General features: G+C 37.8%; 3 protein-coding genes across 3 annotated transcripts; 2 read left to right on the forward strand and 1 right to left on the reverse strand.

Annotated features, from left to right (window-relative positions):
• The first annotated feature begins 12,837 nt into the window (after positions 1 to 12,837).
• On the forward strand, positions 12,838 to 205,124 carry LOC139716584 (unconventional myosin-X-like). Its single transcript, XM_071628111.1, has 50 exons — positions 12,838 to 12,925; positions 40,538 to 40,667; positions 63,115 to 63,221; positions 106,601 to 107,052; positions 109,782 to 109,969; positions 112,015 to 112,143; positions 113,499 to 113,623; positions 116,247 to 116,260; positions 117,220 to 117,304; positions 122,659 to 122,762; positions 128,693 to 128,822; positions 129,441 to 129,559; positions 130,893 to 131,039; positions 132,591 to 132,758; positions 135,718 to 135,810; positions 137,005 to 137,156; positions 154,923 to 155,025; positions 155,577 to 155,657; positions 161,600 to 161,724; positions 162,786 to 163,022; positions 165,175 to 165,229; positions 166,979 to 167,151; positions 167,814 to 167,874; positions 169,063 to 169,203; positions 169,968 to 170,008; positions 170,534 to 170,684; positions 171,227 to 171,347; positions 171,829 to 171,905; positions 172,295 to 172,353; positions 173,135 to 173,245; positions 174,350 to 174,448; positions 174,729 to 174,878; positions 175,987 to 176,072; positions 176,558 to 176,812; positions 179,576 to 179,782; positions 187,220 to 187,377; positions 187,534 to 187,660; positions 188,565 to 188,668; positions 189,619 to 189,812; positions 191,280 to 191,400; positions 191,884 to 191,970; positions 192,674 to 192,810; positions 193,502 to 193,625; positions 194,252 to 194,364; positions 194,995 to 195,106; positions 195,992 to 196,043; positions 201,588 to 201,670; positions 203,209 to 203,405; positions 204,115 to 204,202; positions 204,914 to 205,124. The coding sequence occupies exons 4-50, from the start codon at positions 106,933 to 106,935 to the stop codon at positions 204,983 to 204,985; spliced, it is 5,676 nt and encodes a 1,891-aa protein (XP_071484212.1). The 5' UTR covers positions 12,838 to 12,925; positions 40,538 to 40,667; positions 63,115 to 63,221; positions 106,601 to 106,932; the 3' UTR covers positions 204,986 to 205,124.
• Positions 205,125 to 212,038: 6,914 nt separating this feature from the next.
• LOC139716592 (uncharacterized) lies at positions 212,039 to 218,038 on the reverse strand. The gene is made up of 7 exons (XM_071628120.1): positions 218,003 to 218,038; positions 216,869 to 217,028; positions 215,716 to 216,581; positions 214,841 to 214,943; positions 213,954 to 214,465; positions 213,263 to 213,466; positions 212,039 to 212,080 (listed from the first exon to the last, which is right to left on the reverse strand). Exons 1-7 carry the CDS (start codon positions 218,036 to 218,038, stop codon positions 212,039 to 212,041), a joined length of 1,923 nt encoding a protein of 640 aa, XP_071484221.1.
• Positions 218,039 to 263,365: 45,327 nt separating this feature from the next.
• On the forward strand, positions 263,366 to 286,841 carry LOC139716593 (beta-1,4-galactosyltransferase 6-like). Its single transcript, XM_071628121.1, has 10 exons — positions 263,366 to 263,507; positions 264,832 to 264,948; positions 267,194 to 267,271; positions 271,212 to 271,250; positions 272,078 to 272,391; positions 275,402 to 275,518; positions 276,465 to 276,655; positions 278,111 to 278,332; positions 279,101 to 279,218; positions 286,824 to 286,841. Exons 1-10 carry the CDS (start codon positions 263,366 to 263,368, stop codon positions 286,839 to 286,841), a joined length of 1,356 nt encoding a protein of 451 aa, XP_071484222.1.
• Positions 286,842 to 288,358: the final 1,517 nt, after the last annotated feature.

Consider the following 288,358-nt stretch of genomic DNA (forward strand, 5'->3'; position numbering starts at 1 on the left):
TTTCGTGAAATGGGACTTGCTTTACTGTCAATTTTGTGACCGTTTGAATTTGCAATCACAAAGTGTACATGTAGTGACAGAATGAGAAATGAAATTATTGCTTTTCAGGGGAACAGTGATTTTCCCACTGTGCATCTTCACCTAGCATTCTGCTAAAATTCTTAGAACACAATCACATTTGCTGGAAAAAGAATACCATGGAGTATGGTTATTGTTACAGAGATTAAACACTGACATTTTGTTGAAGACAAAAAAAATGCAAAAAAAAAAAAGAAAAGCATCCCAGAATTGTTCAAGCCAAACAACTGTTTCTGAGCAATAATCACAAGAAAGTTGTAGCCAAGATTAGAGATGACGATGTGAAATGAGGGCTGCAAACTTTCAAGAAAGACAAGGAAGCAGAGACAATAGAAATGCATGTATACAGAAGAAATCAAAATACATAAGAGGGATCAGGGAGGTTACAGGGAGGGAAATATTGTATAGAATCAGACTGAAGCATGAAGATTTAGCTGGAGGTGTATAATGGAGCTCTTACAAGCTCTTACAGTACATTGAATGATTTCAATGATTGAATGTTCACATGAGTTCAGGTCAGATGTTGAGGCTTTGAAAGCAAGAGAATGCCATTTGCACTTTTACATTTCACAGAATGCAATGTGTGGTTACAGTCAGTGCATGCAATATATGTGATAACACATAACATCGCTAATCACAGATGGGTGTACGTGGACGTAAAACAAAAGTTCATACAAATTCAAGCTAATCAGACAAACATAAATTGCCATTTTAAGTATAAAAATGTGCATGCACACCAAGAGTTCATTCAATATTTCCACACATAGAGGCGGGTCTGCAGGAATTCGGAAGACACGGACGGCTTTATTCACAATATAAAAATCAACACAAACACTTGCAACTCTTACCAGACTTCACCATAGGATATCAACTTAGGTATTAACTTGCCATTCATGTCCCCTCGGTAGATATACCTTTTTATAAACTCTAATTGGCAGATTATAATTGAAAACACTGGCACTCAATGTTCAAGATGACTTTGACTTTGATATACAACGGTACGTGTGTACAACTATTATGACACACCTATACACATGTACAAAATAAATCAAACACACAGGCAGGGGTTTTATCAAAATCAAATCAAAATATCAGATAGGGATGACATGTTTCCACAAAACAGTCATATTCTGTAGCAATCAAACACATAGCATAAAAACAATATGCAAATCAAGCAAGGGAGTGCTGGATTCCACTACCTATTAAACAATGCTCTCATTGTTCTGTACATGTACATTGTACTGAAGAAATCATATTTTAGGGTCAAAAGCACGACCAGACAATGGTTTGATATTATGAAGATTATACTACTGTACATGGCCCTCATTCCATTGAAAATAACTGGAATTTCAATCAATTTCTTTTTCTTTTTCTTTTTTGTTCAGATCGATGGGAGAGTTCAAGTTCGATGGGAGGATATACTTGTGCGTGATTGGGACTAACACTACTGTTTCAGCAATAGTGCGATGTTTTCAAAATTTGCAACATTCTAATTTATATCCAATTCAAACATTAAAAAAAACGTTCAAGTACCTCTGACCTTATCATGAAAGTCAACTTGATGGAACTACATGTATGTACACTGTACTTCAAAGGTATCATACATAATGCATGGGCTGAAGGCCTTTTTTTTTTCGCTTGTGAGTGTGTGAAATCCAGAAGTGGCACCCCCCCCCCCCCCCCCACTTTTGAAAACTTGGCGGCGGCAGTGTGCAAATTGTACATGCTTCTGGGGTGTGCAACTTTTAATAACAGTTCTAGGTTGTACTTATGAAAAACAGTGAAACCTCATTTCAAAGAGGAGGTCAAATACAGAACAAAACCCTTTCATAATGTTAACAAGGCACTTTGGCAGGTCCCAACTCTTCATCCACCCAGTATTTCTTTGTTCTTCTACCCTGATAAGGTGAGAGCCTGATGTAACATGGCAATTGTCATGGTCTTTATGTACATGTAGGTCCTTGTTGTTCGAGTGAGGTTTAATTTTCCTGCATTAGCAGGCCTCGAATTAACCGACGGCCACCGACGGCCATGGCCGTCGGTGCCCCTCTCGTTGGCCGCAATGCCTTTTGTTTTTTGATCAAAGTTACGGCCAAAAAAAATGTGCCCTTTTTCTTGGGGCTGTGGTGCCCTTTTAGAATGAAAGTTATTATTTATGACGTATGATATGCCCTTTCTCAAAGTCTCTTTAAGAAGCTTGAACAACTTTCCTGATCTCAAATATCATACCTTCAGTTCACTCGCATCCCGATGTATCTGATTCAAACTCAAAGTATCTTTCCGAGATACGAGACGACGTGTACGTAACATGTACGCCCGACCGGCTTTTACCGTCCCGACTGCCTCCGCAGCGCAGCGGCCGCGAGTAAGCAAATAATCAACGTTGGTGAAGGTGATGGGACAAACTATCACTTCCGAGGCGATCTGGATGTAGCTATCTTTCCGAAGCGCAGCTGAGGAAAGATAGCGTACACATTCAGATCGCCGAGGAAGTGATAGTTTGTCTCATTGCCTGAAACTAAAAGTTGATTATTTGCTTTATATTCCACATCTAGGGTCCTAGAAATTCCCATTTTATTCCACATCTGAAACCGTTTTAGCTGTCTCTAGGTATCATTAGGGCTTAGGCTACGTGTGCGCGTAGATGACAAAACAATGAGTTTGCTGCGCGCACCGCGCGGCACCGAAGTGAAAGTGCGTTGCACTGTGTACTATCAAGTGACCTAGGTCACATGATAGTCCACAGTGCAACGCACTTTTATTTCGCGCGTACTCGTCTTGCGTTAGGACTGTGTGGACTGTGTGGAGATCAGCGAAACAAAAGGGACTATCAACATAGAGTGTAACGAACTTTTCTTCTCAGGTGATGTGATGGGCAAAACTACGCTTCATCACATGATCTGCTCTGGACCAATCCTATTGCAACATTCTTAGTATGTGGAATATAATATGTACTAGCTACATGTAGGCAGCGCATATTCAGATAGAGTAGTAAAGAGTGAACTCCAAGTTCACCAAGAAAAAAGAAAAATCCCACGATGCCAAGGTGTGCCAGACTGGGGAATGGGGAGGGGTGGAGAGAGAGAGAGACCAATCAACAGAAGAAACCGCGCGTACTGGCGCATTCTTGGAGGTCATGAACTGTCTGTCACAGACTAATCATAGCAATCTACACGCGCACGCAAATTCCTTTGCCTTGTGGTTTTGCCAGCCAGCTGTCGGAATGTGCTTTGAAGTTTCATGGCAGCCTGGCTGGCCTGAAAGGGTGTCGAGTTTCAATCCATACCTACTGTTGTTTTATTCCTGTTTTAAAAAATGTTGTTTCACCTGATAGAAACGCGGAGATCGGGAATGTGTTACAGCTGTAGGGAAGAGGTTTTTGTTGTGTGTTGCACTTTGTGTGTGTGTGTGTGTGTGTGTGTGTGTGTGTGTGTGTTTGTTTGTTTGTTTTTCTCGGTTTGTTTTTCTTCTTTCTTTTTTCATAAACACCAAACATGCCCTTTCCAATGTGGCCTTGGTGCCCCTCTGACTGACTTAAGTGCCCTGGCCTCTTGGAAAAAGTGCCCTTTTCTAAATGGCCTTGCCCCTCCAAAATCCTATTTCGAGGACTGCATTAGATCTTGCAACCAGCAAATTCAGAGACAAAAAGGGCTTACAGTACTACATCGTACTTGGTGCTTAGAATTCTACATTCAAATCAAAGAAATTTCTCCCAATAATCTTGAAAAATATGATGCCATATCATGAAATGTATAATATGACATCATATGAATCTAATCAATGCTAGAATAGGTTAGTCCTCTGGGTTGATAAAAAGAAAAAGAAAAATGTATGATATGGTACATGCACAATTTTAGTTTACCCTCACAAAGGAATTCAAATTTGAAGTGACACAAGAGTGACATGACCACGAATCACACCAAAAAATATTAAAAGCACCTTATACGAATATCCATCTGCCATGATGAGTTGTCTGAATATTGCTCTCCTCAATTTTACAAGCTTGTCCTCCTAGTGTATGCGTTTTCTATCCGACAGCACTTTAAACTGGGGTCTGGGAAGGCGAGATGAGGAAATATGTCTGGCATCAATAACATGCAAATTCAATCCACACTTTTCAAACTACAGTGGGTTGTTTTTTGTTTGTTTTGTTTTTCCCAGTCCATGTGGAAGCATCCATCAACTTCTTCTTCTTCTTCTTTAAGATTCTAATGACATCCTGCCTCCTCTTTGATGCACCTCTAAGAAATCATTTCAAAACACATTGTGGAGTCTCTACCATCAATTAGATGGATTCATAAAATATGGAGTGATGACCGCTTATGCTACAAAGTGTACGTACACACGTGTACAAGTATAACATGTATGTACATGTACCTACTTAATAGCATATGCATCAGTTTACATAAAATGATCAAAGAGTAATAATTCAAATTCACAAAACAATCTAACACAAATTTAGTACAAGGTTGTACGATGTACAATTTTGTACATATTTTGGTGCAACTGTAGCATACATTGTACTTTCAACAGCTACATGTAAACTATAAAATACATACACTTGTACATTTTGTATATTGTGCATCATTTACACTGTATCTTACATAACATATAGTATACCTGTTGAGGATCATCAGCTGATTTTGCAATAGGTACTACAGTATACATTTCTCATACTGGCCACAGACTCCTGCCCGAGTATACTTGGGAGTAGTCTAAATCTTCAGTGGGCTATACCTCTAATTTCATATTTGGTTAAGACTGCTAATTACATACAATGTGAAGGTTGATACGTATGCACAATGGTCATGCATACAAACAGCCCAGCAATGTTCCTTATATCCAACGGTCATATGTTAACATGAAATCCTTCATTAACAAAAAAACACACAAACACCTCGTGTAATCTGATCATCCCTGTTTGCAACCTTTAGGGTGCTTATTTGTGGCAGGGGTCGTTTCATTCATTGATGAAAAGGCCCAATCAGGTGTGAAAGTACCATCACTTCCTTTAACACTTGCGAGTAAACTTCCGCTTTTGTTCTATAGTGGGACTTACAGTACAGCACTTAACGCTGCACTGTATAGCTGTTTCATCAATGAATAAACTACCCCTGCCGCAAATACACTGTAGGCACCCTGTTGCAAACAGGGATAATTACTCTATATTCCCTTCAATTAAATCCTGAACTCCACTTTGTGATTAAATGGCTCAAAGTCAAACAATGGTTTATTCAATCACTGACCAACTAGATGAAAACAGTGAGATGCAGACAGCAAGCTTTCATTGATTCATTTTACACTGAGATATGAATTACCCTATCTTTACTCGTCGCTATAGCCCTGTCGCTACACTACATACAGCAAGTACCGCAAGTCACAACGCCGTGCGAAGCATTGCGTCTGGTCGGGTTAGGTCACAGCACAATCAAAAGCACAAGCAAAGCACAAGCACAATGAATCTTACTCTACAATTTCAAATGCAAAAAAAAAAAAAAAAAAAAAAAAAAATGTTACCACAGGTGGTTAAATTATGCAATTATGAATATAAAGGCAAAGCAAGGCTACTCTAAAATAAATGTAACCGCAACCCATACTGAGTCAGGCTGTTACTACATGTAGTTACAGCGCCCCGCGCCGCTCGCCAGGGTTAAAATAAGTGCAGCTCTGTCATACATTGCCATTGCATTCGTTAGTCTTGTAAAAAAAATTAAAGACAACGTGACCACCAGACTAGAGTTCAGTGACTCACTGACTGCATAACATAAACAGTGACATTCGATACTGTTCAATTAGATTATCGTCTATTGGTATTAGTTTACACAATTAAATTTAGGCCCCTCTGGCTCTGCAGTAATGCACTGTTTATTTTTGTAAATTTACTAGAAACTATTTTACTTTCTACTAGAAGTTTCTAGATCCAGTTGTAAACTAAGACTAGACGGCTGTACGTAGCCTGGTGTTAAAACCCTGCTGAAACAGATAAAATCTCAGTCAAAGATGTTTGCATTTGTCTTTTTTTGTGACTACCGATGATCGATGACCACCACCATCGTCCAAATTAAATGTCTAACAACAATGGAATGTGATATCTGAGAAATATTCTGAGATATCTATATTATAAGGTACATCGTATGCTCGATGCTCTAGCCTCTAGACTAGCCAGCCAGTGCGGTTTCAAGTGACCATCTCATATTTGAGTACGTGGGACCACGGAGAGAAGACGCTCTACAGACTACAGTAGCATTACTGGGTCGCTCTTTTTTTCTTTTTTTTTTATAACACTTTTTAACCTTGTTGGGGTCCTTTGGCCACCTGGAGTCACCCGCAATATTTTGTCGTTTCAAAGAACTTACCATGCTCATCGTAAAATCTTACGGACGGTTTGACTTCGTAGTAATTTCCGTCCTTCCGACCGTGGTTGCCTTGATAGATTCCAGTGATCAGGTGATGTAACGGACCGTTTTACGTCAAAAGCTCGGTTAAAAGAGCTAGAGTTTTAGTACACGTACAAGTACGTAGGTTACAGCTGGAGAGAGAGACGTATCGTACGGGGCCGTGTCGGAGGTGGGTGGGTACGGTACTCATGCGGTCGGTGTCCTGCCGTAGCGTTCCCGTAGGCCGTCGGACCGGTACCGCCCAGTGGTATCGCCGCAACTGGTCGGATGGACCGCCGCGGTACGTTGGGCAACAACCGGGAGCTGCGGTTTCGGTGGTGGTCGGCGAGGCTGAATTGTGAAGTTTTGCGTAGTAATCTACCGCCATCTAGTGACAATATTATTGACACCATTAAAAAATCGTTTGGAAATCTTGTTATCGCACGCGGACATTCCCAAATTATGATAAATCCCATTTTTCTCTCCTTTGGTCTAACCCGCCTAGGGGGTCTATCCTAAAGGTAGGATTCTCTTTGGCAATCATATTCTTTCATTTTTCTCTTTTTCCTCAATAAAGCTACAAATCAAATTTTGGCCAGGAATTTAATCTTGTGATTTCGGTTGCGCTGTTTATTCAAAACTAGAAACATTTCACTTTGGTCGTTTGAGAAATTTTTTTATCAATCTGAAACAATTTTATGGCCTTTTTTATATGATATGATATTGTACATACTCATACACGGATGTTACAGGCATATCTTTACAAGAGTCTTATAGGGCAATCGAGTACCCCCTGGACAATTAATACTGACATACCCTTCCCTGACCTTAAACCCTATATTAATCCGAATCCTGAACCTAATCCTAACCCTAAACTCTAACCCTAAACCTAACCCTATGATTTTTACTCTAACCTTATCACTAACTAGTACTAGTATTTAGCCGGGGGGGGGGGGGGTGTAATTGCTCTGATAAGCTTTATAAAAATGAGGGAGTTCCCCCTTTATATAAGAACTTTGAATTAACGTTGCGGAAGGGTTCCACTTTCATTCTCTCCCTTCCTCAACCCCCCCCCCCCCGCCTCTCTCTCTCTCTCTCTCTCTCTCTCTCTCTCTCTCTCTCTCAGCCTACGTGTATGAGGTACAATTATATTAAATTTGATGTTCAGCATTCCGAAGGTTTGTTAATCCGAAACATAAAAATTGCATATATAGGCAATCATGTAGATGTTCGTAGGATAAAGGCATAATATACCATTAATTTGCAGATGAAACAAAAACCCAGCATTAGTGCTTCAAAATAGTTCTAAAATGTGAATTAGGGATAGAAAGAACCAATGCAAAAATTTGAATCCGTATAATCTATGTTAAGTATTGTTAAATACACAAAATTTGAATAAAAATGTTTTCAGACTAAACCGTCTACAGCTTTGGTTTAATGAGAAAAACATTATTGATGTCTTCTTATATTTTAGGCTTTATTGCGAAAATTATTATGGTAGGATGTTTTGTGATACTACAGACTGTATGCATCAAATGTGATGTCTTGAACATTTTTTAAATCACTGTTTCCAAAGGTAAACAGGACCTTTAATCCGAAATGAAAAACAAAACAAAACAAAACAAAAAGAAACGTTCGTTTATCCGAACATTAAATTTTGTGGCGTTATTGCGAAGATTCATTACGATTAAAGGGTGTGTACAGGTCGTGAGGTGAGGATTTAGCTTTTAACGTCTTGCGAGATATTCAGTAACCACTCTATGAGATGTCAAAGAGCGTGCAATTTTAAGGGGTATCAGATGAAAATCGGGTTTGAAATGGCTAGATATCCAAAAACAAGGTGAAACAAAGAGATCCTAATAAAAGGCGTGGCCTGTCGCCTTGATCATTTTTTTTTTATATTTCAGTCATCTGAAAACCAATTTTCATCAAATAAACATTGAATCCTCCTTAAAATGATATGCTCTTTCATATATGTCATAACGTTTGATATAACCTATACTCATGAAATAAACATACAGTGCATCATAAAAATGACTGTAAGAAGACAAGCGTGCACTAAGTCACATCGGAGGCTGGGTTATAAATTCTAATTCAGAAAAACCAAACAGTTCTATACAAACTTTTCCCTCTTGTCCGTCTCATATTAGATACCCAATTCTTGGAAGCTGCCTGTCTGATTATTATGTTTTAAAAGTCATCTTGTCTGTCGTTATTTCCCATTTAAACACTGTGTAACACGAAGATCTATGTAGGTCATACAATAATTTAATAATAATGAATGAAAAAGTAACACCAGATACACCTTAATCATCACTATACTCATTTGCTTTATTAATAGACTCATAAGAAATGGATTATGAACGCATCAAGAAGCAATAGTTCAGGATATCAAATATTTGCCCTATTTTTATCCATGGAAATTTTTATTTTTTGAAGTACTATAAGTGTAAATCATACGCTATACAATGGTTTGCGCCATTCTAAAAACCAGAAAGTGTTGTCATTCTGAAATGAACAAAACCACTGATTCTTTTTTAATCTGTAAGCTTGTGAGAAGATGAAAGTAAAATAACTATACAAAAATAGTGATAATAATAGCAAAGTGACAATAATTATAATTTCAATAATATTGAAAATGGCAATATAAATGTAAAAATACAACACGTGCCCCAACGGTGCAGCGATAATCATCTACACACATTTACAATAAATGAGGAGACAAAAAGTGTGAATAGGAGAGAGAGAGAATAGTTCAATTCAGTTCAGGTCAGTTTCAATCACCATCATTTTCAGGAGCATACAATAAAAAGACACACAAAGATACATAATTATTATACAAAGTAAACATAAACAAAACAAAAACAAAACTTGATGGTGCATGGGAACCCCCATGAGAAGCGGTGCGTAGATAGGGGCCCCAATAATGCTTACATATACATGTAAAACAAACAAAAAACAAACAAACAAACAAAAGAATCAATCAACATTTCAAGTTTGTCTGTACATATGGTTTGGTGGGAACCCCCCGATTTATATCATATTATATATACCTTGGAAAACAACAACGGAAATCATGCATGGAGAGATGAGAAAAAAAAAGAAGTAAGGTACACATAATAGGAAAGGCGAGAGTTGGACTTAAAGGTATTGTATAGTTTTGGTTGAGACCTAAGTTCAGGTTTCTGACATTTTTTGGTGAGATAATGAGAAACCTCTTATGAAATATGAAAGAGCATGTAATTCCATGAGGAATTCAACTTTTATTTGATGGAAATTGGTTTTGAAATGGCTGAGATATCCAAAACAGAGTGATTCAATAAAGTGTGGGACCCACATTTTATTAAAATCGCTTTGTTTTACTTTGTTTTTGGATGTTTCAGCCATTCCAAACCTGATTTTCATCAAATAAACTTTGAATTCCTCTTAAAATGGTATGCTCTGTACTATTTCATAAGTGTTTTCTTGGTATCTCACAAAAAGTTAAAAGCCCAATTCTCATCTCCACCAATACTGTTATCCCTTTAAGACATAGTGCTCGCAAGCAATGATTTTCATTCATCATGTGAATATAAAGTGATGTGAGTACGATGACAATATGATAGATTTGTCAACTCTCCCTCGGGAGGAGCATGTTAAAATGAAAATCTCTTAAATCGTGATAAAGTAGAACTATGTTTTTTATGTCTTCTGAATAAGAACATGATTCCACGGAAAGCAAAAATTGAGCATATAAAATATAGTTTTATGATAATGCTTTCACGCAGATCTGAAAAGACGCAGCGGAGGAATTATGTCGAAAATAGAAGAGGAAATCCGAAATCTATTCCATGTCAACGATTCCCGGTGCGCTATTTTCCTGTGTAATAGTCCATATAGATTTGCTCTTCTTCATGACTGTGAATTGGAGCTAAACAGTGTTCGAGGATTGAGGAGATCTGCAGAAGTTCTGAATTTACAATTGTTTTATCAAAAAAATAATATTTGAATATACGCTTTATATTGTATATTTATAGGTGCAGAATTACATACATGCCACGATGAAAAGCAACCAACTAACTTTATAAAAATACGAAATCAAATGGGTATAATACGGAATGAGAATTCAACACCGGAACGGTTAGATTACATTTTCTGGAAAGTGTCACATTGCGAGGCATTTGTTTTGTTGTACATGACTTATTATCATTATTTGTCGTTGGAGAGCATCAAAATCAAAGTATGAACGAGAAGAGATAGATGAAGTGGAACGGAAATACAGTGTAGTATGAAATGACTGATGAAGTTGAAAGAATAACAATGAAAAGTAAGACAATCACAGCTGCATAAATTGATAACCCATACACATTTCCAATATTTGACAAAAGCCTGCTTGAAATGGTCTCACAATTTGCGGAGTATTACACTATTGCCACAGCTAAAGACTTACATGTATAGGCCTTAAAGGTACTTAAAGGGGAAAATCCAGTCCAATAATAAGTTAGTCTGATAAAAAAGAGTAAAATCTTACTTGTTCAACGGTAAAGATTTGACTGAAATCGGGTGAAAAATATGGAAGTTATAAAGTTTTGAGGTTTTGCTAATTTCTGCAAAACAGTTCTTGTACAGTGGATATGAATGTGCAAATGAGTGAGCTGACCATGTCATACCCTCACAATTTTCCACTGATCGTGCACACAAAAAAAAAAAAAAAAAAATGACGAGAATTCAATGTTTCTGTCTTTGAAGTCTGGAACATAATGTTATTCCTCATGGTTGAATAACTTCAGAATAGTGATCAGTGCAGGATTTTGAGCCTCGGGCATAATTGCGTTTGAATGAAAAACTGAAAATTTAACAATTTTATGTACAAACTATATGGCAAGTTGTGAGGGGATGACATACTCACTTTGCCATTTGCATATTCGTATTGACTGTTCAAGAATTGTTTCCTCAAAAATTAACAAAACTTCAAAATGTCATAACTTCCTTATTTTTCGCCCGATTTCGATCAAAATTTTACTCTTTTTTATCAGACTAACTTATATTCGGACTGGATTTTTCCTTTAAGCAAAAAAATAAATAAAAAATCATGGGAAGGTAAAAACACTATCAAATGAGTGGAAAACATGTCTGCTATATAGGCTCAAACCAGGGGCTATAATGGCCCTGAGAAGAGTATCATATTACGTTTACGAAATGATCGATTATTTAAGCCAGTCTTAATTATTTTTAAGGATTTTATGAAGATTGGTGAGCCTACACATGTATAGTCTTGTGTGTTCTGTGTGGTGTTAATGCGTGTGTGGATATATATATTTATGTGTGTGTGTGTGTGTGTGTGTGAAATATATACACACACAAAAAGAATCAAATATATCGTACTGTCTGTTTGAAAAATGATTTAGCAGCACAAGAAAGAAGAATACAGCTGCTTTCTTTTTTGTTGGTGGATGTATTAATTTTAATGTTAATATGGATGTCACATTGAATGAAGCTCAAATAAAGAATATTATGAAACAACAAAAAAGTGTGTGTGTGTGTGTGTGTGTGTGTGTGTGATTTGGTTTATAGTTTATGGTCTTCACTTTTTATGAAGTCCACTTATCTCATTATGTTATGTTTGATTGTATTTTGTATGATAGGGGGCCCCGTTCACAAGCATGGCTTTTAAGGAGTCCTAAAAAAACAACAAACATATATGTAACTCGTGATTTTTTTTTGGAACAATGATTTTTGTAATCTCTGATATAATATGTTTGGTTTCTGGTTTTGAATAAATTAAATTGAATTGAATAAACCAATTCAATCATGTACACACAAATTAGTGCGATCCATTGGATTGTCAAAGATCTTTCAAGGTGTCCTCCCCTGCAAACTGACATTTCGTTCAGAAGTTACAACCAGAGTTATGACAACAATGACCGCATATTATACCTGGTACGACTTTTCCGGAACAGCTAGTCCAACTTACTAAATAAAAGTTCAAAATATGTATGATATTGAAATAAACCTACGAGTTCGACTCCTAAAACGTATTTGCGCAGGTGGATGATGCTGCTCTTCGGACAGTTTAGGTTTATGTTTCATGGTTGTATTTAGAATTTGTTTCATGTTTCGCCTTTGTTACACCAGCGCAAAACCAGTGAAAATATGCAACTTCTCACGCACATGTTACTTACTGTACAAAAACATACACGCAATCATTCTTCATGCACAATTCACAAAGTTTTGATGCCACGCCCACACACGACCGCTTGCTTGCACGACGGACGGAGGACTGGGAGTTGCTGTGCATGCGCCTCGACGTGTGGCGTGAAATGCTCCGGATTGTGTATACGAATTTATACACAGAAGGTACTGTAGTCACCGAGAGTGGCGCGTCAGGTGGGTGTGCGTGGAGTTCCGATTGTACAGTCAAGTACACACCCGTGGTACAGGGATCGGATACGGTATTCGCCTCTTCCGTCCTCGTTTCTACTGTGGATTTTGTAAGTTTTGATTATGTTGTCGTTGTTTTAACTTTTTAAAGAAAAATCATGCGAAATTATGTTTAGTTTCATAGACGTATACAAAGTTTACAGTTTGTGTCATTACTCTATGTCTCTATTACTGACAATTGTCGATTGTTCTGCTGCTAAAACCGTGAGCGTGGATCTCTGCAGCGGAACAAGGTAGCGCAAGCCTCAACTCAATTACCGGAAGCGTTGCCCGGTAGGGTGTAGTCGTAGCTCCGTAGTGGGTTGGTGGGGATTCGTGGGACGGACTGTTGAGTGTTTATAGTGAATGCGCTCGATTGTTACAATGTTAGTCATCAACTTGGCATTTTAGTAGCTCTTAAAAAGAATGAGCTTGATTTGTACGTTGTTGTTGAGTGACTGTATTTGTTACTCACTGTAACATAGTGATATAGGGTCTAAACAAATTTTTTTTCAGTAATTGATGCTACTTCAACATCAGACTGAAGTGAATGTCTTTGCAGTAATTTTTTTTTTTTTTAACCTGAAGAGTGCCTATTGGATGTCTTTGATACAACAGTTCAAATGAGAGATATCAAAAGCACTGTACAATGATACAAATTGCAGTTGAACTACATGTATTGTGGAAGTGGACATGTTTATGCAGTAGGCGTACATATACGTGAGTCTAGATATTACAAGACATTTTACAGGGTCATTTATATGAGTATGTGTAGCATCAACAGAGAGAGAGAAAGTGGAATTATTTGTCTCATGTTGACAATTAAGAACTATATTGATCTACCCACAAACTAACCCGACCAGACGACATGCGGACTGCTGGGCGGTGTATAGTTAGCCACAAACCAAATTTGCTAAACTGTAACACCTGAGACAAACATTTCTGATGCGCACTTCTAAGAATAAATGTCATAACATATCACAGGTTTATAGAGAATTTACTTACTGAGTTACAACAGACCTAATTGTCTTTTTTTTTCACTTGATGTAAATTGATATTCTAAATCATATACACAGACAAGGGGTATGATAGTGTATATGGAATAATTTGTTTGAAGAATAATATTTTATGGTAATTTTGGAGGTAAAATGTTGCGGTTGCTTACATTCAAAGCTCTTTGATGACTGTGGCTGGCGTGAATGAATTACTGAAAGTTAACATTATCATTTGGAAGCAGTACCGTAACCTACATTGTATGCTATGTTTCCACATTGGTATGATAGTTCATGTCTTGGTACAGTGTATATTCTTGCATGCAATCATTCACTAGACTGCTTTTATTCCTACTGTATGAAGAATGACCAGGAATATACATGTACAATGTATGTTATATGTACTCATGTACATATTGATGATACCTTCAAGGTCAAACTATACGTGGGCGATATGATCATATGCATGCCCAGATGTGTTTCAGGAGGAAGTTAACTTCCGCGTTCTTCCGTGTGTGTGCTTCTGATTACAGTCAGCTGTTATAGGATTTGACACTACCGAGGTTTGAACAAGACGGATGTTACATCCATTCACATATCTTAGCTATTAGTATGTATTTTTGTCACGTAAATTATGTCAGAGCCCAAGTGAAAACTGTAGTGAGACTGATAGTCTTATTGCAGGTATCATAGGTAGCAACAATAAACTGACATATTATCATATCCCTGCATACCACTACCAGCAGCTTTTGACATTCCTTTTCCCCCTCCTAAGCTTCCCAAGTGAATTGACTGCTTAAAGTTGTAAATGTCACCTTTGGTACTATGGAAGTGAAAAGAAGGAATTGTTGTTGTGTGAAATTATAGTTTTTCATTCAAAATGATATTTATGCTGATCTGATCACCAGGTAAGAAAGAAAATCAAATGTTTAGTCTCCCTTCAATGTACGCCTGATATAATATCAAAAAGATACCATAACTGTTGATTAAAGGACAAGTTCACCTTCATAAACATAAGGATTGAGAAAATGCAACAATATTAGTAGAACACATCAGTGGAAGTTTGAGGAAAATTGGATAATCGATGCAAAAGTTATTAATTTTTTACATTTTTGTGTTGGAACCGCTGGATGAGGAGACTACTACAGCTTGTGAGTCATATGCGTACAACAGTATAAAGAAAATGTAAAAGAAAATTCAACATATTTTCACTTTTTTCGCATAATAAAAGAGCACTTGACTTGCCTCTTTCTAAAGGCAGGGGGAATAATATTACCCATAACATTTGTCGGTAACGAGTCAGGGGAATGTGTACTTTTTTCAAAAGATGGAATTTTGTGAAATTCTCTTTATATTTTCCTTATATTGTTGTACGCATGTGACATCTACATGTAAGTTATTCATACACTGCAGTATTCTTCTCATCCAGCGGGTACTGCACAAAAACTTCAAAAATTCATAACTTTTGAACGGATTGTCTGATTTTCCTCAAACTTTCAATGGTGTGTTCTACCAATATTGCTACATTCTCTCAATCCTTATGTTTATGAAGGTGAACTTGTCCTTTAAGTGTTCAGTTCAATACCATTTTAGTACGGGTAACTATCTGAGTTACAGCACACTCCTTGGGGCTAGTGAAATCAGTTTGTTGTTTTGAAATTTAATTATATTTAATCATAATGCTATGCTAAATTTAATTATTGAAATTGTATTATTTCAGGGTTGAAAATGCTAAATCACAAAGACATAGACTTTAGGGCAAAAATGAATACTTAGTTTGATAACGAGTGGTTTAAATAGCTGTGTTCTGTATTCAATAAGAGTTCACTGTGCATACAAGACTGGTTGGATCCTGTATGCTTGTTTGGAGGGTAATTACTTCAAAGCTGTACTGCTCTTTCATAGTGAATGTAGGAAAGCATTCTTTCACGGTGTTGCTCGTATTGATGGGGGAGGATAATGTGTATTTTGAAATTGAATGCACAACGTGAGAACAAAATTATTTCTTTTAATAGCAATCAGAAAGTTTGTTTCAACCTAGCTTGACAGTGGTCTCGCCAACATCCTGAGAACAAAATATCTTTTTAGCAATCAGAAAGTTTGTTTTAACCTTTCCCTACCTTGCAAACCTCTGATTAATTCCAATTTGGTCAGATGTAGGTTTGAAAGATGGCATTAAGAAAGGGTGCAAAGCAGGTGAGGGATATATGCTAATTTCTTGAGTCAACTGACAGAAACATCCATTTGTATGAAAGTTAGAGTTGGATATCATGAAATTTTCTAGCTGTTCAAGTGCATGGCATTGTAGTCTTTTTCAGATAAAGAGGTTTGATAAGAATATTATTCATGAAACCTTTGATGCAAGACATTTATTTGCTGACAGACTGCAACCCCAAAGGAAAGCAACCTGAGTATAAAATAGCAGCCAACTGTATTACCCATCTTTAACAGCACATGCATTGAGCATTTACTATGGCGGTACATCGTATTACATTGTAAGTGACTGTGCTGAATGAAAGTGTACAGTTCATTTTTTATAATATAATGTTTTCAACCAGATTACTGGGTACTGTTTGAGACTAACAGAACTGCGAGAGATTATTCGTGTGTGTATACATGTGTGTGTGTGTGGGGGGGGGGGGGTAGATGAGTTTTTCAACCAGAGAACCTCTTGTGAATGGGAATTACGTGATGTCAGTGTACTGTTAATCTGTCAGAGAATTGCCAAGGGGAATACAAAAGCGTGAAATAATTGTTTCCACTGCCACGAGAGACAACGTTATTGCATGTACCTATTAAAATCATAATTGTGGAAAGAACAAGAGCAGGAGCACACGTCTGATTGTATGAGAAAAACAGCCAATGACTGGCAGATGGCGCAGAGGTGGATTCACGATTGGACATACCCAGAAGGTGTCAGAAAGACACCTCTAATGATGTACTGTATCTGACCATGACATGCTGGGGGCTACTTACTACTGGTCATTTCTCTGCCTTGCGAATGCTGTCATACTGTGTAGAGCCTACAGATTGTATATTTCTGTGTTTATTTTTATGGTAGAAATGGAGAGCATTGGCTGAAGATCTGATACATGACTGTATTGAAGATCATGCTGTGTTATTATGTAGGCTTAATCAAAAGAAATGTTTAAACTGTACTGATTAAAGTGAGTACACTATCAAATTGATTTAAAAAAAGCTTAAGCACACAAAAGTTTAAAAAGTAGTGTCGTTGTTGTGGCAGTATCAAAGAGCACAACATGCTAAAATGTTTACTGAAATATACACAAGTTTACAATGCTCTTGTCTTCAAAAAGATTTAGAATGGGGAATTTTACAGGTTTCACATTTTTTTCGGTAAATAATTTTAGCATTCAATGTTCATTTTCAGCTGCCATTTTCTTTTTAGTGTGTGGAAACTGCAGCTCATGTTTTGTTTTTGTTTTTTTTACAAATTTGTAAGACTGGAAACATTTATAAACAGTGCCTTTAATGTCACTGTGTCATTTGGAGATATTTTGGCAGTGGCTATCTTAGTAGGGTAAAGGTGACAGAGAGAGAGGGAGAGAGAGAGATGGGGAAGGAAGTTCTTATGTTGACCAGAAATGATGTGAAATAGGATATCTTACTCAACCACCTGATGTGATACATCTATATATACCATACATATATTTGTGTGTGCACCTATTTTTTTTTCCTGTTACCATAGACCTTTAGATAGAGAAAATACAACTGTACATCTGTAGGCTGCATTGTGAAATTTTAACTCGTTGAGGACGGAACGATTTTGCTGTATACAACAGACATTTCCAATAGACACCTGCCCGAGTACACTCGAGACTTGTCTTCAACGGGTTAATAAGGCAAGAAAGAAAATGTTATATAATCAATTTATCAAGCTTATTGACCATTGTAATACTACGCTCTATTCTTCGTTGGTTATTGAAATTTAAAGCACTGGAAGTTTTGCCAGACCATCTTTATACTTTTGCCATTGTTCCATGATGAGGATTCCTTCCAATGCATAAATCAGTACAAATGACAAAACTGCATGTACTGTAATCTAAATTAATAGTGATAAAGATTAGGATATGATTCAAGCTCTTTTCTGTGTCAAGATTGAAATTGAAGACATGGCACACAAGCACACACAAGTTGTATAGACAACTGATGAATGCTATTAAGAAAACTTCTGCCTGAGAAATTTAATTGGAGGGAGCAGGTGGATGAAGTGTAGTTCGTTACTTGGCTGAGGGAAACGTTTATGAATTTTGATACATTTACAGAAACCGTCTATTAGGGGATATGACGGTTGACAGCCACAGCAGTTGCCTCGATATTCTGATTGCATTTCCTTGTGTGTGTGTGTGTGTGTGTGTGTGTGTGTGTGTGTGTGTGTGTGTGTGTTTGCTCGAGCGTAAAGCTCCTTGAGATGTGTAAAGGGGGGGGGGGGCTAAGGTATGAGGGGTCACTAGTAGTTACATGATTCATACTAGCAGACAATGTTAGGCTTCAGATACAGGCAAACCACACACCACACATTTCTCCAAAGTAGTCCATTTCTTTTCTTCTTTTTTTTTTTCCCTGTCAATGCACATTTGAACAAGTTACTGATACTATTACAATACCAATGTGGTCTTGTGAAGTTGACAATGAATCCACAAGTGATCAATCAACCGATGAGATTAAAGTCTTTTTCCTGACAAGCAGATGTTTGTAGGAAATCTTAAGATTGGTAGTATGAATCACTGTTTGCACTTTTATCAAAAGAATAAACACCAAAGCCCCCCCCCCCTACATTGTATTTCTCTAATACATACATGTAGGAGAAATGGATTCCTGTTTCCATGGGTGATTAATATGATGTGAAGGGATAGTCATGGAATTGTTATATAATGTTATGTAATCATATGATGTATGACAACTTTATGCTTGTGGTATTAAAGATAGCACTAAGACTACAGGCCCAAGCTGGTCTGTGATTATCACATATAATATAGGGTAAGAGTATCGTCGTCTTATGAAAGTCTCACAGTGAGTTGATAGTGTCTGTGAGTCTGCATTGATAGCGGAGCAAAAATATCCAGTCAACGTAGTGTGTGCTCCAATTGTTAAGTTCTACCTTTTTTGTCATTTTTAAAGAAATAAAAGGCATTCCGACATGGTGAAGGAAATTATTTTGCTATGTATCGGGTATTGTATTTATAATCAAATGATGCTCAAACACTGGTTTCATACAGCTGATTATACAACCAAAGTCTATGAACAGGAAATTTCCCTTTAGGGGATCTAAATTAGAGGAAATTTCCTCATGCCCTACAAATGTATTTTTCCCAGATTTGCACAATTTCAAGTCTGTTTCTTCTTGAAGTGTATAGTAATTTGTGTCATCAAGTATAGACAGAATTTAATCACCTGTCAATTTCATTTAAAAAGATGTTTGGTGTTCATGGTATATCATCAAAAAGTAGAACTTAAAGGGGACAATTCTGTCCCTGCCACTCCTCACTTCGTATTTATAAGGGTTTGTATGAGAATTGAGATGCATTGTCAAAGAACCTCAAGTTTTCTAGGCATGATGCTGAGCCTGGAGATTCAAAGTGCTGCATTTTGCAGCCAAGTTTTTTCTTTTCCTTTGCCCCTCATGTGTGAAGGGTGGAAAATGAAATTGTTTTCCACATTGCGATGCAAAGATTGATAGCTTTTGTGTGTGTGTGTGAGTGCAGGTATTGGGTCTAGGGCTAGTGAGCATGCTGAAGATTTTACTCTGTCAACACGGGTTGATCATGGCACCTTATCAAATTAGGGGTGATTGGGGAGGATTATGCATTTGCTCTGTGGGATCAGATTCCAGGAAATTCTTTCTGAAACAACCCATGGGGTAAGTGACCCAAAGAATCCACTGATCAAGCAAGTACATCTAACTTCCAAGGATTCTAGGGATTTCCTCAAACAGCAACATATCTTTGATTCTGTCTACTCACGATGAAATCTCTCATAATGAAATATGATTAGTCACAACGAAAGGGAAACATAATTCAACTCTACGGAAAGAGTATAACAGTCATTTAATCAAGGACTCGACGATGCAAGAGTCTTCCTGCAATATCTGTGTGTTGATGTGTGTCTGTGCAGAGTATGAAATTGAATGCGAGTGGTATATGTTCTATCATGATGAATGAGACTTTCAAAAGAGCACACTTTGGTCTTACAAACTCACAACAATGTTGGTCTCTAATGGAAGAAATACAAAACTGGCTTGTGGAAACACAGGTTATCATATAGGCCTAAGTAAAGCTAACATAGCTGTCATCAAATTTGTATTCTGAGGAACATCAGCGTGATTTTCAAGTCCACTTAAAAAATTACCCCAGACTCCTCTATCTAATGACTTCAGCTGTGCAAGATAATATCGGTATTTTACCTGAGCACTACCTGGTAATTCTTTCTCATTATTTGCAATATTTTGACTGAATTGAGTAATCATGCGTGATGTATACCATTGATAACCAGGCTGTCGACAATTTGGATTGCTTCTTCTTTACTTTCGCCCACTATATGGAGACTACATTGTAGCTGTTGCCGCAGTGCACATTCATGCCTGCTAAACATCACAAAAAACAGAGAGAAAAAGAGAAAAATGAACATCTGTGCTCCCTGAATCATTTTGTCTCACATATCTTTTTTGTCATTCAGTCCTAAAAAATGAATTTATATCAAATTGATTTATGAAATGAGTCATATGGTGGTGAAATACTGATGTTCATTCAGGCAGCCTGAGAATTTTCCGCAATATCGATTTGGAGTGCGCTCTTTTCGATCTTGTATCTTTATTACATCACGCTTTTTCCCTGATTCCCCCTCCTCTCTCCACGAATGAGAGATAAAAAACATTGTTGTGGCAAGCCTTTACTTTATCTCTCTTTACTTGCTGATTTTATTATTATTATATATAATAATATTATTATTAGCTTTATTAATCATCATCATCATCATTTGTTATCATTATTGTATCGTTATAAAAATTGTTATATCATCATTATCATATCTAATCATTATGATTGGTACTGTAAAACCAGAAATTTTTGCAAATTTTTCAAGGAGCCATATTTACAAAATTAAAATGCATGTGAAAGATCTTGTCTGCAGTGTATGCATGGAATGCCAGTGGCAGTTTACACAATTTTTTTGCTGCAAAAAAGGCCATCAGCTACACTTGTACAATTCTATAAAAATTTAGCACAGACTGCAATGAATGTCATGTTGTGATAGAGCTGTGATGTGTAGGCCGTATGTTCACAAAACAGGGATTTACAGACATATTTTTTGTTGTTTAATTGTGTGTGTGTGGGGGGGGGGGAGGGGGTTCGGGAGGGGAGGGAAGTGAAGAGGAGGTTTCGATGATTCAAACCATCACAGTTGTGGAAAAGTCCAAAACAATTAAGAATTATGTCTCTCTCAAATTCCTGAAATCCCATCTTGAATTCCTAACAGCCGTGCCAGAGAGCTGGCCGAACGTTCCTCTGCGTATCGCAAGCTTTGATTTATTGCAGGTGCTAAGTGTATAGTACTGTATCAAGCTTCTCCGTGCAGAAGCGTTGTTTATATCCTTCACGAAACAGAATGGACAGGTTTGTTTACAAGTTTATCTACTCAGATGCTACTTCTGTCACAGTAAGGAAAAAAGTGATAACGAACAAGACCGACTGAATTTCAAAGCATCTCAGCTTGAAGTACATCTTCCAGGAGCGTGATTTGTTGTCAGTTGTTATTTCCAGAATTTCAAAATTTAATGCATTAGTTTTAAGTTTGTAATGTCTAGTCTGCTGCACTGTGACTAACACTAGTAACAGGGTGTTCAGATGCATAATATACTAGAACAGTATACACGTAGCTATACCAAAATGGTAAAGCTCTGCAATGAATTTATACGTTTGAATGCTGACTAATGAAACAATGTATAATGAAACGACGGTCAGAGCATCGTTTCGAACTAGAACTCAATAATGACTCAGCATTCCATCATGTCCATGGTGCGTCTGAACGTATGGCGACCATAGAATGGTATAACTGGGTGGGGCTCAATGGGAGCGCGCACGAAAGGTGACCCCATAGCTGTCACTCATGACCATAACAGCATATGCAGTGGGAAACTGCACATCTATGCGACGTTTTCCAGAACGGTCGAGATTAGCATCTGAACGGTCTGTCGGCTATACGATGATTCTTTATACGTCATTTCTTTGTCTGAACAGGGAGTAATCTATATCGAATGAAACCTAATCCCCTTACTTATTGAGTTATGTTCAAGTGTATGTTCAAGTGTTTGATGCAGTCTCACGTAAAAACTCATTTGACAACATGATAAACTCTTTCATTTAAGCGACTCGAAATAATCCCTGGTTCAAGCAGGTTGCCATGGTGAAGTTAGAAAAAAGAAAATGTGTTTTTTTTTCTAGATTGTTTACACTTTTGTTCTCAAGTGTAGTCACTAGATCAAAATAGAAAAACACCAAAGATAACTAATAGAAAATCTTTAGATAGTTCAGGCTTCCTTGGCCCATTGTTCGAGAGGTGCTGCTACCCAGGAAAATCAGATGCCGTTTCCTAACATGTGTTACTACCATCACACTCCTTTTTTCCGCAGTTTTAAAATTTTTAGTTTCAGTTATGAGTCGGTTTCTCTACTATGCATTGTCTGGAAAGTATTATGCGAAATAACATGCTTTTATAGTTGATGAGCCTCAAAGCACCAATAGTGAGGGGTAAAAATAAAGTGCTTCATATTCTTTCTCCAAGCAGTTGATGACTTGAAATGGTAACTCACTCTAGGGCTGGTTGGGCAATTAAAGGACAAGTTCACCTTCATATACCCTGTATGTGTGGATAGAGTGAATGCAGTGAGTGCAGCAGTATTAGTGTAACACATCAGTGAAAGTTTGGGGAAAATCTGACAACCTGTTAAAAAAATTATGCATTTTTGAAGTTTCAGTGCCATTATTGCTGGATGAGAAGACTACTACAGTGTGTGATGCCACATATATAGAAAGAAATATGAAGAGGATTCCACAAAATTTAATTCTTTAAAAAAGTACACAAGGACTTTTTATTGATGTAAAAGGGTAATATTATTCCCCCTGCCTTCTAAAAGAGGCAAGTCAGGTGCTCTTTCACTATCTAAGAAACGTGAAAATATGTTGATTATTCTCTATATTTTCTTAATATCGTTCTACGCATGTGATATCACAAACTGTAGTAGTCTTCTCTTTGAGCTATAGTGGCACTAAAAAATCATAACTTTTGAACAAATTGCCTGATTTTCCCCTTGAAACTTTTACTGATATTGCTGCAGTCACTCAATCCAGCATATAAGTGAGCTTGTCCTTGGAACTATGTCAAACCCTCTCAGCCACTAGCAGTGAAAGACAAGGGAAGCTAAAGATTGCTGTCCTACATTGTTTGCATACTAGAATCCAAGGGGAGTGTATTGCCTTGAAAGGGATTGTATAGTTATTGGATTGGTTGAGGTACGTAAGGATTCAGCTTAAAACTTTTTGCATGAGAAACAACTTCAGGAAATGGTAAAGAGCATACAATTCTAAGGGAAATTCAAACTTTAATTCAGCATTGATGAAAATTGGTTTTGAAGTGGCTGAGAACTCCAAAAAACAAAGTATGTAAAACATAGCGATCCTAATTAAAGGTAGGTCCTGCCTTTTTATTAGGTTTGCCTCATTTTGGATATCTCAGCAATTTCAAAACCAAGTTTCATCAAATAAACTGAATTGTTTTTAGAATTACATGCTTTTTCATATTTCACAATATTCAGATTTCTCATTATCTAAAATACCATCATTAAAAAAAAAAAATGTTGGAAATCCGAAGCCCCATGTCAACTGAAACTGTAGACCTACTATCACTTTAATATGCTTATGGTAAAACTCACACTGGACAGGAAAGGGAATGCACAATAAGTTGCACTTTGCAAACAACGTGTTAATTATAGTTGTCAGTAATTAATGGTTGCTGTCCATTGTTCTATGATATGACACGGCATGACATATAGGCATGAAAGCAAAACAATTACTATAATAGGACATGCTGAGGGACATTATGTAGGTGCCCTATTGTTTTTATGCATGGACAGAGAAACTTGCAGGTATCCTTTTCTCGCAAAGGAATGCTGCAGTGTGATGTCATAGCCTTGGGTGAATAGGTAAGGAGAGCATCTTGGATTAAATTACCTACATTGTGTATTGCTTGGATGTAATTTAAGGCCTGAAACAAGGAGTGATTAATAGTATTTGAAACTGTCAAGGCTGTTAATGACAAGATTCAAACTGCATTGTGTCCATTTTGACCTCAGGTTGATCTTGAAATACAAATTAATGACTATCGAGCATGATGGTAGAGTCCATAGAACAGCATGTGATATCCATATTTTTGTAAAGGCTATCAGAAGTATGTCCTTTTGTGGGCGTTTTATTCCCAAGTTTTCATCAACGTCATTGTTATGTGCATTTTCTCTTACCAAAACATAACAGAGCTTAATAAAGTAAACCTTCTGTTTAAAATAACTTTTGATATAAAGACAGGATAACAAAGCGAACAAGAGAGAGCATGCAATGTGTGAGGTGTCTATTTCTGTGTCTTGGTATGTTTTCTGCTGCACTTCATATGACAATAACAAGATTAGGTTTCCTACCCAGTCTGAAATCATGCATCGCTCAAGTAAATTCACCTACCGTAAAACAAGGAATGTTGGCATGCATTAAGCCGAATTTGTTATAACACATATTTTTCCTCGTGACACCTGCCCAAGTATACTTGGGACTGGTCTTCAGTGGGTTAATTGCACAAAATTAAAATGCATGCAAAGGTTCTTGTGTACACTTTGTATATGAAATGCCAGACATTTTGCAAAAATTTCCTGCCATGAAAAAGGCTGTTGGCTCCAATTCACAAAAATTTCATGCCGCAAAAAAAACATAATGTTTTACATTATTATTAAAATGAGAAAGAGTGTAGTCCAAGATGTGTTGTTGAACCTACATTGTTGGTCTCTTTCAAAAGCCTGTGATTTCCATCATAACTAATGTCTGGAATAGTTGAATTTATATAATAATAGATGTGAGGCAGGAATATCATGAGCACTGAGTGTCACAGTGTTTCAAACACCTCCAAAGGGAAAGTAATGCCCCTGTTTACCATTGTGAGCAGTAATCTAAAAAATGTTTGAATTATTACATTTGATGCATATGTATAGTTCAGTTGTATCAATCACAAAACATCCTACCATATGTCGCAACAAAGCCACAAATATAAGGAGATACAGTGCTGTATCACTAATTTTCTCAATTAGCCATAACTGTAAAGGGTTTATTAAGAGTAACAATTTTAATAAAACTATTGTTTTATTTTGTATACTTCAAAATTTATACGTTGGTTGTTTCTATCCCTAACTCACATTTTAGAACTACAATGTATTTTTGAAGCACTAATGTTTTGTTTGTTTGTTTGTTTGTTTTCATCTGCAAATGATCATTACTAGTGGCTTTAGGCATGGACTGTACCATTCAGGACCTTGTCATGACACATGATTTGAATGATGGAGAGCAACAACAATAACAACAAAAAAACACAGAAAGAAAAATCATATTTTTTGCAGTTTTATAAAGCCTATCTGAGGCTGAAATTTGCTGAAGAGGCGATGTGTTTTCATTTGAGGATATAGCAGAGGAGTGAAGACTAAGGGTAAAGGAGAGTGAGAAATAGAAAGATATTAAAGGGGATATAGAGGAAGAGGAGATAAACCTAGGACAGACAAGAAAACCGAAAGAGAGAGTGGCAATTAGGAGACAATCTATATATAGGCTAATTAGTGTAGGTGGAATTCATACACTACAGTGACCTCTCACCGAGAATAATCGAGACAGATACAGGGGAAAGGTGTGGAGGGTGAATTCGAAATTAACTCGAGTGATGCCACGAAGGATCAGAAGAGCTGTGTTATAACAGCCAGTGAGATACCATTATTAGGAAACACATTGAAACAATTTCACACTTTCTTATTGTGTTTTTTTTTTAAATGTGTCTGATTTGTCCTATTTGTCCAAGAGCCTGAACACACTGTAACATTAATAGAAATGAATTTGAGAAGCATGATTTCAAACATGTTTTGTAAGTTTCTGTAAGTGTGAGATCCCTTGATTTTCTGCTTGAGAAGCAAAAGAAGAAGAAGTAGAAGAAGAAGCAGAAGAAGGAGGAGGAGGAGGAGGAAACAAAAATGAGTAACGAAGATTTTTGGTCTGTCAGTGTTTGATGGTGTTTGTGTCAGCCGTGGCCATCCACATTCCATTAGTGATGACCTGCTGTAAGGTCATTGGCCCATCACTTTCTGAAGGAAGAAGACGGGGATTTTGTTGTCTAGCCCCTGGCAATGTCACCCATCAGAGAGTGGTCTAGCCGAATATTTACTTTACAGAGAATTTTTGAGGTGATAGATGTTTATAAACTCTGAACCTCGTATGGGGGGGTTGAGGCTTTGAAGTTTGCCCAGAGCCTGAAGCCCAGAGCCCTGCTGAGCCTGTTTCTGATAGTATGGTGTTTCTGATGGCCAACTTTATTATTTTGCTCCTATTGTGAATATGCATGAGTGATGACATCATGGGATTGATTGTACACGTACCCCACTTTTTTTCAGCACATTTAGCCTTACAGCCAACCTGACATGCATACTTTAAAGTCATGTTAACACATTCTTTTTGGTCTTATCTGCATTATTTGGGTGCAGATGATGCATTGTAAACCACAAAAACCTGAAAGGTGTAATAGTGTCATGATAGATGAACAGAAAGTCAACATTGAAGCGAACCCCAGAATGGTGTGACATTCCGCCGGAGTTCATCAGCAAGATATGAGTGACCACAGATCAATTGTAATGAGATTATGTATTTATACAAAAGACAGTGATTGTACATTTGTAAGGATGACACAAAGAAAGAGCGAAGAACTGAGCTGAAACTGTAGGCCAACACACTTGTAGTTGTCTCCACTTTTAGGCTGTGATTTCTTTCTTCCAGTCTACATTTGGCTAATCTATTACCGGCTCAAAAGGAGATTAGTAAAATTGTTTTCTTCTTCCACATACCAGTTAAAGATCGCATATAGAGTGCCAAGGTGGAAATATTCTCAATTCAAGACTGATCTTTTATTGAAAGAAATGAACATGTAGGTAGGCAAAGCAGCTCACAGTCTGGGGTTGAGACTATTAGAATGCGTCAGCCTCCATTCAGCTTGAACTACTGTGGTTTTCTTGGATCGCCAAGGTCAGACTATGACCTCATTATAGTGGCATTGATGTGTGAAGTCTGGTAAAAGGGCATCTTGTGTGGCACACAATGCTCCGTAGAATCTTACAACCCCCTCCAGGAACATGATAGTCCTATATTGTGGTTTGTAATGCACAACTGAAAGCTGAATTGATTGAAAATTTAATCCTACTGAGAAAAATGTTTTGATTGAAAACTATTGTACAAAAAGCAATTTTGAGTGTATGTCAAGATTAATAAGTTTTTTTTTTAACTTGGCTTGAAAAAAGAAATAACACACACACACACACACACACACATACACACGTTATGCGCGTCTATGGTGGAAACCGAGGACCTGTTTTACAAGAATTTTACCACATAACCGAGGACCTGTGTGTCAGTAGGACTCTTGTCAACCAAGTACTCATTCGTATATATTACCATCCAACCGAGGACTTATTACAAAAATGCTAATCGAGGACCTACAAACATGTACCCCTGGCCCTACATTCAAAAGCATGCAAAAGCAAACCGTTTGGAATGGTCTGTGTACCGAGGACGTCCTAGGTTCTCTGTGTGTCCTCGGTTTAAATGTAAAGTTTGTATGTGTGTCCTCGTTTTACACCATGGGTAAGTGCATACACACACACACACACACACACACACACACACACACACAAAATACATGTGTAAATGGCTGAATGCATGGAGGTATTATGTTCATCACCATCTTTCATTTGGAATGTTAGTAGTCAAACATGGTGACATACACTGTACTTCCCATGTAAAATGCCTAGATCATATAGAACGATGTTGCATCTTGTGTTTCAAACATTAATTATTGTTATCATTATTTTCTTTACAACAGAGGAAATTGTAAGAAAATGTCTTTTCTCTTTTTTTTTTTTTTTTTTGCCTGAATCTATCCCTACATCGTAGTAGACAAGTAGACCCTGTGATACAGCTGTACAATATTGTATTTGAAATGTCTGCAATGACAGTCTGCATTGCTCCTTTAAGAAATTTGCAATTTGGGGACAAAAATCCCCTTTTTATAGAGAACAAGCATGCATAGAATCCTGTCCCTTCATCAGTTGACCATTGACCGAAATACACCTTGGGGCTACATCACTGGTCAATCCATCAACAGATTTTGAGGAAATCACCGGGGCTCCATTCAGGGGGCGCATCTACCGCTGTGAAGCCACCCCCAACAAGAAGAATATGGCTCCTTCGTGTCGACATCTTTGGTTGTCATTTATTGATACATGATCAAGAAAGAGGTAGTTAGATTCTGATAGCGTTAGGAGCCTAGCAAAAAGAGTCACACTTTTTTATTCTTTTTCCTCAAGACGGATTTCAGATATTTTAGGCAGTGTGTGTCCATTTCAAAATTCTCAGTTACTCTTCCTCAATCTCCATGATATGGAAAGGATTAATAATCCATGGACAGTGGGCAGTGTGTAGGCCTTCCTCAGATATGATATTGGATACACTACTAGTTTTCTTTTTGTCTTCTATTTTCAATTTGAATATGTTGCATTTCGATAAATAAGAGTTTTCTATAGTTTTGAACTTGAATTAAGATATGTACAGTGTATACGTGGTTTGCTACTTTGCGTTAATTAGATCTATGAACCAAGTCTTTTGAATTAAATGGAATAAATCAATAGGTCTTTACCATCATCTGACCAAAGGTCGAATTGCACAGATAATGTATGTACAAAAACAAAATATGGAGAGTTTTTGATGTTTTGGGTAGTTTAAAGGTATGTTGTTCGGAAGGGTGGCTTAGGAGAATCGCTTGTTTGAATGAGTCTTTTTTTATACATCCATTTTTTTTTTTAAGGTTGGTAATTTGCTGTACTTTTGAATGTTATATTGAAAAATTTAATGTAGGTCTCAGTTGCTACCTAGTATTACTTTGTTGTACAGTAATACCAAAGTGAATTGCTGTTTCTGGCATTATTTGAATGGAAGTGAATACATATTACTCTAAACGTCAATATTTTTGCATGATTAATTTTTCATGTTGAGTGGCCTAAAAGCATATTCGCTGGCTCTTGAATTCATGGTGCGCAGTTGTCAACCTATTCAAACTGTGCTGAGAAAACTGTGAAGATATTTTCGCTGGTTTTAGAATTCTTACTAGCCCGAAGTAGTGCGAAATGTGCAACAATGTTCTGCAAAAAATTTTGCGTATCCAGTATTTGGGGGAAAAAAACCCCAAAGAAGATTGTGTTCTATAATGAAAGAACTCTTCGTGAAAAGACTCATGTTATTGTCCACCTCTGGGTTGTGAAGTCAGGAAACAATTATAACAATTTTTTTGCTCTTGATTTTGGGGGCACAGTAGGTGATCTCAAACTGAAATAGGCTCATTGTCACTCAGAATGATGACTCAGAAGGCTACATGCCACTGTGGGGTTATAGTTTGTATCTATGTTAAGTATAAAAAAAAGGGGGAAGGGAATATTTAACTGAAGATGGAATGAGTTTCATTTCAGATTCCACACAAACTTCACTCAGCTTCTTCGATTACAGTTCGATTAAAGGGACGCAGTCCTCACGAAATTAAAAAAAATATGTTGTTGTTGGTACCTCCAATGAACTACTTTCATCAAAAACAAACTTTCAAATCACCAAATAAGCTCGGACATTTCGGTTAAAAAAGTGTGACTCTGCAAATGAGCAAGTCTTGGCGGAGAGTCATATGTCATCGATGCACAACTCTTTCCAGCGGTGTTCTGCTCGTCATCCCTAGTTATTTATAAATACATGTTTACTATTTATTTTTATATTAATTGTATATATAAATAAGCTTGAAATATTTTGTTTGAAATAATAAAACCACATATTGTCACATTTAATGAAAAAATCAGATATGATCATTTTGAACACTTAAATTGGTTTTCTGAGGCACGGCTGTCAACTTGAGAGTAGGGCATCAATGACGTTGCACCTTTTGGCAGGCTCTTACATGATCGCTTGCAGGAATTATTTTTTAAAAATCGCGTACGGAGACAATTTTTGATGTCCACGCGTATAAATTGGTGAAAGGTTATATTTTTTACTCTTCTTAATTATCAGTACAGTGAAAATCTCAGGACTGCTTCCCTTTAATCCACAAGCAAGTGTATTATTAAACAAAAGCACCGCATTAGTACATTTTTGAACAATCATCAATTATTTGATGACCAACTCAAAGATCAAGTGTGTATATCATATTATTGCTTGGAATGTTGTTTGCTGTCAGTTGAGTTGGGAAACTTATTTTTCATATCTGAACAATCTGTAACTCTGAAAATGATTGCACATGTAAAAGCATCTTTGAAGCATGATTGCAAACGAGAAATGTTAGACAGGTGAATTGATCGCGGGTGACACAGCATATGCGCTCACGCTCAGTACAGCAGCTATTAAAAAATCCATTAGTCCTGTGCATGCATGAGGATAGACTGGGTTTTAGAATGAAAGCACTGTCTGTTTATTCTCACAACCTACTGCCATTCCACTCAGTCCTGTTTATTGTGAAAAGGGTGAGAGAGAGAGGTGGTGGTGGGGGGGGGGGTACTTTTGGCTGTTACTAACAGTGGGTATGTATTTTCAGCAGATCTCATAGCCTTCTTGACTAAGGGTGTGTTTATGCTCAATTTGCGAAGGCAGAATCAGCGTTTTGAAACGCTGATTCAAAATGCTGATTCAAAACGCCGTTCATGGGAGCACTGTTTATGCTCACTTTCTTCGAGCCTTGGAAAGAGCGTTTGCGATTGCTTCGCTGACCTCAGCAGAGGCAGGTCAAATTGGGGCGCGCGCTGCGATTGGTGGCCTGGCCTGGGAGAGCAGCTGGGAAAGACATGCGTATACACAGTAGATGGGAAAATTGCACAGACCAGGGTAGCTGGCTGGCCGGGCGCGCGCTTTAGTCACGTGAACCGGAAAGGCGTTTAGATGACGTCACTCTAAACGCATTTAGAAATGCTGTTGCGTTTATGCTTCCCCGTCAAACGTGATTAGTCAGAAACACCGATCGTAAATGCACCTTTTTGTGCGTTTTGAATCAGCGTTTTGAATCGGCGTTTCTATCGAAGTGAGCATGAACGCAACAGCGTTTTGCACTAATCACGTTTCAAAACGCTGATTCTGGCCGGAAAAGGGGAAGCATAAACACGGCCTAAGCCTACGTGGGGAAATGCCTAATGGGAAGGTATATCTGTGTTGCCAAGAGTCTTTTAACGAAGGCTAATGTCCAAGTCACTTCCCAAAACATTCCGGTTACCAGGAAAAGGTGCTTTTTAAGATAGCTATCAGTGCGGAAATTTTGTTTTTCATTATGTTTATACTGACCTTTCAAATAATGAAACAAGAGAACTCATAAAGGAGAGAAGTGAATAAAGAATCAAATAAAGATTTTCATTTTTTTTTTTCATGCCAATGTTGATAGACATTCTGATGTCTTTATAATTGTAAAGGAAACATAAAAGTTTTTGCAATGCATTTTTGTGACTTAGCAACTGCAAGCTGTTGTCTGTTTAACAGTAGTGCTGCAGGATAAATTAATTGAATGGCTTATTAAAGGAAATGTGATGTGAGCTATGTAGACTGACATCGCTGCCAGGCCTTGAGGAAGCATTTAAGTCTATTTTAATCCATAAATGTACCAACAATTGCCCTGCGTAATTATGTCTGAATACAACTGGTGAGCACCCACAACCAACCGCATAATTATGATTAATTATCGTCAGAAAGTGCGAGCTAAAACCTAAAGTGGACTTTGAAATGAAAAGCAGGAGCATAGAATTGAAAGGATCATATAATGTACCACTTTCACATGCTCCATGATTGTACTTTCTCTTTTTCAGATTTTATGCAAATGACATTTCCTTGACCATAATAAGCAGTGATATTAGTCAGCAAAATTTGTGAAAATGAAAACCTTGCACAAAAATTGCCATTATATACTACAGTATAATAGGTGTCATACTGCCCATAGGTCCACAACAGAAACTTCACCTTGAAAGAAATGGTGAAGACAATGCACTCTAAAAATTCCAAACATGATTAGGGGTATGTGGGACTACATTATAGAAGCTGCTTTGCTCATATTTTCTTTTACGGTATTTATACACTGTATAATGTATTCATCATACAGGTTGAAGACTCCTGGAATATTTGGGATACATACTTAAATACGAATAGCTTTTTCAGATGGTGATGGTGATATAAAATCACAGCTTGAAGTAAAAAAATGGAGTGTTTATTCAACTATTAAATGAACACGGAGGATAATTTCCTTCCCCACATCCTGTTTAGGTGAGGAGTGTTAAACAGGATCGCTTCTAAAGCTTGACTTCCTGCTCTAGTGTGGTGAAAACGATAATTATGTGTGTGTTGTCTTGTCTGGGACGAGGGTTGACCCATTCTTTCTGTGGCTTCAATCATGCTTTATAATAGATTATCCTCATCAAGGTATGCAGACATTAATTGTCCCCACATTGTCTACCTAATCATCAGGTGGTTATTGCCTGCATTAAGCATTGCTGATATCCCAAGACAAACAGACTTGCATGTGAAAATGTGTGCGGCTCTCTGAAAGTGAATGCTTTTGTCAGTGGTAGGGCACTTCCTGCATCGTCGATGTTATTATCACATGCTGTATCCTGATAGTGTGATATCTTCACAGTTTGAGAATTAAAAGGGCAATGAAATGTTAAAAGTTTATAACAGTTTTCCTGTGCTGCTTTTTCTGTGACAATTTTCAGTCAAAACAACTTTTAGCAAACTTCTCTGGCTGCCCAAGAGATAATCTGTTAAAGACAACTTTTATCCATCTGTTCATATCTGAACAGCGAGATTACATTTAGTTCTTTGTGCATCATTTGTAGGACACAAAATATTTCTGAGAAGATAAAATCATCTATGGGGTATATATGCATGTATAGAGTGTGCTTTCAAATGCATGCAAGCTGTCGAATGCTCTTCCCCATCTTGTAACCCCTCGGTAAAGTGCTAGTGCCCGAAAGCGAGGGGCCAAGAGGTGAGTTAATACTCAAAGAGAACAACAGCACCATTTCCTAAAGCATCTTGGATCATAGCACAACAACACATGCAAACACACATGCATTTGGATATGCGTGTTTGTGTTAGTGTGTATGTGTGTATGAAATCATCATTTGGACAATGACACATATGGGTTTGTTTGTTCAACATTAATTGATTTTGACATCCGAAGAATGTGTAATGAAAGTGGTGAGTTTGCATGCGTCTTCACTGCTGCAAGACTTGCCTGCGATATCAAACTGTCTTTGAAATCTAAATCAGTACATTTGCATTACAGTTTTCTCACTGGCTCCCAGTAAATTGGCAGAGGGGCGTATAATAGATTATTTCACCTCTTGATTATTCTGCTAGTGTTACAGAATTATTCACAACAACATGGTTCCTGCTTATTAACTAGCTTGTAATCATCTCCCCCCCCCCCCCCCCCGTATACCAGCATCACCAACATCTGCAGCCGCAATAAGTTACCATAATTCACATATATTTGTATGTGCCAGATCCCAGACCCTTTTAATATGAAATATGATGATTATACCTCTCTATGCTCGAGCTTGCACTTAAAGTGTATTTGATCGGATTTGCAATCCTAATATCTGACAACACTTCCGCTGTGGAACTTGTTGAAACACTCTATTCAAGACTAGAGTTATTTGTTTTTCTGCAGCCCGGGTAATTTGATCCTTTAAAGCACTTGAAACTTTCATGTGAAGCGACCTACATTAATCCTGCACTATACCATCGTTGCCTTTCATTAAGAGCCAGAAGATTGGAACTCTTGTAATATTATAGTTGCTGGACATAGGAGCATCTCAGTCCCCACTATATTTAGTGGTGGCATATTCCTGTTTCTGTATTTGCCATAGGAAGCAATGTGATGGTAAGTTGTAGGCTATACACTGTAGAGTAGAGTTACCGTTACAACGTCCGGGTAGTGTCTGGGTAAGTTTGTTTGTTTGTTTGTTTGTTTGTTTTTTAACCCAGCCTATTAAAACGGTCCTCACAAAATGTTGCTTGGACGTTTTCGACGTAACTTTTGTGTGCTTTTTTGCATAAAATTGTAATCTCCTGCTGTTTTTTTTGTATTGTTTTTTCCTTTCTTTTTTTGTTCAAGGCGAGGAATTTTGTTCTCTGGACATTCTTGCAATGTTGCTGTGGTAAGGTCTATTAAAGCAGGCCTTTAGACTCTGTTTTAGCATAATATACTGACTTTCTTTATTTCAATCTGCACTATAATATTGCCTTTGATGGCATGAAGCAAATTAATAATTAACCCGTTGAGGACGGTTTGATTTTGCTACAACACGCATTTTCCATAGACGCTTGCCCAAGTATACTCGGGACTCGTCCTCAATGGGTTAATGTGTATACAGTACAGTGTTACGAAGTGTAAGACTCTTATCATAACTCATTGGAGTTGTGACTGTGTGCATCTCAATCTGCCTATAGTGGTAGCACAGTGCAATCATTGCCTTTCACACTACAAACCAAAGTGATTTCACACGTTGTGTTATGAATGCAAAACTGGAGTTACGTCTATCTGTGCCTCAGTGTACATTATACAATATTTTGTGATAAGTATAGATACTGTAAAACCAGAAATTTTCATGTACATGAAACTTTTACAAATTATGCAAGGAGCCAAGATATTATCAAATAACTAAAATGCATGCAAAAGTTTTTTTGTTTTGTTTTGTTTTTTGTCTTCACAGTGCAATGAATGCCAGTTACCAGCAATTCCTAAAAGTATCATGCCTTGCCAAAAGGCTCCAATTCATACAATTTTCATGCTGTGAATGTTGAACTGGTTTTACTATAAGTGCAGATTGCCTCTGACTGTAGAAAACAAAGTAATGGACTTCTTTTGATTGAAACAGTCTGTTACAAGTAATAGGAATCATAATAACAATGCACATGATAATCGTATTTATGTATTGAGTCCATACAATAATTTACAGGTAAAACAGTCCAATTTTGACCTTTTACTGGAGGAAAAGATGGCAGAAATGTCATGAGTGCAAATGTACAGTTTGTACATACTTTAATTGTACATCTGTGTATCAATCTGCAGAAGCTAAATTTTTAATGTTTGAAATATCAGAAGAGCCTTCCGAGCAAGATTTCCATAGGTCTGCTGTGTAAGATTAGAGTGTATGTATGTTTGTATGCAGTCAAGATAGATTCTTGTGATCCCACACCTGTATGAAACTGTCATTTAATATCCAGTGGAGAATGATGCACATTATTAAGTGATAGTAATCTGTTTTCCAGTGGAATCATGTAACTACTTGTAGTATTGCCACTACTGCCATCTCTCCTCTTACTACACTACTAGTATTACTATACTGCTACTACCACTACTTTTACAACTACTGATGGTACTACTATTTTATTATATTTACTTTTACTCCTCCTCCTCCTCCTACTACTACTACTACTACTACTACTACTACTACTACTACTACTACGACCACCACCACTACTACTACTACTACTACTACTACTACTACTACTACTACTACTACTACATTACTACTACTACTACTACTACTACTACTACTACTACTACTACTACTACTACTATATTACTACTACTACTACTACTACTACTACTACTACTACTACTACCACTACTAGTACTACTACTACTACTACCACTACTGCTACTACATGTACTTTTTCTTGTACTCATTACAATTACCACAATTGATTGAAAGTACAATTTCTATGATCACCGGAGGAATTTTCAGAAAAGGTCTGCAGGAAAATGGCTCAAAATGTGTGATTCTGTGATGCTTTGCTCCCAGAAATCATTTCACAAGAGTCACACAGCTTAAAAGAGGAGTACTATGTGGAAATATTCAACATTCCATGAACGTGAATAAGAGTTTAGCTGCCCTGGGCAAAGAAAAAGAGAAAGAGAGATATAGAGAAATAGGGGGGGGGGGGCGAGAGAGAGACAGGGATGGAGAAATATATAGAGAGAGATAGAGAGAAATATAGGCTGTTTTCACACTTATACCGAGAGTGCATAATTGGAATCGCGATTGTAATGATGCATCAATAGAATCATGATTCAAATTATTCAAATTTTAGCCGTGGGTATGCAAACTGAAATCGCGAAATGTGATTTGAATCGTAATTCCAATCGTGATTCAAATTGTGGCCAGGAGGTGGTTTCCAATCAACAATTTCCAGAATTATGGAGCGAAACAGTCACATGTACGGATTGACCGCCAAATCGATTTTTTTTTTTGGGGGGGGGGGGGCGGAGCTTCTGCTGACCCTTCAATCACTTCCGCAACTCCCCTGCAAAAAACAAAACAAAACGAAACAATACAAAAATGCATTAATCAAATACTGGTGCTGCAGCACAGCGTGTGCTACTATACTAAAGTAAATTGATGGGAACTCGGAAAGAAGCCACACCTCCTCATCCTGGCTCTGAAATTCAAAACCACAGAATCTGCAAAGCATTCCTCGGTCGAGTATATGGATGATAATTCTTATCATAATTGTAATCCAGCATTGCAATTACATTTCTCAACTTATGAAAATGACCATAAAATAGAGAGATAGAAAAAGACAAATATATAGAGAGAAATAGAAAGAGAGACAAATATAAAGAGAGAAATAGAAAGAGAGAGAGATGGAGCGGGGAAGGGAAGGCCCAAAAAGAGATAAATAGGAAGAGAAATAGAGAGAAAAATAAAGAAATAAGAGAGGGAGATGGAGAGGTAGAGAGTTAGAGAGAAAAGGGAGATGAAAGTGAGCATGAATTACTCACATTTCAATGGAATACATGTGTATTGATATGAGAGAGACGTCATAAACCCCCTCTCTCTCATTTCATTTCATTTCCTCTTCCCGTTAACTTCCCTCCTGCCGCCAACCCTCCAGTCTAGCCGGTGGCTTTACCCCCACAACACCATTGAAATGATAATCACAAGCCTGGCCCAAAGTGGCGAAAGGAGCATGACCCTTTGCCAGAAATTATGTGTTTAAAGTGCAATCACTCCATATTTTAGATTGAGTATTGATAAAAAGAGTAACACCAAACAAATCTGACTGTAGTAGACATTTCTTTAAAGTCTTTATTCCAAGCAGCAATAGTAGTGAGGTGATTCAATCATCATCATATCACAAGTCTCAAATTAAAATCTTTCGATTTTTTTTTCGTCACACAAGCCAAAGAAGAGTATTTTATGTCCTTCCTGTCATATTCAATTATTGTAAAGTTTAAATGATTTGTCAGTGATTATCTGGTGTTTTTTTTTTCTTCTGAATAATGTAGGGGTTATGGATGGTGTAGTATTTACAGAATATTTTGTTAATTATAATTTGTATTTTACTGGCCAGTAGAAGAGCTGTGAAGATATGACTAAATTGGAACTGACATCATTGTTTAACAAAAACATGTTTCATTCATGAAACTGTCTTCAGATGAGCATGTGCTCTTCATGAAAACTTTTATACCCTTATGTATACTTGACTATAATACTCATACTTCCTAGAATCCACTTTGACTATAGATGTTGATCTTGACTTTTTCTTCAAATATTTTGCCAAATGACACATGATACCCTGAACGGACTAAAGCTAGTGATAGACATAAAGGAATAATGGGGAGTCTTGACTGAAGCAGAAATTATTTCCTGGAGCTATGTTGTCATGGGGGGTGGGAGGTTATTGATCTTTCTTGGTCTCATTTTCATTTCCATGTGGTATAATATTAGTCTTGAATGATGTTTTCTTATTCAGCTGGTGCTCTGCCTTTCTTGTTACTGGAGGAAAGAGAATGACCAGTGTAGCCTTCCATCCAGCTTTCCCAGTGAATTAAATCCTTTTTCTACACAGGGTTATTTGAATCAACTCCTACAACTGAGAGTTAAAGAAAAGTATGTGTTGTTTTTCAGTTGACCTGTTGTTACTAGATGGGGCTGGTCCATAGACACCTTTATGATTTCCTTGAATGGAAATTTACCTTTATGGTGTATCTGCGCAGTCACTGCTGGATGAGAAGACTACTACAGTGTATGATGTCACATGCGTAGAACGATGATATAAAGAGAATTTCACAAAATTTTATTTTTTGAAAAAAAAAAAATTCTTGACTTGTGACCAATGTATGTTAAGGGTAGCAATTATTCCCCGTGCTTTCTGTAAGTGGTGAGTCAAGTGCTCTTTCATGATGCTAGAAAAGTGCATTTTTGTAGAATTTTCTATATATTTTCTTTGTATTGTTGTCCACACATACGTCATAACCTTTAGTAGTCTCATCCAGCGGTTCCAACACCAAAACCTAAAAATTCATAACTTTTGCATCAATTGTCCGATTTTCCTCAAACTTTCACTGATGTGCTCTGCTAATGGTACTGCTTTAACTCAATCCACATCGCTCTTTGGGTTTAGGTCCCCTTTAATAGTGTTGCATTCACTCAATCCACATGTCTATGAGGTGGATTTGTCCTTTAACAGTGGTGTGCTTGCATTTTGCTCTTCCAAGCACACTGTTAAATCTTGTGCATCATCAGGGATCATTTCCATCACTTCCTTGTGTAAGCACTTCAAACATGCAAGGTGTCACTTTTAATATCTTTTCCTGTTCAGCTGTTGTTTTTACCATGTGATCTTGCGAATCGTATTTCCCTGACAGGAAAAGAACATTCCTTGACGTTGCTTTGCGTCACAAATTTATGGTGTTGTACCCAGAGCTTTCAGAAATCTGTTAAATGTGAGCAATGTATACCAAGATATTCACTTCATTATGAAATGTAATGTCTTGTACAGCAATTAGCAAAAAGGAAGAAAATATTTAATTTCTTTCCAACTCGGAACTGCTTTAAAGATTTGAAATCAAATAGGTTGTCGGATATCCTTCCTTCACCCCAGTTGCTTTATGATTATGGTCCCTCCAGTATAAAGATGCCCAGTAAAGCCTTGTTTGATTGTAGGCCTATCCAATCATAATGCATACGTACTGTTTTGTTTTTATTTGTATGTCATGTTTTTTCTTCGATAGAAATATAAACAAAAGATGCCCAGTAAAATCCATTAAAATGAAATATGAAATGGCACATTAGTGTTAAAATGGATGTTGTATAGTAGGCATACACTTGTACTCTCTGAATTGCTGTTTAATGTACAATTTGTAAATACAGTACATGTAGTATTACGCTTCTTTAGGGGGGCAGGATGGGGTTGGGGGTTCTTTCCAAGAAGAACATAAAGAAAGTATGAGGAGAATTCAACAAAATTTCATTTCTCTTTACATGAAAAGTACACATTCCATTGACTGGTTACTGACATACTCATTATGATGAAGTTATTATTATTCCCCCTGCATTCTGAAAGAGTTATCAAAATCAAGCACTGAATAATTGAAATATGTTCTATTTCTTATATCTGTATTGTTGTCTTTACATGACATCATGAACCATAGTAGTCTTTTCATCCAGCGATGATGGCACAGAATCTTCGAAAATTCAGAATTTTTTAATCAATCGTCCAATTTTGCTTTCACTTTACATGTTGTGCTAATATTTACGCCTTTCACTCTATCCACGCTTATATTTGGGTTTTGGTTTCTTTAACTCACATTTGGGAAACATTTTGAAGCACTGAATCTATAAGGTACATCTTTCCATTTCTTTTTTTTTTACTGTGCAAATGCATGGGAGTGGTCATAGTTAAAGTTTCTGATGGTTTCACAAAATTGTGATATCGCTGGCCGTCACATGCTAGTATGCAAATTGGATGATGTAAGGATGTCATGACCTCACAAGTTTGCCACAACTGACCTATAATCAAATAAGGACTAAATGTCCTTTTCCTCGGGCAGAAAAAACCCCAACAACAATCAGAGAATTTTGTATTCTTCGTTTTGAAGCATTGTTGTGTTGTATGAATAAACAAGCATTCTGTACAGAAACATATCATCTGATTCAGCTCATTTTGTTTTTAAACAGAAAGGTCAACGTGAACATTTCTGGAGTGGAACTTTAACTTTCTCATTTTATAAACTCTCTATGTGCCATGGAGTAAATCCCCTGTGTGCCACATTTCCTGTGTGCCACAAGAAATAAAATGAAACAGTTTCGTATGGTAAATGTTTTTTCTTCGAACCTGAACTTAATCGGAGCTCCCGGATTAAAATTGGTTTCACTGCATGTTGTACTTTTATCGAGTCATTTGACCTGCTCCATTGTACAGGTTGTAAGTGTGTAGTGTTACTGTAAACTGATGTTGGCAAATGAATGACCTACTTAGGTGCTGATTTCATAGGAGACATTTTCATTTCTGTGCATTATCTCTCTCCTAGATGTTGGAGTGACATTGGAATAGCTAAGCAGTGTCTGTATACCGTAATCATTGTGCGGGCAAGCGGATTATTCTAATGTGGGTTGTCAGGAAGTCAAGGTCAGAGGAAACGGAACGCTTGAGCAGCTAAGGTAAGCCTTTGGATACCCGCTGTCTGTATAAAGGTTGAATGCTGTGAATTGCAAAGGAGGCACCAGTCACTTTGTGAGGTTCATTGAGAAGATTTATCTATGCTGGCCTAATTTCAAGGCTTTTGGTTGATTGTTTCCCCTTCTCTGGAGATATATGTTTTGTGTGATTATATTCTGCTCTTTTTAAACCAGTTTATCTGAGTTTGTCACAACTTCATGATGATTTTGCTGATTTGCACTCAAAATGTCTAACCAGCTGGTATTCTCATTTTATATTCTTCAACTTTCCTCTTTGAATTTAATTATTTCAGTAGATTGCATCGTTAGATTGTTAGAATAGATTAAACCCATCTTGCATATTTCTGGGGATAAAATGAAGATAACACTGTTTTTGCTGGGTAAGATTGGATTTTACCTCCCAAATAATCATGCTATATCTGGAAAATTATCATTGTGTGATCAACTTAATTCTTTGTGTGCCATGTTTGCATGCCCGACTCATTTGACCCATTACCAACTTCACTTGTTTATATGCTCACGTGAACAACAAACAGCACACGAACCAATAGATGAATCGCAGTATGCTACAGTATGCAGAAAGCGTTATGCACATTTTATAGCTTTGGTACGAAATTTACCTCACAGCAAAAGTTGCAATGTTGTCTACAACTTTGTTCTTCTGCATTTCTAGCATAAAATTTTCTATAAAAAGTTACATGGTGTAGTAACACGGAATGTTTTTCAACAGCACTCATGCATTGCAGTCTCAAAATAATGTGGCAAACTAGGGGTTTACATTGTGGAACATGCGATGATGTAGCCGAGGAGTAAGACTATTAAAGGGTAAAGAGAGAGTGAGAAATAGAAAGATATTAAAGGTCCGGTTTACCTTTGGGAGCAGTGATTTAAAAAATGTTCAAAATATCACATTTAATGCATATGAGTAGGTCTGTTGTACCACAAAACATCCTACCATATAAAATTTTCACAATAAAGCCTATAATAGAAGGAGGTTATGATAGTATTTGTCTTAATAAATCGTAACTGTAGACAGTTTAGTCTAGAAACATTTTTATCATAACTATTGTTCACATTTTGTATATTTAACATTATCTAACATCGATTTTACTGATTCAAATTTGTACAGTGGTTGTTTCTATCCCTAACTCACATTTTAAAACTATTTTAAAGCACTAATGCTGGGTTTTTGTTTCATCTGCAAATGGCAAATCATGCCTTTAAATTTATGAAAGTTGTGCCAGTGCACTCTCAGCTACCAGTACAAACTGTATATGACCATATTTACAACAAGTGCAATTATTGTATTACAGTACTTTAAAATACTTTAGAATGTTGCATTGTTTGATTTTTTTTTCCTTTGGGTGTAATATGTGAACTATTATAAAATTCATAGTCAGTCTGTCCCACTGGGAAATTTGAAACTTGTTTTGAATGAGCTCTTTATTATCGTGCCAGGTTTTGCTCTGGCATGAAATAGAGTTGATTCTCTATCAAGGGCTTTCAGATGTATACAGATAATGAACTTGTTGCTAAAAGTTGTCTACGTAGTATCATGAATTTACTGCTCATTGCCAATGTTTCACAAGGTACAGTCAGTCCGCAGCGTGAGCGAAAACGCACGTATTTATTCAAGTCGTATGCACGGCTGAGCGGTGCTTGCATACGTAATGTGACCCGCGACAACGGTTTCAGGCAAAAGTCGCAAGAGCAAATTCCCTCCTAGGCGGGTTACAAAGATTTTGACCATTATTTTTGTCGATTTAGGTTTTTTGCAGAAATCGAATCTTTGATATGTTTTCTACATCTACACTAAATTTCAGAGCATAAGACTAAGTTATTCCTATCGAAAATGGAATTTTAAGCACCCTATGTTGGATCGCACTCGTCAGTTTCGAGCTTCTTTCGAACGCCGCGCCAATATCCCCAGCGTTGCTACGGCGCATGGTCTCGCATGCAATTGGCTGGTGCGTCGCATACATTTACATAATTCGGCTTTCGGAGACACATTACCAGTTACAGCGTTTGGGGAATGCTTTGTCCACGTGTGCACGATTACATGCTCCATTGTTCTTTCTATAGTGGTTTATAATACGCTCTGTAGGCGTGCTCTTCGTTTGGCTTTCTATCCAAACTATTCTACCGCAATGTTCGACAACGGAAGTGAAACAAAAATCATGTAGCATGACATAATCGTGTGAAAAGAAAACTAAATATTCTCACATGTGTCTACTTGTACATGTAGTAAAAATTATGACAGCAGACTGACTTAATGGAAGGTAGATGAGAGGAAAGGAGCGGTTACATGTGACCAATTATATTCAAGTACTACACGTCAAGATCGCACCAAACATACGAGTCGTGTTTGTTGCATGTCTTTTATGCATGTCTTGAAAAAACAAAACAAGCAGGAAGCGTGACCCTTGCCAGCACTAGCAATTTTCTCCCTTCACAAGGGTCGCCAATGAAAAAGACAAATCAACCACAATGAAAACGCGATGTGTAAATGTGTGGATTCGCCACCGCTCCTGTTACATGCACACGGTCATGGCATGTGGATGCCATTGCGTAATGCGTACACCATACACAATATGTATGTACACCATACGTGCAATTATCGTGTTCGCCATCTTGAAAGACGTACTGGTAAACAAACCCGAGCGAAATGCATTGTTTTTTGGCTCCATACGCTAAGCTCCGAGGAAGGTGCCCGGGAAATTTGACTCTCTCAGTGAGCCAATCAGAAGGTGATGTGGTTGCTAGAGGTGGAGCTTAACATCGATTGGCACCATCGTACGGATGGGTGATTCTCCCCTCGCATCGCCGCTCGGACATTGTCTTTGAGAAAGAGGTGAATCTTCAAAGCCTGTTTTCTCGCAATTTTGTCAGGCTAACAACTTAAAAAGTGCATTTTATTTCTCGTTCTATGCCCACTTATGGTGCCGAAGAATAGAAGTGTTTTATATCAATGCAAAGCTTAGGAAATGGGCTATGTGATTCAGTGAAAAAATGGATTTTCAAAATTCCCGACTTTTGCCTGAAACCGTTGTCGCCGGTCACTAATGAGCAGATACATGGTCATGAATAAATCCGTGTAGAACGAGTATTTCTCGTCAGTTTTCGACACTTTTAGTATCGACTGAAAGAGAAAACATAAGCAAATATGCTCATGATCAAAATAAACGGAAAAGAAGAATAAAGAATATCAAAATCCCTCTCGAAGTTCGGTATTGTATTCAAAAATATTCCTTCACGTTTGACGCCAAAAAATTAACCTGAAATTTTTCATGCCCCTCTAAAATATGGTGAAGACTATGTCCGCTAAGGTATATAGTATCACAATAAGGGCACGTTTTCCCATCTTCATTTCAATACGGGTCAGGAACTAGCAAAATTCAGAGACATGTCTAGCGTCGAGTTTAAAAAGATTATCCTCGCATTCGCACCGGAATTCCGGGTCTGTGATTGGTCGAAATCTGTCGCAAGACGCGGCGTGTCGCATTGCGTAGTATCCATTGGCTGCTGACTCAATGCTGTGAGTTTTAAATGTTAGGTTCCAGATTGTGATCGAATTTTCACTCTCTGTACAAAACTTGAACTTTACACAGGAACCAATGATGTGTATGTGAGTGTGCACTTACAATGACCCTGAACAATGGACCTGGCTGCCACCTGTCCCGAGCTCTGCTGCAAGGCACATGAATGCTTAATCAATTATTCATGTGGATTGCCCCGAGCACTGCTAGTCTGAATTCTTGACACAGGGTGAAATGCATGCACATGAAAGAAGTAAGCACATGTTTCCATGTGCTTGCACACACCACATTTCAGAATGAACAAAGACTAGCTGCGATAGTGGAATTCCTCATGAAACATTCCAATCCTGGCCATTGTCCACGACCATTGTCTGGGTATCAACAACACATTCCACGCGTGTTCATTCACTACCCCACTTCCAGTAAGAAAACATAATTTGCCTTGTTTTCAACAGGAAAATTCACAACCTTAAAAATGGTGCCCCTCTTCGTTTTTTAATTGATCATACTCGCTCAAGTTTCACGATTGTGAAATCGAAGAAATTTCGGAGATCTATTTTCAATGGCTTACTTCGTTTCATCGGGTGATCGCGTTCGGGTCGGGTGGTCGCGATACACGACCTTTCGTAGATTATATGCCCTAATATACGAAGGGTCGGGTGGAGCATTTGAGAATTAGACCCCTATTATTTACGAAGTATCGGGTACAGCTTACCCGAATCTTCGAGAAAAAGCTAGTGCAAATTTACGAACGATCGCGTGTTTTATCTCCGAATACGCGATTGTATTCCTACGTTTTTACTCTGAAAAAATTATCACGAGCGTTTGTACACAAGGCTAGCAGCACATAATGCTCGCCGTGCATAACTATGGCAAAGCGATACGCTCGCGTGCGATAGAGTGATAATGCAGGTTTCAATGGACGGTCATTCATATTGTACAGTATTATGTGCGGCGAAAGTTTTAATCGTCTCGACTCGTGGATTACAACGATCTGTTCCTTCCTGTTCTATCTGAACGTCTTGACTGTGACAACATCGTTATCGGCATTATCGTGGTTTCTGTCTCCACTCATTTCTTCACTGCTGGTGACAGCCAGCTCATACCACCTCCATGGACTTTATCGGGCTGAATCGTGATATCGGTCCCCTCTAGCACAGGTGCGAGTGTCTACCATGTGCAAAGTCTATGGAGGTTGATAGCAGCCACCGGCTGCACTATGACGAAATACTGTATACATAATATGTACGTGTACAGTTTGTAACTGAATGGCGGTGAATGGAGTGGGGACCTATTTCAGGATAACTTGCGTCCTTTATTGTACAAAACCACATAGTATCATTTATGGAGACATTCTTTCAGATCACTGCGAATGCTTGTGTTGTTTGGCTGAAAAGATTGAATTCTTTTCAGATATGATCAGAATCTACATCATAGTTACCGGTGTCCCGATCGAGCCACAAAAAAAAAAGAAAAAAAAAGTCGGATGTTTGCCTTTTACTTTTGGAAATGGGCAGCGGTAACAATCGGCTCCGTAAGATGCCAAAATAAATATCAGATGCTTGCTTTTATTTTGGAAATGAATAACGGTAATATTCCACTCCGTATGATACTAAAATAAAATTAATGTCGGATGTTTGCTTGTACTTTTAGAAATGAATAACGGTAAGATTCAGCTTCGTAGGGTGCTAAAATTAATGTCAGATATTTGATTTTGCGCTTGAAAATAAATAAGGACAACATTCGGCTCCGGAAGATGCTGAAATGAATGTCGAATATTTGCTTTGACGTTTTATTCGGAATAGCAGTAACATTCTTCTCCATACAATGCTAAAATAAATGTCGGATATTTGCTATTACATTTCGAAATAACAGTAGCATTCAGCGGCGTTTGATGGTAAAATAAAAGTCTGATGTCGAATGTTTACCAATATCTGCAATGCTCCCACTTTATCATTTCAAACGTAAGTTTTGACCACTTAATATAGGCATCAACTTTTATACTAATCTATAAGCCCATTTGCTAAATCTTAGAATTCAGAATAAAGGTAATATGATTGAATTTTTTATTCATTTATTTCAGACATGCCATGGGTACCTGTATCACTTCAGTAATACTTAATATTTCTTTTTGTTTAGTAGGACCGATTTAGTATTTCTTGATTTTTTTTTCGGGCCACCAGATTTTACTTTCGAGCCACAAAAAAATAAAAATTCAGTCGATCGGGCCGCCAAAGATAAAAGTTAGTGTGGAGTCCTGCATATGCTATGGCATATATATTGCATGTTAGTATGAGTTAGTTTCATTCGTATTCTGTGATATATCTGTGGTGTATACCTGTGATGTATTTAATGTTTATTTTGCTGTGATATCCGATGTACAAAGAATTTCCAGAGTGGACAATAATCAGTCAATCAATCAATCAATCAATCAAATTAACAAGAATGGAGTTAGCGCGCGTTTTGCAATAAAACTCTTAATTATCTAACGCTTTAGATTTGCTGTTTTGATCGGAAGTTTAAATATTCATATTCTCCATCCTGTAATGCTATTGTTTTATTTAGCCATAGAATTATGTTTCTGTGGATATTTTATACTCTTTTATTTGTTATTGCCATTTTTGTGCTATTTTGTGACCTGTTTAATGTCTTTTGCTTTGATTTATTCACTGGTTTCGCCGTCCCTGATTCACCCGATACTTCGTCACTTGAATGACACTTTTTTTACGTATAGTCGCGTTAAACGATCAGCCTTATGTCAAGGACTATTCTGTATTAAATTGTGATTATTTTACCCCTCCTTACCCGACCCTTCGTATATTAGGACACCTAATCTACGAAATGTCGGGTAACGCGACCACCCGACGCGAACGCGAACACCCGAAGGAACGAAGTAAGCCATTTTCAATACCAGTCAGGAACTAGCAAAACATCAAACTATGATCTAAAAGCTTCTTGAACATTGGCAAAATAATCGTTTACTTTGATGCTAAAATGGACTACTATATTGACATCAAAAATAGGGAAATTAGGTATCAAATTAATGAGCATAATCAGCTCTATAACTTACCCAACCATCCTGGGTCAAACAATGCACTGTGAAAGCTATGAAAGTTGTTATTGCGACCTCTGCAAAAACTCTCGCAAAGTATCGCGAAATCTCGTCAGTCTCAAGAGCACAAACTGCGTAAACGTGATTCTGAATAAAATTGTCGTTCGTGCCTCAATATCGCACACGCTGCGGACTGACTGGTAGGCCTACAAAGAGTGAGGTAGATTTGATCCCTCTGCCATGTAGTTGTGTTAAGAGCATCATGTTTTATAGAGGCCAGAGAATTTGTTCTGTTGCATGGAAAGTTGGTTGCATCCATTGAATATACATGTACTTATATTCTATGACATAAACTGTGTAATGATCTCCTTGACAATACAAGTACAATGTATATTGTATCTAGGACCCCGTTTACAGTGTGGGGCTGGGCTCGGCCGCGCTCGGCCGAGCCCCGCAATTTTGTCCGTTTATACTGCTGGGCTCGGCCGCGCTTTTGATTCAAACCTTTCAATATTTTGTCGTAGTGGCGCTCTGCTTGTAAACGAACACAATTTGGTATTGTCTGGTTTTCAGACCCTTTGCCAACTGAATTCTGTGGCGACGAAGTCACCGTTCGGGCAAAGGCCTTTGTCGAAAACGGAAAAAATCCTTTGCAAGACAAAACCCCCTTAAACTATACTTGTTTCGACGTTGAGGGGGTTAATATCCTGAATAGCGAAATAGTACAGGCAGAGGGTTTGGAAGCCAGACTAAAATTGGCCGCGCATTTGGCCCAGTTTGCGTTAACACTGAGAAAAGGCCAGGCTCGGCCGCGGCCGACCACTTCCAGATCGTGGCCAAATGCGAGGCCAATTTTGGCCTCGCATTATTGGCCTTTTGCGCGTTTACACTGAAATGAAGGTGGGCTGGGCCGAGCCTCGCACTGTAAACGGGGTCTTGTACCATATTCCCAATCCTACACCTATGATTACTGTAAAAGTGGATATTTTCACATGAGCAATTGTTTTTTTTTTTTTGCACTTTAGCCAGGTATTTTGCATGTTTTAAATTCAGCAGAATCAGAACTTTAATTACTAGAAGTAGAACATATGAAATGCAAAATAATTTGCATACTTTTATTTTCACGCTAGCTTCTGGTTGCGTGGAATGCATGAAAATTTCCATTTTTACAGTAGATGAAAAGAGAATAGACTAGATTGCTTTGATAGAGCAAGAAGTTTTGATCTTGCTGCTTGCATTAATCTGTTTCACAATCCCTACTGTGAACTGCACTTACAAATGTAATTCTATGTTAAGACAGCCTTGTTAAATTCTTTGCAGAGACATCATTGCACAAGAAATCTCTGCAAGAAAATCAAAAACTGGGTGTCTATAAACCACATATATCTACATTGTGAAAGGAAGATAATAGGGATAGTTGTCATAATGATCATAAATAATACATACCATTACTGCTACTTTTAGAAAACTCTATTAAAAAGTAACCAGAGTTTTTCTATAAAGGGTAAAAAGTTTTATAATTGCAACAGGCCCCAAATCACCTAAAGGCATTATGCCCTGTAGGATGTACAAGTATTTGATTTCATTTCCCATGATTGGAATCTGATGTACATTTTTCATGCTCCACACTATACAGATACATACATGTACGTACATTCCACAGCTAGCATTTGCGCTAATGAGCTGAACACGATTTATGATTACGCAAGTCAATCAGTCTAAACGATCGTGTCATCAAGCAATCTTTCACAAGCGTTCATCTGCATTGATTTTGCTCATACATCTACCACTAATTAGTCCTCTTTCATTGCTCCCATAATGATAGGGTGAGAATTAGTGGTATGGCGTACATTGCAGTACAAATTTTACATTGAGCAGACACAGCACATGTAACTGATCGTCAGCTGTTTTAGGACTTAAATATGGAAGTCTTTAAAAGCAAACCTTGTGATTGTTATTTTTGATTTGCTCTGAGGGACTTTGCTTGCCGTGCCTCATTTCCTTCACCTAATCCAAGCCAAAAGCTCGACTACCATGTTTAATAACAATTTAATTTTGGGGCTGCAAATCTGTATGGATAGATCAGTACTTTGGGAGCTGTACTGTATGTCCCCCCAAAAAAATTAGAATGGTACCCTCCACAACGATAACTTTAAAAATAGTGTATCAATCCGAATATAATTTCAGGGTATGAAACTGTAACTCATTTCCCACATCTTACAGAAAACCCCATTCAATTTACTTCAATGGTCAAAGAGAAATTAGGATTTTTGTAGAGCATGTCAGGAATCCTTTCCCTCCAAGTTCTGTCTATTGTGTTTACACATTAATATGCAGTTCCAAGAGCATCCAAGTACCCGTACTAAACTTGGAAGAATCAGACTCATGACATGCTTTACAATAATCCACATTTCTCTATGACCGCTTAACCAAATTGCATGGGTTTTTTTGCAAAATAGAGCTAAGATGTTTTATTTTATAGCAAGACCCTGACGTAGCATTAAGACGGTTTAATCATACTGGGTGTTATCAATGCAAAAATCCAATTGTATTTTTTTTTTTTTGGGGGGGGGGGGGACATACTGTATATACAGCCTACATACTGAGTGACTAGCACCATGTACATGTTGTATCTGCGTGCAATTATGGAGGTACAAGACATTCATATTTTTGTACTTGCCACGGCAGTCATTGTTTCTGTCTCTTTTGTTGTTGTTGAATCATACATCATTGAGGCTAACAGAGATATTTTTGATACCCGTAAGTGCTCACTGTGAAGTGCATCAGAAAGTGATTATTCATTCATTATAAACCCTTAAAGGTTTTAGTTTCAATTAATATGTTTGCACTAATATGATATCATTTCTGTGTGTGATCTTTTGTTGAAATTCAGACCAGACCACCTTATCATTATCAGAGAATGGCGATCAACTATGAATATCGTTTTGGTATCCGCCTTGAAAGTCTACATCGGGGCATATCATTATGTGTCCTTGGTACAGGCTTTGAATGAAAAGGACTAATGATGAACTGATTGAGAGTATATTAGTCTTTGGCACAGACACAGTGGCAATATTTTAATTCCTGTGCTCTAAAAGGTGCCAGAATGACCATGGATGTCTAGTTTGCTTTTTGTTTGTCTGTCTGTACGTATGTATGCTGTAGATCTCATTAACATGATTTTTAAAAAGAGTCCCTCGATTTGCTTCATATTTGGCTCATACAAAGGTGCAGATGTGGTGATTTCCATACCGGAAGTCCTACCATTTGACTGTGAGTATAAGGTCACTGCCCTTTCTTCATCGATAAAATATGTTGAACGTATACTATGTATGATTTTGTCAAGAGATGTAACTTAATCTAAGAATGCCCTTTGGTTTTTGATATTATAAATGATAATAATATTAGAAGTATTATTGTTGGCATTCACACTTATGATTACATATTATGTATGAATCATGTTGTTAACATAAGTGTGGCAAAAGTAAAAACATATTCTTTTTTTAAAATGTACTTTTGAAACTTGTATGTGGTCCAGCTTCAACTTCTATTCTTTTTCTTTTTCTTTTTTCATATTGGATGTTTGCTGAGCACTGTGCCGTCTAGGCACCACAATGCAATTTGACTCGCAGAATGTATTGAAACCAGATATCCAGACGACCATGTGTGTATCAAATTGTATAAATTTACCAAGTAGTACCTTTGTGTGTGTGTGTGTGTGTGTGTGTGTGTGTGTATTTAATGAAAACTTGTTAATGAAATGAAACATAACATATGCTTCTTTTGAATTTGATATTGCATGCCTACTATGTTCAGTTTTTTTTTTCTATATCCTTGCCAGAATGTGATTTTTGGCTTCAAGCAAGGTATTTTGTTGTTTAGTTTGTATATTATTCATTTTGTATGTATGTATGTGTGTGTGTGTGTGTGTGTGTGTGTGTGTGTGCATTGGTGTGATTGTAAGATCCAAGTTGGCAGTGCTACTAAACTTGTGTGTGAACATTCAGCTTGTTTCACTCCTCTACTGTGAAGAAGGAATTTAGCTTTTAAAAAAAGGAGATGCTTTGCTTTTTAAAATTTGGCATGATATGGTAAGCATGAGAAGATCTGCCAGTACTAATGTGTTCATGAATGTTGTAGGAATTAATGCTGTCTGTTGTTAATACTGTTTATGACCAGGATAGCAGTGTTGATACATGAGTATGTGTGTAACTTGAGAGGATGAATGCTTCTTAAATCCTCTTGTGTTTGCCCTATCAAATAGCCATTGTATCGCATGCTAACAGGATACCCGTGATTGTGAATGAGTTAAAGGGATCCATGGTACATACATTGTAGTTTTGGTTGAGATGGGGGATTTAGACTTCAACTTTTTGTGAGATAATTAGAAACCACCTATGAAATGTTTAAGAGCAAACAATTCTAGGAGGAATTCAAAGTAAAACAAAGTGGAAAAAAGTAGTAAAACTAATAAAAGAGGTCCTGATGAAATGGGGGTCCCATCTTTTAGTAGGACCTCTTTGTTTTTGGATATCTCAGCCATTTCAAAACCAATTTTCGTCAAATACTTTGAATGCCTACTAGAACTGTAACATGCTCTTTCGTACTTCATGGAGGTTTCTCTTTATCTCACAAAATAGTTGGAAACCTGAATCCCTATCTCAACAAAACCTACACAGTACCATCCCTTTAAAGGGATAGTACAGTATTGGTGGAGATGAGAATTGGCCTTTTGACTTTTTGTGAGATACCATGAAAACACTTATGACATAGTACAGAGCATACCATTTTAAGAGGAATTCAAATTTTATTTGATGAAAATCACATTTTGAATGACTGAAACATTCAAAAACAAAGTAAAACAAAGCGATCGTAATAAAGTGTGGGTCCCACACTTTATTAGAATCGCTATCTCCGCCATTTCAAAACCAATTTTCATCAAATAAACATTGAATTCCTCATAGAATAACATGCTCTTTCATATTTCAGGAGATATTTCTCATTATTTCACCAAAAAATATTAGAAACCTGTAATCAGGTCTCAACCAAAATTGTAATATCCCTTTAAAAACGAGCTTTGGCTGCGGAATAAGAAAGTCTGGTTGTAAAGACTATTCAAAGGGCAGTCTGTGGCGAAAAGACAGCAAAACTCAATTAAAGATGGTCACCCAAGGAGACTGTTATATTTTATGGGGCTCTTCCTCTAGTGATGTATGTGTTAGGGGACAGTCCAATTAATTATTCATAGCAAGCCAGGCTTTTAAGAAGTCATTTGTGTGTGTCCATCATTTATCTTTTCAGATTTGTCATGTCAAGTAATATTTTTGTTTTAAAAAACAGCAAGAAAAGTATATTAAAGATGTGAGCTTAATTTTGTTTAGAATGAGTAAATCTTTGTATAGTTTTTGCTATAAAGCAAAACAAAAAAATAGATTAACTCATTTATTTTCAGTGATACAGATTTTAAAATATTTGTCTTTTAATTTGTGGAAACTTTTCAGTCAGATGGTAACATTGACAGCCTGTGATGCGTAGATCTCTCCCCCCCCCCCCCCCAGGAATATTGATCTATAGATGCATCATGTATTGATATAATCCACAGTCATTCAAATATCACATCAATGTGTGTTCATATGAAGTACAGTGTATTTTTGTTTTAAAACATTTCATTAATGCGTCAAGTGTGCATTCATTCCTTTTGTAATGTATTTTTCTAGTCTAGTATTTTTCTATTTGACTAGTCTTCAATGGGTTAATGGGTTACGACAGTTGGCATACACAAATTTTTGTAAGTGTCTAGTGATTACCATCAGAGTTAATCTTGTTGGAAGGCAGGATTCTTATTGGACTGTACAGAGCCTCTTCATTTAACTTGTTGAAGACGTGAACGGGTCTGAGTATACTCGGGCAGGTGTCAATGGGAAATGTGTGTTGTAGAAAAATCAGCCTGTCCTCAATGGGTTTATGAACATGCTCAATGGTTTGGAATGAGACATATTTGTCAAATTTAATTCCCTTTAAAGCCGAAAATGGGTCCAGACGTGGTGCATCAGAGGATTACAGGTCATGAGGATATCGTACTGGAGGTATTTAGTGTGAAGATGGACTCAGAGTTTCTCTTCACACATCAACAGGAAATCTCGCATTTCCTCAAGGCAGGGCTAGATTTCATTCCGCGGCTGAATTGGGCGTCTTGCGGAAAGGAAAGGAAACCTGCACAATTTGAAGAATTATATCAGCCCAGACTACTCCTCTGCATGTTTTAGTTAGTCTACAAAGATCCAGGTGCCATTTCATTAAGAAGAACAAAGGAAAAGAAGAAAAAAACAAACAAACAAAAACTCATCCTTTATGAAGGTACCAAGTGAAATTTTGGTTACCTGTAAATAGAGTTGATAAAGCTGTCTATCAAAGCTTTGCAGAATGTCAGTTGATTTGGTTTCTGCTATGAAGCAATGGTATCATTAATCAATAGTACCCCATTAAAGACTTGTAAATAACAAAAAAATTATAAAATGCCAATTGATAACACAAGATACACAAATATGAGTATGTGGGCGTACATATTTTGAGGCAATACTTCATCAGTGATTTTGTTCTTGTACTGGATTGCAAGAAGCTGGGTTTGTGTCCAGTAGATTTTGTGTACATACATGTATTTGGCACCTTGTGTGCATTTTATATATCCCAGTATTCCTTCATGTTAAAACTGCCATTAAAAAGCAAACAAGGGAAGTTGACTCTCTCTGGTTGTGAATGGGGCTGCTGTGAGCTTTCACAAGCTTTACGAGCTACAGGTGTATCAATGTTGAGTGCACTGTGATGATGAACAGTTTGTTTCACCGCCCTGTTTTTATTGAGGCACTCGAGTGTGGTGACATGAAACACCACATTGCACCTGCACGTGAGCTTTTGATTATGACGACTGCCTCGAAAGCTACATTTGTGTACTGTGATGTATACAGAAGACTCATAGATCACTTCAGGAATTTACTTACAATATGAACTTGGCAGCTTTTGACCTCGGGAGTTGTATTTGATTACTGTAGGAGTGGAAATTTTCACGCATTTCGCGCAACCGGAAACCGGGGCAAAAATAAAAGCACACGAACACTTTTGCACTTCATACATGTATGTTCCACTAATAAATGTCCTTGTTCCACAGAATTAAAAACACACAAATCACCTCACCCACCCGAGTGCAAAAAATTACTGGTACTCCCACAAAAATAACCACTTTTAGAGTATGTCCAATCCTAAAAATGGCAAGTTGTTCTCACAGTCAAAGGGATGAATGAATGAATCATATTTGGATACACATACTGTTGTCGAAGGAATTGAGATATCACTTTCATAGAACTGGCATCCTTCTTGAGGAGACATGATCTGGTGGGGGGGGGGGGGGGGGTGGGCGGGGAGAAGGGTGGGAGGGAAGGAGGGGGAGCTGAGCTTGAACTAGTTTCAGAAATAGGCTAATGCCTCCCTCTGGTAATCATGGATGCAGATAATGTGAGTACCAAGTTATAAAAAGACTTCTTTCATTGTACATGACTGTAGATTGGGATAGGATTATCTGCATATTTCATGGACACTTTCCACTACTTGTGTGGATAAGTCTGAAGAGCTGACAAGGCTTCCAACACACATGATTCTGTAACATGTTTCCTCATTGCAGTATAGGCTATATTACATATAACTGTATGTGTGTGTGTGGCTCAGTACTGCCCCACCCAACCAACTACAATATACTTAGTACTCAGAAGTATAACTGCACTCAAATCACATGAGCTACATTTTGTATGTGTGCGCTTGAAGATTATTGCTTTAATAAACATTACATGATCATAGAACTGGCATTTGTATATAAAGTGGTGCTGACTTCCTAAGGTTATACATGAATGAATGTGAGTTTTTTTGTCTTATCTGCGTTAATATTTGGATGCAGATGATTTATTAGCCATGAATACGTGAAAGGGGCCTCAATAACACATATTGTACTTTAATCCGTTGAAGATGAGTCCTGAGTGTACTTGGTCAAGTGTGAATGAGAAATGTGTATTGTAGCAAAATCTCTCCATCCTCAATGGGTTAAGGGCTGATCGGGTAGCATATTATGAAAACATGCAGATGATAGAATTGTAGTCTGGAAAAAGAAAATAATGTCTGCCAGAATGTTTTCAATATTCCGCCCCATGTCTCCACAATTGTTTCATAAGAAATTTGACTCATAATTTTCTTCCTTGCCGTACTCAGTAGTAGTCGTCGCCAACGACAACACAAGAAATTTTGCATAGTAGTAGAAGTGAATGGCCTTTCACATACACTATATTATGTAGGGCTACCACGTCGACGATAATATAGTTCCCTGTGGTGTTCACACACTGACAGTCAGGTGGTAAATACACCCCTTGGCTAAGCTACATTCAGCCCTAGGTGCGTACCCTCTTGATTCGGTGTCAAGGGCATGATTCACACATACACTTGGGGGTGGGGGGGGGGGTGGGGGAGAGGGTGGGGATGGTGGAGAATGATTGTGGATGGGTAATGTGTGGTCCACATTTCTATTTTTCGACGCAGGGAGCATTCTGTTTACATCTTCTAGATTGTTTTCTTTTGTGTGTGTGTGTGTGTGTCTTTATTTTACCAGTTGGTTAGAAGACGATTTTGTTGAAACTTGCCAAAATGGCATATGTGAAGACGAAGTGGAGTAGGATCACTAGTGGATTTTTGTACACGTGAAGCACTTGTGCCCTGAGTGATTGATGATGACACAAATGTTGAACAATCCCATCTTCATCTACTGTGCACACTTATTGTTTTGTGCGTACATGTGATCTTCTCTGATAAGTTGCCTATTTTTATATCTTTATTTTTTTTTATGCTCACTATCAAATTGGTGAAAAATACATTTTGTACAAGTGTAAGTTGCTCAAACGTTTCCATGAATATGGTATGTTTCCAATACTACATTATGTACAAGTGTAGTAATAATGTTACCTTCAATAAGGCATATTTTAAGGTACATGTACGTATGTATGTTAGTTGGTTTGTGAAGTTGCATGATGGGATACCTAAATTAATCACATGTGTACACTTTTATATCATCAACAAGATCATTTGTTCTACTAAAGACGAGACATATTGATACATCATTTACTCGACTGATAGTACTGTGCTAGCCAGATTATCTAATACTATACGATTTTGTAACTGTTGAATATATTGTATGAGGATGATGCAATTTGCTGTTTGCAAATCTCTGCATTAAATGCATAAGTTTAGATACATTTTGTTGAATTACGACTACATTATTTGATATCATTCAGTTACATTAAAAAGGTGCATGTATCACACACCTGATACCTCCTTGATCATATTATCTTATTCAGTCTTGTCCAGTTTCTGTACCTTTAATCTTGAATATGCTGATGAAGAGACACTCTAGGAATTGCCTATTAGAACAATATTCAGCGTGTAGTCTACACTGGGTTGAATTTAGGTCATAATGTAGGTCATGTTCCAAGTGCTGATGATTTCCAATTTATCCTCGTGCATTCTTAACTCAGCAAGATGCTGAATAAGGGAATTACACGTGCCGTCATCCTTTTCCCTTTCTGGGTTCCGATATATATTGACCACCAAACCGACCTAAATGCAACATTCATGCATATTATCAGTCTGCAAACATAGAGGGCGGCTCTCAATGAATCAAACATGATGTCATGTGTGTGCGTAGCCATGGTGTCTCCTCTCAATCGTCATTGCTGGAATTTGAATGATTTGTGCATTACACATCGGCTGACTGTTAGACGCTTGAAAGATATTGAGTTCCCTGCCAGAAGGGCCATAAGGGCAGGTAGAAGAAATATGACATCTAAGACACTTGAAAATGGGGGAATGGTTTGTAGAGTAGGCTTCAGGATGAGTTAACTTTCTCAGAGGGAAATTCCACCATTCCACTTTCCCTAACAGAAGTCATAATCAACTACATTGTAAAAGGGGACCATTGCTTTCATGTTATCTGTATGATTTTAGTGATTTATCAAAAAACAACAGTTTGTAAATGTAATCCATTGTTCAGTTGCATTGATTGTTATCTTTTCATAGATTTAATGTTGTAATTCATCACTTTTCCCGTGAGTTGATTTGTACTGCTGGCTAGGTATAAAGATAAGATTTTCCAGAATGTTTCTTGCATATTTAGCCCAACAGATGTAGTTTTCAAATAAAAGTGAATACTTTTCACAAGGGATTATTGCAGTTCCTTTCACTCGAAAAAGAAATTCTGATAATCTGTTCAAACATAGTATCCACTTGAATTAGTACAAGCTGAATAAATTGCAAATTGAGTGATTTCGGCAAGATAACACAAAAACTAGATTTCTATTTTGAAAACACAGTGAAAGCTGAAAGTGTAGAGGTTCAGGCATGCCCTGATACGAATGAAATTCCTCTGAATTCTGTGAGTGTTCCTTTCCTTTTTGTCAGAAGAGGGCAGAATAATGCTTCAACTGTTTACAGGATATGATGAGAGTAACTCCAACCACTAAAAATCATTATCGATATAATCTCAATGTTGCGTGCTTTTACCTGATATGTGCATTTGTGCTCTTTGTACTTTGCAGCAAGACTATTTTGTCAGGCTTATTCCGTGGTGCAATACAAAACATACTGGTATATATATGAAATAAAGGAACTTGCCTTTACATGATCGGAGGAAATGAAAAAAAAAAGGAAGGTAGCAATGCTCATTGTGGTTTATATACCTAGACCACATTTCCTGAGTAAACTGTTCTGTGTTTGCCAAGTACAAGAAAGGGTTGTCTCCAATCATGAACTCCCAGATTAAACCCTACAGAGACTCTATTGTGTGGGCGCAGAGCAAATTTGACTTGGACTGGAGGAGTGGAAAATTGATGGTCTGAGAGTGCTGTTTCCTTTTAATATTTCTCTCAATGTGCATTTCCAAATGTAGCTGACCTTTAATAGATGTGGTAAATATGACCAAGGTCTACTGAGTACCTTTTTTTTTGTATTAGAAATGATAAATGAAATTAAATGCTGAAATGTAAACATGATATATATCATGTGATGTTCTACGAAACAGTCAAGCTTTTGGGGATTTTTGTGTTTTGTTTTGTTTTAGAATTGGTTAACAATTGGTTGAGGAGGGCCTATCTTGTGATCACATGGATTATGAATACTATGGCAAGCTGATGATAAAGGCTCAAATTAAAACAAAAACACTAGAATTTACCATCACCAGTTTGAATGTTTGGGACTACTTCATTTTTTTTAACAGAGTGCATTATCAGTATAAAGAAATCAGATAATCTTTTATAAACTCTGGCACTGAAACAATGTGAGTGTACACGTTAGGGAGATCTTTGTGTTAAGACAATGTGCCAATTTCCTTCACACTGCTACTTAAACTGTGACTGAAACTGAAACCGACAAAGTGTCAAAAGATGTTAGCTGTCCTTCGGTCATAAAATGGGAGAGTAGAGGGTAGTCTATTAATAAGGGAAGTATACATGTAGGACAGGTCATATGGGTAACATTTTGCATGTATGTGGTACAGAGGATCCTCTTTTAATGTCACGTCAATCTTAAGACACCTGGACCATTTAATGAATACGATGAGAAATTCAAGAAATTGTCTCATTTCTTTCATCCATGTACATCTACTAAAACTTCTGTGTTATTGGTTATTGCACCTGAGTTGCTATGACACAAATTAGTTTAAAGGGATGGTATAGTTTTGGCTGACATGGGGGATTTAGATTTTAACTTTTTGCGAGTTGATTTGAAACCACTGATGAAATATTGAAGAGCATACAATATTCTATACAGAGGAATTCAAAGTCTATTTGATCAAAATTGGTTTTGAAATGGTTAAGATATCTAAAAACAAAGTAAATCAAAATGGTCCTAAATTGTAATAGAATGTCGGTCCCACCATTTGTTAGGACCTCTTTGTTTTTGGATATCTCAGCCATTTCAAAACCAATTTTCGTCATATAAACTTTAAATTCCTCTTAGAATTGTATTCTCTTTTATATTTCATGAGAGGTTTCTAATCAACTCGCAAAAAGTTAAAATCTGAATCCCCCATCTCAACCAAAACTGTAATTTCAATGTATATGAGGTTCTACTGTACATACCCCCTTTTTTTTCTTGACCATTGCCTGGTTGGACATGATGATCTTCAAATTGTTGCAAAATACAGAACACTTGCCCAAACATATTGCCCGAAAAGAAAGTCCAAAAATATGTATAAAGTAGAGAAGCACTCTGAGAGCGCAGACCTCCGCCAATCATGCAGCTCATTTCCACCACTGATCTTGTTCTTCATTAGAGATATCAGTGATTTCCACCTATACGTAGTTATAGCATTGTGTGCTAAAAGTCGCCCGATTTCCCAATATAGAAGCCTTTGTTACGTCATAAACCTTCAGCTGCACGGCACGCCTCGCCCTAGCAGTAAACTAGAGCACGCACTTTAGTGCGCACATGCAAACCTCTATACGCGCAGCCTGAACTCCCAAGTTCATTGACCCTACCTGCCAAAATATCAAAAATCCTTCATAAATTCCCCCAAAATTCTCAGATCACTACCAAAATTTAATCATCTGTTACTTGCATCATTCTAAACCTTTCCTGCAAGTTTCATCCAAATCCGTTCACTACTTTTTGAGTTATTTTGCACACGGACAAACTAACTAACTAACTATCTAACGAACACACAAACCAACGGTAACGAAAACATAACCTCCTCCCTTGGCGGAGGTAAAAAACTGGTGTAGAAAATCACTTGTATGTCAGGGCTTAATAAAATGCAATCATTTGAATATATACAGCATACATTTTTGTTGATTCCCATACACGAACACACTGGAGTAGCAAACTTGGTTCGATCGAGTGTTTGCGTTGCATTGCATTAGTGCTTCTTCATGTAGGTGTTGGAAAGTTTTACATCACTGAAACTTGAAAATTCATAACTTTTGAACGGATTGTCTGATTTTCCACAAACTTTAGTAATGTGTTCTACTGTTATTACTGCATTCACTCAGTCCACACATACATGTACATATTTGGATGGATTTGTCCTCTATACGTGACGACCATTCGAGCTACGGTTAGACAGATTTTCAATTTTGTCACATGTGTTTCCCCCATGAGAGCTTGGCTGTGGGTTTTGTTATTGTTGTTTGTGAGTTGGATGACAACTGACGACAGACCTGCATATCTTAAATACTGACAGATATCCATATTGCAAGCTACTTTGTGACTACCCTTGGATGACTAAGCCAGAGCAAATTCAATTCTTCTGCCCTCAATTTTCGTGAGATGTAAATGTCACATGTTCAAATTGCCTTTACATGATATAATATCTTTTACATGGATGGAGCGATCCCTCATATACAGTGACATTAACGATGCATCGCTCCGATGTATTAACTTGTTACTCTCCTTGTCCAGCGTACGTCAAAGCAGTGACTCAGAGGCCCGTCACAATACGTGGCTAATGACTCCATTGAGGAGGCGAATATGACAAGTTATATCGCAGGATCCGTTCATCCTCCGGCCTATATGAAAGCATGGGATGAGGAATTGCGGTGTTACCAGACCTTCGTTTTAGCGGTTAAAGAGTGTTAGGATCACTTTTCCAAACCTTGGGCAGCAAGCGAGCTCCGGTTTTGTCATGGATTTGGGACGACAAATGGACCCGCGGTCGGGTGGCAAACAAAAGCGAAGATTTGGAAGGAAATTTACGACAGATATTGGTTTTTCGGTGTGGATATACCGCTCCAAATACTTTCCCTATCTATTCTGATGGGATAATGTAATTTCAATTACTCCAGCCTCAAAAGAGGGGCATTATTTTTTTTTTTTTTGGGGGGGGGTTGAAAGATTTTCTGCCTCTGTATTACTTCTATGCATAATGGGAAAGGACAGAGTCATGGAAACTTTCAGAATGACAAAGTATCATTTTTGAATGTGTTTAGAAGCACATTGTATGGCCATCATCAGGTTATTTTTTGAAGGTCCAACTTACAATGTATGGAAACTGGAATCATGTACCAGTAATTTTCCTCATCTGCTTCTGATGACCAACTGTTGGCCAATCATGGCACGTGGAGAAGTTTTCTGATGGAGTTGCGCTTGGTTTTGTTGCATACCCTGTTTGTAATCTAAACTTTTTGACCGAATTGTAGCTTGATCTTTACTCACTTTGACCAATTCAGTGTGTTATCATCAGAATTTATTTCTGATGTGTATGCCGTGGGCGTATACATGTACTATATGTACCCTTGCACGAATGTTAAAGAGTCGTTTGATTGATAGGATATCATGTGTCTGCAAAACATCTGTTGAGTCCGATGCCATTTGCAGTTTCGTATTATAGCAACCAGCAGTACTATTTTCAGTGTCTGATCCTGATCCATAAATTCTATATTATGCATACTTTGCAAAACACATTTCAGAAATATGACTGCAAATGAAAAATGTGAAAAGTTTGAAAGTGGGAATACTGTAAACGTGGAAATTTTCGCGGTACATTAATTTTCGCGGATTTCGCGCTACGCTCGGCTAGCGCGAATTCAAAAACGTGCGAATATATCTTCACAATTTTCTACGCACGTTTTGAACGGGATGAATTGTGTGCGCTTCATCGATGATACTGCTACGTAGTACAATGTACAGGCATGTTTACGCTACTAGTACTGTGCGAAGAGACGATACCCTAGATTGCTGTGTACTGTAGCATGCATGTGTGCACCGCACGCATCGATGCTACAGTCCCCCGTGACTACGGTACTAGAGTCACAGCTGTACTACGTATTTGAGTGCTTGTACTCGCAGTCGAGCCGCTCGCTACGTCGCTTGTCGTACGCTGGCATAGCAGGCTATGTAGCAGAGGCTTTGGATGAAAGCAGTGAATGTGTACTACAGTAAAGTAACCTGCTGCGGAGCGCGAATTTAAGAACCCGCGAATACGTTTTCGAGCCGCTCAGCGCGAAAAATTAAAAAAAAAAAATATTGACGTTTACAGTAGTTTTCACCTCCTGAACATACAAATGGTGGAACTACTGTACTCTGTGGTGAATGTTGAGTGCTGAGAGAGTAAATATTCAATATCTGAATTGGCCTGACTTGTATGTTGCAGAAAGCTCTCTTTTCATGGCCAAATCTGATTGAGAATAGAGGACATACAGGAGAGGTTTTTGTGAAAATATTTTGATGTGAAAGTTTGCAAGGTTTCTTTAAAGTTCATTTCATACATATATTCTCAGATACCAACTAATACATAATTATGTGACTTTTTTTTCTTAAGTCGCAATATTTAGAAATCTACGAATGAGTACAAATGTGTTTAGCAGAACATGATGAATTATGCAATTTGTGAGTGACCCGGCCACTTGATCATTTCTGTTATGGTGTTAAAAATTCCAGACCACTTAAAAGTCAGTCTTAAAAAGAGAGAGAGAGAGTAAATATATACAATTGTACTCTTACCTTTTTACCCCCTCAAATACACCATATCATTTTTATGTGTGTCCATTTGTGTACAGGACAGTTTATTTTTTTGTGATGACTGTCATAATGAATTAGTATGAAGCACCAAAGTGAACACCAATCTCTGAGCCTAAATGATTAATTACGGGAAACAATATCCTGAACATTGATTAAAACGATTTCTGGGAAAGATTATTGATGTCTCACCGGTGACAGTTCTGTACTTGGACGTGAGGATGTGCTATACTTGAGGGTACGGCCACTTTATTGAATCAGTGCTCTGAACAATTTGTTTTGTGTTTTTTCTTTCCTTTCCCAGCACTCTCCCCATATACCCAGAGAGATTTACGAGAGGCGTGTTCGTGTGTACATCTGCGACTCCTAACTTGAGCGACATCATCGCTCCTCAAATTGGCCATTAATCAGGTAAGAGTCGCTGGTTTCGTGTGACTAAGGACCCCCCTGGGAACTGAACTCCCGAACGCTGTCGCTCAGGCGTAGCTTCCCCGATTTAAACTCTCTTTTGGAGTAGAACTCTTTTGGAGTAGAACGATGTGCTCCATTAAAGTTTTTTTTTTTTCCCCCCACTGAAGTTTTGTAAATCAGAGTTGCAAACTATTACTATACGCTGTAACAACATTTAGCCCAGGGAGTGCTTGAGGCAGTATGCAATTTTTGTGTCACGTTTTACTCTGAAGGCCTTAGCTTTTCTGTACCAAATTTGCAAATTCTGCCGACTCTCTGTACATGTTGAAGAGCAGTAGTCACTTCAGACTGTAGTGTTGTGTGACAAGTGCTCAGACATTCATGTTCAGCATCCACCCCTGCTACGGAGCTCCGGCATACAATATAAACCTGGCAGCAACTTTACCTAACTCTGTCATATTGGGATAGAATCACTTGCAATGAATGATATCATTTTTTTTTTTCGAGGTATTGATTGGCGCGATTGACTCGGTGAGTCACCAATGTAACTGGAGGATGAGTATTTCGGTCGGACCTCCCCGCATTCCCATGATACTTTGCGAGATTCTACCATTTCTAGGATTCTCTTTATGAATTGTTTACACGAGACTGCCTATGAGTTAGCTCTCATCCGCGTACTTGACTTCCAGTAAACTTCAGGGAAATGCCATGGTCTCAGCTTCCATGTTGTACCCTGTGGACACGTTCATTCTACGGCATATCTGTAGTGCCTCCCCCCCCCCCCCCCCCACCCCACTTCGCATGCAGTATGTAAACTTGTGTGCCTCGGGACCTATCCAGTGAGGATGGGTATTTGCAATTCAAATTCTGTTAGTTCGTCATGTGTGAACTGGGCACCTGGAGACAAGATTTTTTTTTTGGGGGGGGGGGCAGAAGGGGAGTGTGTCAACGGGGGGTGGGGGCGAGTATGGAGGGAGGGATATCATTATCATGGAAAGTTTAGTTCTGATATTTAAGTTACCATTTACCATTGGGAGCCGTGATTTGAAAAATATTTGAGTTATCACATTTGATTGGTATGTGTAGGTCAGTTGTATCACATACATCCTACCATATCAAAATTTTGCAATAAAGCGTATAGAAGGAGATATCACTATTTTTTCTCAGTAAATCATAACTGTACACACTTTATTCTAGAAAAAGTTTTATTATAATTATTATGTGCATTTCCTATATTTAACAATACTAATATATACACCGTACTGATTAACATATTGGTTGTTTCTATCCCTAACTCACATTTGAGAACTATTTTGAAGCACTAAAGCTTGGTTTTTGTTTCATCTGCAAGTGATAAATAATGCCTTTATATACAGTCTGTATTTCACAACTCCCTCTCTGTACTGGAAGTGAGCAAAGCTGAAATGTACATTGTACCATGTTAAAGGGACTGTACAGGACTGGTTGAGGTGGGGATTCATGTTTTGAACATTTCTATGTGAGATGATGAGAAACCTCTTATGAAATATGAAAAAGCATATAGTTTTAAGAAGGATTCAACATTTATTTGATGAAAATTGGTTTTCAAATGGCTGAGATATCCAAACAAGTGATAATAATAAAAGGCGACATGCCACACCTTTTATTAGGATCTCTTTGTTTCACCTTGTTTTTGGATATCTCAGCCATTTCAAAACCGATTTTCATCAAATAAACTTTTGATACCCCATACAATTGCATGCTCTTTGACATTTCATGAGTGGTTTCTAAATATCTCGCAAAACGTTCAAGGGATAGTACAGTATTGGTGGAGATAAGAATTGGGCTGTGAACTTTTTGCGAGATACCGAGAAAACACTTATGAAATAGTACAGAGCATTCCATTCAAAGAGGAATTCAAAGTTTATTTGATGAAAATTGGGTTTGGGATGACTGAAACATCCAAAAACAAAGTAAAACAAAGCAATCGTAAAAAAAGTGTGGGTCCCACACTTTTTTAGAATCGCTCTATTTTGGATATCTCAGTCATTTCAAAACCGATGTTCATCAAATAAACATTAAATTCCTCATGGATTTACATGCTCTTTCTTATTTCATAAGGTTTCTCATTATCTCACCAAAAAATGTTAGAAATCCGAAATTAGGTCTCAACCAAAACTATACGATCCCTTTAAAATCTAAATCCTCACCTCGACCAGAACTGTACACACCCTTTAAATGATCAAAATTGAAGTCGGTGCGGAACAAGACATACTATTCTATCCTGAGGTCTAATGTGTCTACCTTCATATGACTCATGACACACAAATATACATTATAACGACCATCCAACCTTGGGAATTTTCAAGGTCACACATGGGGGGGGGGGGGAGAGGGGAGGGAGGGGAGGGGAGTCATAGTGAATTTATGTTTCCTGTTAATTTCAGCTATGCAGATTCATCTTCCTTTGTTTGAAAATATCATGCAGCATTGTAAAGAAGAAGCATGTACCCCCTGTTAAAAACAATGTGATGTAAATATGTAACCATCTCTTTCAGGGTCATAAATTTTATTTTTAGGTTTTAAATTTACCCAGAGAGAGAAACAGAGAGCTATACTTTCGAAAACAAAAAATATAATGGAAAGCATGGAAATGAAAAGAATAAAAATCAATCAAGAAATGTATTACCGATCAAGCTGGAATCTGACAAGAAATGGAAACAGTCTAGTTTTATTCTTGGAATGTCACTCAAAGAGTGAAAGGGACTATTTACCATTGGGAGCAGTGATTTGAAAAATGTTTGAGTTATCACATTTGATTAATTCATGTATGTGTAGGTCAGTTGTATCACAAAACACTGTACCATATTGAAAAATTTGCAATAAAGCCTGAAATATAAAGGAGATGTGATGATTTTTCCCAATAAACCACGACTGTAGATGGTTTATTTTGAAACAATTTTATTATAACTATTGTTCACATTTTGTATATTTAACAATACTTTACATTGATTATACCAATTAAAATTTTTGTATTGGTTGTTTCTATCCCTAACTCACATTTTAGAACTATTTTGAAGCACTGAAGCTGGGTTTCTGTTTCATCTGCAAATGTTAAATGATACCTTAAACTTGATGTCTCGTGAGATTGGACATTTGTACCAAATTTATACTGGCATGGGACTATCATAATGTTTTTCTGGGACTAATCATTTACTTTATGGACCGAAAAGACACAAATTTCTTGTATTCTCAAAGTAAGCAGTTTCTCAGTTTATTCATATGCTTGAGAAACATTTACATATTGGATGCAAATCTTGCTTTTGTACTTCTTCCACGACAGAGCAAGTTTGTGCTGTCATGCATGTACCAGAAGAAAAAAATCACATCAGCATTTGCTCTTCATGTAGACAATAGAGGAAATCAATTTTACCAATGTAGTGTACAATACAGTGTAGCTATATGTCACGTAACCAAAACTGAAGCAGCCCACATTGCTTGGACATTGACTGACAAAGAAACAGTCATTCTTTCAGTTTTATTTTTCGATTTTCAATGATCTACTTATTTGACAACTTCTTCCCATGAAAAGGTTTTTGTCTTCCCTCTTTAATAAGCACAAAGTACTTCTAACATGTCTCCTTGCTATGAACGGACTCAGAATACTACTGATAGTAAAGTACATATTGGGGAAATGGGCAACTCTTAATTTTACTGCATATCAAATGTTGGAGTAAGATCAGATTGAAGTGCTTGAACTCCTCAAAGCCGCACAAAATATTTCAAAAATATACAAAAATAAGTCAATCTGAGACACAGACAGTAACTTCAGTCATCTACAGTATATGTGTTGCCAATTTGAGAATAATTCTTGGAATTCAGAGGTGTTTGAATATTCTGTAACTGAAACAAATATGTATGAACAACAAATAGCACAAATGAAAGAATTTTTTTTTTCTTTAACTCTTACTTATGAATCACTGAAAGTGAGTAATGACAAAAACAAACAAACAAACAAACAAACAGAAGATGTGATAAGATAATGCACCAAACCACCAAAATGTGTTCTCTGTTATTAGACTCAATGGGCTAGTACAAATTCTGAAACTTGTATCAATACTCAGGACTTGAACTGAGCAATGAATTCTTCTAAACTCTGAGGGCTCTGGCTGAGAATCAGAACCCTATCCATATTTGCAATGAATCATTTGATAGTGAACAGTAATTGTTGTACATGATATACTGTGTATGGTTTCACTCTCGCATGTTGTAGGGCTTTATAGCTGTGATCAATTGCATGAGATGAACGCATATATATGTAGGCTTTATGTAGAGTTTGTGGGAGAAACAAAAACTGAGATCGTCAGTGCCAGTTCATTGCTTGCAAAGTTTGTAGTACGTGATGAAAGCGTGAATGGGGGGGGGGGGGGGGGGGGGGGTGGAGTATAAAAATTAACAGAAGACTGAGAGCATTTGAAGGAGAGAAAATGGATATTTGAACATGATTCAGGTTGTGTGTATTCATTGTTTTCTACCAAGAAATATTTATTTTTTCTATCAAATTCCCTCCTCTCTCTTTGATTCTTCTGTCTGTCTGTCTGTCTGTCTGTCTGTCTGTCTGTCTGTCTGTCTGTCTGTCTGTCTCCGCTGCTTCTCTGTCAGTCTGTATCTTGTGCGTTCTTCCTAACTCACTCATTTTCTCTCACTTCATTTTACATTGTAACTCTTTATGTGCCACCTTAGCATGCCAGACTCCGTCAATGGCGTAATGCATGTCCACAAATTTTGCTCCAACGCAAAAAACCCGCCCAAACCAATCGAGAAATTGCCAAACGATACACCACAATATAATGAAAGCTTCACTCCTGATTTCATTCCTCACCCAGATAGCTTGCATTGTGTGGTGATTGAATAACAGTTATTCATCGAGGTTTTCAAGAAAATTCTAATTTTCTGTCGCGGTTGTGCACATACAAAGTACAACCTGCAAGAGTCATGCTGAATTCCCAGATCTCGACAATGTTATTGATAGCTAGAGGCCATTAGCACGAAAAATAGTCCTTAATTGCTTTGATATAAGATTACATCACAGCAAAGTGTGGAATTTTCCCTGCAACTTTGTTCCATGCTTGTTGAACATAAAATTACTATGAAAATTTACATTGCTTTAAAAAAAGAAGAGAAAAAGATGTTTTCTAAAAGTGTTCACTGTGTTTGGATACAGTCTCAGAATGATGTGGCACACAGGGGTTTACTCTGTGGCACTCGATAGAGTAAGACGATTTTGGTGGCAAGCTCCCTCCCCCTCTCTCTCTCAACCCATTTGTACCGTATGTCCCCAATAAAATTACAACAGGACTCTCCGCAATGATAACTTCAAAAATAGAGAATCGATCCAAATACAATTTCAGGGTATGAAACTATAACTCATTGCCCACATCTTACAGAAAAACCCATTTGCTTTGCTTCAGTGGTCAAAGAGAAATGAGGATTTTTGTAGAGCATGTCAGGACTCTCTTCTCTCCAAGTTCTGTCCATTGTGTTACACATTAATGTGCAGTTCCAAGAGCATTCATTTCCTAAACTTAGAAGAATCAGGATCATGACATGCTTTACAACAATCCACGTTTCTCTGTGACCGCTTAACCAAATTGTATTGGGTTTTCTGCAAAATAGAGCTGAGATGTTATATCTTAAGACCCTGAAGTAGCATTTGGACAGTTTGATCATATTGGGTGTTATATCAATGCAAAAATCTGATTGTAATTTTTTTTTTGGACACACTGTATATTACCGCTTTGAAGTCTCTGTCTATACGTATGCATCTCCTTCTTTCTTTTCTTCTCATGTGTCTCTGTTTCTCTCATTCACTGTCTGTCACTGTTCCCCCCGTAGTTCTCTGTTAGCGCATCTCGACTAACTCCCATCCTCGAAAGAATTGATTTGATTTATTGTTCAATGGGTGGAATGTGCATTCCTTTTTGCGAAGGGGAAGGAATGAATGGGAATTACACATGTTTCTCTTCTACACTTTCACCGTCCGGACACCGCCTCCGATCCGTTGACGTGGCAAGGCCAACCCAGGCAGGGTATATCTTCTGCGGGGCGACCCGTGAGAGTGATGTGATGTGCACATGCCCGTGAACGAAATGAACTTGTGAAGCGAAAACTGTCGGCAGACAACTCTTGGGGGTGTACTATAATCCAGAATTAGTCTATGGTAAGCCATGGAATGCATTCAGAATTTGAGAATGACAATGAAAAAAAGAAAATGTTATTTTGTTTTAAATGTCACAATTTCATATTGGGCAGTTCATTTTATTATCTTCAGGTTCGGTAATGGGAGAAAATGCTGAAAGCTTAAACTTTGTTGTCTATTTCAACCCCCCCCCCCCCCCCCCCCCATTCACATACACCGACAATTTCCAATATTTCCAATATCACATTGATTTTTTCATATACATGAATGATTACGAAGAATGTAAACGTCTAAAAGTTTAAAGAAAAATAACAAAGTGCATAATCTTTATTAAACTATTTGAACAAAATTATTGTCCTATTGGGAAATGAGGAGATAAGGGCCATGTATTACTATTAATGTGGGGAATTGACGTGGGATGTTACATTGAATAAAGACATGGATCAGCAGAGATGTTGTATGGGCAACTTAAGGTGGGTTGTAGTCAAGAATGAAGGCATCACATTTCTCATCAAGCGACATGTATTAGTCATAAGTGCTTTCATCTCAGGTTTTAGTCATGATAAGTGCTTTCATCTCAGGTTTCCTCCCAGTTTCCATGGTAACAAATGACTACCACAGACCAGGCAGTGACCTGTGGGCAGCTATGCTTGCCACTTGAGGGTCTCTTGATAGTGGGAGTGGTAGGGGATGTGGGGCGTTTCTCGTTGTCGTTCTGTACTGCATCTTGTCCTCAAGTGCATGTACACTGAACACTTGACCTTCCTTATGCTGCTTACCTGCCTTTTCCAGAGGGCAAGAGGCTGGTGACCTAATTTATTCACATTTTAAACAAATATTTACCCACAAAGACCCCAATTTATGAGCTGTTCATTTAACCCGCTGACGATGAGTCCCAAGTATTGTCACTCAGGCAAGTGTTCATGGGAAGTGCGTGCTGTACATAGCAAAATCAAACCATCCTCATGGGATTAATCTGTTTCTGTCCATATCAGGACAATTACCTCCCCCCCCCCCCCCATACCAGTTTAATATAGGGTTAGTATTAAATTGCAGTAATGAATCTATAATTGCACCCTTTGTAATATGGTACATTAGTAAGCTGCACCAAAGACTTCAACAAAATGCTTCATGATTATTAAAATCAATCTCGTATTCATACTTCTTCTTTATATGTTGTAACTTTTATCATCCCTCAAATTTTCCCACTGCTTTGAATACTGAACCATTGAAGATACCATACTGTGTCAAAATTGTCAATGGAGTGAAATTTATAATCTTTCTATATAGGCCTACTAATTATGTAAACCTATATAAAGTGAATATAAACTTAATAAAAAGGAGAGAAAAAGGCAGGGCTTGTTGCAATGACTTTAAAGGGTATGTTTTAAGTGGAAACCTGATATTCTAACGCCCCTGGAATGACGCATAGCTCATGAAAAAACCAAAAACAGTACACCTCCCTCTTGGCGGCTTCGTCACTGCAGTTTAATTGTGGATTTAAGGTGTGCTCATGTTTGTATACATTACGCCACCTGCGGGATAATCAGCGGGCTCAGTCCCGTCTATAGACCAACATTGGTGGGATGTTGGAGAACCATGACATTTGATTTATCATCACCACCTTCGCATTAATCATACACAGAAGAAGCTCATTGTGAAAATCTGTCAAAGGGTTTTTGAAAGAAAAAGATATTATGTTCTTTCTGAGAGCAAAGAATGACAGACTGTGAAATATGGTGTGAAACAGGTAAACCTCGTCCCTGTTTAAAGGTATAGTCTCCCAGAAGCCATTGGCAGAAAGTAATGACGATGATTTTGATGATGGTAATGATGATGATGATGATGATGACAAAGTTTTAACATTTTGATGATGATGATGATGATGATGATGATGATCATGATGATCATCATCATCATCATCATCATCATCGTCATCATCATCAATGCTAATAACCATCTAATAGTGGTGATAACAAGAGTGTTTTTATTTTCAGCATCCACATCCATGACAGTGATGCTGAAACGAATAACAAAATTTAAGAAATAAAGAACAAAGAAAAATAGGTCTGTTTCTCTAAAGGAATACAGCTGCTGCAAGTCAGGGAAGTTTCCTCTTTTGTGTTATAGTGTCATGTACAAATTTTTAAGGGATAGTATATAGTATTGGTTGAGGAGAAGATTCAACTTTTAACTTTTTGCAAGATATTTAGAAACCACTTTATAAAATGTTAAAGAGCATACAATCTCAAGAGGAATTCAAAGTTTACTGGATGAAAATTGGTTTTGAAATGGCCGAGATACCCAAAAACAAAGTGAAACAAAGTGATCCTAATAAAAGGTGCAATGTAGGTCTCATGTTTTATTAGAATTGCTTTGTTTTGGCTATCTCAGCCATTTCAGAACCAATATTCATCAAGTAAACTTTGAATATCTATTAGAATTATATATGCTCTTCCACATTTGATGCAATATTTGGTACCCTGGGGTACCAAATGAAAATTCGCCATTTTGTTGAATTAATTATTTGTTTTTCAGCGCTGTACCGTGGCTTACTAAAAAATGTGTCAAAATATTTTTTAGTATTATTATGCACAAAAATGTTTTCTCATTTGTTATTATGCAACAATTAATGCATGCAACTGATAATTATTTTCTGCTCTGTTATAATCTTAACTGTTTGATATTATTGTACATATTATTGTAGTACTGGCATTCTCTAGTTTACCTCTTCTATTGAGTTTCTTGTGTTTTTTGCGAGATTTGAGTAGGTCCTTGTATCCGCTGCTAGCACGGCCATCACTGCACGCAGACGCCATGACTATGGCCGTTGCGCTGGCGTAATGCTAGCATTTGTGCTTATAATTACGTAGTGCAGTGTACGTGTAATAATCAATTGCAAGAAAAGTTGCCAGTCTACTACCCGTAAATTAATGAATACAAAATGAAATAAGAAAATCATTTAAATGAAATATTTTTAATGATAACATTAGAAATCCACATAAATATTTTATTAATCTAAGAAATAAATTCCAATTATTTAATTTGAAACTTTTTCTTTCGCATTTCATCTCTTATTATCGACCATTCGCGCACGCGTAGAAGATTATAAAGATGGCAGCCCCCATGATCAAATTTTGAAGAAATACAGAATATTTGATTTTCGGGTGAATTTTCTGGGCTTTCGGTGATTTTCTTTTTCTTCTGAAAATAAAAGTTACGGTAGATGATGTTTACAAAACGGTGTGGTGCTAGAAATTACTTCGAAAAACACCTATGGTGCTAGTTCATTGTGACGACTTCGCCGTATCCGAATTCGGAATCGGCATATCTGAATTCGGATGTAAGGCATCATAAATAATGGGCATGAGATGGCGCTATACAACGCAGTACCCCGCGTTACAACGGTACCCCGGTGTACGGCGTGCCGAATCATTTCACAAAAGGTTTTTCATTATCCCCCAAAAATCACCATCAACAATGTTGGAAACCTGAAGCCCCATCTCAACCAAAACTGTATCATCCCTTTAAAGGGACTGTACAGTACTGGTTGAGGTGGGGATTCATGTTTTGAACATTCCTAAGTGAGATAATGAAAAGCCTCTTATGAAATATGAAAGAGCGTGTAATTCTAAGAAGGATTCAAGGTTTATTTGATGAAAATTGGTTTTCAAATGGCTGAGATATCCAAAAAAGTGCTAGTAATAAAAGGCGACATGCCCCAACTTTATTAGTCTCTCTTTGTTTCACCTTGTTTTTGGATATCTCAGCCATTTCAAAACCGATTTACATCGAATAAACTTTTGATTCCACTTAGAACTGCATGCTCTTTGACATCTCATAGAGTGGTTTCTGAATATCTCACAAAACATTAAAAGCTAAATCTTCACCTCGACCAGAACTGTACACACCCTTTAAATTTGACTGTAGTTCAGGTCTTGTTCTCAACTCTGTGAGGTTGATGTGAATGTAGCATGCATGATACGTGTTTGTGTGGGATGTCTGCACACGTGGTGAAAGCATTGTAATGTGTGTTGTTTCTATTCTGGAATCAAGGGCTATACCAGCTGGTGACTGTCCTACATCTGTACCATTAGGGAGCTTTAGATTTTGGTGACGGTGACGTTCAGAGGGAAAAAACATGTTCTGAGCGTGCGCATAGCGCGCGTAAAGTCAATCTATTTTTAGCTTGCGTCGCCTGAGTTGTTTACTACGCGTACTGGGCTATTTTCACGTCCGCACAGTTTGCGACGTAGAGAGCTTCTTCATGCACTGATCATATGGGGGCGCGATTTTATTTCTTATACGTTGCGTCCCAGCATAATCTAAAGCTACTTTTCCACACGACGCAGGGAGAGGAGAACGTCCAGCGCAAGCGTCGGCTCAAACGTCCGCGCGTCAAAATCTAAAGCTCCCTATTCTTCCACTGATACTTGCCATCTAGATGGTCATTTGTTTGGGACACTACTTGTTTGGTGAATCAGTGACTGCAAATCATCTATAACTCATCAAATTTTGTTTTCACCATCTTGAAGCTCTTTTTCACCGCATTCTTGCAAAGTAGAATCCAAATCAGGTGCCAAAATTACAGGTACCTCGAATCAAGCATAGTTGGGGGTATCGTGCTTTCTCATACATGGGCCCAAAACTTTGGAATAGCCTGCCAAAATCTCTTCGACAAGCATCTTCTGTTGATGCTTTTAAAAAGAACCTCAAGACCTACCTATTCAATTTAAATTGACAATTGTTTACCTGTATATATATATAATACATCTATTGCTTGTTTTTCAAATTTATGAAGTTCTTCCGTCGTGATGTTTTCATTGCAACTGATTGACAAATTGCCCTACATCGACGTAAATAAGCACTGAATTGATCAGTGTTTTAGTAGTAGCCATGATAAAAAAAATCATAGGCGTACATACTCGAGCAGGATTCGAACCCACGACCTCCTGATCACCGGACAGGCGTCATCTCCACTAGACCACCGAGCTTTCGCCCGACAGCAAGTGTTGGTTCTAATCCTTATAGCATGCAACGGGTTATTGCTTGTTTGTTTATTGCTCTTATATCTTCTGTGATACTCTGTTGTAACGTATGTATATTATATGTACTCTGTTCTACAGTGCCATGAGTATCTTTTTAGGTAGAATGAGTGCTTTATGAGAGTTCTCTTTATTATGATTATTATAATCTTCTCAACCTTGGCGACAACATGTCAACACGAACATGACGACAGCTCAGGAACTTGTTTTCCTTCACTTCACGACGTCTTTCCTCATCTGTGGCAATAAATGCAAACCCCGAACATGTCAATCAGGAAGATGTTCGCAAGTGAGATCGACGTGTCGGATCTCCGAACCGCATCCCTGCGTCTGTCGGCACCGTGTCAGGTGCTGTGGGGATATATGCATGTATCCATGGGAAGAGGGTGGATACTGCGCCACTGGGATGGGAATGGGTGATAATGTTTACGTTTCAGTGATATCAGGGCAGAATTAACCCTGTGTGTTTTAAAGGGAGTGTGATAGGTAAATGTGAATTCTCTGTACACGCAATACCTGTCTCGATTTATCATCAGGTGACATGAGATAATACAGTATCTTATGTTTCAAAGGTTTGAACTCTCGCAGTGCATTTTGTATCAACACCTTCTGGTTTATTCAAACTCTGTTCTACATTTAGAAGATATTCCTATCATCAGTATCAAATGTTTGATGAAATGGTGCTCTGATGATGGTATAAATGACATATCTACATCTTTTGTGGACTAATAAATGTCAGTTATTTTTCTGTCATTTTGATTATCAACAAAATCTTTATGCACTATGAAGTTACTGCATGCTGCAGAATCAATGTTGAGCTGCATGACTCGACTGGTACATATTCTTTTAAAGCAACAGCAAGTTTATTCCACCAAATTTTTTATATTTTTTCAAAATCAGTTTACATTTTTTTCATTCCAACTCTGTGATTAAAAAGTAGCAGATATTTAATGTTTTTTTTATTTCACAAAATAGTTTGAAAGAAAGAAAAGAACAAGAAGCTTTCCACTTAAAACTATGCTGAAGGACCAAAATGTGTGTCAGTGAGTAAAGTGAAGTAATCTGTTGTTTTTCAATGATTTATTTCAGTTTAATGATAGGTAAGTTGACTCACATTCCCATTTCTGCAAGGCTATTTCAATAATCATGGTTTCTATAGCAACGAGCTGTAAATTGATTACATGTAGCTCTGCTGGGATTGCCACATTTTGACAGTGTGTGAGAAAGAAAGCAGCATACATGTACCATTTCCATCCCATTTTACAGAGATTTATATCTCAACTGTACAATCAATCATTTAGAACATATTTCCATAAATTTTTCATAATTCAATATCACTACTGAAAATGTGGTAGGGTTTTGATATATTGTCTGGGCATTATCTTTCAGTGTCATTGTACTGTGTGTATGTCAAGAATCTGCCAATTCGCACACACTGGAAATTAATGTTTTTTTTTTAATTTTCAAGGCTTTTTGCAATTTGATGCAGAAACCAATAATTCTGGTATGTGGGTACAATGATAGCTAGTTATTGTGATCCAGATCACGATGCAAAAATCAGTCCAACCTGATTTAAAAAAAAAACCAAAACAAAACAAAACAAAGACCTTTGCAATAACTTGCCTTGTGCCGTGTGATCATGTAAGTGGCACACGTGAAAAAAAAATATTTAGTATTTTTTTATCCCCATTGCATGTTGAAACTAATGACACTAGATCTGATCAAAAGGTGCCTGTGGTCATGCTCTGGTCAATAGACATGAACAGATCTGAAAATTTTCTCACAGGAAAAGAAAGTAAATTATTGAAAGTGGTGGAGAATAAAATGGATTTTTCGCATCATGATCCAAAAGAAAAACGGTACAATTAAACTCTTGTGTGTGAAAAGGCCCAGCCAATCTGCATGCAAGTACTGTTATCATCCATTTCCCACATGTGTCCTAGATTTGAGTACACTGAAAATATCTCAGAACCCATTCAGTGTCAGTCATCAAGTGATGCAAGTGTTGTTTTGATGCTGCCTGTTAAAGGGAAGATAAACCCCAAGAGCAATGTGGATTGAGTGAAAGCAGCAACATTAGTAGTACACATCAGTGAAAGTTTGAAGAAAATCGGACAATCGATGCAAAAGTTATGAATTTTTACAGTTTTGATGTTGGAACCGCTGGGTGAGGAGACTACTAGAGGTTATGACGTATGAGTGGACAACAATACCAAGAAAATATAAAGAAAATTCTGCAAAAATCCATTTTTCATGAAAATTACAAATTCCATCAACTTGATATTGACATATGTTAAGGGTAGCAATTATTCCCCCTGCTTTCTGAAAGCGGTTGGTCCATTGCTCTTTCATGATTCTAGAAAAGTGAATTTTTGTTGAATTTCCTTTATATTTTCTTTGTATTGTTGTCCACTCACAGTTTTATACGTCATATCCTCTAGTAGTCTCCTCACCCAGCAGTTCCAACACCAAAACTTTAAAAATTCATAACTTTTGCATCGATTGTCCGATTTTCCTCAAACTTTCACTGATGTGTTCTACTAATGTTGCTGCTTTCACTCAATCCACATTGTTCTTTGGGTTTACCTTCCCTTTACACCTGGAGGTACTTTCATGCATTCCGTGAAAGGGTATCACCAAGAACGGTCCACCGGATGCTCCTGATGTCATTGGCACAGTCCCGTTGATGCTGCCAGTAATGAAGTGCTCCAAAATGTGTGATGAATGAATCATTTCCAAAGTCATTTTAATCACTGCACATGCTGTTGGCTTGGCGAGAGACCATGTTTTCCACGAATACTGGAGGAATTTATCATCACTGTGAAGAAGTTCTTTTGTTTCTTCTTGAGATGGTCGTAAATGAAAAGGGGGAAGGGTTTCAAGGACAGGATATGTGGCTTTCTCTGGAAAATGTGAAGTGACTTGTAAGTGAATTAAACTGCTCGCAGAAGAGATATTTGCGCAGTGTGTGCATGGTTTGAATGACCGATTAAGGTCTTCCTTCCGTAGCATTAACTAATTTCCTTGAGTTCACATTTTTTCTGAGCTGATTCTGTATGTGTTGGACTGTAGTTTTTGTCTGTGGAAAAGCCATCTGCACAGTACCTAAAATTGTAAGTATGCCAGTTGTTTTGAACTTGAGTTTTAACACCCATACCTGAATTCTTTAGGTGGGAGGAATGTGTGAATAATTGAAATTCAATAATTTATCAATAGGCCTTTTTAAGCTTTATAAATGCTATAGTTCATAACACTTTTGTGAGCATGAATATTTCATGTGTAAAATATGGGCAATATTCATTGCTTTGTTTACATGAATGGTATTGGCGCAAGCTGTAAAGTGTGAGTAATATTCCTACCAGCTTTCTCCTCCAAACTCTTGTTTTTTCTCTCTCTCTCCAGTAGTCAGTGAAACTTCATGTGTATCATTACTCATGCCTCCTGAGCACAACAAATTATCAATGAAACCTGGGGAATGATCAGCCAGTTTTTTTTTTTTTTTTTTTTCGCACAGAATGAAATATGGTGTGTTCAAGTGTATATCAAAGAGAGTACATGTATGGTTGATGTAAGCTTAATATGTTCCAATCGAACAGGCTACTTTTTTTTTGTATTGCCAGTAAACCTTACAATCAAATGGTGAGTATTACTGTTAAAAATCCGTCTTTATTGAGCATTTTATATATTTATTTCATCAATCTCCTTCCTGTTTCTTCCAATTGGCATCTATTGCAAAGGATGATTAGTATCGGAATTGAATTTGAAAGTTTTTGCTCCAACTGACTCTATATCTCTCAATGAGAATAATTCAAATGAGACTATGACCCTTATCACTTGAAAAATTTAAATGAAATGTCAGAAATACTTTATATGGGTCAGATTTTGATAGCTATTCATAATTCAGTGTGTTTGATTGTGCAGTGTTAAACATGGAATCAAACTTGACTTCATGTAAACTAGACAAACTTGTCTTGTGATGAATTGTTTGATTTCCCTATAATTCCTTTGTAACAGGGAGGGTGTACCTTTAAAACATAGAAACTCTCCGAAACTATGATTTAACGTTCAATCATGCGATTATCATCCGTCTTGATGGGGAAGGAGGGAGTTGTTAGATGCATGTTCCATCAATTTTGGTTTCCCCATCTCAAAGATTTTTTTTTTGGTTTTTTTGAGTGGACAAGTTTGATCCATTTCACTAGGAGGATGAGGGAGAGGAGGAGAGGGAGGAGGAGGAGGGGGAGGAGGAGGAGGAGGATGTGTGCGCTGCGATGATGATGCTCAGCGATGCGGGGGATGAGTAACAGAGACAAAAGTACACAGAGCTGCCGAGACCACGCAGCGTATGAACTCGAGTGGAAGAGAACGCGAGACATTCAAAGTGCCAGTGGAGCTGTGAGGCAGACTGTGCACTTGGTATTATGGAGAGTTTATACAGGGGAAGGGGAGGGGCATTGCTAGGCATCAGTGATTTTCTGGAGAAAATCTGTCTAATTCGGGGCGTAAATGCTTCAAGATGCGATTTCAAGCTCTGATGTCATACATATTTTAAAATGAATGATTTTCACATCACATGAGAATTAAAGCGCTTGCGTCATCAAGTCTTCCATACTTTTCATAAAGGGGAGAACAATTTTGTAAGTTATACGTATTATCAAGCCAATATTCAGGACAAACCAATCTGTCATTTGTGATATTGCTTTTCTTGATATCTTGAGTGAGAACTGACCCATACTTTCACCTTAAAGGGATGATACAGTATTGGTGGAGATGAGAATTGGGCTTTTTTTTTGTGAGATACCAAGAAAACACTTATGAAATAGTACAGAGCATCCCATTTTAAGAGGAATTCAAAGTTTATTTGATGAAAATCGGGTTTGGAATGACTGAAACATCCAAAAACAAAGTAAAACAAAGCGATCGTAATATAATGTGGGTCCCACACTTAATTAGAATTGCTCTGTTTTGGATATCTCAGCCATTTCAAAACCAATTTTCATCAAATAAACGTTGAATTCCTCATGGCATTACATACTCTTTCATATTTCATAAGAGGTTTCTCATCATCTCACCAAAAAATGTTAGAAACCTGAAATTCGGTCTCAACCAAAACTATACAATCCCTTTATCCTCTTATATCATCTTCTTCTTGCACTGCTCAATTAATTTCCCTGCAGTGTTCACACAACAGACTTCAGTGATTTTTAAAGAATGATACTCTTTCACTTTGGACAAAACATTATGTATAATCATGGCCAATTTGCAAGAGGCAGTGAAAAATCAAAGGAAGAGAAAGGTGAAAGCAGAAATTAACATTTTGGAGCATTTGTTTTCATCATTTCTTACACAGACAATGATGATTGAAACATTGGAAGTACAGTCTGATGTGAATTGAGCAAATTTTGTCTTCCATGTGAATTAGACTCTACGAAATACAGCATTGGGCCTGAAGGGTTGTTGGATTTGTTGCCTTTTTCATGTAGTATGTGGTGAAACATAGTGATAGGAGCAATTCCCCACTGAATGTGTTTGCATCTATAATACTGTAGGTGTGACAACAGAACCTGTCTCCAAACCCTTTTTATCACCAAACATACCCACACACACACACACACACACACACACACACACACACACACACACACACACAGTGTGGGTGGGGCATCTTCCAATGAAAGGTGTGCTCAATCTCGGAGGAGCCTTGGAGGTCACAGCCAGCCCCCCTCTACTCAATAATTAACCCTGGGATGCGTTTTTGGCCTGAGGACCAATGCATCACGGACTGGGAAGAGGACTCCTCTTTGGAGTGAGGCAGGTGGGATGCGTCTTGCAGAGATGTACTCCAGGGCAGGATTTAGAAAGCTGGATCCTTGATAAAATTGAGGAGATAATCAGAGACAAGATGCAACGTGAGAGAAAAAGGAAGTCATGATGATGAGGAGGATGTGAGGTCAATATCAGAGGAACGTCTTGAACAGTTAATTTCATGCTGGAGGTGTTCCTTTTTTTCAATATTTTGAAGGCAGTTTATATAAAGTGGAAAAGCTCCTATGACACCATTGAAAGCAGTATCAATGCACACACATACCCAACGATTTTATGACATCCAAACAGATGCCAAGCATATAAACTTATGGTGCCATTTAACCTGTTGATGACGAATCCCGAGTATACTCGGGCAAGTATTGATGGGAAATGCGTAGTGTGGCAAAATGAGCTCATCCTCAATGGGTTAACAGTGAATTTCATGCCGGAGGTGTTCCTTTTTTTCAATATTTTGAAAGCAGTTTATATAAAGTGGAAGAGCTCTTATGACACCATTGAAAGCAGTATCAATGCACACACATACCCAACGATTTTATGACATCCAAACAGATGCCAAGCATATAAACCTATGGTGCCGTTTAACCCGTTGATGACGAATCCCGAGTATACTCGGGCAAGTATTGATGGGAAATGCATGTTGTAGCAAAATCTGTCCGTCCTCAGTGGATTAATGACTTCATAAATGCCTTCTCTTGTATGAAGATAAATTCTCACAAGGGTTTGAAACTATACATTAAAGATAAGTTGTTTTATTTTTCAACACTCACATGTCTCTAATACTAGAAATGAGTAGATAATGGCTACATTTATCCCAGCATATGACATGTGAAAGTGATGTTCAGTGATTTTCAAATGCTCCATTTATCAGAGAGGAAAGATCATCTTGGGTTTATATAAGGCTTCAGTGTAGTGCATGATAATTGCCCGTGCTTTTGTCATTACTTCAGGGTAGCCTGATACCCGTATATCTGGGTTTAATGTTGACTGGTATGAGATAATTGAGATGATGTTATTGTCTCAAAGATTAACAGTGCCAAATGGAATACAAACCTCCATCTTTAGTTTAAAGGACAAGTTCACCTTCATAGACATGTGGGTTGAGTGAATGCAGCAGTATTAGTAGAACACATCAGTGAGAGTTTGAGCAAAATCGGACAATCCGTTAAAAAGTTATGAATTTTTGAAGTTTCTGCTAAGTCACGGCTGAATGAAAAGACTACTATAGCTTGTGATGTCACGTGAGTACAACAATATATAAAAGAAAGAATAAAGAAAATTCAACATATTTCCACTTTTCTCCTATAACAAAAGAACACTCAACTTCTCTCTTTCAGAAGGCAGGGGGAATAATATTACCCTTAACATACGTCAGTAGCAAGACGAAGAACTGTGCACTTTATTCAAAAAGTACAGTTTTGTGAAATTCTCTTTTTATTTTCCTTATTTAGTTGTACGCATGTGACATCATACACTGTAGTAGTCTTCTCTTCCAGCAGTGACTGCGCAGATACTTAAAATATTTGTAACTTTTGAACGGATTGTCCAATTTTCCTCAAACTTTCACAGATGTGTTCTACTAATATTGCTGCATTCTCTCAATCCTTATGTATATGAAGGTGGACTTGTCCTTTAAGGATCCGTGATTTTGTGTGTGATACCACAGAGTTCCTATGCAACCTGGCAAGCTTTTGCTGCTACATCCTCTTCAGTAAATGAGACAAAATGCAATGGAATTAAATAGGTGCAAATATTTGATTTTGTTATTCAAACATTTTGATATCTGAAATCATGAGATGTTACATAATAAGTTTCAAGGTGCTTGATGAGATTTCATGTGAAGTTCTATTCCTGTGGAAAACATTTCAAGCACATTGACAGCTATGTAGCTCCAAAATAGAGTGCATGTGCTGTCTGATCCTTAAGCCACAGTTTGAAAACTGGTGTTGTAGGATTACAATGATAAAGTCTGGCAAAGGATACTACAGATTAGCACATAACAGGATGCCAATGTGTGGCAGTTATATTCTGCCATGTAATTTCCTAACTTGGCACACCATCACCTTCCCTGTCTGAAGCTGGTAATTGCTTGTAATTGCTTCTGCAATGTGTGAAATTGAAGCTTTTGATGAACCTCCATTTAAGTCTACTTCCATGCTGTGTTCAAGTTAACTTTGATATAGGGAAACAGGGCCCAGGAATCAAGAGGGTACTATCACAGGGACTCACACGTCTTCTCTGCATGGTAGGGAAGGTATAGTTCTGGTTGAGATGGAGATTCTGTTTTAACTTTTTGCGAGATGATTAGAAACCACCTATGAAATATGAAAGAGCATACAATTCAAAGAGGAATTCAAAGTTTATTTGATGAAATTTAGTTTTGGAACAGCTGAGATATCCAAAAACAAAGAGGTCCTAGTAAAAGGTGGGGCCCACTTTTTATCAGGACCATCCACTTTGTTTTACTTTGTTTTTGGATAATATCAGCCATTTCAAAACAAAGCATATAAAAAAACTGAATTCCTCTTAGAATTGTATGCTCTTTCATATTTTACGAAGTGGTTTCTAATTATCTCACAAAAAGTTAAAACCTGAATCACCATCTCAACCAAGCCCGTACCATCCCTTTAACCCATTGAGGACAAGTCCTGAGTATACTCAGACAAGCTTCTATGGGAAATGTGTGTTACAAGTAGCAAAATCAAACCGTCCTCAATGGGATAAGTGATTTATTTTCAAATGCAAATATATTGACATGGACACAGCACATTTGTCACCTGCATCATATCCAAACAAATAACTTTTACATACTAACTACTTACATTTTTATATTAAAGTGAAAACTAAGTTTCGGTAAGTGCTCGAGAACCCGTCTAGCACCATTTCATTTTTGCTTGCAATATATCGAAAGAGTCCACTAAGAAACTTACCTGGCTGACGCGGTTTGCCGGAATGATGAGTTGGTTAGGAGTATTTTGAGAAAAATAATAATAGTAGGAAAACCGACTTTTATTCCAGAAGGCTCCAGACTAACTCGGTCTCGGGAAAAATTCGACCCTACTTCAGACAACTCACACGCAGTAAGTGATCGCCACATTCTACTGGCCACTGCATAATACCAAATGAGGCCTAACTGAATGGACAGGAAAGTGCGTGCTAACGTAATCCTGTACAAAACAAAACAAAAATGACAGCGCGCGGTCCTCAGTTGCTGAGACGCGCGGTCTTTGGAGTTTTTGTTGTTGTTTATCAAGGTTGATAGGCGCACACTAATTTTGCATGCGCGCAAAAGAGGTTTTTGATACGCGCGTTGTAACAACTCGGACCATTACTGCGAGTAGCCAGAACACGAAGCGCTAGTTTATACAGGCCGCTCCCATAGGACAACACTGTACAATCAGAGGGACAACCATTACAACTCACCTCGCCGTCAAAGCGAAGCCGAGTTATCCCCGAGTCCGAGTTTAGCCTGACCCCGTTCGGGTAAGTTCTGAGACTGAACCTTTTTGCTTAATATTTCGCATTTTCGTCGTTACCCTTCGAATATCTTGTAATAACATCGTTATCCTGCACATTTCCTAAGCATCCGTTCACATTTGGGAGCGAAATTTGACAACTTTTGCAGGCGTACCAGAACTTTGTTTGGGCTTTAAGAAGAATGTGCTCAATGTCACTTTGATACACAGGATATCATAATAATTTACCATGCTTTTGTAAATGCATAAGAATTAAGTGTTTTACACTTGCACAACTGCTTTGTTTATGTAAGCCTATGACGATTTGTGTGTACATTCAAACTGAGAAAGGGGATTTATTTTTTAGATATTTCCTGCATCAAATTTCTTAGAAGTGTAGAGGAACTGGCAACCTGATATAAGTGGATAAGTGAGAAGAACTGTAAAATACACCCAAAAAGGTAATTGAAGCAGAGTAATTTGTGTGTGTGTGTGTGTGGGTGAGAGAGAGAGAGAGAGAGAGAGAGAGAGATTGAGGAGTATGAGAAAGCCAATGATGGTGCCGTGACAGATACCACTAAGGAAGACTTTCGACTGGAGCTTTGCCGCCATGGCAACCGATCCTCCTCACCCCAGCTCGTGTCCGCTGTCATGCGATCGAGGCGGATTCCGTTTCAGCCCCGTGCTGCCAGGCGAACGGCTTCAGCCACTGTGACTCAAGGTTGGTGTGCATGTCGCATCTGTCATCGACGTCCCATAATCAAGGCATTTATATTGCCCGTCCCCGATCGCTCCTCTCCCCCCCCCCCCCCTTATTTTTGCCCCCCAATATCCCCTCAGGCTGCTAGCTGATGATTCAAACTCCCAGAGACCTTAATAGGGTTCGTGTGGGATGCGTTGTGTCAAACTGCATTGCATAACTCTGCACATGCCCCACGTTAACGTACAGTAGTGCACTGCGATCGAAGATGCTTGTCTATCACTGACTACTCAAATCCCCCATTGGAGTAGGACTTGTGCGATAAGCCGTTGGACTCAGCTGCTGTTTTTCTTTGGAGTGGATTGCTTGTGCACATCTGAGTTTTATTTTTAAGTTGTACTTTCGTGGATGTATCCATTCTTACGTGAGTATAATCATATTAAATCACAGTTTTGTTTTTAGAAAAAAAAGAGAAAGAAGAAACATGCAGTAGTATAGAGGAGAGTGTCTTTCCACATTTGACAAGTTAATGCCTATGACATCACAATGCACTTTTATTTGGCTGTAAGTTGCCAGTGCACACTACTGAAAATGTTTCTTTGCAGATGAATGTCATGGGTATTATATTTTATGTACAGTGAAGTGCATCACCCTTTCCCCCATCATTCATGTGTTCACGTTTGTAACAGTGGTCACAAAATAGGAGTCCTTTGGATCTCTATTGAGTTGTACTCATTCATGACATTATCAATTTAATTGGAAATATTGTGACATAAGTTGAATTTATAACTAAAATATTGAAGAAAGTTTTGTCATACCTGCTACTGCAGGTTACTTCCAATTACGTGAGTGGATATTGTCAGTATTTCTGTGTGTGTAGTGTCATGCCTCAATGCCCATACAAACAGGACTGAAAGTCAAACTAATCTACATGTGATTAATCCATAACCCCATAGAAGTTGAATGTGCCCTGCATTTGATCAATGGGAATGGCCATACCTGGAAGGCTATGGCTTAATCACTGGATCAAGTCACTCTAAATGGCTCTGACAAACATGATCTATGGGTGCCAATTTGCTGCATCACTGATGTCCACTATGACAGCACAAACCTGTCAGAATTGAGAATTTCCCCCCATATTTGTCACATTTGTGGTAATATTGCTATTATTGGGCAGTAATATTGGCAGACCACAAAACCTAGTTGCCACAATGCATCATCGCAGTGTGTCTGACTAGTTTTTGTCCAGAAATGCATGAAATATTCATGTGTTGCTTCAAATTCTTCTTTGCCAGTAAATCTTCCTCGTGAACCGTGCTTCCACCACAGACCACAGATAAATGTCTTTCACTATCAAATTGTATAAATATTAATCGATGAAACTCCATCAATCAAGAGAGTAACAGCTAGCACATTGCACAAGGCAACCTGAAATCTTATTGTTTGCTGCCCTCTTTAAAATCACACATTTCAAATCTTTCAATGACTGTGTCATGTATTTAATGGGATGAAATTTGCTATTTTGAAAAAAAATCATACACTGTGCATGATATTGGCCAATTTCACAAAGTGCAAACTTTTATTTCCTTTTGTTTACATTCAAATTCTAGTAAAGTCAGTATGTCATTTAACCTCTTGATCTCTTTTGGTTAGACTTAACGTAGAGATTTGCAGTTATTGGACCATGAAGGCGAGTCCCAATTTTGTCATATTCATCCCCATAATGGTGTCAGGTTTGTTGAGCTAAAAGTGGGCCAACAACACAATGTAGAATTATTGTGACAATGAATCTCTAGCTTTAGTTGGCAGTTACTGTAAAACCAGAAATGTTCATGTGCATTTTGATAAAACAAATTTTGCAATCGGAGCCAAAATTAATGGAATTTTAGTGCATGCAAAAGTTCTTGCCTACACTACATGAATATGCATTGAATACCAGTGGGAATTTGCAAAAATTTCATGCTGCAAAAAAAGGCTTTTGGCTCCAATGTGTGAAAATTTCATGCCACAAACATTTCTTGCTTTACACTCTACTAATCTTGGTTTCTTCTATAGGTTCTTTATTCCACATCAGTTTCATGATATTTGATGGTCAGTTATGAGGGATTCTTAAAAAAGCAAACAAACCAAAACACATCTTTATTGTCATGCAAGTCAAGATACATACACTTTATGAGCATGATATTTTGAAACAGAAATTGCAGTTTACACTGTCATTGTGTATTCCTTCAATAAATCTGTCATGTGTGCAGATATTAGTACTTTTGATGAAAGTTATCAATATTCATATTTATCCACAGATGACATTCAATGTATTGTCATGGATATTGATTAATTTTCTGTGGTACGTGAGATTAAGTAATCAAAAAAGTGACAAGAGTAGAGGGTATTGATGCATGTTGTATCAAGGCATGTATTGATAAAGAATTTGTTTCATGGTTAAAGATTTTCAGCTTTTATTAAACATGAATAGCTTGCTTGAATGAGATATGGCGTAGCCCTTTAAACTTGGGAGATGGGGCAGAAAAAATACACGCCGTCAAAAGTCATCTGCTCTGCTCTATTTAGAATTGAGCAGAGATGTGACTAGAATTTCTGAATGAGGAGACATCGTGCTGAATACGTCATCAAGCCTGAGATCTCATATTTCTGCAGTTTTTTGCTGGATCTCTTCATCATGATTTTTCCTTTGTTTGAATATCATGAGGAAGGAGCAAAACATTTCTTTCATTTGAGACCTCCATATATAGTTCATTGATTATTGTTTTGTTTCAGAGGCAGATTATTCAAAAGCCATCTAATTGCACAATTTTTAGCTGATTTTTTTTTCAAATTTGCAACAAATTACAGAAAATTATGTGTCGGCAAATTTTTATATATCTCCATCTGATCTTTTGCAGATTTGATAGATTCTACCGTCTCCATCTTTTTCCAGTATAAGATAGGCAGCATATTCTGGAGCTGCCAATTTAATGATAAGAGGATAACTTCAGCAGCAAATTCCATTGGGACATGAAGGATTAAAGTGACAGAGATGTGACTGGAATTTTTGAATGAGAAAAATTAACTCGCTTTAACTCTGGCAATATCAAAGGCATGCTATGCGGCACATGATGTCAATGGCATTTCAAAATATGTGGGACTATGAGGGTTAGTGAAGCCAGGAATCTCTGTGTGAATGAGGCTGTGTGCATAGATCCTGCAATAGGTGGGTGATGCACTGCTTGGTTTGCTGGTGGAATAAGAAAGAGAGAATGAGGTGGGGGGGGGGGGGGTGGGGAGTAACTGTGGGATTCTATCCACGTCCATCCCGGCCCCCCGGGCTATTAGAAGATGACGTGCTCGGCTGAATTTGCACCGGATGATGATCGGGAGGAGCACTTTGCACAGGGCCCGATTGGATGTTGATGTGTTTGGTCACGCCTCGTGTGGTGGGCATGTGTTCAAGGGGGGGGGGGGGATCCAGAGGAGAGGGTGGGGGTGTGAGTGTTGGGAATCTAACTGAGATAGCAACACACTGTGTAGAGAGCGGAGGACTCCAACTACAGGGGTGTCGTTCAGTCTTCCTACCAAACACACATTCTCACACACACACACACACATATGCACAGACATGTATAATTGACCAAACAAACATTGTTGGACTATCAACCTGAATTCAGAGGGATTTGTTTGGTTGACTCATCTTCATGGACGTGAATTTTGGAAGAATTGTATTCTCTGCTACTTGCAATTGTGGTGTCTTTGCCTTCAGTTTTTCAGGATGGCTATTGTGTGTTTACATCTTTGCCTTTGATATTTACTGAAGGTTTTTACTTGAAAATACAACTGCATTTTCAATGTTGAACTTACATCTCCTAAAAGTTGCATATTACCTTTCACAAGATTTAATCTATAAGACAAATATTACATCTTTGATGGTTGAGATGCAGTGATATATACCGTGTGATAGGATTTAATGTATGTTTTTATTACAGTGCAAGTACCTTTCACTCTAGTGTACGCATTAAATCCTGAGAGTTACAACTTGTACAGCATGTATTCCAATTTAGATTTGCGTTACAAGTGTGCATCAAAGAAATCGTATCTTAAACTTCTCTTGTAGTTTCTACTTCCTTCCACCACTGTACAATATTAATGAAACTGCATTTTATTACAAACAATGCATAAGCAATAATTGTTGGAAAGTACTTTCTAGAGTGATACTACTCTGTATCTCATAAACAATGATATTTAAGATATATATATATATATATATATATATATATATATATATATATATATATATATATATATATATTGAACTCTTGCCAATAGACTCAATCCTCTCATTCAGCAAATAACTCAAGTAAGATTTGAAGCCTGCTGTATGGGTATTAACCCGATGAGGATAAGTCCCGAGTTTACTTGGGCAGGTGTCTATGGGAAATGCATGTTGCAGCAAAATCAGTCCATCCTCAATGGGTTAAGAAGTACACATTGCCTTGGAAGAGAGTATCGTGAACTCATAAAGGTAGTGTTACTAGTAACCCTTTGAGGACGGACTGATTTTGCTACAACACGCATTTCCCTTAGATCCCTGCCCAAGTATGCTCAGGACTTGCTCTTAACGGGTTAAAGGGGCTGTACAGTACTGGTTGAGGTGGGGATTCGTGTTTTTTACATTTCTAAGTGAGATAATGAAAAACCTCTTATGAAATATGAAAGAGCATGTAATTTTAAGAAGGATTCAACATTTATTTGATGAACATTGGTTTTCAAATGGCTGAGATATCCAAAAAAGTAACAATGATAAAAGACTACAGGCCACACCTTTTATTAAGATCTCTTTGCTTCACCTTGTTTTTGGATATCTCATCCATTTCTAAACCGATTTTCATCAAATAAACTTTTGATACCCCTTATAATTGCATGCTCTTTGACATCTCATAGAGTGGTTTCTGAATATCTCGCAAAACGTTAAAAGCTAAATCCTCACCTCGACCAGAACTGTACACACCCTTTAAGCTGCTGAAGACTAGTCACCAGTATGTTCAGGCAGGTGTCTATGGGAAATATGTGTTGGAGTAAAATTGGCTGGGCCTCTATGGGTAACCTTGGTATGGCCTGTCTGTCTAGCACAAATCTGAACAGGTGATCTTGGTGCCAGTCATGAAACATAGTGGTATAACGGTCAAGCCACTGACCAATGGCCCTTGTTGGCGATGCTTGCCACTAGTTTGGACCATTCCATCATCAGCTTACGTCCCTCCCTCTCTCCCTCTCTGTAAAGTGTACGTGCCACACATGAAGGCTGCCAGGTTAGAGAGTTGGATCATTAAAGAGATTGGATAATGATGCCAGGCCTTCTTGCTACCTCCATTAATTTACTCACGGGTCGCCGGGCAGTAGATGGAGGAAACTTGATTTACAGTTTGCAGCGGGCACGTTTTGCCTAGCTGTCACTGTCTCGACCGAGAGTTACATCATATGAAGAATACTGAAGGTGTTCATGTGTTGTCAGTTAGTTATTTAATTGATTAATGTACCACTCCAACATTCTGGTTTAATGTTTGATTGTGCGTATCCATTTGTGTGCGTATGCGTGCCCATGAAATTACCCTGTTGAGGATGGGCTGATTTTACTATAACCAACAAACATTTCCCATAGACACCTGCCCGGGTATACTCGGGACAAGTCTTAAGCGGGTCAAGTGATGAAAATCCTTGGTACCAGCGTATCTGATGATTTATATTAAATGCATCCTAATTCTTCTGACATTGCTTATTTCCAGAGTCAATTATTGATGATATTTGCAGCCTGCATTGATATAAATGTGTGCATCCGATATTGAAATGAATAGTCAACCGGTTAAAGGGTATGTACAGTTCTGGTCGAGGTGAGGATTTAGCTTTTAACATTTTGCGAGATATTCAGAAACCACTATATGAGATGTCAAAGAGCATGCAATTCTAAAAGGTATCAAAAATTTATTTGATGAAAATTGGTTTTGAAATGGCTGAGATATCCAAAAACAAGGTAAAACAAAGAGATCCTAATGAAGTTGTGGCATGTTGCCTTTTATTATAATCACTTTTTTTTGGATATCTCAGCCATTTCAAAGCCAATTTTCATCAAATAAACATTGAATCCTTCTTAAAATTACATGCTCCTTCATATTTCACAAGAGGTTTTTCATTATCTCACTTAGAAATGTTCAAAACATGAATCCCTTACCTCAACCAGTACTGTACAGTCCCTTTAATATGCTTGCACTCATAATGTGTAGTCAACATATTGATATGAAAACTCACTACCCATTAAGCCTCCCAGGGCTGCCACTACAATGTCCTAATTAATGACTCTGTATGTGGACAAGTTGCCACTGGTCAAAGACAGAGGTACTACATGTATGAACGATTAGAATGGAGTCTAGAATTATCAATTGCTATTTGAAAGAGCCATAGAGATAAACAAAAATATTCATTCTTCCCGAAAGATTACATTAGGCAGTGATTTAGAGCATGTCTCAGTTGTTTGTTAGTAATAACCAGTGCTAATGGACAAGATTTTGTTGTTGTTGTTGTTGTTGTTGTTGTTATTATTATTCTTCATGATAAGATTTAACTTCTTTACTTTAACTTTCGTCAAAGCTCATCAGGAGAGTGCACTCTGCAGTGGAGTCAGTTACAGTACAGGAGTACTCTGTACACCATGGCCCGAATTCACGATGGTGGTACAAATGAAACCATGGTTTAAACCATGGACAAAAACCATGGAGCGCCAAGTGTCGCACGGAATATTTCATTACGACATCAGTCATTTCGTCGATGAAATGATTATTTTGCAACGAAATGACAACATTTTGTAACTAAATGAACATTTCGTCCACGGAATGATAATTTCGTTAACGAAACGGTCATTTTATCGACAAAATTACCAATTTCGTAAGGAAATCTTCCGTGCGACTCTTGGCGCTCCATGGTTTTTGTCCATGGTTTTTGTCCATGGTTTAAACCATGGTTTCATTTGTACCACCTTCGTGAATTCGGGCCCATGTGTACAGAGAACCATCGATGCAAGTGCTGACAAGTTAATGTGTCAATCACAGGGAGATGAAACAATGACTGACACATTGTCAAATCATTAGATAGCGGGAATGCTCCATCAAAATATGTTGCCTCTTTCAACCAGTTGAGGATGAGCTTTGATTATTTCCCACTGACACCTGCCTGAGTAGATACTCAGGACTAGCCTTCGATGGGGCAGGATTATTGCTAGGTTTATGTATGTGACTTGAGACCTAATTTTGCTTCGCTGGTCCCAAGTGGAAGATGAGCAACCTGTTGCTGCATCCCATGCTGTTTGTTGCCATGGTGACAACCTCCAGACTGCAGAGCATCAGTGCAGAACATCCATCTTGTGAATGCTGTCTAACCGCTGGCGGCTGTCGATGGCTGATACAGGAATGAATCAGAGCTGTTCAAACAGTCTTGTCTGCATCGTGATAGCCCCAATATGCCATTGTGTACTCTCAAATTTAGTGTGGTACATGTATGTACTTGACCATTTACAGGGAACAAACACCCCCCCCCCCCCCCATTCAAGGTGACTTCCATGTATCAAAGAATAGAGCAAAATGAACAGAATCAGCGAAAGATTCACATGAAACATGCAGTGTAAAAGAGAGATTTAGGAGTGTGATTCTACACTGTAGTATGCACATTTTGTGAAAATTTGTGTAAATTCTGTCACAATCACAGAAACACTTTTATGGGATGAATATTCCTTCCTTCTTTCGTTTTTTTTTTAACACAATACTTGTCTACTCAAAATTGGACACTAACATATAACTTTTACTTATCCTCATAATGTACTCTAACAATGTGCTCAAGACTTTTTTGTGCCAAAGAAGAACCTTTTAAGTAGCATGTTTGTCAAGAGAAAAGAGTGTTTCTTTTTCTTCAATATTTTGGCTAAGTTTGATGTGTAATACGAAGCTTTACGTAATACACTTAAGGTATTGGATATGGGAAGAGTATCCTCTGTCAGATTGGATTATGCTTGAAAGGGTGTTACAGTAGACAGGCCGGGGCTTGTTTAAATCATGATGTGTCATTATGACATCATAAAATAATCTACCAATCATGAGTCACTGCACTGCTGTGAAGTATTCATGTGCAATGCAATTTACATTGTAATCCTCATTTATAACTCATACCATTCCATCACTGTCCATCAAGATCTGGCCCTACACCCAGCAGAGAATTGATTGCGATGTAATGTGAGAATAATCAAGACTGGCATGTAACAAGTACCTTTCATCTTCTCCCTCACAATTTTTCAATATCTCCCTCACGTGAAATTCATACTAAATTTTGTATCTTCAGCCTCATTGAATCACCAGTACAGTGATGTAATTTCTTTTCTTTTTTAAATTTCAGAATGTGCTCATTCATTTTCTTTTTTCATCATTGGTATTTTTTTTTTTCGGGGGGGGGGGGGGGGGGATGCGGAGAGGTGCAAAGTATTACATTCCATTGTATTTTAATATTGCTCCCGCTCATTCCCCCTCAGTCATTCTTTCTTATTTTCAGATCTACATGTATGTGACTGTGCATGTGTGCAGTGCATTTGTGCAGTTACTAAAATACATACAACATTTCTTGCTTAGAGTTTGCTTGGTGTTGTTGGTTTTCTTTTGTCAATTGGTTTTTTTTTCCCCAATTGCTTTTTGTTATTTTTTTTCTCAAATCCCTGAATACTATGGTTCCACTCCAGAATCTTTTTTTTTTTTAATCCCCAGGAAAAGTTGGCATCACTGCCTATACAACTATCTGAAAGCCCAAATGCCACACCTTCAAAATATACAATATAACCCAAAATGTAAGACACAGCAATTAAATTTTATTGCTCATTTCTAAAATGAGGGCTCAGTGGTTTATCTGTAGGTCATGAACGTGCATGTAATCTACCCAAGTGCACTTTTATGTCGTGATTTATATATAGACTTTAGTATGCTTTAATAACTACTCTTTGAGTCTTCCGGTGTATGTGAATAAATAGATCATATATGGGACATATTTTTGAAGTTGAAATTAATGTTTATAGCTAGTGCTAAAATCTGAATAGTTCAGATAATATTTGGAATTCATTTAGATCATGTCCTCTCCATCTCTTTTCTACCCTTGTAATGAATACATTTAATGCGTAATCTGTGATAGAAAAAAACATAAACATGTATCTAGACATTATTTATATATCTTAAGCTGTAAAGATAGAGGGAATGTACGTGGTTATTTTGTTGGTGAGAATAGCATTTGTTTGTTGTAATCACATAATGAATATATCTGTTACTCTACTATATGTTCACTTTCACTATTGAACAACATTTATCTGGACTCATACTATTAGATTGTTCTGCTTTTTTGTCTTTTATATCAACAGTGTATATATACATAGAATGTATAGAGAGAGAGAGAGAGAGAGAAATTCAAAGAGATCAAGAAATTCTCTATGTGTAATATACATGATCGTGTTCATATTGTAAAAATTCTATTATTTTCATAATGGAATATGTTTCTTAAGGCGATGTCTGAAATCATTACGTGCAAGCTGGTTTTAGCCAGGTAAAATTAAACAAAGAAAAGTTTGATAGAAATAGACCGGTAGAGGTTTGTAAATAGACCTAGTATAGCAAAGTTGAGGAATTGAACAGTTTCCCATCTTCACAAAACAGGGATAAATTGTAAGTAGCAACCATCGCATGCAATGAAGATGAAGTGATCATGGTCTTGCAGGTCTCTCATTGATGTACACACAAATCATCACTGCTGTAAAACCAGAAAGTTTTGTATACTTCGAACTTTTGCAATTTTTGCGAAAGTAAAATGCACGCAAAAGTTTTTTGTTGACACAATGCATTGATCAAATGAGTGCCAGTGGCAACTGGTGGAAGTTTCATGCTGCGAGAAAGGCCACTGGCACCAATGTCTTGAATGTTTCTGATTTTACAGTATATCCATTCTTTTTTTTATGGAATTGGAGAAAGAAATGTTTAGCATTCACACCAAATAAACATACATTGTAGGTTCAAAATGCTGAAAAGAAATTTAAAATTTTAATGAAACTTCTTCTGTTCTGTCTGTTTTGTTGTGCTTTATACCAAAGTCAACTCTAGTATGGTGTGGACTATCATTTTAAGGGAGAAGGGACAAGGCACTGTAAGACAAGTGACACATTTGCAAGTCTATGAAAGAAAAGACAATCTGCTTTCCTGAACACTTTCACTAGTTGTTCCACCTCTTCATGTGATACGCCATACGGGCATATGAAATTTCCAATAGATCCACGATGACAGCCCAGAGTTTGTCCAAACATTCCCCACTAGTGCTCTGCCTTTGAAAATGCAACATCTGATCAGGGCAGGAAAGGCCATCCTCAAATTGGCAATGTGCAGGAGGAAAGAAACACGCACATGAAAAACAGAAAAATTAATTGGTTGATCAGATGAGACACATCACATCAATCATTTGGAGGGTCATACCAATCGGATCTAGCTATGATCTGAAGGATCATCCTGAGGGGATCATGCACAGCCATTTTAACTGCGTGAGTAACCAATTCATCATTAAGGGTTGCCTTCCCCCCACTCATCTCTGTACACATACCCTCCCGTAATGGTTTCTCATCGAACTTTGATGGATATGAATTATGGCACATTAAACCCAAGGCAAGTATGTTTATGTTCTTAAGTTAAATCGGAGGGGATTGTCGGCATGGTCCTGTAATGCTCAAATCTTGATTTGAGTCAGAGAGGAGAAAAAAAAAGGGGAGGCAGTTTTCTTTTTCTTTTCAAGGTCATAATAGGTCTTTTGTATCAATACTAATTTATTTTAGAAATGCCTATTACATTATGAAAGCAAAGTTTCTCAGGAGAAAGCAATACTATGTTGAATTATCATATAATGCTCCTCATTTCAAACTAGTGACAGACTAACAGACAGACAGAGACAGACAAACACACACACACTCACACACATACACACATATGACCCTCTGAAAACCTCGGATGAACTTCAAGAGAACTTCTTTTACTGCTAAGCCTGTTTTAATAGTGCAATAGCATGACTGCAATTTTCCTTGCATAATTTTGTACTGGTAGGTAGTGAGATTTTGATTGTGGTGGTACTGAAAACAAATCATTTCAAAGTCTGTTTGCACTTTACCTAGTTCTTACTTTAAGTAGCATATCTAGGAAGACAGATTGCTTTATAAATGATGTACTCTTTCCTCTTCCATGCTCTGTTTTATTCTTCAAACATACATGTATCATTATTTGCATCATTAGGTACTTTATTACATGTTAATCTTCAGTAGATGTGAATATGAGAGGGGCATTTTTCATGAGGCATTTTGCCTGATATCTTTTTTTCTGACAAACCGTTTATGTTATGAGCTAGTGTAATGCTTTCATCTTATTGGCTGAGAGCAAATTTGTCAGAAAAAAAAAATCTGACAAAATGCTTCATGAAATGCCCCTTAGATAATTTCATTGCCCTGTTACATAGCTTATTTGTTTTCCTCGTAGAATGTCATCTATATGTATCTGACGGACTACTGTATAAGCGGATTTTTTTTTCAACAAAAAACTAATGCAAAAATTAAAGGACACTGATTTTTCTTCTTTTGCTTGTTATATGTAAACACTATTTGATGTTTTGATTCCGTGGAATCGAAAATATTTGAGATTCATCTTACACTGTACCTGGCCAAGCAGGAAAAATCACATGAAAATGTCCACTTTTATAGTGTTGTATTTCTTGCATTGTGTGCCCTTTTGACACCTTTTAGCTGACTTTTTTTCTTTTGACTTTACTGGTTTCATTAAAAGTGCTCAGCTTTGTCTTTAATCTGAGCTATCCTTTATCACAGCGGCTGATTTCCTGAATCCATGTTGATATCTGATACATTTTAACCCGTTGAATGGGCCCTTGACGGGGAGGGGAACCCATGAACTTAGATTTGAACCCACCATATTTCCTTTTTTCTGACAGGGAGAGTATGTGATGGGTAGTACGTCGACTTTGTGAAAATGAATATAAAATGTCAGTATTTGTGCTTATGATATATTTGATGTGGAAACATAAAGTTCAACTTGTGTGCACATGAGTGAATGGTAACCTGGGATCATAAAAGCATGGGAGAATGATTACAACCATCTGACCCCATGAACCCTCTCCTCCCCCTATTCCCAAATAAACAGCACGGAGCAAAGTAAAACTAAGAGTAGAAATAAAGTGGGGCTACAATGTAATAATCATTACTGCTATTAAACCAATCCATCTACCAACTAGATTGTTGATTTTATCTGAGATATCATCCTTTTTTATCACTTAGATACTCAACTTACATATAAAATGATTCATTATGATGCTAACTACGTATCACATAGATCAAAAAGGCAGACTTTGCAATGCACGATCGCAAGAAACGCTTTATAGTGCCAGTTGACTGAATTGCAAAATAGAGGCCTCGTTGCGCTTTGGTGACGATTATGGTAAGTCGATGTTGGAGAGTATAATTTATCGTTTTCATTGTACAGTCGGTATTCTTGAGGTGCTCTTCTATCTAAGCTCCCTGAATTCCCCCACGACGAGTAGCTGACTTGCTGTCGTTAGCCTGCTGGAGCTGACCATGAGGGGCCGTCTCCCCACGCTACAGTCACCGTAGCAACACCTACCTCAGAGAGACTGCTCCGATCATCATCATCAGCTCCTTGCAAGAGCTCACCTTGAGAATGCATTAGCTCCAGTCATACGAAAGCATCGTCGACGTCGTCGCTTAGGGAGAAAATAATAAAAAGAAAGCGGGGGAAAAAATTGCGACCAGCCCCCTGTTCGTGAGTCACCACAAGAATTACCCTTCTATTCCCCCATCGCACGCCGAGTTGATCTCTAATGAAGTCGATGTACGACGATGCAGTATACTTGACTGAGTCTAATTGAAACTCCAAATTGCCGAGGGCTTATGGGGCATTGTTATATTTTTTTTCTCCCCCGATTCTACCTCTCTCCCCTTTTATAGACAGCACACGCGTTGTAATCGCTGGCGCTTTGGTTAGTTTAGAGGGGGGAAAGGGCAGTATGGTTACCCTTCTGTCAGCTGTACAAAAGTCATGAATCATTTATTAGGGTAATGAGTCCCCTGGAAGTTGTCATGTGTATGTCTGGAGCTCCTGGGGGCATGAGATCCATGCCAATGTTTAAAGAAAATCCCATTTTCTGTGTAAATAGAGCACTGAATAATGTCCAAAACTACCCCCAAGAACTTTTCTCTCCGGCTCGTATCTCTGTTATGATGCCAACGCGTTTGGAGACAAATTATTTCTACTAAGGCTGCAATTTTGAGTCATTTCATTCCGGGAAGATCAAGGAATAAGTGTATTGTGAATTATATGCATGCTTACGTATTACACATATTGTCCCTCCCAGCGTGATTGTCTCTGGCATTGTTGTCATATTGTGGGTTTGTGTGTGTGTGTGTGTGTTTGTATGTGTTTCTTCATTTTTGTTTTACTTCCAAAGTGCATCAATCCTTTTTATGTGGATTTAGTGGCATTGGGCAGCAAATATATACTGTAAAACATGATATATTCGCGGCATGAATTTTTCGCGAATTGGAGCCGAAGGCCTTTTTTGCAGTATGAAATTTTCGCGAACTGCCACTGGCATTCAACGCATATAGCGTAGACAAGAACTTTTGCGTGCATTTTAATTTCGCAAATCTTGGCGCTCGTGAAATTACAATGCACGCGAACATTCCTCGTTTTACAGTAAGCCTCGTAATGAAATTACCTTTAATATTACTTCTGCTGATATTAATCATAGTAATGACAAAAATGATAACTCTATGATTACGATGATGTAGCAAATTGTCACATTGCCAGGATACCATTTGCTTCTTACATGAACAATGATAAATTGTTTGCTTGTTCTGGGAGATGGTAAAATATAAGATACTGTTTAGTACAAACTACTAGATGATGACTTCTCTGTACTATAAAGTATGGGATAAAGGTCCGAAGTTTGCATTGTATGGCATGCTATTTTGTGGTATACAACCCATTTGAAAGAAGTAATCACTTAAGTATGTTAAGTTTTGTCTGAATAATTTTTATTTGGATGTCTCAACACCCTGCTAGAATTCTAGATGGTTTTATTTTCATGTGCACACATATTATCACATTATATGCAAATACATACCAACATAATGATGATATACTGTATGTACACATATGTAGATATAATATGCAAGTACACGCATAAAACTATCGCACATTCTATCAAGAGATGAAGTATATGTTTATAATACCAACGTACTTGTGCCTCTCAAGGTTAGATAAACACTCAAGTCCATAGATTGAAGGGGTCTGCAAGCAAAAACTACCATCATCAAATGTCCAGTGTTTAAATAATGGAGGGGAAGGAGGGTGAATCTGCAATTCCTTTTTGGTTTTCACTATCTCCATAATCTTAATTACATTTCGTAGCCTTGAATAGAAACACTGAAACCGTGCCGTGGCCGCTTTTATGTAAAACTTGTCTTCCCTGGGATGGGGCATAGAGGGCTGTTGGGGTTTGGTAGGTCTCATATTAATTGTTCTTGTCCACACCACACAACTTCCACACAACTACCATAATAGTAACCACAATATCAGGAGTTTACTACACGTAGTTACTCCACTGCAGCGGAGTTGTGCTGTTACAGCAGTAGAGAACAATTGCATGTGGCTCATTGATTGACCCAACGGAGACTCACCCCCTTTTCAGACGCATGCCATTTTATACCAAAACTCGATAACGAAATGACGTATAAAGAATCATCGTATAGCCGACAGACCGTTCAGACACTAATTTCGACCGTTCTGGGAAACGTCGTATAGATGTGCAGTTTCCCACTGCGCATGCTGTTATAGTTGTGAGTGACAGCTGTGGGGTCACCTTTCGTGCGCGCTCCCATTAAGCCCCGCCCAGTTATACTGTTCTATGGTCGCCATACGTTCAGACGCACACGAAATGCTGATTCGTTATCGAGTTCTAGTTCGAAACGATGCTCTGACCGTTGTTTCGCTATACGTCGTTTCATTATACGTCGTTTCGTTAGTCAGCGTTCAGACGTATAAATTCATCGTAAAGCTATACCGTTTTGGTATAGCTATACCGTTCTAGTATAAATTTTTAGCGTCTGAATGCACTGAGAATTTTTATTGTTAGTCTTCTTTACCTATCTGGTTGCTAAGGAAACAATGAATGCCTTGCAAGCTGGTAACCATGGGACTGACTGCTTTAAGTTCCCTCCAAAGAGTTAGGCAATGATGATAAGGTGACATGCCTATGTAGCACAAAACGGCTGCTGTCAGGGGATTTGAACCACAGACCTTCTGATTGATAGCCTGGGGTCCTATCCACTGAACCACAAGGGCTCCCACATGATATAGCAATGACCTTGCCAGTTCAGCTTTACATTGTACATGTGACAACCGGGAGAATAAATGGAAGTCACATGACTAAGCATGCGAGGTGTACAAATATATATATACCATGGTGAGTGTTCTCATTGTATATTGTCTCATCAAACTTCATGTGACGTTTGAAAAATCAATCTGCCGCTTTTGAAGTTTCTTTTTTTTTTTCACAAAACAGTGATGTTCATTGTTGATGTCACATTATGCAATTTGAAGAAGGTGATAGTGTCATCAACTGACAATACAAGTCTCTCATTGACCCTTACATAAAACATCATTACATTTTCTCTTTTGACATGGCACCTATAGTAAAGAATAAATGATATCCCTCACATTGAATTATTGCAGTTTTGAAAATCATAAGAACAGCATTAGATTTTCTAACTTTCTTATATGGTTGCAATCCGAATTTTGTGTTGTTTAATGACATCATGTGAAAGTTAAAGATTAGTATTCACTGTTTGTTTTTTCAATTTTTTGTTTGATCTTAATGAAACTTTAACTTTTCTATTCATTTGATTTTACTCGAATTCATCACATTTCACCTGAAAAATACGGCAGATTTCCCTTCGAGATGTTGCTTTGATAAAAAGCGACATTAAAACGCAAGCTGCATTGATTTTAATGATCAGTTCAATAAGCACACCAGCCATCAATGAGCACATCGGGGACAGTTTGAGATTACAATCCCAACTGTCTGATCCTCCTGATAAATGAATAACGGGGTAATTATACAATGGACTTGTCTCCTCTCAACGATGTCCGTAAGCAGCAATTAGGTCAAGCACTGTGCAAACATTCAAGTGTCAAGAGCACACAACGTAAAATTCGCATACTGACGGTCTGCCTGCTTGCTAGCAAAAGGCGCTGTTCTATCTTGTTGGACGCTGTGTGTGTACCTAGATCTGCGTGATGTGGATATTGAATGACCTAGAACGCACAAAAGCCACATGTGACAGGTAATTGCATTTATTACTGTTTTCCTGTTTGATAGAGATGTGTTGGTTTTTGTCCATTTTTTCCTGTGGATTTTTTTTTTTTTTTTTCAGATTGGATATTTCTTTGATTTGAATTCAGTGGCATGTGGTATGAATTGCAGATGTTCTGGTACCGGTATCATATTATTTACAGTAATAGTAGTTTCATTCCATTTCTTGATCAGGTTTACTGTGATAAATTGAAACAGTTCAAAGAATCAAAATGGTGGAATTGTCATAAAATCTGGACATGAGCTGAAAAACTCATGAAATATTCAAAATTTACATGTTGCCATGAGGCAGGGATATAAATTGCATTCACAGGAGTAAAATAAATTAGATGATGATTTCACTGTCTTTACTGTCTTCTAAATACTCTCTAGATTTCATTGTATGACATTAATCAATTAAAAAAAAACCCTATCCTTTGTATCAAATTATCACAGTATAACCATGCAACAATAACCTTTGAGGGGAAAGGGCTAAAGCTATTTCATTTATCAGCTAAATCATAAGTTAGACAATTTTTTTTTTCACAAACCAACGGGAGAGTTCTGTGGTGGTGACATCATCAACTCAGCTAATTTGCATATTAGGGTGTGGCTGCAGCCAATATCATTGTCATTGCTTTATGGAAACTTAATGAAACTACCAAATTCAACATATTTCTTTATGTCCTTGTCCAAATCTCATTACACTTTTACTATTCTCTTTGTAATATTTTGCTGTGGACAGAATAGAATTGCACTTCTGTGGTTCCACATAAGTCTTTATAGTGAAAATGTATCCAGTTCTGCAAGCTGATAGGTCATGAATAGAAGAATTTTTTAATTGATTGTCTAAATGTCCTTTTCTAGAATCGAACCCCAGCAAAATTAATGATTCACAGTGGAGGCAAGGTGGATATCAATGATATTTCGCTCGGTATGAAATGCATAATTGAGAAAGAGGACAAGTGCTAAAGAAAATTTCCACACCCTTCCAACCTTAAATATGCAATGATGATGAACAGTACTAATTATCCCTTCTGTGTTTGTAGCCAGAGACTATTGCAATGACAAATCAACCTCCCTAGCTTGCTTGGTAGGTCGTGCTCTTTCTAAGAATTTAATTACAGTTTGCTTTTTATGAAATACGTAGGGCCTATATGAGAAAGACAACAAGGGCTAAAAATATCCATACCCTTTCAATACCAGACACGCTATGATAATGGGCAGTAATTATCATCGGTTCTACGTTTTTAGCCAGAAAATAGTGCGATGATAAATCAGCCTCTATGGATTGATTGTCAGGCAGTGTGCTTTCCAAAAATGTGGTAAAAATATTCCGGTGCTCATTGCTGATCGTTTTTAAACCTCCTGTTTGCCGCAGCTGTAGAAAGTACTCCAAAGGTGCTGGTGGGAAAACAGGAAGTAAAGGAAAAATAGATATGTACAGCGTATGATGGATCACACATGGTCACAGTGATATACAGTTCTTTTACTATCAGACCCTGGTATATTATAGAGAAGAGAAGAGAATGGGAGATTTGTATACATACAGTATGATAGATTTCAGAAAATGAGAGAGGGCAATTTATAATATAGTCTGTACTAGTAGATGAATGCAGATCTGTACCTTTATCTGTTTGTCTGTGGGGGTGTGTGTGTTTGTGTATTATGTATGTGTATGCATCTGAGAAATTAAAGAAGGAGAGAGAGAGAGAGTGTGTGTGTGTTTGTGTGTGTGTATTGAGAGAGAAAGGAAGGAATGAGTACTTGTGTGTGTTTGTGTTTACGAGGGAGAGAGATGGTAGAGAGAAAAAAAAAGGGACTAGAATGTATATTAGTATGTGTGTATTTGTGTGTGTGTGTGTGTTTATGTTTAAGAGGTTGAGAGATGATAGAGAAAATATGGACTAGAATGTATATTAGTATGTTTTGTGTGTGTGTGTGTGTGTGTGTGTGTTTGTTTGTGCATGTTTATGTGTGTGTGTGTGTTTGTGTTAGAGGAAGAGAGATGATGTAGGAAAAATGGTCTAAAATGTATATTAATATGTATTTGTGTGTGTATGTGTGTGTGTGAGTGTGTGTGTGTGTGTGTGTGTGTTGTGTTTTTAGAGAGAGAGAAAAATGAAAGAGAGAAGGGGAGGGAACGAGACTGTGTGTGTATGTGTGTGTGTTGGAGTGAGAAATGAAATAGATCGGGGTGGGGGGGGGGAGAGACAGCGAGAAGAGAGACAGAGTGTGTGTGTGTGTGTGTGTATGTGTGTGTGTGTGTGTGTGTGTGTGTTGACGTGTATGTCAGGCAAGAGCAAGAAAGCTATGAAAGTATAGAGTGATGATCTTTCCATCTGTTTCTGTAATTGCTGCACAGCAAGCAAGGTACTTCATCCCAAGGGAGAAATTATGCCTTGTGAAAAGGTACCGTGACATCTGAATGTGAAGGAGATGGGAATCAAAAGAGACATTCTCTCTGTGCTTAATATTTGGGCATTTAAACTTGACAGTCTGCATACAAACAGTGTGATGAGGTCATGGCGCCAGCTTTACGTGCAGAGCATAGAGGTGTATTAAGTGAAATATGTGATAAGTTTATTATAGAGCGCAACACTTTTTTTTCTGCAAATTTGCCTAGTAATACTGGTAATGCATTTTAGAAGCATGCTGAAGCAATGCAAAACATTATATTATTGAATAAAGTCACTCTGATGTGCGTACTGTGTTTTTGTCTAGACTATTGATCAATTGCCTGTGGCGTGTATTTCTGAACACACAAAAAATACATCACCATACATGTAGTAAAATTAGAATCGTGTGAAAGTTGTTAATTGCAGTTAACGTACTGTGTATGCCATCTCTCCTGACAGTGTTGTTCATTTGCATCACAATTCAAACATAGTATACATCTGTAAAGTGGAATATTACCGCCCACATACAGTCCTATATATCTCAAGATATTATCTCAAGTATAGTAAAGACTCTTTTGAATCACCACATTAACGACAAATTGAATATCCTGACAATGTCAGCAGAAAGCTGCGAAGAAGTATATTGTAGCTACTGTGATATTTTGTGAAATATCATGACACGTTTGTTTCATGAACCATCAAAACGAGTTACCATTTTACAACTTCTTGCGAGTTGTGACTTTCGTAGGACTTTGGTCCTTTAACACTGCCATTAGTCATAAAAGGTGTGTGTTATGAAATGCGAGAACCATCATCATTCATACATGGTGAAGTGTCACTGAATGTAAAACCACCATCATTCATAATCCAGTTCATATGATCGTATGGTTGGTTGAGAGCCAGAATATGCTTACTCCATTGATTTTCACTCCCTTCTTGCACTCAGCTGATGACATTTCAAACTACCATCAGTCACGCAAACTGTGTGTTACTGACTGTAAAACCACAATCATTCTTCACACACAGTGTATTTGTTGAACAATCATTGCCATATGGGTACATCTGTATTATCATTTAGCATTATCATATTATCATTTGATAAGGTACACAAATCATCAATAGGATAAATGAAAAATATTATATCAAATATTCATGATATATGTGATGAGTTTCTACCTCTTCTGCTCTGCCTCTGTGAGCTGTCGAGAGACTAAGAAAGATAAAAGTAAAAAAAAAAAAAAAAAAAACTCTGATTACCAGAGCTTCCATTCTTTTTTCTCACTTTTTTTTTTTGTTGGGGGGGGGGGCATGCATTGAATAAAGTTGTATGCACACAGGCATGTGCATGTGAAAGAATTATAATTTTTACAGCAATTCACTCTAGTTTTGATATTCTTAAGTACTGCAATTAGTGTATTAAAGATATTGAGGGTATTGATAGACTGGAGTTTGAACTATTTTAATGATACTTTATATCTCCTCTTGTGTCATATATGAGAACTGTAGCATAAGGGTGTCTCTTGATGTATTTGTTAAATGGTAGTATTTTCTACTCGATCTACTTGATGGATGGAAAATGAAGTGTCAGTCACATTGATATATCTGCTGCAAGACGAATTTGGGGTGTTTTCATGGAATAAATATCCCCCCCCCCCACACCCTACCCTGACTAAGCCATCCCCATGCATGCAACACCACCAACAACAAAATTAAAATCTCACATCATCATTCATCACTCAGAGTGTTCCCATTGGCAGGTGTTGCATTGGTTTTCGATTAGTGATGAGCTAATCATGTGTCATGTATCGGTCTCGTCCCCTCCGTCAGATGTTGCTGTGATTAAGCAGCGGGAAGTCTGTCCCAAAACCCGGGCGGCACCACGTCTGATTTCGACGGTCCGACGTCTGCTTCTTGATATCTCTATATCCCGCTCTGTTTGCCTCCCATCTTGTTCTTTGGCCGCTTTCGACAAATTTGTTAAGCTCTCGTGTCCAACAACTGATATCAGTTAAACCTGCTTAAATTGTGTCGGGCTGCCTGTAAAGAAGTTTTGTCTTAGCTTTGGGAGTCCAAGGGTTAATGACATTTATCTTTCTTTCTCTCACACTTGCCTTTGTGTCTCCATACTTTGAAACACTGTAATATAGTGTAGAATATCTGTGCTGTACTCAAGTAGTCAGTAGCCTCGTTCGGTCTCTACCTAGTCTGTCGCGGCAAGACTAAGATTCATACACATACGCAATAGTGTAGATGTTGGTGCGATACGTACATACACACAGCAGTACTGTAAAGTCATTCCAAAATTTGTAGAAAGAGTTAAAATTTGTGGTAAATATTCAACTTTTGCCAGACTTTAGAGACTCAGATGCAAGTAGTTTGGGTTGTGAATGTTCAGGGTTAGTTTACGCATGTTTAAAAATCATTGTAGAAGCCAGTTCAAAACAATGCGAGTGTCTTTTCCTCTGCAGCAGCTTCAGATAAAAGAATAGCAAGATATCAAATAGTAAGGATCTACCACATCACCTCTCTTTGAAAATCTGGATGAGAAACTACTCTCCTTTGTACTTGGCTTAAGTGAATTTCTGTAATTTCAAGGGCACAAACTGACTTCACCCCCTCACCATGCAGACACACATTTGTAGCTTTCGGGTGTATTCATTTTAGTTGTTTGTTTCATTGTAAATTAAAGGATCCAGGCCATTTTGTACTTCTCTGACAATGAGTGATCATAGCCCAGGGTAAGAGACTTACGGTTTATGTACATGGTTCGAAAAATAAGATGAGCACATTCATGACGTCAATGTCAATATTATTAAAGAGAGCCTGCAGGGTCAGGTAAGCTCAGAACTTTGCAGCAAGTTTTTACTGATGGCAGTACTCCCTCTGTAGACTCAAACTCTAGTCTGTTTTTTATCATGTTTGCCAATCATCAGTTCAACCAGGGAGGTAGGAACCACCTCCCTGGTTCAACCACCTTCACAGTTAAATGCTGCTCTAGGACAGATTTTGCTGTAAATGCATGTAGGTGCCATGCACTCTCTCTCTCTCTCCAAGCTTGTTAAAGTAGATTTGCAGATTTGAAATTATAAGTCTGTTTGAGGAAAGACTACTTTGGTAACAATAGTGTCGTTCATTATCAAAGAGGTTTTCATTTTGTGTAGATGTCTGCAGATAAGACTACTGTATGTGAGCATTCCTCTGTACTGTTGTTTTAATCCGGAAACAGACACCTGGAATTTTGCACAGGCATGCTGTCAGTGTACACCTTTGCTCATATTCATATCCTTTCCTTTATCTGACCTCCAGGACCGAACATCAACAGCGCGGAAGCGAGGGAAATGCATCTCAGGTTACGACTCCGGTAGCAGGGCAGGAAAGCAACTAGACTAGATCAACGTGATCGGAGCGATATCACCTCCGGGGGGAGACCAACATCAACAAAGATATTCCTACTGTGCCCAACTTTGTTGGACGGGCGGCATCGATCTAAATGCATTAAGCGGCAGAACCAAGTACCTGTCGTACTGACCCCCTTTTGAGAGGATTGGTTGGAACAGGTCTGCTGGGGCAGAGCTGGTGGAGGAGGAGGAGGAGGAGGGCGGAGACAGACGGGGAAGGTGCATCATCAAGCCGTCGCCATGGCAATGACGTTCCTCCAAGATGGAGTTGGCCTGCAGGACATGGCCAAACTCATGGACCTGCACGAGGGCAGTATTCTGGACAACCTCAAGCTACGCTATGAAAACGACAGGATCTATGTAAGTCAGAAACCAGGATAAGCTCCTCTTCTACTGTTCCTCCTGTATTCAATAGCTACTATAGTATGTGCCTGGCAAATTTTAACCTATCAAGTTGTTGGATAAACTGTAATATAGAAACTTTGATTTTGCCCTCAGTTGCTTGACAAAGTTTCCTGAATTTTACTTCATATTTTATTTTGGAGAAAGCAAATATGGAACTGGTTAGATTCATTAAATCTCCTCAAAAAAAAAAAAAAGATTGCCAAGTTCAGACAGAAACATTAAACATAAACTTTTAAGATGTGTTGTCAATTTAAAGATCATGACAAAAAAGATTAGTGTTTGACGTACTTTTGACAGTCCTGAAATCAAACTTAAAACAATGATACATGACCAAATAGGGCTCAAATGGAAGAATTTCTTTCTACCTTGTGCAATGCGAATAGTGAAAAAAATTGTAATAAAAAGATTTGGCTCCAAACCACAAAAATGTAGTTTCTGGGATCTGATGGGTTAAAAACACACTTGTCTAACTCTTCTTTGCAAAGGGATATTAATCCTCTGCGTGACACATTAATTTCCTGTCTGCAGGTGTGTGTGTGAAATTTGTGTACGTTTGACTCATTGGCATAGGAAGGGTTAGAACAAACAAGTGAAACTTCTTAGCTCAAGGCAGCTTGAGTGTTTATGATGTATATTAGAATGCATGTATACATGGTACATTGATAGAATTGATTGACAAAATTTAATGAAAAACATAATGCAGAAGGCTGTAAAAACTTATTTCCTTTTAGTACAATTTCGTTACAAATGTACAAATTGTAAGTGCTACATTTTACCCTGTATATTCTATTTATGCGTAGCTTGATAACTCCATTGTTTTATTGAACAAATCTGTCTTCTATTTTTGGTAGTAAAAATATAGTTCATAAGGATTCTCCTGACTTAAGTAATTGTAGACAGTTGATTGCACAAATATCCATAATTTTTATTTTAATGTTAACCTGCAAAATTGATGTGATATTTGTCAACTGTGCAGTTACACTCTGCTTGATTTCAAGTGGCAGCACTGTTATGGATTTGTTTAACAAAAACACAATGGCATTAGGCTTGTTTGAATATTACATTGTACGTACAGTTGAACCTCTCCTATCTGGACAAGTCGGGACCGGGGCTCATCCGGATAAGGGATTTGGCCGGATACGGGAGACTCAATGCTTTATACATGTACATATATATATATACACAATAATACTAATGTAGCCCATTGTAGTACCACATGTAGTAATGTGTATACTGCAACCTTTTCATTGTTACACTCAGTAACAGACCCCAAATAGAGGTTCGTGTTTGCAAGAATGAAATCATTTTCTTTTATAAATTCTTGGAATGATTTACCTAAATAATTATTAAGAAATGTATCAAGTAGAACTTGAAAATAAACAGTACGAGTCGACGAAACTACGCTTCAAAATTCGATCATCATGTTGGAAGTAAGCGCTCTAAAAGTTCTCCTTGCGACGCAATCACGATCACGGGACACGCAGTCAGTATTCACCTTCGGACAATAGAAGGTAAGCCCTAGCAACCCCCGAAATGCTCATTCAAACACAGCGTCGGCGGTCTCCTCACCGACCAATCAGTGACCAGGATGCCAGGAGAAGCGACTAGGCTGGGTGGGCATAGCACACCCCGCCAGCACGCACCAGTCAACTGGGCAGTGTGCGAGCTTCACGCTTCGGTTAGCGGCAAGCGGCAAACTGACCAATGAGATCACGCTGGTCGTTGTTAGGGGCGGAGCCTTTGTGTGGCGCTCAATCCAAATGTTCGAACCAGTTTCTGCTTCGTTGAAATGCCAAAAAACATGGCCAAGAATAACGCTATTTTTTGGTCTTTCCTTTCTTCAGTTTGCTTCAAAATTTCGACAGATGATAGAAGACATGTCAGACTCTAAGGATATGTCAAATTCAGAAAATCGTAAGTTTTGACCAATTTTGATGCTCTGACTTCAAACTCGATTTTCACAGCTTCGACCGTGCGCGACTTTAGGACCATTTTGTTGTAGCGGGTCACATATGTAATTCATGTGTGTTTGTGTTGGAGTTCTCATTGAGTTGGGAATCCCCCTTTCCTCCCGTAATTATTTTTAAAAAAATCACGGCGAGATTGCGTCCGTATAATAGAGAGATCCGGATAAAGGGAGGCCGGATAAGAGAGGTTCAACTGTACTTGCATTTCTTTGGCAAAGAATAACAATTATTATAATTATCAGTAGTTCATTTCCTTTTCTTTTTTCATGATAAGACATACAGTAGGACCTTGATTATCCAGCCATCGATAATCTGGATACTCTGTTATCTGGACGTTGACTCACTGACATTTCTTTTTATGTTTTCATGCATTTTCCATGCCGATCTCACTCAAAACAAACTCACGTTTAACTATGGTGTCTTCAGCAAGACATGCTTTCAAAGAAGTAGATAATTGTCTGTCTATTCCCTCCTCCCTGTCGAACTTCTCAAAAAGTACTACCTTTGACAGAAGAATTGTGAGTGTTTCAAGTTACTAACAGTCACATATTTTGCAGTGGAGTTTTGATTGTTATCTGTAGAACTTGATGCAAGCTGTGTTTTAAATCATTCAGTTGTCAACTTCAACTCTCTAGACAGTAGGACAGACCAACTGTTTCACGAAAACTGATTTATTGCATACTCTACATATTCAGTCATTTCTTTACATCCGTTCAGACGTTCATCGGCTCGATCCTCTGTGCCGTGAATCCGTACAAGACGATTCCGGGGATGTACGACACGGCACTCATGCAGGCCTACAATAAGAAGCACATCGGCGAGTGCCCACCGCATATCTTTGCCATCGCAAACGACTGCTACTATTCCATGTGGAAGAAGGGGGAAAATCAGTGTGTGCTTATCAGGTAAATCTTGCAGACTATAGGTTCAGGTAATCACTTAAAATAGCTACCATTCATACAGTTTGCTGAAGAAGGAGTATTGTAACTATTAAAACATCTCTTAGTGAGAAACTGCATATACATTACAAGTGAAAAGAAGCTGCTGTGAAAGTAATAATGTCTGAATGATTTGTTCATTTCTTTTTCCTTTGTCTTTTTTTTTTAGAATATTAGTGATTATGTGCACTGGTATGCATTAAAGGAACTCTTTAATGATAGTACAGGTTGCACAGTATTGTACCTGGAGTGGCTTGTATTGTGCGATGCCAATCCAGATTGTAAATGGAATAATACAACTGTACATTGTATGAAGATGTGAGACTTACATGTAGTAATGGGGCTCATAATAACTCCAAGGCTATGAAACTTTCAATAACCAGATCTTGGACTCGTGAAGGATGAGGAAGTCTTATGGTATGAGTGATAATGCAGAGGTAGCCACCAGTATTGTGTGTATAATCACATAGACTGAACACCCTTTGGTGTAACTGATGAAGGCCCTGAAAACCACACTTCTGTGATTTGGTTCTGTATCTTTTTATTGGGATTTTCTTAATATTCACTGTATTTCACAAGGTAAAATAGAAACTAATCGTTCCTTGGAGCCTTATTTTGGCCCTATACCACTGACACCATACACTGTGGTTTATTGTGGTTGCAGAATTATCAAAAAGCTCTAATATTTGTTTAGGGATCATTTTCAAAAACTTACTCTTGTGCTTCTCATGATTCCGCCACTATCATAATTTGATAGCATGCATTCTTGTTTGTTTGTTTTTTTATGCGAACTTTGTAAACCAAGGATGAAAGTAGAAATAAATGAAATAAAATAATTTGCTAATTTTATGCATGACCCTGAAATTGGCAACACATTTGAAAAGATTTTATGCAGATCTAATGAATTCAACCAGTCACATCAAGTCCTTTTCAATATTGGATAATATGCAGTAAAATTCAGAGTTGCCAATTTAACCACAACAAAATTATAATTGCTGCAGCAGAATTGTACCAGGATTTTTAATGGGTTCTCACATGGATCTTATATTTTACAGTAGGCTTGTATTTGACAGATGGCAGTTATCATGGTCCAACATTCTTCCGGGAATATTTCCTTCCTTTGAATGTCGGTCATGGTTGCCTAAATATCCATTTTGTGTAGACATGAAAATGTTGAATAAAGTTGCTTTTTCTGCAGCAGATAGTGTACAAAGAGCATAACCATTTTCACACTGCAGGGTCTAGTGGATAGTCTATCATTGTATTCTTGTACTTGTGTTAATTTTGTCTGGTGATTAGTTTGCACATATAATCCCAAATGGTCCAATAAAGAGAGTTGAATGCATGATAATGAATGTAGTTTTATAACAAAGGGCAAATAAATGATGTGTACATTTACAAATGGTCTTTATACAGCACAGTAGGTCTAAGCTCATTTGAAAAAAAAAAAAAAAATATATATATATATATATCTGTGGGACAAAATGATGAAAAAGTGAACTAGAAATATGAAGAGATCAGGGGCCCGTTTCATAAAACTTGTTATCAGTGACAACTGCATACATTTCTATGACAAATTTTCTCTCAGCCAATCAGATGCAAGGATTTCAGTAGCTTGTCAGATCTATGACAACTTGTCACTGATGACAAGTTTTATGAAACGGGCCCCTGGAGTATTCTTTCAGTGTTGCTAATGTTTTCACAGAAGTACCTGTAGTATGCTAAAGAGTGATACCGTATAAGCTGTTATTTTCGTGAGGGTTTAATTTTCGCAAATTTCGCGAAACACAGTTGGATCACCAATTTAACAACACGTGAAAGTGTCTTCAATATGCACTAGGGTATTAGTGCATTTACGTTAGCATTGGCGTCAGTTCGCGAAAACTACATCTCGCAAAAATGTCTGTTACCTCCTCGCTCGCGAAAATATCTGTGCACGAAAATAACAGCGTATACAGTATTTGAATAACATTGTCTGAATGCTGGCTTCCCATCTTGTACATTAATATCAGTGGAGAGAGTGGAGCAGGCAAGACAGAGAGTACTAAGTTCATCCTGAACTACCTGTCTGAAATGAGTCAGGTGGCCACAGTTGCCAGGGAGCAAGAGGTCAGAGTTGAAGATGCCATTTTGCAGAGCAGGTCAGTATATTAGAATAAGTACTGGTGTAATACCCATTTATTTCAACAACAGAACTGATGATTATGTATTGTTGATTATACGTTTGCTGTTTTTCTTATTTGCTGTTTTTCTTGTAATTGTAAAGCACTTTGAAACATATTTGTCGTAAGCACTGTAAAAATTGTTCATATTTTTATTAATATTAGTGATCAGCCTATTCAGGGTCATACACAGACTTTTTATTTCCCTTGGGTACAAACTGCAGTCTGTATGCAGTAAATGCATGAAGTGTGCTTTCAATAAATACATTGTAGCTATGTTGAAGAGGCACTTTGACACTTTAACCATTGAAATCTTTTGTTTTTCCCAGAGAGTTCCTCATTTTTTTTTCATGGTTGACAACACTGTTTGCAATGTGAACTTAAAGGGACTGTACAGTACTGGTTGAGATGGGGATTCATGTTTTGAGCATTCTTAAGTGAGATAGTGAGAAACCTCTTATGGAATATGAAAGAGCATGAAATTTTAAGAAGGATTCAACGTTTATTTGATGAAAATTGGTTTTCAAATGGCTGAGATATAAAGGAAAAAGTGATAATAATAAAAGAGTACAGGCCACAACTTTATTAGGATCTCTTTGTTTCACCTTGTTTTGGGATATCTCAGCCATTTCAAAACCGATTTTCATCAAATAAACTTTTGATACCCCTTAGAATTGCAAGCTCTTTGACAATTTATAGTGTGGTTTCTGAATATCTCTCAAAATGTTTAAAGCTAAATCCTCACCTCGACCAGAGCTGTACACACCCTTTAAACAATTAATCTGAAGCCATGGATGGTTCAGTTACGTTGTTATTGCTGTATTCTTTAGCTCAGAAAACGAGATAGATTCTCAGAAGATGAGAGCAATGAGGCTAACGATTCTCTTTAATGGTATTTTAAAAAAGAAAAGGAAATTAGCAGTATGCTCATTACTTTCAGCTATTAAGCACTCGGCTTGAGTTACCTCTTGAGTCTTTGTATCAAGTTTCATTTCACAGGAAATCACATTGAATTGTGTTTGAAATCAAATACTGTCACTCAGAAATTCTTACACTGCCATGTGTCCTTGTAGCTGGCCAGAAGATCTATACCACACAAGAAGTGCATTGTAAGATATGCACAGCAGAAGGGTATATTACATTCAGTGTTGTCTGTGTGTGTACCTAGGGTTGAACATATGTATATCGTTAGATTGGCATTTTTCCATGCTAACTTTTTCCTGCAATTTTCTTCTTACTTCCAGCAGTTTATTTACTGTTTGTTTATTTTTAAAAAAATAATAAAAGGGATAAACCAATCAGTATCTCATGTTATCACTGTTTGAACACTTTAGCCCCATCATGGAGGCGTTTGGCAATGCCAAGACGGTGTACAACAACAACTCCAGTCGATTCGGCAAGTTCATCCAGCTCCAGTTCACTCAGAGTGGTGGCATCTGTGGAGGAAAGATTCGAGACTGTATCCTTGACAACCGCATCATGTTGTAAATGGATGCCAGATTTCACAAATGGCAGATATCACCAAACAATAGAACAATGATACTTGATCATAGTGATGTACACTCAACTTACAATAGATATGTGTGTTTGATGTAGAGTGCTAAGAACTGAGACCAATGATTTACGACATGTACAGATGTGTCAGGAAAGCTGTGAGTATTGAAACTGTGTGTCCATTGTGTGCAGGAGACACAAACGCTGGAGTGGTCATGTATTGAAAAATGGCTACCACTGACAATTCACATTTAAAGTATGCTTTGACTAACCCATATAACATAACATAACATAACATAACATAACATAACATACAACATAACATAACATAACATAACATAACATAACATAACATAACATAACATAACATAACATAACATAACATAACATAACATAACATAACATAACATAACATAACATCAACATAACATAACAAATGGTGGCTGTCACTATTGCCAATTTGCAGAATGTTCAAAGAGATGGTATAGTTCTTGTTGGGATGGGGATTCAGGTTTTAACTTTTTTATGACAATTGAAAACTGCTTATATGTACATTATATATAAAGCCAATGCTTCTAAGAGAACTTAAAGTTTATTTGATGAAAATCTGTCTTGAAATGGCTGAGATATAAAAAAAAAGAAATAAAGTGGTCTTAATAAATGGTGGGACCCACTTTTTTGTTTTATGACCACTTTGTTTTTGTTTGTTTTGGGGATATCTCGGCCATTTCAAAACCGATATTCATCAAATAAACTTTTTATCTCACTAAAGGTAATCCCCATCTCAACCAGAACTACAATGTATACCATCCCTTTAACCTCAGAGTCTTAAATGCTATTTCAGTGAGGATATGAGTCCTGCAATATCATTCAAACTCTTCATTGGGGAACCTCTCTATTTCTCGCCTCCACCATTCAATAGGTAGTGTATGTTTAATGTACCTGCCTGGAAACTGCATGTTATACATGTAAAATCTTTACAGCTGTATGTTATGCATTAGACTTGCATCTTGTGTGTACAAGCATACACAATGTGCTACTTTTCATTATGATTTCTTTTTTTGTTGGTTTGAAATATATAATGCAGCTAAAATTATGATTATGAAAGGATATCGCACACATACATATACACAACCAAACTATCATTCATAGTTGAACATTAACTGTCTTTGTTTTATAAAGAGCTAGATTAAACTGTATGTTTGATGAATACAACAATTGATTCTGAATCCTATTAAAGATTGATGTTTTGCTCATGATGCATATAGGTAAAAGCAACTTCAAAATTGTATACTGGTACAATGTATCTTTACTCTGGATCCATCTTTAGGAAGACATTGTGTAGAGAAGCAATGTCAGCAGTAAAGCATGCGATTGAACGGAACAGATACTATAAATTGTACATTAGTTGAAAACGTTAAGGAGAGACAAATTGTTTTTTAAAGGTCGTGTGTCTCCTTAATCAAGTAATTGTGAACATATAATGTCTCCCTAAAGCTGTATCCATAGTTTATTTATATACTTATGCAGTGGACATATATATAATTTTTGAGGCATTTTTCTAGTTTCAATGGGGCAGACTGTAGGGTGTGAAAGTACTCTGTAAACGGAAGTAATCATTCCCCGCATACACATTCAATACACAGACACATACACATAACTATGCATAGAGTGGAGTGTGCCTGCTGGTCAGGTAAGGTCCAGCCTCACACCCAGTCTCTCATTAATTATTTCAAGGACTCTCCTGTTAATTTACATGACGTTGTATTGGAAGCTAGATGGAGGTAGATAGAGAAAGTTGATTGCATTTAGTTTAAAAGAAGACTATTATGAGTGATTGACTAGATCTTTCTGTGAGCATGTGTATGGTGCAGTCGAGTATCCATTTGGTATCTTGTTGATAAAGACAATTTGAAGAAACCCTTCATCTTCTTTGCACAGAATTTGGCTGACAAAGCGGTCTCACAGAATCATCGTAGAAATAAACCATAACTCCTTTAGAAATTACATTGTACATGTATGTCACTTAAAGCAGGTAATATTTGCACTGAACATGATACCAAAGTTGATATCAAATTGATGCGGGATGGAAAATCCCCTCCCCGAAGCTTCCTCTTAATTTATGCATGCTGTAGCAATTTGTATTGAAGTAATATTATGAGGTGTTGTGACTGCTTAATTCTCTACCTTCATAAAAGTTGAGTTCATTCTATCAATGGAATGCAACTTGAGTTCCCCAGACAAAAGTCACGTATAATACCAACTCTTATTAAATTCACAGTACAAATCTCTTTATAGATTGTATGCATCATTGTGCATTCTCTGGATTCTGTGTATTTGAAGTAGAAAATGGGAGAGAGAGAGATAGAAAGATAAATATGTAGAGAGAAAGAGAAATATAGAAGGGGGGGGGGGGTGATTCACAAACTCTATCCATCATATCATACGTCAGTGCTTGTGGTTTTATGCTGTAATGATATATACAGTAATGGATCCCAGTGAAGATACAACACCTGTTCTATCAATTCAGTGTGCACTCATTTGTTTGTTTTGGTACCTTAACTTCCTGCTAATTCTCAATAATTCAGACCTGCTTGAAAAGGTGAGTAATCTTCAAAAACATTTTTTTTCCCAATAAAGAGAAACAACTGCATGTATGATAAACTACTGATGAATTCCTTCAACAACAAAAAAAAAAAAAAAATCTGTTGACCTGTTAGCTTCCGTAGATACAATTGTATAACATGAAATTCAATTTTTAGTTTTTCTCTAGTCAGCATTGAGATACATCAACAGATTCAGCAGCATATTGATCAAGGCAATGTTTTGAATTTAACTTTAATGTTTAGAAGTCTAATGTCAAAATGAAGACCATCTTTCAAGAAAAAAAAAATCAGATTTTCTATGTAGGCAGACTGTCTCTATACACAGGCTGCCTTAATACAGGCTGCTGGTGTGTGTACATAATAATATGCTACATCACATGTGAATGTAGTTATACAAAGTACTGGTATTTGAGAACTGATATTAGATTATTTATTAACAGCATCCAATTCAAGGTGAAGTGTTTTAGTGGTGGTTGCATTGCGCATCTAAAGACTGAATATCTCATGAATGCGGACGTCAGTGAACTACACCAATGCTTTACACCTTCTCATATGTACTCAAGTGATAATAAAGGAAACCCCAAATTAGAAGTGTGCTGCATTTTGAATTATTGCAATTGACATTTTTTGACAAATTAAGATTGAAGGAAATCCACTTTATTGATAGCTGTCTTTCTGTTAATTGCTAATTTTTAGGAATGGAATCACATCAAGAAACACAATCTTCTATGTCTATTCTCAGTTTGATAAATGTCTTAACCCTTTGCAATATGATTTGTGTAGAGTGTGTGTGTGTGTGTGTGTGTGTGTGTGTGTGTGTGTGTGTGTGTGTGTGTGTGTGTGTGTGTGTGTGTGTGTGTGTGTGTGTGCGTGTGTGTGTGCAATTGCATAGTTAAACTCCTAGAAATCTCTTTGTTCATGCTTGGTAATATTTGATCTTCCTCCCATGTGGCAGAATCGAGTTGTTGGGCAGAATCCACAGGAGAGGAACTATCACATTTTCTACTGTATGCTTGCCGGCATAGATCCACAGCTGAGAGGTAAGCTCCACTGTTTTAACCTCAAAGAGATCATCTGTAACATTCTCTGTGTTGCCTTCACAATCTCTTCTTGTCAATCACATTTGATGATAGCATTTTCTGTGTGTAAAGTTGATGGTGGCGATGTTGATAGTGATGGTGATGATGATAATGATGGTGATCATGGTAATGATGGGGATGATCATGATGGTGATAATAATGCAATAGTAATGACCGCGATGATGCTGATTATGATCGTAGCAATAATAAGTGTAATGCTGATCATAGTGATCTGGATGATGATGATGATGATGATGATGATGATGATGATGATGATGATGATGATGATGATGATATTGCTGATGATATAATCATTACTGATGATATAATCATGAAAGTAGCAGTCAAAATAACTCAGTAACCCGATGAGGATTGTTTGATTTTGCTACAACATGCATTTCCCATAGACACTTGCCCGAGTATACTCAGAACTCGTCCTCAACGAGTTAAAAGATTGCAGTTTTGTTTTCATCATCATTACCAGAGCTCATGTACCAGTATATCATTCAACTCCTCATTAATCTCATCAGTTTTAGTGAAAGTGTTTTATGTTGCATTTTTATTATGAATATGTGTTTTATGGACTCTGTATGTGACAGCAAGTTCTTAATTAATCTGTTCAAAACTGTATTCAGTACAGGACAGGATATCCAGAATGCTGTAAATTGACTAACCCTTAGAATCCAATCCATCAGAGAAAACGTCTGTGTGGGTGTATGCATTTTAGTAAGAATGCACCCCTAAAATGTCTACTTTACTAATTTCAACTTCTGAGAGCATTTATCAAAGCCGGCCAAGAAGCAAGGATTATATCATTCTTGTATGTGCAAATAGATATGCATTTTGTTACATGTAGAACATCATGCACTGTCTCCTCATAACAAACCAGCTACAAGTGTATTTCTTTACCCCCCTGTAGCCAAGAATGCCCCCCGCAGAGTGGGAGAACGTGGGGGAACGTATAATTTGTTGCCAATTTGAATATTTATAATCCTTGTGACTCAGAGAGAGAGACAGGCGCTGACAGAGTGTTGTTTTCTTCCTGCTTTATTCTTTAACTCCCTCGTGTGGTCATCTTTCCATGCCACTCTCGCATCCGGATGGACTCTATCGCCACGCTAATTCCCACGTCAGCTGCATTAAGTAATTAAAGCCGGCTTGCATAACATTGTTGAGGGAGCATCCTGCGTCCTGCGATGCCATATCCGCATTGGAGGAGTAGCTCCCGGCAGACGCACTAGACAGCAGTGCGATGTTTCCAGACACTTAAAACAAGTCTGCCTACACATTTGCCTTCCTTTTATGATGAAAGTTTAAAATTCTACTTTATCCATTAGATGAATATGTAATTACGTGTGATTAACCATGGGAAATACATGTTGTAATTATGCGCAGTGACTATTAGTCATTTATTAGTAATTCCACCCAAGAAATGGGACAGACATAACTGACTCATTTAAGTCAATACTGGACAGATATAATGACACAACAGTGTACAATCAAATTATGGAAATTTTCTGCACAAATTACACCAAACTCCAATGTGTTGGTAATTGTCAGAATATTTCGCCAGCACACATGAATGCAAATGATCTTTCCACTCTCAGTCTCATTCCAGTGTACTCTCATACTGAATTATAGAATGGGCAGCAAGAATCCTGCGATCTCATTGGTCTAGAGCTATATGTTGATTTTTACTGGCCGCACACTGAGTCACAGTGGTAAACACGTTATCGCGCACTTGTAGCAAGGGTACGCGTACTTGTAACAAAGGTTCGCGCACTAAGCAAGCGTTCGCGCACTCAGTATGAGACGCCTATTGGCTAAAACAACCATGCATCAGTTTTTACTGATGCATGGCTCTGAAGAGAAACCATGCGTCCAGTAAAAACTGATGCATGGTTTTCAGGCTTTCGTCTATGGCAAGCCAAAAGGAAATGCATCCAGTAAATTTGTCATCGGGTAACACGATAGAAAAATGGGTTTTTGGCAAAAAAATTACCCATTCTATAAAACAGATGAAGCACATGTCTTTTCGTGCGTCAGTCGGAATATAGTGTGCATGCGGTAACTATGGAATTTAGCCTAAACCCACTCGGCTTCGCCTCGTGGGTTAAGCATTCCATAGTTACCTTATGCACACAATTCCGACTGATGCAATCAGACCTGTGCGTCATTTGTATACTGTTTGATACTGAAAAGATATAACATGCTTTTTCCTTTCCTCTGAGAACTTTTCATCTGTATTTTCAGACTTTCATCGTATGTTAATATACTACAGTGTTAGGATACTGTATATGCCATATATTTTGTGAGTCTAAATTGTTGTGAATCAGGAATTCCCGACAATTTCGCAAGTGGTTAAATTTGCGATCGTGGAATCCTGTACTGAACGGAGAAATGTACATGCGTATATCACATTCACATCGGGATCAGAGTCAATATTTTTGCGTGTCTTTAATTTCGCGAATAGCACCTGACTCGTGAAATTCGCGAAAATAAAAACTTCACAAAATATTTGGCATATACAGTAATCAGGTGACAACTGATAAGTGATAACTCCTTATGTTTTAGGATTTATTGTAAAATTGTTATATGGTAGGATGTTTTGTGATACAGTTACTAACATACACATATGCATCAAATGTGATAACTTGGACATTTTTTAAATCACTGCTCCCAATCATACTGTATATCCTGAATATTTCGCAAGGTTTTTATTTTCACAAATTTTGCGAGTCTGGTGCTATGTGTAAAATTAAAGACATGCGAAAATATTGACTCTGATCCTGATATGAATGTGACGCACACATATACATTTCTCTGTGCAGTACAGTACTCCATGTCGCAAATTTAACCACTCGCAAGATCGTTGGGAAGTCCTGATTCGCAAACATTAAGACTCTATGATGTATACAGTAAACAATACCTTAAATCACTCACCTTGGATCCATCTTCATGGATGCAGGCAATTTATTGAAAGTAGATCCTTGAAATGAGGCTACCATCACAAGCGTGATGGAGTGGTTTCATTTTCAACCCTATCTCTCTCTCTCTCTCTCTCTCTCTCTCTTTCAATCTATCAACCACAACAAAAAGAAGTATGCATCATACTGTCTTATGTGCCTGACTAAATGGCCAATATTCGGCAGATGAATGGTAAATACCAAGGACCGTTAAAGCCTGAAAGTCTTTAGGACGGTGTTATAATGGCTGATTAGTGGGCAATTACGCGGAGCAGTTCTTCTCCCCGAGCCTTTCATTCTAGGAGCTTTTGTGTGGTCGATTTGTTTTTGGCCCGAAAAAAAAAGTACCAGCGTACTCTTGTATCGACTTTACGTGTCTCGAATGTTAATGACCCTTGTTTGATCTCTTGCAGTACGCCCGTGAATGTCTGTCTGTCTGTCTGTCTGTCTGTCTGTCTGTCTGTCTGTCTGTCTGTCTGTCTGTCTTGTTGTCTTGTTGACATAGTGGTTCCACATTCTTTCATCTTAACGATCCCCCCCCCCCCCGAGTATCATTAATTTTCTTCATTTTGAATATTGCCTTGTAGTACAGTTTCCACTACACATTCCCTTTGCAGCTATCTAATTATTCATTTCCAAAGAAAGATAAAAACATGTAGAATAAAATACAGCAAAAGCTGAGACAGTAGTATACTCACAATATGCCATGATGTGTCCATCCTATCACCCGCCCCCCTCAAAAAAAATGTAAATAAAGTGAACAATTGAAAAAGCTTGCAGCAAGCAAGCAAAGTAAGATTGTTTTGAAAACTCTAAAGAAATCTATCTCTTCCCTGCTTTTTATACCTTTTACTCCATGATATTGAAATATAATTCCATTTAGTTCGTGGCAACACATATAGCATCAACTGTGTCTTCATACAGCATATACCAAACATCTGGAAATTAGCGGATTAGCGCATCAAGGTTGGGTGGGCTGTGCTGCACTGTAAGCATAAAAACTGGTCTTTTCAGTATCAGGGGTAATGGAATTAGCCTAACCTCATAATCACTTTTCAACATACTAAGTGGAAGCCCCAAATCTACGAGCTGAACATATGTAAGTGGGCAAATTGCATTACGTTCCACCTCCCCCGGGAAATAATATTATTTATGGAAACTGAACATTGAATTCGGCCCTTCCATTCAAGTTTAAGATTTACTTAATGGGCTTTGTAATGTTCCATCACAATAGATTCCCCTTTTCCCCTCGGGGAAAGAGAGAAAGAGATGGAAAGAGGAGAGAGAGATCGAGAGAGAGAGAAGGAACAAGGACAAGTCCACCATCTCATCTCAGTGCGTAGCCTTCTGACTTGTCAAATGATGGGAAAAATTCAAATGTTTTTCTTCTTTTTAATAATGAGACAAAGCACTTTTGTAAGGTCAAGATTCCCCCCAAGATTAGAGTTTTAGGGGCAGGAGGTTGTAAGTTCTTGTAACTTTCTACTGCTGTGGTTGACTTTTTAATCTGGAGTGATAAATTTCATCTAGAATCTTTTGACCTTGGGGTGTATTCTAAGATATAGAAGTTTTTTTGGTTCTTTTTTTTGCTCTGTATTTCGTATGATAATGCATATGCATTGTTTGCATATACAGTGTAATCAGAAGCTTCTTAAAGGGATGATATAGTTTTGGTTGATATGGGGATTTGGATTTTAACTTATATGAAATATTAAAGAGCATACAACTTTAGGAGGAATTAACTGTTTATTTGATGATTATCGGTTTTGAAATGGCTGATATATTCAAAAACAATGAAACAAAGTGGGCCTAAGAAATGATGGGTCCCACTTATTATTAGGACACTGTTGTTTTTGGATATCTCAGCCATTTCAAAACTGTTTATCATCAAATAAACTATTGCTTCCTCTTAGAAAGTATGCTCTTTGCTATTTCTAAAAGTGTCTTTTAAACATCTCACAAAAAGTTAAAATCTGAATCTACATCTCAAGCAAAAGTATACCATTCCTTTAAATTGTAAAAGTATGCCTGCAGACATATGTACTACCCACTTTTAGTTGAACCTGTTGAGGTATACGTGGGCAGATGTCTGTGGGAAATGAGTGTTGTAGCAAAATCAGTCTGTCCTAAGTGGGTTAGTACCAAACAAGAAGAGGAATTGTCTGCTCCATTCCAGCTTTTATCCATAGAATTGTATGCCTCATGGTTTTGTCATCATAATAATCATAATTTAGTATCATTACTGTATGATGATCACTTAAGCTTCTGTGGTTGTTATTTGTCTACTAGTGCTGCTTATACCCACACCTTGAGATTCATGTCCTGTATTCTCTTTGTTTGTCTTTTTAGGAGAGCTCCGTCTGGGGGACATCGGGAGGTACCACTACCTGAACCAGAGCGGCTGCACATGGGATGATTCCCTGGATGACAAGGGCAACTATGCCAAGATCAAGGTCTGGACATAACCTTTTTTTAAAGCCCCATTTTAAAGGGATGGTATAGTTTTGGTTGAGATGGGGATTCAGCTTTCAACTTTTTTGCGAGATAATTACAAAACCACTGATGAAAGATTAAAGAGCGTACGATTCTAAGAGGAATTCAATGATTATTTTCTGAAAATTTGTTTTGAAATGACTGAGATACTTTGTATCTAAAAACAAAGTAAAGCTACGGTCGCAAAGGTTCGTACGAGCGATGCGTTCGTATGAATGTCACTGTTCGTACAAATTCTGGAGTTCGTACGGCCGCCTTACGAAGAGAGTGTTTCGTATGAACTTTTAAAAAAATTCTTGGACAAGACCATCGACCAGGCTACGAACTTACAAACGGTCTACGAACAGTCTACAAACGCTGGTTTCATACGGTTTTGTGTACAAATCGTTCGTACGGCATTCGTTACAGTTCTTAATGGTATTTGTGACCGAGCCATAAAGCAAAGTGATCCTAATAAAAGGTGGGTCCGGACCCACCATTTAGGATTGTTTTGGATATCTCAGCCATTTTGAAACTAATATTCATCAAATAAATTTTGAATTCTTTTTAGAATTGTATGCCCAGTCATATTTCACAAGAGGTTTCTCACAAAATAGTTGGAAACCTGGAGCCGGCCATCTCAACAAAAATTATGTCATCCCTTTTTGATACAGAACTTTGTTGCTGTGACAATACCCGGGTAGCGTCCAGGTAACTTTTTTTTTTAACCCTGCCTGTTAAAGACCAAATAAAATGCTTGTAAAATGTTTTAATATGCAAAAGAAATGTAAAATATATGTCATGATTATCAATGTAAATATGTTGTCAGTGTCGTTCCGGTTTTTATCGCTTCTAGAAACTCCCCCAAATATCACATTTTTGGAGGACCCCGTTGCAGCTTTTGCGAAAAAGATAGTCACGTGACCAACACCCCTGAACCGATTGATGACGTATAAGCACGGAGTTGTGCTCAGTTAGCAGACGCCGCTCAACACAAGCACTCAGATTACTAGCTTGGTACACGCGCGTACACGATAGCTAGCCCCGGCCAGGCCCGCCCGCGGGATGTGCGCTCCCGGTCGACCAACTGACTGTCGACATATGTACGCATTACGTGTACCACGTACATTATCACTAAGTTAGCTTGCACAGATACCTGGTACCTCGAGCATAATGTCTTCCCCTATATGGGTAAACTTCGACATTGATGATGATGATGAAGACTGCAGCTCTGACGATAGCGGAGAAGAAGAGGAGGCACATGAAGTTGAAGGGGAAGATGGGGAGGGAGAGGCAGCCGATGAACCAGAACGTTATCGTGGGGCTGCACCTTACCGATATGAACCAGCTGCATCTCGCCCGCTGCCAGTGCAAGAGCGTATGAACATGGCGCCAAGCCCGAGAATAGACCTCATGGAAACGATCGCCTGGGAAATACAGAGTGGTATGTCTGGTATGCCCCCATATTTAGTTTAACGTTAGAAAGGATATACTGTATTCTACATGATTGACATTGTAAGTTGTAACTGTTTGTCTAGTCAGTACAGTAGATTAGAAGAACAGGCCCAGCTCGCTCACAAAGTGAGCGGCTACTCCGGCCGCAGCAAGCAAGCGGGAGCGTCCCGGCCGTGGCCTGGCTCGTCGGCCGGCGCTTACAAGTTAAACTACCGGTAGTAGTCTAGTAGTAGATCTAGTAGCAGTCTACAAGTACTAGTAGTTATAGTAGTCTACTAGTAGTAGTAGCTAGTCTACTAGTACTACTACTAGTAATAGTACTATTACCACTACGGCACTAGGTCTAGTAGACTAGTAAGTAGTAATAGCAGAATCTTTGGTAGTAGTACAGAGGCTACACTCTAACGCCTAACGGTTAGGGGGATATGTTGTTACAGGGTGGGTCGTGGCTCAAAAAAAAAAAAAAAAAAAAAAAAAGGCCTAACCAGTTTCCCATAGTCAGTTTCTGCAACATTTGTTACCAGTAATTTAGATGCGCCATTTTCTAAGAAAAACGATACCAAGAATTATCGTCAATTTTGGTCCAGTAGTTTTTGTTTTGTGCTAAAAATCATACTGTGGAAGGAAGCCCAAACGCCGTGCTTATCTACCGATGAATACCACGGTGGGGCTGGATTCACGAGTAGGTCTAGGCCTATAAAGCAGGCGAGTCGCCGTAGTATTAGTACAGACACGCAGTGGTGGTGGGGCTATCGTGAAATAGGCCCCACCGCAGTGCGCGTGCACCGTACCCGTGCGTTTATAGCAAGCACGGGTAGGTCCTCCTAGGGTTTAGGGTTAGGTAGGGTTGTATTTATGGTTAAATTGACCGTTAAATTAGTCGCGGGCCATATTATGAAGTCATTTTCGCTGCATTCACGAGTATTCAATGTGGAAGGCAGCCCCACCGCCGTGCTTACCTACTGAGATGAACGCCACACGGTGGGGCTGAAACAGACGAGTCGCCGTAGTATTACTATTAGTACAGACACGCAGTGGTGGGGCCTATTTCACGAGTTTGCCGAAAATAATGGATATCCAAGCGTACCACAGTTGTAATCTGTATTATTGGCAGTATCAAATCCGATACAGTTCATTAAATATTCTTTTGTCTAAAGGCTTAGCCAATGACAATAGTGCAGCGCAGTACCTGCTATGCGCTCGCTAGCTCGCTCCCCCGCCGCCAGCGCTAGCCAGTGCAGCCGCCGGCCGGCTGCTGTCGCTGCGCTGCGCTAGCATAGCCTTGCCAGCTCGCTGGCTACGGCTAGACTGGTCGTGAAACGACTCCGTTCTTAGACGTCATCACAATTTAGAAGTGATAGTGCGCCGCATGCGGCGAAAGTATAGCAAGTTTTCCAAAACCGAGGAAATTGCATCCATTATGTTAACAAATATAGAACAAAATTCAGAACAGTAAAAAACCCCGCACAACCATAGAATTACTTAGAATTTAACATTTAATATTATTACATCATTGAGAAAAAAATGCCTAAACCATTTTATTAGGTCTTTAAGACAGTCCCTGCAAAATGTTGCTCGAATGTTGTCTCGGTTAACTTTTGCCAAATTCTTACTGCAACATTACCCTGACATTACCCCGCTAGTCCCCGGGTAACCCTTCTACTAGAAGCCCACTGGGGTAAACTTTCCTTTGATGCACTCAACACTCCTTTGCAACATTGCAGACAGAGAATGATTGACACCGCACGCTGATCATGTGCATGGATTGTATCTTAACCACTGATCTCTATGTACACGTAGTTGAGATCAATGAGTGTAAACATGTTTTGCTTTATACAGACATGCGGCGCTGGCCAATGGGTGGGGTAGTTGCATCAGTGGACACACCTTCTTTATAGAAACCTAACCGGAGAGGATTTTTGGTGTGTGTCTATTAGCCCGTTGAGGACGAGTCTCGAGTATACTCGGGCAAGTGTCTATGGGAAATACATGTTGTAGCAAAATCAGTCCATCCTCTATGGGTTAAAGCAGTACCCCTCATTATACCCCCGTCAAACGAAGTTTGAAGGGGGTATATAGGAATCAGCGGACGGTCGGGCGGTCGGGCGGTCGGGCGGTCGGGCGGTCGGTCGGTCGGGCGGTCGGTCGGGCGGTCGGTCCGTTGCAAATCTTGCGTCGCGAACTACTTCCTCAGTTTTCAACCGATTCCCATAAAACTTGGCACAGATGTGTGCCTTGGGTTGTAGATGTGCAAGACGTATTTTTTGACAGTACCCAAAAGTACGTTGCCATGGTAACGGCATATTATGGGCAAAAATGGGTACAAATCTTGCGTCGCGAACTCCTCCCACAGTTTTTGATCAATTTTTATGAAATTAGGTACAGATGTTCATCTGAATATGTTAATGTGCAAGACACATATTTCTGCAGTGGCAAAAAGTGCGTTGCCATGGTAACGGCATGTTATTGGTAAAATATAGGGCAAAATGCTTCATGGCAAAACTGCTTCATCAGTGTTCTTCCAATTCTCATGGAATTCATATTGAATGTTTGTCTTAGGATATAGGTCAGCATGACACATTTCTTGACAGTGACAAAAAGTATGTTGCCATGGTAACAGCTCACATATTATGAGCCAAAATGATGGAAAATTTTGTGTTGCAAACTACTTCTTCAGTTTTTGCCCAATTTCCATGAAACTTGGTGCAGATGTGTGCCTTTGGTTGTAGATGTGCAAGACGCATTTTTCGACAGTACCCGAAAGTATGTTGCCATGGTAACGGCATATTAATGGCAGAAGATCAAGGAAAGATCTTGCGGATTTAACTACTTCCTCAGTTTTTTGACCAAAGCTTATGAAATGTGGCACACACCTTGATCTTGGTGGGAAGATGTGGAAGACATATTTTTCGGACGTGTCGGAAGCTGCGTTGCCATGGTAACGGCATATAAATGGCAGAAGATCAAGGAAAGATCTTGCGGATTGAACTACTTCCTCTGTATTCGACTGAAGCTCATGAAATGTGGCACACACACATTGGTCTTGGTGGGAAGATGTGCAAGACATATTTTTTGGACGTGTCAGAAGCTGCATTGCCATGGTAACGGCATATTAATGGCGGAAGATCAAGGAAAGATCTTGTGGATTGAACTACTTCCTCAGTTTTTGACAAAAGCTTATGAAATGTGGCACACACAATAGTCTTGGTGGGAAGATGTGCAAGACATATTTTTCGGACGTGTCGGAAGCTGCGTTGCCATGGTAACGGCATTTAAATGGCAGAAGATCAAGGAAAGATCATTCCTTGGGTAAGACTGTCGTCACGGGGCGGGGGTATTAATCACCTTAAGTGATATTTCTAGTTTTCTCCTCCCGTTGTATTGCCCAAGGCGAAGAAATTAGTTCTCCTGATGTTGTTTTGGCAGTAAGCTCTGTTCAAACGGAGCTTAAGACTATAAATCCACTCCCTGGGGAAGTGGGATATCCCTTTGTCAATATCTCTCTAATCTGTTTGAGTGCATTGAATCTATTGCATACAATGTACATTTTGTGTGCTGATGTATCTCTGTGAATCAAATTAATGTGATGTTCTTGGAAAGTTTGCATGGTGAGAGGCTCCATATGCACTGCTGATTTGTGAGTAATTAGGTAGATATGTTTCCATGAGGGACGATTGGTTAAAAAAGCAAAGAAACAAACTACCCATTCAACATCGCAATGCGTGTAGTTTGAATGTGACTATTTGAGTTTTATTATTAGTAGCATATGGTTGATAAGTCATAAACTTAAGCAGTGATGTTAAAGAAAGACAGGTTAGAACAGAAGTTCATTGTTCTCTTGTTTTTATCCATTTATTTCATCAGGAAAATATTCATATTTGGATTTCAAATATGTATGTCTTCAGCGATCTTTTAACTGATGACAAATTACTGTCAGAATTTAATATCACCTTTAAGAGAGTACTGTAGCAACCAGTGGGGTGAAACCAATAAAGCAGTGCATCAGCCGTGAAGGCGTTTGAAAGATGATGTAATCCATATTCATCAGTGGTTGATTTAGGAGCACATGAGCACAGATTAATGCGCAAAGCAGAGCGTAGATAAATCAACTGTAACATCTCAGAAATCAACAGGAAACAGTGGTGGATCGACAGGGGGGCGTCTGGAAAGGCAGATTAAACCCCCTTGGGTTCCTTTCTTGGGTTTTGTTTTTGTTTTTGAGGGGTTTAATGGATTAAACCCCCTCCCTTGGGCAGGTGGCAGCAAAGAAAGAAAAATGTACAGATTTTTTTTTTTTGCTTGTCATCACCCATCATCATTGGGTCAAATCCTCCTCTTTAGTTAAAAGCTAGATCCACCCCTGGGAAAGGATGCTGTCAGACGCAAGAGGATGGATCAAAAACTGCTTCTGATCTCTGACCATTTTTCTTTCCCTTGAATACTCTTTGCATTGTAGGAAGCCATGGGTGTGATGGAATTCTCTCAGGAGAATGTCAAGGATGTGTTCCAGCTCCTGGCCGCCATCCTGCATCTCGGCAATGTCAAGTTCATCACGGCGGGCGGGGCCCAAGTGGAGAACATGAGCGGTGAGGATGAACGATGGAATAACACAAAATGAGATTTTCAAACCATATTTCAAAATGTGGATCTGACCCAAGTTTGCCTTTGGGATAGAGTGGGAATAGGAGTTTATCAATTCACATACTTATGGACTTTTTTTATACTCATTTATGTGCTTTAATATATACAGCTGTATGTGATTATTAATTGATTGATGAGTATATTGTGTCATTAATTGGTGGATTCTTCATTCATTTGATAAATAATTTAGTTGAGTGCAAAGTTATTCATTTACTTAATTTGTTTGTGTACATCTGCCTGTGAGGTATGATGTATGCTTGAGTGTAACTGCTGTTCAATGCTAAAGTTAGAATGAATAAAAGGAAAGATACATACCTATGTATGATTGTCGGTTCCTAAGAAACCTGAGAAAAGGTATTTCTTCTCATGTTTCTTTTGTATGAGGTACATGCATCAAACAGTTCAAAGATGATTGCTCTCTGATTACCCAAGTGTCAATCTGATCAGTTCAGCTAACATAATTTTATTGTGGTTGCTGCTTTCTGTAAAAGTCTCATAATTGATACAGATAGTTTCAATAGACACACAATCATGATTGTTGTTTGTTGGTATGTCTTCTTCAGACCTGGAGACAGTTGCGCACCTGCTGAGCGTGGATGAATACCAACTCAACGACGCCCTGACCCAGAAGACCAGGGAACTCAGGGGAGAGGTCATCAGTACTCCTCTTGACCTGGATCAGGTACAGATCCTCAAATTGGCAACACTCTAAACTCTCAACCCATCATGATCATGTCCCTGCTCCCCTTCCATAGAAATCTCATAACAATACTGTAAAACATGATATATTCGCGGCACGAAATTTTCGCGAATTGGAGCCGACGGGCCTTTTTCGCGGCAAGAAATTTTCGCGAATTGCCTCTTGCGTTCAATGCATATAATGTAGATAAGAAATTTCGCGTGCATTTTAATTTCGCGAATCTTGGCGCTCGCGAAATTCGCGAAATTAAAATGCACGCAAACATTTCTCGTTTTACAGTTATATCCTTTGATATCAGCAATTTACTACTTCAGAATTGTTAACCTCTTGTTCTCATTATAATGGGAGTATAGTGCATACTGGAAAAAAACTCTTCAACTGATCAGTATTTACCCCTGCACCTCATTCACATACAGATATCCTATGAAATATGTACTATGCAATAACTGCATAACAGTAATCACCTTTGATATTCTAAACAGTAATCATCTTTGAATTGTATGCACTTACCATGCAAGTAATTTTTAAATATATAGTTAAAGTTTTTGGCTCTTGAATAATTTAGGTATTGGCAATGGAGCTGCCTCTGATGGCTAATGAGATATTTGCCTGTAATTTTGACCCCCTCCCCCCCTGAAAAAAAAAAGGTCAAGATTACTGCAAAAATAGCAAAACTTGCCATACATTCACAATAGTGCAACCATCACACTTGATACAAAACAAATTAAGCTGAATATTTATAACAAAATAGCAGACTTACCCTCATATGTAGTAATTTGAGAAGTAAAGAATCTGTAATAAATTGTCATAAACTAAAATGATTTAATTTGGCATATTTCTTTTATGAGGGTGGAAAAAGAAAAAGGACAGGTACAATTGTAGGTTAGGTTTGTCAAATGGATTATCTCATCACCCACTGTGTATCAATATCTGTGTCTTGAGAAATACTCTGGTAACTTTTTATATCAAGAAATAAGGTGAAAAAGAGAACCATGTATTCACCTCTGGATTTATTTAGACATTATCAGAAAATGAATGACAACAGTATACATTTGTTATCATCCTATTAAAGCAATTACAATGTGATATGGTACTGTCTTGGTCTGTTTTTACAACAAAAATTTATCTCTTTTTTTGTAACAGATATATGACTCTGAGTTAGGAATAGCTTTCATATGTACGCATGCATTGTGGCAGGTTGAATGCATTTGTAAAGTAAAATACAATTCAGTCATTTGCTGCAATGTTTAACTCTTTTGATAGATTTAATAAACCATTATGATAAAAATGACAACCATTTTGTCCATCTCGCCAGGCCGCTGACTCCAGAGATTCTCTTGCCATGAAGCTGTATGCTCAGTGCTTCCGATGGATCATACAAAAGATCAACAACCGCATCAAGGGCTTCGGCACTTACTGCTCCATCGGCGTCCTCGACATCTTTGGTTTCGAGAACTTTGAGGTAGGGGTACTATTACATACAGATGTTGTTGTAATATTACATACAGGATGTGGGATTGTGGGAAAGTCAGGTGTAGTGGTGGTCATAGCTATTTTTGAGATGGTTTGTGATGCTTTGTTGATATATTAGGTACTATAGGGATGATGATGAAAAGGATGATGATGTTGATTGTAGCAGTGATGATGGTGATATTGGCAATGGTTGATATACTGATGATACTGGTGTTTGAATAATGATTGAACATACCCAATCATGACACAGTGATGATGTTGTTGATTGTAGCTGTGATGATGGTGATATTGACAATGGTTGATATACTGATGATACTGGTATTTGAATAATGATTGAATACACTTAATCATGGCACAGTGATGATGGTGGTGATGATGATGATGATGATGATGATGATGATGATGATGATGATGATGTGTGATGATGATGATGATGATGATGTTGTTATTGTTGTTGTTGATGATGTTGATGATGATGTTTATGATGGTAAAGTCATGATGGATGATAGTACTGATTATCAGAGATGCAAATGATAATAATGTTTGATTGTATGGGGCACACGTGCCTTTGGCCATGCTGCTCCCACCTTATGGAATAACTTACCTTCAGCCGTAAAAAATTGTTCTTCATCAGACTCCTTTAAAAGCAGTCTAAAAACTCACTTGTTTAAAGCCTCAATTTGACTACTCATTACATGTACTTGATATTTGTATGTCCTTTATCTCCTTCACTTTCTCTTCCTTCCGCGCCTAGAGCACTCTGCAGAGTGGATTTGGCGCTATGTAAATCATATCAATTATCAATTATCAATTATTGTGATTAACGATAATCATGATAACGTACTGATGATGTTAGTAATTGAAGTAATGATGGTGATGAAAATGATGATGTTAGTTTTGGTAATGATAATGGTGATAAAGTTGATGATGGGTGGTAGTGATGAGTTATTAAGAGGTACTGATGATGGTAACTGTATGCCTTACAATTGTGGAGATTATAATGGTGGTGGTGGTGGTGGTGATGATGATGATGATGATGATGATGATGATAATGGTAGTGATAACTACAATGTACATGACTCACACTAATGATGATGATAATATGATAATCATCTACTAATGAAGATGATTATAAAGATGATACATTGAAGCATATACATGCCTTGGAATAGTAAAAATTTTCAATAATGCTGGGATGAAGGTGATAATTGTAGACAGGGTTATGATGATGATGATGAAGAAAGTGATGATGATTATGATGATACTTAATGATGATGAGAATTAAAAGATGTGTTAATAATCAAAGATGCATCATAACTCAGCAAATGCAATTTACCTGACCGTCCATTTTAATAATCAGTTGCGTGCATTGAAAGCCATTTGTCGCAAAAACAAACAAACAAACGAACAACACACACACAAAAACAAAACAAAACAAAAAAAAAAAAACACAGAGCATTGCACATACAATGTACTCTTTGAAGTCTCTGGCACTGAAAGGATATATCCAAAACAATCTTTTATGTCACACTGTTTCCAGGTGAACAGATTTGAGCAGTTCAACATCAACTACGCCAACGAGAAGCTCCAGGAGTACTTCAACAAGCACATCTTCTCGCTGGAGCAGCACGAGTATGCAGCTGAGGGTCTGGAGTGGGTGGACATTGCTTACCAGGACAATGGGGAGTGTCTCGACTTGGTGGAGAAGGTAACACTCCCTTTAATCCATTGAGGATGAGCTGATTTTGCTCTAACATGCATTTCCCATAGATACTTGTCCGGGTATACTCAGGACTAGTTTTCAACAGGTTAAACCATATGAGTCCCAGAAATCATGTTTCTTTGGTTTAGTACTGTATCATTTTGGTTTTAATGTGTAGTATTCAACATTTCTATTCATCTGAAAGCAGGAGAAAACCTTTTATTCATTTGAGCCCAATTTGGCCATTTTCCACTGTTTGATTTGGCTGCAGAATTTTTCAAAAGCTTTTCTTTACTTGCTAACTTATTCAATCTATTTTCATATTTCTCAATGAAGGAATGTACATCAAATATAATAAAATGAAGTGAATCATGATATCCGGCTTGGATGCACAGTAAGTTGATGTAAACATATAAAACATAGCGGTCAATGTTCGTAAGTTTAGCTCTATGTATAATGCTAAAGAAATATGATGGAAGCTACTTGAAAGCGAGCTTGTTATGCGCAGGTCCCAAATTCTGAACAGAATGTATAAAAATACAGATGAGGAGCATGGATGCAACGTTGGACCAAAATAAAGAAAAACAAAAGTGAAAGGCAAAAATACCCGGGGCAATAACAGAATCTTCTCAATACAAATAGTGATAAATAGACAACCACATTCTGCAAATGTATGAACAGTTGATTTAGCAATGTTGACAATATAGTGTAATAATACGGTTTGAATAATGCTAAAAAAAGAACAACTCGACATGCGAGTCCTCGGAAGAGACACGTTAAGCCTAAAGAGTGAACATATAAGTACTAACATTCAACAAAGAATTAGAATTACCAGCCAGTATAGTGCTGAGATGAATACAATGCTATTAATGATTCTCAGATTGGCAACACATTTTAGAAGAAGTTCCAGTTTCTATCTCAAATTACCATCTTTTTGTCTTAATTTCTACTGATTTTATGCAGATTTGATGAATTAACTAGTTTCATCTATTTTTTTTTCCTTCAAAATAAAGATATGCTGTGAAATTGTTTAATGGTGTCAAGATGAAAATTTTTGTCAGAATTTGATGGGTAAAACTTTATTTCCATTGAACGTTCAGTTTGCTTTAGTGAAGAGAGTAAAACCAAATGAATAGAATGGTAATATAGGTGTTATCATGGTAGATATACCCAAATGTTAAAGAAAGCTTTGGAATTTGAAAGTATCACATGTTATCATTAAAAAAAACAACCAGTGATATAAGTAGCAACCTTATATTCAAATTAGGTAAGGTAGTGATGTCATAAATGACCTTACAAGTCTCCTATTGACCCACTCACTGCTTGTCACTGACCACCACTTTCAAAACTTCCTGTAGGTATAGAAATTATGTATGTAATAAAGAACATCCACCTATTCACTTGACCAGTGACTAATGATTGTGGTTCCACTATACCGAAGAAATGTTTGTTTACGGTGACTGCCGGTTGCTTGGCACCAATGAAAGAAGTGAAAGTCAATGACAGGGCCATAAAATTATATTGTGAAGGACTGATTGATACAGATATCTATGCTGAGGGGAGTATGGTGTTACATGGTCCAATGATGCCTTAAATATATAGTGTATATAATACGTATCATGATACTGTACTTTGTTTCAGTACTTCAAAGATCACAGCAGTCAGTAGAGTTTTTGTGCTGGGTCTGCATGTGTATAGCTTTTGTATGGATGTGTTCATGTTCTACAATGTGAAAGGAACATTGAGAATATCTCTGCCAAAATGGCTGCAATATCGAACCTGTCTACCAAGACCACCCGTCACCTGTTCTTCCTTCCAAATATCATGCAATCATATGTGAAGGGATGTGTACATCTACTGGTACATGCAGAATTGCAAGCTCATTATCTCTGCAGAAGGAAATCAGTATTCAAATAAACTGCAATGAAAACGAGAAACTTCCAAGAACTTCTTGGTATGATGGGTTACTAAACTTTTGTACTGGTACTGATCCAATGCAAAACAGAAGCTTTGATATTACCAAAACAAAGTAAAACAAGAAGAATAGGGGAAAACCTTGGTTCTTGGGGCTGAGGACTTGGCTCCGTACGTACGGTTTCAGTTTCATGGAAACGATGGAGGATCCAGGACATTATTGTCTTGTTGACTACCTCACAGTATTGGAAAGTACATTATCATTTAAATTAAAGATTACTTTCAGAAAGGTTTTTGCACTTTGAGAAATGGAATTGTTGTTATTGTTGTTGATGAAAGTGTATTCTATAATGGACAGAAAATAAGTGACAAAATACAAAGGTCTGCTTTAAACTGCAATGGGTGGTATAATGTTTTATTATTATTATTGTTATTATTGTTATTGTTGTTGTTGTTTTTGTTGTTATTATTATTATTATTATCATTACTTCTACTACTACAACTACTACTACTGCTACTACTACTACTACTACTACTACTACTACTACTTCTACTACTACTACTACTTCTACTACTACTACTACTTCTACTACTACTACTTCTAATACTGCTACTACTACTTCTTCTTCTAGTAATATTTATTAAACCCCTTTTTCCCTGATCATTATCTTCTTCTTCTTCATCTCTTCCTTCCTTGTCTCCTCTGTTGTTTCTTTTTCAATTTCTTCTTTTCTTCTTATTCCTATTCTGCTGCTACTCCTACCTTTGTTGATATTATTACTCATAATCATTGTCATCTTCATCACCTCCTTTGGAAACTCCTACCCAGGGTGTGGAGTAAGCTTCAAGAGAAACATTTCTCACATTCGCATAGAGATGTGGAATGAACGAGGGAAGCTTTCAATATAGCATTACAACATAACATTTGCAGGGGATTTCAAGACGCTGCGTATTGTCAATCAACTACCCGACAGCATTTGCAGAACTTGTCGTTGGGCTCAATTGATTCGGATGTATTTATGTTTTTGTGTGTACTTTTCTGTTGCCATAGAAACTTGGTATCCTCTCTCTGATTGACGAGGAAAGTCGCTTCCCAAAAGGAACAGATTCCACCATGCTGAGCAAGCTACACAGTACACATCAGGTAATGATATAATATAATGATATAGTATAATGACACACTGTTTATGCCAAATATTTAGTGACTTTTATATTTTGTGAATCAGGATTTCCCAACAATTTTATGAGTGGTTAAATTTGCAATGTGGAGTACAATTCCAGTTGTAGAAATGTATACGTGCATGTCACATTCATGTTCGGATGAGAGTTAATATTTTCGTGTGTTTTTAATTTCGCGAATAGCACCCAACTCACAAAATTAATGAAAATAAAAACCTTGCAAAATATTCTACATACGTTGTTTACAGTAGTTCTTGACATCTGATTAGGTGACATGTTTATACCATGCCAAGAAAAATTCTAGATAGCATACTGTATGCACAATACTCTACATACGTTGTTTACAGTAGTTCTTGACATCTGTTTTGTGACATGTTTATACCATGCCCAGAAAAATTCTAGATAGCATACTGTATTCACCATATATTTAGCAAATCCTTTTTTTTTTTTTTTTGTAATGGGACTTCCAGACAACTTTTATAGTCAGTGGTTAAATTCGCGATCGTGGATTAGAGCAATGGACAGAGCAATGTACACATACAATGTTACATTCATGGCGGGATCAAAGTTAATATTTTTGCATGTTCTTGAATTCACAAATAGCACTCCACTTGTGAAATTTGCAGAAGTAAAACCCAGAAAAATATGTTGTGTATACTTTGTACAGTACTTCATATTACTTGCAGCTTCCTGGTAGAGTTAGATGGAAAGTTGTAGGTAATGCTGTATTGTATTTAGTAATCTACATGATCACTTTAGTGTAGATGTGCAATATATTGTGATATGGAAATTTTGTTGAATTTGCCCCCACTTGAACTGTCATACAATAACAAGTTAATATTTTTTGAAACATCAAATTTTCATACCATGAAGCTTACAGTGTACTTCTGCAAAATTTCAAAATTTGAATCGGCCTAGCATGAAAACTTAATCTTTTAAAAACATTTTCAGCAAGGATGTTAATGTATATATTTCTTTTTCTTTTTTTGAAGGGGAGGGGGATCTGAAAGAAGATTAACTGAATGTTGGAGAATTGAATTGGCATGTTGTGGCTAATTGCTTGAACATAAAGAGGAATTATTCTCTATTGCTACTTGATGGACAAATATCCACTGTGTCCAAAGACCAGTAACGTAATATTTGTCTCATTTTCTTGCAGAAAAATATGTTCTACATCAAGCCGAGAGTGACCAATGTCCAGTTTGGCATCAGACACTACGCGGGTGATGTCTACTATACCACAACGGGCTTCTTGGAAAAGAACCGAGACACATTCCGAGATGACATTCTCATTCTCATGAAGGAAAGCAGGTTAGAATCTTTATCCTCTTGTGAGTTTCCATGGCAACACATTAACTATCAGATGCTTGCAGGATATGGGTGTGGTCTGGTAACTTTTTATATGAATGTTCCAGATTGTGCCCCTTTGAAGGGTTTTGTCGTGATTAATGAGGAAAATGTTTATAATCTGCACTGGTGTTATAAGCACAGGTGTATTTGAGATGAGATGTAGTGTAGGTAATGTGGACTGGGGAGACAGGAAAAGAACGTATACCAGATGTCAGTTATATCATGCTTGACTCCTCTGGTACTTGGCAACATGAATTCATATGTGCGTGTATGGTAGTGTGTGATGTGAATTGTAGTGTATGGGTGTGAATGTATGTGTGTTTTTCATTCAGTTGCACACAGAAAACAGAGCATTTACTGTTCTGCTTTATAATCTGCACCAGCAGTCATCTTGGCCGTGTTCACCTCAAGTTTGTCATCATCAAAAATTGAAGTTTTGGTATGGAGCCAAATTAGTGGCATGTTCTTTAACCCGCATGGACTACATTCACTAAAATGCTGTTGCTGATGTGCATACTCGGCCTGCAGTTGGTTGTAATTGGGTTAGCCTGTGATGAAAACATTGTGTTCTCATGTACATGTACTCATTTGTCTGCATGTCTTTGCTTACTTCACATTTTCAAGACCCTGCCACGTGAGGGCAGCAGACAGTGTGGCTCTTGCTGTTTTCTATGGATCTATAGATTAAAGCCATTGTGGACTTACAGTGGCAGTACTGTGAAACTACCTGACATCAAGCAATAGTCACATGACTTGTCCTGACTCTAGCTGGATTAACATCACTCTGCAAAATGATGTAGTTCTGTCAAAAGATTAAAGTCACAATCACATGTTTGCATGTATGTGAAATGTTGTTGAGGACCCCCTAGAAGTTACTGAATACAGAAACTATGAATATTCAGTTGAATGATCATACTGATTGTGATTATTCAAGTTATTCAGAGGCAGTACACAGTATTTTTGCATACATACATGTAAATTGCTCTTTCATAGCCCACTGAAGATACTACACTGTACATGCAGTGTGTAACCTCAGGAAGTGCAGAGGGTGAATAGTAGAACACTGCAAAAGTGGAAATTTTTGCACCAGTAACTTTTCATGCTCAGTTGGGTGAAGTGAATTTCGCATGTTTTTAATTCTGCGGAGTCAAAGAGATGGATTATTAACTGCAAGCAATAACATTTGTGCATCTTTTTTTTCATTAGTTTCCTGTCGCGCTAAATGCTACAAGATTTCCACACTGTGAAAATTCCTACCTTCACAGTAGGTGTAGTTGTAGCTGCCATACCAGTGGATACAAAACAAAACAAAATAAGTGAAAAAGCATGCTATAAAGAATAATAAATCTGTTAGATATGACATAGGTTGACAGTGTTTGATGTTTGGTTTCTTGTGCCACTTCAGCTATTACAGGTAGATCTCTGAGCTGTTCAATTTTTGTTGTAGTTGTTGTGGTCATAAAGGGGCATACCTTGTAATAAGAAAGTTGCCATGACAACAAAATCATCATAGTGCCCCAGGTGGCTTCTTCATCTACCACAACTAATGAATGTGTGGAAACTTGCTTGCATTGAAGTTTCTCATGTTGGGACAGTTGAAGTGAACTTTGTGTTTGTAATTTTGGGATAAGAGCATTTATTTCTGCACATATTCTATAAATACCTCAGAAAGAAGATTGTGCATCCTACAGTATTATTGCGCTGCCCTAGTTCTGTGGAATGCGCAAGTTGCGAAAACTTCCACTCAGAGGAATATTCAGCATTTATGTAGTCATTTTTTTTTAACATCAACTTTTCAGATCTTTTTTTTTTTTTTTATGTACAGGCTGTGTATGTATGTGTGTGTGTGTGTGTGTGTGTTTGTCTTTTAGAGAATGTTCTTTCATTGTTATACTTGTAGTGTTCTTTAATGTGGCTGGGCCTGAATGAGCCCATTTTACTCATGAATGTGGGAGCTTGATGTAGATTCCCAAAGATAAGAGGAAGCAATTATGTCAGGGGAGGAAGTGTTATTTCTAGTCTTTGACGCCTTCTACGGAGGATCTTGCTCCAACAGCTGGTTAGTCAGTGCATTCAAATTTGGCAGCAATGTCACGTGTGTTGACTAATACAGCTCATCGTTTCTACTCCAGTGAGCTACTCCTGAGTGTCAAACTGTACGGCCCTTAACCCATTGAGGACGAGTCCCCGAGTATACTCGGGCAGGTGTCTGTGGGAAATGCTTGTTGCAGCAAAATCAGTCCATCCTCAACGGGTTAAAGCTGGAATATAGTCTTTCTTCAAGCACTGAAAGAAAGTTTTAAAGCTTTTTTGTTCTTTCATAGATCAAAAAACAGAAAGGATCAAAAACAAAAAGCTTTAATATGAGAACAACATTTGGATAAACCATGTACCAGTCATTTGTTAAGAATGACATATACTCACACCAGTGTCAAGTTACCATACTCATGTTGGTACTATTACTGTAAACGTGGAAATTTTCGCGGTACATTAATTTTTGCGGATTTCGCGCTACGTTGGGCTAGCGCGAATGCAAAAACGCGCGAATATATCTTCGCAATTTTCCATGCACATTTTGAACGGCCTGAATTGTGTGTGCTTCGTCGTTGATACTGCTACGTAGTACAGACATGTTTACGCATATAGCAGTATCATCGCATGCACCGCACGCACCGAGCCCAGGCCGATTGGTGTGCTACATCCCCGCGACTACAGTACTAGTAGTGCAGTACATGTATCGAGTAAAATCGAAGAGGTTAGTTGAGCGCTTGTACTCGACTCGCACTCGCGCCACTCGCTACGTCGCTTATCGTACGCTGGCATCGCTGGATGAAAACAGCGACTGTGTATTAACCCGCTGTGGAGCGCGAATTTAAGAACCCGCGAATATGTTTTCGAGCCGCTCAGCGCGAAAAATTAATCGCGCGAAAATATTGACGTTTACCGTACCATGCATACACCATCTTTATTCTGTCATAATATTGTTTCTCCTCTTTGCATCAGCATGATCGAGATAAATTGACAAATCCTCTTAACATACATGTACCTCTTGAAATTACTTTCAGAGAGCTGAACCTGTGGTACATGTAGTTCATGATGAAACTTGGCACATGTCACTCCAATACTAAATGTCATCTTCAGATAAGGTTTGGTATACTGCTAGTAAATCTTTGAAGACTTGCTAATTAGGATTATTGGCAATACATAAAAGCATACTTGTTTAGCCAGCTCTCTCCCATTCCAAGCCTTTTGCTACTGCAGCACACCTTTTACTGCTAGTTGGCATTGTAGTAGACAAAACTGGTCTGCTTTCAGATTCATCTCCATCCAATTGTTGCTATGATACTTCAAGAAATTCTACTCAGAGTTTTCCCTTAATAAGTTTGTGTATTCTAGTGCATTAAAACAATGAAATTGCAGAACATCTGGTGTTTGCAGTTTGCTACAATTTGAAAGCTGACACCGTGCAATGAGCCAGTAATTGTTTGACAAGGACTTCTTTGATCTTTGGGTTGATCAGTGGAAATCAGGATTTCTACCTTTAGCGTGCAGGGAGAATCCTCCAATGTACTGTTTGCGGTTCGGTATAAATGTTATGTCTCGCGTGCAAATTGGCAACAGCTGCCCCGGCGGCACTTCCTGTCCTTGCTCAGGTGGTGTAGTAAGCAATAATAGCGATGGCATGCAACTGTGGCAGAAACCATGTCCATCCAGGTAACCATGACAACAAGACAGAATCTTTGTCGGTACTGAATCCCCCTCCACCTTGGAAGAAAGAGCACAGCAATCTTCTACACTGTCTTGTATAGACTTTAATTTGTGTGTTTAAACCTCTCAAAATCTCTGTTCCAAAATGACAGTTATATATTATATCTATTATTATATTGTTATTATTATCATTAATATTAATATTATTATTATTATTAGTATTATTATTATTATTATTATTATTATTATTATTATTATTATTATTATTATTATTATTATTATTATTATCATTTTAATCATTATTATTATCATTATTGTTGTTATTATCATCATCATCATCATCATCATTATTATTATTTGGTTATCATGATCTTGTCTAGCTGTGACTTTAGGTTAATGATTTATTCTTATGGAAGGTAGATAATGTCACAAGGGCAGATTGTTGTGGTATCAAATGGGGATGATTGGGTCAAATTGCAGCTATGTGAAGAAGCAGAAATTAATCAGTGGTGGCCCATTCATTATAGAGATAATACTAGTGTGATGATGTATTGCCAGAGGAATGAACTTGCTAATAATTTGATGGTCCTGCCCATAAAGCCTTAATCCAGCAGTAAGTACTGCTATTTGATAAATGGTGCTCCATAGTACACTCCACCCATTTGTGGTTGTGTTCTGCTAATTTTTGGGGGTATTACAGTAGACCTCCAACAAGCTGTCATCCCATCAAGAGGGATAGTGTACAAATGCTTGTGGTCTCCAAAGCATGCATACGCCCTAGCTCCTTTGACCCACTGTCTGTGGGTACCTGGTAGAACCTGTACAAAGCCTGTGAGAATTTTAGAATCTGGAGGGTGGAGATGGGGGGGGGGGGGTGGATAGGGCAATAGAGATATTCAAGAGAAAATGCAGTTCTTGGGTTGATGGCTCGACTTCAGAAATGAATGTGAGTTAAAGAAATGATGATAAAGAGGAATTTGTAACAAACCTGCAATGGTCATTTAGGGTATAGTGCATGATTGTGAAAACTGATATAGAAATGGCTGAAATCCTGCAGAAGAAAAGGCAGAACAAATTAATAAAAAATGGAGCCAAATTTGACAATGCTATACCTTTATGAAAAGATTATTTCAGATGATGAGATTCATTCAAGTCTAAGGAAATGCAATGTGGAATAGATTACTAGAGATACATACTCCGTCAGTAGAAATTCTATAAATGCCAGTTTATACATTAAAAGAAAAAAAAGAAAAGAAAAAGATGTGAACGTGAATAGAAATGAATCATTGTGGATGCTGCATTATTTTTTCATGGAGAGCATAGGCTGTCGCTTGGAATTATTGGATGACTTTAAATGGACAGTTAGCCAGATTGCTGTCAGATCTTTAAAAAAAAAATACAACTTGGAAAATACATGATGGTTTTACAAGCAGTTATGATGTGAGTGGAAGATTCAAATTGGCAAACTGTATGAAGATGACAGAACAGCACTTTGAGGAATGATATCCATAATATACAATTTGCCATTTAAAAGTTAAATAATTTTTACCTTCCATAAAATGTTATAAATTACAAGTGTTCATATCATTATTTATTATTTATTATTATAAAAAGCATCTTGTGAATGGGAGAACTTGCTAACTCATATTCTCACCTCTGAGTCTGGGATTTGATGCAATTACAATATATTTCAGGTGATTGTTATGAAGGTATCTTTCATATCATGTAGAAATGATAGTTTAGAATAACACAGTAATTATGTCAAAAACACTGAAATAATGCATTGATGGAAAGAGAGCTTCTTCTGTGAAAATTTGAGCCAACATTCTAAATTTTTGGCTGTATGACATCATCAAAAATGCAAACTCAATAAATAAATGTCTGTATGTCCCTTTAAATACACAATATTTCACTTTTTTGTCCATCAGGGCATATTCACAAATGACATACAGGAACAATACATTGCCTGTGACCCAGTTAAAATTAGACCATCAGCAACCATTTTACCACATGAGTGTAACATCCCCTCCTGTGCTTCAAGAATTTATGATGATGTGTAAAACTGTCCTGACGCCTTTGCTCACGAGACCAGCATAGTTTGCTGCTGAGATCACGATACGCCTTTCCTCTATTTGCGTGCGAAACCCCACTGAAATGGAAACCCCCAGAAATTGGCATGTCGCTGTGACGTGAAATGAAGGGCGATGTGATGAAAATAAAGGTGTCACACTCAGACAAACACGCGAACACACACTCCGAGGCACCTATAGTTGGCGTCACTCCATTTGTGGAGCGGCTTCCTTATAAATCTTGCCTACGATTTATTTTGACCCACTTATACATGTAACATTTATTCTTGGCATAGATTTACTCCTGATTCCTGCCCTTGATCTGTAGCTCAAAGCTGTGGGAGATATTTAAAGGTTAAACATAAATTCCGTCTGCTCATCCAGAAACTGTCAATTTTTTGCTCTAAAATGGACATGTGTGCATAGGAATTGTGTGAAATAATGCTGCGATATAAACACAATTTTAGTTTCTCTTGGGTAACAACAAAAATGTTAGATATTTAAATAGCGAAATATGTACACAGACTGTATTGAAATCCAGTCATGGTTGCAATTAGGTAATGTTAAAGAGATTACAAATCAGACCATAGCAGTATCAATTGATCTTCCTTTGAAGAGTGAAATGTGTGCAGTTGTTGAGAAATACTACTGCTAGGGCAAGATCAATCATCACAATGTCCCACCTACCAACTACTGAATGGAGAGAGAGCACTAGATCACTCATTTAGGGATAATGTTTTTTTTTTTTGGTCTTATTTTTCATCTGACATAGGCATCAAACAATAGATATAAAAGAAATAATTGAAAAAACAGTAGTTTTTGTAGATTACCATTTTATTTTGTGTCATTTTGAATTTTTCACACAAGTTTTGCCTGTAGTATCATATCATCAGTCTGCAAAGTCCAAATTCTGGGGCCCGGGAAGGGTCAAATTAGCTTGGGCTTTATGGGATTAAAGAAACGATATGTACAATTGTGTAATAGATTTGTATGGTACTATTTGTGTTCATTGTAACTTTCATTGAGATAAGTAATTGTGATGTGAGATGTGTTTGTATTGTCATGATTATTGTACAAATGTCAATGGAAACAACATTTCTATGTCCCATTATAGACCAATAAAAAGATGAATCTGAATCTGAGATGAATCTGAAGAATCTGAAAAGTTGTTTACTATGATCAAAACTATTTTACATTTAATCTCAAAATATTCCAAAACAATTCATTATCCCAGCAAATCTGCATCAACCAGACAAGTTTCTTGATAAACCCCTTTGATATGTTTCAAGAAAATTTTATATGTTGGAAGATGAATTTTGAGCTCTTGTGAGAACTATGTTTTATGCTTACATTTAAGCATTATAACTGTTTCGGAATCTCTAATGTGTCAAGAGGATTTTGCAACATATTCATCAATGGGCGTGGCAATTAGTATTCAGAAGATATTTAGATACTAAGTTAGCCAAATCCTATAAAGTGATATTGTAAGTCTTGCGAGTACTGTACATATTCAAGATGCATTGAACCCGCGATTTTGAGCTGGTAACTTTTCTTTTTAGACGTCACTCAATATACTTAATGTATCTTAAACTATGAATCTTTCAAGAGTTGTTAGAAAATGTTTTGATATGCAACAGGGACAAGAAAGTGTGTGTATTTACATATTAAAGCACTATGTGAAGGATGTTAACTGTTCCTGTTGTTGCTGTTGGCATGGAGATTGTTAATCTAAAATGTAAGAGTAAGACACAATCTTACTTGCAGCCAGTCAGTGTAGAGCATGTATTATCTAACGTTTAAACTGTGCATGTAGTTGAAGGTTACAGCAAAAAGTACCTTTAATATGCACCAATGTGATCGACGGATCTTATCATAGATACGTTCCTGACAGGCCAAATTTGATGGATGTTTGAGCCTGTTTGCAGACTCAGTTGCAAGTAAAGGGCTCCTCCTTGTCCTTGGAAGGTCGATGGATCTCGTGGTGGGAAAGAAATAAGAGTCACATGCTCATGATGAAGAACTTTCTATGGGGTCCCTGGTATTGATGTAATATTTGAAGAGCTATACATTCTGCCTGGTGTCTGCTTCCTGATCGTGAAATATGGAGCCCCCTGACTTCATCATCGTGCCCCCAGTTGAAGGTTTGGCACTGGCGATCAAAATTGTGTGTGTGTGTGTGGGGGGGGGGGGGGGGGAGGGGAATTGTCGGTGATTCCATCACTACCTCACAATCTACATCATATGCTCGACAAGCTGTACTATGATGCAGTCTTTTACCGGGAAGTGTTGCGAGGAATTTATCGTCCGTTTGTGGCGTCCGTCAGGGGGGAAAGCGTTTTCCTCAAAGCAGACTTTGTAGTGTCTTGATTACAGAGCAGACTTTTATACCTGTCCTTGGAGTCAGTCCTAAGCGGTTTGGAGTGTGAAGCAGCGGCAACAGGAAATTGCGGCTATGCTCATATGTGAATTTGACTGCTGTGACAAAGGAAAGTCAGTCTATGTCGCATTCTAGCGTGATTTTCATGGGCAAGGCAGTCTGATCATTTAAATCAAGCTAAAAAATTAGTGGCTCAAGACATATTCTCCTTCCAACTCCATGGATTTGTGGCAGGATGATATTGTGGTTGGAATTATCCTGTCCCCGCAACTCGGTTGCTGCATTATACCGATTAAACCCTGATCATCCATCGTAAATGTCGTTTGTTCCTTTCCCTCGGGAGCCCTAGCTCTGCATTGATCAAGGGATATCGCCAGAAGTTAGCACCACCCTAAAATTGAGAGACGCTCAGATTGTGCGGTGAGAAGTTCATAAGGTCTGTCTCACTCTTTGCACATGAGGAGAAAAAAAGCATACCGTACTTACATGTTCATCGATATGCATATGTATGTATCTTGGTGTAGGATCAAGACAGCTACATTTGTACACGTACCTATAATTGTGTTTTCTTCAATTTGCGAGTATTTTGTGTTTGTTGGTGTGCTCTGTGTGATGCATTATACCTCCAAGGTTTGTCTGTAATTGTGTGTATGTACTTCTTCTTTTCCATGTGGGCACTATCTTGTGATTGAATATTTGTTTATAAATTTGTGTTTTTGTACATGTATCCATGTGTGTGCTTGTGTGTGTTTATATGTGCTTGTGTATATTTGTATGCACCTTTGTGTATTTTTTGTGTGAGTTAAAAACAAGCATTTCGAGCATTGAGAATTCTGGGACGAACACTGAACTAGGGCTTTCTACAGCTCAGTCGGTAGAGCACCGGGCTAGCATCCAGAGGTCTCGGGTTCGAATCCCGATGGAATCCCATTTTCTTTGCTCATTTTTCCACTAATGATTTAAAATCAAATCAAATTTGAGTGGTTTGCAAGCAACCACAGGATGAGATAATCCCAACATGAAGGCCATTAATTTTCCTATTTATGTGTTCATACTCTTTTAATCTGTAAATTAAGATAACTTATTTGTGCTTTCTTAGATTTTCCTCTACAATGTTTGTATTTTGCTGACTAGCAATCAGCTTCTTCTTCACAGCTCTTTATATACCAGCTTTTCTCCCAAGGATTTGTTAGGAGAACTCAATCATTGAATTATCAAAACTTGCTCTCTCTGGCTCTTGGATTTAGAAAGCACAACTATTTTTTTTTCCAGCTGGACGTTTGACAATGTATGTACCTCAGTTGCCTTTGATATAATTTCCTCTCACCTAATAGGCTTTATCATAATCAATTTTTGAGGCCTGGCTGCTGAATTAGTTTAATATCCTTGAGGTACAGTGTATGTTCACTCTTGATTTTCATCAAAACTGCTATGTCACAGGATGAAATTGATATGCCCAATCTCTTTTAAATGGCTGCAAAAAGAGGCCCCAAGAGCAGTTGCTGCAAAGTAAACCGGTCACTAAATGTAACTGGTACATGTAGCTATGCTGCCCCCTTTGTCTCTTATTCTTTCCTGTGCAAGGGGCTGAAGGGAAGAAAAAAAAAGAATAAAATACTTACATCTCCTATTTGGTAAGAGATGGGCAATCTGTTACAACCATGAAATCACTCAGTAGTGAGAAAACTTGTCCCCCTTTGGAATATTACAGAGCCACAAAAGTTGCATTCACATATTACATCATTGGTTTCGCATCGCGATAAAAGAATATATATATATTTACCAAAGTTCACACGCACTGATCACAAGAGTTTCAAAGTATCAGCAATGACTAGAATGTGACCCAGGCATCCTAGTGTGGTGAGTTGCACAGTGGGATTAAAATCATTGATATTGAGTCTCCATGTACTATTCACAATATGTGCAAGGCATGCTATCATGATTTTCTTCTCTTTTTTTTTAAATCAGACTGGACCTATTTTGGTAGCACAGTGTGGAATGTGGCAGTTAAAATTTGTGTGTGTGTATGTCCATGCACATTTAACCCGTTCCATACTGAATTCTGAAACCCCCATAGACTTAATACACAGGCCACCAGATTCCCGTATGGAGCAGGTTAACAGTTTTTGCATTGCGTTGCAAAAATCAATTTTCAAAAACTTAATAATTTGGGAGTGTGTGAATGCAACTAAAAACCTCTGCCCCCCTCTGTAGTACACCCCCCCCCCCCACCCCCCATGAGACCAGGTAATGTATAGTGCCAGATTAAAAAGAAAGTTTCCCTTTCACTAGTTTTTCGTATTTTTGAACCAACCCCTCCCCTCACCTCCTTTCCTCCTTCCTTGTCAGGTTCTGGTTGAGTGATCAGGATGTTCATAAAATTGAAAGATGTTTTCTAGGTCTCCCCTACTTTTTACCCCAAAGGGTCCATAAAACACCCGTCCAGGCCAGGTGTCATTAAAGTCAGGGATAGTTATGATATTATTCTCATTAAGGCTCACCTGAGCTGAAAGCTCCGAAAGTGCCGAAAGGAAGGTGCCACAGATATTGGGCACCATGCATCAACTTGTATCCCATTCTCACCATTGGGAACAACTAAGAAGTTTTTGTGATTAAATCTCACTGCGAAGCATGATGGCACACTTTGCACCAAATTATAATAGAAAAAAAATCCATTCTAATTTGTAGTATTTCTAGCATGAATTCTGACACCTCTTGGCACAGTTGTGTAGTACTTATTCATGTAATGTACAAGTTTTTTGTTGTTGTTTTTTTATCAACAAATCTACTTCTCCTTTTACATTGGTTCTTGACAGGATCCATTACTATAAATGTAGCATCTATGTGAGTAGCTCCTGTATCTTATTTTTAGCAAATGCAAAGGTGAATTTCAAATGCACATTTATGGAAGGAATCACCCTAGCTTCATTGAGGGCATCTCAATGTCTCTATCAGATTTTTATTCTCTTGATCCAGAACTGCTGGAGTCTAGTTTGTGTACGATGTGCGGGGGTGTATCCAGGATTTTTTCTGGGGGGGGGGGGGGGGGGGGGGTCGTAATCAAAATTTTTGGACCTTTACCTTTGCGAGGGAGTGGAGTGGCCGAGTGGGGGAGGGTGTGGGAGGGGGGTGTCCCCCCTCCCATGGTAGGGAGTTTTTGAATTTTATATCTTAAAATGGGGCCATTTGGTGCATACAAAAAGTGATCTTTTCGGCATGGCAGTGGGGCTTAGAAATAAGGTATGGCATATTAAAACTAAGTTACAAACTTTACGAGGTTTTTGACAATTTGCTGGAACACCTCCTGGTCACTTTTTTTTCCTGTTGTATATAGGGTAAAAAGCCCTCAAAAAACAAAAATGTCTTTTACAAAAAGTGGACCTTTTGAAAAATTTGTGGGGGGGGGGGGATCGTACGACCCTCCCGACCCCCCCTTGCATACACCCATGATGTGAGTGGTGTAATTAGTCATGCCAGGCAAAAAGTTTAAAAGAGTAGCCCTACTTTATCATACTGCACTCAAGCACTATTGAATACAGGGTGCCCCGCTAAATAAACAAATTTATAGACAAAATCATAAATTTTGTGATGAACAGGAGTTCATGTTATGGCATTTTTTCCCCCTTGCCACTGGAAGGAACATGGCCATCACTTTGATTAAATGTTGCAGGGTTGGGCAGCGAAGCTTGTGGGCCCAGGAAGCTGGCATTGCAGTGATAGTTGTGAGGAAAGGATCGGAGCTTGTAAAGGGGGATGCCAAAGAGATTGAGTGAAAGAGCGGGATTGACAGCGAGTTTGGGGGGGGGGTGGGGGCAGGGAGGGAGAAAGAGGGTGACTGGGATGTTACAAGGAGACTCTCACTTAGCAGTTGCTGGCTCAGAGTGGTGCGAGGTTTTGACCTTGTGCAGAGCGAGACTGAAGCGAGTCCCGTTTGGCGGGAGTGTGAAGTCTGGTGTTTGATCTGTTAATATCCTGTGAATCGTACTGGTTCATTTAGACAAGGGCAGGGTGAATCTCGGTATTAACCATCCAGCGCCTCTTCGACAGGTAGGTTGGTTGTCGTGATTAGTTTTAGAGAGTGGTTAAGTATATAAGCAGGTGTGTCATTTGAATTTTGCAATTGTTCAAGACCTCAAATTTATACAAATTGATGAATTCTTGTGTCGAGTTGTTTATTCTATTGCAACTGATTGACAAATTGCCCTTCATCGACGTAAATAAGTACTCATTATTAGATATTTTAGTAGCAGCCATGATTAAAAAAAAAATCACGGGCATGCATTCTTGGCTTGGACTCTAACCAACAATCTCCTGATTTCACTGGACAGTCGTCATATCCACTAGACCACCGAGTTTCCGTCCAAAAGCCAATACTGGTTCTGATCCTTACTAGCAGTAGGTGCTGAATAAAAATACAAATTAATGAGTTCTTTGCATCAATTTTTTTTTCATTGCAACAGATTGGCAATTTTTCATATCGTGGCTACAATATTAAACACTGGATAATCAGCGGTTGATTAAGTCATTTTGTCAGTCAGACCTCAGATTTGTCAAGGTTTCTCAACACTCACAGTCTGACTATTTTCTGTGAATGTTTTGACATTTAAAATCAGTTCATTAAAAAAAGAAAGAAGATGCTTACTGTTTACCAAGCAGGTGCACAGTAAATATAATCCCTGATAAGTGTTGTAGGAGCAGTCAAGATGGTGGTGAAGGCTCATGCATGAATTATAGTCAGGATCTTTTTTTATGTTTAATCCATCAGGTCCTACAAACCACTTTTTTTGTTTAAGTTGTGTCTTTTTATCATAACTTTGACAGTTCATCATTAGTATTTCACAAGGTAGAGTAGAAATATTCTCTTTTATTTGAGCCCTGTATAGTGTGTATATAAGGGTTTGTTTTTGTTGTTTTGTTGTTTTGTTTTTGTTTTTTGTTTTTACTTCAGTTTACTTCAGTTTCAGATTTCAGTTGGTGTCTTTCTTTGAGTCAGACATTCTATGCCAGGATGCTAAAATTATTTCTTGTTATTGGATGCCATAGGTTGTGTAAAATGTTTGGAAGTAAATTGGGAAAGGAATATAAATATTTTTTTTCTTAATATGATACAGGCTTCTCTTGAGTGATGCAAATTATTGATTTCCTATTGATTAAATTTAGGACTTGTTTACTTTAGAGGGTTGCCATAGTAATTATGGTCAATATACCTGTGGGTGTGGGATTCTTCTCTTAATACATGTGCTTGTATGTATTAGATTTTGTGTGTGATGGCCAAAAACATATCATTTCTGACAGAATTCCTCATTCAGTTTGTCACAAGTAGTGGCACAAATAAGCAGATTCAATTAAAAACAGGAAACTCTTGTAAAAATTCATAAACTAAGTCTGCAAGATATTTCTCTCCTGGTATATTGGACAAATAGCACTGGAGCAACAGACTTTATAAACTGATCTTTATTGGATGGAAATCATTTAATTTAAATCTAAACCTTGATAATCTAATCTTGATATTTTCGTGTGTAGCATATGTATGGAAATGAACTAGTGAAATGAAACTTGACATCTGTTTTTCCTGAAGTCACATGCTTTTATTGGTGCTCATTATAAAGTGAACGAGTGAATGATTAAGAACTGTTATGGATAAATTTATGAATTTATTATTTCCCTATCCCTTATCCATCTGCTCCTTCATCCAACCATCCATCATTCACCAGTATGTCAATCCATCCAATATTCCTACTATATATGCTGTATGTAGCGATTCTAATTTTTTTGCAAATCGGGACTTCCCGACAATTTTGCGAGTGGTTAAATTCACGATTGTGGAGTATACATTACTAGTATACATGTAGTACTGAATGGAGAAATGCATGCATGCACGTCACGTTCATGTAGGGATCAGAGTTAATATTTTTGTGTGTTTTTAAAGGACAAGTTCACCTTCATAGACGTGTGGGTTGAGTGAATGCAGCAATATTAGTAGAACACATCAATGAGAGTTTGAGGAAAATCGGACAGTCCGTTCAAAAGTTATGAATTTTTAAAGTTTCTGCTCACTCAAGGCTGGATGAGAAGACTACTGTAGCTTGTGATGTCACATGAGTACAACGGTATAAAGAAAGAATAAAGAAAATTCAACATATTCTCACTTTTCTCGCATAACTAAAGAACACTTGACTTCTCTCTTTCAGAAGGCAGGGGGAATAATATTACCCTTAACATGTCAGTAACAAGTCGAAGAAATGTGCACTTAATTCAAAAAGTAAAGTTTTGTTAAATTCTCTTTTTATTTTCTTTACATGGTTGTACACATATGACATCATACACTATAGTAGTCTTCTCATCCAGCAGTGACTACGCAGATACTTTAAAAATTCATAACTTTTGAACGGATTGTCCGATTTTCCCCAAACTTTCACTGATGTGTTCTACTAATATTGCTGCATTCACTCAATCCACATGTATATGAAGGTGGACTTGTCCTTTAAATTTGCAAATAGACCCAACTTGCGAAATTTGCGAAAATAAAAACCTTGCAAAATATTTGCCGTGTACAGTATTCCATACATTCATCAATTCATTTATCCATCCATCTCTCTATCCATCCATCAAATCATCCATTATTTTCTCAATCCATCCAGCCTTGTATGATCTGTCCGACCACTCTAATTCCATATCATATAGCCAGGCTGGCTTCAGATGATATCAGTAATACCGAATCAAGTACCTTCATTGCATGCTAAGACCTGTGTTATAACCTTGTGATGAGGCCGCCTTTATTTTTATCATAATCAGATCAATCAAGTCATGGTTCTGCAAATAGAACGAGAGGGTTATGCTCAATATGCATGTGACCGTTTAACACAATAGCCAAACTTAAAATCGTCAATCAATCAATCAATCATTGTCTCAGTCTAGATGTCTAATTGACCGTTCGCTGCTGACCAGTGCAGCTCATAGAATTTCAATGTCGGACTTGACCTGCCAGAATTGATACCCATTTCCTAGGTAGATTTGATCCTCGCTGCATAGCTGTATAAGCTTGAATCAGGGTAGCGCCTAGTTCTGATATTTCGTTGTTCCACTTGCTCTAGTTGAAAGATCTACAGTGTGTCAGTACAGGTGTTATTTATAGAAGAGTTTAGGGTATACCGTAATCTCTGGGTATATCCATCAACATTGACTAAATCCCAACCACTATTACGTTCTGCTAATTTAACGCTGATATTTGAACCTCTATGTGACAGTTGCTGAGGAGTGTTACACCACTGACATGTGTAAATGGATATGACTGATTTTTTAGAAGTTTTTTTTTTTTGCCTTTTTTTTTCAATGTGATGGATGACACTTAACTTTATGGCTCATCACGTCTTCAAATTTGCCTAATGATTGCCAGCAGAATTCTCATGAATTTCCGTAAAAACTTCCATAAGTGTACAAGTGTTTGTGTGTGTGTGTGTGTGTGTGTGTGTGTGTTGTATGTGTGGGGGGGGGGGGAGGTACATTATTCTGATTATTATCACCAACAATATTTTTTATCCACCATTGAGACCCAAAGGTGCTGAAGCTTTATCAAAATCATGATGCACAAACATTTACAAAAATGAAACTTGACGTCAGCTAGCTCTGTATGCACGTCACCTCCAAAGATGTTTGGGTGTTAAAGTGCTATAGGGCCATCAGGCAACATGCACAGAGCTTTTTGGATCGAAGTCTCCTGTGTAGTCACTTTATAACAACAGGGAGTTTCCTTTGGGATGGGGGTAAAAACCCAAACTCATATCAAGGCTTAATCAGAAAAATTTCAGTAAGAGTTAATCAAAGCAATCTTTCAGATTTCAAGGAGAATGGCACTCAAATATATATGTGGATTAAGTGAATGCAGGAATATTAGTGGAACACATCAATGAAGTATCAGGGTAATCAGATCTTACCATTCAAAAGTTATGAGTTTTTATAGTTTTGATGCAACCATTGCTTAATAAGAAGATTGCAACCATTTGTGATATCACACATGGACAATGATATAGAGAAAACAGAGATAATTCAACAAATTTCACATTTCATAGTTTCATTTGCAACAAAGTGATTTTAACAGCCAGGTGTCAATGGTTGCAAATAAAATTGATTTTCGTATTACAATGCAAACAATGATAACTCCTCTGTTTGAATGTGGATATGTTCATAGTATAAACAGGCACTAAACTGTTGAATGTTTGCTCGTGCAATGCAATTTTTTCCTGTTTTCCATTTCTTCACAGCGTAATCACTTATTGCAGAAAAGAAAAAGAAAAAAAAAAAGGTACCAGGAAGGTGCAGTGTTCTGATGAATTTATATTCAGCAATGGTTACTATGACAATAACAATTTACTCCCTTACTTTCGTCAATAGGTTTCCAAATTACCAATAGAAACACGATTTGACATTTAAGATAAAGGCACGTTGTTGTGTGGTCATGACTGACGATTATGGAAAATGATATCAGAATGAGATCTGTCAAGCACTGAATTAGCTCTGCCACAACTCCTTAATAAGCACCTTGCTGCACTGAGGCCAAGCCTCAGTGAGTGGATTAAAGGGTGTATGTTTGTGTTCCACACACCTGGGCTCTATTTCATGAAAGACTCATGAGAGACTTTTTGCTCACAAGACACACTTATGAGAGACTTCATGAATGGATTTTTGAAAGTCTCATATACAGTAGCTTTATGTGAGCGACTTTGGCCATTCTGAGATTTATGTAAAGACTTTTATGTGATGACTTCATGAAATGGACCCCAGGTTTGATTTATTTTACAATGTACACCTGTAAAAGGAATGAGTGCTCAAGCCGAACTATATGCAAGTTTGGTTTGTTTGTTGTTGTTTTTTAATATGTTATTGCATAAAGGGAGATTGTTGATGTGTTTGTGAAATGTGTAGGAAATATCCTACACTTTATTGATATACATGATGTTTGTGTGTGTGTGTGTGTGTGTGTGTGTGTGTGTGTGTGTGTGTGTGTGTGTGTGTTGTGTGTGTGTGTGTGTGTGTGTAGTTGTGGCTGATTGAATGTCTTTCACCAAGGCAGGATATTCAATTTCTGCTCCTGCACCCATGGAACTGACAGACTACAAGTTTGGGCTAAATGAATGCCCTTTGAAATATTATGCCTCTCTGGTTGTAAATGACAAAACACTGAGAAGAAAGAGAGAGAGAGAGAGAGATAGATGATATATTTGGGCAAAGGTAGAATGCTGCCAGTTTTTGAATGACTGTTCAATGTTAGGCAGAGAGGGAGAAGTATGCATGTGCTGGTGTTAGGGGATGAGTACATGTATGATATATTCAAGAGAGAATAGATTGAATTGAATTGATGTTTGTATTGTATTGACATTGATTCTTTGTGCACAGTGTATGCAATTATGCACACACTGTCGAGAACTGTATCAATACAAAGTAAAATATTGTGAACATTTATATGCAGAAACACGTTGCTGAAATATGACACTATTGTATTATTATTCTTTTCATTCTTACACAAGATTATGCATCAGTGGCAATGTTTTCTTTGCATTATTTTGAATTTTCCAGGTCCGACTTCATCTACGACTTGTTTGAGACTGTTGTCGAGAGCCAGAAATCCTCAGGCGGAAAGGACAAGCGGAAGAGGGTGACTGTCAGCGCACAGTTCAAGGTAAGATGTGAACTGCTATTGAATGGACATTGAATGTAAGATAGAGTCCATAATTGAATGACTATTGAATGTGAAATAATGTTTTATCCTTGTCCTCCAGAAACAGACACTCAAGTCATAAATGATTTACACTTTCACCCTTATCATGAGCAGTCAGAACTTTTATCTTGTTTTTCCTCCACTAGTTGATCCATGGTTGTGGAGTACACATAAGTACTGTGTGATGCTTTTGAAACCAAGGTTTTACTCTTCACAGACTCGAGAATAATCACACCTCATAATCTGTCAACCTGATGAATGCATAGAATGAACCAAATAAAATTCATGTCAGCAATCAATGAGAAATAGATGGCTACATCTGTGTGTCAGAGGAATAAAGCTGAAGTGATAAATGAAAGCATATCTTTGAAAAATTAAGAGATATGGTATATTGGCCAAATGTAAAAAAGAACAAAACAAAACAAGTCAAGAGAAAACAAAGTTCATTTCTAGAAATGTATTTCTCATATTTCGCAATTCCTCACTCATATGTTTCTGCTATTATCCCACAGGACTCGCTGCACTCTCTGATGTCTGCCCTTAACAACTGTAATCCATACTTCGTGCGCTGCGTCAAGCCCAATCAAGAGAAGGTAAGAACACACAGAGAATTCAAGTGGCTGTCTCTAATTTCAGCAACAAAAATGTGAATCAGTCAGAAACAGGATAATTCTCAGCATTCTTGCTGCTCAAAGAAACAAAGTACTTCATTGGTTCTGGTAATGCCTTACATCAAAGTTTATAACCTCAGCTCTATTCATACCTGCATGAATGCCTTCTTCTTTCATACTTTCCTTTGTTATCATACCGACACATACATGTAGTTATTTGTCTTGTTTTGGGTTTTTTTTTATAGACAGTTTCCTTACCCCCAGTTACTGTCATTTGTATGACATTTACCAGTAAATGTTGTAGGGGTAATCAATTAAGATTTGTTCCAACTGAAGCTAAATTTCCAGGGGACATACAGGCTGTAATTCTCTATGGGCAAATTATATTTAGGAGGTAATTATTGATTTTGATTGGAGGTATTTTTTCTTCTGAAGACCACCTTGTGAAGATAATGCTGAAATGAGGTGAGGGAAGTGGAGGGGGAGAGGGGGGTTAGCCTGTCACCCAGGATTATCCTATTTCCCTCAAACAATTTCCCTTTCCCCCTCTCACCTGTAAACCTGCGTCAATCTCCCGATGATTGATCAGCATCAATTCCTTGATGATTCCCGCAGGTTCCTCCACCCCCTCCCCCCATTTCACCCCCTCCCCTCTCTCTCAAGCACCCTCTGTTTGCCCCTTAGACAAGAAATCCTGAATCTTTTTCCCCTCAATTAAATTTTCTCGCAGGTAAAGAAGATGAATAAATCAATGACTTCAATGACAATGTGCAGGATATTTGAATTTGTCATGATTTTGCAGTATCATAGTTTTGTTTTTGTTTTTGTTTTTTTGGGGGGGGGGGGTGGGGTAAAAACAAGTTCTTTTCCTGCCCATATTAGATTTAAATTGAAAAAGAAATGAACAAAATTTGAGGAATTGTACCCAGCAAGGTTTTTGGTAAGCCTTGGTGAAATCCCTGTGATATATTTACATGGGGTGATTATGAATCATTGAAAATAATCTCTTTTTATTTGATTTAATTCCTACCTTCCAGCAATGTCATGCAAATGGAAAAAAAAAAAGAAAATAGAACAAATTAAAGAAATCCAAAGGGCAGACAGACCTTAGAACTTACTGCTGAGTATCTGTGTCAGGCTTTTGGACCATTGTTATGATTCAGTTATGATTGAATTATGATTTGACCGGATGAAGCTCCAGCAAGGGTCTGATTCAGTTCAGCAAATATCCATTTTGTCATGATTTTTTGCTCTGTATATGCCCCCTTTGAACTTTACTCACAACTTTGAAAGAAAGAAATATCAGCATGTCTATTAAATATCTGTGATGAAAGCATGACATCATTTCAGGACAGATCACACTAGTTAGTGAAGGAACTCATTAAGGGAATAAGTATTCGTGCATTCTCTGAGAAAAAAAAAGAGTGTGGTCCCCAATGCTTTTTGTTTGTGTTGAAACCCATAACGGTTTTGAATGCTGTAGAACAGGATTCTCAGTCCATCTGCTTCTAAACCAATGATATATTAGGGTTTATGTTTATTATTCAGTTATTAGAGTACCGTATTAAGTTTGTATTAACCTGTTGGGGATGAGTCTGGAGTATACATGTACTTCGGCAAGTGTCTATGGGAAATGCGTTGCGTGTTGTAGCAAAATCAAGCCATCCTCAACGGGCTAATATAGAAATCCGGGCTGCTGGAATAAATTTTGTTTTTTTTTTTTGTTTTGTTTTTTTTGTTTTGTTTTTTTTTCCCCCATTTTTGTAAGGTTTTATTGCTGGAATGGCATCGCAGATGTCTAAAAGTTTCTCGAAGGAAGACTGCATATAGACAATACTAACATATATTCTTTCACACATGATAGAAAGGGCATATGTTCTATTTGACTCACACTGAACATTTTAACAGGTTGCTTTTTTTTCTCTCTCTCTCTTGGGTTCACATCAAAACATCTCTGTATGTACTTGTTCCCTGTGCCCTGTGGCAGCTTATGGCCTCAAAAATAGCAAGAAGGTGTTCTGGAGTTCTCCAGAGCAGTCACGCAATGTGTGTAGAAAAAGAAAGTGTGATGACTATTGTTTGCCTTCGAGCACTCCTCATGTCAACACCAAACAAGTCTGTCATGCAGCATTACCTGTGATAAGTCTAAACTCTTTGAAAAAAGTGAGAAATAATGATCCCTGGATCAGGTTGTCTTGGTTTTTTGCAGTGCAGAAAAAAAGGAAAAAACTCAGAAAAAGAAAGACTGGAGCGTGTGATATGCCCTGCCCCAACTCTGTGAAGAATGCAGGTGCCTTTTTGTTTCATATTGTACCTGCTGAATTGAGCAATTTTCCCCTTCAGTTTGTCTTTTTATAGCCAAATTACCTGCTATGTCATTGAAGATTTCCAGGTGTCTGGCAGACTCCCTGACTCAATGCAGCATAATATTGTCCTTGGCTTCATGCAAACAGGGGCTTTAGAAAGTCTTGAAATAAAATGAGCTCTTTTAGTTGAATATAATGCAGTCTTTTTAGTTGATGCAGTACCGGTATGCAGTTTTTAGGAACAGGGTTAAAATCATTGCTGAGCCTTGCTTTTCCCTTTACTAAATAACTATCATATGAAAAGAAATACCTTACTTCAAGAAAGGGTCTATGAAGGAAAAAAGAAAGAAAGAAAAAGAATGTTAGAAGTACGTACATTTTTTTCTGCCTACACGTAGTTGTTTGACAGAATAAGAAAGTTCTCAAAAAAGCTGTGTGTTGAATGATAAAACCAAGATAGCTTGCAACATTCTTGCAAGTACAATATCCTCAGTATATCTCTGCAATTAATTGTGATTAATTATGCTAAACTGTACCATTTACAGGTCCTGCAGAATCTTTCATTCGTTTTGAGAGTATAGGAAGTGTGTGATATGAAAGTCCCCATTCCTTGTGTGCTTGGCCTATTCAAAAGTTGGCGCGGAAGATACGAGGACATGTGCCCTTATCAAAAGGGAGATCAGGTGTAGGACATATGATTGAGATATGTCAGTTATTACCTGTCCATCTGTTAGTAATTAACTGTCTACAGTGATCACCTGTGCTGAAAGGTCACCTGTGAGGTTTTTTCCCCATTTGTAGTCACTGAATGTGGCTTTGGCTGTGTCGCGTTTTCTTTCCCATTCCCGTCAGTGGCATGAGATGATTTGGGAATCAGCAAACTCATCTTTCAACCTCCTACTCAGAGTGCATCCGCGATGACATTCGAGCTCCTCTGCAACTGCTTAGTGCTGATTTGATGATAATTGGCACCTCCTAGAGATTAGCCAGCCCTATTTCTATCCCATTATCCGTATAGCAACTAATGCCAGATTAACAGTTGACAGAACATGCCTCAAAATTTTCTCTCTCTTCTCCCAGTAAAAATTCCCTATTTTCTTCCTTTCTTGAAGAGTTGCATCCCCCTCCCCATCCTCTCACCTTTGTTTGTTTTTTTGTCATCCTTTCATCTTTTCCTCTATGTATCAAATGTTTTTTTTTTCTTCCGTATCTGTCACATTCTGAATTTGTAATCACTCCTTCAGTTGTCCTTTTAAGACGTTTGATGTGAGGTTGCAATTTCATCTTCTAGTTTACTTCATAATCTCTTTCATTTCTGTTTCCCTTTGTTAGAACCTCTTCCCCATGTCATTTTCAACACTTAACCCCTCCCCCTCCATTTATTCTGTACCTCCACGCAACTATTTATGTGTTGCGGCATTTTAGTACCTTGTTCTGTCTTTCATAGTAACATAATAACACTTGCCTCCCCCCCCCCCCAATAAAAAAAAGAGAAAAAAATATGGAGAATAAATCAGTACAAACAGAATGCATGTAATGGAAGTGTTTTGTGATGTCTGATAAAAGTAAATGTGTTTAATTCATTCATTTGCATCAACGCAATATATTGTGAAAACTCAGACCAGCGTGTGCATCACGCGGCATTGTACCTGTTCTGCTGTTTCGCCTGAAAAATACATGTACACTGTACATGTACATTTCTACAGCAGCAGCTAAAAGCCTCTCTATGACTGACACAAGGCAACCTGTAGGGTCTGTTACAGGTTGATGTCCCATGTGGATAGGTGATTGGTTCACTGATGCATTGTATGGTCATGGGTGTGACTGACAGCTGAGCTAGGCCATGTGTATGATTACCTTCCTGTTTCTTTCATACAGATACACTTACAGGGTCAATTGCAAGTTGCTACTATGGCAGTGGTGAAGAATGGGGAATCTTTGATATCATGGTCATGCTCTGGTGGCATAAACATCTTCTTACAACACTGGTTAACAGCTTCCTGTATGCTGTGTCCCCTCCTTCCCACCTCGCTCCATCTGTTTCCCCTCTCCCTCCCCCTCCTCCTCTCCCTCCCCCTCCTCCTCTTCCTCCTTCCTTTAAATCCTGTCGTCGGTGCCTCTAATCTGGGGCTGTCTAGGGTGTAATCACACGCCCCCAGCAGCAGGCTGGAACATGAGCTCCCCTGGGGGTGCGTGATGGCTTTTCTGAAGGAGCCGTACAGTACATGCCGGGTTTTGAAAGGAGCTTCCAGCGTAGAGTAGAATGTTAGGGGGTAGAGTAAAATATGTCACAGGGGACACAGTGGCACAGTGGATAAGACTCTTTGACTTTATATCAAAGATCCCGAGTTTGAATGCCGTCAAGTGGCTGCGTCCTTGGACAAAAATGTTTTCAGCCGCCATGCCCCTCATGAACCAGGTGTATGAATGGGAACCTGGCAACGCTAGGGTAATAATAATGGCACGGTCCTTGGGAAGAGCAGAGGCAATACTGATTAGGCTACCCTGGATGAAAGAGACTATGTTATCGTCATGAGTATGGTGATGGTGAAGATGATGATGATGATGTTGATGACAATGATGACAATGATGACGATGATGATGACGATGCCTGATGGCGATGATGACGATGATGGCAATGACAGCGATGACAATGAAGACAATGATGACGATGAAGACAATGATGAAGATGATGGAGATGATGAAGATGATGAAGATGATGAAATTATTGTTATCATCATCAGTATTATTGTTAGTGTTATTATGTTCATAGTTTCATTCAGAACCCATACTTTCCATTATGTTGAGCAACCAATTGATGAGGGCATTTTGAAGTACGTTCATTTGTTGCTACGTGTACGTAAAGGGAAACCTTTACAGCTGCAGCTTATCAACTTTTTTTAATATCTATAAGGTTGTCCTTTGCCATATGCTGCTGTTGTAGAGTGGTGCTAGAGACCAATTCTAACAGCAATTGATGTGTACGTTAATGAAGGAGCTTGTTTTTACATCAACCAGTCAGCTTCTATGGAGTAGTTTTATACGGAAGATCAAGTTATGTGCTGTTTCAGTTAGGTACATGTACACCCATGATTATGTGCTTAAAAAGCAAGCAAACAAAACAACAGTGGGAATCACTCGCTTTTCTGTAGCTTGGTACACGTACAAATACTCAATCCCTGCATGGGACTCCAATAGACAGTATGCACAACGCTGTGGAGTTTTCAGTGTCACAAAGGGTTACGGACATGGTACAAGTATACTGTACAATGTATAAGCTGTTATTTTCGTGAGGGCTTTTGATTTTCGCAAATTTCGCGAATTACACATGGGCCATGAATTCACCAACACGCAAAAATGTCATCGTACGCTAAGGTAATAGTGCACTTATGAAGATCTCTGCATTAATTCGTGAAAACCTCATCTCGCGAAAATATCTGTGATCCCCTCATCATTCGCGAAAATATCTGTACGCGAAAATAACAGCGTATACAGTATCCCCCCTCTTCCTCTCTCTCTCAGTGGCAAAGGGCTTCCGAACCCTTTGTGTGTAGGATCTAAAATTGATGTATTTGGCATTATCCTCATGTGTATCTTTGTCTTGTTCGATGGCGGCAGACTCCAACCAAGTTTGTGTCCGAGGTGGTCCTGAATCAGCTCCGCTACTCAGGGATGCTCGAGACGGTGAAGATCAGGAGGGCGGGCTTCCCGGTCCGACGAGTCTTTGTAGACTTTGTCGCCAGGTAAGAGGGAATACTGTTACACCAGAAATTTTCGCATGCATTAAACTTTCACGAATTTCACGAGGAGCCAAGATTTGGGAGAGTAAAATTCCCATGAAAGGTTTTTTTTTTTTTTTTTTAATATGCAGCACATTGAATGCTGGTGGCTGTTTGCGGAAGTTTCGTGCCGTGAAAAAGTTTGTCATCTCCAATTTGCAAAAGTTTCGTGCCATGAATGTTTCTGGTTTTACAGTATAGTCATTAGTCATGTTGGTGGGTTGTAGATCAAACCTCTTGGTCATTGGTCTTGAAAGATATGACAAAATTATGTTATCAGCTGTAATTGCATTGCTCTTCCATAAAAACTGTACCGATACGAGAAACAACAGCAACACCAATGGACATTTTTACCAATATCTCACTCTGTATTTTTTGTAGAGTTACGAGAATGGATTGTGTGAAAGTACTTGTAAGTCATCTTTTGTAAATCACTACATGTAACTTTGGTAATGCTTAAGATTTTATGTTAAAGGGATCGTACAGGATTTGTTAAGACCTAATTTCAGGTTTCTAACATTTTTTGGTGAGATAATGAGTAACCTCTTATGAAATATGAAACAGCATGTAATTCTATGAGGAATTCAACGTTTATTTGATGAAAATTGGTTTTGAAATGGCTGAGATATCCAAAAAAAGAGCGATTCTAATAAAGTGTGGGACCCACACTTTATTATGATCGCTTTGTTTTACTTTGTTTTTGGATGAGTCAGTCATTCCAAACCCGATTTTCATCAAATAAACTTTGAAGTCCTCTTAAAATGGTATGCTCTGTACTATATCATAAGTGTTTTCTTGGTGTACCTTGCAAAAAGTTAAAAGCCCAATTCTAATCTCCACCAATACTGTACCATCCCTTTAACGACCCCTGGCAAAATTAGGTGTGGTTTGGCTGAAAGTAAGAAATTCAAAGTTTTAAGTCATCATGTGTATTTTTTATACATGTCTGAGATGAAAGAGAAAAAATGGGAGAGAAAACTGTTATCGTATAATGATAATGTTAACATCATCACTCAATCCTCCAGGTACAAGGCTCTGTTCAGCAAGGACCAGCAGCGGCAGGCGCAGTCGTCCGACGACGCCCGCCAGAAGTGCAGCGCCCTCCTGGTGCAGTTCGACGGCAGCAAGAAGCAATGGCAGCTTGGAAAGAACAAGGCCTTCCTCAAGGAGAACCTCGAGAACGTCCTCGAGCGGGAGCGGGAGAAGATGCTGGGGATCAAGGCGGACCTGATCAAGGCTGCCTTCAAGGGCCGGGTACAGAGGTGAGTGCGTTGAGGTACAACTACGCATTCTCCCTATCCATGGTAAAAGGGAATACAATGTATGTCGCATACTCGTCATTTTTTTTTTCATTTGATTGATTTAACTTTACAGGAGACATAATGGGGTACCAGTTGATGGGTCTTCTGTTTATTGGTGAGAAATTTGGATAACACTTCATATAATTTAATGAAATTTTTCACCATTGATTTATTACTTGAGTACTCTTATCAATTGGACAAAATTTGCTTCAACAGACCCTATGCAATTATCAAAGCAGAGAGAGCTGTATTTATATTGAACATGTCATTTGATATGACATTATGGAAAAGAGAAGGAAGTATTCCTTTGTTATGGAGAATGAATAACAACAAAAACATGATTGTTTGAATACAAGTAAACAAAATCTGGAGATCTGTAAAAATTTTTTTAGTAAAATCAAACAATGATGAAGGAATTTAAAAGTCATGTTTTTAAAATGTCATTTTATAATAGCATGTCATTCAGTTGGTACCTCTAAGGTACATATTCTTCCTATACACACAGTTTGTGACATTACTGGTACTCATTTTGTTTCTCTGATTTGTTCTTAATGCATTGTGCAACTAATTTGACATATATTCTAAAAACATATCTCTTTACAAACCGCTGAAGACATTCATAAAACATATAATGAATGCCACATCCTTTATGAGGAAGGGAGCTAGTGCCTTGGCATGGATTTCAAAAATATCTTATCGAGGTCTTTCTTGTATTTATATAGCTCAAGAACAACATTTCATCAAAGATTTTTTGTTGTACTTGACTTGTTCTCAGTTTGTAGTGTGTGTAGGAAAGAAAAACCCCACAAAATTACACCCCCTTCCCTCCCTTCCCACGCTCTACCCAATCACATGTGCAACAACTGATTAATAGTTACCTGTCCTGTGTAACCTTTGAGTGTGGCATCCATAACCACATAACATGACTCATAGAGTATAAAATGACTTAATTCCTGTAGAAGACCCTGAATTAAAGAACCAAAGCAAAGCAGAACAAGAGATTTTTATCGTGCAAAGTGTCACGAACCTAATCCACATCTATTGGTTCCCTCAAAGTTAGCCCCACTTGCTTATTACCAGATTCTTAAATCTTTTATATCCACGAAGGGGCTCCTCCATTGTGCGTTATTTCTGTTTTTGATACACTAGTCTGCTTTATGAAACTGGCACTGGGTTGCCAATTTGCAGCTCTGAAAGATATGAGAGCAGTATCAATTTATGAAAGAGCCCTGTTGTTGAGCAGAATATACGTGCATGTGATGTTGAACTGTGAGACATGATTCACTGTGAGAAGAGCTAATGAGCAAGTCTGTGGGTTATTGTGAAATAATGTGAGAGATATATTCTACACAGTCAAAGATTATGAATACAATCTAAATCATTACAACTAACAAGTAGACATGAGGTAGAAAAAAGAAAAGAAAGCATGGCCACTTCTCATCACTAAATGAGGTTAAGTGTGGGATGCATCTTTTGTGGTGAAAGTTGTGAATCACCCAAATGATTCACGGATAAATTGCTTCCCTTAGAGGAATTTTGATAAGCAGATGCTAATTTGTGTGTGCACCTTTTAGCTTTATCTATTTTTTTTGTCATTGGCCCATGGAAACTGTGAGTAGCTATCTCTGACATATGTAGCAATGGTGGTGGGGGGGGGGGGAGAAATTAGTCTATCTTTGATCTCATGGTCTAGTCATTTACTAATAGTGTATCGTCAGTATTGAATCAGTCCAAGAAAAATCTAAGAGTACAAATAAGTTACCAGGATAAATCAACCTGGTCATTTCACCCTGTGCATCTGCTATCCATCTATGAATAATTGCATTTATGGATGCTTTTCATGAGAAAGAAAAGATATGTCGGGTTATTGAAATACAGTTGTGTAATGTCTTCATACGCACACAACAAAAAAAAATCCACTGTTATACACACAGAACATGTATGTTTCTGTTGATACTGCTGAACTACATCTGTGGATGAACCCATGTAGGAATCAATCCCTTTTTACACAGAGAGTTGAAATGAGGATGAATTGTCTGTAACAATGCAAAACTTGTACAATTTTTAATACAAAGGAATGAGGAATGTCTTTTCGTTTTTCCGTTCTCTACAGGAAGAAGTATCTGCAGACTCGGGCAAAGATTATCGTGATCCAGAAAGTGATCAGGGTAAGAAAACTTTAAGATTGGTGTCATTTATTGCAAGTGTTTAATCTTTGATTCTTGATGGCTCGAGCAGATGATATTGAGTGGAACAAAGGGTGCGTTCGAGCGCTCTCCTAAAGCGAACTGTACCATACCGTACCCTCGCCAGAGGAGCACTAGAACACTCCTGAAGTGTACTGTACCATACTGTACCGAGCCAAAAGTGGACCTCTTCCGGATATGCTCCAAAAGCGTACCAAAAGCGTACCAAAAGTTCGCTGTAAAGCATGCGCGTATCATGCACATACGTCATAATGCAAAGAGTTCATTCTCTTTGTTTGGGACAGCTGTAAGTAGTTCAAGCGCACCAGATGAATGACCCTCTTGCTACAAAATGCGTAACCTTTTCTTAACATAACTTATGCGGTACACTTTCTCAACGGAGCTCTCGAATGCTTCAAATCTGGCACAGTTCGGTACGGTACACTGTGTTTCAGTTCGTTATTGTTTGCTTTAGAGCGCTCGAACACACCCAAACATTGATACACAACATGGTGAAGCTGGCTGTGTTGTGTAGTTTGGAGTGTTTACTGTCCATGTGTTTGTATGTGTGTGTGTACATATATGTGAGTGGGAGGTCATAGGTTTAAATGGAAATTGTATTTTTGGTATGCTTGCAGAAGCTGACAATATTGGCTCTAATTATTTGGGTAATGATGAAAATATGAAATATTAGCCAAAAAGGTACGCCGGTAGTATTGCAACTCAGACCATATCCGATCATGGTTGCTACACTGTGTATTCATCGATCTGCGATGCAAGAGTGAATTTGCAAGCATTTGTTGAGAATAGTAGGTGTGTAATATGGACAAAAATCACGACCAATTATAACGTAACATTCTACAATGTACCTATCCACTGCTGAACAAGGAGGGTTTTAGATCATTCATCCAAATATGAAAGTCGCATCTCACAATCTTTAACTACTTTACACTTTTGAGCAAATTGCATCAGCCAAAGAAGCTTCACGGTAGACTCTTTTAATATATTCCAAGCAAATTCCATAAGGTGGAAGATGCATTTTGAGCTAGCCCTTCCTAGAACTATGTTTTACCTTTAATACTTACATAAGTGAAGGAAAAAAGTGCCTCCCATCTATGTCATAATGCTGTCAGTTTGTATGCATTGCCATGGCGACCAGCCTTGCTGTCATTGGTTTGGGGGGAAACAGACCCATTGTTGGTGTAGCTCCACTATCTCACCTGTCACTAGTGGTTACCATGTGATCCAGTAGACATACTGTACGTCGAGTGTTTCCCCAGCCTTCAGGCAGTGGGCCACCGAGAAGTGACTGTTAAAACATGATTGTATGTGGGACGTGGGTACTTGAAAGCAAAACATGATGTCAAGTGCTGTTACATGTTATTGAGACTGTGGGGACAAAATTGAAATTAGAAGTGATTGTGTGTGATGTGTGTTTGTGTGTAGGTGTGTGCATGCATCTACATGTGCTGTCTGTCCATTTATACTTCAATCTAAATTTCAATCAATTACAGCATACTGTGAAGGAACAGAACAAATTGTCCATGACACTGAAAGGTAAAAGAAAGACACTGTAATTATCATGTGCTGCACGTTAAGTTTTTGTTTGTTTGTTTTTTTTCCCTATAGCATATCATAATTGTAACCAAGTGAATAAGAATGCAGGTCCACATTATAAAATAATAATCTGTATCTTTTCTTTATTCTGGTTGAATATTGTGAAAAATCCAGATGCACCAGAAGCGCCTTGCATACATTCGGATGCGGAAGGCGGCCATCGTGCTGCAGAAGTACGAGCGGGCCCGCGTCGCCCGCAACTATCTGGCTTACCTGAAGGAGGAGAAGAGGAAGGAGGAGGAGCGATTGAGGGAAGAGCAGAGGAGGAGGGAGGAAGAAGAGAGAAGGTAAGGGCAAACTTCTAGCCAGAGATCTGTGAGATACAATAGGCATAAATCTCAAGACTGTATTCATGAGGGATTTCGTTTTACTCTGTGTTCATGTGACGATCATGTGAAACTGTGGCAAGTTGCATGTGAATCTTTTGCAGGGGTGTAAGTTTTTGTCCCACCCCATTCCGTTGGCCTTGTTTGCATCGAGCTTGCTATTGATTACAGGTGAAAAGCGCCATAGAAAGTTGGCAATAAACCCTAGTCGATCAACACACCTGTAAAAGTTAAAATATGACTGCAGTAGTAATCTACTGTGGTCCAGTGGATAAGGCCCTGGGTGTTTAAAAAAAAGACCTTGGGTTCAACTCCTTATTGAAGTGTTCATCCTGGGACAGGATGCAATCCCCACTTTGTCCCCCTTGCGTGATCATGGTTTCTTCAGATGGGTACCTGGCAATGCAAGAGTACCAGGTAATATGATAATGACAGGATCCTCTAGAAAGCAGTGCCAACAATGAAGAGGCTTTGCAGGGTAAGCATCACGACCATAATTCTTGCAATTATTGTTGTAGCACGCTACTCCAGTTGGCCTACTTAGCTTGTCACAGATTTTTTTTTTTTTTTTTTAATGGTTTAGAAATGACTCCTTCTGTTTTTCTTTGATTTTTTTTCTGCAGGGAGCTGGAAAGGCTGAAGCAAGAGGCCAAGTTGAAGGAGATGGAGGAACTTCAGAGAAAGGTATTGTGAAACCAGAAAGTTTTACGAGGCATGAAACTTTCACAAATTTCACAAGGAATTACAGCTGCATAAAGATTCCCAAAAGTAAAATGCAAGCAAAAGTGTTTTCAGTACACAATGAATCGAATGCCAGTGACAATTTGCAGAAGTGTCATGCTGCGAAGAAGACCATCGCCTCCAATTCACAACAAGTTTCATGCTGTGAATGTTTCTGGATTTACAGAGTTGTAGTGACACAAGAACTTTTCCTTCACACAAACAAGCCTCTTGCAACAATGACAAATTGCCCCACCTCCAAAGTATATATTGTAAATTTGTCAATCAGTTGCTATAAAAACAGCTCAACGCAACAATTTCAGCAATTCAAACGAGCCTGTTGTTTTCCCAAGTATCTGTGCACCTGTCATTGTTACATCATGCTATAGCTATGTGACATTGTTTATGCACCTGTTGTTTGTGTAATCCATCTTGTACATTCCATTGATATTGCATCATATATTATTATATGCAGAAAATGCTTTCACAAGAATGTGTTTTTTGTATGTTTGTTTGTTTGTTTTTTTTGTGGGGAAGGGGTGTTTTTTTTTCTACCAGCAGTCCTGACAAGTACCTACATATGTGTATAGAAACAGGGGATATTTTTGTGGTTATAACACTGATTTATATCATTCATTCCTTCGGAATCAACGTACAATTGATGAAATTCTCACATTTGATTTCATGTCTGTTGTGGACTAATGAAGAGCATTCAAAGAAATATTGTATTTTCATGTCACAACACTGATATCACCAGGAGCAGAAATGCAAGTGCAATATAGTTTGTAGGTTTCATTTGATCTGGGCACTTTCATCAAAGTTGTCAGTCTCTGACAAGTACCATAGTAACAGTCAATGACCAGTGAGAGCTTCTCAGCCAATCAAAACCGAGGATTTGACTGAAACTGTCAGAGACTGACAACTTGTCAGAGCTGATGACATTCATGAAACGGTGCCCAAAGATTGATTTATATGTGGATTTACAATGCTTAGTCCACAAGACAGACAGCTGTGTCTTTTTCATTTAGTAACCTAGAAGATAATGCGCTGTAATTCTCTCTCCACCAGTGCACAAGGAGGTTATGATCAGCTGTAATTATTTGTGTGGAGAGGCTAACATTTCTTGATCTTTGTCCCATTGCTTTCAAACAGCTGGAAGAGGAGGCTAGACAGAGGCAAGAGGAGGAAGAGGAGAGGAGGAGACTGGAGGAAGAACAGAGATTGGCAGAGCTGGAGAGAGCCAGGGAGATTGAGAGACAGAAGCAGATTGAGGAGGAGGAAGCAAGGAGGAAGGTAAGGATGGAAAGTGAAGTTAAATAATAGAAGAAAGAAATAGAAGAAGGATGAGGATGAGGAGGAGGAGGAGGAGGAGGAGGAGGAGGAGAGATTGGCAGAGCTTGAGAGAGGCAGGGAGATTGAGAGACAGAAGCAAATTGAGGAGGAAGAGGCAAGGAGGAAGGTAAGGAGGGAAAATGAAGTTGAATGAGGAGGAAGAAGAAGAAAGAATGTGGGAGAAAGAGAAGGAGATGGAGAAAGTCTTTTTTTTTAAATGTGACATACCAGTCACAGAGATTTGGGGACATTAAGCAGCTTGAGGAGGATGAGGTAAAGAGGTAAGGTGAGTATGATGGGAATGGAGGGGGGGGGGGAGAGTTTATAGATAGCAGGGGAAGGAGAAATGGGATGGAGGGAGAGAGGGGGTGGATGGAGGGGGGTTAAGGACCAGCATAAAATGATGATGATTATAATTGGGATGATGTCATGATTATGATGGTGGTGGTGGTGATGATGATGATGATGATGATGATGATGATGATGAAGAATATAGGAGACTACGTACATGTATGGGGAGGAGAAGAAGAGAATGAACGTCAGAGCACTTCAAAACAAATCGACGGTATCTTCCACTGGTCACTTTAATAGCTGCCAACCAAAGATTTTGTTTGTGTGATAGCGTATATAACTACAGGGATATGCAGGTTTACTTGTATGTGCATTGTTTTAACATGATACATGTACTTCTCTGTGATGTGTTCTCTTCTGTTTATTCTCTACAGGCTGAGGAAGAAAGACGGATACAAGAGGAGGAGGACAGAAAGTAATTACTTTGTCATTTCTCTCTTCTTCTTTTTTTAAAGTTCTTCAGATAATTGATTCTTAGGAATGATGTAAATATGACCAATTCTGTTTCGATGACTAACCAAGAAAAAAAAATTGAAATGCAATAAGTATCTTTAAATTCTCTTTTTTTCAAGATTCAACAAAAACTTTAATGCATTAAAAATTGATGTGAATGTGTATAGATTTCCGTGCACTAGAGACCAATGAATGCTACCATTAGGAGATGATGAAAGTGAAGTTGAATCATGTGAATAATTTTCTTTTATCCATCTTTCTATATATCTGTTAATCTATCTCTTCTACTTTTTATCCACTTATTGCTTTTCTTCTCCTCATCTTCTCGTCCTCCTTTTTCTCATCTCCTTTTCCCTCTACACCTGCATTCTTCTCCTCTCCTCTCTTCTCCATCTCCTCTTCCTCCTCCTCCTCCTCTTCCTTCTCATTCTTCTTCATCTGCATCTATTTCTCTTCCCCCATTCAGGAATCACATGGAGGCAGAGAGGCAGAGAGAGTTGAGGGAGCAGGAGGAGCTGGAGAGACAGCTGGAGGAGGAGGTTGCTAGGAGAGAGGCGGAGCTCCAGAGGATGAGGCAGGCCAGGCTGGCTGAGGCAGAGAAGGACATCATGCAAGAGTTTGACAACTCTATCGCCATGGTAACCACACAGAATAGGAGTTTTCTGCATACGTATGATTTATTGACATACAGTTTATGTTTTTAGAAGCAGTCTTGAAAGTTTATATTGCCACACTTCATCTGAAAAAGTTGATTTTTGGAGAGCTAAAGTTTTGATTTCAAGTTCTTTCTTCTCATTACTTTGCCAGAAATTTATTTGTATCTTGAGTACTCAGAAAAGAAAGCACCAAATGCTATTCAGCATTTCTCCCAAAAGTCTAATGCATATGTGGGGACGATAAACTGTATGCAAACATGAATTTAACCCCGACACTTAGTTAGGAGGATGCTGTGTCTAGCGCAAAATTCACACAGAATTGCAGTGAAACTATAAGGAGTGCATACAGCGTTGTAGGTAACAGGCTTAGTGCTTGAACTGCAGTCCATTGTTATATCCATGCTATAATCAGTTGCGACTTATGAGGTGAATAATGAATCCTTTATTTGGGCAGTCTGACTGGATGAGGTGATATTTAATACACTGTATGCGCACCTTGAATTCTGACCTCCTTTTGTTGACAGTTTGAGCACGAACTGCCAGAAGACGTCTCCGAGATGGACGAGGATGAAGATGACTCAGACACCATCTCCAGGAAGTCGGATGAGACCCAGTACTTTGAGGGATTCCTGCAGATGAAAGCAGGTGAGGCTGAAAGGGATGATGATTATCCGAATTTCCAGGCGGTGATGTTAATAGTGATGAGGATGATGATGATGATGATGATGATGATGATGATGATGACGACGACGACAAAATTGGTTGCAAAATGGTAATGATAACAAAAGAAGATTGCATTGATGATTACTTCAAACATTATACTGATGTTGATGATTATGATATATATTTTGTGTAGTGATTGCTGTGACGAGTATGATGATACTGATAAGACGTACATACATACATACATACATACATGCATAGACAGAAAGATAGATTGGTAGGGAGATGCATAGATGGATAGATAGATTGATAGATGAACAAATAGATAGAAAGATTGATCTATGGATGGATGGATGGATAGAAAGATAGGTAGATAGATATACCTCTCTAGACATATTTGCAAGCATTTGCAATGCATTTGTGTAACTGGAAACATATTTTTTCTATCTCTCTTCTCCCTCAGGTGGAATGATGAACACATGGAAGAAGCGCTGGTTTGTTCTTAGGGATGAGACACTCATGTGGTTTAGGACAAAACAGGTGAGAACGACATGCACATCTAAATGATGCTGCTGCTGATGATGATGATGATGATGATGATAGTGATGACCATGATGATGACAGAAGAATAATTCATTCAAACTAAAGTTATAATGTGCAAAACCTTCCCAGCCTTCTTTCAAGGCACATGTAATATACATGTATGGACAATATTGTACTTACATCAAGCACATAAAAGAAGCATGAACTCCCTCCTTGCTTTCTGTAGATATAATTACATGCATGAATTCATATTTGAGTCAATTAGCTTGGTCATCATATGCAGCTGTAAAAGAATGTCTGTACACCCATCAATAGTATGAATGGTTGGCTTTATTTTTGTTGATTTGTTGCATTTGTTAACTTGTTATTATTTGTATGAATGGTAGGAGGCCCTCAAGTCCGGATGGCTGCAGAAGAAAGGAGGGGGAACTGGAACTCTCTCAAGGTAATGACCAGGCGTGGTCATGTCAGGCTCAAAGGTTGCCATGACGATGTAAACTTTTTTGCACTACGTTGCCGCAGGTTGCAGCTAATAATCTCAAGGTTATTTTCTGTATTGCCTATCATATTGATGCAGTATAAACTGAAGTTTGCACATAATAACATCATTATATAGATTAGATTGGTGCAATACTTTCACAATTGTGCAGTTTTGTGTGAGGGTACATTGTATATGTGGACATAAAGCAGTGTGTTTTTACATGGATTCAAAACCAAGTACAATGATGGGCAAGTTTTGATGTCGTTGTTTTATCTTATACTGCAAATATGTTAGAAATCACATGCTCCATGCAGCATTTGGTCTTTGTCTTATTTTTTTTTTCTTGCATTCCTTTACCACCCTTCAAAATGTGATATTACAGTGTGCACATTTCTGTTTATGCCTTATCTACATGATGGGCAGTACAGAGAATGACTTTTGAGATGAATAAGTTTCAATTTTTCTTATTTAGAAAAATATTTCTAATCATTCCTGAAGCAAAGATCATTTTGTCATGATAAGAACATACATGTACATCATATTGAAAAAATGCAAGAAATGATGGACTTGATACTACACCATACTTTGTAATTTGTATTAGAAATTGGCTTTAGAATGCCTGATACAAGAAATAGCAATTTTCATTCACCCTTTTCCCAAATCTATGTATAAAGAACAATAACATATAATTCTATGATGTGTGCAGAATAATGCTCACCGGTGATTTCCACTCTTACTCTCTCAGGCGAAACTGGAAGAAGCGATTCTTTGTCCTGAAGGACACGATACTCTCGTACTACGAGTCGGATGCCGATGGTGCCAAGCTTCTCGGCAAGATTGACGTAAAGACCATGAAGTAAGTCTGTTTTTGCAAGTGTTTGAGGAAGGTAGAAAAAAAAGAAGAAACAAATGGGTGCATCTGCTTGTGGAGTATGCAGTGAATCCGTGCTCTGTCTGATCAGTTGTGGTTTTTTTTGGTTGTTTTTTTCATGCTGTAGATGTGGAGTACTTTCACAATGTGGATATTTTGGTGCATTTATTGTGCATTTGATACCGGTGCAAATATGATGGAAAAGCTATGCAAATGTTTTGCTTGCTTTGTTTTGTCTGTGTGACTTTATACCATTACTGATAACTGCCAGCAGTCATTGAAATTAAAAACTCATGAACTTTGTCTTTGATACAGGAAATATCTATCTTGCAAATTAAAAAGGACTTCTTTTTTTAACAGTGGCAGTATTGACCCTATTTTATTACCTGTACTTTGTAGACCTTTATCGCTGCAATTATTGCAGGCATGTCTAAAGCTTCGAATGATTTTAAACTTTTTAATGCCACATTGATCTGAAAATGAAATTTATAGATGTAAGAAATCAGTAACTGACGAAACCCCATAGGAGCTGCAGCAATTTTGTTTCTGCCTTTACCATAATGATATAACATTTATTTGTATCTTTGTTGATAATTTACCTGTGTCTTTATCACATGTTATTATGTTCATCGCATTGTTGTACTGATTTCCTGACATCTATATATATACGAACGTTTATTGTATTCCTAATTATTTGTTTGTTGGAAATGAAATAAATCAACTTAAACTTGAACTTGAATAAAACTCTATGTTTTACTGTATTAACTGTATGGAGAGGCATATATCTAAAGTAAAAGAAATAATTCTCTGGTGTGTCATCCGATCTCTGTTTTGGAAGAAAAAGAAATATTTCACAGCATCTACATGTATGACTGTATTTTCAATGAAAGCACTCTCAAAACAGTATACTACAACTATCACAAACTTAGGTATCAGTGTACATGTATGTGTTTCTGTGTATGTAATGTACACTTAGAAGAACTCAGAAGGATGAGTGGCAAAGTGTGATGACCTTTGGTATCCATGACAACAAATGAATGAGCCACGCCCTTCATGCTTTTCTAAACTGGGTGTTGTTGTTTTTTTCAGTCAAATCATCGACAGCAGCATCGGACGGGAGAATTCTCTGGAGCTGATCACGGACCAGCGGACATACGTCGTGGTGGCCGACACCGCTGATGAGTGCAGGTTTGTGCGAAGAGAGAAAGATTTGCATTGTTTATAATTTGCTGTTTGCGGCAGAGATCTGGCCAGTTGGTTTTATTTTCATACATTTTCCATGTTAACTAATTCTGGTAATTGTGATCACCTGAGAGAAAAGAATGAATGGATGTGAATGCTAACATTTTGTGATTCTTATATGCATCAGTGCCAGTGGCACTGTAAACTTCATCCAAAGCTTTGAACTTACAAGAATTTTGTCATGTTTTGGTCGTCTGACAAACCCTCTCTTGCCCCTCTCCCCCAGTGAGTGGTACAGCATCCTGCACCGAGTCAAGAATGCCAACGAGTTTGAGCTCCGCCAGCTGAGAGATGAGGAGGCTAACCCAAACAACGCCATCGGCTCGCTCGACGTCGGTCTCATTGACTGCGTCGTCCCCGTCAATGTTGCAGCAAAGTTAGTAAAAGGCATCATTGTGTCCCTTCTGTCCTGTCTCTGGCTGTGTTGGGCCGAGTAGGTTCGCATTGTGGAAATTTTCTGACAAAAACAGAACAAAAGAGAGAGAAAAGAAATCCTCATTCGTTGTTGCATGACCATGTCACTTCAAAGACCCAAAGAAACATGCAGTATGCTCACCAAAAGCTAAACTGTCTTGAAAATAGACTTAAGTTCATTACCCCCTTTCTTTTTATGCTGAGTACAAATTTTTGTCTTTGTCCAAAGTTACAATCTGTAGTTGCACATCTCAGCATTTTGTGCGGCTGTTGATATTGGAAATATAGAGGCACATAGGGAATAAGAACATATTTTCATGTTATACTACGCAGCAGAAAAAAAAGATCAATGCATCCGTATATTCATGTAATGATAAACACAAAGCTGCATGCAACTTAAAGTGCAAAAGAGTGCTAATTTTGAAGACACATTGTTCTTCTCGCTATTTTTAGATGCTGGCTGGATTGATGTTAAACAACTACAATGAATCTTGGTAGTGAAGGCTCAAAATATAATGTTTGTCTGGCTGAGAATAAGCATAACTTGCAAATATGATTTTTGCATGTACTGGACAGCAACTGATTGTGGATTTTAGGATTAGTATCAGGGAGGGAAGTTATTTTCCTTTTTCCAGTTGAGATATGGTGATAGATATTTACAATGTATGCTATATGCCAGGATTATGAAATATATTTCTGAAAAGTCATGATCATCTTTTATAATATTTTGTAGTTGTATGATGTCATCAGTTAATGATGCCAAACTTTACCACTGCAGACCAAATGCCTTTGCTTGGTCACCTCGGCAGGATTGTGAAATATATTTCTGAAAAGTCATGATCATCTTTTATAATATTTTGTTGTTGTATGATGTCATCAGTTAATGATGCCAAACTTTACCACTGCAGATCAAATGCCTTTGCCATAACTCCGAAGAGGGTGATTAGCTTGGTCGCCTCGGCAGGATTGTGAAATATATTTCGGAAAAGCCATGATCATCTTTTATAATACACTGTATATCGTTGTTGTATGATGTCATCAGTTAATGATGCCAAACTTTACCACTGCAGACCAAATGCCTTTGCCATCATCACTGCGGAGAGGGTGATTAGCTTGGTCGCTTCGGCACCGGAGGAAATGAACAACTGGCTGACTGGTGAGAATCAAGGGCTTAATGACATTCCGCACCTGTATGCACTGTTGGGTCAATTAAACTCACTGGACACTATTCAAAGCTATTGGCAACTTTGTCATAGAATAGTAAAATTCTGCAGAATGCTGATGTGTTCACCTCAGAACTTACAATGTATATAAACCTAAAACATCTTCCCAGGATTGAAAATTCTGAACATGGTATATTAAAAGAGAAAGGGTTCCTTGATGCTATCCCATCCCCAATAAACATACAAAACATTCAGGTAGGACACTGCCTCAACCAAAAGATTTGTCATAATTTGACAGGCTACTGTAAATTTTTTTATAAGAAAAAAGACAAATCATAACTTTCACAGTCGTCATCAGAAATTCCTTTCACCGTCCCTTTTCTCTCATTTTTCTGCATCTATTCACACAAACTAATCATCAGGATGGATTTCCGCTTTAAGTGCTAGTATATGTCCTATGTTGTTGATTTTTTTGTAGCCCTGACCCAGTATCACAAGGGTCAACGCACTTACCGCAAGGAGGAGGTGCTGATGAGTGGGTGGATGACGAAGGAGACGACCTCGGGCCCGCTCGCTCGGGCGAGCAGCTCGCGGAAGAAGCGCTTCTTCGTGCTGACGCAGCACTCGCTTGACTGCTACCGCAGCATTGAGTGCGTGCAGAAGATGGGCGCCATCGCGATCAATTCTCTCTGCTCCGTGACGGTGCCAGACGAGAAGACTTACAAGGAAGAAGGTAACATTCACCAGTCTCCTCCTCCTCTCTGTCTCTTGTCTGTCTCTCCCCTTCTCTCTCTCTCTCTCTCTCTCTTTATCTATCTATCTATCTCTCTCTATCTATCTATCGATCACTCTCTATCTATCTATCTATCTATCTCTAGCTATCTATCTATCTCTCTCTATCTATCTATCTGTCTTTCTCTATCTATCTCTATCTATCTATCTATCTATCTATCTATCTATATCTATCTGTCTATCTGTCTCTCTCTATCTATCTATCTCTATCTACTTATCTATCACTATCTCTCTATCTCTCTATCTATCTATCTATCTATCTATCTATCTCTCTATCTATCTATCTCTCTTTATCTATCTATCTCTCTCTCTCTCTCTCTCTCTCTATCTATCTATCTCTCTTTCTATCTCTCTATCTATCTTTCTATCTCTATCTATCTATCTATCTATCTATCTATCTATCTATCTATCTATCTCTATCTTCTTTTCTTCTTTCATCCCATACAATGTATCTCTCCTCTTGGTATCTTTCTGACTTTTCTATATCATGGATATATTACAATTAATCTCCTGCACATTGGCTATGGTATGACGTTATCAATCCCAGTCCCAGGCTTTATAACAGTTTCTTCCTTTAACCTCATGTGTCATAAATGATTCTACACACAAAAAGAAAGCAACAAAAAAGAAAAAAGAAAGAAAGCATAACCTTGCCTAGTGTTAGAATTCCTACAGGCATACTGTAGTCAGTCTACAATGTAGTACATATTGTAGATGTCCAGCTAGTCAATGAGCATACATGCATTATAACCAAAAAAAAAACTATTTACAGGGCATTTGTTAACAGAAGCAGCCACTATGTATATGTCTGCCCCTTATCAAAAGCTACACGTGTATTATCTGTCTTGTGTTCTCCAATGTTGTATACCAATAGTGCTCACATGCTATACCTCGAGAGATATAAAGACTGTGCTTTGAGCTCATAAATCCCATAAAGATCATCACTATTTGATTGTTCACTTCATTTGTATGTGATATGGTCAATTCTCAAATTCTGAAGAAGAGTGCATTTAAAGTGCTACTGTATTTTGATGTCATGTCACATTTTAGAATTGACAAATGTAGCTTTTATTTGGGGAAATTGGATGGGAATGCTTCAGAAACATAACACAATGCATTTTCGCCAAAAATGAAAGCTGATGGACTGAAACTCACAAAACTATAATGCCTTTGCAATCTTGGTACTGTAGGTTTTTTCAAGGTGGATTTGTTAGGAATATTGTTCTGAGTATAAATGAAATAATCACATTTCTATTTCTGTGATTGTGGGTGCTATTAGAAATTGTGACTGGTTCTATATGGAATGTAATCCATATTTGCAGAGTATACAAAGAACATATGGTAATGGAGATAGAGAATGTGGTAGGGATTTGGTTTTGCTTCAAAATAACCAACTTCCTGCAGAATGTTGTGTCTAAAACTGTTGCACATTCTGAGAGAAACACTTGGCAGTCAGTGAGACATATTTTTAGAATTCTGTTTGTAATTTCTGATTCTGATAAACTAAAAAAAAAAAAGAAACATGAAGAAAGTGAAGTTTAGTGAATGTTGTTATAATTCACTGCATGTTTTTAAAAAATCTCAATCTAGCGCATGAGAAAATAAAGGTTCCGTGGCAGAGAGCTTATGATAAATTTTGGTTCTTGAAAGCCGTAAGGGGCTAATCACCTTTAGAGTTTGTATGTCATGATGAATATTCACTATGTTACTGGCAAACCTTTTCATATACATTGTTTATTAACATTTAATGTAGAAATTTGTGTCAAATCCCTTCATTCAGCTGTGCTATTTCCCAATCACCATTTTCATTCTGTTATATTTTTCGTAGTGGATACCTTCATGCATTACAGTTCATGAAATACATTTATGTTACATATTCGTACATATTATTCATACTTACATGTACACTCTGGACTGTTTGCTATATACACTTGTATGAATGACACCATGTTGTGTATGCATGATACATGTACCTACAATTGTTTTTATATGTAATCATACAAACAGTTCAGGTGTACATTATTAGAACAGTAGTAAAGCTGACACAAATTGCTCTTAAAAGGATGAAGCACATCTCATCACCTGAATTTACTCATTTTGAGGACACACCATCACTGCTTTAAATTTGTTGATACATTTCACTTTGTTCAATCATTTTCCGCATATAAGTGAGAGAGGCAAAGTAAGAAATTAATTTTAAGCTCATTGCAAGTTTGTGTTTCCTCCAAGAAATCTTCACCCATTTCATTAGCACCCCAACATTGATAATAGTGCACACAGAGTATGGAAACCATGCCTTTCATGACAGACCTTAGGAAAAATTTGGACTTAATGATTATGCAAAGCTATTCTAATTTCCAGTAAATTATATCTTTGGTATCTTTGGTCTCCCTTCACAAGCAGAAGCAACAGGGGGTACATTATGTATCTTTGATCTGTGTCGCAGGGGTGTTTTTACCATTTATCATCCATCCTGTTGATAAAATGCATGTTTTGATGAATAACTCATTTGGTGAGTGCTCAATCTTTTGTATGCTGTGGTGATATCTAATCTTATTCTTCATGGCTGTCTTTATACTCCTTTCGTCCACCTGACATTCCCCTCCGAACAAACATGGCTTATTCTTCATCCTCGCCATCTACCTCTCATCTCGATATGAAACAAAAAATAAAATGAATTGTAAAACACCTCACGAAATCACAGGCGGTACAATTGATGATGTAAATGATGCCCCGAACGATTATTATTCCAATGGACTTGAAAACGAGAATGAAAACCCGACCTACGAAAACATACCACACATCGCCAATCTGACCCCCCTCACAAACGGAAGCAACGGGGGGCACAGGCCGCGTCGCGTCCCCACTCTCATACGCACTAGAAAGAAATCTCGGTCGACAGGAAGCGAGGGTACGTATTGGATCCAGGCTCCGTGGTCTTGGAGTAGAGTTAGTACGATCTCGAACTCCCCGTTTTGATTTGTTTTGAAGTACATAGCTGTGAAAGCAAAGTGTTTTTTTTTTTCTTTTTGTTCTATCTGTCTATCTGTTTGATTATTTGTGTACCTGTACCTGCCCTGCCTGCTACCATGGAAACCGTGTGCATGGATGTTGCCCTATAAAGCCATTCGCCCCTCCCGCGTCTCCATGCATGTTGTCATGCATGCGTGGTAACCGCATCGCATGCCTACGTGTTCTCCTACTCTCTGTACGTGATGTGTGGTTCTTGCATGGCATGCTCTATGTCTGTGTGCTCTGTCGGATGTAAAGTTTCCCTTCGATGGCACTGTGGCTCTCGCTACGAACTCTGCAAAGTGCAAGCGGGGTAGGAAAACTGCTTCTGAAATGAGACAGGACAATTTGCATTTTTCTTTATGGGGTAAAGAGAGATACAGAACTTTGCTTGATAGCACATTTTTTAAAAGAAAGCTGCATTCTGCGTTGGGGAAAATTTTTGCTGCAGTGAACGTAGTGGTTCGGCCAATCACGTGTGAAATGTATATTTCAGTTTAATACAACTGACAAAAAAATGTGATGGAGATTGTGAGAAAATCCGAACAAGAAAGGATTTTTATTTTCTTGCCATCGCAATTATTATTATTTTTTTTGGTTATTTTTTTTCCCCCACATTCTCTTAGCCAAAAGCCAAGTTTATGCTCTAAATATGCAAAACGTTAAAATCGCTCCACAAATTGCTACAACTGTATCCCTCAGATTTCTTTTTTTGATTTTTTTTTGACAAGCAAATCAAATCAAATTTTGTTGCATTAAAAGCTACCAAGTCTGCATGCAAGGGGGCCAACTTGACCGTGCAGTCGCTACAACACTTACAACTGTAAAAGAGTCAGTGTTAGTGTTTCCCACTGGTCCTGCTCATGCATGAATTAAACTGTCAATCCCCCCCCCCCCATCCCTTTGATGTCATCTCCTAGTACCTATGGTGTCTTTCAGTCACTAAAAGATAAATTTAATTTTCTACCTTACAGTAACACTTTCGGGAAACAAATTGGACATCAAAGTACATAGATATAGATTGACATAATGAATCTTCCACGTTTGTATCAAATTCATTGAAAAAATATAGTTAGTCATAATCATTCAATAAGTACATTGTAAACAAACAAGTGTTGAACATGCAAGGTCTTCATGAATGATAGGAAAATTTATCAAGTATATACAGTGAACTATGATTTGTTACAAGTCTCTTCTCTTTGTGAAATATACACAAAGTGCTTCTTTTGGTGTTAATTTTTATTTATTTTGATATTTTGTAATGAAGATACATGTATGTCAAAATAACAAATGCCATACAGCTAGTTAAATTATTATTGCTGAGAACTGATACAATGAACAAGATTGTTTACTGAAGGAACACAAGGTGAATAGGGAAATACGCCATGATGGGGCCTATTTTAGCAAACCTGCTTGATTGCAGGTCTCACTGCAGGAAATCTGACAGACAAGTTGTGACCAAAAAAAATTGAAAAAAACATGATAATAATAATAACTGATAACTGATATTAGAAAGTTTTCAAAAAAAAACCTTATAACACCAGCAGCATTATTGATGCATTGTATCCAATATCTTGAATTCAAGACCTGTTTGTAAACATATTCTACCCGTAGTACATTGTAAATCTAACCTCCATTACCCCCAAAATACTTGTATGTAGCAAAAGATGATGTGAATACGTAAGATGTCCTTCTTATACAAGACCTAACATGGATACTGAAGGGTCTCTGTGAGTCCTAAAATTTTGGTTCAGGATGATATTCTCAAGAGATATTGAGTAATATTTCAAATAGTTTGTCATTTCCACTCAGTAGCATGTTCTCCCCCCCCCCCCCCTCCTTTTGTACCTACCCTCTAAATACTGTGGCAAAGAAACAAAAAACCCAAACAAAACAAAAACAAAAATGCAATCATTTACATCTACTTGTAAAGTATTTTTCTGCTCAAATCAAACCTAATGTGGTAATTTTTGGTTGAAAACACACAAGATTCATGATGAAATTATCAGCAAAAAACAATGTATTTTGGATAAATGAGTATTTTGTTGCTGATGTTTTCCTGGAACTGCACCAATGACCCTCCCAGGGCCTGTAGTTGTTCTTCCTCCTCCTTTTCCCATTCCTTCAATGTATGCACACCGTGCATTCCTGAAAAAAAAACAAAAACAAACAATTGCCTTGGCACCATGCTGTAGTTTGGTGACACATTGTCCTGAATCAGTGTTTTTCTTTCTTGTTGTACTTGTTTATCATACTGTACGTCTTGTTTCCTACATACTTGTAGGTCACACAGAGTATCACACACACACACACACACACAAAAAAAGAAAAAAAAAAGATTTTTAAAAATATCAATGTGTACGGAGTGCTGTAAATGTATACAGGCCTGTACATAGCATTTTGGCATGCTTTCTTGTCAGTCATGTAGCATGAATTTTGCTCGTTTGTCAGTTTTCTAAGTGTCAACACATTGACTAGAAGTGATGGTATAATGGTAGAAAGTAAGATAAGAATGGCTGTCTTATTTTGCACTGGTATCAGGTAGAGCCAAATGGAAAATCAACAGCAAAAGAAGAAAAGTTTAAAAAAGCAAACAAGACAAATATAGAACAAGCCACACGGTAAAATATTCCATGTTTATGGTGTGATATCCTAATGGAAATATCTGTTGCAGTTAATGATTACACATGGATGAAGAATGGCTTCCACTCATATTGTGATGTTCATCTAGTGGTTTTGTTTCATTTCGGCGAGCAAAATTATGGTCAGAAGGCAACAATACAGCACATCAATACATCGCAAGACAAGAGAATACATGTACCATTGTATGTTCTCTCAAATTGACCAGATCAGGATAATCATACTAGTGTCTGCAGAAGGCCACAAATTTGGATGGCTGAATTTACTTCATTTCATTCTCTGTGTTCTCTCGTACACTGTTAAAGTGTATAACGAGAGCTTTGATAATAGTATCATGCAGTTCAAATGTTTTCTTGTGTTTGGTTATTTTTGTGTTTTCTTCATTTCTTGTTTGTATAGGATTATGATGTGTGATATTACATTCTTCTAGCGATTCAATAATTATGTGGTTTGTTCTGTATTCTTAAACATGTACAGACTTTCAACTCAAGCTGTCTGAATATCTAATCTATTGCTTTTAACTGTAACTGTTTGAGAGTTTTGTTTTTAGAGGGGCAATATGTCCCGCGCTACATTTCCTGATGCTGTAATATCTTTTTCCTCTCTCTCCTGTTTTTTTTTTTTTTTTAATATCTATCTGTCCTTCGTGAAATAGCTCGCTTAGCTGGTAAGACATCATTACAACTGCCCTAGCGTTGCCGTGCTTGCATCTGAAATGGCTTGTGTGTGTATTTGAAGTGGAAACTCATGAGTGCATGCAGTGGACCTCCTGTGTGTTCTGTGGGTGTGGAGAGAACAGGGTCCATACGCTCACACTTTTTGCAGCCTCTGGGTTCAAACCCCTCCTTGACCAGAACAACACCCTGTCATCCGTGCGTCTCTAATTTCTCAAACGCAGCCCACACCCTAACCCTTTTTTTGGCTACTAACTTCAAACAGTCCCTGTTCCTAACTTTTCCTTCTCTGCTGCATGTGTGTGTGTGTGTGTTTGTTTGTTTGTTTGTGTGTTTTTGTGTGTCCTGTGGTTGTGTGTATGCCTATATGTAAAGCTCGACACAAGGGGTGGCATGGTGGCCCAGGGCCACTGGAAATTGGTGTTGGGCCACTAGATTTCCAAAAAAGGTTCTCTCTTGTGGTGGCCCAATCGGGCAACAAAAATACAAATTTGATTGTTGTTGTTTTTTTTTATTTCGGGCTAAGACATTTCTTTAAATTTCAGGTCACCAAAATTTCACTTTTGAAGATTTTAGTGGCATGATCTGGCCACGAGAGAAAAATGTTGGTGTAGAGCCCGTAGGCTAGTGTGTGTATGTGTGTGAGTGTTTCTGCGCATGCATGTATAAAGTTTTGCTTGTGACATGGCGCTGCTGTTTTATGAATCCTTCAACATGTTTCCATTCCGTCTCGCCATTACTGTTCATTCTCTGGTTTGATTTGCGCTGAAAGTTTGATATCTCCATTTCGGTAACCCGGAAAAGCTGAATGCCTTGCCCTTGAAGTCGTGTGTGCTTTCTTTTCCAGCAGTTTCCCTGTACTCAACCAATTTTTCTTTTTTGTGTGGTTTTCTTGTATCTGGTTTTTCTTTTTTTTTTTGGAAGACATTTTTGTTGTGGATGTGATGTGCAATGTTTATTAGGAGGAACATTAGTCTTTTTATCTGCGAGACAGTACATGCATATCTCAAGAAAGTCTAGTCTGTATATGATTTGGAGGGCTGATTAGTTATGGTGGAAATGAATTACTAATGACCCTATAACAGAATGGATTCGGGTTTTAAGGTGTACTAATAAATTCCCCAATCCCCTCTTTCTATCTTTGCTTGTCTGTCTGTCTTGATGTATGTGTGTCTTTCTTTTTATGGCTCACCTGTCTGTCTGTGTGTGTTGATCTCTTGCTGTCTTGCTGCTTTGTCAGCTTTTTATCCTTCTCACTGTAGTCCCAACCACATTCACCCTTTATAAAGACCATCTGATTTTGGTGTAATTTTCGGTTTCCATTGAGATGCTGGTATGGGTTTATGTGGGACCCGTCAGGAAAGGGATAATGAAATTTTCCCTCTTTTATATTCGAGCTGTTTCCATCTTTTAGCCTGTTGGTGGAACATTGATGGCTTTAAAGCATTGGAATAAAACGCCATCAGGCAAAGCAGTTAGAAACCATAAAAACAACCATCAGTGTGTTGCAGTGATGAAATTCTTGCATTTGTAATCTATGAGTGTTTTAAATGAAAACTCTAGCTTCAGAGTATTACTGGTAACTGGTTGCCTGCAGGAATAGGGATCTAGTACGAAGATATTAGGTTGATGTCTCATCTAATCCATTATACTAATCCTGGCTGTAACATGCTTAACTACATTGCAGAGAAGCACTTAGAGAGCGCTGACCTCCATCAAGCAGCTTATTTCCACCAATATTGCAATTTCCATCCAAAAAAAAAAAAAATGAAATTCACAGATCCATACGGTTGTATGGATCACAGCCAAAATTGTATATTTTGTTCCTTGTGTCATTAACAACTTTTCCTGAAAATTTCATCCAAATCTGTTCTTAACTTTAGATATTTGAGTTACTTTGTGAATGAAAAAACAAACAGACAACAAACAAATGACAGAAAAAATATAACCTCTTTGGTGGAGGTTACAAGCCAGTCGTCATTTGTACATGTAACTACATGGAACAAAGTTCTTTTTTTTTAAACTTTCCCCATCATAAGGATTGGCATGATAGAGCTGCTCAAAACATTTTTGTCAGTCATCAACTTTTATTTCCAGAATAATGAAACGGTTGATTCATTCATAAGTCTTGCATCACAGCACATATTTTTAGCCATCAGTTTTTGATCGACCATTGACAGTCTGTATGCACAAGATATGGATACTGTTTATACGCTACATATTTTTTGAGGATGATGTGCTCGTGAATTAGACCTGTAAGACAGTTTCTAGAGTGGTTGTATTCACAATTGATATGAGGACTGCAACAATGAAATGAGGAAAGAGTATTATCCCTTTTCAAGAAAATATTTAGTGACTTCCCGCTATGAAGACAATTTACTGAAACATTTTTGCTATAGAAGACAATGCTTTCCTACCGACCTGCAAAATTTTCAAAAATAAAAACACCAACACAACAAATATGTCATATCACAGTTATAGGTCTACATCAAATGTTAATATAATACAACATCAATACTAGTGTTGTAATACAGAGTATGAACCTTATTTATGCGATCATATTGAAGTATAAAGATGGGGAGTATTTGTAATTATGCCGTCATGCACACTTGATTCACTATAATGGATGGTGAATGTTGTCATTGCCCTATGTGAAAATGGCTATGTTAGCATAATGCTCCCAAGAGGGTTTTTTTTGTGTGTTTGTTTGGTTTTTTTTTTTTTTTTGGGGGGGGGGGGGTTCAAGGAAGGGAAGGGAAAAGAAATGTCAGCTGTCCATTCGCCTGCTATTCCCTGATTTGCATGATCTTTCTGTTCTGATTGCTCATTGGTGTATTCAAATTGTTGCATAAGATGATATGGCACAGCAATTTAATTGAATGCAATGCACATGCAGTTTTCCATACTTGATGCTGCTATAATGCTTCATGTCCTACTAACATGTTCAAACATTTTTAATGCAAAGGAGAACAATGTTTAATGCAAAGGAGAACAATGTTTAATGCAAAGGAGAACAATGAATTTTTCAGAGCTGAAGTTCAGTATTGATTTTTTTCTTTTGATGTAAGCCACAGTGGCTTCTTGTATAATATGCCATAAAAAAAATGTTGATTGATTTTTGGGCAGATTATGACTCTTTAACAGACAAGTGTGCTGCTATTCAGTGGATAAAAGTGCTTTAAGTTGATGAATTTTTTACCATTGAAGAGGAGTTCTGCAACAAAATCTGGCTCTGTAAATTATGTTTTATCAAAGTGCAATGTATGTGTCTTCATGTATTTGATTTGTAATGCTTTTCTGGATGTTATTCTTTTTTTTTTCTTTTTTGTTGGTTTTTATTTTGTGCTTATGCATTCATTCAATTATGTATGCAGACAGCTCTCATGCGGGTATGATGGATTCATATTTTTGTCTCTCTTTGCAAGAAAGTATACAATGTCATGCCACAAATTTTTATTCTTAATATTACCTGTGGATACTGCTGTTTCTCATTACCGACAGTTGGCATCAGATAAAGCCATCAAACAAACAACAAAATAAATGGAAAGAGAAATAACTAATGTTATTATTCCATCACCCATAGTAATGTCAAAAGTTTATGCTGTCAAACATTTTAATTCATGATGTCAGTCCTACCACCTTGTTTACAATGTACTCTGTAGGCCTGAATGGTAAGGTAACCTCTTTGTGTATCATGTATTGCACTCTCATTCATTTCATTGAATTCATCAGTACACGCATACCATTAGTCAACCTAATATTTCAATATTCTGAGTTTGTCAACAGGGAAAACAAAAGTCAAGGGAAAATAATGCCATTTCCTTCAATAAATAGCAAAATCCAATAGATGTATATATTCTGTGGACCACATCAGAAAAGTTACCAGGTAGTAAAGTTATCAATGAATTCTCTGACCTGTAGTGTTAAAACATACACATACATGTATGTGTACTACACAAGCTTATGTAGGAAAAAAAGATTTGAATGCATGTGTTGGGATGTGTGTTTCATCACAAACCTAGGATGCTGGAAAATAACACTACACAGTCGCCGCTCCTCCCTCAATCTCTACACGACGTCCAACGAGGAGGCGTGGAGGTGGACCAATGCCATCCAAGACGTCATCGACAGCAAGCCGCCCCTCGAGACACCATTCCAGACCCTCATCAAGGAGATTAGGGTGAGACGTTGCCCGTTGGCTGATTCCACATTTACAAGAAAAGATTGAATACATTTGGTATGGCTAAAGATGGTAGATGCAAACTAACCATACTATTGTCACAAAAGTTGTTTTCATCCTTTTGATAAATTCACTTCCCACGATGCCGTTCTGCAGGAAGTGAGCATGGCGGGTGATGAGAGAGCCCTGGAGCGCCTCTACCAGCTGAACCCCATTCTCCGCAGTACACCACACCCTCTCAAGGCACCACTTCTACCTCTACCCTACGGCCACATCAGCTCCGGTATGCACCCCTCTTCCGTCTCTTTATGATACCTCTTTGCATCTATCCTTCAGTGTGCGTTTGGAGCATACAATTCGTTGTGCTTAGTCAGCATAAACTAACCTATGAGGTGCAACTATGCTGTCTACTCTACCTCTTATTATGCCTAGCAATGTTGTTGACTTACCATTTTCAGTATTTGCCCCCTGGGTGAATGCATGTAAATGAAGGCACTGATGAATTAATCAATTAATCTACTTAATCAATCAGTGAATTAGTAACTGGATTGATTGATTGATTTAATTAACAGATGCCTACATCTGCTTAGATGTATGGCTAGATAAATGAATGAATACATAGATGTACAACATGAAAAATGAACATGAGCTAAATAGCTATAGAATTGGATTGATTGTAAGCAGATGTCTCGCAAGTTACTTCTCCAAACTATACCCAAATTATATATCATGTACATAACAGACTGTATGCCAAAATGTATGCCAAAAACAAAACAAAAAACCTGTCAGACATGTAGACAAGTTGTCACATACATTAAAGTTTAATAAGATTTGCATACAGGGGTAAATAGTAGAAGTAGTGATGCTACACTACAATTGTATACTGTAAAGCCAGAAACATTTGCAACATGAAACTTTTGCAAATTGGTGACCACAAAAATGTTATGAGTAACTATGTTAATGTACATGTTCTGGATTGTGTAGACAAAAAAAGAACAACAACAACTTCCATGTGCATTTTACTTTTGCTAATTGTGGCTCCCCACAAAATTTTCAAGTTTCATGCACATGAAAAATTTCTGGTTTTACAATAGTGCAGTGTAGATGGATGTGCATTGTATTTCCAGAGTTGATTTATGTCTCTGCTATAGCACCACTGTAAGATGAATTGTCCATATTCCATTCAGATATGGAGAAGGGTTACTCCACCCTCCAGGAGGAGGCTGTCAAGATTTTCCCCGCCCTCCAGGGTTCCCTTGACAACGTGCCGGACCCCTTGCCTCTCATCCAGGTGAGCATCGAAAACAAACAAACAAACAAACAAACAAATAAACAGATAAAGAGACAAACATTCTATTTCAAATGGAGTATAGCAAAACAAAGCGTAACAAGCACAAAGCTTTCTCCTCCATATCCTATCTTTATGATGGCTTTGGAATTGGAATTGGCTTTTGTCTGTGGCTTCTGGAAACAAGTGCATTGTAATTTCAGTTTCTGTGTTTTCAGATCTTTTAACAAAGACGTTGCTCAGGAATAGTTCAAACAAGCGCAGCCTTTTCGTAAAGTTTTGCAGATAGCTGTATGCTCTCTTTTTAAATTGTAAATTCTGCATCAGGAGTACAACAGTCACAGCAGGTTGAATCATTTGATCAAATTTTATCAGAAATGCCATTGTTTTCCTAATTTGTAGAAACACCAGTGGTAGGCCGTACTGTTTTCCAGAGACTGTTTCCAGAGACAAAAGCATTCGAGTCATTTGCAGATGTCAGTGGATATGACTTTTAGTTGGACTCTTATCTGGGTACAAACACATCAGTCAAGGATGCAGTAGCAAGTTGAAAAATTTGATGATCACCAGTGATATGGTTTTTATATTGGATGCCGTATTGCCATGGTTACCCAGAGATCATCCTGACTTTGTTACTACAATTGTATATCACTGTTCTGCAAAGATGAGTGGATCTATCTGTCTGTGTCTGGAAACTGCTTGTGTAATTATAGATTCATCATTCTTTTAATACCCATAGCTTCATTGCAGCATAATGGTTTCCATGTTGTCATGGTTACTCGCAGATCATCTTGACATTGTTACTGTGTTGATGTCCTACTGTACAGAGGCAAGTGAACCAATGTATGTGTATCATGGAGCTGCTTGGATTATTGAGAGGATGATTATACAAATGTTTTGATTATGACATCATCGCAGCATAACGGTTTCCTTGTTTTCATGGTTACCCGCAGACCATCCTGCAGACGGCGCACGACCTGAAGCCCCTGAGGGACGAGGTCTACTGCCAGGTGGTCAAGCAGACGACGCAGATCAGCGACCCCGACGGTCACAACAACCTCCGCAACTGGCAGCTGCTGGCCTGCATGGCAGCCACTTTCCTCCCCAGCCGCAACATCCTCAGATACGTGCGCTTCCACATCAAGAGGTGGGTGTATATGATGTTACTACAATACAGCTGTGAATATATGGTTGTATTTAACCCACGGTAGCCTCTTACATTTTTTTTTTCCCATGATGCCGTAGGATTCTATCATTATTCTGTTCTCCCCAGTGTTGCCACATACCCATGTATATACCCTCTTGCAATACATTGTAGGACATCTCAGGAAAAAAAGGAAAGAAAAAGTATTGTCCAAGGATTTTTGGACCATGCAGGATTTGAAATTAGATCGCATGTTTAAAAAACTCCAGAGCCTGCCTCAGCCACTAAATGTATCGGGCTTTGTGTCTCTTCTCTTACCATAAAACTTTATATAGCAGTGATATTGATATTACACAATCAAATTATTAAGAGATACAGTAGTATACAGTCATTGCTAGCCCTGTTATTAATCAAATTTCCAAATACTGTATACGCCAATATTTTCGCGTAGAGATATTTTCGCGAATCACGGTATCAGTGGCATTTTCGCGTGTTGTTAAATTCGCGATTGATAGTAGGGTCTACTGCCAAGCCTGAGAAACACGTTCAAACACTTGCCAACGTACTCGTAACGTTTTTCCATTTGCATTGTGACTCCCAAGCATGAAAATAGAAAAGACACAGGAGAAGGTTTATAAAATGAAACAATTACGGCATTCACAAGTACTCAGTACCCACCAGTTAAATGTTGCAACAAATAGACAACAAAGTTTCAGAGCTGTACATGCATCCTATATACACGGCCCTGTCGCTGTACACAAGTGTCGCGCTAGCTACACCTACATGTATCTGCGCACGGCGTCTGGTCGGGCTACATGCATCCCTAGGCCTCACCCGTACGTGTACCCAACCACGTCGAGCCGGTGTTCGTTCGCGTAGGGTAACGTAGCACGGAGATTGCACATTTTAATGCACGTTTAGCATCGTACTGCACTTCCATAATCGGTCGCACCGTAGCGTACGTACTAGCAATATAGTATGTGTACGTACTGGCCGATGTAACAGCCGCGTTCTGGTCCGGCCAGCGTTGGATGCATTTTGTCATCAATTTGCACATAAGGTATGACGGGGTAATATTTTCTCGTGTCTTTAATTTCGCAATCAGCCCTAAGCTCGCGAAATTTAGAATTAGAATGGTAACAACTTAACCCAGTGAATACTGAAATTCGCTAACTTGTGAGAGAAAGAGAGTGAGAGATGAGATCAATAGAGCCTGTGATGTATTCACTGAAAGATGGATACCTAAGCTTTCAATACAGTGCAAAACAGAAGAAGAGTACAGGTATGTATAGACATTTTTGTCTACAGCAAACTCAATTGCATAGAAGAAATTACTTCTCACTTTAGATGGTGAATGATGAACCTAATCACACCTCCAGTTGATAAGTTAACTAACCATCTAAAAGAATTATTGTTGTAGTCTTGTGAAGGTGTGATTGCAATGCTTTTGTTCTGTCTGTGATCTTGTAGGCAAATGGACCTCTTCCGAGACACCCAGATGGCCAAGTACGGGGCGTTTGCTCTCGACGCCCTGAAGAGGACGAGAACGAGAGAATTCCCGCCTTCCAGGCAGGAGGTCATCGCCATCTTGGTAAGATATGAACGTTGCAGACGATTCATTTCAGAGTACCATGTATCCATGTCTTCAATGTATGTGTGACCTGTTGCCATGGCAGCTTCAAAAAGTCACTGAGAGTCAATTACCTGATTTTAACATTATGTTTTAAAGTCTACAGACTTGAGCTTTCTAATAATAGAATTTATGATATGAAGTGTTATGCTTAAAAGCAGTAGCTGTTTTAAAAGTTAGATTCCTTTCTTTGACTAATCTAACAATTTTAGAGATTACTGAATATTAGAGATTTGAAAAATTTTGAATTTTGATACCTTTTGTAAGAGTCTTCCTATCAAATGTTTTTGCTTATAAATTAGATGTTGACAAAGCTGACATATTGACATTAAAAAAAAAAAAAACAATTCTGTTATATCAGGAGATGATCAGATCAGATCAGATGTTATTAAAAACAAAATGGAATAAACATTACTGGAGAGTGTATTTCCAACCAACCCACAGGGTCGACGAGACATGAACGCTACCGTCCACTGTCATGGTGAAGGATCTTGCCAGATCACCATCAACTCATCGACTACTGCAGGACAGGTGAGATCTTGTCCACTTTTGGACAAATTCATTTCTAATGCATAGGCATAAATCTTTGATTCTACAGACGGGGACATTCTTATATCATTCCTTGTTTTTTAATGCTTAGTGGAATAATCACTAAAATGGAAGTGATAACTATTGTATGGTCATTCGTAAATAGGTGTGAAAGAGGCTGTTGTCTGTATTGCATGCATTTTTGCTCTTAGGAATGATGTGACAATAGTATTCGCTACAAACATGAACAAAGGATGCTGCTAAGGTCCAAGGACCATTATTTCAAATCGCTCTTGAGTTTGATCAATTTTCCTTAAAGACTTTATTTTAGCAACCCTGCCAAGGCCATTTTCTCTTATTGCTCATGCTCATCCTCTTTCTTCTTTTTCTTGTTTATTGGTTTTCTTCTTCTTCTCCTTCTTCTTCCATTCTATATTGTCTTTTGCCTTCTGCTGCCATATCTATGCATTTGAATAAGTATTGTGTTTCATGAAAGGTAATTCCCATCATTCAAACTGGCCTCTCTTTGAGCTGGGCATTCAATGTTCGACTTATTCAAAGTTCTTGTTTGTGTGTAGGCATACATGCATGCTATTGTGAAGCTCATTCACACATGGCGCAAAACAAATCGAACACACTCAACTTCGCGCTTACCATCACAATAGTACGGTCACACACGTTGTGTATTCTTCCCTGTCCCACGCAGGTTGTCCACACCCTGGTCAAGGGGATGGGCCTGGAGAACTGCCACAATCGCTTCGCCCTCTACGAGCGCAGCGGCATGGTGGAGAAGGCCATTGATGACAGGACGGTGATCGCTGATGTCCTGACAAAGTTTGAGAGGTGGGGACTTCCTTGCTTTGTTTTTTTTTTAGATGGAGCAAAAAGCTAGTGGCAAACTTCTTCATAGTGTTGCTGGAAAATTAGCCCACAATATTGTCCTTTGCAATGTTAACAATAACCATTTTTTTAAATGTTAGCATTTCATTTACAATTCATCAAATGAATGTAAACATTTGGCAAGGTTGAAAACCTCTAGTGATTATGGTGATATCTCAAATAAACGTGATAACTGTATTAATGATGATCTGTGAGATAACTGCAACTGATTGACAAATTACCCTACATCGATGTAAATACGCAGTACCGGCTACTGTAAGATGAACTGTTTCAACCCCTAGAAAGACATTTATCACACTTCGTTGTTTGTAATAGTGAGCGATGCTCTCATGTCATACTGCATAGGAATGGCCACATGCTACACAGATCTAGCAGCCGACAGAATATGTTACCTAGGGAATCACTGATTCACAACTCAGTTTGTGAACATGCCAGTCGCTAAATCTGTTTAGTTATGATGTTAATGCAGTTTTTTAAAACTCATTACATATGAGGAACAGAAGGTTTGAATGTCAGTCACATTCATAAACGTGCATCAGGAATTGCTATCAAACCTTGAACAGCACAGAAATTGGGCAAAGAAAAAACAAAAAACCCCAAAAGTCATGGTTTCATGAATTATTAACTGCTGCAGGTACCAGGCTAGGAACCTCAGCGATCGTGGGAAACCTTGGCAACTGTTCTTCAAGCTCTTCTGCTTCCTGGATACCAAGAATGTGGAGCCAGAGAGCATCGAGTACAGCTTCATGTATGAGCAGGTGAGATGTGAGGATAAATGTGTTGGGTTGGCAGAGTTGCCAATTTGTATGTTTTAATGATTTTAGTTTCATTTTTTTTTTAAATCAGGTATAAGAAGATATTTTTGTGAGATCGATTGCGAGATTGCAAATATGTTTCGTCTTAAATTTGATTTAGCATGTTTGATATGTACAATGTTCCCTTTTGTTATTCAATTATGATTTTATCTTTCGAAATACATGTACATGCCTTGCTGAGCATCAGTATTTTTTGATCAGCTGTTACTGGCAGCTCTGTGATGAGGCTCACAGAAATAAATAGGTAGAAGATGAAGATGACAATAGAGTAGTTGATGATGATCTTGATGCTAATGATTGGAATTATGGTAATTTACTGAATACATGTGGAAAATTGATCTGACTATTGTAGTGATGCATGTCATGTGTTCTTAATGTGTAACAACACATGTGCAAATCTTCAACATGCTGTGTAATGGTGGGGATAATGATGTCTGTGAGAGTGGCTTTGAAGATATGACTTAATATGGTGACAAGAAATTCTGTTAAAGCTACCGTATAATGTAATTATATCGGCAATGTCTTCAAAGGGTCTTTTAGCCTCTTTTTGGCTCCTTTGCTCTCGCTAGGCCGTTGAGGACGTGCTGCGAAACCAGTTCCCGGCGTCTCATGACAAACTCATTCACCTGGCTGCTCTGCGGATGCAGTGTCTGAAGGGAGACCACATCGCAGGAGATTGGATGTGAGTAGCCTCATTTCTCCTCAAAAATGTGTTGGTTTCTTCTTTGTAATGCTTTCAAGCTTGGACACAGGAGTCCATCTTCGTACCTGTGCCATTTTAATGAGAGACCACAGAGTCACATGAAATTGCTTCACGTTATCCCTTTAAATTCCTGGGATAATTTTGCTTTAAAAAGTATCATTATGTATTCATTAAATTGGCAACTCTGAATTTTTGTGTGTATCCTGTACTGTAAAAACACTAGATCGAACCTGTTCAATTCATTATATCTGCACAAAATCAGAAAGAAATTGCCAATTACAGAGAGAAGTATCAATTTAAGTCTTCCTGTATTGTGTTGCCAATTGGAAGGTCAGGTATAAGTGTAGTGATTGAAATGCGTGCAACAATAATTAAACAAATGAAATATACAATTATGCAAGACCAAATGGTGCTCAAATGAAAGCTATTTTTATTCTACCCAATGCAATACAATGAATAGTAAAAGCAAAATAAAATAACAAAATAGTAAGATACAGCCCAAACCACAGAAATATATGTTTTGGGGAACTGATAATTCAGGTATCAAAATCAGATAGTTCATCCTTTATTTATTGTGTTTGATTTTTGTTTAATTTCCTCTTATTTCAGTCGTGAACTCGCCATGGTATACCCAGTGGATAGATTCAAGAATGCCAACAAAAAGGAGGAGAATGATTTTGCTGGCTTCCCGATGAGGGGACGGAAGGAGGGAATTTTGTCTGTAAGTGGACACAGTGGCATGTACTGTGCTGTTAATGATCACTTTTCTTTACCAGCTTGAAACATATTTCTCTGTGGTTCTCAACAATTACAGTATATGCTGAATATTTCGCGAGGTTTTTATTTTCGCGAATTTCGCAAGTCAGGTGCTATTTATGAAAATTAAAGACACACAAAAATTTTTACTCTGATCCCAATGTGGATGTGACGTACGCATGTACGTGTACATTTCTCCGTTCAGTACAAGACTCCACGATCGCGAATTTAACCACTCGCAAAATCGTTGAGAATTCCCGATTCGCGAAAATTTAGACTCACGAAATATATGGCGTATACAGTAGTCTGTCTTTGACATAACTCTAAGTATTCATACAGTACCTGCAATTGTGCATTAAAAGATTATTGTATGTTACAGGTTGTTTTTAACCTGCTGAGGACGAGCTGATATTGCTTTGAGTAAAACACATTTCCCATACACACCTGCCCAAGTATGCTCGGGACTAGTCTTCAATTTAGTTTAAGTTTGGAGGGAGTATTATTACCTAATCAGATGCATAATGTATTCAGATCTATGCTTCTTTGATTTTGTCTTTTCCAAAGGTGTACTTAATGGATTTGACAGCTTCTAGTTTCCTAATATTTGATTGCCGACGAGACAAAAATTTGGCAGAATATAAATTTGTAAACTGGAATGTCCATAGCTCATGATTCATGTATCTTGTGGTTGCTGGTGAAGTTTGAGGAGTATGTCATAATTGGAGAGCATATTTGTCTTTTTACTAAAGACAGGTTTAAATTTAATTACTATTCACCTGTCTTGCATTGTCTCTGTCAATATTCAAATTTCCAGTGGACAGTCATGTCAATGATTATTCCATGTTTGCAGGGAACGCTACGAGGACTGGGTGAAAAGACTTTACGAAGACTTCAGAAGTCAGGTACGATGAATCTGCTCATATTTTCTCTCATACAAGAATTCTGTGATATATACTTTAACAGACAAGAGGATAATGAATGATTTAATCTTTTTGAGGGATGCGTTGTTTTCTTAAGATTTAGTCAGTTATGTATGTGCAAACTGTAGCACATGAAATACAGTTGGTTATATATACATTTAAAGTTTATATTTAAAGATAGAGCATTTGCATCTAGATAGAATTTTTTGAAAAAAAAAAAGATTGAACTTATAATTTCATTCTCAAGTGTCATATGTTTCCTAGCAATGTTAATATGAGATACATGTATTTTGTATAGTATACTTACAGTACAATATAATGACAAACTAATATGGTGCAAAATGTATCGGTTCTTCAAGCCAGAATTAAAAATTCTGTTGAGTTTGAATACAACCCCAGAGACTCGCAATGAAGAAACGTGTGCAATGCTGATATTGTTAGATTTCAAAAGAAACTGATTTGACTATTGAGGAGAAGCTCAGTATTCAGTATCAAGCTCACCTTAAAAAAAAAAAGGATTATACAAATAGGTTTTGATTGTGAAATTAGGTGATTATGGTATGTGCATGAAATTCATGATGTTTAGAGTATCAACAACGACAAAAAAGGAAAAAATCAATAACACATATAGGGTGAAAATGGAATGATTACATTTGATTACCGGGTACTTTTTACTCTGCTTTGGAAGTAGGTTCATGTACATTAAACATTAAGATTGAGATATTTGAAAATATATTTGTTTGCACCTTATAAGTTTTGTTTTGTTTTCTTTACAGAGACTGCATGTCTATGAATGTATATATAATATCACATTAAAACACATAGTGAATCAAGCTATTTCATGTACGTTGCACTTTAACTTTGAGATTTGATATCTTTATAATACATTAATGATTACCACACTTTAATTGCATGTCTTCTTTTTCAATTGAAATTAAAATTTGCATATAAGTACAGCTACGATATATCACACACATACACACTAAAAGAAGCTGGTTCATGTACATTACACATTGACATTTAGATTTAATTTTGATGATATCCGAGTATATCAATCATTTCCACATTATAACTTCATGTTTTTTAAATCAGTTGAAAAGTGTGTGTAATATATTCTTATGTCAGCATCACATCAAACACATGCACACTGTACCAGGCCAGGTGATTCCTTCATTTCATGTTTGTGACTGATCCCCTTAAATGCACTCATATGTAATCATACATGAATATTTATATCTAAGCCAATTGTTCGGAAAGGACACACATTGTAGAAGTCTGTTAAAATAATCATTCGTATAACAGTTACACATAGTACATTTGTCATTCTGATTCAGTGAAAAGAACAGCCTGTGTTGAGTAGCAATATCAAACTCAATCTTAAGGGTAGCACTGAGAAATATTGTATACATGCCTAAATGCTTGCAGTGGTTTCATTTTTGCAAATAGGCTCTCGATTGCAAAAATAACAGTGCATGAAAGTGTTGACAAAAGTGAAACAAAAATGTCCTGCATGCACATTGTTGTTCCAGGCCAGCACACTAGCATTGCAATATCAAGTAACTATTTAGTAGTTGAGCCCCGATGCTGTAGACAAATTTATGGTGGTCCCTGCTCAGATCTTTGAAATACTAGTACTTTTTTATCTGAGAGATTTGATCTCATTTCAAGCAGTGGTTATGTTTTTTTGACAAAATGTTTAAAATGTCACACTTTCTTCTGAACTTTTTTTTTTTTCATTTGTCATGATTATGAGAAGACTACACCGCGTGAAATTTACAACTCGCGAAAATGTCCAAATCAACTGCCATTCGCAAAAATATCTGTCTGCAAAAATTTCAGCATGTTACAGTAAATTGTCACTCGTAGGCCAGAAGGATTTTGACTCCATGCACTGAGAAGACAGGTACATACAGTGTATAAGGCCAGTCAGCCCGAGATACATCCTCCTTGAAGTCCTAATTACTTTGTTATGTGTACATGTCTTTTTATATGCCTGTCTTCAGCATATCATAGTTACACACGTTTTCAACAGTGACCAGAAATTAATTGTGGTAATGTTTCGTTTACAGAAAAACATGCCCAAAAAAAGTCATGAGTACTTCTTTATGTGTAGATGTCTTTTAAATGCCTGTCTTCAACATATCAAAGTTACAACTGTACACATGTTTTCAAAAATGACCAGAAATCAATTGTGGTAATGTTCCATTTTTACAGTAAAATATGCCCAGAAAAATTATGAATGATACGCTGTCATTATCCAGAATGATTGTAGATTGAGGTATGTTTTTACTTGTTATGACATATTTCCTGTTAGGAAATATTCACATTTAGACATAGTTCTTAATATGAAATCCATGGTAGGGCCAAAAAATGTTCATATTGTACATGTATATTTTCCATAGAATGCTCATGACCAGAAAAAGAAAACAAAATATGATTTGTAAGATTTCACACATGTCAGCTACAATGTAGAATCAGGAAATTCGAATTGTGGTGCTAAATATTTTCAAGAGCACATTGTAAACATGAAGAAGGAAATTATGTGTAACCATACTACCTTGCAAGTAAAGTTGCATTAGAATGTTAAATTCATTCAGGTATGTTATTGTGCACTCATGTAACTGTATTGTCTGTATTTTATTCTATACCTCATTCACTAATAATCAACCCAAATGGTATCACTACTCTGCAAGTAAGTTCAACTCGAACCACACATTCTTTATTCATTGCCCCCTGATGTTCAAGCGTTCGGTCATACCAACCAACGTAACATGCATGAAATGCCACCACCCTAGCTTCACCCCTCCGGTTGACACCGGTCCCCCGAAGATGATGCAGTGCACATTATCATAACACCCTACATGCTTCATTTTTATCCATTACCACCGTAGACTTGAAAAATGGTACATTTTGTCTGGATCACTGTTGCACTGAGGGTGTGTTGTGTGTAAAAGCTGATGATGATGTGTGAACTTTCATCAATGGATTACTGTGTGGATGATGCTAATGATGATGATGATGATAACTTCAGTCAGTGGAAATGAGTGCAAATGGTGATAAAATTCATCCTGATGATTAGATTAAAGTGATAGTGATCACAAAGATGGCAATGAATAGGATTCTGATGATGATAATTGAGTATCTGAATATAAGAACGACCCAAGTCCATGGAAGACCATTTCGAGTAAACTTAAAAAAACTTCATATTTTTTTTATATGTCCAATAATATTCTATTTAACTGTGATGGGAAGGCAACATTATATACAAATTAGATTATATATTATAATGACAATTAACATTTACATTAATTGTGGAGAGGCCATTTTGTGTGATGGACTTGGGTCGTTCTTTGAATCATATACATGATATTCTGCTATAGAGATGAGAGAAGGATGAGAGAGGGCGCTATAATATGAATGTAAAAATGACCCAAGTCCTTCATTCTTACATTCATATAAGATTTAACTCATTCATTTCAGGCACTTCCGGGGGTAATTAGGATTTATCATTTATACACAAGATGAGTCCATGCATAAGCTACAATTTCCCATGTCAAACTGAATTTGGCCAAAAACTGGACTTGGGTCGTTCTTATATTCAGGTCTTCAATTATCAAGGAGGATGATAATCACTATGGAAATGATGATCTTATTAATGAGGGTGCATGCTTATTTTCATAGCAGTTGGGATGACTTTGGTGATAATGGTGATATTTATTTAAGTAAGGCGGAATGAAGATAGTCATGGATGTGGATATGCACTGCCAGAGTGATGTAATACACTGATGCGCATGAGAACTTCGACTCATATTTTTTTTTCTTGAATCTCACCTCACGTAAAGAGCATATCATCAGTTGAGAGTCAGAAGGACATTCAGACTGTAGATTGACTGTAGAATTAATACCTTTCTGCTTCTACACTGCCAATTTGCATCCAGTAATGGTGTGCACTGACCCCAAGTTGAGCACACATTGGAGACCCATAAATTTGAGAATTGAAAAGAATGAAAAAAAGATTTCTTTCCTTTCTCAACTTTATCTTGCTAGAGTGTGCATTGAACTGGAATTAGTGAATTTTACCTTAAGGTACATTGTATGTGTGGTGTCATGGTAGTTTAGGGTGCATGATATGCATGTTTTTATTACAAAAAAGACAAAAAAAAAAATCACATTGAGCACTGAGTGTGTGTTATGCTGTGGTGAAATACCATGTACTACATTTTTGTACATTTGTGTGGGTTGACATGGGTTACCATCTTTTCTGTTTTGATTGCAATGTAGGTTACCATGAAATGAGGCCATCACATGATTTGAGGAAAATGATACTCAACGAGATTTTGCACCAACAAATACATACTTTTTTCTTTGAATATTTTCATCTGCACTCTGTTGGTATATTACTGACAGGAAATTCATCTCATCAATACTTGTAGAAATTAGAATTTTTTTCTAGTAAGAAGTATTTTTCAAAATAATTTTGTGATTTGCTTGGTTTATTTGTAATTTTTCGTCTTAGTCAGATGGTTGTTGTTGTTTTTCTCTCAAGTTAGGATTAAATTCTAATGGTGTGTATTTTGGTTTGACCCCCCATCTTAAAAAAATAAAAAATAAATGAAGAAAATGAATCTTTTGAGTGTGTGGTGCATACCTTGTTTATGAATAGAAGAACACTTTTTATAATGGACTGGATTTTAGATGCATTGTTTGTCATATGGCTGCCATTTCTCCCAACATGTGGTTGGCTGATACATTTAACAACCTTACACCGCTCCTGCTAAAATCCCTTCATGCTATTTTGTTGATTTTGGCAACCAAAGGACAAAGTCATGTATGACTAGTTGCCCATAATTTATTGCGCAGTTTGTACTTTGTGGACCATTAGGTGGGTCTTCATCAGCTCAAGCTTGAAGAATAGCGAGCTTATGGGGGATCAGAGAAATAAGCCTGAAGTCAGCTGAAATGTGCAATCGCGTCTTCACCAGCTCGAGCTTCAGGCATGGCACAGTCGGATTTTTAAGCTTGATGCTGGCACGAACACACTCCGACCCGACTGCCCACATTCCTGTGTGGTGCAAAACACATGCAGTGCTGATGTTTAAGCTCGAGCTGATGAAGACGCGTTAAGATTAGCGCGCTATTTTGCAAATTAGCTGGCTATTCTGCAAATAAGTCCACCATTTCTTTGGCTTATTTTCCGATCAGAATAGCTCGCTATTTTGGTCTTCATTGCAAAATTAGCGGGCTATTTTCTGATCGGGCTAATTCTTTGGATCAGCAATAGCGGGCTATTCTTCAAGCTCAAGCTGATGAAGACCCACCTATTGAGGTCTGTGGTGCAGTAGTGGTGATTGATGTGGACAGTTGTGCAAAATGACAGGACATTCTGAACTTGCATCATAACTTGGCTCCCCCCTGTATATTTTTTGGTTATTTGTCATTTTGCATAAATACAAAAAAATATATATATATATGAGTGAATTAAAATTACATTTATAGATATTGTTTCCCTTGATTCTTCAGCCTCAGATGAGTCAATTCTAGACAGCGTCTATGCCGATGATATCTCAGCAACCACGACAGCAGTTATTGAGAAGTGGAAAACTTTGCAGGTAAGAAATGTGCCCATCAATCCACCTCAATTTCCATTTTAATCTATGATGTTACATTTTTTTTTCTTATTATGATGGAGCTTTTTCAGGAGGGAATTGTTCACATTGCACTCTGTAGACAGGCATATCAAATGTTAAATTTGTGTGTCGTGTATAGTTTTGAAGTATTAGTGGGATAATGTACCGTATTATTTTTTCTTAAAAGGAGAATGTCGGTGAAGGTACAACTGTAGGTCAGCTCAGTCATCCAGCAATTATTTCATCTGCTGGAAAGATTGATTGTTTAATATTGTGATTCTAGTTCTGTAGCTCTGTGTACCTTGATGGATGTCATGAATGAGTGCGTGATCTGTGTGATTGATTCTCTGTCTCCGTCTTCATCCCTCTATCTATTTCTTCCATCCCTCAATCCCTCTGTCCATCTCTCCTTCCTCACATCACTTCATCTGCTCCCCATCCTTCTGCTGTTCCTCTCTCCACCTTCCATCTGTCTGTCCATTCCTCTCCTCTTCATCTTTTCCTCCATCTCTTCATGTATCTCTGCATCTCTTTGTCCATCTGTCTCTCACTCTTTCCAACTTTCCATCCTTTTATCCCTCCACCCATGTATTCATCTATCTCCACACCTTTCCTCTGACCTCCTTTTAATCCTTCTATCTGTCCTCCATCTGTCTATCCACACCTCTTCTATCCCTCTATCTTTGTTATTGCATCCCTATATCCCTTCATCCTTTCAACCATGTCACCATCCATCTCCCCACCTTCCCAAATTCTTCTTGTAATCCTTACATCTGTCTGTTCATCCCTCTGTCCTCTGCCTTTCTCTCCACTTCTACATCCGTCCATCTTGCTGATACTTTATCATATTTCTCCATCCCTTCATCCTTCTCTCCATTATTCCATCTCTCTGTCCATTCTGTCACTCCACCTTTCTCTCCACTCCCTCTCTTTGATCCATCTCTCCTGATATCCCCTCCATCTCACCATCTATCCTTTCATCCTTCTTACCATCCCTCCATCCCTTGATTCCATTCCTCCATCCCTTCTTCCTTCTTCTTACCATCCATCAATCCATCCCTTTAATCCATCCCTTCATCCTTCTTACCATCCCTCCATCCCTTGATTCCATCCCTCCATCCCTTCATTCCATCCCTCTATCCCTTCTTCCTTCTTACCATCCATCCATCCTTTTATTCCATCCCTTCATCCTTCTTACCATCCCTCCATCCCTTTATTCCATCCTTCCATCCCTTCTTCCTTCTTCTTACCATCCATCCATCCCTTTATTCCATCCCTTCATCCTTCTTACCATCCCTCCATCCCTTTATTCCATCCTTCCATCCCTTCTTCCTTCTTCTTACCATCCATCCGTCCCTTTATTCCATTCCTTCATCCGTCTTACCATCCCTCCATCCCTTCATCTGTCTTACCATCCCTCCATCCCTTGATTCCATCCCTCCATCCCTTCTTCTTGCCATTCATCCATCCTTCTTACCATCCATTGATCGTTTCATCCTTCCATCCATTCCTCCAACCAGCACATGAGCCCAGAGCAAGCCCAGGAGGCATACATGGCCATGATTCAGCAGTGGCCGTACTACGGGGCGCGGCTCTTTGAGGTGGAGTGCAGGGACACCCGGTACCCCTCTGGCCTCTGGCTGGCTGTCGGCGCGGACATGGTGGCCATCCACAAGCAAGGCATACCTCACCCAATTGAGGAGATACCCTATGAGAAGTAAGTTGTCACAGTTCATTGTACCAGTGTCATGCTTGAAGATTGGAAATATCTGAAAAATTCCCATATCCCATCTGAAACTGACCTTTACCTTTGCTCAACTGCCAACTCGTATACTGTACGAGCTGAAATTTTCACGTACAGATATTTTCGCGAATTGCTACTTGGAGGACATTTGCGTGTGTTGTTAATTTCGCGGTTGCGAAGGTCTAACTGAACGTAACTATTTGCGCGTTGTTATTTTCGCGTGTTGTTATTTTCGCAGTTCAGAGGCAATTCGCGAAATTCGCAAAAATAAAACCACCGCGAAAATTTCCGCTCGTACAGTAGTTCTTTTTACAACATATGATATTCTTTTTTCCTCATTAGAACTTGGAAAATGTGTGTTTGAAATGAAGTTTATTTCTGAGATTTGATTCAGTTTGGTTGGTGCATGATGTACGTGCAGTTGTGCATCAGCATCATGTTTTGCAACTAGCAGAATTTGGCAGCCCTGCCTGGGACTTTTCTTATGTTTGAAGTTCAGACATCTCATCTTCCTCAGAAGTGAATTGGCAGACTGAAGTAAGCCACCAGTCTTTCTGATGGCCAGTAGTTTGTGTTTTGGCAATTACTGCATCACAGATATGAATATGGATATGAAGTACATTTGTATGAGCTCATCTCATTGTTCATGAGATATCATCCTGCTTGTTTCATTTTTTGCCAGAATACTCTCCTTTGGTGCACCCATTCCAAACGAATACAAGATCGTCATTGAGGGGAGGAGGGACGAACTCACGTTTGAAACAACTCAGGTATGTTGCACAAACTCTGTGGAAATAGAATACCATAGTGATGTTGCCACAGTCTTTTGTTATAAGCTTGCATTGGAACCAGGTGCATACTAAACACTCGAGCCAGATGAGGTTATTTAGAACCAGCTTCCGTGGCAATGAAGGGCAGTGACATCACACTTTGGTACTCTATAACGACTTGAAGTTTTTCTGTGAAAAATATGAAAACCCCTACTGAAATACAAAGGACAGCAAAGAGTAGATTTGGTAGTTTGACAAAATCACAAGTAGAATGTTTGTAATGGGTGTATGACGTCTTGATTGACGTTGGTGGCCATGGAGTTTGAAATCTCCTCTTTGTTCAACAAAAGGGTAGCCAAGCGCATTTGCATTATTTGTTCTTTAAACTTCAAAGCCCTTTTGTCGAGAGCAGCGTTCATATATGTTTGTTTTCATCGTTTATTTTTTGCAGCTTGGAAACGTCCAGTCTTTAAGAGCTATATTATCATTTTAAAGCTGAGAATTTTGCTCTTTGAGAATTGGACCTTAACTAAAACAGTCATATGCAGCGATTGCATGTGGAGTTTCTATGCAGGATCACATAAGATTTTATTTCTTTAAATACTGTCCAAGGTATTATTTTGCCTTTAATTTATGACACTTGTAATTCCAATCAGAAGTGTGCCACATATCTCTCATTTTTCACTTTTTTTTTTCTCTCCATCTTTCCAGGTGTTCGAAATCGCCAAGCTGATGAAAGCGTACATCAACGAAATCGTGAGGAGACGACAGCAAGTCTCGTAGTCCACGTCCACGGCCTTCATTTTGTAGTTCACCAAGCTATTGTCTTTCCATTTTTTGTTTTTTGTTTTGTAAATCACGTTCGGTACACAGTATTTGATTCCTTCTGTTGTTGTTGTTTTGGTTTTTTTTACCTTTTGGAGGTGGCATATATCAACTGCACGGTCATGCATGTACATTTCTCACAAAAAGTTATCAAGTTTAATATTGAAAGAATGAAGTTGGTAATATTGAGAAAGGTAGCTGTGAAGATTGCTTGTGAAAACGTAAAACATTTAAATCAGCGTGGATGCAGACTGCACAAATCCCTGTGCGGAATACATTAATATATACTGCTAATGCAGTAAAAATCATTTTCTGTGTAGTGTTTGTGAAAGAATTGTCATGGTTGATCAAGGTATAAAATGAAGGGTGAATTTTGTGGACCACAATGATTTCTCTTCATTTGTACAACCAGATTCACTTGCAAGGTTCCGAGCCTATAACCAACAAAAATCTGGTCAGTGTGAAACAGGCATCTTAGGGGCTCTGAAATCTATTAATATGTATATAACAAATAACATTAAGAATGATATCGGAATCTGGAACCTATCATATTTGCAGTTAAGTAGTTTCACTGCAGACTTGCTTGCTAGAGGTAACACCCCCCTCCCCCCCCCCCCCCAAAAAAAAAAAGGGTGGGGGAGAATAATAGAGGAGAGTCATTTACTTACAAATGCACCCCCTCTCTCCCAATAGTCAATGCTGCATATACTTCATTGAGCGGTTATGTGTAGTAAACTTTTAGATTTGACCGTAAATGAGAAGTAAGACACGTTCCCAACATGAACAAGCATCTAGTGAAAACAGTGTTTGTAGAAATTAGATATGTCTTTGTGTGTCTTGGTGTGTGTGTATGTGAAGCCTTTGGTGTGTAAAAACATTATTGGCACTTTAATGTGTACTGTGTCTTAGAAAAGTAGTATGGCTGAAAAAAAAAAAGAAAGAAAGAAAGAAAAAGGAAATGGAGATTGAAATATATGTGCTGCAGTGACCATAGTCTAATTTTGAAGGATTTCGTAAATGGTGCAGCTGTAACCAAAGAATGTGATGTTGCAGGATACAAAATTTAACTGTGAATCATGTGAAATGGATGATTTTACCCCTGCTGTTGCTGCTCTGTCATGAATTTTGTGTACAGTGTAGTTATGATGGCATTTAATAATAATTGAAGGTGTTTGGTTTTGTAGCCGACCATTGCATACATTCGATCCTTCTACAAATGTTTGCCTATAGATATTGATAAGTACGAACAAGGTGCACCTTGTAAAAGATCGGTATTAGGTAAGTAGTATGTTTTGCATATTTTGTTATAATAAACCTGTAGCTCAAGTCCACTGACTATTTAATATTGGTGCCTATTGTGATATCATTTGGAAGAAAAGAATATGACCAAGCAATGTGTAAAAGAGATGATGAACAGTCTTACATGTACACATGTCTGTGCAAATGTTGGTATAGTGTTATTTGATGTACATACTTCATGAATCATGGGGAATGTTTGACAACAAAGTTCATTTGACAGGAATGCTTTATGAAGGTGAACACTGTAGATTGTATAGACAGTTGACATTGGGTGTTCCCTGATGAATTTCCTGACGAGGTCATCATTGCTAATTTCACTAGACATTCCCGACTTAAGAACTGGTTTGGCGCACATGCACACGCACAAATACACATATGCACGCACAAATACACACATGCACACACAAACTCACGACATTACAGGCTTTATGAATTTTTTAATTGGTGCATAAATGATGCACACAATCTGTCCAAATTAATGCATTTTCCTGTAAACTAGTGCAGACTAAATATTTGGTTTGATGCCAGGAGGGCTTTACAACATACTTTAGAACAGGTATTTTAGAGCAGAAAGGTGTCATGGGAACATACTACCTTAAACATCAATCCATGTGGCTTTCACTTTATTATCACTGGCTCCAGATAAGGGATTTTTGTTGTTACGGTCTTACTTACTTTTTTCTTCAATGAATGAATGAATGAACAATCCATTGCAACTTTATATGCCATGGGGCTCAAAGTAATGTGGCAATGGATGTATACCAGACTTTCTACTCAGCAATTTTTGCACTGGATATACATTGTGATGGATTTTGAAGTCAATGATTTTGACATAGAATGAAAATGTAGTCATGATATGCTGATTTTATTTTATAAAGTATTTTTGTGTGTATGCATCCAGTGGAAATGACATCAAGACTTGAAGGGGCCAACTCATTCATGGAATGCACATACTTGTGGGAATGTGAAATAGATTTGTGTCCATTTCTGAATGCAACTCTTGACATTAGTAATGATGACTAGTATGTGGCCATCGATTGTCCACCTGTAGTTATTTAAAGTTTGCAAGGAAATTGACTTATAACTATGCGTAAATGTGTTGAAATATCGTGGACTCGGTTTTATTGTGCGTGTGTGCGGGAGCCCCATTGTAAATATTGTACAGTTTTGTGCTCGAGCAGAGTCGGAAAGTCACCACGGAAAGTGTGAATATATTTGTATGTTGTGATGGTACAGTGAAGACGTTTTGTGCCCAATCGGCACCAGCAGTACTTTATGTCGTTATTCACTTCCGGTAATCATGATTTTTTTTTTCACTCATGTCCCTCAGTGATGTAAGGGTCATTTAGATAGTCGCATGGTAGCCATGTTGTAACCAAAATGGTAGTGTAACAATTCAGGTACAATGTATGTGTCCCCTATGGGACACAGGTTATCTGGAATCTTCTTATCTCATCATTATATGTTCTTCTACTGAGGAGATTATGGAGACCAAAAACTACAATTGTTAAAAAGCCTGCATATCATTATGCACTTTCAAAGGAAGTAGCATTGTGGCACAACCTTTATTTTCCTATTGATTAATGTACCTGATAGGTAATTCAGAAAATATAAGCACTGTCATATAAAGAGTGAATATGGTTTTATAATGTAAGATAAGTGCTATTTTAATCAAATGTCTGGTGATTTGAAAAGAGAGGCTTTTGCCAGTTTATTGAATACCGAGTAGCTGTGTCTACACTTACACAATGAATTGTCTGAGAGTGTTACAATTGACTGTGTGTTATATACCTGTCTTATTAATATTATATTTTGCTCAACTCTTGTGTTCTGAAATTCTTTCATTTTTTTTTTCCTTACGTCAAACATCTCTATGCATTCTTTTCTATGTTTGAATCTACAAAAACACAGGAACCCACCCATGCACATTATCATTTTGGTACTGTACAGTTTCAATTTGCAGTGTCTAAACCACCAACAAACATTTGTTGGTATTTCTGTTGCTGTTTTTTTCCCCCTCTGTTTCAGGGAGGAAAATTCAAAAAGACACAAGCTGTTGATGGCCTTCTTGGAATATGACTAATTTGAGGTGAAGGGAGAAGAATTATCAGATCATTGTCATCCTATGTTGAGATCAAATCATGTTAGCAAGCAGTGTCAATTTGAAACCAAGACAAAAAAAAGGGAAAAAAAAGAAGGAATGAATTAAGAATTGATATACAGTACCACTATTTTGCTCTATATTTTGAAGCATACTAACAGTGTACCAGTAGTCAAAGCCTGCAAGTAGAATACTTCGTAGCCTTGGAGAAGATAATTTTTAGTCAAATAAAAATATGACAAATTAAATTTTGCAATATGACTCTGGCAAGAGCACAAGGGCACACATACAGTCGTACTAAAAGAGTCTGCATTGGCGAAGAATAGAGCACATATAGGTAAATATGCTAGTAAGTGTAATGCAAGACAAGAATTCCTAGGCAAACTATATGGCCATCTATGATATTGGCTCTCCCTCGTTCCTTATCAGACTTAAATTTTAAGCAGACGAAACAAAAAATGCCAGGGATCATAGTGCTACACATGAAAAAGTCACACTTGTAAAAGGAGTGTAAGTACTGTTTTAATTGGATGGCTGGATCAGATGAAACAAACAAACAAAAAAAATGGCGAATAAGTTGTCTGATTTACTGTGATTGTATGAGTTCTTTGGTTTCAACTGTGATGCAGCTAATTCAATGATATATTTTATTTGAGAGTCTGTACACTGCATCCAAGAATGTGAGAGTTCTTTTTGTTTATATATGAACATATAAATACATTTTTATACTCAAAATATTGAAAGGAAAAACTATGACAGAAAGGAATAAAGAGTCCTTATACAAGATATCTCATGCTTGTCTTTGTCAGACATTTATTGTGTATTTTTCGATTGTTTCTTCAGTGGGTGTTTTTTGTGAGTGCCTGCCAGTTCATTGTGGATACAGCTGATGATTATCTTTCTGTCTGTTTGTCTGAATACATACACATGTAGCAACATACAGTGGACTCCCGATTTAACAAAGTCCTTGGGACCGGCAGTTTTCTTTCGTTATATCGAAATTTCATTACAACCGAACAAATAAACAATAAAAAACATAGAGCTGATAATGCTGCGGTATGAATTTTTTACTTCGTTTTAACTAGAATTTTGTTATAACTGTGTTCGTTGTAACGGGAGTGTACTGTAATTGCCTTCCTATTCCTTGCCACAGTAGGGAAACAAAGCCCAACTCCATTCCCATAATAATCATTCTACCTACTATGCATAGGCACAACTAACCTCTTTGCTCATTACCTTTGATGGATATAGTTTGAATGGCAAATTTCATTGCCTGTATTCACAAATAAGGAACAGAAAAAATACATTTATCTGTACCTAAAAAGAGTGCTCATATATTAAACATTCCACATCAATAGATATTTAATACATGCAAAATAAACTTTAAACTTTTCAACCAGTGGCAAGCAATGCCTTTAAAAATTCTCACTAAAGCACTGCTTTTGACATAGTTTATTACAACCATTATGCACTGTCGTCACATCTAAATCCTGTGTAACTTCAGAAATACTGATTATATATGCCAAAAATTTATAATTTATCAACCTTTGAGTTTCATGATGTACAATTGTATGCCTAAAGTCAGCAATATCTGGTATATCACAATGTCATATTCTTTTGGAAAAGTACTGTATACGCTATAATTTTCGCGTACGTAAATTTTCGCGAATTGTTGCTGTCACACATTTTCGCGAGTGGTTAAATTCGCGATTGGGGGACCAGAGAAAATATGAAGTGGCAAAGAAAGTGTGAATTTTCAACTTACTAGCAAATAAGAATGATACTAGTTATACACTGCATGAAAAAGACTTGCCAAACTCTGTGAACTAGTAAGTTAGAATTCAACATTTTTGAAGTGGTTAAGTCCATCGCGCTAGATTTCTGACGAGTAGACCCCTTGCGATAATGGATTGGCTCTCTACAGTATTCGTAAGTAGACGTGGACGTGCCTAAACAAGCTTAGCCAGTATGGTCTGTTCGGTAAGCCGTGACATGGTATACTAGTACTGAAATGTTCGTATCATCAAGGCAAGGGATTCATTTTGGAAGGTAATATTTTCGCGTGTTGTTAATTTCGCGAATAGCTCCCGACTCGCGAAATTCGCGAAAATAAAACCCCCGCGAAATATATAGCATATACAGTACAATGTATGTAGTCCAGCTTGAAGCATACATGGTGCAGTTTTAAAGTGCTCGATATTTTGAAAAAATGAGGAAGTACGACTGGATGGGCACTACATAAACCATTAACCCTCCGGCAGGGAAACACAGAAGCATATTTCAAATGGCTAACAAGAATAAAACCCCTCTTAGATTCGGTTGCGTGGTGTGTTTGTTTGTGTATTTCATCAGCCGTATCGGCTCTGATACACAGAGGTGTGAAGAAGCACTTCTAGTAAACATGGTGGAAGACAGTGCAATGACCTTCCTTCCTGTTTCATAGCAATGGGCATCATTACAACATGGACCTTCTACACATGGACATTCATCGCTCGTTAATTAATTCAAACACCTGTTTCTGTCAAAAGCGTCACTAAAGCATTTTAAGCGTGCTTTCCTGCTTTGATCTTATCACCGCCGACAACCAGTCTGGATAAAAACAAGACGACGCTTCAAGAAATCTAAAAACTACATGCGCAGAAGATAGTAATTCTCTTAAATCAAGAAAAATGCATGTGCAGTTGTAGTGTACATTGGGAAATTATCGCTCAAGTAATTTCATTTGCGAAATGCGCATACTTTGCAAGAGAAAGCAATTATTTTGACAGGTTGGTTGTGATTTGTAATCTAATTTTCCCCATTTTTCGCACATTGTTCCAGAGTAAACATGGGCAGTAACCGTAGATGACATGTATGTCCTATCATTGAGCCATGTTACATGCTTGTCCACAAGTGTCCACTTCAGTACTTTTAAATTTTGTGGCAGGAAAACTGCTGCTCCCTTTCATCGGTGTTTATTCAAAGGCAGTTGAGTCTGAAAAGGTACCTCAGCAAAATAAAACCGCAACGAGGGAAATGGTTCTTTTGTCAGTGCCGATGCACGATTGCACAATCGTCATTATCCAAGCACCTGAATGTACTCATTAAGATACACATAATCAGGTGGCGGCAGTGATGATGAGATCAAAGAAAGACCTTCGTTTCTAGTCCATGTATAGTAGGTCCATGATTACAATGCACATAGAATGATAGGCAGCATTTGCCATGTGACTTTCAAAATCAAAATCTCTGAACCAGCCAGAGAACTCTGCAATGTACGGGCAACTTCCCCTGCAAGCAGATTTGTAAACTCAACACTGAACAGTGATATATTTCTAGCTTGATTCCACGTGTTGGTGCTCCAAAATACTTTTGCTTCCTCCCTTCTCATCAGAAAGTAACAGGTGGCCATTCAGCGCACTCTTGGTAGTATTTCCAATTTGAAATGTCCAACATGCATGGTCAGAAAATTGTTAACATTCTTGTGTTTTATATAGTACTGTGGTCATCAAAATATCAAACAGCAATTTTGAACATGGAGAATGTTCTGTGGCAAAGTTTTCTACCAAAACTGACATCTAATGGCGATGCGTGGCATCCTGCTGGTGATGGTTCTGGACAGGGGTCTGTTTTCAATCCAGAGAAAGGTTGAGCTTCCTAGCCGACATCTTTACCTGAAATAATACAAGACAGGTGGTATGTAGATGTCAATGATCAGTGAAAACCATGGGCAGACAGAGAAGATCCCTTGGTAACTATGTCCCAAAGCTGCAGAATTGTTGGGTCTTGTACAGAAATGAACAGTAATGATGATAACAACCTCAAACAAACAATGATTTTCACAAAATACTTTCAAAACTTTTCTTTACAGTTGCCTTGGCTGGGATGCACAGATGCAAAACCAGAGAGACAGACATGGCAACTGACATAGTGAAAATAGAATTTGGTTACACCACAGATTTTCAAGGAGAGTAATACATTGGCATTAAGAGGAAACTAAGAAATAGAGTCAACAAGTTTGTCAGGGATAGTACACCCTGATAACATGAATTAATAACAAATCAGTGACATTTGGCAAGGGTAAGAAAGGGATTATTAAACCAAAATGTTCAACAAAGATAGAGGGTAGTTTAATTCAAACTAGGATTTGATTGGAGAGGGTATAGGTGGGATACGGGAATCAGTCAAGGAGGGTAGAGCATGGGTGAAGGTGGGAACACAGATTGGATGGGGAACAGGATGAATGCAGGGATAGGCAAGGTATAGGGGAGTTGAGAAGGGAGAGGTGTAGAGGAGGGTGTAGGAGAAGGTGGGAATAAAGCTGGGTGGGGTGGGAAAACAGGTGGGACAGGGATATTGGTAGGGTACTGCTAGGGGGGGTCAAGTGGGGTGGAGCATATGTATTAAGAGTGGGGAAATAAGAGGGGAAAGGCTGAGGTAGGGGAACAGGTAGGGTGGGGGATATTTGTAGGGTACAGGGGGTCGAGTAGGGTGGAGCATAATACATGTAATGGTGGGGGAATAAGAAGGGAAAGGATGGGTGGGGAACAGGTTGGATGAGAAATATTTATCAAGGTACAGGGGAGTCAAGTACGGTGGATCATAAGTGAGGATGGGGAACAGATTGGATGGGGGACATTTATTGGGGTATCTACGGGAGTCAAGTAGGGTGGATCATAAGTGTGGATGGGTCACAGGTTAGTTGGGTCACAAACCTACAGTTGCATGGTTGACTGGAAGGAATACGTAAAGAGGAAAAATAGTAGGGATGGACAAAGATCTGAAGCAGGGTGAGGGAATGTGTGGAGTGCTAGAGGGGCGGGGCTAGCCGATGGGGGCCGTCTAGTATCTCTCACCCTCTCCCTGTTCCTCTGCATGTCCCGTAGCATGGTGCGGACCATGGCCAGCTGGTCCAGCTCTTCCCTCTTCCGGTCCTCGGCGTCCTCCACCTGGTGACGGTACTCTTGCCGGTGGGTCTCCAGACCGGCTAGTCTCTCCTCCAGGCTCTTGATCTCGTCTCTCAGCTGCTGCTGCTTCTGGACAATGTTGCTCATTTGTTGCTGCATCAGAGGAATGATAAAGAGCAACAAGTAATGGTAAGCATTGCACCAGAACATTAGAGATACCACTGTTTCTGGAGTGACTGATTTATTTTGACTTGATTTATTGTTTTCTGCATGGTATAAGAATCAGTTTAGAATATACCTGTAAACTATTGTGGTACATTAAGTTGCAAATAGTAATCTGATATTGTTACATGAGGAAAAGATAAATGCTCAAACAGCCTAAAAGATATTATGCAAAAGGATTGCAAGAAAACATAAGACAGCATAAGATTTAGGATAAACATACAAAGTGAAGAAAAGACATCTTTGCTTGATTATCTATGGGAAAACACAAATGCACAAGGCAGTGTAATGCAAAGTGGAAAACAAAAAATATTAAACATAAGTGAGAAAATGAACAGTAAGTTATAGAGATATCTTTGATACAAATCACATGTCAAAATAACAATTCTAATTGAAGCATTGTGCCATCAAAGAATACCTTGTGCTGTGCAATCTCTGTATTGTGTTCCTCCACCCTCTGCAGAACGTCCGCCTCTTCGCTCTCCAGGGCCTCACATCGTATCCCTAGCGACTGGTACTCATCTTCAAGTCTTCTGGCCTCCTCCTCGGGACTTATCCTCCTCTTGGCAGCTCCGCCCCGTCCCCTCTCCCCCAATCTCCCCGCATCACCCCCACCCTCAGTCCTTGCACCTCCTGCCCCTCCCTTGCTCCCATGTTCCACACCCCCCTGAGTCCTTGCTTGGACACGCCCACCAGTTGGCGGTCCATCTGCATATTTGGCAGGCGTGTATTCCCGAGTTCTCTGGTCTGCAGCTGCTATCTGATGATTGGACGGAAGTGTTTGGGTGCGGTTGCCACTCTCTCGAGGTGGGCCATCGTGATTGGATGCTGCACGGGGCGGGGTCACACGTGGATGTGCCCCACCCCGCTGACTCGAAGAGGTGGCAGATATGATGTCTTGGAGGGTGGCGTTTAGTGTTGTTGAAGTCACTGAAAAGTTTTATCCAACACAAAATGGGTTTGATTTAAAGAACAGTCTGAGACATGATATGAAATATACTGGAAACTATTCAAAAGAAAACAAAAACAAAAACCTGTATACCAGAAGGTATGCAGTAAAGTGACGGAGTGAACAGATAGGCAACAGTGCATTTACGATACTAGCCTCGATGCAAAATCGCAAAAACAGCATCTTGCCAAAATGTTTGTGACCTCTTCAGTAGCCAAAGTATTTGTACTAATAAATAGCAGCTGTTACAGTAGCCACACATTGCCATGTTCATGATTTTATGTAAGACACATACAGTGTAAGACGAAACATACATCATCATTATCTACCAAAAGGAGATGAATACTTCTTGTTACCTCTCGTTCTACACGTAGGGCACTTGATCCTGTCCTCCGCACAAGCCTCACAAAATGTGTGGCCACACGGGATTAGAAGTGTCGGAGAGTGGTCTGGGGCAATCTGCAAATGGTATATAATAGGACAATAAGAAATGAAAATCATATTTATCTCTACAATAATGGCTAAAATGAAAGCAACTTTACAGAAAAGCAGTTATCTTTTTCTCTCATTGCACTATTTGCGCCCCTCATGAATAGAGTTTCTACCTCACTACCTGTATTATAGAACCACCTTTTGTCATAAAAATTCAGATAATTGTCCTGTTTCACATGACCTGTATTAATGCTTGACTTTTATTAAGCCCGTATAGCAAGTTTAAGAATGTTACATGTACTACAATGAAATCCCTTGTTGTTTTGTTTTGTAGATTTCTGAAGTCAAAATCTATTAAAAAACTGTGCACACGCACAAAATTATTTAAGTACCAATGATCATATGACAGGCAGAATAAATCCACAAGAACTTACTGAGTGCATCCTAAAAATCACATATTTTCTTATGAAATAATGTATATGATATTGTATTCAATAATCTGCAGCTTTGGCCATGCACCTGTAGGGATAGAGTAGGCTTTTTTGAGGCAAATAGATATTACAGCACAATAAATCAATAAGTAATTTGTTCCAGTTCAATGATTCTAAAAGCAGACAGAAGAGTAAAAGTGAGATCCACTTATCACAGGAACTTACTTCATTCTTTGGTTAAAGGCATTATACCATTGAATTGTAATTCATAAAAGAGTGATAATACATAAGATATGAATGTGACATAAAACCGTATGATCCTTCCTTAAGCCAAGACATTTCTACACGTATTTGGATGATCAACCCACCATGAGCTGCTTGCATTTACTGCAATGATGAGCTTCAATCTTCTCCCCACTGCCAGCATGTTCATCATCGTCGTCATCCAGCAGGATACTCTTAGAGGTGTACCCGACTCGATTCATCACGTCCCGCCGTTCCTCTCTCATCTCCGCCTTGACACGACTCGCTATCTGGTCCGCCAGCCTGTCGAAGGCGTCCGGATCAATGGTGGACACCTGTCTGTGCCTCTCGCCTGATAGGTCAGTCTCTGTCCTGCTATTCTCTGATTGGTCGGTTTGAGTCCTGCCATTCCCTGATCGGTTGACATCATGGTGGTCTATCTCAAACTCTCCATTTTGTCTTCCAGAAATATTTCCCTCCCAAGGATTATTTGTCTCTTGTTCCAAGAGTGCATTTGACCTTTGTGACACAGTTAAGTCTGGTTCAGAGCTGAATCTATGAAAAGTATTTCCAAACTCTTCTTGAGTCACTTCACGATTTTTCCTCCTGCTTAACTCTGTATTGTGTAATGAGCTGACATGACTATCATTTTGCATGCTATGATGTGCTTTATGTTCTGATTTATACTCATTTTTCATCGATTTTTTAGAATCAACATGATGTTCTTTCACCTTTGACCTCTCTCCCTGGGACACATTCCTTCCCGAAGGTGGGCGTGACCCTTCGCTAGCATTGCTCCTCGCACTCGAAGGGCGAGAGTTTCCCTTCCTGTGAGCACCAGAGGGGGTGCTCTTCGAAGAGTTTGTGCCACTGCGAACTGGGGAGGCAGACCTTGTTCGCAAACTCTGTTGGGTCTTGGCTGTCCTGTTTGTTGATGGTGCTGCTGCTTTCTTTTTTGTGGCATTACTGCCAACGGTCCATGATAACATGTCTAGGAACAAAAAATTATCGTTGAAAACAATGAATGACAATGTCACACTTCTAATCTGCAATATCAATCATTTTCCAAAGATGTGATAAATCTAGTGCATTTGGTGACTTCTTGTTACAAACAAACAAACAAACCACCCAAGAAATGCTACCAAGCTGAGCTGAAGAACTGAAAACATTATTTCTTACGGAGAGCTAACACCATATGTAAACACACTTAAGGTTCCTGTACAAACAAAGCACAGAATGCATAATAGACAGACCAACTCCTTGCTACACTACATGTACCTTGTTTCTTTGCCGCTGAAGATGTCTTGGTGCCCTTGTCCCTACTGGGTCTGGCCACAGAGGGCGCTATGTCTACCACCTTTGGGCTGCTTTCCTCATCATCGATCTGGAGTGATCGTTCCCGCATCCAATTTGCCTGCATGCGTTTGATCTCCTCCACCTGCAAGTGAGTCATGCAAACATGGGATATGGTAAGAATTTTTATGACTATTTCAAAACATTCTATCGATATATCATGGAATGATATTCAAAAACAAAGATGCAATTTATCACGATGGCACATCAATGCTGAAATGCTTTTTTTTTTTTTTGCTTTGTTTTTGCAATTTACCAAGTCAGTAAAATTCATAATAGAATTATTGAGGATACTACCCGAGTATGTTATTGTTATCTTTGGTGTACAGTTAATTAGGTCACAGAACCACTGCACTGACAAAATAATAACATTTCACAGAAACAGGATATGTAGGCCTACATCACCTGGATGTTGTCTAGACCATATTCTACATTTTATAGCTCAATATTATGACTATCGTAAAGGGCTTAATAAACACTTGTGTGTGGAATGGTATTTTGCCAGTTTTAGTACCAATGCCTACCAATAAACCAGATAACATGATGGGAAAATTGATTAATACATTGTACTTCTACTTAGTATTATTATCATTATTACTAATACTTACACTAATACTGATACTTATTACCAAATATTGGTACCCTGGTAAATGTCTTTGACTTTGTTGACATGTATTTTTTATGGCCATTTTTTATTGTAGAATATTATTATCATGTCATGGACATTGTCTACAGTGTACATGATCTACTCTTAAAATTCATTTATTCACTTAATATTCATCCCATAATATGTGCATGTCGGACTGCCCAAGGAAAATGATACCGACCTGCTATCAAAATACCGTACAGAATGTGGCATCACCAGTTTAGCTAGGTCTAGACCTTCTGGGGTGAATTTTGTTGGTTTGTCTTTGTTTGAACAGGATGCCTAAAAATGCCCCTCACCAATATCAACGTATGGGACTGTTGTGTGTCGATTACGTTCAGCGCTGTTTAATGAGATATAGTTTCTACACCTGGTTTGTTTCCACAATTGAATGCATTTAACGTTACATTTACCTTCTCCGTTAGCCCTCCTTTCAGTTTTGACGACATTCTCACCGAAACTTTCAAAAGATCTCATCATAGCAACGTGAATAATGTAACGTTGGAGGGTCCTGCGCTTAATGCTACACCTGCACCACAGTATCAGCATATGCAGCTCTCGGATCGACGGCGTCGTGCAGCCAATGGCAACGTCAGCTGAGCCACTCGCCCCCGCCCCGTGATGGGATCAGAACAAGATTGGCATGCATGCAGCAACATGGTCAAATCGTCAAGACTTAGGTTTTGAGACATATTTCCTAACTCTGATGCAACAATTAACATTCAGACGCAGGTCTAACAGGTTACCTATCAATAACCATCAATAATTTTCTCGAGAGTGAATGATGATTTATGTTCTCTGAAAGAAGTTGGAGATGAGTTCCATTATTAAATTTTAATCACGTGTCCTTTCTCTATCAGTACAGAAAGGCAGGCGTACCAAGGAGGTACGCTCCTTGGGTGTACATACCAAAACAATGTTTCATTAAATCTTGTGCTTACCACTTGGGTAGATTGTTTAGTGTAGATAAAGGGTGCAATAAAAAAAAAAACATGTAAAATTCATTAGAATAGTAATGTTGTACTACTCTGAATCATTTATTGATGAAACTTTTGTTATAATAATACAGTTACCATTGCAGGATGGTTAAACAACCAGTGCGTTTAACAATGCAATGAAACACAACAATAATATATTAGTTTATAGTGTTTTTTAAGATAATAATGAGTTCACTACTTGCAAACAATTGTATCAGTTATTGTATACATGTTCATTTTATAGTTTATACACATATTCATTATTATGTTCATTTTTTACACACTTATTCATTATTGTTTAATGTTCTTCTTGAGAAACTCTCATACTCCCAATCGCAGGGGGTTGATAGAGTTTAATAAAATCTTACAATCTTGCAAACATGGCAACTAAGTCCAAAAGTGGGCCTATACTGAGTATTCTTATACTCAATTTCACTTGGAACTGGTGCATTGTTTAGTGGATCACTGGAAATTATACCAGTGTGTGTAATCGTTTGAGATGCATGTTTATCACACTACTTTTAAACTGCTAAGTAGCAGTTTAAAAATCGTATGATCATATAATCTTGTCTTTCCCGTACATAGAGTAGGCCCTGTTCCCCCATCTATCTACATGTATATCCAGGGAGGTGAGACGACACCTCCCTGATGTATCTAACGACGTAAATCCGTACCGAGGAGTGGGGAGGGGGGGGGGGGAGGTGATCGGCGAAAGTCACCATCACATACAATCACGATTACAAGCCCACAACCGGACCGGCGCAACACAGTGTGTGTGTGTGTGGGGGGGGGGGGGGGGGGGCTTTGGGGGAGCTGCCCCCCCCCCCAATTTACAGGGATCGAATGTTTGCATCCCTCACTTTTTGTGCATGAAATATTTGGTGGAAGGGAAGTGGCAGCAAAGATATGAAGACCTTTTGTTTTTGTCTTTGTGTTGTTTGTGCTGTCAGCCGACTTTCGGCCGAAAATCACACCTCAGAAACATGAAGACTTTTTTGTTGTTGTCCTCTTTTCTTTTCTTTTCTTTTTTTTTTCTTGACAGACGATTTTGACACCCCCCCCCCCCCCCGCTTTTCAAAAACGTATAATAATAGCGTCGCACTGCACATAATGCAGAAATGAAATCAATAAAAATGGTAATATGCATATCCATTTCTTTGAATGTATAATGTAGTATATTGATATTTCCCTATAGCTATTGTGTTTCTCACTTTTCTTGATTTAAGTCAATTAAAGCAATCATCCCCAGGGCATTGTTCCATTTCAACGCCTAGGAGGTGGGGCAAAATATGGAAAATATGTGAGAGAGAGCGGAGTGAACAAGAGAGAGAAGGGATGGGAGGGGCAGGGGCGTCGATCCGTTTCACGATGGGGGGGGGGGGGGGGGGCTTGGAGTTGGCTGTGCGAGGGAGTGGAGCGACCGAGCGGGGGAAGGGTGTGGGAGGGGTTCGGTGTAAAAATGGCAGAGGTAAAAATGGCAGGGGTAAAAATGGCAGGGGTAAAAATGGCAGGGGTAAAAATGGCAGAGGTAAAAATGGCAGAGGTAAAAATGGCAGAGGTAAAAATGGCAGAGGTAAAAATGGCAGAGGTAAAAATGGCAGGGGTAAAAATGGCAGGGGTAAAAATGGCAGTGGTAAAAATGGCAGGGGTAAAAATGGCAGTGGTAAAAATGGCAGGGGTAAAAATGGCAGGGGTAAAAATGGCAGAGTTAAAAATGGCAGAGGTAAAAATGGCAGTCAGAGGTAAAGTTGTCAGTGGTCGAAATGTCAGTGGTCAAAATGCTAGAGATAAAAACGCCATTGATAAAAATTTAGTCGTTGAAATGCAAGAGGACGAGGTAAAAGTGACAGAGATTCTTTTTTTTCTTCATGTTTCTGACACCTTTCTAGCAATACGCGCTTTTCGTGCCTTCTTCTCCTGAAACAAAGCACGGGGGAGACCGGGGAGAAATGGGACACGGGAAGAAATATGGGACACTCATGTAACTTGAAAAATGCTCGGCCAGTCAACAATCCGATAATATATCAGTAAAAAGATGAACCTCGGTACACCTGAAAATGGACATATTAACCACTATACAGCTCTACAGGTATCTTGTCAGTAAAATATCAAACTCACTTTAGATCTAGAAGGTCCTATACTATATTAATAAGTATTTTTAAAAGTGTGCAAACTTTTGAAAATAAAATTGCTTGATAACAGACATGCAGGTATGAAAAATTGGCACGGATCTTTTACTGTTTCTGTTACCACTGGGAGAAATTTAATAGCGCAGTGTTACATTTCTCCCCTCGGCACATGTAAAGAGAGTCTTGCAAAGCTTCAGCGATGGCTGTGTAAATTGAATCGCGATCTAATGGTAGTCATAGGCGGTGATTTCAATCTACTTGAATGGGATTGAATTGGATTTTCTTACTGTTGTTGTATAACGAGGGAACAACGTCATTTTCGGTGGCTGAATCTACCAATCTTTAGCAACACACCATGTTGACAACATAACGGAATCTGACATTGAAGCAACAGCTATAAAGTTTGAAAGGCATCAAACATCTAAATTTTTTTCGCCTGCGGATTCGTTCAACAATGATTGAAAGAAATCCCATGGCAAACTATCAGTTTTTACTCTCACTAGAACAGTTTATTGCTAAAGTTCGTCTCCAGTTTTAATAGTCATAAGTTTGTAAAGTGACCACAAAGTGTTCATTAACTTCGAGATATTTGTTTTTGCGCCATGTGATACTTGAACAATGTAATAAAATATTTTGCAAGAGCTTACTTATGTCTGCCGATACATCTGCTGTAGTTTGTTTTTTGCGTTTTGTATTTTTACTTCTACATTCGGATGTCGTGATCAGGCCTTGTGAGATAAATAGGCTCCTACGAAACCTGAATGTGAGAAAATAATATTGAACAGGTGAAAAATTAGCGGTTTGCTTCAACTACCCTATGTCCCCTTCACTTCTTTACACTAAACAGTTCAAAAACTGAAAAAAAAAAATGACAATATACTAGCCTGGACGTGAGCGGAATTCGTTTGTGTAAGAGTGTGTATGGGAGAGTATGTGTAATTATGTTTACACCAAAATTGGGTTTGTGTGTGACATGTGTGTGTGTGTGTTTGTGTGTGTGTGTGTGTGATAACTTCATTTGGCGAAACAACGTAGGATTATACATGTACTGTTTAAGGGCTTTGCAGCATTGTTGGAACCCCCTTATAATGATAGATAATAATGATAATAAAAATAATGATAACAATAATAATGATAATAATACTGAATAATAAAAGTAATTTCCCATAGGCCTACTGGGCTCTTAGCTGGTTTATTATTTCCTGCACAGAGAGAGATTACGCCACTGCAATTGAATCAAACTCAGAATAATGCGAGTGCTCTAATCTCTTTAAAACATAATTCAATCAATATTCTTCAAATCTGCAATTTGTATTTGAAAATTCGATAAATACAGTTTGCTCTGGCTAGGTTATCAATCAAAACCTCTTCATACGTTTATATCTGACGAAATCGCTCTCATTACTTCTGACATTTTACTTCTGCCATTTTTACCTGTGCCATTCTTACCTCTGCCGTTTTTACCTCTGCCATTTTTACCTATGCCATTTTTACCCCTGCCGTTTTTACCTATGCCATTTTTACCTCTGCCATTTTTACCTCTGCCATTTTTACCCCTGCCATTTTTACCCTTGCCATTTTTACCCCTGCCATTTTTACCTCTGCCATTATTTAATACCTCTGCCATTTTTACCTCTGCCATTTTTACCTCTGCCATTTGTACCTCTGCCATTTTTACCCCTGCCATTTTTACCTCTGCCATTTTTACCTGGCACCGTGGGAGGGGGGTGTCCCCCCCCCCCCCTTACACGAGGAAGATTTTGCATTTTCAGACCTCAAATTCATCGATCTTGTGCACATTTTTGGTGAAATTTTGGATTTTTTTTTCTGTCAAAAAAGTATAAGAAAATAATATTCACAGATAATTGATCGAGTAAATCGTGGTATCTCAGCTCTTGTTCCGCGTGTGCGACATGTATGTGTAGGCCTACTAAATGATAAATGGAAGTTGTCAGGGGAAGGGGAAGGGCGTGGTAGGGGTAGCCCCTCCCACACAACGGAGCTTTTGCATTTTTAGGATTGACATAGAACAATCTAATGCGCACTTTTGTGGAATATTCCGAAAATTGTCAATCCCCAAAGTGTCAATCAATAGATGGGAGAGTTGAATGAAAAGAGGATGAGGGAACTTTTAAATTTATTAGAATTGAAGTAATAGATCTGCATTTTGAAATGTGTCGTAAGTCTATAGGAAAAGGACCGAACGGGGAGTGTATTGAGAGAGAGAGAGAGAGAGAGAGAGAGAGAGAGAGATACTTTGCATTTTCAGAATTGAAATTCAGCAATCTGGTCCATACACTTTGGATAATATTTGGACAGTTTTCTATAAATAAGAAAGCAAGAAAATTTTCCTCATTTCGGGAATTATTGGGGGACAAAATGGCATATTTGCCCCCACCCTCGTCCTCCTGGATCGAGGTCACTGCATACAAGGGGAACTTTTGCATTCTTAAAATACAAATACTAATGAAAAAAATCTCGTGAACACATTTTTGATGGAATTCGGAAATATGTCAATTCCAAAAGTGATATAAAGTTTTTAAAGTGAAACCAAGCGGGGAAAGGGTTAAAATGAAAGGAGATACCCCCTTCCACCCGACGGAACTGTCTTTTGGGGTTTTTTTTTAAACTGAAATGGCAAACCTGGTGCACGCTTTAGGTGAAACATTTGGCTATCTGTCAATCTATATAGTATAGTAAATCTCTTGGAAAAAAGACCAGACGGGTGAGGGTGTGGGAGGGTTTTGCATTTTCAGAATTGAAATACAGCAATCTGGTGCACATTTTGGATAAAATATTTGGACAGTTTTCTATCAAAAAAGTTGGACAATTTCGTCATTTCAGGAATAATTGGGGGACAAAACGATAATTATGTTTGCCCCCTTCCCGTCCCCGTTCTCAAGGATCGACTGCCTTGCATACGAGGAGCTTTTTAGAATTCAAATGAAAATTAATTTAGATTCAATCTAAAAGTATACTGGTAAGTCTCTTGGAAAAGGGCCGAACGGGGGAGGGTGTGGGAGGGGGTATCCCCTTCCCACAAAAGAGAGATTTTGTTTTTTCAGAATTGACATACAGCAATCTGGTGCACATTTTGGATAAAATATTTGGACAGTTTCTATCAAAAAAGCGAGAAAAATTTCGTCATTTCGGGAATATTGGGGAACAAAATGATATGATGTTTGCCCCCTCCCCGTCCCCGTCCTCCAGGATCGATGCTTTTACATATAAACAAGGAGCTTTCGCATTTTGAGAATTGAGATGAACATTACTTTAGATGAAACATTTTGAAATCTACAACATTTCCACGCAGGCGGGGTAAATGCCCCTTTGCACCCCCACCCCCGTACAGGATCGACGCCCCTGATTGTCCCTGCATGTGTATGCCCATTTTAGATGTATCCTGGCTGAGTCATCAGAGTTATCGCCGTTTGCTCAGTGATTCAGAAATGGAGGGGTTCAACACATGGCGGTATATTTTTGTTTATTTGTTTGTTTGTTTGTTTGTTTGTTTGTTTGTTTGTTTGTTTGTTTTTTTGTTTTCGTATGTATAATTTGCAGGTGGCATAGTTGCGCGGGTCATAGCATGTATACATGTAAGCCTACATCGTTTGACGCTGTCAACGTTTGGACCATTCCTTATGTCGATATTACTACGCCTATTTTCGCGAACGAGCGCTTGAGAAATTATTTTCTATATATAATCCTAAAAGATAGCTGTTTATAGCTCTCAGAAGGCGGGAGTAAGAATGTCATGCAATATGCCGAAATTGATACAATCACATTTCTGCTTCTTCTATTTTTTATTTCAAATTTCGGGAGGGGGGATGATTGTACAGGTCGTCCCCCCCCCCCCCTCCTCGATTTCTTGGGGAATGCACCCCCCCCCCCCCCGGATTTACGCCCTTGACATTGTGTATGTATCTTATAGTCTTACATTTTAAAAAAAACTGAAACAGTTAAAATTTGCAACTTGAAAATTATATGCAGAGCTGTATCACATTAGGCCTAGGCTTATTAAGAACAGGCTGTATGTTATGTTTTAAATTCATATACTTATCATTCGATCCATGTCAAGCTGCTGCTTATGATCGCGGTCTCCTGCTTTTCTGTTATAATAATAACCAAACAAATATTGAATTTTAAAAATCAATTTATTCAAATCCCCTGTTATATTTTTTTTCTTTTTTTTCTAAAATTCGTTTAATAAAACGACGTGATATACTCCGAATGAATAATCAATTATCTACATACTCTACAAGTGTTGATTTAATGATTCACCTCCGAACTTTTTTGTGTGTGAATGATATGCTACACGTCTTATACAAGTTGTCATCGAATACTGTCATGTTCATAGTGTGTGTATATGTACCTTGAATTAATTTGCAAGACAGTATATGCTTGCTTAAATGTCGTGTAACGTTAATTTCTAAATATGTGTATTCTTTTGTTATGTGTGATTTGGAAAAAGGCAGAAATAAAATCAATCAATCAATCAATCAATTATCATTATTATTATTATTATCATTTTACTGTAAGCAGCAGTGACTGGAGCAAGTGCATGCCTTCTTCAACGCATATTGGGCCTGGTCCTCGCCAGACCGAGGCGCTATGCCACAAGACACTCATCGGACCAATCCTTAAAATTCCTAAAACGGGGGGGGGGGGGGGGGGGGGTCCCAGCTCCTTAATTCTGAAATCCCACAGATTTAATGGGACCATCATACAATAAAAAGAAAATGGCGTTTATGTTACTAAGCCCCTTCATACTTGTTTATATTCCAATGTCAATATTCAAGCAAGATTGAAGTTACTCACTCTATTGCAATATAATAATATTCTACAGAATTGAATTAGCCAGTTGGCATATACATGTATATATTTTTTTACCCTATATCAAAGAATCTGCCTTGCACCATATGCATTGCCACCCATATTTTTACTTTTTGTTGTACTAATAAACTTATAAGGCTAGGATATTTTTCCGCGATTATTTCTCTATTACCATGTCCTTTTCACTCGCCACAATATTATTTCGACATACATCTGACGAGAAGTTGCTGTGTCTGTTGAACGTTCTTGTCTGATTTTGTTGTCTTATTTTTATGTCAGTTTTGTCTCACTTTTTCTTGTCTCAAAGTTTCTCCTTTAGTAGTGTTATTGCTCTCCAATCTTGATTCATGTTTATTCGTGCGTATTTGTGTCTGTTTGTTGCTATTTCTTTTCAGTGAGCTTCCACTTATTTTTGTCTGTGCTTCATATTTATCTTCTTTTCCAGAGGTGTCCACATTCTATAAGCTTTTAGGTCCCTACATTTTTCGAATTTTGCGTACTGTTTATTTCACTCTGATCACTTCATGAAAAATGTGTAATTATCGTAAGGTTCCACAATTTTATTGTATACTCTTTTCACTGCACGTAATTCAGCCTACCTTATTCTCTTTTACCAAAGAAAGTGATATATTATTATGTATCAGTTTTTGTTGAAAATGAAATAAATTTTGAATTGAATTGAATTGAATAATGTGCTGACTGCAGTCATACCGTTTTATTTAGAAGATCTCATTGTACCTTGTAGCACAAGAATCAAAGTCTATAGTTTATGCCATACTGCGGCATATCTTATCCATCTGCCTTCATACTTGGATCTGGAAGTTAGTGACGTGACATGACCATTGTGAAACATTATCCAATACGCCCTCTTTGATCAACCTGAGGTAACTTTTAGAGCGGGTGTGGTAGCGCGTGTAGAAGTCCGATAAGCGTCAGACGTCTTCGCGAAAAGTCACCAAGCACTCGGCGGCTGAGCTTTGTGTTGGGCCATAGACGTGGTTCCCCATGTGTCGTATCTTGCACTATTGGATAAATGCATTCGTTCGTTGGACAGTCATCTTCTGTAAGTAGGACTTTCTTTCTAGCCTTTGTGCCATTTTAAAGTCTACTAATGCAATGTATAGTGAAAACTGTCTGTCGTAGAACGGGATATCGGGAAACGTTTGCGTCGGGAAGTGTCGGGTGTGATACCACGTGGAAATTATCGTCTGCTGTAATAACATCAATATATTGACAGTCCATAATCTGACTATAAGAATAAATAAAAAAGAGAATATTTTTAGTTGTTACAGGTACATTACAATGGGGGAAAAAAAATCTTCGTATCATTATGAGTCAGCTTTTTTTGTTAAGTTGTCGAGGCACTCAGCGAAATATGCCGGTACCATGAAAAAAGACAACTACAAAACATGCATGTACCTGTTATGTATGGAACACTTGCATGCAAGCGAGTTAAACAAGGAGTTCCGGGTGTTGGTCTCGGGGAATAACGCATGCTGAGACGGTGTTCCCAATGTGGAATATCTGGACAGCTTGGAGGGAACTGAGTTGACGAAGATATATTCTTTGGCTCAACTGCATTGATGTATAATCTGTTTATATATTTCTTTATACAGGGATTACATTTATTCGTGTGTGTGTGATTTTAGTATAGCATAATTATGTAATGTGTGTGTGTGTGTGTGTGTGTGTGTGCAAGAGTGTATCAGTTTGTAGGCTGCTAAGTAACCCTTAGATGGTATAATAATAACAATTAATAATTAGACAAATTTGTATAGCGCAGCTAGTATGTAAATATACTCTACTGCGCTGTGATGTAACAGAGCTCCTGTCACTGATTAGACACACGAAAAATGAATAACAAATTAATCAAAGGCTTCTGAAAAAAGATAAGTCTTCAATAAAGATTTGAAGACAACAAGTGATGATGCCTTCCTCAGTTTCTCAGGTTGCAGGATATATATGCAGGAGAAGTTAATATGACATAGTATCATACAAAGATACACATCAGTTATACATTAGCATGAATTACCCACACAAGCTAACTTTGAAACAATCTAACTAATCATTGATAGTAGTACTAGTATCTGTTTTCTTTGTATTATGCTCACAAACTACAATGTCAACAATAGGCTATACTTATACGTTTCGGTATTACAACCGAAAGTGAAATTGTGTGAAGTAAGGGACTTAATAACTGATTGCTCTTCTAGATGACTGCATCGTTTAGGGCTTTCATCTCAATAGTCCTATATAGATCACTGTTAGCACATAAATCAATTAGACATCATGGTCCTGACGTATGGAACTCATTACCAGTCACAATTAAATACGAACAGCGCTTCATTCCTTCAAGGCAATCATCGAAAAATATTTATTGTCCAGATATACCAATTGAATTGATACTGTGTCTGACATCGGAACTTGAATTCAAATATCTCACTTGCTTTATGGTCCTATACAATGCAATTATTTCTGAATCTATTTTTTTTTCATAGTTATCATGTATTATATTGAGGTCCATGCACTTCCGCACACAGCACGATGCACCATGCACAATCTAAGGCTTAAAACTCCCACTCTTTTTCGATTCTGTTTTTCCACTACCACTCTCTCAGGCCACTATCATTTCAAGCACACGCTTACGATGTGGTCTGAAGCATTTTTCTCCTTTAAAATTCCCTTTTATCTGACGTCGTTTATCATCGTTGATAATAGACTTGTAACTTATATTTGCACTGTATGCTGTATTCTCTCGTCCGTAATGTTGAAAAATATTATTGATGATGTTATTTTGTATTGAAAATGTTTAGAAAAAAAATATTATTCATGATGTTATTTTGAATTGAAATGACGAAAAATGCAGAAATAAAACCAAACCAAACCAAACCAAACCAAAAGAATCAGATTATGCCCTATTATACAAGCAATACTCATATTTCATGAAAGCGTTCTGTCTTTAATTAAGTGTTGAGATGAGAGAATGAAGCATTCGCCGTAAATGCACACGATAAAACAACATCATTAGGCAGTCATGGTCTCGCAAAATGGGCGATTATACTGCCAGCAATTTATTCAGTGGTATACATAAACACAGACAGATACCATGGTACAGCGAAACTCATAGAGGATAAACATGCTGCACTATCAAGAAACCTACGAGTCTTTATAAATCCATGGTTTTTCTCTTTCTTTCTTTTTTGAAGTCTGTCATAATGCAAAGTGCTGTATTGATTTTAGTCGCATGTTTTGATATTGAAACTTTACACGATAGCGGTTTCATTGTACAGTATGATAAATTGCTCATTCTTTCTATATCTCTCTCCTCTGTCTGTCTGTCTCTCACAGCGTATATATATATATATATATATATATATATATGACTTCTGGAATTCATTATGGATTATCATCATAACTATCATCGCGGTTGTAGGCCTAACTGTTACACATAAATCTATTCTTAATATAATCATTATTGGTATAGTAGCAGAAGTAATTGCTTTTCATATAATGATAATCATTATCACCATATACCATCATGGCCATTAAATATTTTTGTTGTATAATGGACAACAGAAGAGATTATACGCACCTTTTTAAAATGGGGCGATCTCTCTGACTCTGTCATTTGGATAAAGATCATCTTTTAGTGGATAATACTATATCAAACCTGGTACAACGACCCATCCTCAGTGTGGGGAATACAAACGCAAAATACTGCATATCGTTCTGTGTCATGAACCTGTGCAAACTCACCCATGACTCTCCCATATTTGTGATTTCCGCCGGAAATATTTGCAAATTTCTTGCAAGCCTGGGCCAACGCCAAAATGTCATCGATCCACAAGAAAAATGTTGCCCCCCCCCCCCCCCCACCCGCCGTATTTCCTCTCCCCCTCCCCTCCTCTGTTCAATGTCTTTGTCTATCTGTAGTTAGCCATCCATCTGCAGTTTTTTTATTCCCCTCTCCCACCCCCCCCCCCCCACCCCTCTGTCCTTCTCTGTGTTGATTTGATTTTTGTTTCCTTGTTCCGGGAAGGACCTAATTTCTGCCCTTTCATTGATATTTGAGAGCATTTTCCAACATAGAAACCATTAACTGCAGAAAGAAATGAATGTAGGCGTAATTAAGGTACAGAATGATAAACTATAACTCGAAACAAAAATATGAATAGACTTGAACTGCGATTGCATCAAAGGAACATAGATATCAGTATAAACAGCTATAGAAAGCGCAGATGGCCGCCATATTAAGCACAGCTTTGTATCGTTCTGTTTTGTTGTGTGTGTGATGGAGGTGGTGGTGGTGGTGGGGGGGGGGGGGTAGGCCACAGCGCTAACGATGATGTGAGATGACCTACTTATGATACCTATAGACGTTCTTAAGACCCAAAGGATGAGATATAATATGCGCTACTATTTCCAGATGTCCGTATTCTTTGTACTGTGTGAATATAGCGTGTAGAGTGTAAATAATATGTGTGAGCATGCGGAAACACATTGTAAAAAAGAAATTAACATTATGACATTAGTGTGATTTGCGCTTTACGCCTAACAAAATTGGCTATAATAATACGTTTATATGATAACAAGAATGGTGATGATGATGATAATAATGATAATAATGATAATAATGATGATGATAATAATAATAATAATAATAATAATAATGGGCATTGATCGCGTAGCATGATCCCTCTGGTATAGTGTACCTTCAATTAAGACATTACTCTATATTTCCCTCTTTTCCTTTACACGATTGTATAGTCCATTATTGTGTGGTGATGCATAGAAAAATTCAGACAATTCATGACATTTTGTTAAATTCTGCTATGAATTAATTTATTGAAAACGGAATAAAGAAATGATCTGAAACTGAACTGAACTGAAATGCTGTGAAAGTTCGTACATTACAAAGTCTCGATCACGAGGGACCCATGTCTTCACAAAATCCCATTTCTATTTGACTTTTGATATTTGAGCAACCCCTTGCTATAATCAACACTTCCTTTAGAGTTTCCTTTCAAAGAAATTCCCTAGCCGGCATCGGGACATGAAAACAAGGTATTTCCACACACATTGTATATTATATTCTTTAAACCCAACTGGAAGTGTTCCTTCTCATGCAATAAGCACAGTCAATTTGGCATTGATGTACAGTTTTCTCCCCATCTTCTAAGATTTAATTATAACAATCGTAATTGATAAAAACAATGCATAAAAAGTTATATTACATGACATATTTTTATATTTGCAAATTGTGTTATTCAATGTATTGAAAACGGAATGCAGACATAAAATGAACCGACTGGACTGAATTGAATTTTGAATTGCACCGGTAACGACTGGGCTGGACGTCTAGTCCACAGTTGGATGACTACTGGTTGGAGGTGTAACGCAAACTGCAAATTATTTGCCTGTTGTTTAGGCAACGGCTGTATGATTCAATCAGTCATGCTTCAGCGATGTCTATGACGCAAATTAAGCATGCAGTGGCGAGGTATCGATGATGATCTACATTGGTCGCTTAATCCAAAATAAGAGCGAGATGTCTAAGCCAAGAAGTTTTAGGAGAAGAAGTTGGGAAAACGGGTACTGGTCTAGGAAAGAGACGTACAGAGAAAGAGAAAGATTATACAGTATATAGGTACATGTTTATATGTATATATATATTATAATTACATGTATATGAGTTAAAAAGAGAGAGACACACACAAATAGGAAATCAAACAAACAATAGATGCAATAAAAGGGGAGAAAATGTCTTTACGTAAAACATTGATAAGTGGAGCATGCGTTGATTGCAAACATCGATCCCTCGTTTTTTTGTTTTTTTTTGCGACCATTAATCCGTCCTTTTTTTTTTCGATGCCCACCAAAATTATCTGAAATACATAAAAACATAAAACAAGGTAGTAGCTACTCTACTTCTGTGGTTGCTGCGATGTAGATTCTCTGAAGCAAATATTATGTAATCGTTGGCTGTTAATTCTGGTGTACAATCAAGGGCAAAGGTCTTTTGCAGTGTCGTATGATACGCCAAATTCCACATATTCGGGATTTTATGGGGCAATTAACAAATTTAAGGCAGAGAATACTACGCTTTGAAGCTTGTTGTTACACATTATGACGTATTTGCGTACAGAAAGCTTTTGTTTGAGCAAAGAAATTGATTTAATTTTTGTCATACTTAAGTCAACAACAATAAAAAGATTGAGGTAGGGTAAAATACAACTATGATAATTATTATATTATATTATCATTTGAAGTACTCTGGATGTATATAGACGTAGCCGTACATGATCTGATTAGCACTCGATTTTTTTCTTAATGGCAAAATAGTTTGTAAAAAATTGTACAGACTATAAATCTAATCCTTATCGCTTAATCATTTCCAGTTGAAAACGAAGTATTTAGTTTTTCGTCCTTTTTCTCGGCAATGAAAGTGTTTACAGTGGAAATTAGCATCTAGTTTAAAAGAAACTACGATACGATAGGTTATAGATAACTAAACAAAGATTCGCAAACAAAGGCTTTAAATTCTTGAAATGGTCCATTTCTGCTCTGGAAGGTTATCATCATCATCATCATTATCATTGTTATTATCATTATTATTATTATTATTATTATTATTATTACTATCATTATTATTGTTGTTGTTGTTGTTGTTGTACGCGAGTTAGTAAAGGTGGTGCAGATCAAAAGTATGTCACTTTTGTACGCGGATGACTCATGTCATGCGATGCATTGAGGACCAGTCTTGTGTACAGTGGGTAATTCATGGCAATTGGCCCTGTAAAAACCAATACACAATCGTAATAGATAGTTTGGTTTGGTTTGGTTTAGTTTATTTCTGCATTTTCTTTCTCCAAGTACAATTTATTTATTCATTTTCCATCTGAGAAGATGGCTGGATAGCCCATATTCAGCTACTTTAAGCTGGTCTTCCATGGGGTCTAGTTGGTTTTAAAGATGGGACCACTTCACCAGGTTAAACATCCTGCTCTTTGCGATGAATGAATGAAGCGGGATCTTTTACGTGCATGAGTTGTGACTCTCTCATACACGGGACCTCCACTTTGTGTCCTATCCGAGGGACAGAGTGTTTTGCCTCTTGCTATAGGGGACGGTATGCTTATACACACAACATTGCTCAGTCCAGACTCGGGTTCGAACCCGGGCGCGTATTTTTTATTTACACGAAAGCCTGTGGCTTTTCGCAATTAAATTCAATGAAACCGCTAGTAATGCGTCTATGCTTACTCCGCTCGGGTTCGGTAAGCTATTTGGGCACCCGTCCCGCTTCATCATGAATATTCATCAGGCAGTAAGATACTGTACTAGTAAATGGCAGAACGCTTTATACGTGCCATAGAATGTAAAAACGTATCACCGGGAAATATAAAAATCTCGAAAAATTGCATCAACGGGGGATGTTAAAACGTCTCACCGGGAGATGGAAAAATGTTCAGTTTTGCCGGGAAATGTAAAAACGCTGCCGGGAAATGTAAAAATTATGTATTTCCACGGTTACGGATACATGTAGATGATGAATATTCATGATGAAGCGGGACGGGTGCCCAAATAGTGCTTACCCTCGGGTGGTAAGCACTATTTGGGCACCCGTCCCGCTTCATCATGAATATTCATCACGTTCGTCGTTGCGAAGAACTGTGTGAGTGCCTCCGCTCGCGACGATTCGATTCGTGCACGTTCATCAGTGAGTGTGTGCACGGGCTGTGAAAGTTTTGCCTGCCGTTGGTAGACCCAAGGAGGTCCTAGACGAGCTAGTACCTCCTTGGTAGACCCTCATCGAATAGTACATGTGTAAATTAATAAGTATGTAAACGGGTGCGAAAAACAAAACAATACAAAACAAAAACTCTGACAAGGAGGAGAGGGGAAGAGAGAGAATCATATTCACAGGAAAGAGATAAAAAAGCAATGAATATTCTGTGATATCTCATCAGTCATGCGCAACAGTGATCAATGTTATTGCGGGCTCCATATGGAAGACCGGATGCACAACTGTACTGGTGTAGGCTACCTATATAAAATGATGGGGATGTATTTATTTCTCAGCCCCCAACCCCCTCTGTTATATTTGTTGCTATTAAAGGCCCCTAAATTTATCTTCAGACTGATGGTATATTATTTTGTTTCTCAACCTGCCCCTCTTTTCTTCATACTAGTTTCAAAGACTGACTGTGCATATGCATTTTCCGACCTCTCTCGACCCCTTCCTTTTTCAAATGCATGACTCGTGTATTTCTTCCCTTCCTCGATCACTGCTTGAATTCTCATACAATTTGTTTGTTTCTTACGACTTTCTCTGCCTCTCCCCTCCTCTCTTTCTCATTTCAAAACTTCACAATGTTTGTTAACAAGACTACTTTCTACATTGATCAGTTTGTCTAGAAACACTGTACAGTCACGTGCAAATTAGTATGAAGGAAAATTACACCACTATTGCATGAATTCATTATCACTTTATTCACTTCTTTGTGTTCAAACACTTTTTTTTCATGAAGGTTTATACAGAGCTAATCTGATCCTCCAATATCCAAGAAGTATTGTAATACAAACTAGAACTATCACTCAATGTGATTTATACCCTCTACTAACAAAGTAACTGACATTTGCCATATCTCACGTCAAGTGCTCAAAACCTGAGTGAGTAAAGTAAATAAATCAACAATTTCTATGATTTTCATTAGAAATACTGTTACCATAGGAACACAATGTTTGACATTAAGAAAAAAATGAAGTTTGCCCAGCTATATCATAACTGTCACATGTGCCAAATCTCAAGTCAAATGCTCAAAACTGAGGGAATAGGGGAATTCACGATGTCTTTGTATGATTTTCATTCAAAATAAAATTATGCTGTCACCATATTGTGTCGAGCCCACTAATGTCAATAATATTCGACCGCTAATGTGGCTGTCGTATCTTTAAACATTTACACTCCCACTACAATGTGCCATAATTCAGTCAGATCATTTGATTTTCTTTATTCCGAGTGGTTCCCAATCGACGTGTTCTCTTACTCTTTTCTTTAATCTGTATACACGTAATCTCAGTTTTATATTCGAAAAGACACACTGTATGTTCAGGCCCGTAGCCAGGGGGGGGGGGGGGGGGGGGTGCGTCGGGTGCGTACGCACCCCCCCCCCCCCAAAAAAAAAAAAATTCTGAAAGGTCCACTTTTTCATAATAACGGTTTTTAGCAATTCTCAAGATAACAATCCAAATAAATATAAAGACACATTATATGCTACGTAAATGTGGAAGAGTACGTTTAACAATGTTAAAAATAGTTGTACGAAACGCTTTTGTTGTATGAACCATCGGATCGTCCCCATGCACACAAACACAAATGTTATGTATCAATTTGTGCGAGCTATTATTATATTGGCACTGCATGCCATGGCCCTTGGCGCGTGTGACCGGTGTTTTTTTTTTTCCACTGGCCGCCCGAGTACGTGCGATTCGTGGATGACATTGAGGTTGACACTTGCATTTTTTCACAGGAACAGAGGTAAGTGGATGAAAATCTAATAGCCTCAAGTTTACATATATGATAGAAATTAAAGAAATTTCCTCGAAATTACTATAATCGAAAACCTGAGACATTTTATATCTACGTCTCACAAAGATATAGTACATGTATATATAAGTACATGTTGGCATGATAATGCCTGGGGATAGATTATTATGTCAACTATTTTCCATTATGAATGCATGCTCCAATCAAATTGTGAAAAGGTGGTCATGAATTAGCATTTCTTACGAACGATCAGGAGAGACAAAACAAAATGAAAGGCCTGTCTTACTCCAGTTCTCTATTAGTTATACATTTTCTCATGTTGTGACAGTTCGATTGGTTCTCATTTTGAGGTGAGCCAAAACCTAAGAACATTCTCACTTATAATTTCCAAAGAGTATTATGCAGGCACGCAAACTCAATTTAGTTGTATTTCATTTAAATGTAATGGGTAAGAGGGTATGAGAGAGAATGCTGAGCTATGAAGTAAAATGGTAAAGTAAAAAGTTTGTCAGATAGTATTACAAAAGCCTGAATATTGCAAGAGCTCCGGAGTAGAAACAGTCAGGGAAAAACCCTATGTATGATAACATTGTGAGAGCGTTAGACTGCATTGTGACGCGTCGTTATTTAATTTACATTCTTTATTCATATTTTTCATAAAAAACACAGGTAATGAGCCGGATTGGGTTAAAATTCTCACTTACAGCTTTGTAGAAGTCTGAATCAACAGTATCACACAGTACTTCAAGACGTATTAGTACAAACGATTTCTTGAGCCTGCACCGTTTCAGGCTCTGTTCTGGATACGGCGGTAGAAACTAATTCTTTTTTGTTGTTTATTTTATCATTATTTACTAATCTCTTTTCTAACTTACAGGTAGCGGATTTCTTTGCAGGCCAAATTCGGAAATGTACTGTTGATTATTACTTATACATTTTCTCATGTTGTGACAATTCTATTGGTTCTCATTTTAAAGTGAGCCAAAACCTAAGAACATTTTCACTTATAATTTCCAAAGAGTATTATGCAGGCACGCAAACTCATTTTAGTTGTATTTCATTTAAATGTAATGGGTAAGAGGGTATGAGAGAGAATGGAAAGTGCTGAGCTATGAAGTAAAGTGGTAAAGTAAAAGTTTGTCAGATAGTATTACAAAAGAAACTCATTCTTTTTTGTTTGTTTATTTTATCATTATTTACTTATCTCTCTTCTAACTTAAAGGTAGTGGATCTCTTTGCAGCCCAAATTCGAAAATGCCTAGAGACAGCTAGTAACCAAATATGCTACTATAATTTAATAAATAAGAAATAACCATTCCAGTATGTATCTTAGTGTGCACAGTAAGACAGATCAAATCAAATAGGAAAACATCTGAGCACTAAGCCTGAGGTCTGAATTTGCACTCAACTTCTTCCAATGGCTAACGGATGTTTAATTTTTGAATTTCACTGACCTCCAAATTTCACAAAGAAAACCTTCTTAGCATGATGGTTAATATGACATTTGACTGATATTGGAGATGTTTGCGAATCGGATCTACTACCTTTAATATCATTAAATCTAAAATGATTATTTGAAAGTTCGGAAATGCTGAAATATCCTACCACAAGGAGGCAAAATATAAATGGTTCACATTTACAATTCATTTTGTTTTAAAAATTTTCTTATTTATTTTCGTTTTTGACAAACTCGCATACCAACGGCTGATATACTGTATAGTAAAGTGAATGTTTCATCTTCCAAACAGCATCCAATGGGATGGAAAACTCCAACTGAAAGGTGGACACCGTGACCATACTCGCTAAAGAAAACGCGTAATAGGGGTCGTTTTTTCTCACGGATTAGATGGAAAGTGTGATGTACGAGCGTATATAATCAAAGGGTATCAAAAAGGCCGAAATTTGGGAAAATGGTATATTGTTCAATCATGATGAAGTACTTCTTTAGGATGCAGGAAACATTTAAGGAATACTTGTTTTTTAGGCCCGAAAAAATCATATGATCATTACTCGTTTAGGGGCCATTTTGAAAGTCCATGTATGAGCATGGTGTCCACCTTTTAATTGTCGCTACCCCTCCCGGGACAGTATCAAAGGACCGTTTTGTTAATTAACGCAATCCCCCCTTCCTTTAAAAATCCTGGCTTCAGGCCTGCTAACGCGGGTATACAATAGAAAAAATAAAAGTTAAAACAACACCAGGAAAATCACTATTCTCAATTTTGCGGCGCGCTACGTGCGCAGAGTCTCGAACACAATTAAACTTTGCAACTTCCTGGCAAAATGAGTTTTTACTATTTCCTAGATGAAATACCGTAACGCGATTGCATGCAACAGACAAAAATACAAATTTCCTCGAGACTTTAAAACGTCATTAAAACATACTACGCAAATTCTTATACAACTTTTGTAGTTCGGTCGTCCAAAGAATATATATATATATATATATATGTATATAATTGTGTGTGTGTGTGTGTGTGTCATCATTGGTATTGGTACCCAAAGGTCCGTTTTTTTAGTGACCGCACCCCCCCCCCCTTGAAAAATCCTGGCTACGGGCCTGTATGTTCCATTCTCTTGCAAAACAAAAAGAAATGACTGTATTTCATTTTTGTAACATATGATCGATGCAGAAAATTCCGGATAAATTCATTTGAATTTGGATCGTGTAATGTCATAATAACCACTAATGTCATAAGACGACGACAAATGTCATAACGACCATTAATGCCATGACACGTCAACGACAAATGTCACAATGACCACTTTAATGTCATAACACGTCGACGACAAATCTCATGATGACCACTAATGTCATATCACGTCGACGACAAATGTCATAGCGACCAATAATGTCACAACGTCGACGACAAATGTCAAAATTTCCATTTTTGCTGCAAATGTCATAACACGTCGACGACAAATTCATAGCGACCACTAATGTCATAACATGTCGACGACAAATATCAAAATCGGATTAACCACAAATGTCATAACACGTCGACGGCAAATGTCAAAATTTCAGTTTTTACTGCAAATATCATAACATGTCGACGACAAATGTCATCACGACCACTAATGTCATAACACGTCGACGACAAATTTCATAATGACCGATAATGTCATAAGACGTCGACGACAAATGTCATAACCACTAATCTCATAACACGTCGACGACAAAATAAATGTGAAAATTTCTTTTTTTACTGTAAATGTCATAACACGTCAATGACAAATGTCATAACGACCACTAATGTCATGACACGTCGACGACAACGTTAATGTCATAACCACTAATCTCATAACACGTCGACGACATAATGTCAAAATTTCTGTTTTTACTGCAAATGTCATAACACGTCAATGACATAATGTTAAAATCGAATTAACCACAAATTTCATAACGCGTCGACCACAAATGTCATAATGCATCACAGGGGAGGATCCAGGAATTCTGTAAAGGGGAGGCACCTTAACAAAATCAAAGGTTGATGCAACCTCCTCCCTTTTCGAATTGTATTTCTTTTATTTTAACAAAAATAGAGACGGGGAGGGGCGCCGCGCCCCCTCTAGATCCGCGACTGCTTCAGCCACAGGTTAATGGTAAACTTACCCGATGCTTGCATTACAGGAAAGCGACTTTTCAAATCTACAAGCTGGCGCAACCCACTATTTTTTTCTTTTTATTTCTGTTGTTTTAACAAAAACAGAAAGGGGGCATCAGAGGGAGATGCACCCGTCTCGATCCGCTATTGCGTCATCCACAAATGTCAAAACTCATTGCTTGCATTTCATGGGCGGATCAAGGAATTCCGTAAAGGGGAGACACCTTTTCAAAATGAAAGACTGGCGCAACTCCATCCCCCTAATTATGTTCTTCTTATTTAATTTGTTTAAACTAAAAAAAAAGAGAGAAAAATGGAGGGGTGCGGCAGTCTTTACTTTTGTAAAGGCGCCTCCCCTTTACGGAATTCCGTGATCCGCCCCTGTGACGCATTCTGAAATTTGTGATAAATTAGGAAAATTTGACATTCATGGTCGACGCGTTATGAAATTTGTGGTTAGTTCGATTTTAACATTTGTCATCGACGTGTTATAACATTTGTGGATAATCAGACTTTGATATTTGTCCGATGTTACGACTTTTGTCGTCGACGTGTTATGACATTAGTAGTCGTTATGAAATTTGTCGTCAACGTGATGACATTTGCAGTAAAAATGGAAATTTTGATATTTGTCGTTGACGTGTTATGACATTTTTTTTTTGTGGTTAATCCGATTTTGACATTTGTCGTCGACGTGTTAATCCGATCTTGACATTTATCGTAGACGTGTCATGACATTACAGTGGTCAATATGACATTGTCGTCGACGTGTCATGACATTAGTGGTCGTTATGACATTTGTCGTCGTCATCTTATGACATTAGGGAGCTTTAGATTTTAGACGCGCGGACGTTCAAAGGGCAAAAAATGTTCTGAGCGTGCGCAGAAGCGTACGTCAAGCTGACGTGCGCTTCTGCGCACGCTCAGACCATGTTTTTTTTCCCCACTTTGAACGTCCGCGCGTCTAAAATCTAAATTCAAATGAATTTATCCGGAATTTTCTGCATCGATCATATGTTACAACAGTCATTTCTTTTTTGTTTTGCAAGAGAATGGAACATACAGTGTGTACATTCGAATATAAAACTGAGATTACGTGTACAGATTAAAGAAAAGAGTAAGAGAAAACGTCGATTGGGAACCACTCGGAATAAAGACAATCAATGATCTGACTGAATTATGGCACATTGTATTGGGAGTGTAAATGCTTAAAGATACGACAGCCACATTATTGGTCGAATATTATTGACATTAGTGGGCTCGACACAATATGGTGACAGCATAATTTCATTTTGAATGAAAATCATAATACAATGACATCATGAATTCACTTAACTCCCTCAGTTTTGAGCATTTGACTTGAGATTTGGCACATCGCGGTGACAGTTATGATATTTAGCTGGGCAAACTTTATTTTTCTTAATGTCAAACATTGTGTTGCTATGGTAACAGTATTTCTAATGAAAATCATAGAAATTGTTGATTTATTTACTTTACTCACTCAGGTTTTGAGCACTTGACGTGAGATATGGCAAATGTCAGTTACTTTGTTAGTAGGGGGTATAAATCACATTGAGTGATAGTTCTAGTTTGTATTACAATACTTCTTGGATATTGGAGGATCAGATTATCTCTGTATAAACCTTCACGGAAAAAAGTGTTTGAACAAAAAGAAGTGAATAAAGTGATAATGAATTCATGCAATAGTGGTGTAATTTCCTTCATACTAATTTGCACGTGACTGTACAGTGTTTCTAGACAAACTGATCGATGTAGAAAGAAAGTAGTCTTGTTAACAAACATTGTGAAGTTTTGAAATGAGAAAGAGAGGAGGGGAGAGGCAGAGAAAGTCGTAAGAAACAAATAAATTGTATGAGAATTCAAGCAGTGATCGAGGAAGGGAAGAAATACACGAGTCATGCATTTGAAAAAGGAAGGGGTCGAGAGAGATCGGAAAATGCATATGCACAGTCAGTCTTTGAAACTAGTATGAAGAAAAGAGGGGCAGGTTTGAGAAACAAAATAATATACCATCAGTCTGAAGATAGATTTAGGGGCCTTTAATAGCAACAAATATAACAGGGGGTTGGGGGCTGAGAAATACATCCCCATCATTTTATATAGGTAGCCTACACCAATACAGTTGTGCATCCGGTCTTCCATATGGAACCCGCAATAACATTGATCACTGTTGCGCATGACTGATGAGATATCACAGAATATTCATTGCTTTTTTATCTCTTTCCTGTGAATATGATTCTCTCTCTTTCCCTCTCCTCCTTGTCAGATTTTTTGTTTTGTATTGTTTTGTTTTTCGCACTCGTTTACATACTTATTAATTTACACATGTACTATTCGATGAGGGTCTACCACGGCAGGCAAAACTTTCACAGCCCGTGCACACACTCAATGACGAACGTGTACGAATCGAATCGTCGCGAGCAGAGGCACTCACACAACTCTTCGCAACGAACCCGAGCGGAGTAAGCATAGACGCATTACTAGCGGTTTCATTGAATTTAATTGCGAAAAGCCACAGGCTTGCGTGTAAATAAAAAATACGCAACCCGGGCCGCGTGATCGTGAGGCAGACGCGCTACCGACTGAGCCAACTCACCGCCCTCAATATCAAATGAAAAAAAAAGTGATAAAGAGTATGCCAAAAACGAGGAGAGTATAACATACAAATCAATATAAGAATTGTCAATTTCATAACAACATCAGTCTGTAATACGTGGTGCTACGTGGTGCTTTTGGTGCAGTTCTACGTGGTGCTTTTGTAACCCTTGGTCTGTCGCAAGAGGAGTCTGCGTCTATCGCACTTGTTAATGCCCATCGCCTTCCCCAGCGGAACGCAGCTACCAGTTCACCCCAGCCCATAATTGCAAAATTTGTGTACATGTATGAGCGAAATCGCGTTCTTGCTACCTACGAAGGAAGAACTACTCGTCGCGGAACACCCGACGATGGAGCTCAAACGCGAGGTCCAAGGATTTCTGTCCGCACCGATCTACCCCCCGCCCTGAAGGCCAAGCGAAGCGTACTTGCAGCCAAGGCGTACAAGATGAGGAAGGACGAGAACCTCTCCACAAAAATAACCCTTGTTGGAACTAAAGTGGTCTTGTTCAGCAAAGCGAAATATACCACCGCCTGGCAAGCTTATAAGGAATAGCTGCACTTCATTCTGTTCTTACTTCATTTCCATATCATATCAGATCAACGGTGTTTTTCGGCTTGTGACATGCCATCTGCTCCAGGTAACACTCTTCTATCTATATCTTTCAAAGTAATACTGACATTGATAATGAAACATGCTATAATATTACCAATACAATTTTGAAAATTGAAACAAATTGTCAAACTAGACAGTTTGAAGTAATATAGAACAAACATTGTTCACTAAATTTTGTCCTAAATAGTGATTTTTTTTCTTTTCTTTTCCTTTTCTGGCACAAAGGACAATTTTGTAAGAACACGATGAAAATATAATGAGTTCTTACCTGTTAGACCGATTTTTACGAAGTGTATGCCACGGCTGACCATAAATAGGGCTATTTGTTACAAGTTTGTATGTTTTCAGCTAATTTTGCTCCAATGCATATATATAAAGGAAGCTCTGGTTTTCTTTTTTATTATTCTCCTCATCTCCATCTTGGAATGAAAAAAAAGAAGAAAGCAGCATGGAAAAAATGTATTCATACTTACCTCTTATAGTGACAATGAATTGCAGATCAATGCTGCTTATACACAGTAGTGACCATTTCTTCTTGTACATTATTTCCTCACTGATTGAACAAGTAAAGCCTTCACTTTCCTTTTTCATTTTCACAAGAAGACAATGAGGAGAGAGAGGAGGAGGATGAGGAGAAGGGTATAATGAAAGTAAAAGGTTGAAGAAATGAATGTTGGTATTCTGTTGCTTTTTAAGGTTTTTTGTTGTCGTTTTCCCTAGTACAAAATACGGTGATATGATAGAAAATTTGATTATTTGTTTTATTTTCTCCTCATTTCCATTTAGTAATGAAAAAGAAAGAAGAACAAAAAATATTTGTATATACTAACCTTTTATACTGATTGTGAATATTGTATATCAGTGCTGTCTATACACAGCAATGACTTTATACTTCTCCGTGTATATCCTTTCTTCATTGATTAGATAAGTTAAGCCTTCACAGACCCACTCTTAATTGCACCAAAAAACAAAAAAAAAGCAATGAGGAGAAGGAGGAGATGAAGGTAAATTGGATTTAGCTTTTACCTTACCTGTTATACTTACAATTGTATCATGAAATAGGTCTATAGTGAAAGTAAACTTAAAGCAGGTTATTTGCTGCGTGACATCATTTCACACCTTTTCTTCTTTGAATTATTTCCATTTTGTAATAAACAAGGAAGAGGAGAATGAAGAAAGAAAACTCCTTTTATTTGTTAAAATGACTGAAACCTGTGTTAAAGCTGACTTCAAAGTTTAATACATTTTGTTTTCGTATGTGTGTGAAAATTCTCCCAGCATAATACGCATAATATGAAGTTTTTTTTTCTTTTTCCCTTTTCATTTCCATTTTCTAGTCAAGACAAAGTAATACATACAGTACGCATTTATTCATAATATCTATTCCACAATGTATGTCCATGTTGACATCAAGTTTTTTATTTTTTGTGTGGAATGCTGATTCTCATGTATGACCTTCAGATCAAACCCAGTATTGACAAAAAAATAATCAGATGATAAGGAAGAAAGGGAATAGGAAAACGATCTACATAAACCCCATTTGTTTGTTTGTGTAATGGATAAAGTTGATCACAAATTAAGATATATATGTATTTGTTGTACGAGCCCCCCTTTTCCAGTACCAACCAGGATTAAATACATGTTTGTATTTGTAATAGTTTCTCGGTAATCAGAATTATCATTTTATGTTTTGTTTTTGGTAACAGTTCCGGGGAAAGTTAACTCATATAATCATTTTTATATATAATTATACTTAACAAAGATAAAATGTTTGTTAGTATAATGTAATACGATAAGATTGATTTAAAGCTGTGCTACACGAAGCTGTCTCAGTAATTTGTCTTATGTTGTGTTTGTTACTTGTACACCGCCGGAAAATATTCATCCGTTTAACTCTAAAGAAGTAATGTTTGACAAAATTTGTTATAATTCTGGAATGCTGTTATTATGAACTTTGCGGTAGCTGGAGGGGGGGGGGGGAGGGACACGGATCACCTGTTTTGGGACACCGTCGCCCAGCAACCTTCGTTGCTGTACTACTTGGGCTTGTTTATTGGTGCTGTTTATACTCATGGATAGTTATGGCAATTTATTGTATCATATTATCAGGTGATGTTGGCCCCTTGACTGCCGTTGGTTGTCTTAATGTATTAGTTATTTAAAATTCAAAGCCATAACATATTTAAAATAACTGGAGATTGGGAGGCGTTCTGTTGTCAGAACGTTATTTTTATGCAAGAGTGTAATGACGTAATAATTGTGCAAACATTTTTCCCAGGTGACAACACGCCTTTATTTTTTCATCTATTCTCGGCTTTGCTTTTCCCTTCTTATGCACACACACACCTGTAGACACATGTATACCCACGAATGTTATAAGTTAATTACATAGCCGTTTTGTTCAGTTCGTCAAGATTTGTTGTCTAGATTCTCTTTTCATTCCCCCTCTCACTCACTTTTTTCTTTCTCTCTCTCTCTCTCCCTCTCCCTCCCTCCCTCGCTCTTTTATCTAGGGTACTCACTCAGTGAGACAGATTGGGCTATCTGTTATTTTATGTATTTACACATTGTGTACTCGTATTTTGGGCAATTTTGTTTGTATTTGCATATCAGTTTGATGAAAATTTTAACAATAACAATGGAATTGCATTTTTGTGTGTATGTGTTTTTGCATTACTTTGATATAATTGTTCGTACTGATTATAAATCCCAATGGTATAAGAATTAGTTATTTTGGATAGGCGATCCGACTACCAAAAAAACCCACAACAATAACTGGTTCCTTATTTTGTCATTAAGTGGTCGAGAAGTTTAGTATGCCCGTGGACGCTGCATAGTACGTGTAGCACACGTCTTTGTTTGTTAAATAAGTTTATGTTAGGTATTGTATACGAGCCCATGGCCTTGTGTACCATCCGCAACGATGTTGATTCTGTGTCATCTGTGTTCATGTTCGTTTCCTTGTTTTGTCTGTGTTTCATGTTTCTCTGCACGCATTTCGGTTTCCTTTCTTCTTTTAGGTCTGCATACCCCCACGTAGCTGCTGAGTTAGGACCAGGCGGGAGGCCAGTTATTAATTCCCGAATGTTTTATATTCTAACCCATGGCTGACACAATAAATTTTGCTTTTAATTCCTTGAATAATGATGAATTCTATAACACAGTAAGGCACTCTGAATCTGATCATGCAAATATGATCTCCAGTTTATATGAAGATTACATATCCGATAAATACAATACCTCAGCACAAGAATTTGAATATAACTTTAACTCAAATGATCCAGTCCAGAGTCCATCGTGTGTGTTTATTTGACCGAAAATCAGTATAAAAATCGGATCACGAATACAGTTGATGACACATTTTTGTTAGCTCACTTTAACATACGCAGTATCAATAAAAATTTTGATAAGTTGCGCTTACTCTTAGAAAACCCAGATCATAAATCTTGCTCCATCATAGGGCTAACAGAAACATGGTTGAACTCTAATATCAGTCATTTATTTTCTTTACCCGGATTCGAATTTGTATTTAGAAATAGAAATGAGAGAGTTGGTGGAGGAGTTGGTTTGTACATCTCGAAAAAATTTAAATATATTATACATGAGGAGATTAGTGTTATGAGCGATGTACTCGAATCCCTTTTTATTGAATTGATAAATCCACATGGAAAAAACATTATGATTGGTGTAATTTACAGACCCCCTCGGTCGAATTTGAATGATTTTTTGACAGTTTTGCAGGATTTAGTACAAAATCCCATGATATCTATTAAAGATACATTTCTGATGGGCGATTTTAATATCGATCTCATGAAATGTAACTCCCAAAACAGTTCAAAAGAATTTATAGAAACATTAATGTCTGCTTCGTTTTTACCATTAATTTCCAAGCCTACCCGTGTCACCAGCCAATCGGCTACCCTCATAGACAACATTTTTTGTAATGTTCTTCCACTTCCTGAGTCTGGTATCGTCCTCTCAGACATCACTGACCATTTTCCTATATTTGCTCAGGTTCCAATTAAACTGAATAAACAAAATAATTATCATAAGCGTCGTAAGATTACTGCAGATAATCTTACAAGTCTCCAAAACAGTTTAAAAGAACTCGATTGGTCTTCTGTATACAACACTACCGATGTCAATTTGTCTTATGATTATTTCATATCTACTCTTACCTCCGAAATCGATAACCATATTCCCCTGCGTAACATAAAAAATAGACATAAGCAAATTCCAAGACTCCCGTGGATAACCCAGTCTATATTACGATCTATAAATAGGAAAAATAATTTGTTTTATAAATATAGATGTAATCCCACTGAAAAAAATAAGAAAAAATATGTTTCATACAAAAACACACTCACCAAATTATTGCGTACGCAGAAGAAATTTTTTTATGTTAATCAGATAAGCAAATATAAAAATGACATTAAAAACACATGGAAAACATTAAAGAATGCTATGAATACACCTAACAATTCATCTAATATTTCTGAAGTTCGGTGGGGCAATGCCTCCAGCAACACTCCCGCTGGCATGGCTGAAATTTTTAATGACTTCTTTTCTTCAATTGGAAAAAATCTTTCTCAAAATATTCCTCTTTCTAGATTTTTTAGATACACCTAACTCTAAAACTATATTTTTTGACCCAACATATAAAGAAGAAATAATAAAGATTGTTGCCAATTTGAAAGAAGGTAAAAGTCCTGGCCACGACGGAATTGACAACTATTTGATAAAAAACATAATTCCTCAAATAGTGGATCCCATAGTACATATTATCAACTCATCGCTTGCAACTGGCCATGTGCCAAATAGCATGAAAATTGCGAAAGTAATTCCTATTTATAAGAAAGGGGAGAAGGATGATGTCAATAACTATAGACCCATATCTTTATTATCTTCTATTTCTAAGATTCTTGAAAGAATAGTCTACACCAGGACAGTACGTTTTCTTAAAACCTGCGACATATTTTCAAACTTTCAATTTGGATTCAGGGAAAATCACAGCACAACACACGCACTACTTGCCCTCATCGACAAAGTCACACACGCACTCGACACACTTTCACACACAATAGGTATCTTCTTGGACTTCTCCAAGGCCTTTGACACGATTAACCACGGAATACTTCTCGCCAAACTGTCTCATTATGGAATACGTGGAAAGGCCTTGGAGTGGTTCACGAGTTACCTATCAGAAAGATCCCAATTTGTACATGTCAACGGCTTTGACTCTCAAAGTAAAACAATTGCATGTGGTGTTCCACAAGGGAGTTTATTAGGCCCATTGTTATTCATTATTTATATTAATGATTTTCATAGATCCTCGGAGAAACTATCATTCATATTATTCGCGGATGACTCTAATCTTTTTTTTTCCCACCCTGACCCAAATATCTTAATAAGAACAGTCAATGAAGAATTGATAAAGGTCATACAATGGATATACGCAAACAAATTGTCATTAAATATTCAAAAAACAAAAGTTATGCTTTTTAGTAATTCTTTAGATAGCCTCCCAGGCAATATAACATTTGATACTACTCCCTTAGAAGAAGTTTCTTCTTTTAAATTTCTTGGTGTTTGCGTTGATAACAAGCTTTCATGGAGGAATCATATTGATAACATATGTAAAATTATTTCACGTAACATTGGCGTAATGAATAGATTAAAATATTATCTTCCTTCATCTGCATTATTAACTCTTTATTCTAGTTTGATACTCCCTTATTTAAACTACGGGATTCTTGCTTGGGGTAATACATATCAGATGTTACTTGATAAACTTCTTTTATTGCAAAAGAAAGCGCTTAGAATTGTTTTTAATTTACATACCCGAGAACATACAGATGCTTTGTTTTCTGACCATAAAATATTAAAAGTAAATGATTTGTATGTGTTTCAACTTGGTCAGTTTATGTTTAATTACAACAGTACCTTTTTACCTAAAATATTCCACGATTTATTTCATCGAAACAGTCATGTTCATAACTATCCCACGCGACGATCCGACGAATTCCATCTTCCGTTAATGAGAGCCGCACATGCCCAAAATACATTTCTTTATACCGGACCCAGACTTTGGAATAATTTAGATGATAGTTTAAAAGATTCCCCCAAATTTGTCACATTTAAATATAAACTCAGAAAACATTTACTTTCTATTTATAATCTTAGATAATTTAAATTGCTATAATTTATGCTTGAGCTTTCACCTGTCCTGATGTCGCAGCACTTGGCGTGTTCTGTGTGCAGACCTCTCTTCTTTCTTCTCTCCTTTTCCTTTCCTGTCTATTGTTCTTCGTAGACTTGTATTGTTACCGTCTTCTCTCCTCTCGGTACTGTCTCGCGTCCAACAGTGTATATGCGTGTGGGTAATTGAATGTGTGTACGAATGTATTGTCCTTGTCTTATTTTCCCGGTACATGTGGTTCAATGAACAGTGTCCGGGCACTATAGCATTGGTATTCTATATTTTTTTCCCGATCTGTGTATCTCAAAATAACTACATGTATATTGTTATAGAATAGTATATCATTCACTCATTATTTATCTAGCGATCCACGTCCGACAAGCTTTGCTTTTTAGTGGATCACTATTTTCCATGATCGAATTTATTTTCCGCTCGCCCACGTAGTATTTGTACAGTGTTCCTCTTTATTATTGTACATATATGTTGTTCTATAATTTGTCTCGTATATTACATGAATCTTTTGCAAGCGTTTGAACAATATCAGTTAATGACATGTATACATTGTACTATGTTTTTGATTTTCGTTGATTGGAAATAAACTATGATTGAATTGAATTGAATTGATTGAATTGATTGATTGAATAATAACATAACGGAAACAGAGCAATTAAGGCATGCTGTATGTGAACAAAGGAGAAATCAGTACAGGGGACCGTCATCATAATAGCAGGGCTTGACGTGAATGAGGTCCTTATCGTCATACCCAAGTCTTCATATTCGTGTGAAGATAGTGCATGGTTCTGTAAACTTTTGTGCTGTCTGCTTAGTGTATCTACGGTTGACTTAGTCAAATTCCATACTCTATGGGAGGAATTTATTCCATACATTCTAGGCGCAAGCAATCATTCTGAGGATTTTGTTTGCCTGTTTCCGTCCCAGTGCACCATTGTATTATAAGCCCCTATCATTTCTCGAGAGTTAATACATGTACCTCTATATAAAGCAATAGGTGTATACCTTGGGGTGTTTGCCTTACTATAGTGGCGTCTCTCTTACGTGAGTTTTGTGTTCTTGGTTGTTTTGTTGTTGTTGTGTTGTGTTCCAGTAGTTCCGATTTACTGGCGTATGAATCATTACCTCTATGTTTGTGTAAACTGTTCAAGCGAAATAGAATCGTTCTTTCTGTTCACGGTAACGCACCATGATAATGGTAGGCTGTCAGATGTCGGGCGTGCGATGATGAGTACGGAACACGCCTGATAATAAAGATTATCATTATTATGTTGGTGTATGTTACTGACCGTTCTATGTTTCCCTCAATATTGATCTCCTTGAAATGATATGCCCGTTATCATTGATTAAGATAACGTATACAAGCTTGGCTGGTGCGATTGATAGAACTGATTCGTCGGTAACTTCATTTTGTATGACTTGCAACGATCACTCTCCTATAATTACACACTATTTTACAGAAACAAGCTCTAGGCCCACTGTAAGTATCGAAGCGTAGGGATACCGATGCTTATGTCAATCCTTGGTGTGATTCTTCCCGAACTTAATAATAGTGACTATTTGTATAGCGCACAGGTCACAAAGGACTGTCAGCCCGAATTCACGAAGGTGGTACATTAATGAAACCATGGTTTTAACCATTGACAAAAACCATGGAGAGCCAAGTGTCGCATGGAATATTTCGTTACAAAATCAGTCATTTCGTCGATGAAATGATTATTTTGTAACGAAATGACAACATTTTGTAACTAAATGAACATTTTGTCCACGGAATGATAATTTCGTTAACGAAACGGTCATTTTGTCGACAAAATGACCAATTTCGTAACGAAATATTCCGTGCGACACTTGGCGCTCCATGGTTTTTGTCCATGGTTGAAACCATGGTTTCATTTGTACCACCTTCGTGAAATCGGGCCTCAGTGTCATCTATACATCAAAATTTCCTCGGGAGGAATTTACAGTGGCGGATCCAAGGGGGGGGGGGGCGCACCGGGCACGCGCCCCCTTTTCATTTTTATTTTTTTTTGGTTAAAACAAAAGAAAAAAATGGGGGGGGGGGGGGCGTGCGCCCCCTTTAGTTTTGTGAAGGCGCCTCCCCTTTACGACATTCCTGGATCCACCCCTGATTTATGTTCCGTACAATTCTTGAAGCGTTGTTGAAGTCGACGCGCTTCACGCATTTTAGCGTGACGTTTCTAATCATTAAGTGATTTCATGTTGCCTACTCGATAACATAGCTTGTATTCAGGGTTCATTGAATGTTTCTTATTAATTGCATGCGCGTGTGGAGGAGGGGTGAGGGCTCCGCCTCGTGCTCGTTTTTCGAGTCAAGGGGCCATGCTCCCCCCCCCCATTATTAAAGAGGAATTCCAATACAGTTGAAAGTTAGTCTGAATAAAGGAGTCGGATTTTCTTAGCCCAACAATGACAATTTGATCAGAATCGGATGAAAAATAAGGGAGTTATGACATCTTTAGTTTCGGTATAATTTTTCAAAAATCAGTTCTTGAACATCATTCAACATGACTATGTAAATTCTGAAGTGATGATGTCATCCCCTCACAACTTGCCATATCATAGTTCGTACCTAGAATTATGAAATTTTCGTGTTTTTTTTCATTCAAACGCATTTACGCCCCAGTCTCAAATCCCGAAATGGAAGTGATCAAGTCATTTAACAAGAAATAACATCACGTTTTACACTTTGATAACAGAAACATGGAATTTTCGTCACTTTTTTTTTCGTACATGATCAATGGAAAATTGTGAGGTGGTGACATCACCAGCATGTTCATATCGACTGTACGAGAACTGTTCTGCAGAAGTTAGCTAGATTTTTAGCCGAATTTCATCAAATATTCTCAGCTGTAGTCAGAAGAATACTCCTTGTTATATCAGACTAACTTATAACTGGACTGGAATTCCTCTTTAAAGAAGAATCTATAGGGCGAATGAAACCATCGGAAAGTCTTCTTTATGGGTTTTCTTTTGGATGTTATTTTTTCCACATTTTTTGCAGCCCCCACCCCTTCTTCTCGGCCCCTTTAAGCAGATAATGATGCTCACTATCGATAGTGATGTATCAGCCCCTTTTCATATAGGCCCTACTAGTAGCATACTACAGTAGTATATACAGAGACTCTTCATGAATGTTTATAGGCCTTTGTTCAACCAACCAGCATAATCATTAGACCGTACACCTTGAGTAGGGAAGGGGTGGGGGGGGGGGGCTGTTCGGGTTAATAACCAGTTGAGCTGATACATTGCATACACGATATGTGTGTCCATTAATCAGCATAGTTATTAGACCGTAAACCTTGAGTAAGAAGGGGGTGGGGTCGTTGTTCTGGTCAATAACCACTTGAGCTGGTATACACTGCATATACGATGTGGCACAAAAACAGAGTGAAAGTGAATGCAACCCAAAATTGTGAAGTTGAGTGTGATACAAATTGAGCAAAAATCAAGCAAATAAAAGTTCTCTTACCTATAATTAGTGGACATAACGTTACAAAAGTTCTAGAAAATTCAGAGGTCAATGTATCGTTAACCAAGCTGAAGCAGTAATATCCATCGCAACCGCAATGTTCGTATAAGATGATGTAATGACGTCATTCACAAGCTTCAACCCTCTGAAATAAACACACATTCTTTTATCATCAAATGTAGTTTACGGAAAGAAAATTAAAGATATTAAATAATGACATTAACATCAAATAAAAGATTATAGTATATAGCTTAGCAGTGATGATCTTTTACTGGATAGACAGTTTAAATTGTTAGATTATGAACCCAAAGCAAGATTTGTGTAATGTCGTCGTGCAAGCCTGCAAGAAAGTTGCGGGAGACCGTGACTTCGTCACTCTATGTCATTTCCATGCGTTATCTGTTGTATGAAATCAATTGAGTAGAATTCAAAAATTCCTTGACATTTTCTTTGAACCAACGTCTACTCTAAATTACAATGTCTGTCATTCTGTGTGGTTTGTTTTTTTCTATTTATCATTATTCAATTCAAATCATGGATATGGCATGAGCTGATTCAAGTGTATCCTGAATAGATGTATACAGGTAATCTTTTATAGGATTTTCAAATTTGTGTTATTATACTGTTTAATCAGTAGATGTGTGTTACGAATGCAATTCGTCGAAACTTGATAATGTGTTAAGGTCAACTTGAAGACGGTGCAGAATTTTTACCGTGAATCGCCGCAAAACTTTGCTGGTAATCTAGAGTTGAATAGGCAGCCTGTCTCCGCTGGGGATATCAAACATGTAATCGGTATATATGACTATATGTGTTGCGCAGGAACGATCGTCCAGGTTTTGTTAATTTTCTGTTCGTTTCTTTGCCGAGTTGGTGTATTTATGTTGTGCTTTGTTATCTCACACACGAAAAACAGAACATACACACTGTTTCTGTATGTCCGTCGACGATGACGCACTACATTTTGCATTGCTTTACACAAGAACTGTACGATTCAAAATTATGATGAAGAAAGACGTTGTGCTTTTCACCTTAAACGAGGAAATCTTAAGACAAGACTTTGATTTAAGAGTAAGCATCATTTGAAGATCGGAAGTGATTTCAACATCATTTCAATCTATACTCTCGGCTAAACCTATAGGTAATACGTCAACCACTTCTACTAATGATGAAACCAACAACTTAATCCTCTTCAGGTTCCAATTAGGTTGAGATCTTGCCGCGTTTGAGCATTTAATATCATTGGCTCATTTTTATTAATTTTGCAAGGGTGGTAATAAAGATCATATTTGGTGTTATTTATTGATATTTAACTGTCTTGGTACAGGTAGTAAAAGCAGTCAAGTGTCTGAAACTGAAACTATCCGCCGGCAAATAAGTTATTATTTTTCTTTGCGCACGCGCGTGCAACTCAAATCTCAAGACCTTACCACCATAAAAGGACCAGAAAAACAATAGATTAATGATGAGGATGATGATTAAAAATACTCTTTATCGTTATGTTCATGCTCAGCATACTAACGGTGATAATTCTAGTAGGCCTAATGATAAAGTGAAACTATATTATAAAGACAACAACTAATTACCATTATATTAAGAGTACCATCTTCAGTATTTGTCACTTTATAGCACTGCTCAATCTAAAGTCCCCTGGCATTGACGAGACTCAATTTATACCACCCGGCTGTGGGTGGCCTCATATATATTGCATGGCACCGGGAAATATTCGAACTTAGAAACCTCCCGTTTGATAGTTCAGAACCTGGACTCATATAGACCAGGAGCTGGCTGCTGGTCAATTTACCCCATCAAGCCCAAAAGGTTTGACCCCTCAAAGTTACTGGGGCCACCCCCCTCATTACAAAACTGGGCGTCAGCCTGATACCTGAGGGCGGGGTCGTCCCCCAGGGACCCCCCCAAAATGGCCCCCGGCGGGTGTAATTTACCCCATGGAGCCCATGGACCAAACCTGGTCTAAAAGAATGGCCTAGGGGTGTACATAATAAAAATATAAAAACTGACAAAATATCTGGTCGGGAAAGGGGTTGCCAGACCGTCCCCCCCTGGGCCCCCCCTGGCGGGTGTAATTTACCCCATGCAGCCCACGCACCAAACTTGGTCCAATGAAAGTACTATGGGTATACATAATGAAAATATAAAAACTGACACGATATCTGGTTGGGAAAGGGGTTGCCAGATCCCCTCACCCCCCCCCCCCCCCCACCATGTGTTCTCAACCTTTCAAGTTGTTTTGCATACAAACAATAATGCAGACAATACTATATATAAGTAGCATAAAACCTCAAGTGGCAGAAATAATTACAACTGTATCCAACATCCTACAGTTCAACTGTGTTACCATGCATGTGGAGCAAGCTCATGTACAACAGTACAAGAAACTGTATACCTGTGATACAAAATTGTACATGCAGTGGGTGCATAGGCCATAGTGTGGTTAATTGCATGCATATATTTGTATGTTGTATACATTTTACTTGTTGCATGCAATTATACATTTCGAAGATCGGCAAAACGTGTATCATCAGTCTGCAAACAATAAAAAGGCGGTGTTTTCCTGACCTTGGTAAGTGAACTGGGCTTTCCTATTGTAGGTACTATACTGGTAGGCCCTTATGACAGTAGTACATGTATTTCATCACTGGATGACAATTGGTGTCAGTAACAGAGCAAACAAAGAAAGGTCAAGAGTCTAGATCTTGGACTAGATCTAAGTCTCAAATATGCTATGATATGGCGAGATATCTAACGTTAGACCTATATTTCCTATACATGCTATAGCTTGTAGAGTACCTAGTACTATTTGGCGAAACCAAATGAACTGGAACAGGGGATGGATTATCAGTGAGATGTAGTGTATTATGAGTCATAACTGAGAAACCAATAAATAGAACATCAATGTTCTCAGCCTATGTAGGTTTAAGTGTCAAAGGTGTGCATTGCTTTAAATTTGCATAGAACACTTAAACCCTGAATTTGTTAAAGTCACTGCACTTCCTATCATTCATAGCTAGAGTCAAAAAGGCAGAATTATACTACATTTCAATTTCTCTATCTAATAGACAACTTTGACTTTAGGATTAGAAATAGCCTTATTCATAGCTATATGTATCATAAGTGTTGAAGATGCAGATGTTCCAGTGAATGAATACTTGCAGAATTGGGTATGAAGATTAGGCAAATAATCTGAAACTCTCTTTAAATATAGCAAAAGAAATAACAAACAGCCTGATTAAAGTTGCAAATATTGTGATACCGATGTCTTAACAAGCTACAGTACATGCAGCATGTCTACCATGCCAGAAACATGGACAGAGAGCCTTAAGATTGAAGAGCTGTGACCAAATGAAGCCTCAAATTGCTTAAATTGCAAATCAAAACCATTGGTAGTAAGATAATATTTTAAATACCTGCAAAAATATAGGAATCTGTACCAAAGGTCATTCACTTACACCTCTGTTAGAGCCAAAGCTATAATTGTGCATTGCTACAGTATTTATGCTCAACTCTGAGTTTGTTTACACTGATGTATGAGGCGAAAGTACACATAAGCTTGTTATCACTTCAGTTGTTTGTTTTCTATACCTTGTGCAGCTCTCATAGTTTACAGGTACAAACCTTTGTTGGTTGTCAATGAGTCTGCACAAAGACTACTACATGCACCACACTGGCACTGCAGCCTCTCCTGGGAGAGGCTACAACACAGGGACAGTTTGTTATTTCTTTTGCTATATTTTTGTATCACAGGTATACAGTTTCTTGTACTGACTATGAGCTTACTCCACATGCATGGTAACACAGTTGAACTGTAGGATGTTGGATACAGTTGTAATTATTTCTGCCACTTGAGGTTTTATGTTACTTATAGTATTGTCTGCATTATTGTTTGTATGCAAAACAACTTGAAAGGTTGAGAACACATTTGGATGAAACTTGTATGAAAAGATGATATAATAACACAATTACATTTTAAAAACAGATGATAAATATAAATTTTGGTAGTGATCCGGGAATCTTTATGAAATTTTGATGATTTTTATCTTATGGCAGCTAGATGAGATCAATGGAATTGGGAGTTCAAGCTGCATTAATTTGAGGTTTGCATACATGCGCACTAAAGGTAAAGGCATGTGCTCAAGGTATAATGCACTACCACACAGCTGGAAGTTGATGGCATTTAAAAGCAAAAGGCTTTTATATGAGAAATTTGGCAGTTTTTAGCATGTGTGGATGGGTGGAAATGAGCTGCTTGGCAAAGGTCTGCACTGTCTGAGTATGTTTCTAGTGTAGATATTGATAACTCCATTCTTTTGGGGAGGGAGTGGGATGGGGCATGTGGATATGTACACACACAATGCTTCTGTTGTCATAACCTCATCTTAATTCAAGAAGTTCCATTTATTACTTTTTATGACAAGGTCATTCAAACCTCTCCAAACCGTATAGGCCCTTCACACTAAAAAATGGGGGGGGGGGGGGGTAGCAAAGGTAGGGGATATGTTTGATTACTCTTTGTAAGAGAGATATTTTGTCAGCTTTTATCTTTATTTTTTGCACACCCATAGTGGGGCCTACTTTCCCCCAGCCAAATTTGATCCATGGGTGCTGTTGGCTAAATTAAACCCACGAAGGGGCGTAATGGGCGGTGGTGGTGGTGGGGGGGGGGGTGGTGAGGGGATCTGGCAACCCCTTTCCCAACCAGATATCGTGTCAGTTTTTATATTTTCATTATGTACACCCATAGTACTTTCATTGGACCAAGTTTGGTGCATGGGCTGCGTGGGGTAAATTACACCCGCCAGGGGGGGGGGGGGGGGGCCAGGGGGGGGGGGGACGGTCTGGCAACCCCTTTCCCGACCAGATATTTTGTCAGTTTTTATATTTTTATTATGTACACCCCTAGGCCATTCTTTTAGACCAGGTTTGGTCCATGGGCTCCATGGGGTAAATTACACCCGCCGGGGGCCATTTTTTTTTGGGGGGGGTCCCTGGGGGACGACCCCGCCCTCAGGTATCAGGCTGACGCCCAGTTTTGTAATGAGGGGGGTGGCCCCAGTAACTTTGAGGGGTCAAACCTTTTGGGCTTGATGGGGTAAATTGACCAGCAGCCAGCTCCTGGTCTAATAACACCACATTATCCTCATTTGCTGGTAGAGGCCGCTTGTCAACTCTACAATAGTAGCTGCCAATTGTATCGTTAAAGCTATAAATAAAAAAAAAAAACACACACACACTTTGGACTCCCCTTGGTATGACGCTATCCATACGTTGTTCACCCCGTATGGAGTGTGATCAGCGAATGTAGTTGACGAACGTAATGGGAGACTCGATGATTCTGAAAATTTAGTGGGTACATTGTAATAATTTTCTGCATCTACCTTTGCTCCTATATAATGTATACTGCATGCACATGTGTATACAACAACGCCCTGCTCTAACTACATGCCACATCTGTAGGCCTATTATCTAATTATCATAACTTAGCCAGATGACGGCCTGGCTCCATTGTTCCATAGATTAATACGAGTGATAAAGTACCACGGCCAATGTCATTTTCGCGTAATATTTTGATCGGTGAAATAGAAAATTTGCTCAAAGCCATACACTATCTATATCATTTGCAGATTTAGAAATAAAAACAGCTTTAGTGCTTCAAAATACTTCTTTAATGTGAGTTTCGTATAGGAACACCAATGTAAAAAGTTTAATTAGTTTAATCAATGTTAAGCATTGTTAAACATGCAGAATGTCAAAAATTGTTTCATCAAAATCATAAACCGTCTATATTTATGGTTTGTTGAGAAAATAAAAAAATGTATATAGATATCTCCTTACATTTGTGGGGGTTTTTTTGCGAAATTTCTATATGGTAGGATGTTTTGTGATGCAATTGAACATTAGATCACTCGAATATTTCTTTTATTTAATTCGCTGCTGCCAGGGGTAATTAACTGTGACGTTAAAGAAGGTATCTCACTGAGCGTGAATTTTTGCGACCGTGTGTAGCAAAATTTTGTAGGTTTTGTGAGAGTAAGGTTCGCAAACAGTTGCAATCAACTTGGCAAGCAGGTATGGTCACAAACAATTTTTCTTGTCGGAAAGAATTTGTGAGTATGTTCACAATTTCTTTGCGAATTTATTTTTTCTCAAACAGTTGCAGGCGATTGCGGAACAGTAGTATAGTATTTGCAAGTGGTTATGATATGACATAACTGAGGTATATCGCTGAGGTTCCTTTTGATTCGCCAATTTCGAGAAACCAGGTGACTGACGTACAGAGACGCATGACAATCACCACTAGCCATATGTCTCAATGCAAAGATCATTAGTTCCAGACAAGGCTTCTAAGCTCTTCTTAGGTCTTTTTCTTCTGGATGGGGGGGGGGGGGGGGGGTAGTCAGTGAAACACAAGGGGCACGAACACATATTTGCAAACACTTACACAGTTTATTCACTTCACCAAAACGTTTCATGTCTCATATACACACATCCGTACATACATCACACACACACACACACACACGTACACATTATGTACACATCCATAAACATACAAATACCATCTCCACATGCACAACCATCTCCACTCACATGCACATAACTATGGATACATGCACACGTTTATAGAACCACAAAATTTATTTGCATACAAATCCACAAAAATCTTTTATAAAAATGGAGACAGCAATAAACAAATAAAACTGCACGTCCATACCCGCACCCTGTATACTTTACCCTTGCACTGATGCATTTTCTACTCACCCCTCCAAATGTAGTACTCAGCATAATGGTTTGTAACCATGTCTTCTTCTCTGAGGCCGTCAACAAAATCAGATTTCCGCTGCATGCATTGTGTTCGTAATGATATGATTGAATAAACAAAGATTTTCCAGATGATCGTGTATTACTTCAATTTACGCATTAGTGGATTATATATTCCAATAAAATATACATTTTCATATATATTATGAACATAATATTTCCATTTTAGTCGAATGTATGATTATTTTGCGAGAACTGTTTGCTATATGTTATAATTATCTACTTTGTGATAAATGCACGAATCAAAGAAAATCATATTAAAAAAACATGTAATTTTCTACTCTCAGTCAGTCATTGAAGCTCGTGACATCTCCATCATTGCTGCGAGAAGTTTTCATATCGACCAAAGTCTGTCCTCTGCAAAGAGATTGTTCTTACTCCCTGTAACTACTCGCTATAAGCTCTTTGATCCTCTGCAGTAACCACTCTCCGACCCAAACGGTCTCTCTTTTCTTCTTGTTGTCTTTAACAGTTTTTTTTCTTTCTCTTCGGTCGCACGACATCTGCAGCGAGGTAAAGCAATTCTTCAAGAGCAGCAGAAATCCATCTTTTAACAGATTCTTTGGGGTCATTCCACGAGGCCGACATTCACGAGTCATACGAACCACGGGTTTGACATTGAAAAAAGGACAATGAGTCATACAGCATGAGTTCGACACTAGACAATAAGACCCATGGGTCCGACATTAGGCAAACAAGGCTCACGAGTCTGACACTAGGCAGAAAAAAAAAAAGGCTCACGAGTCCGACGCTATAGGTAAAAAGACCAACAAGTTCGACATTACATCACTGGGCTTATTATGTGCCGGTCTCGTGGGTCTTCTTTGCTTAGTGTCGAACTCGTGGGCCTTGTTTGCCTTTTATCCGACTCGTGCTGGGCCCTATTTGCTTAATGTCGAAGTCATGGGCTGTATGATTCGTGGGTGTCGAACTTGTGACGTGTGCCCGATTCTTTCACGGTAGTCAAATGAATCTGAATCCTGGGGAAGGTGTGCTCACCCTTTCTATAGGCTTGGGTCCATAGATTCATTGGGTACTTTACCAGGAGGTGTCAAGAGGTCTCAAAAGTTCACGAACAGTGGCAAAGGATTGGCAGATAGTTGTTAATCTTCGCAAAAACTGTCGCTAACGTTGCTCGCAGTCGCTCTTAGTCGAAACCTTCCTTCGCAAACATTTTCCCGAATGTTGCTAATTTTGGAGCTATTAAGTAATAAATCAAATCAAATCAAACAATCAAATCAAACAAGTGTTCCATTCGCTAAATAATATGATAGAGGCGAAACCCGAGATCACCAACATTCCTCAGGAAAGTTATTGGCGAATAAAAAAAAAAAAATGCAACGATCGTTTGCCACCCAGTGAGATACCCACTTTATATCATTTTGAGCATGATGGTACATGATGGTGTATGAACTTTGACCTCATAACAGCTAGCACTATCAATTTGCTCCCACATGTGCAGGACATGTACACGATTTGATTGGGAACGATTAACGTGTCTCAAACCGCAGATCGCGTAAGAGGCACGTGTTGCCCAGTGGAGACCATCATTCGCCAGTGCGTCATCAATGACACCCCATACCATTACAACAACAACAACAACAACAACAACAACAACAACAACAACAACAACAACCCTCCTTACTACATGCTTCTGGATTCGTGTCACGGTGGATTATCTTGACACCTGTGGATTGCGTCTTGTGATTTGGCAGGTGTAGCGACCAATAGACATTATTTTGTGGTGAAGTCAGCTAATGTTCGATATACACGTACAGTATACATGTAAGCGTTGTGATATATTCTTCATATCTCACGAAAATTGACTGGGTGTGACAACTGCCGGTCATACGATTTGGAAATTTAACACGATAGCTCCAGCCCCATGTAAGTTATAATAATTTTGTCATTTGTGCTGCCTTTGCATCAGCGATGATCATGAAAATGCTATTAGTAATTATTCTACATGCTGTAAACGTCATATCATAATGGTTTTAAAAAATGTTTGAAATCAGCCTATGACCAACATAACAAATTTAGTAAACAGCTATACTACAACTGATAATAATTATGTTAATAGAATTATAACGATTACCATTATATTGTGATTGTTTTCGTCATCATAATCATCATTATCGTTATAGCTATGATGATATTTACCACCCTCTCCACCTCAAAAAAAAAAAAAGAAAGATAATAATAATGTTAAAAACAATGTCAATTCACGCCGGGCAGTATAATTGTCATTGTTAACAGTGGTAGTGATATATTGTATTTACAGTATATTGAACGACTGCAAAGTCTTCGTCGATATCTATTGCCTCCTGTTCTTTGTTGTCAAATGATCATGTGGTTAAATGGAACAAAATATACTAACCGAATGCGGCAATCGACTTTTTTTTTCTCCCTCTCTCTGTAACTTTTTTTTTTTCTGGTTCCAAATGATACACATGTAATTTACACAATCACTTTGAATTTGTTAACAAAATCAAAAGTGCAAATCAACTAATTATGATTAAAAAAGCTGAAGATATTGCACGTAATTTTGCTATCAAATGTTAATTAGGATGAAATATAATGACATTTATATGGAAACACATAAATTTACGGAATCTATTATAAAAAAAGACTATCTCTGTTCACCTGTACCCAGAATCCAAAGCCTCATACACACACATCATTATTTAATAATTCTTATCAAAATGTTCAGTCACAAATCTCTTTAACCCTATCACAATGCAGAAATAAATGCAAATATGCCATACGTCTCTGGTTCCAACTGACAAAAGAAGCATGAGTTATCAGCCGCAAAACCAAATTTTGCATCCTGCTCCTTGGTATCCACAACCCGATGTAATTACATCCCAAACTGAAATTCCTTGAATTTTCAAATCATTATGTCAAACTTCCCGATCTGACGAGTCGTTCCATCTATTACTTATCCATAAAACCAAAGTTGTTATGACCATTTTTTATCTGTAAACTATGTAAATAACTTGCAGTTCTTTAACAAACTGTTCATAAATTCTCTAGATAGTGTGCTCTAGAATTTGAGTTAAATATTCAAAACTATATCAAAATTTGCTCAATCCTTGTACTTAGATCTCTCCGTGGTCTCAGGATCTTTCCATTCCGTTGGCATACCATCAATAATACCGTTTAATGAACAAGTCGTCCTTTTTAATACCAAGGCCTTGAAAATACATGGTCCTTCACATGTCCATTATTGTAGATATCTGTTAATAAAGAAAAAGCCGTCTTCTTTGACACCAAGGCCTTAGAATTAATATACCAGCGGTTTCACAAGTTCATTATTGTAAATATTAATAAACAAGCCGCGTTCTTTTATACCAAGGCCTTGAAATGTACCAACGGCTTCACATGTCCATTATTGTAAATATCTGTTAATCGACAATTGCCGGCATCAAATAAATTCTAATAAAAAAACCCACTTTGTCTTCTATACGTAGTATCTCCCTGTGATTAATTGTCATTGGATTTACAGCTTCCTTTTCAAAATCCCTACAGTTTTCCATATCCTGACAGGCCTTCATAATATTCCAAATAAAATGGTGGAGCTGCCAATGTCAAAATTCACAAATACAAAATCACATTTACAAAATAAATCTTCCACCAACAGATCTAAAGCAGTAATCAAAATTAACGTTTTATCACAACGAACTGTTTAACCTATGTACCCCAATACCTAAACGCTCTAATCGATACCTCAATACACACACACACACACACACACACACACACACACACACAAACACACGCACACGCGTGCGCACGCATGAATGTACGCACGCACGCAAAATAAAAGATTATTGTACTTATTATTATTCAGCCAAGCAACGCTGAAATGTTTTTAGAATAGGCCCTACCTACTGTCATTTTCTAGAAAGTTGGACGTCACAAATGATATTGCTCTTTTAGAGATTCCATCTGATTTAGAGACGGTCGCAAATCATGGAAAAAGGCACAAGACCAAGTTTCCTAACACTTTTACTAATCAAAGTGTTTCTTTAAATAATTGAGGCATATGAAATCAGGTCTACGCCTTGAGTGCATGTTTGGGGAAGGGGAAATTTCATTTTCGATTTCTTTTTCAAATCCCTAAAATTCCATTTCTGTGGCATGTTTTCCTGTTTAATCTTTAAGATTTCGTGCAGGGGGCGTTTCAACGAGTTCGTCAGAGGTTTTCACCGACAAATTTGCTATCAGCCAATCAGACACAAGGATTTCAGTAGCTTTTAACAGTTGCCAGTGTAAATCACTGACAAAAAGTTTCATGAAACGGTCCCCAGATTGCATGAAGTTATTGGTGAATTTTAGAGGTGCTTCAGTCACATTTTGACATCTGCGCCTTTATCTGCATCATATCAAATACTTTTCATAAAAGCAATAACTAAAAAATAGATGAAAATACTTTGTAATTACTCATATACGGTTGGGGCAGATAAGACCTAGTGCGTGATGATGACAAAATCTGGTAAGCCCTCCTCGTACTATTGACCTGGAATCCTCATTAATTTGTCGCAAATAGGGCCCTCTACCAAACGCATGTGGAGGAGCAGACTAAAACCAAAATGAATTATTTCACAAGTACATTTCAAAAACAAAACAAAACTAAACATAATTTACAGATGATTTTTGTATCACATCAGGAAGTAACAAAACATCTGGGGAACGAAATTTTAAAAAGCTAACTAATTTCATTTAGTCTTTCTCTAATGTGGGTAAGCAGTTAAATTTAAAGATGTCATTTTGATGCGGACAAAATTACACTTTGTCAGAAGAAATAGACCAATCACTTGATCATGTTGATTGCTTAAAGTTTCATTTCAATTCGATTCTGAATAATTTTCTACGCTTCTATCACCAGGATTCTGACGGGTCTGTCACCATGTTTCCACTCAAGCAGTTCAGCAAACACCGGAAGGTCTTGCTAGTCCTGCTCGTCGTCGTTATCGTGTTCAGCCTGCAGTTGACGTTTTTCGGAGCAGCGCCCACAAACAGAAATCATGTCCACACCCTGCTGAACAAGAGTAAGAAACGCTGATCTACTGGTGATAGTGATTGATAATTTATGTTTGGAGGGAATGAAAATGATGGGTGCTGTTCGTTATTCCGAAGGTTCGCTATTCCGAAGGTTCGTTATTCCGAAGGGTCGATAAGCCGAAACACACAAATTCCCTATACCTATAGGTTCGTTAATCCGAAAATGAAAAAGGGTTCGTTAATCCGAAAATTTGTGGCGTTATTCCGAAGGTTCGTTATTCCCAAGATTCGTTAATCCGAAAATGGAATTCGGAAAAATGAGTCTTCGGAATAACGAATCTTCGGATTATAGAGTCTTCGGAATAACGAACCTTCGGAATAATGAGCTGTAACCGAAAATGATAACGGTAATATCACTTCTTACGGTAATGGTGATCGATGCCGATGATATTGGTGATAAGGATAATGTGTCATGATTATCATGCTGCTGATGACGAAGAAAATAATAATTGCAACTAGAGAAGCATTCTGAGAGCGCAGACCTCCGCCAAGCATGCAGCTCATTTCCATGCACCACTGATCTTCTTCTTCCATAGAGATTAGTGATTTCCACCCACACGTATGCGTGCTGAAAGCCTTTCGTTCATTGTTCGTTGATCCTACCTGCCAAAATATCGAAAATCCTTCATAAAATCCATAAGAATCCCCGGATCACAACCAATTATTTATCATCTGTTACTACTTGTCACTTGTGTCATTCTCAACCTTTCATGTAAATTTCATCTAAATCCGTTCACAACTTTTTGAGTTATTTTGTACACGGACAAACAAACAAACAAGCAAACCAACAAACAAACGTCGAGGAAAATTAAACTCCTCCCTTGGCGGAGGTAATAATTGTACAAGATGATGGTGATGATGACGATAAAAAACGGTCACTGCCGGTGGTGACGGTGACTAGGATGATGCCGTCGATGCTCTTGACGACGAGAACGGTCGTATTGAATATAGCGATGATGACAATAATGATGATCACCCTGGCGATGTCGACAATCAGTGTCGTGATGCCAGTGATGAGGGAAATTGTGTTTATACTACTACTGTCTCATGTAGAAATGATGTGACCTTAGTTTTATAGAGTAGATTTGTAAATGAGCGACAGTAATGACGTTAATTTCCACGATAATTAGGTTAATTAGGATAATTTTGCTGCTTTATGGAGAAATAAATCAAAGTGATTGATAGGCCAGAGGGGTTATTTCAACTAAAAATCGAAGCCGACTACATAATTTGATCCATTTCTGTGTTAATGATTCAAAGGGAGTATAGAACGGTTATTGATGCGAACTTTTCATTTCCTTGAAATTGTAGATTTTCAGTGGACCCACGGACACCTTGATGGAAAGCAGGCTATCAACGCGTCGACTCTGAAACAGATGATTGAACGAAATATCACCAAACTAGACACGCCTAATTATCGATTCACTGGTAACTTTCCTTCAGTTCTTCTTTTTACCCGTTCATTAAAAAACAAATTCATCGTAATATACAAGTGGATTGAGTAAATGCAGCAATATTAGTAGAATACATCACTGAAAGTTTGTGAAAATCAGATAATCCGTTCAAAAGTTATGAATTTTTGGAAGTTTCTGCGCAGTCACTGCTAGATGAGAAGACTACTACATTTTATGATGTCACATGCGTGGAGCGATATAAGGAAAATTCTAAAGAGAATTTGAAGAAATGTATCTTTTTGTTAAAGTGTACATCCCATCCGCATCGACTTGTCACTACGTTTGCTAATATTAAGGGTAATGCTATTCCCCCTGCCTCCTGAAAGAGGCAAGTCAAATGCTATTTTATCATGAGAGAAAAGTAAGAATATGTTGACTTTTCTTTATATTTTCTTCATATCGTTCTACACATGCGGCATCACAAGCTCATAGTAGTCTTTTCGTCCAGCGATTGGCGGCAGTGAAATTTCGAAAATTCATAACTTTCGAACAGATTGCTCGATTTTCCTCAAACTTTCAGTTATGTGTTCTGTTGATATTGCTGCGCTAATTTCAGGTACCTTGCTTGAATGCATATTAAACGTGTCTCCCCCATTGGAGCAAATTAATAAAGACAAACGAGGATGTGTAAAACTTTGCCATGACGTCATAGTGAAACAGACCTGTTGTGGTGGCCCACATCCAGACGAAAGTGACCACAAGGGGTTCATTGACCTGTGCATTTGGGGTCAGTGACCACCTTCGCCCCCTTCCCCACCTCCCTGCGTCATTCATAATTTTATTCGCATCATAACATCGTAGAGTTGCATCATTACGTTACTGCAATAAAGCATCACTTAGACCTATTGTTGTATTTCGAGGAGCTCTATAGTGTTTGCCAAATTGTTAACCCATTGGGAACAGGGTGCATAGTCTGCCACGTATGAACCAGTGACACTCATCACAACACCCTCGAAGTTAACGGGTTAATCGATGAATGGTTTCTGCTTCGATACTTAAAGCCAGTGAAAAGTTGTGAAGTCACGACCTCATCAATTCATTTAATTCATGTATATATAGGTTATCATGTGACATAACTGATGTTCATTGTATCTTAGTATTCGCGAGACTACAGTAAGACATAGTTCTCAGATGGGCTTACAATCATTTTTTTTTCAGCCATCTGTAATTTGCTTGCAATTATTATATCGGAATGCTTACCCAGAAACTTGTCTGGCTGACGCGATTTGCAGGAATAACGAATTGTTGTGGAGTATTTGAGATCAAAGTGTGAAATAATCAAAGTCGGTGTACCCGATTATTATTCCTGAACGCCCTTCACTTTCAGTAAAGTTGGTATTATGTAAAGCGCTACTTGTAGGCCTATGTGATTATAATCGTGTCCTGGCAGTAGTATTGAATCGTATATGCTGCATGCAATGGCACCCTCGCGCGATGGATTCTGCCGTGGGCCGATACATTGTAATCCATGTAATGGAACATTAAACATGGTGTGCTCCACGATTGCATTACTTCCGGCATGCCTTTTGCATTTTCGTCTTTAACCAACTAAATCGTGTTTTCAAAGCGCTATTTCACATATTCTGATGTGTTTGTATCCAACTTAGAGCAAAATCGACAGTTTATTAAGTCATATGGAAACTATATATGTTTTGCCTTTAGGATTCCACTATGCTTTTTTTATATCACATGATTTCAACAGAAAGTTCAATATTCTGTGAGTCTTACCTTAAAGGAATTTTATAGCTTTGGTCGAGACTTACTTCAGGTTTCTGACATTTTTGGTGAGATAATGAGAAACCTCTTATGAAATATAAAAGAGCATGTGATACCAAAAGGAATTCAACGTTTATGTGATACAAATAGGTTTTGAAATGGTCGAGTTATCCGAAACAAGGCGCTAATTATTATTAGAATCGCTTTTTTATGCTTTGCTTTTGGATATATCAGCCATTCTGAAACCGATTCTAATGAAATAAACTTTGGATTCCTCTTAGAATGGTATGCTCTTTAACATTGATAAAAAAATTAAGTGTATCTCGCAAAAAGTTAAAAAAAAAACCTCAATCCTCATCCCCATCAATACAATATAACCACCCCTTTAAACCTTGTATTTAAGTCCCATACTGTAGACAGATTAAACCTTGTATTTAAGTCCCATACTGTAGACAGAGTGGTATTTTCCTATCAATATTACTGTTTCTTCGTGTCTTTCCCAGAGCTGAAGCCTGTGCACGTCCTACCGAATTTAACTCAGATTTTCAAACCGAAAGTGGCTTACAGAAGAGAGAGTTCCGGTGAGTTTTGTTTTCGGTCCATGGTATGCTCTTATGACTTTGCTGGTATTTTTCCATTGTCACATGATTTGCCCCTGAATATTATTTCATACTTAGGAGTGATTGGTCCCCGACAGGAAATTATATCATAACGGTTCATTTAATTTTGTTTCGTTTCAATTCATTTCATTTCATTTTACACACACACACATACACAGACACGCACACACACACACACACACACACATACACACACACAAACACACAGACACATACTAGGGGGCGGATCCGGGAATTCCGTAAACGGGGGGGGGGGGGGGGGGCGCCTTTACAAAATTGAAGAGGGGGGGGGGGGGAGGCGCTTGGATGGATACGCCACTGCATATACAAATTTTCATTTTCGGACCACAACGAACTCTTTAATTCCCTGTATACAGTTGGGATAACGAAAGGTTTTTTGTTTGTTTGTTTGCTTGCTTGTTTTTTGAAGATGTAGGCCTACTTGTATTGTACGCTGCAGAATCACTAGAGACGGATTATAACATCATGTGCATACATTCGTCTTTGAGTAATAAACTGGTTACTTTTATTAGATTAAAAGAACGCATACCAGTCTTATCATGGTGGAAAGTAAGGAAATGGTCATGGCCATCATTCGGCACTCTCATTATTGTGATCGCTCCTCATTCGGCAGTAGATCAGTTTTCAGATTGTTGAAATTGTCAAAACTTGTTTGCTGCATTTGCCTTGGTTTCAAATCTCCATGTATAATCGTTTTCTATCACCAGCCTGTTTTCGCGACACCATTTTTGTTTTGTTTTTTTTGAAATCCAATACTACTACACTGGTGTACTCGGACAGACAGGGGATAAGTCTGTCAATAAAACTCAGTTTGCTCGGCAATAATGTTCAAACTCTTTCTTTAGAATTACAAAATGCTTCATTGTGTATATCAATGAAATGTTACACGTCGTATGAGTATGCGTATAGTATACAAATGATGCACAGGATAGAGTGCGTTAGTGTAGGCGTATAGTGCACTCGAGGGTATTTACAATATATTGTGAAACATGCACGAGGCGAAGCCGAGTGCATGTTGAATTGTTGCACTACATTGTAAATACCCGAGAGTGAGCTACGCCTCCACTAACGCCACGAAATAATCCTGTGCATCATTTGTTTTATAAAATGGGTCGAAAACTAACAGCATTTTTTACGTACCTTTGTGGGTCAAGACGTCCGAAGATGTTCGTCCCAAACATTTACGCACGTCGCACTCGGAAATCCCGCACATACAGTATGATGGGGGGTTGGGTTTCCGGACACTTAAGTTCCCGCATGAAAACTTACTTATTTTACATAGAATATGCACCCTTTACCTTAAAGACTTGATATAGACTCCTCATATAGGCCTACTAGACAACATACTCTGAAAACGGCGCGAGAATTAACCTGCTAAATCGTTGGATCTGCCCTTCAAAGTGACTCCATGTACGCGTCCGGTCCCACAACGCTTGGTCTACTGTACTGTACAAAGTGTACGTATATAAGAGTATACGTACGCTACACAGTCATTATTGTTATGCACAAGGGAAGAGGCCGGCCGGCCGGCCGGCAGCCCGAACTAGAAGTTGTTTACAGGATTGACAGCGCGTATGCATGCAATTCAAAGGAGCCGCCGCGCACACAGACGATCGGCAATAGGATTTAACACGCAGTGCAATGGGACTAGAATAAAGGAAGCACACGTGACTCATTTCAGCGCTTCCTATTGGCTACAATCTTGAACCCATTTTATAATATCATTTTATACACATCAAGTTCATTTATTTCCAGTTGTGTAATTACCTACGAGTAAATATACCAGTGTCCACATAGGCTTTGTAGACTAACTCTCTTGGAAAATAATCGAGGTGCGATTGATCGTAACAATAAAACTAATTTGAGATGAATTTCTTTAACCCTAAACAATACAAATGATATTCAGTCGTCACCATTTACATGCTTTTATTACGTATTTTTCGAATCAGCATCACACTTTCGTTTAAAGAGATATTAGAAACAGCACATACAGATATTTTATGGTATAATGGTATTACACAAAAATTATTGTTATCAAAAAGCAAAGACTGGGTTAGAGTTTTGTTTTAGTTTGCGTATAATAATTATATCTTATATTTCACAGAAGAACCGATTAAATACGTAGAAATAAGCAACGCTATAGACTATAATATGAAATTGATTGCGCCAGTTAGATCCGCTCAAGGACTATAGGCCCCTTATACGCAGTGTGCATCCGATGTAGTGTTCTTGTTCATATATTCGGCGGCGTCACACTGTATTAAAACAGTAAATTCTGTACATGTTGGTGATGTTGATGTAAATCCCAAACCAGAAATGTACACCCAAATTTCAGAAAAAGCATTAGTAATTTACTCGTACGTCATACGCTGGCTGACACCCCCATATAAATATACTTGTATTCATGTTTAATTTGCCTAATATTATTGATCAAGCAACATGAACTGTATTTGGTGATGACTCATTTCTTTCTTTAATTTGAACATTGTCTATTTTAACTGGTGCTAGCGACAAACTACAAGCTTCACTTTGTAGTGGGTCCCACCATCTCTATCCTCCAATTTGTTTGTCACCAAAATGTCTAGTTCTGCAATCCCCATTTAAAGTATAATGTACCCCCTTTGTATTGATTACGTATAATGTTGGTTTTCCTTCTATACTTTCATGTACATTGCGCGTAGTTTCTATTGATTATAATGATGAGATGAAGAAAAATAAAATAATCTTGGACTCTTGAAGAAAATGGGATCGAACGAAGGACCCCAAGACTGAGTGTATGCGCTCTTATCCACCGAGCCAAATTTGACGAGAAAAAAAAAGAGCAATATTATAACAATTGCCCCAATGCCGACGTCCACATAATTGTAGGTCCTATACGCAGTGATATGTGTATTATACAGTAATAGACTATTATTCAACAGGTTTGGTGGGTTGTGCATTTACCACTGGTTGCTTATCCATACCGATAACAGAATGGGAGCTTAGATCAGTGTAGCTTATCATCTTTAGCAGATTAGAAGGACAGTTCTGAGTTAATTCAATACATTATTGTCGATATGACAATCATAGATCGTTGATGCTGTCAATGGATCCTCTTTAGTTACCTTGAATTAATACTTTCTTTTTTACCCTGCGCGGCCTCGCGATGTCTGGCCTTCGTATAGGTCTGTTCCTTCGTTGTTGCTTATAAAGTTAAATATAACCTCGAAGGAAATAGTTGGCAGGTTTTTCTGGTATCCAGACACTGCAGATAGAAGGAAGTATAATGTACGTCCAAGGAAATAATTGGCTGTCTTTTCTGGTATGTAGACACCCCAGAACGGCGGAAGATTATTGCCCCGTTCTCGGAGCCATGAAAGAGGAATTTACCCCGAAATGTATTGAGTGTGGATTCAACGAATACAAAAATATTTGTGAAATACCCCAGTGAAGTTTCGAAAGAATCTGATAATCCATTCAAGAGTCACAGGCTTTGACGGGTTTGGTTAAATCCTTGAACATTCTTCGCCCTATGATGACACAGTTCATGTTGACAGATTTATCGAAAGGTGTATGAGAAAAATATAACGAGGATTTCATAAAGTTCCATATTTCAAGCATGATGAATAGACCCTTGATTTACCTCTTTCAGAAGGCAGTGGTTATAATGATACATGTACTCTTAATTATCATGTCAGTAATACAGTGTATATTGACAGAATATGCTTTAATTGAAATAGATATAAAATTGTGTTCTTTATATCTTGTTTATTGCATTATTGTGACATGGTCTTGTTTTCATAGTCTTCCCATTCATATTTTCTAAACAGCTTGTAAAAACATTGAAGGCACTGATGGTCATTTCTTTTCTTTTCTTTTTTTTTGTCTTTCTATATATCAGCTCATCTATGCGAACTACCTACTCCATCGCTGCAAAAGAGTAAGTTGACATTCCATGCATTTTTCTTTCGTTTATATATAAGCACATTGAAACAATAAGGAAGACATTCTAATCAGTATACTTTATACTATATTATACCTATTATGTATAGTGTATTCAGCAGTATACATATAATAATGATTATATATTTATACAAACACAAACACACACTTACACACACACACACACACGTGTATGTGTGTGTGTGCGTGAGTGTGTGTGTGTGTGTGTGTGTATACACCAAGATAATATGAGGTCTAATGGTCACGCACGCGTAGATGAAGTCTTTCTAGTTTTATGTGTAATGCACCTCATTCTTTAAAAAAAAAATACAAATAGGGCTACTTCCCATTTCAAATGTTTAGCACGACATCTTTTGCTTCGTCGTTTGGAGAGATAAGCAATCAATGTGGATATACAACTGTCATGTCGTATTTTAATTTTTGATATGGCACTAGATTTCCTCGAGTGACTTCCTTGTACTGGAATTTGTGTTTAAAGCTGTGGTGAAACCCATATGAAGAGAAGTAATTTTATTTCTTTTATATATTAAAGAATGAAGAACATCAGAATATTTCATACATTATTATTAAGTATATTATATCTATAATCAAAGATAATCCTAACGTGTGCGATGAATGTTGTAATCAGACGAAACAAGGAGGAATTCAAAGGAAAAGGAATTAAAGAAAGGAGAAGAAGAAATTGAAGGAGGAAAAAAAGGAGTCGTATGTGCTTGAGCGTCATGTGGTGGTGTGTAACGTTCTTATCAGTGCTTTTATCTTGCACCTGTTTTTGTTTTTGTTTTTTCATTCTCTTTCTTCCAGGAATCAAGTACGTTGCAAACATCTCGTACTCTAATCTCGCGTATTCCGAGAAAACCGTCTTCAAAAATCTCACCGAGAGGGTGCGCCGTCTCACCGAGGAGGCCAATCACGTCGTGAGGGAGATCTTGACCCGGAAGCGATCGCTGGCTAGCGACGACCTCGAACCGGACGAAGCCGAGGAGACGAATGAAGCCGAAAAGAAGAAGTCGGAGAGGATAGGAGCGGCCGAGAGCAGTTTGAGCATGGAAGTGGGCACCCATCTTTACTTACCTGGTGGTCACTGGATACCCATTTCCTGTAAACCGAAATGGAAGGTATAGTGCTTGCATGTCGGTGAGATTATCTTTGTGTTTTTTGGTGGTCGGTTTGTCTAAGTTATGGATAAGTTTGTTTCTTCTTTTTTTTCTAATCAACATAGGTATAGCTTACAATAACATCAGGATGTTGCTAAATTCAAATCAATCTAATTCGATTTCCTATCTGCGCTGCATGGTAGGGAAATCCGGGGTAAAGAGGACCACGGAACTATTACTATAAGCTCATGCAGCTTTTAGAACTCTCAAGGTTATAGGGGGGCTGCATCGTATCTGATTCGTGCAATTCACGGTGTTTTCATGGATAATGTCTGTTTCCGTGGAAATTGCATCTGAACCAATAATTAATGAAGTTGAAGATGAACTTTACATGGTTGGGGCAAAGAGGATAGGGCAAGGTGGAACCTGTTAACTAATGAGTTTGTGGGTAGGTAATTATGCAGTCTCTCCAGCAAAGATGGTACGTTCGGTTTCGAGACCAGTGGCGGCCGGCTCTCCAAACACTGCTGCAGTGAATCGCAAGCAGACGCTGAACCCGATCTCGACTCCGTGCTTTTACGTCATCCATCTATCCATCGTTCCATCCATCCATCCATCCATCCATCCATCAATCAATCAATCAATCAATCAATCAATCAATCAATCAATCAATCAACCAATCAATCAATCAATCAATCAATCAATCAATCAATCAATCAATCAATCAATCAATCAATCAATCAATCAGTATCAGTGGGTTGGTCACGTGACATGACAGTTCACATTATATTGCATACAAATCCTTGAAATATGTTAGAAATTGTTTGTTTTTCTACAGGAGATACAGTATCAAAATAGAAAGCTTTCTTAAGTGGAAAAAGTTTATGATTTTGTACTTTATCATATTGAAACCATTTTAGTACCGTACGCCTTAAAAAACAGAACAGGAGGTGTAAAACAATGCACGAATGTATACGAAGGCCATAGAACTGCAAATCTAAGCAGGGTGATGGTTTTCACATTGAAGAAAAGTGAAAGAAACGTCAACGAAAAAGGGAAATAGGGAAAAAAGGGAAAAAGCGAAATGATAGATTCGTTCGATGTCGCAACGCGTGCAGCTCTTAATTTTACCATTTCTCGACATCATTTTTTTTTATCTCACAGAGTCCAGGCTGCGTTTAATTATTAGCATAGTATCCTCGCCGATTGTGGCATGTTATTTACAAGGGACAAAGTTCGTGTCAGAAATGCTTGTCCGTATGAAATAGTAATGTTGCCTCAATTTAGATGCAAATGAATATACTATATAGGTAATCTGGTAAAATTCGTGCCGTGAGAACATTCATTTCGAGAATACATCAAAGAGCATTTTCAATTTAAAAATCTCGAAAGGTTGTTTACAGTAAAGTGCATGAACATTGCCTGCATTATTTTCAGGTGGCATTGAACTCTCTAAAAAAATCGAGTGAAAATATTCACTCTTAAAAGAGTGAATTCAAAAAAGAGTGAAACTAGAGTGAAATTGGAGTGAATTTTGAGTGAAACTGTTCATTTTCACTCATTTTGGAGTGACCTCAAGGATCACTCGAAGATTTTGGAGTGATCCCTGAGGTCACTCTAAAACGAGTGAATATGAACATTTTCACTCAAAATTCACTCCAATTTCACTCTAAATTCACTCTTTTTTAATTCACTCCTTTAAGAGTAAATATTTTCACTCGATTTTTTTTAGAGAGAACATGACTGTATCTTTAACAAAACGTGATCATAAAAATCACATTATGTTTTTGCTCATTGATAGGCCAAGAAAAAAAGTCCACACATTTAGATAGAGGCATCTGATTATTTTGTGTGTATAGCCTCCGCATACCGGATGAAGTGTCGTAATTTCTCATTCATTAGCTTTCATTTCTAGAAAATGAAATCGAAAGTGACAATATGATGGTATAGCAATGATCATGATACCGAAAATTTTTGCTCATTGATAAGCCAAGAAAAAAAAGTAACCACACGCATATGGATACATCAGGCGTCTGGTTATAGTATGCGGGCTTCGCCGGATATGTGGTTGTTTTTCTTTCATTTCTAACAAGTTCGCTGCTGTTTATGAACCCGTATGATTATCATCGTCTCTTTCCGTCCTTCCGTTAGAGGTTGAAGTAGGAAATATTCTATGAAATGCGACACTTCTGGTGCTAAAGGAATCCAAATAATGCAGATGAGGGGATGAAATGTAGATGCATAGTAACGAAAGTCTATGCGTCGGCACATGATTATAAAATAATATGACTTCCTCGTATACACTGTGCATGGTTTCAGTTGTGTTTGAACGGCATTATATTTGCAGTCGCGCTGCCTTAGTCTACACTCGAGCAGCGTTATACACGAACAAATCCGCGTTATTTTACTCTGATATTTCAGCCTGTGTAATCCCCCCATATTAAACCTCCAGCCCATTTACCTCTAACAGTATACTTATGTCATTTTTACCTGCATCATATGATTTTTTTTTTTAAATATCACATCTCTCATCTCTGACATTTCTACCTATAAAGTTTTGCACCTTATAACGTCATCTCTGACATTTCTTTGACATTCTTAACCATGACAATATTACATTATAGTCTTGTATTTGACATTTACACATCTGATGGTTTTTATTTGATATTTTCACCTCTGACATTCTTACACCTGACGGTTTGCACATAACATTTTTGCCCCTAAAAATTTATCAGAGAACTGAAAACTTAGTAAGGGCAAATAAACTTATGAAAGTTTCATTTTTCGTCATTACCATGAATGAAAGATTATATTCCAGCCCTCGAACTCTTGATGTTAATAGTAACCGCTCGATTTGAAATGTATCAGGCTATATATTTGGGAAACCCTTACTTAAAGTTGTAGACTCCTGAAAGATTTTATTCATACACTATAGGGTTACAACCTTTTGAGATTTTGCGACTTTTTCTTGTTATGTAAACAAATTCATTTGTGGTATAATGACTAAGTCGTTGTGTGAAATTTTGTCCAGGTGGCGATCATCATTCCTTTTCGTCAACGTTTTGAGAGTCTGCACATCCTACTGCGCAATCTAGTCCCTTTCCTGCTACACCAAAAACTCGAGTTTGGAATATTTGTCGCCGAGCAGGTAAATTCTGTCATGACTATCATTACTATCATGTACGTGATCTAAAGTCGTGATCCAATATGCAGTCTTTCTCTTTGTATGTGTTTTTATGTAAATCCACACGCGACATTATCAAGATGTCAATTGGACTAGAATAGGAAGTGAAATGAGGGTTAGCTATTAGTATTTTATTGTAAAATGCTACAATTCCTAAATTTGTATTTCTCTAACGCCGAACTCATTACTAGAAGTCATCAAGTTGTCTACTTGATAAACATAATAAATAAACATATATATATATATATATATATATATATATACAGCTACATACATGCATATATTGCCATATAAATGTTTTATTGTCCTAAATCTGTATGACTTTTACGCCGACTTGCAATAATCAGTCATTCAAATTGTGCATAATCATAAATATATAATGTAAATGTTATAGTGTCCTAAATTTGTATGTCCTTCTATGCAAAACTGATTAGTCAATCAAATTATGACGAGATTAAAAAAGTGTCTCAATGAGGAAGCATATATGATATCAAGAACTTATAAAAATATTTGGATAATGTCGGAGCCAGACATCAGGGTGATATCACGCATGCAACCAGGATGTGTGTGTACGTGTAAGAGTGTGTGTGTGTGTGTGTGTGTGTGTGTGCGTGTGTGCCCGAGAGTGCGTGTATTGCATGGTTTGCACGGATATAAATGAAGCTGTGAAACTTTGGCCAATATTGAACGAGAATATTTACTGAAAATTAAAGAAAGACAAAAAAAGTATATAACAATAGGTAATGACTCATGTAACTGTTAAACCAGTAAACTGTTCAAACAAAGTTGATGCACAGGGCGTGGGAGAAAAGTGATGTATTAATTATTATCATACGCTTGTTGTGATTTGATATATGCGATCGTAATTACCAGCATCACAACTTCCCGTTCTCGTTTCAATAACACGCAGGGTTTCTCTGAGGTTATGAACCGCGGCCTCATGCGGAACATCGGTTATCAACTCGCAAAGCATGAGGGGACGGAATGGGATTGTTACATTTTCCACGACGTCGACTACGTTCCGATGAACATCACCAACTACTACGGGTGTGACGGGTTTCCCAAGCATTATGCTACCCATTTGGAAGAATTCGAATTCAGGTATACGATAAAACATTTTTTTTTTCACGCGTGAGTTATCGTGAAGGTGGTGGAAACCTAGCAGAATTACTCTTCATCCTTTGCTAGATATTTTCAAAGTAACAGCTAATGAATGTTGGGTGTTTCTAAGCAACGGATGGTGCAGACGCTTGCACCCTAGCAACGGGCGATGGTGGGATAGCTGCTCTAGTCAGTTAAAACATTTATGTTCGTGCTGTATCGCAGAACATTAGGGAGCTTTAGATTTTAGACGCGCGGACGTTCAAAGGAAAAAAAAAAAACACATGATCTGAGCGTGCGCAGTAGCGCGGGTCATTATACTGCGCACGCTCAGATCATGCTTTTTCCTATTGAACGTCCGCGGGTCTAAAATCTAAAGCTCCTTATTGTATGCTTCGAAAACGTTTGCTTTCGCTTTCTCTACTGTGAAAAAGGATAGTTGTGTTTGTTTGGCTTATAAAGCGAGAACTACAAAAGCCTTTTAGCATTATCATAATCAATCTAGACCTATAAAAGAGAGAGAAAGAGATGTTTCTTCCGTACCACATAAAGTTCGCAGAAGGAGAATGTTTTGTGTCCACGAATAATGTTATTCCCGCTGTTATTATTAATGAATTCAGTATTGATACACTACACTTTTAACATGACTAAACATTTCAACCCTTGTTTTGTGATATCAATATACGCAAATAAAATCTTCTCCCCTCACGGGTATCCGTGCTGTTAAATCTGCTTTTTTTTATCTCCAGGGTTCCATGCTATGGGTGTGTAATTTTCAAACTAATGATGATATATTCAATTGGAGAAAAGGGGACCGTCAATATTGCTTGGCTGTCACTGAAACAATCTATGGGGAAAAATACCTTGTTAGATCCTAACATTGATTGGAATTGTTATAGCTCCATGATCCTAATAGCTTGAATTAGAAGTTACCTACAAGAATCAGCAAACACGCTAGTAACTGCATGTATCCTGTCCACCTTACGATGAGTGACAATGCAATAATGAATGTCACAGTGAATGCATGCATTCACAGAAGAATATCCTGTCTAAATATAACTGAAGTTTTTACAAAATTCCTGAAGTAAAGTAGAATGATGTCGGAGATTACACATTCTGGATAGACATGTTGCCCATATTAGAGATCTGACTTTCAAAGTCCTTTATTATCCGTTTCTTTAATATTGTGTGAAATAAAATCGCATTTATTAATAAACGTGAATTTAATCCTTCCAAAAAGTGTAAATCTGAAAGTCATTGGACTGACCATATTCCACCAATTTACCATAATACCACCATACCCGCGACAGAAGCCATTATAAATGCTATAACATATTATAATAATATCACAGTATGATTGTTTATTTAAATCATCATTCTGATAGGAGTGATTATCGTGGTATAATTGAAATATGACGACACGTTTACATATTTGTCCTTGTTTCTCGCCATCAGCAACCCGTTTCTGGTGGATTTTGGGGGCGTGGTCGGAATATCTAAGGAGCAGATGGATAGAACTAACGGCTACTCTAACATGTACTGGGGGTGGGGCGGAGAGGACGACGATATCGCCAAGCGATTAAAGCATCACCGATATAATGTATCGCGATCGCCAGAAGGCTACTACCGGGATTTGCCGCATAAAAAGAAAGGCAAGAAGGAGTTGTGCAGAGAGCGGTGAGTATGGTATTGGCAATACTAATTTTATTTTGAATTGCCCGGTTTACTATATTATCATAATGCATAAAAACCTTTTTTTTTTAAAACAAAAATTATTCACATGCCTTCCAAACAGACGTAGCTACTAACAAAGTAATAACAAACAAATAACATCGCATGTACATTGTAGTTTAATCTATTTGATGAGCGCCATGAGGAAAGGTGATTTGCAAAACTTTTTGTCTGGTTCTTCAAGAGAAAAGATTCATGAAAGGAATTCTAAAGCATTCTGCTCTGTTGCATTTAGATATTGTGCTTCGTCTGCATAAAATCTCAAAATTAAACCCACGTGACTAATAGGAGATGTCATAGGTCAAAGTCAAATTCTAAAATGTCACTATTTCCCCAATGTATGAATAATGCCGGAAGGTAATAATTCATGAAACGTATAGAGCATGTCTTACAAGATAAATATTCTCTAGGGAAAATATTTGTGCCGTGGGGTCAAAGGTCAAAGGTGAGTTGTAATTAGTGCTGCAAAATTTCACATATTCTCCATTTCTCGGAAATAACTCGAGACACTTTCATGAAATTTAGTAACGTTTTGCCTGACAATGATTCTCTTGGGAAAGTTTGGGTCATGAGATCAAAGGTCAAGGGTCAATTCAAAGGTCAGGTTAAAATGCTGATTACTACACTACTTAATGAAATGATTTAGGGGTACATTGATATACCACATGTTTTAAAAGGCTTTGCTTGGTTTGATATAATTTCCTTCCAATACAGGTTTTGTCTCAACGACAGAGCCGTCTCTCGAATTCACTTGGACGGTTTGTCAGCTATCCGCTATCCGATGGATACCAGCGTTGAGCTATCCGCCCTCTACACCAATATATCCGTGGATGTGAGGAGGCACGAGTGGAACTCAAAGGAAACCGCGAGCTGCTCGATTGCGGTTCGCAGACAAGACCATAGAGTCTGGCTCATAATAATTGGCAGCCTTATGTGCTCGTCTAGCATAATCTTCATCATTGGACTCCTCGTGCAACGCATCGTCTTTTGTTTGGATGACGACGACACAGAAGAGAGCCCTAAAAGACAAGTCCGTCACAAAAGACGTAGTATAGGAAAGACACAATTGTCATGGTATGTACTGTAACAGGGAAATGTGTTCAGTGTGTTTAATTATCATCTAATGGGTTTATGATAATGGAAGCAGACTGGAAAAGTCAATCTAAAAGGTATAGGCACCTGTTAGATGTCTGCAATATTCTGAATGGCTGAATGGAAAGTTGATGTACTTGGATTTCTTTGATGGGTGATGTTCGTTAAATATCTTGTGATGACGCTTCATCTATTCGAAAATATAATAAGGTTCGTTATACCGAAGATTTGCTATTCCGAAACACAGAAATTCCTTGTTCCTAAAATGAATATTCGTTAATCCGAACATTTGTGGCTTTATTCGGAAGGATTGCTGGTACGAATATTATCTAACTGAGGTTTATTATTCCAAAGTTTCTTTAATATATATATATATATATATAAAAAGATTCGTTATCCCGAAGATTCGTTTAATGCGAAAATGGAGAAAAAGGAAGAAGAAAAAAGAAGGCGCATGCTTAGAAACCTAGTTTAAATTTCGGATTAACGAACCTTCGGAACATCGAACCTTCCGAACAACGAACCTTGTTTCATTTTCGGAGTAACAAACCTTTGGAAAACAAGCTTATTTCATTTTTCGGAATCTTGAACATTCGGAATAACGAACTGTAGCCTTCGATAAGGGTCCCTCCTGAATCGTCGAGAAAAAAAAATCAAAGAAATATTCAAGTGTTGGTCTACTTGACCAAGATCTGTTGTACCTGCTATCTGAAATTGCCATAAAGTAACCAGTGAAAACGACAATTACGAAGAAAAAAATGCTTGCAAGTCTCCAAAGTTGCGATTTGCCTTGTTGCCAGATGATGTGCTTTTTTTCTACGTTTGTCAATTCATGCATTTACTCAGTTATTTATATATTTACTAACTTATTTTCATGACGGGTGAAGCATCGTAAATCATGTGTGTTTGTGGATTTTTTATGTCAGGTCACGTTGCTTTCCTATACATTGTACGCCTCCCCAATAGTATCTCTCTCATACGTTGGACCATTTCCAAATATCAACTTTTGTTCCACTTACCTGGAATCCCATTATTAGTTCCACGACAGAAACAGTAAGCATATGGTTATATATATATATATATATATATATATATATATATATATATATATGTGTGTGTGTGTGTGTGTGTGTGTGTGTTCATATATATATATATATAGATATATATATAATATATATATATATATATATATTATATAGTGGAAACTCGATACGAGATGGTCGGGACCGAGTCATTTTCCTCGTTATAGCCGATATCTCGTTATATCAGTAGGCATAAAAGAAGGCATAACATAAAGACATTAATTTGCACATGTGGGACTACCCATCATATTTCAATCAATGCTGATAACTTGATATTGTGTGCGAGGGAATTACTCACCTTTATGGGTAAGAAGATGTTTTTCGCCAAGGAAATCCAATATCAAGAACGTGTTTCTTATTAATTGTAGATGTTTGAATTTATACATTTTTATAGCTTGCGATTGTATCAAGATCGTCTGTGGATTGGTATGTGGTTATCGTATGGGTGTGTGTTGTGTGGAAAGCTTGAATATGGTCTGCACAATGCTGTGTGTGTATGTGACACATTCTGTATGTACATTATGACTGCGTGTGTGTGAAGATGGGGAATTCCCTACGTAGGCGGCCAATCACAGCATCAGATTGCCTCACACCTGCTAAACGTCATGATGATGTCATGTATACATCTGGCCGTCCCACCACATTTTCTGCATGTATCAGTGTGCGCGCACACACACACTTACACGTAAAACATGCAGTGCTAGCTGGAGTGCGCTGAAGAAAATGATTATGTGTGTACAAGACAGTTTTTGGCGCATCAAGCTTTACAATATCGGAAGATGATAGCACAGGCGAAATAGAGCTTTACCGAAGGCATTTTGCTTTACCTCGCTATAGCAGGTTTGATTGACTATGTTTTTCTTTGTTTGGAAGTCACGAAATTTATCTCGTTATAGCAGTTATTTCGTTATAGCCGATCTCGCTATAAGAGTAGCATTTTACATAGACTTGTGTGGAAGGAAATTTGGGACCGGGAAAATTTCCTCGTTATAACCGATATCTCGTTATAGCAGTGTTCGTTATACCGAGTTTCCCCTGTATATATATATATATATATATATATATATATGAACACCTGATTGATAAAATTTGAGGGACTGTTTAGATGAAGAAAAGTGGACAGAAGTACATGTGACGCTCAAGATGCATTTATCGCTTGATGTATTTATGCACATTTTAAAATCTTACTTACAAAAATATGTTTCTTCAGTTAACGCTTAAAAACGTGATTACATTAAAAAATCACAGACTTCCATGGATTACAAAATTCCTTTTACGATCCATGAAGTGAAAAAACATATTTATAATCTACAAAAACGTATACAATCGTCTTTACACAACATAATTTTGTACACAGTATTTTGAGTGTGTATGGTAAAAGATGGATATTTTAGCTTCATGGCCGCTTTCTCTCATATACAGTTTTACAGTGGGCGTGGTTCATATGGATTTTCAAAACTATTGGTCATAATTATCGTGGCGTGTTTATTTGATTTCACGGTTTTTCTTCTTTTCGTCTAAATGTGAAAAACAACACAGTTACCATTTCAATCGTACAACACTGTACAAGATTTGTCAAACCACGCGGAATTCGAGTATGTGTAGTGTCTGTTTACATCTTATTTGTCTACTGTTGGTCTGAAAGATGTGGATGTTCCCTTGAACGTGGAGAAATAGCGATTCTGTTTCAGTTATGGTGCTTGCAAAAATTTGCAACAATCGGCAAAATCGACCGGAATAAGGGCGATAAAAAATGTATATATTATTTTTACCTTGAAATTGAACAAAAGTAGACAAGGAAATGCAACTTTTTATCGTGTGGAAAGGGGCCTGTGCAAGCATTGTTGTAAATATACACACCGTTAAACTCTGGACTATAGATTGACATTATGAATGCGGTTAATTTACCACAGGAATATAAATATTAGCACAGGCCTGCGGTGTATAACGATCAAAATCTATGCAAGGAGTAGTGAAAAACATGAAAACAGCTGCAATGTCTTGAAATGTTACATGCTAAATGTTAGTGAATTATAATCTGAGAATTTCGTTTCATGTTGATTCTGTTGCTCCGTCCTGTGACCAGGCTGCGTGGTACATGTGTGTGATATAGCTAGCTATTTAGGGCTAATTGTAATCCACGATGAAAGTAGTTTGTAGCGTTTGTAATGTGAGTAAATCGACAAGATAAAGAGTTGATTTCGAATCAACGCCTGCTATCGTTCTGACTTCGATATCGATAATTACAATAAATATCGTCGGTAAGTATAATCTCTCGTCTTGCGTGTTGAATTTAAATGGATTGTTGTTCCACTATGCCCCCCCCCCAAAAAAAAAAAAAAAAAAAGAAGAAGAAGAAGGAAAGAGACAGAAGGAGACAAATACGGAATATATTGTTAAAAAAAATACAATCTTGTAGCACTTGCAGGTTGGCGAGATTAAAAAAAAAAGAAGTTTGTGGAATACATGTAATGCCAAGTTTGCCAATGAAATCTTTCTGTGTGATATGATACGCTGTAAAGTAGCAATGGACGTATAATGTATAGGCGTACTGCTCACAAACAAGTCGTTTATGATTTGGGCCGAGTGTAGCGACGTGTGCACTTTGGTGCCATGTATTGAGTGTTGTTCCTTTGTCATTACGTCCTTTTTGTGCTGACAGTCACTGTCCAATCGATATTCTGTAGCCCGCTTGTTCGCAGCACTACTGGTTCATTCAATAAAATGTATACATTATTTTGATATCACGATAATTATCAAAAAATACTTGCCGTTGTAACTGGAACGACAATTTATTTAAGTGACATTATTATCATTGGTATAAATGTTGCTTTTAAAAAGAGGGTAATATTGACCTATCTGTAATTAATTGGCATTACTAATAATATTGTAATTATTATGAACATTAATTTCATTTTCATTACAATTTTGATGATCATCAGAATTATTATTTTTGTGCATTACTGTGTTACTAAACGAGGGAATTTATTCGAGAAGCCTTAAATTGGATGTCGTATAAAAGCAGTACATATCAAAGTAACTAAAAGAACTCAGACATGTGGAGGTTTTGCTCAATTTACACAGCAAAAAAAAAATAAATAAATAAGACTACACTAGATATACAAGGCAGAAAATGTAATATACGCATAATTATGTTCAATAAAACGCGAGGTTTTTAATCGGACCTTTTCACCTGTCTATTTTTATGATTCTTGTCAATGAGAATGACTGAGAGTGACTTCATAAATGTATTCATGTCTATTACATATACATGCACTATTGGAAGCTGGTCTCATTATTAAATCAAAGTGACAAATAGGGCCTACATTTAAAAAAAAAATGACCAGACTAAAATGAACTTCGCCCAGACTGAGTAAAAATGTGAACTAATTATACTGGGTAACCTCACGAGAAAGGTGCATGCATAATCATGTGGATACACCGGTTGCAAAATGATGTATTAGAAGTAATATCATTAATCCATGCAAAACATTTCCCCTATTTTTGTTGATTTCACGCTCTCGAAATGGGGAAACTATGCAGCAATTTGTTAATGTCACAAACTTCATTTTTTCTTTTTTTATAAATAGGTCAATGAAAAAGCACGTGACCCATTTCCTTCAAAGGCATTGACAAAAAAAAATCGAATTTACCTCAAATAAGATACAAGGTTGTGTGGATTCAGTGCATAACGTAGAAAGACCAGTACTGCACATTTGAGTGAAGTTTTAATGAAAATTGGACGATTCATTCAAAAGTTATGAATCTTAAAAGTACTATGGTTAAAGGAAATATGCAATGGCAATGCATGTTGACTTGTGTTGATTCACGATACGCTCAACATAACTATTTGGCCAAATAAATATCTATGTACGTTTCATATACAATGTATTACTTTTCTTTCACTCTCATATATACGCCCACCAAAAAAACAAAAAAAAACAGAAAACAAAACAAAACAAGAAATACAGCTATAGATATTAAGAATAAAAAAAACCTTCCAAACCAAGATTCTGCCCGTGACATCATCTGTCCATCATTGCTAAAGTAGGCCCTACTACATGTAACATGATTAACGAGAAACATTGGAATTCACATTTTCCCAGACTGAGCATAACTTGCATGTTTCCATGTTAGTTATAGAGAAATGAAAAGGACACATTCCTTGCTTCTGTTACTGACTCAAGTCATGTTCAGGGTAATACTGTAGTTAATTCCTCTGCATTCGGAAAGAGGTTAAGTCAAGTTTTTTTTTTTTTTTTTCTTCTTCAATATTACTGGTACTACTATCTAAAATGAAAATTATGTTGAACTGTCTTCACATCCATATCGTTGCTCTATTGTGACATCACGAACAGCTACTGTACTCTTCCAGCGATGACGGCTCATTAATCAAGTTAACCAAAACTTTCACAATTCATAACCTTTGAACAGATCGACTGTCCGATTTTTCTCAAAACTTCACTAGCAAAGTTTCAATTCCAAGCGTACGGATACGAGAGTCCGGATATAACAATGTAAATGAGCCAGTCCGGAACTGAGGATCTCTTATACATGTAACAGGATTCCCGTGTACCAAGATTTTCTAGAGGCGATTACGGATAATTCCGACCTAGATATTTACCTCCGGAATTACATATCAGGGATGATATTGAGGTTTTTTGAAAAAATCGGAAAAGACAATTTTCAGGTGATTTTGATATTTGAAAATAGCAAAATGTGTACAGACTTGAGAAAAAAAAATATCTAAAATCAGATTTAAATCTACAAAATATTATTTTCAGCTGTCAATGCTACAGCCTTTATAAGAATGACCCGGCCTTGATCACGTGACGGTCGATAAGCGGGTCAAAGACTTTTTAACACCAATTTCAGTTGAATTTCCAATACAGATGAATTTCTACTCTGTTATTCTCTAGTTTTTTTTATCCTACCTTACATCATGAGTAGGGTATTGGGCCACAGGAAGTGCTTATAGCACAAAAGGAAGATCATGTATACACGTATTACACAATAATCCACACATTCACATCCCTGCCTGCACAGGTAGGTCCTATACATCTTTCTTTCAGTAATCTTTATTTGAATTCATTCAATACATGAATATTATATAAATCATAAACAGTCACTTTAAATGTGTATAAAACAGGCAAATGAAAATTTCAGGACAATCATCAATGATTTGAAAACAAATTTACATACATAACCTCATGATAAAAGGGTATTTTTCACAGAATGAAATCAGTAATAAAAATACTGCACTAATAATCATAGTTCGTCCTTACCCGTCCAACTCCTCCTCATGCACTACCACCCCATTCTCATATAGCAAGACTTAACTACCATCCCCACATGCACATCCACACACATACATTTACACCATCAAAACATTAATGTTTCTGTTTTAATAACCTTAACATTATCACAGTAAAAAACATAGCGATGCAAATATCACTTTCACCCCACGGAAGACTAGTCCCTAGCTTATACTGGGTAGAGTATCTATGGGAAATGTTTGTTACAGCAATATCAGCTCGACCACCATGGGTTAAAGAAATCATCGCTGTTCTTTTTTTATTTCCTCCTCCTCCTCCTTCTTCTTCTTCTTCTTCTTCTTCTTTTTCAATTCATTCTGCCTCCTTCAGTCCTGCAGATTATTGCAAATGGACCTGTGTGTGTGTGTGTGTGTGTGTGTGTGTGTGTGTGTGTGTGTGTGCACAAATTGCGAGGGCACTCTAGCTCGCGCGTGCAGGTGCCTGGATTAAGGGTGCATACTATGCATGGTGCTGATAGAAATAAAAAGGAAAAAAGAAACCTAATTTCACACACTTAGTTTATTCCTCCTGTCGAATGTCAACGGAAGGCTTCCATTGTAGGTACGTAGAAGTGCAGGCTCTTGGGGTAGGTTGTTCCACTGCCTATCAATTCATTCCATTTGCCATAAATTATCAATCAAATTTTTCTATTTATCAATCAACTTGTCTTTTAATAATCAGTTCTCAATTCAGTCTACCTTGGATTTTCCATTCCAACAGCGAGATAGGTAGAGGGGAGATGACACACACACACACACACACACACACACACACACACACACACACACACACACACACACACACACACACACACACACACACACACACACACACACACACACACACAAACACACAAACAAGCACATACACACTCAGATACCAAAGTGGCTTTACATCCAAGGATAATTAATACCTCATATGGTCTCTGTGTTGTGTATAATGTCTTAGGAAAGAACTGATGATTGACCCTTAATGGCACACATCAGTTCAGAATGACACATTGACATTGCAGACAATAAACAGGTTCCAAAACGGGAATAAGAGAGTTAAAGAACTGACAGCACAGGACTGATTGCACATGAAGTCCTCTCTGAAAGCAAAGGCAACACATAATTTTTTTCACATGATCTTTACAGATTTTTTTTTTTTTGCATTCAAAACTGCCTTTTGGCATAAAAAAAATTATATTCACACAATGGAGAACCACTCCATAAGTATAGGACAGTAGAGTAAGAACGCCTTTGTACCATTTCCAGTAATATTCATAATCAGAACAAAGTGATGTTTGTAGTGCTGATATGATTTGATACTTTGATGAAATTTGCAAAGAAGGGCAACGCTTCTGGCTTTAGGTAAGAAAAGAAAAATTAAATCTAGTTTTACCTTTAAAAATAGTTGATGCACAAGCTACTGCTAACTTTATCTTATGCATACATTAGAGAATTGGGACTGTATATGATAATTTTGCAGGTGGTTGAATTTGCAAGCAAGAACCAACAGATGGAATGGTGAAGAACTATTGTCACTTTTCTAGAGAAATGTTAGCCATTTCCCACCTCAGAAATGATTGTCAATGCATAAAACAGATCACAGGAGACAGTATTTCTGCAAGTTGCTCGTTTTAAAAATAATTGTCATGATATGAATTGGGAAATTCATGAAAAGAAACAGTTCATGAAATATACCTTGTCAATAAAATTTGTAATGCACACCACAAAGGCAAATTCTGCTCTCACTAAAATGACAACATTGCTGTCTTAAAAGTCTATCCACCTTTTCAATACAATGTAGCTTTTAGTTTCACACAGTGAAAAAAAACAACCGAATTTACATTCATATCCACACATCGTAACATGACCACAAAATGAAAAAAGAATTAAATACAGAATACAGAAAATATTGTGCTTTTATAAATATCTCGTGCCTATGACGGAAGGTCTGCTACTCGGTAAGCTAGGTTGTACCTGAGGCTAGGCTTACCTTCATCCCTGGTCACTTTTAACTTGTAAAATCCTGGGGTCATCGTTGTGCCCCCACTCATTTGGCAACTTTACATTTTCCTGCATAACCTATACCAGATGGACGATCAGACAGAATGGCTGATTTCATTAAATCTGCACAAAATAATAATAAAAAAGAAAAACAAATTTTCCAATTTGAATATTCTATAATGAGTTGACAGATAAGGGATCAGGTTATGAATTTAATGATTTAGAGGTTTTCTGGGTAGTTTGCAAACAGAAATGATTGGTTCATGACCACTATATTGTATGGGAATCAAATGAGAGAAATTATTTTAATTTACCCGATGAAATAGTATATGTGAGTGACCAAACTTACAATAAAAAGATACAGCCTCAAACTATAAAATGCAGTTTTTGCAAGATTTTATGAAATAATAGCTTTCAGTTATTATAATTTTTTTAACCTGATGCACAGTTTGGAAAAGAACAGTTTAAATCATTGCTGTATATTTCAGCCCT

The sequence above is a fragment of the Diadema antillarum genome, unplaced genomic scaffold (assembly GCF_040938485.1).
Source record: "Diadema antillarum isolate AM-2024a unplaced genomic scaffold, OU_Dant_1.0 scf00000067, whole genome shotgun sequence".
Lineage (NCBI taxonomy): Eukaryota > Metazoa > Echinodermata > Echinoidea > Diadematoida > Diadematidae > Diadema > Diadema antillarum.

Coding starts and splice junctions, on each gene's coding strand:
- LOC139716593 (XM_071628121.1), top strand. CDS start 263,366: ATGTTTCCACTCAAGCAGTTCAGCAAACACCGGAAGGTCTTGCTAGTC. Junction 264,949..267,193: donor GCCTAATTATCGATTCACTG/GTAACTTTCCTT, acceptor TGTCTTTCCCAG/AGCTGAAGCCTGTGCACGTC. Junction 278,333..279,100: donor AAGGAGTTGTGCAGAGAGCG/GTGAGTATGGTA, acceptor CTTCCAATACAG/GTTTTGTCTCAACGACAGAG.
- LOC139716584 (XM_071628111.1), top strand. CDS start 106,933: ATGGCAATGACGTTCCTCCAAGATGGAGTTGGCCTGCAGGACATGGCC. Junction 135,811..137,004: donor AGCTACACAGTACACATCAG/GTAATGATATAA, acceptor ATTTTCTTGCAG/AAAAATATGTTCTACATCAA. Junction 176,073..176,557: donor AATGAACAACTGGCTGACTG/GTGAGAATCAAG, acceptor ATTTTTTTGTAG/CCCTGACCCAGTATCACAAG.
- LOC139716592 (XM_071628120.1), bottom strand. CDS start 218,038: ATGTCGTCAAAACTGAAAGGAGGGCTAACGGAGAAG. Junction 213,467..213,953: donor CAGAGATTGCACAGCACAAG/GTATTCTTTGAT, acceptor CCTCTGATGCAG/CAACAAATGAGCAACATTGT. Junction 212,081..213,262: donor TGCAGAGGAACAGGGAGAGG/GTGAGAGATACT, acceptor GTATTATTTCAG/GTAAAGATGTCGGCTAGGAA.